Below are 242,634 nucleotides of genomic sequence, written 5' to 3' on the forward strand. Positions count from 1 at the left end.
CTGTCTGTGGACTAAGCAGCATCTCTCTCCATAACAAAAAGCAAAGAACTAACCCTTTTAAATAAAGAAATTCTAAGTGGTATCTTGCCCTGGGAAAATAAACACTAAACAAAGCTTATGGGGATATTTTCCATGAAGTTATTGTGGATAATTATCAGCACCCTTAAGAGAGCCAAAATATAAAATCTTGGAAAGGTGCATATATTTCATATTACCAAATGTACTTTGATGTTTCAGTAGGAAATACAATTAACATAACTCAACCTATGAATCATCTTTCAATTTGTTTATACTTATTTCTTCCTACTCTTTTTTCCCTTTAATTATTTATTCAATATTCCCACAGAGAAGTAGATGAGGGGGAAAGAATTATTTATATAATGGAAACCACATACTGTATAACGAAACATTTCATAAATAGCACACTAACTCTTGTCCTTCATAAGTGTTCACAAAGAATGGTTTTATCCTGCATGAGGTAGGTTTTCCAAAGTAAACAATGTCCTTCTTGAGGAGTGTTATGTTGACATGTTTGTGAAAAATGCACACAGTATGCAAGAGAGACATTGCCCTGGATTAACACTAAAAGCCAATAAGGATGGATATTTTTTACAAGAGATGGGGAAAATTGTTGCATTGAGGATATAACTCGTGGTAAGCTTATTAAATAAAAATCTTTATCTTTAAGGAACAAATGCAACACATTGCTATTAATCTTCATTTAGGAGGGGGTACTATAATAGCATTATGATAAGTGAACTGTTTGACTTCATTGTAGAACCACTTGGGAATTTTTCAAAGGAATATTTTTTTCATCTTCCTGCTTCTCATTGAGAGCAAAGTCACGTAATTCTACACAACACTTCACTGTGTCATGCAGGTGAATCTGTAATGCCTCTTCATCTCATTACTCTGATAATAACCTCTTTTTCCATACTGACTCATTTGCACAGCAGTTATGCTCGGTGTGTTTGAAAGCAAAAATTCTTATTTAGGAGATAATTTTTAGTCAGGGTAATGATTACTCTGTAATTATTAACTGTAATCATTGAATCAAAGGATACAGAGAATCAAATCATATAAATCACATCCCAGCATGCCTTATTTTCCACATCACTCTGTTTTGTAGTACTCTGTGAGTGTTCACTAGACATCAAGTCCAGAAAAGGGCATTTCAGAGGAATTTTTGGGAGTTGGTGAGGGAGTAGTATCTTTGAGGAAAGTACCGATTCTACCGAAAAAGTCGTAAGTTACAAATTGATTAGATCTTTTTACATTAAAAAAATGCATCTTTGGAATGAAAATGCTTCACAGGATAGTGTTATTTTGTAGGAAATGCATATCAAAACCAAGCAAAATATAAAAATAGTTTTGTCAAAATATTCTACACTGTTATTTCAGAAATATTTTTTTTCTGTTTGAGTGATCTTCATGTTGAAACTTTTCATCCTGTGATGGAACATGCAAGACAAATCCAAATGAAATGTTTTGACTGAATGAAAGCAAAACTTATTCAATCCTATCCATTTTATTTGTGGAGCATATAGAATTGCAGTATATAGAATGGCATTTTCATTTTCCAGCAAAATTTTGGTAAGGTCCATATGCGTATGCATTTCCATATGCATTTCTGTTATAGATATATACTAATAACCATTTAATTGTGGGGTTTTTTTTCCAAAAATGTACATTTGTTGTAAATTATATTAAGAAACTAGATGAGGCTAAATTTGATTTTTCTCTCATGACTTAAATGAAAGTTCATTAAAAATTATGTTTTCATATTCGGTTCACAAATTGGAGGTAATCACATTAAAGAAATCACATGAAGAAATTATTGAGTTTTGGTCAATCCTTTAAAAAATAGTTCTCTTGTTTCAACTTTTCAATTTCCATATTCTTTTCTGGAAAGATTACCTTTGCATCACTTCCAAGATTATCTAGTTTCGGATGGACAGAAGAATGTGAGGAACTCTTACTTGTAACCTAGGCAGAAATTAGACATTTAAAAATCCCCAGAATATAGTGGCCTTCACAAGTCTATACTTTGAATCTAGTTTTCTGAAGTTACAGGTAGGCAATGGAAAAGCATTCTGGTGCAATCCTTAGATAACAGCAATGCTCCATGCTGAGATAAAAGTCAGTTGTGAAGGCATTGCCCTCACCAACCCCCTAAAATTCCTCTGAAATGCCCTTCCTGGACTTGCTGTCTAGCAAACAGTCACAGAGTACTCCAAAACATGAGTGATAGGGAAAATAAGGTATGCTGGGATGTGATTTGTATGATTTGATTCTCTGTATCATTTGATTCAATGATTTGTATATTATGCTTGTAAATTTATTTCTAAGCTTAAGTTCTGGTCAGATAGTTCCTTAAAATTAACATGTAAAAATTGTATTAGTTTATTATATCACCAACTCTCTGTTCCTTAGCATTGATGTTTAGTCTATTGTTTAAGAACTTTAGCCACCTTTGAGAAAATCTAGAAGTTTGGAGAAAATTTATGAGCTTATTAGCTACTATTTTGTTCATACATACTTTTTTTTGGTACAATGAATATTCAGAATGCTTATGGAGAGAGATCCCTTGAGATATGCAAGTAATATATATCATGACATGCATTGGCATAGTGGAAATGAAGAGAAACAAATGTCCCAAGGAGCAACTTTTGGGATAGGATCAGAAGTCAGCCACAGGTTGTTTGGAACAAACTCTTAACTACAATGGGATTTACGATTTATCACAGTACAGATTATTATAATTTACTGTCAGTGGAACTAGAGTACAAATTTGAGCAAAAACCAGTAAAGATATGAAATTCTAAAATTGGAAAATATGATGATGAACCCCAAAAGGGATGGATTGAAAGAGCTGGGTTTTTTTTAACCTAGTCTCTTCACTGCATACAGCATCAAACTTGTTCCCTTGTACAGTTCACAGTAGAAAAGGATTAGACAAATAAGACCTTCACAATAGTTTCTTCTTTGTTTCATACACAACAAAGCTAAGATTTCCCAAAGGAATTAAAAGCACAAGAAGCCCATCTGTTAGGCAGAAATCCTTATGGTGCCTTCCACATGGGAATGAATCCTACTTGATACAAATAACCATAAAGCTGTTGTAATTAGCAAAATCTTTAGTCAAATAAAATAACAAATGGAAAAGTTCACTTACTAGATTATATTTTTACAAGCTGCAACTTAGAATAATTTTACGTGACAGAGCAAAAAACTTCGACTCCAATAATGCTTATGATTTTAACTCTTTGCATTGAAAACTAACACCACTAGGTTTATTTTAAAAAAAAAAGTAAATACTCAAATCACTCATTTTAAGGTGAATTTGATGAATTATTTCGAAGTTTAATACCTTCATGAACTATACTTTGGAAATATATGATATAATGCTAAATATCCAATGGATGAACCTTTAAGAAATGACCGAGTGTATCATGCTGGATTTACCACTCCATCAGCATAATTTTTCATATTTTGTTATTTCAAAATGTAAGGGTTTTTATAAGAACTAACTCCTTTCTAAGATAAACGTGTCACCTTAATACCTTTGTGTGGTGACCTGGGAAAGAAAGACTCAAAATTTAGCTTTAGAGCTTTAATTCTTTTCTTTTTCAGATAGAAGGTCTACCAAACCTTAAAAAAAAAAAAAAAATCAAAGTACTGTTATGAAGTGTTGTCACAATGCTTTTCATTTACAGCCAAATGCCCTTTCAAGCTTTGTTTATTACTTTTAAAATCCCACAAATTGATTGTTTGCTTGTGTGCATACATAGGAATTTCTGTATATAGTTTGGAAGTGTTTTCTGCAGGAGAAGGTTAAATGTTTCCAACATTTTCATGAACTACTATCAGATGTCTTCCAGATCACTACTGGTTCCCAGAGAACAGATTGAGGAATACTGCATTAAAGAAGATGTTTCCTTTTTCCATTGATGGTGGAGGGATTCTAAGGGGATTTGGCACCCCAGGCTAAGGACAACCTTTGTGAACACCATCCGTAGTTTAATTTTAGACACACACTTTGGAGGAGGGTGTTATGTGATCACAAATGGTTAACCTTCATGGGTAGGCAGTCCTTAAGCAAACAGATTCTCATACTACGAAAGAAGTGCATCAGAGTAGGCCAGTAAAAACTGCTGTACAATACTTGCACCATTATTAAGACCTCACTGAGGTCTTCACGAGACCACAGATAAAAGGGGCAGAGATGGTTGACTAAGACTGGGAAATTACTACAGTGTCTCTATGGGCATAAAAAACGCCATTTGGTCTGGGTATTGAACCTCTTATATTTAGCTTCTGGGGACTCCCTGGGCATCCCCAAATTTTGAGGAGGGCTGTACCAGGGACCTTGGCTGTGATCAGGACTAAATATTAGCAAATGAATTTTCATGCTCCTGTTAAAAAAGTGCATCATAATCACTATTTTACAGTAGCTGTGTCTGGTATTCACTGCATCTAGGGATAAGGTAAGGCTGTAATTATGGTTTTTAGGAGCTTACGATCATTTACCAGAAAACCTCCATCTGCTGTGCCAGCGCTAGCTTTCAAACCAGAAGGATGAGGAACTAAACCAAATATATCTTAATAAATAGAAGCCACTAGCCCAAAGCTTCACACTCTTTTCACAGAATGTGCTAGGAAAGCTGTAAAAGCCAAATAGCAGAGCTGGAATTGTATTCAGCTCAGTAAAAGTGTCACAGGCCACTGACAATTGTATGAAAATTCAATATAATTTAAATAAAGAAGGAAGAATTTTAAATTAAGTCTGGGAAGAAGTAAAATTTATTATTCACAGGGGATTCTTCTCCATGAAATGGAAGGTTATACTCCTTTTACAGATGGAGTGGGTTTATTGTCTAACCAAAAGAGAGAATCACTAAAAACACAGCATGATATGATATGAATAAGTGGTCAATAGTTGGCATGTATAACATATTTAATTTTTCTTTCAACATTTCCCCCTTTCCTCCACCCTGGGTTTTCATGCTTTGCTCTGAAGTACTCAAGCAGTTACTCTGCTGTTTCAAATTCTCACTTCATCTTGTCAGTAGCCAGAAAGCATGATATGAACTGCCAGTATGAAAATTTCTAATAAAACAATGGGTTTGGAGTATGTCACCATTTCTATTAGAGCACTAGAGGTAAAACACATTTTTGTAAGTATTTGTGACAGAGAAACTTGCATTTTCTTAGGCAGTGAAGTCAGCCATATGCAAAGATCTATATATCATCTCCAACACAAAGCATTTAAAAAATTAATACTTCCTGTGTATGCATGCACAGGTGATACTAATCCTTCTTGACTGACTATATACATATGTTCATTGTGAGCATATAGCCCACATACACATAACATAACAAATTATATACTGTATATGCACAAATCAGACTACTTTTATATTAATGGGCTTGGCATTTCAAAGTTATTTAGAAGGAAAAGGAAGGGAGAAAGCTTTTATTACTTGTTGGAGAACTCATCCTAAAGATATATATGTAGGATATGTAAGAAGTATTGAAGGAGTGTGACTCTGCCAGAGCTGACCACCATTTAAGTCCTGAGCTACATAAACAGTAGGAGACCAGTTCAAACGGGTTTCAGGATTCTAAACCAATCACACTGCACTGCTGAAGTTTAGAAAGACTGAGTTATCCTCTATAACTCACTAAGAAAATACCATGTTTGCTGTGATAATGGACATTAAAGTAGGTAAAAAAAAAAAAAAAACAACAACAAAACAAAAACAACCAACCAAACAAAATGATCTCTTGAACTTTTCAGAGATCTGATTGCTGCTGGGCTGCTGTTTCTTCTCATAATGACTTCTGTTTTTAGAGGCTGCCCCATCTCTCCCCTGTCCAGCTAACATGTCAGAGGCAAGACAGATGAAGCAGGTTATCAGTGGCCAATACAGTCAAGCCAGCACTAACATACTCTTTGTAGCTACATCATCTGACACTATATTTTTGGATTTCTCTGAAATCTGGACATGTGTTATACTGTAGTTTCAAACACATAATGTGGGAAAAGTCAATAAATAACCAGGAACCAAATTACTATTGTTTAAACTATCCCAGACAACCTACAATTACTAAAAATTAAAAGAAAAAAATCAAGGCAAATTATAAAATATTAGATAATCAATATGTTTCTAATATAAGTACCAATGACCTATCTGAGGGGCTTCTGGGAAACTAAAAGAATGGAAAGGTTTATTGTGAGATGATGACAAGAAGGAAAGTGCTATCATTCTAACTCAGGTTAGAGCTATTAGGGAGTCTGAAACCCTGAAGCCAAAAGAAAAAAGCAAGTCAGCCTGTAATATTGCTTCCATAATTGCTTTTATATGTACCAAAGCCACATGCTGTTCCCCTGACATTATATCATACTCAAAGGTGTTTCATTAGAGCATAAGAACTTCCATCTATGAGACACTATTTTCGTAGTTTTTAACATGAGTGTAATGTTTACTTGCATGAGTAGGCTTACTAGTCTTCTTGGTACAATTCATACAGGCCAGGATCGGGTGCTGAGCAGTGATGTTTTCTCCCGTGGTTGTCTTTTAAGTATATTTTATGTATGCTATAACAATTCCCATTTCCATGCCCTCTTCTTCCTGTATTTACATTAAGGGAGCAAAGGCATGGTTGTTTTTGTTAGGTTCAGGTGGGAGAAAAGATTTTATTTGAATGATGGGGAAAAAACCAGATTCCTACCCAACTTTTCTTCGGTTAATGTCATTTTGGTTCATATGTGCATGTTTAAACTCTATCAATAAATAGATGAAGAAAAGCAATGATTAAGTATTTGTGAAACATAAAGCAGACATTTAAGGGAGAGTCATTAAAGACAAAGACAATTAGTCAGACTGAAAAAACAAAACACTGAGATATGTACGTCTAGCCCAGATACACACAGTAGCTGCAGTCTGGAAGCATTTATCCTTGGATTACTTTTTATCTATTAATAACATTTGAAAAATTGTTCTTATCCCAAGTTATTTTCATGAGGCAAGTGAAATGTAAAAACTTGCACAGGGTCTCAAATGTAAATTGGAGCTATGGATGGTACTTCAAGAACTCTCCATATGTTGCAGTTTCTGGGCCAAGGTAGTTCCTAAAGAATATTATTCCTTAAAATTAAGAAGAAAATCAATTTGTCCGTTCTGAAAAATAGAGAAACAGTGGATTTATTTTATTTTATTTTGTGTGACTAGCTTTATGGACAGATGAGCGACACTATTAGATGCACTGAATAACCTAAAACTACATACCCTGGAGAGGCACTCATAGCCTGATCCAAAGCCCATCAAAAACAACTGGTGTCCTCTCACTCATCTGATTGCATTTTGAATCAGAGCTTTAGCCAAAAAAGTACAAAATCACACATAGCTGACTGCTAGTGGATTATTTTCTTTTCCCTGACTCATATGAAACTACATGATCAAATTGACAGTGAGAGTATAGTAATGAGTAGTGAGGGAGAAAATCCCAGAAGAGTGTATAACGTGGCAAGGCACATTCATTAAAAGATCAAAACCAAAAGAAAGAGCATAAATCACAAGGCAGCCTCAGTTTCAACTCTGGCTGTTAATGCAGGTTTTATTACAACTCTTTTCTGTGACTTTCAATAAAAAAAAAGCATTTGCTGAATTATCAGCAGTATTTGATACATACACTGGCCCCAAGATACAGAGCACCTTCTGAAAGAAATGCGATCACCCCTGAGCAGTTTAAACTATTGTATCTTTTACTGCATTTTGAAAGAAAAATATGTCCTATGTAATTCAATCATTCCCCTACTTCTTTCTTTTCTTTTTTTTTTTCTCCTTTAATGTCAGACTTTAAAATGTTATTGGTTCCTAAATCAAAAGCATACATATTGTTCATAAGACAGGACACATAAGAGGAAACCTGCAAATGCAGAACAGTAGCAATATGAAATATATGGCTTTTACATTAATATTGAGGTTGTAGCTTCTTAACTATTGTCTTGATAAGCCTTTTCTCATCACAATAATGGAAATGAAGTAGAGATGTGAGCCTTTCAACATCTTTGAGGGAGAGAAAGAATTCTGTTAACCCAAGTATGTTCCTAATTTATTTTTCTGTCTAAGTATGTCTTCTCTGGTTTTGCATATGGAGCCTTCATAGAAAGATACTTTCTTTTTCCTGTGTGAGCAACTTGAATAGAGAAGAATATCATCCCATGCAAAATCTTTGGTGCTTCTTGAGAAACAGACAAGGGAAACACTTACTTATCATAAGCAGACTTAATCTCCCAGCTCTACAGGAGACACAGAAAAGCTCTGTCAGTCCCCAAGTGGCCCTTCGGCTTTTTGCTATATGTTGTTAGTTGTCACCTTCTCAACGGTGTGCTGTTTAAGGAACAGGACCAGCAGCAGTGTGAATTTGGTGGCAAGCACAGTGAAGTGAAGGGGAAAAATTTCTGTTATCTTTAGGCACCATTAGAAAAGTAACATTACTAAATTCTAAGGAAGCAAATACTTGTGTGCAGTATTTGAGCAACTTGGTCTAGCGGAAGGTGTCCCTGCCCATGGCAGGGGGGTTGGAACTAGATGATCTTTGAGGACCGTTTCAACCCAAACCTTTCTGTGATTCTATGGTTTGCAAATGGGCCTGTTAAGTATACACAGGTATATATATCTCCAAATATACATAATTATCACAGTACTTTACATCTCTAGCTGTAATCAATAACCATCAATAAAACACCTCGAGAGAAGTTGCTCTTCTGGCAACTTTGAGCTTTTTTGTGTGTAGATTAGTGTGTAAAACTAAGGGCAAGGCTAGAATAGGTAAGAATGTTAAGAGAGGGCTGACAGCCAACAAGGCTGTTTTACTCTTTTATCAAGGGAATCATAGTAGCTAACAACAGCCAGAAGGAAAATAGATGCACAAAACAGTTTGGTAGTGAAAGTTACCTCAGATGTAATTGTTTTTCTTCAATTAGAGGATGGGTTTAATACAGCTTTTACAAACCAGAAGGCTAGAGTTTACAGCTGTAGTAAATGGCACTTTGAAATAATATGTACTGGTGAAACAAACGTGAGGTTGTCCAGTAACTCTGCTCTCACTGCTATAGACCAAATTAAACCATGTTGTTGTTACAGGATGATTTAGCCTCCCTGAGCTGGAGAGTTGTCACTGGTTTTCATTTAAAGAAGTTGCTAGGGAAAAAACAGAAGTGGAAGACTACTCAAGAGAAGTGAATAGTGTGAGCTGAGCGTTTTTAGCAGAAAATAATCAGTTCACACACTGTTAGGAGCTGGGTTTTGAACCTGGGTAGAAAATCACAGCTATACACTCTAAAATAAAGACTGAAAGAAAATATTGCACAGCTTAAACACCTGGCTTTTGGCTTGAAAAGGGACCTTAACAGTAATCTTTTTTCAATAAGGGTGCTAGCTAAAAGAGAATTCAGTAGGGAAAACACCTGATTAGGCAGCAGCCATTCTGTTTAGGAAAGTTGATTTTTTGGATTTTTTTGTTTGGTGGGGTTTTTTGTTAGTTTGTTTTCCTTTGTTTTTTGGGGAGGTTTTTTGTTAGCAAACAAAAAAAATTAAAAGATAATTTACTGTCTTGAGATGGTATAAAACATCCATTTGTGTAGTCTTTTAACAGACAAAGGTGGAATAATATATGTATTATCCATATAACATATTATCCATATGTATTAACCATGTAAGTAACAAACCTAACATATTGCAAACAAATTTTCAAGGGTTACTTGCCATTAAGTGATAATAAAAATACTTACTAACACATCTCTAAACCAGCATGAAATCCCACTTTATTCAGAATGGGAGATATTAAATAAGGCATAGAGGTACTGCTGTTGTAACTGTGACAATCTCAAGACAAAGAAAGAATTGTGAGCCTGAACTGTCCAACTTTTTGAAATTTATCAGTTAATCTAATAAAAGAAAATAACCTGTCTCACATTTATGTTTCATAATTACATTAAAAATAACTACGCATAGAAAAAGTGTCAGAATTTTTCTGACATCAAAATATTACCAGAAAACCACTTTTAATCCTGATATAAAACCTGAGATCATGCCATCAGATCTATCCTTGTGTTATTGTCTCCTCTAATGATTAAAAGCACACATTTAAAGCTTCCCAGTATTCCAGAAAATGTCTGAAAATTACAAAAAGTGGTACAAATACTACTTCCAAAATGTTTGTCAGGCAGAAGCCTGATGAAACAAAACAGGAACATTTCCAACAACTTTGAAATTAGTACGAAAGTGCTTTTGGCTTTGGTGACATCAAGATTTCATCCTATATATCTCCATTCAATTAATATACGAAATGTTTTGTTTTGTTGAAAAAACACTTGGTGTAAAACTATAGCTGACATTTCTTTCTTTTAAATTATTTGGATGTCAGAGTGTAAATTGTCTTACAGCAATAAATGAAGCTCAATAATTGAATAATTACAGTTCAAATTTAACAAACAAGTTAGCTCACATAATTACCTTGTAAAGCACCTTTAGAATGCAATGATGACAGATAGCTAGAATTGTTGATGTCAACTTAAAGTAAAAAAGCATTCAAAATACAGTCTCTTCTGAATGCAAATGACTGTGTTCAAGTCCTAAAGCAAAGAGATTTTTTTTGTAACTACAGTGAATCCATAAAAAACTTTTGTAGAAAATGTAGTAGCTTACATTTGCTTAGGGATTCAGGTGAACTTAAGTTCCAGTTTCATTGCTTAATCAAAACCTGCTTTTTATGAGGTGATTATTTTTTCAACACAGGATAAAACCATTACTTAACATACCTACCATACATAAAGTACTAAGAAAAACAGCATTTCATTTAACTGATATGTTCATTTTAGTCCAAATACTTGAGTAACGAATAGCTACAAATTTATGACCAGCCTCCTACCACAGTAAAAAAGGATACTGCACATGATTAAACTATTAATTAATTTCCTCTCAGTTTAGTTGCACACTCCTACATCACATATGGATGCACAACAGACTAGACAGTATTTCCAGTGCTTATAAATGGGAAACCTTCAGCTTTTTTTTGTTGTTGTTGTGTCTGAAATAAAACAAATCTGTTTAACACAATTAAAAACATTTAGTTCTGTTACTTCTCATGACATTTGAATTACTAGAGACGTTCTGCTTTCCTTTTCTAATGAGGTGCATTAGTCAAGAGCTAAAGGACCTTTGACCCTAGGATCAAGTGCCTACCCTGCAGGGACTAAGCTCATATATGGGATTATGGGTTGACAGGAGGCAGCTGGAAGAAATACCTGAGAATTCACACTTAAAGTAATCCCTGAAAATTGAATGTAGGTATGTGGAAATAACAATTATGTTCTCTAGTGAAAAGCCTTATTAAAAATTAACTAAGGTTTTGGGACCCCATCAATGGTTGTGCTATTGAATGAAGCAGTCAAGCATGTTTAACACTACACTCAACAAGGACTTAAGTTTTGTGAATGAGCTTAATGTCCAGTTGATTTTATTGCTGACTCTCTTCCTCTGCTAATGATGTCCTGTGTTGCATACTAGTAAAATGCCTTAGGATTTACCCACTATCAAATAGTGAAAACCCAAATGGTTTATTTGTAAAAAAAAAAAAAAAAAGTGACGACAGATACTTTAAATCCTTAAGACACATTGATTGATGTAGAAGTGGCAGAATAAGAACATTGCTCATGTTTACTGTACAGAAGAGAGATCAATAATTAAAATCAAATCTAACTATCCTTTTTGAGTAGTTTCTACCTTTTTTTCATTCATTTCTACTTTTTGACAGGACATGTACTGTTTAAAAACACTTAATATCGCGTTAGACTAGATTCCAGCAAGAATCTAGTTTCTTATGGATTGATAGAGTGAAAATGTTGGAAGAAAATATTTTTGGGTCAAATTAAGAAATACTAAAGACAAAAAAATCCTTGAAGATTTTAAATTTTCTCAGGAGTTTAATTAAAATGGGCGTGTGATCTCGAAGTTTCAAGTAAAACATTTTCTCTGGGGTAAGAAACTCTTTAAGATCTCTAGTCTTTGCATAACTTGAAATAGGATGCTTCTGTCTGCATCTTGAAACTATACTACAACCTTTCATATCCAATATTTTTTTCCATTTTTCAGGTTTGGACATACCACTGCCATGACATGGCACTTTTGTGCGTTTTCAGTGAATTAATCTGAGGCTCATGACCCTGTTCTGTGCTTGAAAATTCTTATACTGCTTCAGAATACATTAATTAATAAATGTATTAGGAAGTCAAAGGTGTAGCCAGGCCTGACACATGACAGTAATATTTCTTTGCTATCACTCCCTTACACCAGAAAGGCAGAGGTACACAGAATGCAGCTTTCTCTCTCTTTCTGCTCTGAGGGACTGTCCTGCACTGAGATGATTTTTCAATAGTACTGTGCGATCTGCTGGTGCTGTAGGATGAAACAACAACAAATCCCACTTGAGCAACTAAAGAACTGACCACAAAATGAACACTGTACATCAGTTCATTAAGTAGACTGTATGTCTATTTACATTAATGATACATTTATGTATAGGTTAACTCAGATCTGAATCAGACTCTTAGAAAAATAAAATTACATCACTGATATCCAAAAACCATCAAGTCCTTGGGGAGGTCCTTCACGCATTATATGACTTTAACCTTACCTTCAGTTTTTAGGGAAAGAGGTGGTGTAAAACCTATCTGACTAAGTAAAGGCAGTCAGAAGTTGCAGCAGAAAATTTGCTTTCTTGTCAGTACATTTTGGACTTCTGTGTTCAATTGCTGTATGGCTGATATGAGCATGCAGAGCATAACAGAGGTTGTCTTGATGGCCTCACTAAGCATTCAGACAAGATCACCATGGAGTAGTGCAGTTTCTCATGGAAGAGTACATAGTTTCTAATATATTGTATATATTTTTGAGTAGCCATTTTTAAAGTGCAACAGTTTTAAAAACACAATCAGGCTTTTGCTGTGTCTGATAACTTACTGTCTAAAGCTGAGGGAACTTGTTTTTTGATAATCCTTTAAGATCAACAGCTGCCTGGCTGTCTGGCTTACACTGGCTAAAGACTAAATACAAACATATATTGTCAATTATTATAGTTGTAGAAAAAGGAAGCAAATATGTTCTTTCTAGAAAACAAAATAAATTTGTGGCAAGGAGCAGATTTATTTACAATTGCAGCAATCACAAGGATAGTAATAAAATAAATCCTGTAAACAGTGCAATTATTCTGTTTATTGTAAACTTGACATTGCATTTGGAATGAACTCCTGAGAGAGTTCCCTTCCCCCCACAACTAGTAAGATGGATGTTTTTGCACATAAAATGAAAGTCTCTGCCTTTGTGTAGGGTATGTATGTTATGGTGTGTGTGGGTGTATCTAAATTTCTGGTACAGAAACCAGTGGGTTGAAAGGCAGTGAATTTAAACTAACTAAATAAAATGTTCCACAAAAGAAATTTATCAAATATTTGTATTTAATTCAGAAAATAAGACAATTTCAGGTAATTTTTTACTAAAAATAAGTATCACAGATATGGGATATTTAGAGCATTGACTGTGTCAGTATTGGGGCAACCCATTTTATCTTTAGTTGCACCTATATAAATACAAGCATATGGAAAAATGACCCGTCAGAGTGATAGAAAGGGGAAAAGCGTGATATTATTTACGTATTACCCTTATTGCCCTCTCAATTTGTGAGACCAACTGAGGGACCAACTATGCACAAGAAATAATCAGAGTTGATAAATATGCACATACTCAAAAGAAAGTTAAATAGATGTTTCATCCATCCTTCAAGCATTCTCCTCTGAGATATCACGTGTTTTTCCTTGGGTTTTTTGGAGCTATGCATGGGATTCTGATGATAGCCAGTGGGAAGTGACTATAGGTGCTCAATTGTTTAATGGAAAAATAACTCAGAAGTATTATGGGTTTCCTTAGTATAAAGCAGGCAGCAGCAACACACAGAAAGTCAACATATGCCAGTCTTGCTGTCACAAACCCAGTTCAACCCAGAAGCAGAAGTGCATGAGCTTTTCTACAGCAATACAATCTCTACCAAGGGCCAAAACACCAATAATACAGGAAAATTGTGTGGGACTTACTGGGTTGTTATTTTTTGTTTGACTGTCCTAGCATCTTAGGCAATTAGAAATATATATTTTAAAAAAGTATTTTCATCCCTGGCACCAACTCAGTGACAAGAACCACAAGAGAAATTTAAAAAATATCAAAATATTTTTTATTTTGCCTGATAGCTTTGAAAGTTATGCTTCCAAATATTTTTAAATACAAAGATATTAATTAATTAATGAAACTCTAGAATTGACACCTCTCCTTTCATTTCTTCTTTTAGCAAACAAATGTGTATATCCTAAAGTCAGATATCAGTTATGCTGATTAGCAAAATTGCAAAAATACAGGTAATAGAAAATCGTCTACTCCTTGTCCTAAACCTATAATCTCCATCTGAGTTATAGCAGCTTTTAGGAGGGCAGTCAAGAATCTATTACATTCATAAGAAAATTGTTCCAGTTTCTATCTGTCTTCTGTTAAAAACATTTGTACTTCTAGCTAGGAAATAGAGTGTGTGAAATAGGGATGGCTGCAACTTACAATTATACTTGAAGCAATGAAGTTTTATAGGTATCAGTTAAAAAAACATGTTATTTGAGATTGTGGTACTATCCTCAGCACCTACATCTCTTTGCTTGTGTGTTACCAGTTGTAAGATCGAGCTCTTTGAATGTAAAAGCTTTGGAACAAGAACGTTCCTTTTCTATACAGGGCCAAGAAGAAAAGAATCCTTATCCCAGTTTAACTACTCCATGGAAATCCAAGTAAGAGATACATTCACAACAGGAGTAAGGTAACAATGAGAAAGAGACATTGATAGACTTCAGCAATATTGCAAAAATAAAGAGGGACTCAACTAACATGTACTTTACCTTAGCATTCTATATGTGCTTGAAAATTAAGTGTTTCCTCAGTAAATATAAATGGATCCATTTTTCTTCAGTTTTTCATAATTTCCCCTCCCTTGGTTTGCCTTTTAGGACTGAGGTAAGTGCAGCTGTGGTTTTTTAAGAGGTGTTTATGCCATTTCTTGCACACAGCTCATCCATCACTCTCTGCTCAGATACAGCAAGAATTCAAAATGCAACCTGAGTGGCACAGCCTTTTGCCTTTCATGAAGTGGCTTGGCTGGGTCTGGAGCATCAGCATGTCACCAACAGCACATTCCTGGAATGAATGTTGTGGTTTCTCCCATCTTTCAGAATATGTCAAAGAGCAGAAATACTAATGTTTACTTATGCTATAGTGAAACCAGAGACTCATGCTAGACTAACACCATTTCATACTCACCACAAGACGTATAGGGATTCTGTTTCAGGTGTCATCCTTGGTACAAGATATTTTCCTTTGCTCCAGCTTATCCTTCCTAATTGTTCCAAAGGTGACAGTTTCTGCTAACCTGTTTTTCTTTAATGTATAAGACCACCTCTCCAGTTAAATATCAGATTCAGGTATTTCATAATAAAAATATATTATAACAGTTGTTTCCATCTGCTGTTTGACAAGGCCAGAGTGATGTCTGTGATTGGTTCACTTTTATCAACTCCTGCTTTGTATTGATTAGAAGCTACGGTTTCAGTTTATATCTAAAATGGCAATTCAGAAATGCATCCCTTCATCTTTGTGAAGTTTTAAGTGTGCATATACATGTGGTATCAAATCCATACTATCAGTGTGAGAAGACAGAGATAAATTCTGTCCACTGAAGTTATCGGATATTAAAATGAACCTAATAGAATCCCACAATGAACACTGCATTTTAAAACTGCATGCTTCATACAAAAAAAGGCAGAATTTTGCCTGTATTTCCTCCTCTCTTTCTAACCCATATTTACCTCAGTACTGAAAAAAAATCTGATCTGTTATAAGAATACAGAATTGAAAAATATAATTTTCAACATTCATTTGAGTTAATTGCTAATGATGGCATAAATTGAAAAAATAAAAGGCTAAAGCCTCAGTCTTCTGAGTTCCTTAAGACTAATAAAGTCTTAAGTTACTTTATTATCTAATAACTAGTGGGAAGCTTAATGGGTGTACCAAACACAAGCCAAGGAAGTGCAAGCTCTAGATTGTTTTTCTAGGGATGGGATATCCTGTTTAGTTCAGTACTGGATGAGCTTTTTCTCACCTCTGCTCACAAAGGTGATGATTTCATAACAACTCCATTTAGAAGTTAGATTGTTAATGTTTTAAACTTACATAGTTTAAAGTAAGTCTCAAGTATCTCTCTCCAAAAAGGAAAATCATGAACCACAATCTTAAATAGAAGAATATAAAATATTTTTTAAAATCAGGACTTAGAGTAGGTAAGCGTAAATTAGAGAAGAATGAATGGTACAAGATTTTCTGGTCTCTACAAAATTATTTGAGTCTGTTTTAGCTCAGACCAAGAAGCCTGGACTTCTAAATCTAACCCTAAGGGCTCCAGCTTAATTCTAGGATATAATAAATATGCCTGCTGTCACACAGGATGTGTCTGAACAAAATCTTCTATCTAGATAAGACTAATTATAAACAATGACAATATTTATGATACAGTCACATAAGTTGGGACAAAAAAATCTAGAATGTGGGGTTTATGATGTGTCATTTTACCCTTTTGTGATCTTACCTCAGAATATGTATGGGTTAGTATTTTGAGCATAAGAACCTACACAGACAAAGCTGGTATGCTTTAAATTGCTGGTATGAACCATACATTACAAAATAACTTTAACAGGTACCTGTAAGAAAAAAAAAGGTGAAAGAGCTCCACTGTTTTGAGCAATCAGTTAAATTTAAAGAAATAAACTAACTTCACATCAAAGAAATATTTTGCATTGTGTGACCATGGTGCTTTTTACCCAAGAGTTTGGAAAGCTGGATTTATTATATCATCAAACTTGAAAAGAGAACCGTGTGAGAAGCAGTCCTACCATCCTCTTCACCAGCTGTTAACTCTGAACTAAAGCACTTCAAAAAATGATAGTTGTTTCACTGCTGAGCAATAACTGTGTGGCCATACCTTGAAAAATCCTTTGAATAGACTACCATGGCCCATGGCAAGTGACTTGTGCATCATCTACATTGAGCAGTGAAATGAAAACAACATTCTGTTGATCTTAAAGAAAAGTTAGTGGACTTTGAAAAATGTTCTAACCCCCCCAAAAAATAGAAAGAGGTAGCAGATATTTTATAATGTTCAAAGAAAGCTCACCTGTAAAAGAAGATGCTACTAAAATGCTGTTTGAGCTATAAATCTGTAACCAATAACACCACAATTAATTTTGGGGGCTTAACAGCAAATCCTCCTAAGTAGAGCAGAAATGCAAATCATATTAGAATAGTAGAGGTGACACAGAACAGGAGTAAATATATTAGGATTTGGGGGAGGTTTTCTTTGATATCATCTAAGTCAGGATTTAATCTTCTCTGTTCTGTATACATCCTAATAAGCATATCTCCATTAAGAGGCATTGAAAACTTCAAGGATACTTTATTCCATATTCTTGTATTTGAGACTTTTAAAATTTGGTTCTACAGTGCAATAAATCTGTGGACTAAATATCTGGCTTTAGCCTATGTAAGTACTTAGAAAATTTCTTCTTAAAAAAAAAAGATAACCACAAAATGCCTACATTTTCATGAAGGTTAGGTATAAATATGAGACTTTATTTGTTCTTGCCCCTAATTGCTTTATGTTAGTTTCTGTATAAAGTTTTGGAATATTTCTAAACTTTGGGGAAGTTCTGAACTACATCCAAATCTTGGCTACTCTAAGATTTAAAATTTAATAGAAATGTGCATGTTTGTCCTGTAGTATGGAAATGGTTCAACATCATGATTTAAGTATACATGCCTCCTGAATTTATTACCCAGCAAACCCCTTCCTGTAATCCTACCCAAGGTTACCAGTTTTCAGCCAATTTACCAGCAGGGTTGGAGTTTTTAATATGGTCAATTGTATATTTTATATTTATATATAAATATATATTTTTACATATGTTTATATATAATTCCATGTTTTCTTCTAGCAACTCTGCAACAAGTACAACTGTATTTTATGTTGTGTATATCTGGGAAACACAAATATGAAATTACACAAATATAATCACTAGAGAATGAAACACTAGAAGCCTTTCCTAGCACTGATAGCGGGCATGTCGCTTGCCTTAGTTATGGGTCAGAGATAGAGATGCAGAATTATCTGGGGCTCAGCTAGGTGCAATAATGTAAATTCTGAAAGTACTGCTCTTACCAGTATTTCCCTTGATTCCAGACAACTTTGTAGACAACTAGTCTTAGAGTGAACCAGTTGGTCAGTTTTGGTTTACTGTCTGCCAAAGATATGTTTTTTTATATGGATTTGATCCATGTAGTCCTATATGGACTTTTTATAGTCCTATGGGACTTTTTGTTTTCCTTTTGGTCTTCCTTTCAAATTTGGGGCTTGTTTAATGAGAAGATATTGTACGAAGATGGAAAGAATCAAAAGTCTCTTGTTCCCTTCTCTCCTATTCCCTTCTTTCCTTTTCACTCAATTGTCTTTTTTGACCTTTTTACTCCTAGTGGTTTTATTGTTTTTTTACTAGATTTTTTGCTTTTAAATAAAGTACCTATTTAAGAAAAAATAAGTGGTAAAAGCAATCTTTAGACAATTATTTACAATTATAACCCTATATCATCTCCCTTATATCTCTTCACATATTGTTGATTTCACTCAATCAGATCACAAAAGTTGCATTTGATTCCCTCTGTTCCATCTGAATTGTACTTAACACATAGACTTGAGAAAAGAATATTTTTTCCAAATTATTACTGCTGCTTCTGATCATCTGAGCACAGCTGGTGGCCTGTCTGCGTATGACATAAATTAAAATAGTCTGAAGATCTGTGTGGGGTTGACAGTAGTAACCTTAAATAACTTCCTCCACTGTTGTTGCAAAGGAGAGACAGCCTCCTTGATCAGCTTTGTGTTGACTAGAAAGTCATCTTACTTCAAAGGCAAGGCATGTTAAGATTCTAGTAAATCACTGGAGCAGTTGAAAGGAGGTGTATGAAAAATCATTCTTGCAGTTTTTCTTAATTTATACTTCCAATAATTATTGTTACACGTGTATGCTACTAAATATATGTATCTGCATCACAGTTTCAGAGACGAAAATTTTTCTTATTTGCTAGTAAGGTCTGGATTGATTGGTCTGGATTCATGGTTTACGATTTTCTCACAGCATATATCCTCTGCTGTATGACTGATTCACAACTACAACAACTAGAATGTTTTCTCTGCAGGTGCATTTATTTTCCTTGAAGCAGACAGAGATCCTCTTTCATCCACTTTTCTTGATTAAATTGAGCTCAGAAAGCAGGGGGGGAAAAGCGTCAGAAGACATAAGAGTATCTTCAGTTTTGGCATAAGGCAACATTTCTTTCTGAAAACAACAAACTGCTGTTCCTGACCCAGTATTGGAGGCCAAGCCTCTTGTCTGCTGTGTGTCTTCTAAACTTAGTTCTACTAGCATGTTTTTTAACCTTTGACTAGTTTCCTCTGGCTGGGAAACTGAAGATATATAAACAAAGACAGACTGGACAATCAAATGTATAGTTACAGCACAGAATTCTAAGTATTTAGTCTACATATGAAAGGTTATATTTCACCTGTCCTTGGGCAAGGTGGTAGTTTTTGTTAGGGTCCCTCTTTTTCTGAAAGACACTGACAAAACAAATGTATATTATTGTTCATGGGGACTCTGAAATGTAAGGAATCATAAAATTAATCTAGCAAAATAATAGTGTCATGTTCTTTATTGCGAGAGTCAAAGCCCAGGATCAAAGGCTCAGGAAAAAACAAAGTTTGACAAAAAAGAATCAGTTGGGAGTAAGGGTCACAGCCAAACAGGAACAAAAGAATAAAGAGCTGAAGAAAACATCTGCAAGCCTTGCTTGTGGGGAGGGAGAAGGAAGTAGGAAGAGGGAGGAACCTTTCCACATACTTGCCCTCAGAGGTTTGCATACATTTGTGTACTCCACATTGTTTGAACCTGATTTATAAAATAGTTAAAATAGTTGCATTTCAGAGATAATGAACATCATAGATTACCTCTCCAGAGGGGTTTCCCTTCCCCTTTAGGGGTAGGGGGAAGAGAACTTGCTAGCCACAGAAGAGCATAAACACTTTAAGGAGCTTTAACCACCTAACTCTGATAACTTTTGTGGGATACGTTATATATGAGCAGACCTGTGCAAGAAATTTTTTAAAAATATAGTCTCTTTATTCTTCCTTGTTTCGCATCTCAATCTTCATGCGTGGCTCCACTAAACAGAGGGGGCAGGAATACAAAAGAAAAATCCAGAGGAGGCAGATTCATGTGGGGTGAACAGAACTAGACTTGATCTGACTTCTGGCAGAGGTTCGGAATTATGAGTCCCAACCTGGGCAATGACTGAGCACTCAGATAGGGACAGCACAGAATTCACCTTATATTCTTTCTTACTGTCCATATCTGTACCTTAAAGCCAGAAAGACATATGTACCTTCTGCCTAGTAAGTCAGTGCAAAAGCTTCAATAAAACCATTGGTTTCACAAAACTAACTTCAGATAGGCAATACCAGCTTTCCGAGGCTTCCTCTACAGCCAGCACTGTGAAAAATGCTGGTTAGAAGTTTCCTTTAGTATCTTTAGTATCTGAAGAGACTATCACTTTCCATTAATACAAGAGTTTTCTGAGCAGAAATATTCTTTGTATAACTATAGAATATTGCTGCTTCCTTATCTTTCCCACTTATTTCCTGCAGAAAAGGTTAATGGCAGTGGATTGGTTCATCTCCATAGACTAAGCATTACACAACTCGCCCTTTACCCTTTGCATTTGGTAATGAATCAGGAAAACATCCTTTATGTGTTCTAGCACATGAGGAGTTAGAATATACAGAAAATGTTTATCAGGTAGAAATATGGTAAAAAGTAGCATCCATGAAAGGGATACTTCTAAGTACTCCCTCTTGTGTGATTGTTTTTACAGTGCATGTTTTGATACTTATAATATTTACTTGGCTATATTTTTATTCAATTGCTCCTAAAGTAACTTCTATTTATGATTAATGGAATGCATAAAGTAATGCAGCTTACTCATCAAAGACCTGGTTCTGCAGTATTCTCACTCCTGTAAATTTTTAGAGCAGTTTAATTTCCACCGTATGAGTCCTTTGCAATGTAAATACTCATAACTGCTTTCAATGGTTTCCACTGTCCTGCAAGCGAAGGTGAAAGAGTAAAACTGGGAGATGATCTTTCTAAGATGTGACATTAAACTCAAAATAAGAAAGAACTTTTCTCCAGACTCTGACTCAAACTTATGAAACATCTTTTCTGTCCAACACACCATAAATGGTGTCAAATCAATAGGCATTTTTTTGCAAACTGGGACTTGCGAAATTTTTTAAGAAACAATAAAACAACATTTCACAGAAAGACTGACAAGTGAAAAAAATTTCTCCTGGGCAGTGGAAGACTTTTAATCACTTGAAATCTTCAGTCTGATGACTGCACAACATGTCTTAGATAGACCCAATTTGTTCAGAGCCAGAACAAGTTTGGTTTTAGTGGTGTTTTAACCTTGACCAACAGCCAAACTCCCACCCAGCTGCTCAGTCACTCTCCACCCCAATAGGAGGTGAGGAGAAACGAGGATTAGAAAGCTTGTATGTGGAGATAAAGACAGGGAAATCACTTATCATTTACTGTGATGGGCAAAACTGACTCAACTTGGGGAAGACTAATTTAAATTTAAAATTTTGTCAGTTAAAATAGATGAGAGTAGTGAGAAGTACAGGCAAACATTAAAACAACTTTCCTTCTCACTCTCACATGCTCAGCTGTGCTCCTTCACTCCCAACTCCTCTACGCACCCCAACACTGGCACAGCATGAGTAGGGCAGTGAGTCAGTAGGTAATAACTCCTCTCTTCTGTTCCTTCCCTATCACACCTTCACCCTACTCCAGCGTGGACTCTGTCCCTGAGCCCTAGATCCTTCAGTAACTTCACTGTGGGTCCTGCACAGATTGCAGGAGATACTTACTCTGGTGCCTGGAGAACATCCACACCCACACCCTTCTCCTTCTCTTCCTCTGATCTTGGTGTTCCGTCCACTGTTCTTCACTCTCTTTATTACCTCCTCTTCTCTCTGCCCAGTAATTTTGCCTTTTCTAAGGGTTTTCTCAGGGGCACCACCAATTTCACTGCTGGCTTCTGCTGTGCCCTGCAAGGGATTCGGCACAAAGCAGAGGCCTCCTGTGCAACCCCTAGCAGCCAGCACCTGCATGTCTACTCACAATGCCATTTTCAGTGAGTAAAATCCAATAGCTTGAGTCTTAGAATCAGCATTACGACACTAAAATTTTGTCTTTGTTGATAATAGGCACCAAATACTCTCATCAAAGCAAGTTCCAACTACCAATCAGTCACTGCTTCCACACAGAACTTGCAACTGGTTGCACCACTGATACAAAGTCTTTTCAGAATCTGTAAAAGAGAAACCATATTTTTATGAAAGACAAAGTCAGAAACCAAGATTAGTTTCTAAAATTGGATACAACTCCCACTTTAAGGCTTGTAAATGTTTCAGGTTCGTGTGGTTTTGTCTGATGAACACTTTACTGTAAATATCACCTACCTTGAAAAAGTCGCATAGTTTCAATTTCTGCATTTTAACATCTTTCATAAAACTTTCTGCAACTAATTTGACAGCCTGTTTAAAATATGCGTAAAGAAATTCAAACATAAACATTTTATTAGTGTTAAAATATTTGCTTGTATATTTGGAATATATCGACAAGATATTGTGTTATGCTGCCTTTGAATACTGAAATTAAAAATGCAGTCTGGATATTCTTAATCATGGTAACAATGTTTTATAAATATGGTAATAAATAATAAATCTTGTGTAATGCACCTATGGAAGACATAATTTTTTTTAGACATGCAGGGTCGTTTCTGCTTTGCAAATCATGAACCTTAAGAGAAACATCCCCTAGAAGAGACAAAAGAGAGGAATTTGGGAGCAGAGTCAAGGATTTATGATAGATCCTTATTAGAACTCTTGAAGATTTAGGCATCTAGTGCCATTTTTTATGCAAGGTTAAAGGTTGCAATTTCAACACTCCATCTAAGATGACGCCTAACCCAAGAGGTACCCATATCTTCAACTTTAAAGTATTCAAGGTGAGGGGAACTGTTTCTGAGCATGTCCTTAAAGGCCATCTTCTCCATAGGCTTCAGTGACAGAAAACATAGCTCATAGCTAAACCTTTTAGGATTTACAAATTCTTTCGCAAAAGGTGGACTTGAATTTTCAGAGCATGTGAAAACTTCAGACAGGATTATCGCTAAACTCCGCTTTTTATGACAGCAGGTTCAGCTTCTTCTTCTACTGGAAAAACTATAATATCGTTTACCTAAACACTATCTTTGCAACAAGCTATCAGATATTTTAGAGAGACATGTCCTTCTATTACCTTCTGCTGAAGCTTAAGAAATCACCATGCATGAGTGAAAGGAGAGCAAATGTGAGTGAGAATTACTTTTATCATGCAGTAAACAGACACTCATCTGGAAAAGATCCCATCCTGTTCCAACCATATTTGCCAGATTCTTCCTTTAAGTATTCATGAGAACAAAGCTGGAGTCTTATCTTTTAATACTTCACGTAGCAGAGTTCCCATTGATGGCCTTGAGCTAAATGGTACTTCTCTCATGTCTCCTAATGATGACTTCAGTATTAAAGAAAGGTTCTTCTGCTTCAGATTAAGTCCTGTACCGGGACTGGAAAGCCACTTCTCACCTCCTATGATCTAGGCTAAGTAAAGCTCATGGGGCAAATTCTCAGGGAAGAAGGAATAAAAATAGGTCGAGTATAGGGAGAATGGTTTCTAATTCTACATTAGAAAACATTTTTATTATTTATTTAGAAAGGTGGGAGAATAAAATATGAATATAGATTCATATATCTATAGTGTAAGTCAGGAGAAATGTTATGGCAGGGAACTTTACTTAAAATTCAAAAAAAGTAAAATGACATATGACTGTTTAGCAGAAAATCTATTGTGTTCTGTGACAAATGCAAAATCAATCTGTTCTATATGAGTAACATATTTTTTAAAAAATAATCATCTGACAGTATATATTTTATATAGTTCTTTCCTTTCCATCATATTCAGTATATAAAATTGTTTTTCATGTGTTGGTCAGTCAAAGAGAAAGCGGCATGTAAAAGATGTCCTCATGAGACACTTCTGCAGTGATTAAGGATTCAAGTGTTGTTTCCTCATGCCCCCTGAACTTTGCAGAAGGGCAGCTGATAAAGAACTAACAAGGTCGACAGGTCTCAATTGCTTTTTCTCCAGGATTCACAGGGAAAAATATATAACCCGTGATTAGTTTGCTGCTACCATGATTTTTCCACTACCAATATATTTGCAACCAGACTTTTGTGCTAGTAAAAGCTAGATGCTGACAGCACTTCTGTAGTAAACACTGAATAGAAGAAGTCTTTTAGTATGAATCACATACAAGACAGCATCAGCAAGAACATGTTATGCACACACTTAAGTGGAAAAATATGTTGGTCAGTACATGAAAACTACATCAGGGTTGCAAGCAGAAAAAGGTGCTAGGTTGATGAAAAGAGGGATGCAGCTTAGAAAGAAAATAGAATCAGTATAATACTAAAGAAGACTAGTTTATGACAATCAGGTGGTTGAATAGATGGAAGATATCAAACAGGAAGTAAATATGGAAGTTTTGTTCAGATGAGAACTAAAAGTGAGGAAACTGCTGACCTACAACAATTACTTTACAAAGGTTTTTTTCCTAATCATTCTGCATAAAATTATGGACAGTTTCTGCTTTGACATTTGGGCAAATGAATGACATTAGATTTTTTTGTACAAATCCATAACATCCTACAAAACCAAGGAAGACAATTTAAAGAACTCATTTTTGTGTTAGCCAAATCATTAAATGCTCTAATACTCTATCAGGACTATGTAAAAGGAGCATTTAAGTTGCCATGCAACAACTTCGCTAACATTGATGAAGCAGAGACAATAGTTGACAGCCAGCTCGCATGTTAACAATAGGAAAGTAGAGATGTTTAAAGCCCTGAAGAGTTAAAACAGGCTTGATTTTGCTTTGACATACTACAGGAATGTAACAGGACTATTTTATATAAAAACAAAGAGCTCTAAAATCAAACTGGAAAGTAGCAAACACACTTTATGTATATTGGATGCCAAAAAGGAATGGAGGTGGAGAAATTAAAATAAATAAAATGTCTTCTGTAGTAAGCTATTGCAGTTCATAGAATTCTTGCCTCTGACAACTTCCTAAGGACCCCCATCAGAATACTAATACACAGAATAAATGGAAAATAGCCCTTTTTATCCTGGGCTGTGGTTTCCAGCGGAATCAATAAAGCTGAAGGACAATAGAAATGTGATTACTCCATGAATCCACAGGACCAAATTTAACAGCAAAATATAATCTCTGCAAACATCCCAATGAATTTTCAGGCAGATCAAAACTGTGAGGGTTGATTTCAGGATGGATTAATGCTTTTGGAGAAATGTTAAGACATTACAGGATTCCTTTCAGTAAGTGTCACCCATCTTGGATGCTTACTGCCTGGTGCAAAAGTGGTGAGAGGGAGAGATTTGGTTTTGTTTCATTTAAGGCAGATAATAAACCATGTTTTCTTCCTCTAAAAAGAGACAAGTTTCTTCCTAGGCTAATAAAAGTTTTCTGTGAACTTTGATCTTCTTCTTAGAGAGTGTAAACAGATGCATGCTTATAAAAAATGTGAGTGAAGATAAATGTTATACAGTAGGACTCAATCACAGGATGTCTGCTACAATCTTTCCCTTTTTCAGTAAATTGTGTATTTTCACTCGAAGTATACTGGGTCCAGGGCCCAAGGTTCTTGCTTACACCTCTGTAAATCAGAGTAAGTGATTATAAAACTAGGGAAATTACATCAAAATTGGGTCCCTCATCTCTGTATTTGACTCAACACGCACACACACGCACACAGAGGTGCACAAATAATGAATAGCTATAAGAAGTAAGCAAGTGGTCTTTTGTCTTTTCTGAATCTAATAGCAGAAGACTTTGAGAACTTGACCTAATGAAGAACAAGACATAAATCTGCTAGGCAGCTATGAATATATGTAATATAGTGCCTTTTAAGGACTTGGGAAATTCCTTTCATTGTTTTGACCTCAAGAGGGTCAGTATTGATATCTCCTGGCAATGAAGCATAGACTGGCAATAAAACAAGACTGTTTTCTCGGTTTTTGAACACTAAAGAGTTTCTATGATGAATCAGGCAAGACTTGGACAGCATAGATTTCTCCTGAGCTAAAATATGTATCTAGTTTTTGGCTGTTCACATAAGACTCATAAATGATGTAGATGATGGAGGCTCCATGCTTTTTGAAAGCTTTGGGAAATTTAATGACATGAAGGACTCCGCATATAGACTGTTAAATTTCTGAGTATGAGAAGAAAAAGCTTCTTCTCACAGTCATCAACACTAATTATGATTTCTAAAACAGTATCAACAAAAAATGCAATAAAACATTATCACTTATGCAGGTTTATTACTATAGACTTTGGGGAAGTAGTAATTGCATCTCTTTTGTTTGGGTAGATGCCATAGGAAAAGTGAATCTAAGAAAGCTGAATATTTTGGTCAATTCCCTTCTGCAAATGTTTCATGATTCTCTTTTTGGAGGCATAAAGGAGATTATACTACTATCAGTTCTGCTGGCATGACTATGGTCTCCACAATATAGAGTGTGAGACACTCTCCACATTAGAGAGTGTCTAAAGGAGGGCAACAAAGATGGTGAAGGGCCTTGAGGGGAAGCTGTATGAGGAGTGGCTGAGGTCACTTGGTCTGTTCAGCCTGGAGAAGAGGAGGCTGAGGAGAGACCTCATTGCAGTTACAGTTTCCTCATGAGGGGGAGAGGAGAGGTAAGCACTGAGCCCTACACTGAGGTGACCAGTGACAGGACCAAGGGAATGGCCTGAAGTTGTGTCAGGGGAGATTTAGATTGCATATTAGTAAAAGGTTCTTCACCCAGAGGGTGGTTGGGTACTGGAACAGGCTCCCCAGGGAAGTGGTCACAGCACCAAGCCTTACAGAGTTCAAGAAGTGTCTCAGGCCCATGGTGTGACTGTTGCAAAAGGTCCTGTGCAGGGCTGATTTGAACTCAGTGATCCTTTTGGGTCCCTTCCAACTCAATAGATCTGTGATTCTGTGATTCTGGATGTCCACAGTAAAAACTTAGCTTACTCATCTAGTGAGTCTTTTCTCCACTTTACCATGCAACCATTCCCTTGGGCTAGCACATGATCTTCTCTTCCCCCACATCAAGGTTATCTTTGTGCCACTGAATATCTTCATTTTTCTGCCTTTCTTATGATCATTGGACAGAAAAAAAAGATGTAAGCCATTGTGCTTTTATTACCACTAAAACCCTGCTCTCACTTAAAAAGTATATGCACAGACTTGGGAGAAGGAGAGTAAAAATTCCTACCTGCAGTTTAAGTATCCTGTTAAAGGAAGAAAAGTTATTGGTAGAAGTAGGAGTATCAGCTGATCTAGATAACTTTGTAATAAGCTATTGACTGTTTATGTTCTTTTTCCAACACTGGAAATAAAATAGACACATGCTGAATTGTTTTTGTTACTCTGCTAGTGTTCTGATAGTTAGATGCCATTCGATTTCATATTGGACACTATCATCCATATGGGTAGTGATTACACAAAAAACTATAATAATGGCAAATTGAAGTATAAATACAGATGATAGGTATGCTAAACTTGAAATGGAGATTTAATTTGGGTAGTGATCAGCAACTTTTGCAAGAACGAGAAAGCAAGATGGGTGTACAGATTTCCAGATAGCTGCTAGGGAGGGAAGTAACCTCTGCTATCCCAGTGTTTGTAGGTACATCTGTGATATCTCTCAGCACTCTATATTTCAGGAAGTCAGCCTGTTTGTGAAGTTATTGTAAGGTAGCAGCGGGCATAAGTAAAACACTGCTAATATAGTACTCAGCCAAAAGTAGCCTCCCCTGTAGGAGTTTGTTTATAAATTGCTTTGGTCCACTTGACAAGGTCAAATCCATTCTCTTAATGATGAATCTCATCTGTTCTGGTGCAGAAAGAAATGTTTTCTTTCACTTCTACGTGTGGTAAGAGCTCATTCATCTCTGTATGTTCTAAAGGGAAATCTAGCTACATCAGAGAGAGAAGGAGTATTCAGAGGGCAACTGATGGCCAGGAAGATATATTGAATTCACTTTCCTGGGACAGACATTCAAATGGTAACAAGTGATAGAAAACAGCTCTATATTTCAGCATGATGTGTGTTCTCTCTCTTATGATTAAACCCCCTGTGAGCCATCTGCATTTAATGGGTTAGAACTACTTTGTAGCTGCAGTTTTTTCCTTCCACAGCTCTTATTTATTTGAGAGGAGACCAAACTGCGCTCTTAAAAGTGCAGCATGTAGGAAACACTGCCAAAAGAATGAGAACAAAAAGGCAAATTTATGGGCCAATGTTGTTTTAAGCATTTAGCAGTATAAATAGAAAGTGTAGATAAATGTGGACAAGTAAGTGACTCTGTTTATCTTAGTTACATTATTTGCCTAAATTCCATAAGAGAATTAGTCCAATTAGTTTATACAAGGGTTAATGTTCTGCTCTTGACTAGAAATTTAGCATATGCATAGAACTGTTTTCACACCAAAACTAACACTCCTCCTTAGAATAGGTCTTCCTAAAAATAAAAATGTTTTAAAAAATCAGGCACAAATATGGAAACTGTTCTAGTAAAATAGATGTAAATTGTTGATTTAATAAATTTCAGTGTTTTAAAAATAGGTAAATGGACTACCTGAAAACAAAACATTCATATAAACTAAGTAATGTTGTTCCAGGACAATTTGATTTAGGATAGTAAATCTATTATGTGTTTATTAGCGATCATATTCTGCTCCCAAGTGAGGTCACTGGCAAGATTCCCATTAACTTCAATTAGGATTTGATCATAAGGAGATTTTTGAGTAGAGTTAAGAAAACTTCATTCCTTCTTGCCAACACTGAGTATTCTGGCTCTAAATATTCAATAAACTCTGAGCCAATGAGTGTATTTTCCTCTTTTCTCATTGTATATACTACTTAAGCATTTGCTAAATAATATTCAGTAACTCTGATCTCTATTCCAGACCTTTTTCTAAAAGGGCTCCAAAATCATTTAGTCTTTTATTTACCCTATGTGTTCAAACGACAACTGATAGATTTTTCCATATATAAATATGCATTTCATTATACATTAAAATGTTTATAACAAGTAATGAGAAAAATCATTCTTAGTACATTAGAAGCTCAGTTGTTCCCCTAATATTGCTTTGAAAGAAAAATGCAATTAGCATGTTCTGTACTGTAATTTTCTGTTAAAGTTCTCAACTGTTTTCCATTTTTTATGATTAAAAAATTTATTTGAATAGATACACCTGAGTAAATAGAGCCTTACAAAGATTCAGACCCTTCTGTTTTTGAGGATGCTATTTAACATATCTTTCATGTTAACTGTACCCTTTTCTTCTCAGATGGGCAAAAATATTATGAAAGTGTTAACTAGGACTTTACCCCACCTACAATCAATCTTTTTAATTATAATCAGATTGGATTTAACCAAAACCAAGCAAACTAAAGTTTTAGTTTTCAAAAAAAAAAAAAGACTTTAAGCAACTTATTCATCCCTCTCCATATCAATAAATTCCTCATTCACAGAGCAATCATGGTATCAAAAATTTTGCAACTACTGGATTTTAGTAGAAGACTTTGCCCCACTGTAATGACAGTGAGGCTAAAATAAGCTCTGGTTGGTAAACATATAGGAATATTCTCACAGGAGTTTGAAGCATGGAGGATCAAGCCTATTTAAATTATTTTAAATTATTAAATAATTAGGCAGGGGGAATTTAAGCAACAAAGGGAAGGGAGGGTTGCATTAGTTTTAGGATTCTCCCTTACTCCAGCACTGCATCCTACCTATCCTCCTAGAAAATTATTCTGCTGTCCCCAGTCATCATATTTACGGCACACTCCTTCATCATTCTGATGACAGCCAAATCTAAAAAGATCACTGCAGAGGAATAGGAAAAGTGTATTCTGGAAAAGAGTGGACCACTTGTTATTTGGGTATGAAAGTGTTGGAGGAATATGCTGATTTTGGCTGGGGTAGAGTTAATTACCTTCACAGTGGCTAGTACAGGGGGCTGGGTTTTGGATTTGTGCTGAACATAGAGTTGATAATAGAAATGTTTTTTCTTATTACTGAGCAGTACTAACACAAAGCCAAGCCTTTTCTGCTTTTCGTACTGCCACGGTGGCGAGGAAGTTTGGGGTGCATTGGACGTGTGTAAGAGACACAGCTGGGACAGGTGACCCAAACTGATCATAGGGATGTTCCAGACCATATGACATCATGCTCAGTATATAGACCAGGGGAAAGAAGGAAGAAGAGAGGATGTCTGGAGCGCTGGCCTTTATCTTGCCAAGTAACTGCTACACATGATGGGGCCCTGCTCTCCTGGAGGTGACTGAACACCTGCCTGCCATGGGAAGAAGTGAATTAATTCTTGTTTTGCTCTGCTTGTGTGTGTGGCTTTTGCTTTCCCTATTAAACTGTCTTTATCTCAACCCATGAGTTTTCTGGCTTTTACCCTTCCAGTTCTCACTCCAAACCTAATGGTGGGGGAGTAACTGAGCGACTACATGGGACTTGGTGGTTGGCTGGGGTTAAACCACAACAGGGAAAAAAATCAGTGCCTTGTGACAGAAAGAGCTTCCCCTGGAAACATTTTGAAACTAAGAGGTATAATGTTTTTAACGGGTTCTAACTCTGATCAGCCTGATTTAACTCTGATTTCTAAATAGTTCTGATACTTAAAAATTTATCAAAAAATTATTTTTTGTCATTTTGAAAAAAACTGTAATATTTTATTCTTTGCAAACAAAATAATTTGCTTCTATCATGATAAACTATCTCACTATTAAACTCACAATATTGGTTATGTTTGTTAAATTGTATACTTTGGGACCTTATCCTAAAATTCACAGCCAAAATAAAGTGCCTTTAACATATTGAACTGGATTTTTTCAACACTTCACAGTGTAAAATGTTATGACAGTAAAGAAGTGAAATGAGAAATATAGTTCATTTCAGCTTATTTTCAGCAACAAAAGATGCTTTCATTGATATGTTCCTGTGGTATGTAACACTGCTGATTAAACTGTAGGTAGAAATCGGTTTTGTCAAACTTTTCTGACCATCTTTATCATAAGGAAACTGGGTCTTTAGCTCTTAAATGCAGTGTTGTCCATCACTTATGTGAGTCTGTAAAAAATCATAATATAAATAAACTTACATTTCATAGATAAATTTATATTTGTTCAAAAATTTGTTCAAATACAGGCTTAAGATTTTCAAATTGTTGATGAATCAATCATAGGAGTAAAAGTGTCACAGTGTTAGGTCAAGACAATTCTTCACAGCAATAATTACAACAATATTTCACTTTCTCTTTTAACAGGATAGGGACTCTGTCGAAAAGTTCTATAAATTTGCTTCTCAACATAGCATGATGATCACATATCTCAAATGTTAGTTAAAGTACTTGGCAGGACGGCTATGTAAATCACCTCCATTTGTTTTTAGTGCATTTTCCACATGTTCAAGAAACAGTAAAAATATTTGTTGGTCATGCTAAGAAATCCTTAAGTAGATAAAATCAAAGCACAAGAACATAAGTCCTATCAAATTTGGTAGGGTAATCCAGTGGAAAATAAAGTCATTTACCTTGAATAGAAACTTGCTCAAATTATTCGCATAAACTGAAATGTCTCTTTTCTAGAATTTTCTTATGAAAAAAGAACATTACAAATAGCCCTGTTGGATGTTTGTACACTATTTGTGGAATAAGGAGCTACTCATCTTGGTTAAAAAATTTGAGTCTGGACTTAAGCCAATGTGGCCCAGATTCTGCCATCCTTACCAGAGCTGAATAGTACCTTAAGTTGGGCCTGATTATGAACTGATTACTCAAGTTATGCTGAGCAGCTTTTTTTTTCGCATGAATGGGGGCATTGTGAATAAACATTTACAAGTGATTCACAATTTGGCCTATGTGAGTAGCCTAACTCCCATCAATGCATCTACTCATGGAGTAAAGCACTACTAAATAAAAGTGGCAGAATGTGACCCTGTTGTAGTACTTGACATCTAACATGAAGATACTTTTTCATTAGGTAAATGAAACGCTGCAACCAACAGGCTATCATTCATTCTTTGAGACAAGGCTGATGCAAGAGCATAACAAGCTTAATGCAGGCCTGCAACTTATCACACCTCAGGTTTAATGAGGGGTTGAATACCCATTTATTTAATGCATAAAATTATGCTAGTAACATGCAACAAATAATTTCCATTGCTGGATTTGAGAATGAAGAATTATTAGAATTGCTTCGCTTTCACTTAATTAAAATCAGCAGGAAAATAACATGGTCTTTTATTTTCCCCTTTGATTTTGGAGGCTTCAAGCATCTAAAAATGTTGTAATATTTTGAAAATGGATATTTATTCTCCCCAAGTAATCTGTCAATGCAATAAATGCCTAGGAATTGCTAGATTTTACTCCTGACACAAACCTTGTAAAAATTATTTTGGGGAAGCTGTCAGAAGACAACAAAAGCAAATTCTGCTATGAAAATAAATAAGTAAATTGAAAGAGGCAACAATAAAAATGGTTTGGAGTTTTCCAGCTAAACTTTTGCTTCTCTATCCACTAATGGTGCTCTTAAAAATTATCTGGAAATCACTTTGGCATGTTTAAATACTATACCTTAAAAAATTATTACGTGGAAACTGGATAAAATAAAACATAAAAAACCCCAAACATATTTTTCAACCGGAAAGAGTTTGACCTGCTAAAAAATCCCCTGTGTTTTCACCACTTTCATCCTTCTGCGTCTGACACTATTATCTATCTAAAACTAGTGTCTCTACCTTTACCAATAAAATTCTTTTTTCTGCTTTAAGTTATAAGGCTCATTTATTGCTGTCTAAACAGACCATAAAAAAGGGAAAAGAAAAATTCTAGCCAGAAAACTCTTTTTCAGTTCCTCTGGCCAAAATCGAAGCTAATTTTTAAAAGGAGAAACAAATCAAGAAATGCCAAATTGGAGTATATGTATATGTTAAACTTTGAGTTTATTATTAGTAGCAAATAGGACAACCTTCCTTTCAACTGTGTAAGAATCTGCTGTAAAAAAAAATAATTCAACTCGTGGTTTCAGAGTTAAGTTTGTTTATTCCTCTGATAGGCTGCCAAATGGATCCATCTCCAATTTTTGTTTCAAGTTTAGCCCCCCTAAGTGGTAGCGGAGAATATTTGGGGGTTCCTTTTTGTTTGTGAGTACGGGTAGTTCTGCAGTTTCTGTGAGGAAATGTGCTTCCTGGATCTTCCCTTCTTCCTCCATCCACCCTCTGTTCCTAACTAATGGTCAGAGAGAAAAGCAAGAAGGAACAGAGGGTGCCTAGAGAGTTGTATCCTGTTCTAATCACAGCCATGCAAGTCCTTCTTTATTTCAATTAATTTGCTTGCCTTTATGAACCTGAGAGGCTGACTGTTGCTTTCAAAGAGGCTGACATTTCACTCATCTGAAAGAGCTTGGAATGTGACAAGGGGAAAGGGAGGAGAAGTAAATCAAAGCAGATAGCAATTCTCCAGATGTAAAGTATTTTTCTTCTCCTCTATTTTTTTTCCACCAGAAATGTCAGAAAGTCTGCTGACATTTTAATTCCTTTGTGATAGCCTGGGACCTGAGAGCCAAATCCTTCTTCCACTGCAGTAGAAAAATTTTTTCCTGTATATTTTAAGGGAGCAAATCAGTTTTATACTCTGGAAAACATATAAACAAAGTATCCACAAATGGTTACTAAAACTAAATGAAATGTTCTTTTATAATGTCTTAAGAGCCGTTACAAACTGAGACTGGCAAGCCTTGTTAGAGTTCTTTCATTTCAGTTCGACTATCATTAGCAAAACCCAGTAAGACGGACTGCACCGGAAGTAAGACTTCACTGTTGTGGTTTTTTTCCCCAAATCTGGATTCTGTTGAAAGTGTAGCAATACTATTTCATGCTCTCTTTTAGTAACCAAAGTTTCGTGACCCTATCTGTAACCTTAAAAATTTAATTTAAACACTAGTTGGCTTAGATAATCTATGCATGTCTTTCAAAACTCTACTAACCTCTGTGATCCTGCTTTTACTGGTATATTTGACACAAAAAAAAAAATCTCATTATCTTTAATAGGAATACACTCAGGTCCATAAGATAAAGGATTACTTTCTATTCTTATTACATTAGTTGTTCATTGATATAAGTTCAAAAAGCTCAACATGCATTTTGCAAAACAGCAGAGCTGACTTAGAGCAGCAGCGCAGTGCTAAGAAAACTCAGTCTACAAATTCCACCTACAACATGAACGGTCATATATTTCCTTCTTTGCATGATGTGCTTAGAGATTTACATCATGGTTTGAGTATAATAAATTTATTATCCTTTACAGAGTTGTTCCCTTATGAAGTATTCATTTGTAAAGCATGAATTTTGTATACAGGACTGCTAAAAACCATGGAGTAGACATATTTGCTTAGTAGTTTTATTCTTTTTTGCAGGTTCTATAATCATATTTCATCAACTGGTACAACAAAACATACCTACATATAAAAACCAAAACAAAGGGGGCTTGTTGAGCTTGATGTATGGTAAATCTATTTGGTTTATTCTTGTTTTATTGTTAAATATTATATTGCATTTGTTTAAGCAGACATCGTGTATATTGTGATTTCTAGCATTCCACACACAGCAGCTTATTTTTTTCCCTTTAAATATGGGAAATAAAAATGGTTCTAGTTTGCTATTAAAAAAAGAAATTGAGAAAGGGTACTGCTATATTACATGGCCCAGGAAATATTGGCTGCATGCTCTTTGGCTTTCATCCGTAGAACTGCAATGCTGGAGGACCTCCTTTCAAACTCTGGCTTGGTTTCAAAAGCATGTCCATTGGTTGCCCCAGAAAGTAATGAGTCAGTGAAAAAATTATTGAGGGGCACGTGGCTGAACTGATTCTGGTGGTTTGAAAAGCCTGTGTAGCCAGAATCTGTCCGGGGTGAATGGGAATAAGGTGTCATACAGGAGGACGTATCTCGTGGCAGCATGCAGGAAGTAACCACAGAACCGCTAGCCGCATTCCCTGCCCACAGATTGTTCTGAATCTGGAACATATAAAATTAATACAATTAAATTTAAGTAGTTCATCTTTTGTTTTCTGTAATGTTTGATTTCCTTTACTTCACATATTCATTATTAGTTGTCCTCTAAAACAAGAAACAAGTACTTAACCAATTCTCTGCAATCATGTTAGAAAATAGCATGAAGTGATCACGAGTCAAAATACTAAATTCTTCACTTAAGAGCAAGGGCTGATGAGTCATACTCCTTGCTCTGTCATCCATTTGCTCCGTGGCTCCATATGTGATGTTTACCGTTGAACCTCAGGATGCCATCAGCCCATCCAGTCAACAAACTTAGTGGAAGCACACAATTGACTTCAGAGAAAAGGTGTCAAAAGAGTGTAAAAGATCATAGCTGTTTTCACCATAAAAACTTCTCCTCATTAGAATTCTTACTGTAATGGTAGGAAAGAGTAGAAAAGGGTGAACAAAACAAACCATTTTGGATTTCTCAAGCCACAAAGCCCAACAAGTATTTGCAAAATTTAATATTGAGAAGCCTTGCATAATTACTTTAAAACAAATTAAACCATAAAACACAGGAATGATTGATAATACATTCAAGAGTTTTGCTTCTTTTCTACATTCAAGAGTTATTCAAAAGTTTTGAGATAAGATTTCTTTTCATTAGGTTTTTAGGCAAAATGATACTTTGAGGCCATTTCTTTTTCAGCTCTCAGCCTTAACAGGCTTCACTGTGCATCCCTGGAAAATGTTGCATGACAGACTAGGACACAAACTTTGTGGTTACCAGCAATGCTTGGATTAACCACGTAGTCAAGCTTTGATGTATAATCCTTTCTATACTTGGCAGTCACTTAAAGCTTCATTCTCAGTCTCAGGCCTTCAATCGTCTATGTATAGATGCTATTTATGGATAGGTGTTTTTCACTTATTTGTTACTAGATAAAGAGATAGGAAGATTTTAAAGACCTAGTATAAGTCAGTTCTTGTCATTATCTCAGACTGTGCAATTTTTTATTCCTGCCTTATTCACTTTGATTTAAGAAAACTTCATACTCAGCAGCTGGCCTTCTGTTCTTTAACACTCTCTACTCTCTATCTCTTTATGAGTATTACATGGATATGATATAATTTCTCACAAAGTCAAACTCCCTCAGTCATTTCTCACTTGCGCACACCATTATACAATATACAGCTTTGTATGTCTTCTCCACTTTAACTTATATCTCTTTCCTGAACACTGATTTTTTTTTTTTAATGTACAAATAACATCATGCAAGACGTTTTTAGCCCTCATTCTCGGCACAGAACTTGTCAGCCAGTAACTATATCCTTTTATTTGTTTTACTTTGCTAAATTTGTCTTTGTCCTAAAAATCTGTTGTCTGTTCAGTATATCATTGCTCTGATGCACTGTGATTGAGCCCACATGTCGTTGTTCTCTGCTATGTGTTGAAGTAATTGCAGTTAATCTTCGGCTAGCACTGTACAGTGAATTCCCACTTCAAACTTAATTTTACATTCATGTTCCAAATTCATAGACAAAGGAATTTTGACTTTAAGATATGAAGGTTATCTCTCTAGCTGACTGATTTTTTTCTGCCAAAGTAGAGGTCAGGGGAAGTAATGAATTATGACAGACACACACATACACACACACAGAGAATGAAAACATGTTTCTAATGCTGATGAGTTGGATTTTTTTCCCCTTGTCCTATCACTTTGCAACAGCACATACTCACCAAACCACCAACAAACTAAAGTAATAAATTATGGTTCACTGAACTCATCTAGCTGAGATCTATTGCAGATAGCAAGGATGAAACAGTCTTATTTTAAAAGTTAGTTTTAAATAGTTATATTAGCGAGATCACCAGGAGCTGACAAACTAATTTGGGCTCCTTAGAAATTCCAACAGCAAAAAAAGAACCAGTAAATGCACCATTTTTGTTTCTTGCAGAAGCCTTAGGAAAAGTCATGGTAGCAACACATCTCACCAAACTCCTGGACTGCTCAACCCCTTGTTTACACAGACATTCATTTCTGCAATTCCACACACACTTGTGAATGGAGCTTGCTTTTTCACTCACACACATACACATAGCTAGTTAGGTACATCTCAGGCATCTACTCCTGTATATTTTAGGTGGTCTGCTGAGAAGTAAAGGAGTGAGAAAAGTGTCTGGGGAGGGATATAGAGGATTTTTCCTCTTTCTTGTCAGCCTCCTAAAATCTACATGAGGAAAGAGAATCTAATGAGAGTTTCAGAACTTTCCAGTAACCTCTACCCTTAATCAGTTTTCAGAAGACTCTGAAACATCAGCCCATGGGAAACCCTCTGTACCTTGGCATGATCATCAGCTGCCTTATTACTCCTTAATTAAATTACCTGAGACAGTTTTGACTTATAATCAGACAAATTTACCCAGGGAGGGACTAGTTAATCTATGCAGTGTCTAATACAGGATCTATTTTTGAAGGAGTTTATAATCTCCAAAGTTAACTCATATGTGACAAAGTCTCATTTATCTGAAATTTCTTTCTAAGAAATGTTGTGCTGAATGCTGCAGTCATCCAGACTGCACAGATATAATTATGGGAAAAATTTTCCCAAAAAATCTGTTTAAATAGGGACATGCACAAATTTGCCTTTAATACAGTCATGATGGGAAGACTTCAAAAGGTTTAGAGACTCAGTTTGAAAGTGGTCAATAACCTATGTGGTCTGGAGGAATCACAAAAACACTCTTTCCTTCCATATTTAGCAGTTTGGTTTACAGTAAACTAAATATAGTACCATTAATTTTCTTGATATTTTTTCCTAGACAAATCTCTTTCAATCTAGCTTCAGTGAGATTGTACAGGTGTAAATGAGAACAGAATTCAGCTGCAAATCCTAAAATATGCCAATGTCTTGTTAAGGAAATATGTGAACAAACTATTAATTCCTAAAACTTTCAAAGGATTGTCCTAGGTTTCTTCCTTAGAGGTAGGAATCCAAGTTAGTAAACTTAACTTCAGGAATACCATAGGATGCTAGAAAAGTTTTACATGAGGCAATTATATTTTCCAAAAGAATGTTTCAGTCATATAAATTTTCTATTCATTTTAGTTGGTAGAGTGACTTCACTTTTTATGTTAGATTTTCATTTCTTAACAAGGAATTACAACATAAATATCTTGTAGTGAAATTTAGGTGCAGAAGGTATTCCTGTATTAAAAATAAATACAGTAGTGTTTCACAATAAGTTAAAATTACGAAATCTTCTTCTGGTATGTTAGAAGGAAAAGGGACATTATGTACATAAATTTAAAGAAAATATTTTTCCTCTTAAAATCTTGTGTGATCCATGAACTATATAAAAGGCAATTCAGAGACTGTGAATGAGGCTATACATACAGCACATCTCTGGTTTCTTTTAACATCACAAACAACTTGAGCTTTGGTCTTGTGGTTACCATGAAATTACCAGAGCCCTTCGATATATTTACCTACTGTATGTCTTATACACACATACACGTGCACACACACCCTTCCTGATAGAAAAAGAAATAGGATTTCATAGCTCTGACAAGAACATAAGGGAGAGTTATGGTTGTTAACACAGCTATGATATCATTTCCTAAGCACATGACCTTCTGCTTGACACTTCAGAGGAAAATAAGCTGAGGTAATTGGTCATCCCACTTAGTGTCATTGCCTTTTTCTGTTAAACTTTCAAGCTCCTTGAGCTTCAGCCTTTTTACACAGCACCTGGAGAAATCACATAAACTCAAGTCTCAAAATTTTCTGAGTTTTACTGTCAGGTTCTCCCATCAACAAATCTCTTCACTCATTATTTGAGTCACCTGCCTGTCCAGACTGGAGTCTGTTTCCAGCATACACACATATGAGCACACTACTTCTAGTTGAGTAGACATATATTTTAGTCTTCACATGGGAAACAAAATTCTTATTTCTTTTAAGGTCTCTAGGTATTAATAAATTATAATTGTTATTATTATATTACATAATAAATGTTATGTATGTTAATTATGTTACTATAATTATGTTACTATAATTTCTCTAATAAGTAATTAGAAACTACACATTTTCTCTGTTTTCATGGTGTTCCTGGACACTGCAAGGAAAACAAGAGCAGCACTAACTTAACAGTTAAGAATTTACGTAATTACATAAAACTTGAATATCAGACTGATTTGCTAAATTTTTGTCAGTTCTCTTCTTGTATGAAACAACAATACTTTCACTGCCAGAAAACATCAAACCTGTGGTAGCACAAGGAGGCACTTTAGGCAAATTAAATGCAATAGCTCTCAAACTGCTCAAAACTGCTAGTTCACAATTCATTCAGCTATTAGTTGTTCCTAGTCCATCAGCACAATTAATCTGGTGTCACTTCCACTTTTTTTTTCTGAGGTCCTCTTAAGAACATCCAAAATATGGGTAGAGATTTGCTTGTACTTCCCAAGTTTATATATTCTCAGAAGAATTTAAACTGAAAAGAACCTCTGGGATTATTATTCCAAACCCTTGCTCACAGCTAACCTTGAATTTAGATAAGGTTACCCAAGCCCTATCCGGCCATGTTTTGAGTAGCTCCAGATACAGTTTTTCATTAATTTCTATGGGCAATTTGTTCCAAAGCTTTACCACTCTCATTGTACTTTTTTTTATTTACATCTAGACAGAATATTTCTTGATTTAATTTTGTAGGAGCTCTTGGACCTACTGAACACGTGAAGATCAGCTGTACTGTGTTGGGTCATAAGAGAGAGCTGCAGCACACTGTTCTCAGATATGTGCATAAAATGCTACTTGGTCCATGGTAGTGAGAGACTTTATAATACAGCTCTAAAATATCTGGTAGACCCATTCAGCCCATACATTTACATTTGGTGAACAAAATAAAAATCTGGTCATTTGATTCCGTGCTTAAACCAGCTTGTTAAGCTGAAAAATAGTGTAGGATTTGAAAAGTCATCAAACTTTCATTCTTGTACGGAATGCTTTGTAAACTGCTGTAAATTCTTCCTACTGCAATCTCAGGGCCAGTTATCATAAGAATTAATTATATTTCACATTTATGATAAAGACAAAACTTCATAGTTTGAAAAATACTATTAAAAAAAACTATCTCAGAAAAAAATGAATACGCCCTATAATTAAGCCCAAGTAAAACCACTCACACATTTAAAGAAATACATGTTTCACAAGAAAACCCATAGAGCAAAAAGCTGAATGTTGACACTATGAGGAGGACCACATACAGTGGTGGTTTAGAACCAAGAAAGAGTGCAGTGCACAAGCTACTTTGTGTGTGGAGCAGACACTACCCAAAAAGATTAGAAGTGTTGCTCTTGTTGGAAGATCAGCCACAGCAAGGCAAGCCAGCACACATGCAGCAAGCCATGCACCATCCAGGTGGTGGCTCAGCCTGAGCTTTATGCTGTCACAGCTAGACAGCACGAGTGTATGATAAAACTTCTTTGAAGTTAGTTCAGATATGTCTACCACATCTACTCCTACCTCATCAGTGTACCCATAGCTATGACCTTGTTGAGCTATTGTGATTAACTGTCATTTATATGTCTGCTATAGTTAAAAGAAATTTTAAGTCCTATAACGTGTGATGTCTAATATATTCCATATGAGCATTTAATTGGAGCATGTAACCAATCATTGCTAATGAGGATTACCCATAGGTACTAAGGCTAGGGCAAACTGCAGTGATGATCCAAGGATTTAGTACTTAACACGTGTACTGAAATCACTTCTACACTCTTTGAGTGCCAACAAATCATGCGATGTCATGCAGTTCAACATATAATTTGGTTTATCAGTCTGGTGGATGGAATGCAAACTTCAGCCTCTTCAGAATGCTGAATTTCTGGATTTCAACATTCTCCCTTTTTTCTACATCTTCTATATCATCCCAGTTCCCATACTTTTGAATTACTTTTGTCTTCTTAGGACTTCCACCTGCACTAGACTTGGTTTTTCTAGCCAAAACAAAAATTTAAATTCTATCTAACTCTTGCCTGCATTTTCAAGGAAATAAAAAACCCCAAACATTTAACATGTGATACTGAGAGGGAAAGTAGAATGGTGTGGCAAAATGAATTCTTTTAAAAGAACTTAGAAGAAAAACCTCAACAAATGAACATGATTGAAAGAACAAGCAAGAAGGAGAAAAAATGCAAAGTAAGGAAAGAACCTATGTGGGGGGAAAATGTTGCCCCTTACATCTGCTTTTCAGTTATACAATTTAATGTTTATTTACATACTGGTGCACTTAATTATAAAGATAACATCTTTATAAATTTAACTTATACGGGGAAAATTGGAAATCTGTCTTATAATAGTGTAGGCTTTTGATCAAATTTCACTCTTCAGTGTGAGTAAGGAGGGGGTAAAATGAAATTTTGTCTCAGCTTTTTTGGTGCCTTGCTACTTCTCATGCTTAAGCATCAAATCTGAGGAGATCAAGTACCCTTTGTAACAGTAGCCTTCCCACTAACAGGATGGCAAAAGCAGTGAAATAAAGACCAATAAGGTAAGAGAATTATAAGGCTAAAGAAGCTTTTTATTGTTCCTCTCCCAATACATCATATATAGATCCATATAACTACAGATGACTGCAGCTGAACAAGACATCAGAACTAAAAATACATTTTTAAAGATCATCTTGTCTATTTTATACCTTATACTTTAGAAAGAAAAAAAATAATTGTTCAGATTTTTGCCAACTATAAAAAAAAAAAATCTCTAGCCTAAAAGTCCCTTCTGTTAAGTTTCCTAAATACAAATGTCTAATATTTATCTGACCACAGCTGCCTACTGTGCATCCTTCTTGCAAATCCTGCTCATCAGCACTCTAACAATGTTTTGTATATCCTGAGACATCTTTAATAACACTAGACACTGTATTTAGGTGACTGAATTAAGTATTGCTTGTTTACAAACATTTACTGAGGTGAGTTGAAGTAAGATTTCACTTCCCCATAAAGTGAACCTTCATTCTCCACTGATGGTAAGATGCTCCCTCTTAACTTTCATACTATCAGTAGAATATTACTAATTAATAAGGCTCAGACTGTCTGGGATATTTGTTTTAATCAGTAAATTATTTTCTGAGTGCACTTAAGATGACAGACCACAGTGTGCTGCATCTGCAAGAGAAGCTTGAAGTTCAAGTATTGAAACTAGTGAAACTGAAACCTTTTACTAAAATGAATGAAAAGCACTGTGTGTTACATTTTCCTAGAAAAATCTGGTTTTCAGCATAATGTTATTAAAGCCTTGAAAAAAACATGTGAATAACAGATGATTGTGCTACAATATTGTACTAACTGCCCTTCTTTGTAATCCATTATAATTAATGGAAGATGTATGCATGCAGAATTTGAGCAGTTCAGGAGATATTGAAATTCTTGGCAGAGAGATGAACAAATATTTTACACAATAAGCAACAGCTAAAGTCAATATACTGTAAAAATAATGAAGGTTAGACTGAAAGAGCAATGCAAACAAATATGATCTCCAAAAAAAAAAAACCCAAATTATTATTATTTTGAAGATAAAGATGTGCAATTTAATAGCAAAATTAGACTGGATTATAGAAACAGGTGTTGGACCAAACCACCTCCAGACGTCCCTTCCAACTTCAACCTTCCTCTGTTTCAGAGCCAAACTTCTATCTGAAATAAGTTGAAAGAATCATTTTCCCACAGGACAAACTTTTCAGGCTTATATAGTCACACAATGCATAGCAGCATCATGTTCTTAATTTGTATTTGATGAAGATAATTGGTGAAAAGACTAAGCAGAAGTCTCCATGACACCCTCTGTTGACTGCAAGAGACTGATGCTTCTGCTGGAATGCAAGCGGGATGTGTTTTGTCAACATATCCACAGTGCGATTCAGAGAAGAAAATCTTCAGGCTGCAAATCTTTATAATGCACACCAGAAATTCACATTTGTTCCCATTCCTTCTGCCACACAGCTGTAAACATCTCATCATGGTTTCGTCCTTTTTCAATATTCATCCTATACTTTTTTCCAGTCACAGGGAATCTGTTTTTCCCTGTTTTAATAAAGGTTTCATAAATAAGATCTAGTGATCTGTGTTCCACAGTCCCAAATTAAAACTATTTATTCAAAAGTATGGTAAAGCTTGTCTGATATTTGTTTATTTCATTGTTGCAATAGGAGTGCTTGTACACGGCTGGTGGGGGGAATAACAGTAAAGAAAAAAAAAAAGATAAAAAAAAGATATTTGATTTTTTTTCTTGCATTAACTACAATGAAATAATGGAATTGTCTGGGAAATCAATCTATGACACTAAAATCAAACATGCAGATAATTTTAAATACCTCTTTCTGCCTGAACTGTGGGACAGATGAATGAATTTATAGCAAGTCATGTACTGTATATTTATTTTCCATAAGTAAGTCATTCAAAAATGGACATCTAGTTCAAAACATTTGAATTTAGTGCTGCTAGTGGTCATTGTGTTTTTAAAACAGATTTTTATTTTCTCAAGCATTCTCACTGGAAATAACATGTATATTACAGAGACGCAGTTTTTCTGAAGATGAGGATTTAAGAATGTGACAACTATAAAGAATTACCACCAGGTTAGCAAGAACATGAATTTTTATTGAATAAAAATTCTGTGATAATTACCTGGATACTTATTCATATTCCAGTATACAGCAAAGCATCCACCTTCTTCGCTGAAGAGTAAGGTACTATGTTTTTATCATGTAGCCAAACTATACATGCAAGCACTCAGCTGAAATAGCCAATGTAAAGAGGACTCAGACCTTCATTTAGCTCCTTGAAGCACACTACAGTACAATACAAATTTCTTAAGCAGGTGACTAGACTCAGGTACATGTTTGTGCCTCTGTTTACCTGCAGTGTGTTAGTCTGTGTTTATAGGTGAGCACAACATATTTGTGTTTATGAATGAGTATACATTTTATATGTGTATACATTTTAGAGATGCTTGATTTAAGATTATGGGACCAACATTTGCATTTCAATTCCTATTTTTAAGAATTTATAAATTAATAATAGAAAGCTTTCCAGGCTGAAACTCTGGTATGTCATCAGTCTAGGAGATATTTTTTTAACAAAACTCTAAATAGAAATGCAGTGAACTCACTTATCTTTTTAACAATCTGAAAGTACAGAATAGATATTTTATTGGTTTTAGAATTTTATGGCTTACACACATATTATCAAATAATTTTTGGGATTTTTGAAAAACATTACTTTTAAAACAATAATTTTAAGTTTTTACCAATGACATGCACTATTCCATTATCTTTTGCTAATGAAACTTCTGTCAACTGGGAAAATTTGTAGATGACATCCTACTAAAATTACAAGAAGAGCTTGCAGACACAAAATTTAGTCTAGAAATCCCAAAGCTTATGCATGATTCCTTGTATGATTTGTTGTGATGTTACAGATAAATCAGAAAGCTGTCTTCAAAAGACAGCTAAACACCTTGAGTGAGATCTGTGAGTGACCGTGCATCTGTCTCTTTGTAAATCTACCTAGGCGTACCTAAGATCTTTTTGCACACCTTTACCTAGGTAAGTCTCAAATAAGTATTGTGTCCACCTAAGTAAACACAGAATGTGTAGTGCAGTGGTTGCTGATGTAATTTGGGTTAATGCACTATTACACTATAAAATAAAAACAGGTTGAACTGGTTACGTCCGTGTTCTGAGCTGATGGAGCACAAAGCAACTCTGGCCCAGGCACCAAACTTAGTAATGTGCATCCTCTTCAGAGGTAAAGCACATTAAGATGGGTAGATGACACATGGGCCAAAAACCTCTGGTTCAAAGCTAATTACATTCATAGAATCATAGAATCATTAAGGTTGGAAAAGACCTCCAAGATCACCAGGTTCAACATTTGACCAAACACCACCATACCAACTAAACCATAGCATTAAGTGCCACATCCAGTCGTTTCTTGAACATTTCCAGGGATGGTGACTCCACCACTCTAACGCTTAAGCACCCTTTCAGGGAAAAAATTCTTCCTGATGTCCAACCTGAACCTCCCCTGGCACAGCTAGAGGCTATGTCCCCTTCTTCTGTCACTTCTTGCCTGGAGGAAGAGGCCAACCCCCACCTGGCTACAGCCTCCTTCCATATACTTGTAGAGAGTGATAAGGTCACCCCTGAGCCTCCTTTTCTCTGGACCAAAAAACCCCAGCTCACTCAGCTACTCCTCATATGACACCCTCCAGACCCTTCACCAACTCTGTTGCTCTTCTCTGGGCAAGATCCAGCACCTCAATGTCTTTCTTGTAGTGTGAGGCCCAGAAGTTGGCACAGCACTCAAGGTGTGACCTCACCAGCGCTGAGTAGAGGGGGCAATCACTTCCCTAGTCCTGGTGGCTACACTATTTTTGATACAAGTCAATATGCTATTGGCCGCCTTGGCCACCTGGGCACACTGCTGGCTCATGTTCAGGTGGCTGTCAACCGGCACCCCCATGTCCTTTTCCACTGGGCCACTTTCCAGCCACTCTTCCCCCAGCCTGGGGGAATGCAGAGCATGACCAAAGCAAATCCTCATAGAATATAAGCATATTCCTAAGGCTGGCAAAGATTCTACTACTTAATGAAGTAGAAGAGCAACAAAAAATCAGCAGTGGAAGGGACCCATGGAAGATATTTTGCTTTGTATGGTGCTTTTTTTTTTATTAATTATGTGGTAAAAGCAGTGGGAAGCTTTTACATGAAAAACAATGGCTTCAGAATAAAAGTATTCAATGTGCTAAAACAAGCAAGCAGAAAAACAATAGCAGAGAGCGAGGCAAGGCAGTAAACCATAGGACTGGAGACCAGACACAGAAGATTATAGTCTTATTACACAGTATACCTTACTATATGCTAACAGGGAACTGAAAAAGAATAAAACAAATTAAACAAACTACATCTGTCTGAAAGAGCAGTCTTGTCTCTCTGCCTCCCTCTCCCAGCCATATATATTCAATTCTGATTGTACATGGCTATAATATGCTTTCATGCTAGTAGAAGACTTGTTCTATTTAATGGTCTGTCAAGGTCCATAAAGAAATGGTGCATGTTTGCTGTATCAGAAAGAAGTTGTCTAGAGATCGCATAGTTTATGCCTCATCTTAGCAAAGCATACAAGACCAGAGTTATTAAGACAGTTGCCAAATGTAGAACCAAAGTACTACTTGGTATTTGCCATACCTGAGGGTAGCTGTCAGTCCTTGGAAGAACAGATATATCATATGTGGCAGCAAAATGACTCTTAGCTTGCTGGATCTGACCATAGCGTTCTCTTTTCCTCCATTTTGCTCTTCGATTCTGGAACCAAACCTATAGTATACAAGGAAGTAGTCCTAATGTTAACTCAGTTACATACTATGCAAAGAATTTTAGGAAAAAGCCAAGAGATTTTGGACAGTAGCTTTGAAAATTTCTGTTTATCTAAGAAAGAGCAATTTTCCACCTGAGAATTAATTTCTTGCGGTTTCAATCTTGTCAGTGTCAAACCTGCTCAAGTTATTCCTGTCTATTTTAAAAGTACATATTATTTTCTTTCTATTATCAGAAAAAAACCCAAAACCAAAAAACTCAAAACAAAATCAGAAGCAACAACCCACTTGAGAAAGATCAGTCCACAGCAAGTCAAATTGTAATGAAGCTTTCTCTTAATTTCTTATGCCTGCTAACTTGCTATGACTACCCATAATCTGCCTCTTAGAGGTGGACGTAATCTTTATTAAGTGCGGTAATGAAAAGGCAGAAAAAACTGGCACCACAACAGTAAAAACTGGCACTGCAGGAAAGGTTTCTATAGGGAAGGTTTAAAAGGCAGGATGAAAATAAAAATTCACCATGACACAGACAGTTTTAAAAACATTGTGACTTTTTTTCCACAGTGTTGTTAGGTGATATCTTTCTGATAATGGAAAACTAAAGAATTGTATTTTACATTTAGACTATGAAATAATTTGGACTATGAAATGATTTAGAACTGAATGCTTTCTTGTCAACTAAAAGTTAATTTCTTTATGCTTGAATTTCTTTATAGCCTTTGGACTGTTCTCTAAAATTTTGAGTGTCGGGTGTTATATTAAAACCTATTATTTACACATTTCTTTCTTTTACTGATATCTGTCATTGTCGCATGGTTTTCAAAATTTATTTTTTATTTCAGACAGTTTGGACTGGTTAAGACATGCTGATAAAATAAAGGAAGTGCTAAGAAAAATAACACTGCATAAAAGTAATATCCAACAAGTCTTTATTGTTCTGGTATAAGCATATTCATTACAGCTTTTTTAAGAAGTCATTCTACTAACAGAACCATTATTTTTTTAAAAGGAAACAATGTGATTGGTTAGTCCCCCTGTTAAATTGATCATGAATCAATTTTGATATATACCTACTTAAACAGAGGCTTTTTGTATAGACAATTACTGTATTTTGAGGGATGTTTTCTGATCCCAGACTCTGGGATAGTTAAAATAACACTGTTACATAATTCCATTCTTGCATTGATCTTTGGAGAACTCAACTGTGCTTTGATGCTGCTTAAGCAATCAGGGCATAGTTTTACTCATTTTAATTCTCAAGGACATGTTGCAGATTTAGTATGTGCAATCTTTCAAAATGTACTCAGCAATCAAAGCAAGTCTCATGCATGTAACTCCTGAGTATATATTGTTAGGGACTTTGTTGGTCAATTTGCGTTATTTATGATGCCTGAGGTTCAACAAAAAGAAAAGAAAAGGCAAAAAAAAAAAATTCTCCTCTGTCCACAGGAGTGGTCAGGGACAAGATAAGAGAATTTAGGCATGAGTCTCTTTCACTGAAAAAAGACCTTGACAATCTCTTTAAAATGGGTACCAATTACTGCACTGATATGCAGCAGGAAAGAGAACAACTTAGATAAATTAGATTCAGGTTGGCTCTCTCCGCATGTGTGCAGGACAAATATTAAATTGGATGTTGATGAAATGGCAGTGAAGGGAACTGTGGGTAAGGTCTCCAGCTGATCACTGTGCTAAACTAAATCAAACAATTTGCTTGAATTTATAGTAACTAAACGAGAAAAAAAGCTCACATTTTTTTCCTTTGACAATCCCCCAAAATGTTTCTGTTTACACCACTTTACTAGAAACTGACTCTTGGCAGAGATAAAGTAACCATTTGCCTCCACAAAGCAATGTAGAAATCTGCTGCTTGTTATCCTTGAATTGCCAGATGCTTGCCTCTAGTGACGTAAGGCCTTTTAAATTGCTTAATCTTGTGATGGAATACTCCTGTTACTCTGGATAGAAATGATCACCATATCCTTTCATATTTAGCATATGAGAAATGCAAAGATCACTTATCTTTTAAGAAAGGGAAGAACATGTTTAAATAAGAGAGAAATAGAAATGTGTGAAAGTCTAGTATAGACGTATATATTTTTCATTTACTCTCTATTTTAATTACTCTTGGCATATGAAGCCTCTAAAACTTAGGGAAAAAAAGTGATAAAAAGTCAGTTAACACTGTAATCCAATTCTCCTCTCCCTGTTCTGACTATTAATTTGTTCTTGAAGTAGTTCTCTTAATTCCAGAATTATGCATTTGTTAGAACAGTGTTTTAACATTATGCAAGCTTTTTTTTTAAGTCAAATTCAGAAGAAGGATTGCACAGAACCTGAAGAGTTAAAAGCCACGGAAATAAATTCTGTCAGCATTGCTGATATTACATCAGTGTAACTGAACACATAGTTTTGGACTCTATTTTCTGATGACAACAGTGAATATGATGTCTGGTTGAACTGACATGAAAGGAACACTTCTTTATAAAATTAATTAGCTGACTTTGTTTCTGAAAGTGATTCTGATTTAATTTCAGTTTGTATGCATGTGCACTGGTATCTATTTCTTTATATACATGTGTGAGTATGTGTTTAATTACAAGTTGTGAAGTTGTTATCATATTCAAGTCACTAAATTAAAAAAATTAATCCCAGTCTGTAAGAATCAACAGGAGTGCTATTCTCTACATTGAAATGATGATTGTTACCAGAACAGGGAAGATATCTAAAATTAGGATAAACTTGCAAAATGTGGCTCATACCGTTTCCTTATGGAAGATCTCTATAAAGGGGAAAGGCTGCATTTCCTGGATACTTAGCTTCTTTTCTCACCATTGCACATCCAAAGCTATAAATATTGTTGAGATTACTGTGCGAGCACATACTGAGTGAATCACATTTGTATGCAGTGAAGACACTCAATGCACTAAGTGATCAACAGTATGTTTCATCCCAAAAACTAGAATAATGTTGTTCATCAGTTATACAAGTTTAAAAACCAGCAAATGTTCTTCCTAATTTTGTGATTTCTAACATCATTCCATACAACAGAGATGAAAGGATTGCTTCACACAGGCATAAACATATACACATTTATGTATGTGCATTTTCACTACATAGTCATTGGATAGAAAAAAGGAATTTGACTACTTTTTAGACTGTACTTTTCATGCCGTAACACACACAGAATTCTCTGTGTCTGAGTTCTGCATCGTCATCAATCTGAACTATATGCAACACGTCTCTTTAATGGGATCTTTATGTATAACAATTTACATATTCACTGCCTGGTATTCTACAAGAGATCAAGACAGTTTAACTATTGATGATGTTTTCTCATCCTTTAAACAAGTTTCTAGAAGAGCAACACAAGCTATTTAAAAAAATAACAAGTTATTTTAGTACTGCAGCATAACAGTTCTTATCCATAAAGAAATAAAGCAAAATGAGCAGCTTACTTTAGCTTTACAGGTTTTCATACAATCCCCAAGAGTGTCATTTACCAGTTCCTACAATACGCAATTTGTCATGGAAATGCTGAAGTTTGTTTCCTACCTGGACTCTGGCCTCTGTGAGCTCTGTTCTCAGAGCTAGCTGTTCTCTTACATATACATCAGGGTAGTGAGTTTTCTGGAATACTTTCTCCAGTTCCTCCAGTTGCAAACTGGTGAAAGTTGTTCTGTGTCTTCTCTTCTTACTACTGGAGACATTGCTGTCACACTTATCACCAAGTTCATCCAGGTCCCCCTTCTCCTGCATCCCTTTCACTGGAGACATCCTAAGATTGTTGCAATTGTCCATGGGCCTGCTCAGCTCTGTGTGAAGAGGCTGTCCTTCCACTTTAGTAATCCCGTAGTTCACTGTACACAAGGTGGGTTAACAACTGGTTAATAACTGGCTAAATAATTGATTAAAGGGGCAGGGGGACCAGGGAGTGGGAGGGAGGAGGGAGGTCAGGGGTGCACAGGATGGGGGAGTTTAGATTCAGGAGTTTGTATAAAACAGTTTCACAAGGAACATGATTCTAGGAGGCTGTGTTATTCCTACACGAGATCATGGAGGAGGAATTTGTAATATTAACCACAGACAGAATAAAATGCTAAAACACATTGAATTTTAACTGAGAATTGTATCTGAAAATATCATCTAAAAACCTTCAGAGTAAGGGACTACACAAGAGTACTTGGAGTACTCTCCCATTACTGCCACTAAAGTAGTTAATAATCCATGAAATTGATGTCAACTAAAGTTGCACAGATAAGGAATCTTAGCCCAAAACGTATTTTCCTAGAAGTGGCACAGACTATTGACAGATGTGGCTTTAAACTTGAAGGTAAATTGAAAAACTTCTATTTTTATGAAAATACAAAATAACAGTGAAATAAACTAAATACCTGTAAACTGACAAATCAAGAAGCAAAGGAAAATGAAAATTAACTTCACTTTACAAGTTTAATAAATTCCATATACATTCTCTTGGATTTGTAAAGTGGAATTGTTTCCAATTAGGTTTGTTATGGTTACAAAATACAGAGCATTTCTGCAGAATGTTAACTTATTAAAAGAGATTGCTTCATATACTTTGTATAAGGATTGAAGGAACTATTTGTCTTTAGGTAAAACCTGAGTGGTAGAGATAAGAAATATTCTGCAATAGGTTCTTAATAGGAAATGAAAATATTTCCTATTTTTTAATATTTTTACTTACATCACTGGAAATGTCATAAGTTATTAGGATCAAAAAAACCTTTCTCTTATTTTTTCTCAGAAAACGGTGAAAAAAAAGGTTTAAAACTCTATAGAAATTAAAATCTACAAAGATGGCATGTAACACACTAGAAGAAGCTTGCTTTGGGATTTTCCCACATTCTCAAAAATGTTTTTTTCAATCTGAGTTGATAGAAGCAAAACACAATTTTTAGATATTTATTATCAACATATCATCATCATCATCATCAGATAGGAAATGCACCAAAGCCCTCGAGGTACCCATTAAATGAAGTAATTAAGAAAAACTTCAACGTATAAATCAATTTTCTGTAGTTGGTTGTTTTTTTTTTTAAGTGGCACTAGCAGAAATCTGTCATTATTTCTTGTGAATTTTTTCGTACAAAAAAAAAAGCATGTTTTCAAAAAAGTAGATACTTCAGTGACTAAATGAAGTCAAAAAGTAAGATATTGTCGGTCACCTTATTGCAGCTGATCTTAACCACGTTTTCCAATTTTGACAGGAAATTATTTTTTATTTTTTTTTCTATATGCGATTTCCATCATGTTGGAATAATGAGGAAAAATTTTAAATGTATCAAAAATAAAACCTTCCACATTCGCCTTGCCTATCGGCTAGAAAAATATAACAATTGATGGAATGTTTAACATTATTGTTTGGATTACCTACATCATGTTTCGGAAGAATCACCTTTACGCATTATTTGATAACACGGCAAAGAGAATCTCGCTACCCTCGTAGGACGATATTTGAAAGAAGCAAACATGACCAAGTGACCTTCCGTCCCCTTCCTGGAACGGCACTGGGGAGCCGGCCGTGTCTGGTGTCCCTCCGACACCGACACCCGGGGATGCTTTTCCCGGGAATTTGCTGGGTGAAAAAGTCGCTGCCCGCAGCGGGGGAGGGGGTGCCCGGGGTGCCCGGGGGGCGCCCCGGGGGGCGACCGGAGGCCGGCCAGGGGCCGGTCGGGTGGTGCCGGAGGGCGGCCGGGGGACGGTCGGGTGGTGCCGGAGGGCGGCCGGGGGACGGCCGTGCCCTTCGGCACCCGCCGGGACCCGCCGGTTCGTTGGTGCCCCGGGTGCATGGGCTCGGGGCCGGGCGGGCTGTGCCGCAGTGCTCCGCACTGTGTTCCTCGGCAAGCCGCGCATTCTGGCAGAGGCCAGGATGGAAGGCAGTAGCAAGGGGGTTACACTGAAAGGAAAAGAGCTCTTTAAAGTAGACAGTTGCCTTCTCCCTGTGTTTTTTTTTTAATAATAATAATAAGTATTATTATAATTTTATTTATTATTATTGGTTTTGTTATTGTTCTTTTACTACGACCTAACAGCCCCTCACATGCCTGCACCCAAAGGCTGCACAGCTGCCTTTGGTTTCCCTGGGCAGGAGAACCCCCACCCTCCCCTGTACATCTCCAGGAGGGAGAATAACTTTGGGACGACGACTCACCGTTGTCCTGGCAGGGTGATGTCCTCTCCAGCCTCACATGATGCTCAGCCCTTTGCAGAGGATTGAAGGCCTGTACGCATTTGCTGCCTGACGTTTTGCTATAAAAGGATTCATTGTCCAAAGTTTCCATAACGTGCTCCAAAGTGCCTCCTGCTCCCATGTAGAAGTCACTGTTCTTGCTCGGCTGGCTCTTCAGGGCAAACTTCTCGCTCAGAAAATCCATAATCATCTAAGGCTGCTTGAAAGCCTCTTCCCTAGACAGAGGCTGGACTGTGAACAAGGGAGGGAGAGTGAGTGGATGGGAGGAAAAGAAGGAGGGAGGGAAAGGCGTTCAGAGCTCAGGGAGCTGTTTTGCCTCCGACCCTTTGATTTGTCTTGTCTTGAAAGGGGGGACCCGAAGTTGCTCTTATATCTTGAAGCTCAGCAGGACTTCTTATGCAACCTCCCATTTCTAATGAATATGAAAATAGGCAAGAAGTCTAACTCCACCCCAGGTCCCTCAAGACCTAATCCCAACACAGGAGGGAGTTCCAGGCCCATTTTCGATAGACAGATCTGTTTCAGACACACACACACACACACAAGCGTTAGGGGAGGGTGAGGGAAGAGAGGGAGGGAGGGAGGAAGGGAGGACAGAAGAAAAGGACATTTCCCCTCCGCAACCTCTTCACATTTCTCCAGGGATCCTTGAACGACAGTAATCCCTCGCTTCTCTCCCTCTCTCCCCAGCTCCCCGAGAGGCTTAGAGTAAGATGACTTCAGGGGCACATACCCTTCTTTAGTCTATTTGACTGATACGTCAGTAGCTGCAGCCCTGTTCTCTGAAGTTGTAAAATTAAGAACTGGTGTTTCTTCTTTATTAAACAGCTCAGAAATTTGTCCTAGGGTTAAAGAGAGAAAGAAAAATTATAGGCAGTTGTTTGTGTAGAGGGAATGGAAAACAGAGAAACTTAAAACTAGAAATCTCTCACATCAGAAACCAGCCTAAAAGAGAGTTTGTCTGTTATGAAACAGACCTTATCCAGTCTGCCTCTCTGTCTGTGTTTGGGGGGTGTGTGCATGTGTGCAAAGCGGTTAAAATGGACCTTTATTTTAAATCTGAAATATCACTACTGAGTTGGAAAAAAAATCAGTTTCTAAATGAAAGTATTAAAAAAAAAGTCTTAGGTAATAAAATGAAAAAGAAACGAGCCATATATGGATGAATTCCTGTGGATATTGGAAAAGGAAGTAGTTTTCACACAAAGTGTGAACTTTGAAGTGTTGAATTCCATGGCCCTTTCGCACATTGACAAGATTTAAAACACAGTCGAGAGATAGGAGACTATTTCGAAAAGGGTCCGAATTAAGGAGAAGAGCTGCTCCCTGCTTCCTCGTGAAAGGAGTACTCGGTGAAGCAAAGTAAACCCGAGACTTCAATCACTTCATATGAGTATTTCAGCATCGTGGGCCCGCGCTTGTTTGTTCTACTGAGGTTGTTTTAAAACCCAGTTCAGTGGGCCCTTCCCCCATTGGAGCGGGGAGGGGGAAAAGCAGAGGGGCTTTAATGAGAGGTTGAAGTTTCTGTGCAGTAATGGCCATGGGGGCTGTGGAACGGCTTAGAGACCTTTCCTGTGAACCTAGCCAAAGGTGAAGGGAAGATCAATTCATGTCCAACGTATTTCTAGGCGAGCGGCTTCCCTTCCTTCATCAGCCGACCTCTAATTTAATGTTTTCCCGGAGAAAGGGGTAGCTAAGTGAGGGATGCTTGTTTCATCCACAGTCGAGTAGCTGCGGGCATCACCCGCCACGCGCACAACTTGCCCTTCCCTGTCATCTGTCAGAACCAGGCTGCCACCCCCGCAACTCCGTCCTGTTTCACAGCGTTACCTGCCGCCACCACGGAGCTGGGGCTGCGGGCGGCGCGGAGCCCCGTCGGGACAGAATGCAATGGTGGTGCTCGGGGACTTGGGGTGGGTCGGTGTGTTTTGTGGGGTGGGGTGTCGCTTTACCCTCCTGTGGAGAGGGAGAGATGGAAGCGGTTCCCGTAAGCCTCCGGGAGACGGAAAAGTGAAGGGACGAGGGAGGCGAGCGGTGCCCGCGGTGCGCGGCCAGGTGCGGCGGGGGGCCAGCTCGCTGCCTGCCCGGGAGAGGGGCTGGACACGGCCCCGGGAGCCGCTCCAGGGACAGTTCCCGTCCCCGGATTTGTCTTGAAAACGAGGTTTCCTCCGTGAACCTTTTGGAGAAACGCCTGCTCCGTACCCGAAGAAATAAATTCTCTCCCTGCCCCCGCATCTCCTTGTGCTGGCACTTCGGCAGCGTGTTTATAACTGTGCCTTAAAAGCACTAAATGCCTTGGGGGAGGAAAAAAAAAAAAAGACGGGGGGGGGGGGGGAAAGGAGCTCTCGATGTCTTTTAAATGAAAGACACATGCAACGTTGTTGCAGCTTGCAATCCACTTTTATCCCAATAAATATCCCTCTTTAAAGACAGCTATTAAACTCCAGGATAGCCGAGGACAAGGAGAATCTCCTGTGACCGTAAAAAACCCAGAGGCTCCCAGCAGCAGCAGGACTGTTTCTAGCGAGGCCGGAGGGAGCGCGGGTGCCCGCCATGGGGACACGCGTGTTCCGCTGACTGCGAGGAGTGGCCTCGGTGGCGGCGGCGCTCAGTCCCCCCGGGCTGGCCCGCAGCCTCAACCCCAGCGTTCCCCCCCTTCCCAGGACGATCTGGCCACCCCAGCGTCGCTGACTCGCAGGGGGCGGGAGGCGCCGACCTCGTCTGGGGACCGGTTTGGGGACTGAGGCTGCCGCGTCCTCTGTGCTCTTCACCCCCTCCCCGCTCCGCTGAGAAAACACGATCCTCCCGCATCACCTTCACCCCAGAGGAGACTCCGCTCGCTTGTCCTCCCGTCTTTGTAAAGCACTCCCCGCCAAGATTAGCGCCGACATTTATATAAGTGCGCTTACAATATCAGAGTAATAGAGCGCGACAAAACTTATAACCGGATCTTAAAATCCATCCCTCCTTCACGTGAAATAAATAAATAAATGAAAATCAGAGTGGTTCCACATCACTGTTAGCTCCAGGGACCAAATTCTGCTCTCATTCTCCTCTTTGCAACCCAGCAGACTTCAAAGGGAAGGAGAGATGTAACCTAGGGGAGAATTGGCGCCACGTATGGCAATCGTTCTCCTTAAAAGCTTGAAAACAGAAAGCTGACTTCAGCGGGCTAAAATTATCTGAGAGGGGTTGGACACATCCCGGGGGAGAAGGCGGCAAAGGAAAAAAAATTTGTGCTGAGGTGAGACAGCTTTGAAAAGCATCTTTCTTCAGGGACCGACTCCCTCCGCCAGGCAGCCCGGTTATTAAGAGCTGCATGCAGATGTGCCGCTGTGTTTCCAGAGATGGAGTATCTCCTAAACCTTCTGTGAAGGGGTGTTATGTGTGATGGAGAGACATTTCGTGGCCAGAGGTGGTGTGAAGGAGCTTGCCCCTGCAGTGCATAGGGGCTTCTCCGAGGAAGCCTGTCCACTGGGACGAGCCGGCCGCGCATATCCCGGAAGGCTCCCCGGCACCACTGGGCTCTCCTGCGGGGACGGCGGGCTGCCTTCCCCCCGCTGCCCTCGCATTCCTTCTCTTCCTGAGATCCGAAGTAACAGACCAAGTGTAGGAACGAGGATCCCGCATAAATTACAAGCGTCTCACTGCCGAAAAATCCAGGAATTTAGGAGAAGTGTGCGAGTGCGGTGCCGGACCCGCACCGTCCACTTCTGGGTCCTCAGCCGCTGCTGCGCTGCTACTCGGCGTGGCAGCTTCCAGCCCAAACTGGGCTACTGCCTGTTCTAGGGATCTCCTCACACTTGCGTTTGTTTAAATAAAGTGAGAACGGCATCGATACCTTCCAAATGCCCAGGAATCCGAATCCCCTCCCGTGTCTCCTCCCCATTTCTAATACCGGTTTTTAACTGTGGATCTCAGTACAGAAAGAAGATTGCTTCTTTTAAATCTGTTTTACACTAACGCTTCTCTTCCCTCCAGAAAAGTTACAACACCAAATGTATTTAAGGATTGAATGAGAAGAAATTCGTGCTACCTTGGACTGGCTTAAACGAATTTTGGGGGTACTATTCACCTTCCACATACGCACGCTCCAGTTATCCGGGAAAATGGAAAGTGAAGCTATGAAGATGAGAGCTGGGTGTTCCCTCGGGGGAGGGCGGGGGGGGGAGAGGGGGGGCATGGCCCCGCAGTGAGGGGCGCTGAGGGTTGGTTATAGGGGAAGAAAGGAAGCGATGCGTTCTCTTGAATAGGATCAAGCACCCCAATAGTTGCAGGGGGAAAGGAAGGTTCCTGAAACACAAAGAGAACTGTCTATCTCGAAAAACAGGTGCTCAAATGGTTCGGTATTTTCACAAGCCCTCTGTTTTCCTTGCTGAGGCTTTACCTAGCAGCTCATTTCACGTTCAGATCCAGAGATTTTATTGCATGAGTTCGATGCAGGCTCCACAGAGACTGCCTGAGAGGTTTCTCAGGCACTTTGGTCTCCACCACGCGGTCCTAGGAACCGACCTGATCTGCGGAGGCGAAAAAAGGTGTAAAAAGACACTCCACGACTCGCTCCATATCTCCCTCCCAGTGGAATGTGACAAATTGCAAATTATAGATTCAACATCTAGGTTGGCTGAGTTATAATTTTCCAGACATCCTGTTTGTGAGAAGGATAATGCGAAATATTGTTGCTGCCAGTAAAAAGAAGTGCATTCCTTCTCAATCAACACTGAAAGAAGTTGAGTTTTGGGGACGGTTGGATTTCCTTTTTATTATTTTTTTTCACTATTATTTATTTTAAAGTATGTGAAGCATCACTATTTTAATCACTGAAAATAAAGACTGTGTTCCGGATTTCTGCAGCTAGGCTGCAAAAGGGTCCCCTTTTAACGAACTTTCTTCCTAACAGGCAGGTTTTGTTCACCTGAGCAAATCGGTTCTGGTGTACGTGGGTAGCTTTAAGATTTTCCGTTTGTAGAGGAAGTGTTTAATTGACACTATTTGGAATGACTTTACCAAATACCTGGGATATGTAGTTTCAGAGATCAGTGAAAGTGTAGGAGCAAGTCGACTACTCTTCTACTCGGTAATTTAAATTCTGCGTGGGCAGCGGAAGAATCTGTCGAGCTCCGTTCACCTCGCACAGGGAAAGCGATGTGTCGCGTCTCATTAGGTGGGCCTGAGCCTGCAGCCTTTCTCACTTTTCCAGCCAGGTTCGAGGTTCAGAAGTTCCCAAGTTTAGTCCACAAACCATCCCAAACGTAACGACAGCAATCATTTCACGGTTCCTGTAGTTCGGCGCTTTGACAGTACCTCAGCTGTTTGGGGGGTTTCCTGTGTGACATCTGCACGATTCCATGTCCCTCAAAGGCATATTCAGAGGGGAGACAAGAAATTGATGAATAGGAAAGTTACCCCGTTAGGAAAGCACGATTGTTGTCAGAGCTAGACGAACCTCGACAATTTTCTTCTTCTGACATGGAGTCACTCTTCTTAAACTATCTAATATTTTTTTTTCAACAAGAAATGGAACGAGATAATTTTTAATGTGTAGATTTAATCTTAGCCCCATAGGAAATCTCAGCAGAGATGCTCTATAAAAGCATTAATCTCTTATCTTGATCTAGTTTAAATTATAATGAATCCTACTTACATATGTGCTATAAAAACAAATCATACAAGAATTTAATCTATACTTCATTGGACTGCTATTGTAGCCCTTTATCAAGTTTAGAAAGGATTTGAAAGTTGGGCCGTGAGACTCAAAACCCTGCGCAGTTTGGCACCATCAAGAAGAAGAGATCTGCTCCTAAAGATACTTCCGGGATCCGATATATATATTCGATTTCCCTCCACCCCAACCTGTAATTCGAATAAGAGTAGAATCTGACTTTTCACGCGGGATATTAGGGAAGACAAGCACAGACTTGCTCTGACTGCAGCCCTGGAGGAGGTGGTTGTCTCCCGCCCTCGCCAGAGGACAAACCTGCTGGCGGCGCCGGCCGAGTCGGGCTCCAGCAGCTCGGAAGCCAAATCCTCCCCACTCCCACTCCGCAGAGATTGCCTACAAATTATAGAGATATTCGCAAGGCAAAGACAAACACTGTTCTTCATATCATAGAAATAGACGCCTTAGAAGAAAAATCTAGAAGTGAAAAAGCTCACTAGTGGGTTTTGCAGAATGTTACGGGTGAACGGTCTTCTCCCCCCAGTCCCACCCCCGGAATTTATTTCCAAGGAGGGGACGCTCCCTGAAAGGAGTTGTGAGTTTTAAGTGAACAATTCTAACTAAATTACTCCTTCTCGCTCTCCCTCCGCGAACCAACTAAGCTCTGGACTGTCGGGCACTGAGCATTAGCGCATCTCTGCAAGAGAGCAAATCAAAAGCAAGGCCTTCCCTGATGGCAGTTTAATTAGTAATGGGACAATACCGAAAATATAAGGGCTACACTACCGTAGCGACCCGAGGCTCTGAATGTATCGAGGGGCCCGAAGAGTGGAGGGGGGGCTGCCTTGTCATCTCAGATTAATTGATTTCTTCTAAGGTATGAAATGTGGGTCGATATTCTAGTTTCCAAGCACGAAGCTAAAGGAAGGTGTGAGACAGAAGGGACAGGGGTAAGAAACAGATCCCTGTTCAAGTGGGAGGCACTAACAAACGGATGCATTGAGCTGCTTTGACAGGGACTGCCGGTTTTCAAGTCTACCTCGTTTAAAAGAATCCTTGCTTTTATGCATTTTTTTTTTACCCCCATGCGATGTGTGCTAGATCCGATTAAAAATGTATAATTCAGAGATGTAGAAAGCCACAGAGCAATTTTATTCCGGTCTTTCAGCACCGCCGCTGTACAGTCTCAGCCTTATTTTGTCACTTGCTGAGAGCTGCCTGTATCTTTTGAAATGCTAGCCTGCATTAAGGAGCATCTATCCCCGAGTCTTTAGACTCTTGCCCTTCTTACCAGAAACGGTTCGATGAATACAAAAAAGAACTTAGTGGTTAACCGATATGCTGCTAATATTTCATTCATGGACGTCCTCCTCCTCCTCCCCCTGTTTAAAACTTCAGCTCTTGGAAAAACAACATATTTTAAGCTTTCCACACAAATATTGATTTTGGCAAATAAAGTCAGTCCCCAGCCTATGGTTAGAGACAGTCTTCTTTTTGTTTCTACCCTGGGCAATCAAAATTAATCCACTATATTACAAATTGCCTCCAAATATTTCACTTTTCCCGACAAAACCCGTACCTGGCATATGCCACCGCGGGAGACATTCTCCCTAGCCCGTTTGGAAGCTGGCTCTTTTTAGAGGGTATCAGGCAGTGATCAGGGAAGTCAGGAGGTGACATGACCCAGCAGGCAAATCTCTTATTTGTGTTTGCATTTGTGCTGCGGCAAAGTATAAAATGTTTCATGTTATCAAGTAATCAGGTAACGCGAAACTGGATAAGCATGAATCCCTATCTCGCCTCCTGCTCGCAGGGCAAGAGGCGCGGGCCAGGTGAAAGCAAGTCACCCCTTGGACCACTTATCCCCACAACCAGTGCATCCCCCCAGAGCAGGGATAAATCCTTCCCGCATCGCCCTGGCCGAGGCTCTGAACTTAACTCGGCACACGGCCAGGCTGTACATTACATAAAGGCAACAACTTCTCGAGTCATTACCTGCAATTAAAAGTCAATGAAAAAGGCATAAACATGAAGGGGCTGCATAAAATGCAGCTCTTTGCTCTTGTTTTGGGGGTTTGTTTTGTTTGATGCTTTTCTTTCTTTTCTTTTTATTTCGGTAATTTATTTTATTTTCAGTCAAAAGTCGCACAGAACTCAGTGGGGCTGAACCCGCACTGCAGAATGAAGCTGTCGCTCGTGAAATGGAAGCCAGTTTCTCTGCCGGTTTCCCGGGCACAGCCCCTCGGTGCCGCTCCGGGCTGGCACCGGCCGCAGCCGCTTGGCGCGCCGCAGCAGAGAACCTGTAAATTAAGAGTAAACTGTGAGGGAAGAGAAAAAACCACCAGAAATTACCACTTCTAGAGACTGCGTGGATGATGTATTATCTTCTCGCCTAGTTGTGCTTTTTTAATCCCGCAGCGCGCCTTCTTTTCTCACAATAAGGACATCGTCGTTTAAAGGAAAATGTATTCAATCGCACAAATGACAACGTATTAGGGAAATGAGAGTCAAGGTCACGGCTTAACTTGTGTTCTTGCAATGAATAACCTCTCGAACCACCCCTACGCGGTGACGGTAGCAGAAAACATGCCATTTGGACGAGGCAGCTCTCATCTCATGACAGGAATGCTGCAGGAACATAGAGCCCGTTTTATTTTTGTATGCTCCTTTTTTTCATAGCATGGCTCACAAGCACAGAAAATTAAGCTGTCTTGAAACAGAGGCACCCATCCATTATTAGCATTTAACTAAACAGTTATAGTGATCTCTCCTAAAAAGCTGTCTTCTGTCTCAGGATATTTGTACACCACGTTGGCTGTGGCTCAGCTACTTGGTGGTGCTTATTTGCCTTCAGGATTGAAGTAGTGCCTCGCTAAAAAAAATAAAAATAAAAAAAAATAAAAAAAAATTAACAAATGAATAAGATGGGAATAAATAAAACCCGACCTTTAGCTATTAGTAAACATGTTTTTAATCACTTCTTAACTTAGTGGAACTGGCATAACATAAAACGCTCTTACCTGCTCTATTGTTAAAAAGCTATCAATTGCATTTCAGTCAGAAGTAATTTTACATCTACCTGTGTATTTGGCTTATGTAATGCTTTATGTAACAAGAAAAAAAAAGCATTATATAAATAGCAATCAACCAACTAAGAAAAGGTTACTAACTCCAAATAAACCTATCTAGCATTTGAATGAAGACCATGAGAGGAACAAATGCTAGACCTTGGTGGATAGAGATCATATGTGCTAACTAGTCGTGTCAGCATCTCTCACCAAAAAAATTGAGGCAGTCCGTCTGTGCTCATAAAGAACAATCCAATTGTCAAAATACTCTGTAAATAACAGCGTAGTTCACAATGTCATTCACTTCAACTTCCAGTCCTTGAAAGGATGGTCAGTCTGGGGCTGTTACACAGTATTTCTACTAAAAATCTTTTGAAAACCCAGTCCCTGATTATTTGACATCATGAAACTTCATGAACTCTAATGAGGATTTTACTGCTAACAAACCCTCAGCACAACTTGGGGCTCAAAAGAGTGCCTTCCGGATGTAGCCAAGGGCATTTTTCTGTCTATCATTGACCTTGGAAACCAGGAAAGCAGTTCTCCACAAGATGCAACAGCTACTTTAGTCTACTTGTTACTTGCAGGCCATACCAATCTCCTTCCCTACTCTAGGCATATTTGTAAGACTTTGTATGAGAAGCAAGAACTGTCCCATTCCTACTTATCCACAGCTACATCCATGACCAGTTGACATCCCATTTATACGAAAGAATATATGAAAGTATATATGAATGTATAGTTATACATTCCTCACACAGGCTCTAGAAACTCCTGCAGTGACAGACTAATATTCAAGGCTCTTATGCTTTTCCAAACTCCTATAAAAATAGTTCATTTTTCACTTATGACTGTAAAAAGAAATAAACAAAACATAAAACAACTTAGCTTGCTGGGGTTTTTTGTTTTGTTGGTTGTTGGTTTTTTTTTCCCCAACTAGGGAAGTTAAGAACAAACTGCTTGAAACTCAGATGTTATATCAGGCTACTCAATCTTTCATAATATATTTTTAGTTCTATTCCTGTCTTTTGGGGGTCATGTGGTAATACTACTTTTCATGTGGGGTTTTTTCACTAAAGAAAATAAAGATTGCTTATTATTTCAGTGTGTATCAAGGAAAGACTGTACCTTCATAAATACACATTGTTATTATCACGATAATTTGAAATTAAAATCAAAAGGATATTAATCCAATATATTCCTCATAGTGCTTTTAACAGTTGTAATGGAAGACCAAGCATCAGTTTTGCAGCCATGTGTCAGAGGCTAGATTTGGATTCCACTTGTGGAATGTTTTTGAAAAATGTACAGTGGACACACCTTTAAAGAATGCATGTTTGAATAATAGGATTATTAATAATTAATTATAATGATTTACTCAGTCAAAATGTGACACCAACTCAGCCTGCACCAAAGCAGTGTCTATGCTATACATTGGCTATTTACATACCTGATTAAACAAGCAACAATCTTTTGAGTCAGCATGGTTACCCTGTCTGAATATTTAAGTAGGAAAATATGCCCGTGTTTTGTGATTCAGGTGTGGGTGATCCGAGTGCCATTAGCACTTGGTTATCATTGAGAATATGCATTTTGGGGAGCTTTTTGTTGCTGCAGGTGTTTTTCCTAATGTCCCCATTCAAACAACAGAGGATTTAAAGAACTACTGTGCATACCTTCAGGTAAATTGCACGGGAAAAGACACATCAGGGGTCCCTTCAGGAGAGCTCCCAGAAAGCTTTCCAATTTGGGGAATGACATCCATCAACGGTTCAATGCATAAATGCACCTTAGTCGCTTTCTTCTTAATTTCTAATGAATTCTAGTGAATTCTATGAATTCTATGAATTCTAATGAATTCTAATGAATTCCACATTTCTGAGTCTCAAGCTTCATACATCCAAGGAAGATTTTTTAAAAGAGCTTATTCATATGATGTCCCTCCTAAAAGATCTACAGGGAACAGAAAAAAGGGTCGAGGAGATGAAGCTAGTAAGCCACAAAGAAGTCTGGAGCACCATCCAGAAACAGAGTTTTGGGGACCTGTGGTGCAGGCTTTGATGGACTGTCACTGTGACTCAGACACTCCAACATCAGAGCAGACTGCCGGAGAAATTTACTTTTAAGAATATGTTCTTGTCCTAAATGGGAATTGCTGCATCAGGGGGTAGATGAAAGAAAAGAAGAACAAAAAGAAAATGTAGAAGAAAGAAGGAAAAGAAAACCCCCAAAAGACACAAAAAAATCATGAAACTGCTTGCAGAGTAGGGCTTGAAAAATTCATGCCATAAATATCCACCATGTGTATCATTTGTGTTACCTCTGAGCTTACATATCGTAAGATGACTATGAACAGCAAGGCATGATGGTTGCTTCGCCTTATTCCTGAATGCAATAAATGTCTCTGCTAGCTTGAACAGAAGTTGCACCTTGCATGTTTTTCTGTATTTGATCAGACACACTGTATTTTCAGCACTGCAATTCTGAGAAAAATGTGTTGGATACAATAATAAGATGTCATACTATTACACATTGTAATGTTATGTAATGAAAACAGCAACTTGTTTTGACATACTTTATAATTTCATTTGTGTTCAGTATATTACTTAACCTATGCATAACAATATCAACTCATGGAATAGCAGACTAAGCATATTATAAATCCAAAAAGGCCTGTCAGTGAATATTGCCATTCTGATTTGTAATTTAGTAAATTGTATGCTAAAAAGCTACCTTTTACCTTTGCAAAATAGAATGCTTTTAAAAATGCTGCCAAAACATTTTATCTAGGCTGGACCGTATTTCTTATTCAGAAACACTTGGAAAACAAAAGACACCAGGTCTGATAACTTTTATACAGAAGGTAGTTTTTAGATATACAGCTAGATAGAGATATAGATGATATAGATGATATAGATGATATAGAAAGGTACACAAAATCTGAAGTATCTTATTTACAGCTCTAGTGATGTGCAGTATATTATGGCTACTCTAGACGAATAGAGGGGATAATTTGCAAGAAATGTCAAATTTTGAACTGCTTGATTTTGTATTTGGATCTCCAGTTAACACCTGTAACAGTGGTTACACACACTGCCACATGTAGCGGCAGACATTTTGAAATAACAATTGTTTTCCTATAAAACTTACAAATCTGATGTTAAAATTGAAATCATAAAAGCTCCAGTCTTTGGGGGTGACATTTAATAGTATTTATACTGCAGATTCTGAAATCTAGTTTAACACTAACTACATACATTGGGAAACCAACTAGATAGCATAAGCACCTAGTGATATTTTATATCCTGCTGACAACTGCAGCATTTCTACAGTCAGGTAGGTCAAGCAATCTTCACTGACCATAATTCCCCAGAAAGGCAAAGACATCTTTTCTCAAGTAGGCTGCACTGACTTTTCAAATGTAAAATGATAATAAAAACAGGACACTGACTCAAACAAGCAAGGTTATTTACTGGAGGTTTTCCATGACGTCAGCCATCTTTTTATCTGAAAATTAATGTGAGTATTCACAAAATTGGAGATAACTGCTTTTAAACCATACAAATGTGTATGTTAGCATAAAAAACACCTCACAAAATAATGTCACAAGTAATGTAAGTACATTTTAAAAACTGCCACAACATAAGAGTTTATGTTCTTTTCTTACTAAATTTTCAAGCCCCATTGCTTCCCCACCTCTTTCTCTATCTGTAGGGAGTTGAGGCTCACAATATTGGACAAAAACAGACAAGTAAATACCAAAGACAGCCTTCCCTAGATTCAATTAGCAACTTCTCCCCTTAAAGTGGAAAACACTAAAATAATGTTAGGCTTTGAAATCTGTCCTGTATATTGATGAATAAAGCATTCACTAGAAGTAATGAGTTAGATACCCGTGATAGTTGAAATACTATTTCTCTTCTTTTTCTCTAGATCTCCTTGCACCACAAAATGTTTACACATCAGTCTGAAGAGCCTGGCTACATGAACAAATTAAGTTGCATTAACAGTGTCATGTAGGTCTAATTTATCATTACCCCAGAACAAAATGGGAACCTTTTATATTATTTTTTTTCTTTAATCCTCTAGGAAACCGTTAGAAGTATTTGAAAGTATAAAACTACAACAGGTTGCTTTATCGTATTATGACAATAATTTATGATGAAAAATCTAGAGGACTTCTCATATTCCTAAAAAAAGTGCATTCTCACCATTTGTAGGTTGCTGCGAATTTTTGCTGCTTCAGTAAAATATTCTAAATAGACTTCTCTAAGAATAGCATTGATGGCTGTTATATCTCACAATACAGTTTGCAAGCATGTATTTTATTTAGTGAGAAAATGAGAATTCAGTGTTTCAATATGTGACATACATCACATGAACCCTTATTACATTTGGACTTCTCATCCAGTTCTTATAAGTAAGCCTAAACTTAGTCACTGTACAACAAACCTTGTAGAGTTAATCAGTTCTGCATTCTACACCACAAGAACACATAAGCAATTGAAAACACAAACTATGATAACTTACTGACAGGTATAAAATACTTCGACCAAAAACACAAAACCCAAACCACTGTAACCATGGATAATAAAATAAGTCAAATGTAGTTAACTGAAACTGGTTTATTGGTTATAAACGAAAATTCAACAATTGATATTCACTGGCTTAAAAAGAAACAGGTCTCCATATGCTCTCCATATTTGATTAATCAACTAGTTAAATTATCTCAAATATTCAGCTAATATTCTTAAGCTTTTGCCTTTTTTTGCCTGCTCCCCATCCTCCGCTGAGCTGCACTGGATGGTCTCGAAATGATATCCGTTCTTTACGAGATGGACCCAAACAGGATTTTTCTGGAGTAGAAATATTCTTTTCTAAACAGTAAACAGACATGTGAAATTAAAAACCAACCAACCAGAACTCCCTAAATTTCACTGTATCATATTCTTTTTTAAGACGATAAAATTGTCATGTTTAATTTGACAGCACAAAATTTCATAATCATGTATTGCTCACTTTTGAAAGTAATACAAATATTTTCACAATGCAGTACTTAAAAAAAAATAAACTCCCTTGTGTACTAAAATTACTACACAAAATTATTATATTTTTAAAAGTGCAATTGTCTGTCCTTTTTGCACTTAAACACTTACAGAGATACTCAATGCTTTTCACACAGAAACTCATACTTCAAGTAGATGGAGAACTAGTTCAATTAGATATATCTAATTAACAGTTATTGTTTTACTATATTAAACTGAATAAAAGAGAGATTTCTTTTGTTCAAAGTCCAGGTATACTTAAACTTAGATGCTGGATGGTGCCACGGCAAGTTTAAGAAAACACAGAAATACGTGAAACAATCACTTTCACTGTCACGCATACAGATGCTTGAGTAATTTAGACAATAGTTTCTACAAAATACTTAAAACAATTATGTAAATAAAATAACCAGTAGGCTTGACTAAAGATATGATATTTGTTTAGCATAAATGAACACTTTATGCCCAGAAATATCTTTCTTTGGCATCTGTGGAACAGAACCCAAACTTTGCAAGAGAATGATGCGATATTCACAGTACAGCAGTTCAGCTGTTTATATATATATGTATATATATATATATATAATTAATGATAACTCATCAAATACAAATTTTATTAATATCTTTTTGCCACTTACCAAAGGAAAATATTAATAACTATATATTTTTAGTAAGTATTTTTGATTGTTTAACTTTTTAGTACTTCTCAATAGCAAAATAAATTTCTCACAATACATTGTCCCAAAAAATTAGAACAAAGTTTAAATATGACTGAATATCATTCTATGTACTAATACATACAACATAGCTATAAATTTCAAAGAGTAAGAGTTTTTTTGTTTTCTCATGGATGATTTTCTGTAGCCTGATAGATCTAAATGTCAGGAGCTTTTCCCAGCCTAGAGTTCCCTTTCTTGTGAATTCTTAAATTATGGCAAATGCATCTTACTAAACAGTTCTCTCTTTTGGCAATCAAGAGCTTTCAAGTATTATTAACATTATCTCCATTCATTTTCTTATGGCTCTACAAATGTAGTCAATTGCTTTTTTCTTAAAATATATAATTTACTCGAGGTGTACCTCCTAAAGGTTTAAAGTACTGATGTCTTGCCTCTACAGAATTCCCAGATTCTCTGCCTTTGGATTATTTAACACCTCAAATGGTAGTAGATCTCTCCAGTGCAGTGCTCTTTTGTTAAAGAGCAAAAAAAATATTATTTAATCAAGTAGTAAACTTTTCATTAATTATTTTGCCTGGGAACTATAACATATTCACTGAAGGCTGAAACCCTCAAATTAGTAAATTAAGTGCATAATTAGTGAAACTTTAAAATAAATCTAACATGGTAATAATATTTTTAAAATTGCATGCTTTCTTTAATTTAAAGAAATATTTTCTGAAATTGAAAACATTGTTAAACAACAAAAAGAATTAAGATTGGAATATGTTCTTTGTTAAAATAATAATAAAAAGAAAGGAAATTGCTATTGCATGTTTAAAGTGGAAAAGAAGTTTGGGGCTAACTTATGCTTGTGACTACTTTTCCTATGCACTTATCTTCAAGATTGTATCAATAATAAAGGTAAACTAGACACACCAGCTTTTTCTTTCTATATTTTGACAAAAAATGTTTTTTATTACATTATTTTTAAAGCAGAATAAATACAATGCTAAAAGAAGCCTATCAATAATGAATTCGAAAACTAGTCTAGAAGTAAAAGAGTCAATGTAGTAAGACAGTCAATCAAACTCATCCTAATTGCCTGATCTGGATTATTTCTGTATTAACAACCTCACTTGTTTATGAACCTCTATGTACTGCTAAATATCATTTTTAGGATGGATTTCAGAAATCTATATGCAAGTTTTCTGGCTTTCAACTCATAAGTACATGCAATTGGAAGGGATATATTGTTCTTACATTAGTATGAAATGTATATTATTGTTTCAAAGACCTGCTGTAATTTGCTGCAAGAAACTTGCGAAAAGTCTTCATAAATTACTAATATATCCTTTTATTTTGGCAGAATAACAGTCACATCTATCATAGCATGAATTCTGCTTGCCTAAATCTCAGAGCCAAAAGTTCACAAAGCTATTTTTTTATTTTTGATTGTAACTGCTTTACACATTGTTTAGAGGGTAGAGCAGTCAAATATTTTGTGCAAGAAATGTAATAAATTATTAATCTTGCATATATGCAATTATAATCAGCATATAAGCTGTCTGACAAAACAACATTTTATATGTTGGTGAGAATCATTGCTCAAGATTTTCAGACCCTCAGTAATAGGGCAAGATAACTTCATCAGCCTGAAGGTATTTTCACAAAAATCCCAGATACTCTAAAGGTGTTGACTCTCCATTCCTTTGAACGTGGGTTTAACAAATCAGAGGCTCTCCCAAAGTCTGACAGTCATGGGCCTCTTTTTCTTTATCTAGTCTCATTAGATTTCGTAGGGTCTGCTTTAAAATTTATTAACACTTGTGACCTAGACAAACCGATTTAAAGCATAGACTACTCTTTCTTTCCATCCTTCAGACAGATCTCAGCACTTTCAGCCAAAGAAAATAAAACCATTGTAGAGAGTGATCAACTAATTCAAAATGAAGTATCTACAAGACAGGTTTGTTATAAATCACTGTAAATCGTTCCCTTTGTATGTCTCTCTTTCCATCCTTGAAACTGACCTAATTACGCTTGCACTTCTGATAAAGCACTTTTGATATCTACTAAACAGTACTAAGAGATGGGTATTATTGTCAATGCTGCTGTTCCAGTTATTGGTCTAACTGGAGTGATGAAAGACAGAGCTGGCATGGAAATCCAACAGTCTATTCCCTGAAGAAGAATTCTCAAGCACAGATATGACTCATACCAGCATAGTGCAGTTTTCTTACTCCTATTCCTATCATAACTATTTCTTAGACACTATACTCACAGACTGCTTCTGTCTTAAGTGTTATTTATGATTGAAAAATTGTGTCATGAAGCAAGGAAACCTCATTTACAATGAAGGTATTAGTCAAATATCCAGTTCTTTCTCCTAGTTAATGCAAGACCAAACAGAAAGAAAAATGAAAACACAGGAATAGAATCATAGAATAATAAAGGTTGTAAAGGACCTCTAAGATCATCAAGTCCAACCACTAACCCAGCACTGCCAAGTCCAGCACTAAACCGTGTCTCTGAGTACCACATCTACATGTTTTTTGAACATTTCCAGAAACAGTGATTCTGCCACTTCCCTGGTCAGCCTGTTCTAATGCTTGACCACCCCTTCAGTGAAAAACTTTTTCCTAATATCTAATTCAATAATGATAATCCAATAATGAATGGAATGCATTGCAAATATATAGGATTTACCTGATTGATCATACATGTGGCCACAAATTATTATGCTTACTTTTACTTCTTGTCTTTTGCTATTCCAGGTAAAATCTAGGTATGAGCATTTTTGTACTTAAGTGTAAAGTAAGCATCTAGGTAGAATCTTGCAAGAAGTAAAAATAATTGCACGTCAATTAAAAAAAACCTCTGGAGTTTTTGTCAATACCTGTATTTACAACAGGTTTTCTGATTCTACAGTTTTCAAACAGACAATTGTTTCAGAAATATTCAATAAAGACAGTTTCATTACCAAATGGTTAGAATTTTGTCAAGATCGAGGAGATGACAGAAGATGAGAGCCTGGTAAGGGACAAAAATGCCACTTTGAATTAATAGACTGAACCTAGAAATGTTCCTTAAAAATACAGTCTTGTTTTTCTAAAAAAAACCCAAACCAAAGCCCAAACTGAAATCCCCCAAACATATCAAAACTAATAGGCAGCTGAATCCTTATTATATTTGTTTCACTTATATTTGTTGTTTTGGTTTTTTTTGAGGAACTTCATATATTTCTCTTACAGCATTAATAATGGTACGAACAGTTGTTACAGAGAGTTTGGATTTGCAATACCTCCATTTTCCTCTTAACTACAATGTGTCCTGCAAATGAATGGTTAACATATTAGCATATATTACCAAAAACAATTACTATTATTAGATTATTTGACTGATAAAATAAAAGGTGACATTTACCATCATATTTTGCTACAAATATAAGGATATCTGTAAGGCATATATTTAATTAACATGCATATATACACACATAGGTATGCACACGTGTATTTGTGATTTATGAATAACTGCAACCATAATCATAATACTTTTCTTTCATGTTATGTTCCTTAAATGTATTTGTAGTGGGCAACAACAGAAAGATTCACATTGCTTCATGATATTATCTTTACTGAATATAAATTAAATATATTAATTGCATATAAGTTAAGTATCTTTACTAAACATAAATTTGAACAGTTACATTGGGTTTACTATATACAGTACTGATATTTTTGACAACAACAATAACTATTATTATTATTACCATTACTTGTACTAGAATTAAATAGAACTTGGCAAGTGTATTAAGTATAATTTAACACAATACATGGTCATTCTAATACCAACTGATGTGGGAACAAATCTTAGCCAAAAAAGCAATTTGATTTCTCGTGTCCCAAAGCAGTCTTTGGAAGACAGGCTGTAGTAGGCTGTACATTCTCTTACTTGTAGCAATTTACTATATGAAGTTCCAGAATGGTCTGAAAGACTTTCAGGTGCCTGTATATATCAAATAACCATTTCTTTTGAGTATGTGCTGAAAGCTTGTCTTGGGGTAACTTCACATGCTTCTATTTCTAAGCAGTCACTTTTTGGTTGTTTAATCTGTTTTCTGCTATTGATTTGTTCTGGTCTTTTTTTTGTTAAAGCCTGGGTCTTTTAACAAATGTTAAGGCTTACATATCCTCTGTTTAGATAAGTAATGCAATATGTAAAATGCTTTGAATCAAATTCTTGGTGTCCAAGAAGAAAAGCTTTGTTAAACAGGTTATGATAGAAATTTTATGATGCATAGTAGACGTCATAGGGTATTTATCGATCCACCTAACATTGTGTGTCTGGAGATATAATTTATTTCAAAGTCTTTACCATATTGTATTACTTAAAAGCAAATACAGCATAAGAAGGCATGGAGAAAAAACTTCAACATTTTAATGAAAGTGACCAGAACGAATCCTCAGCAGCAAAGCATTTACATCAATTTAAGCTCTGAAAAGAAGGTGGGTTCAGTAGGTCTGTGAAAAAGGTAAATGCTACAATATCAGAAAAGTTACTTTTTAATAATGTTACCTATGCCTATACTGAAGTTGGATCAAATTTGTTTTTTAGTTGCACTGTTTACATAAAAAATTGATTGTGTTGCAATTTTATATTTTTTTAAATTCAAAATTATATTTAAATAGCATTGAAAAGCCTCAGGAGGAACTTATATGAAATCCCACATGATATGTAAAGATACATCTTCTTGCTGTATGGAGATTTGAAGACAGAATATACTCATAATTAATTTTTTTTTTGTAAGTAAATGAGGAATTTTGTCTATAAATCTTCTTGACTTCACATTGGTAGGACTAGAGACTAGTTTTAAAATCTAGTAGAAACCATGAACTTAAATTTCTTTGTTTATCAAACATTGATACTGTTCTAACTAGATCCTGCTGACAATTACATACTTGAATAATCTGAACTCTAAAATGTGACTGAGTCACATGAAGGAGTTCAGAGAGATAAGCATTTACAAGATTAATTTATAAACATTTATTAATTTCCATTCCACACACTTAAAGTAAACATAATAACCATAGTGCTCCAAATTCATTCCTGTAAAATACAATGTTTTTTTAACTACAAACAGGACTTTCAGCACCGCTGGTTATTAAAGCTCAGAATTTGTTTTGTGTTTCAGCTCCTTATCTATTTCCCCAATTTTGACCATTTAGGATGAAATTTTACATACTGAGTATATGCCTTTGGCTGAAGTTTCTGAACCGTTGGTCACTTCTAAGAAAATACACAAAATATTTATGTTGCTCCTGCAGGACTTGAAATCTGCCAAGTAACAGAGCCTTCCTTTTAGGATATGTCCAAATTTGGATCAACTATATACAAATTGAAGGTTTTCCATGATCAGAGAAGGAGTTCTTGATTTTTTGGGCTATATTCACTAAAATATCAGTCAGTATGGAAACATGCTTTACCATGACACTATACAGAGCTAAGCAAGACTGCCTAAAGAAAAGGTTGAAGATCATGTTAAGTCAGGGAACTTAAAAGTCTGCTTGTTCCATGCTGTCTGTGGCAGATGGAGCATAGCTACAGGAACCATGGAGAAAATCAAAATCAAAGCTCCTATAGGAAGGAGACTGAGAGAAGAGGCAGAGGGTTGGAACTAAAATTCAGAAGTGAGATGAGACTGACTTGGAATCAAGGTAGAAGAAACTAAAGCTAACTTGGCAAACAATACCCTGGCACAGTTGGCACAAGAGACTAGAATGACTTGACAGATAGACTGACACAGAGCAGAGAGAAAAATAGAGGGAAGAAGAAAGTTGTGAATTGGCAAAGGGGAACAGAGTAAGAATAAAGATGATGAATTATGGGGCACTAGATGGTCCCTAAGTCTCAGAACTTACATAATTAAAAGTAGTAAAAATACAGGTGATGCTAAGGAAGAACACAAAGAGTAAGTACATTAAGAGTCTGGACTCAAAATCTGCCTAAACAGTACATTAAACCAGGCCAAATTTGGAGGAGGTCTAAACTAGGAGATGGTGAATCTGAGGAATACTGTCAGGAATAATCTGGATACAAAAGAAACAGAGCATGAGAGGAAAAAGGTAATCAGACCAGTATGTTTGGAAATAAACACAAGACTTCATGGCATATGTGTGAAAAAAGCCTAAGAGTGTATGGGAGAGGAAGCTTATGCTGAAATAAGAATTTGGAGAAGCAGAAATAAGAACCATTCATAATAAAAGAAAGGATTACAGAACACAGGTGTGGGAAAGACAGCAATTAAAAAGAGAAAAAGTAGAAGGAAAAAAAAAAAGGAAAGAAAGACTGACTTGGGTAAGAAGATCTTATAGACACATCTTTACCATCCAACGCAACAACCTGAAGTAGCCCAGCATCCATTACTGGACCTTTCAGTGCACTGACTTGAGAAATATTTTTGAATCTACTTGACAAATATCCCACAGCAAAGGAAACCTAAAATTGTAATTATTTACTCATACAAAATGACAGAAATCCTTGTCGTTGGTCTAATGGTTACACGGTTCTAAGTGGGTATCTAAGTGAACTACAAGTCAATGTCTCAGAATGGATTTTTATCTTTTTTTTTAACCTGGTTTCTCTTTAAAAAAACCAAACAAAACCACACCCACACTGAAGAACCCCCAAGCCTTAGCAGAAGACTATCAGGCTATAAAGTTAAGCATTTAAAACTTAGCAAATGCCTTTGTGTATCTGTTCTTGAATTATTTTCATAATTGAAAACACAGATGATGAAATTACATGAGATCACATATCATTTTTCTCCCTAGCCTGTTAAATTCAATGAAAGCAAGTTCTAAATGGCTTTTAAAATCTGCATTTAGGTAATTTTTTAATATGCAACCTCAAAGTGAATTAAGCAGCATCATGTAGTCTGTTCAAAAAGATTAGGTATACGTTGTTTGATAGTTAACTAATACATAGAAAAATATGTATGTACCTCCATTAAAAAAAAAGAAAAAAGAAAAAGCAAGAAGGAAAGAAATATGCACAAGAGACCCCTGGATAAAATATAAGTAATGACATGTAGAGCTTAAAAATGAGATGTTTACTACACACAGAGAGTTTACAAATCCCAAATGAAAGACAACAGTCTTTGAACCCGAATATATAGACAATAGAGATGCTAAGAAGAAAGGAACAGGAAAGTAAGAATTTTTTTAAGTGAAGCTTTACCATACACTGCTTAAAACAAAGCTGAAGACTTTCTAAGGACTCTCATTATCAAAGAAAGGGAGGTAAAAAGAATAAAATCAATGTGGGGTTCTGTTAAGAGCAAAAAGAATTGAAAAGATGTAAAAAGAAATTGCAGTAAAGGTTATCGGGTTTTTTTTCCTCTGAGTTGGAAGACTTCCCACTGTAAGAAATGCAGAATTCAGCTTTATTTCACTGACTAACAAAATAGTAAAGTTTGAATTTATATGAGAAATAGAAATGATTTTTTTTTTTTAGTGGGTCCACTTTTTGAACTAAGAGTGATGAAGGAATGACAAGGTTCAGGTCCCAATTTATTTAATTTTTTTCCTGGAAAGCAGTGTTTTACTGATATCAGAGGCTCTCTGAAAAGCTATAATTCAGGGAAGAAAAGAATTAAGAATTCTGGACAGTATTTAAATAACGGTTAAAGGCACAGCTCCCACTGCATTCCACTTTCAAATTCTGGTGCTTCTCGAAATCCCTGTCAAAAGACTGCAGTTCCCAAGGCAAGTGCAATGAAAAAAACTTTAAATTTGCACAGAAAAGAAAACCACAACATTGTGATGACAGTTAGACAATGTAAATATATAGGAGACTCATCTAAAGATCAGAAACAGATTAGGATGATAGACAGTAGCTGATGATTGTCATAGCCTATTCACAAATTGGACATTAGTATATAAAAAATTCGTCCTGTCTAGTCAGATATTAAACAATCCTTAACTTCTAATTCTTGCAAAATATTTCTATGCCCATCTTGCAACTTAGTGATGACCACACTACTAGTGTTCAGGAAAGAACTAAAACAAAAAATACAACCAGCAATTCACACCAATGTTTATGGAGTTAATAAAAATACCAGTGATCATAGGTCCTATACTTGAATCTTACATAACTGACTGTAATCCACTAACCATCATGTCTTATGTATGTGTATCATAGAAATATTATTCAGCGGGGAAAAAGAATTTTTTTCCGTTATTTTTTTACAAAAGTAAGGTAAATCTATGTGAAAATAAAAGGTAGAAAATATAATCAGCAAAAGGCCGTGCTAAAACAACTACTTTTGCAATTTATTGGGACTAGGTATCCCAGAGACTAAGATTTTAGCAGTGGTCAGGTAAGAATGGACAAAAAAACCCCCCAGCTACCCCCACCCAAAAAAATCAGCTCAAGCAATAGAAAAAATAGTTACCTGGGATCATAAAACAATAACTATGGTTTCCAGAAAGAATATAATGTAGTATATATATATAAAGTTCTTAGATCATAACAACTGGCCATCAACAGAAGCAAGGTCCTAAATTAGATAGATAACTAAATAGCCCAACTGAACAATGGCTACTCTTTCTTTAGGTTATATTTAATTTTTTTTTTAAGCTTTACTTTTTAATACTGGGTCAATTTAATTAACAGTCAGTTTTCCCTTTGGATGTGTAAGAGGGAACCAAATCAAATACTTAAAAGTAAAAAAATGGTTTCCTTAAACTAAGATATACAATGTTAAAAGCATTTATTTTATTACTTAATTAATTTTGCTTTGTCAAGGAACAGAATTAAGTCAGTTTTCTCATCCAACTTTTTGAGAAAAAATAGTAAATTTGGGTTATAAAAGACTTAAAATTTTTTAACCCCGAACTCAAAGAACCCACCTTTGGAAAATATATAAAGTTCATAATAGTTGGGAAGTTCCCAAAAATATTTCTGAAAATCCTGACTTAGCCTTTCTAAAAACCCCTGTGAATTAAAGGATAATAACTTTGAAGTGTTGCATGTTTTGTCTTTACAAAGATATGACCATTCACACTACATTTCCCTGTAGTATATATAAAAGGCATTTTATTTCAGTATCACATAGATTTGGGTTTTTTTATTTTTAAGTAAATATACTTCAGAATCATTTATCTTGCATTTTTAGACCCCACTTTCCAGCCTGTAAGATCTCAACAATTTATTGATACAATTTCTAAATTACAAGTTATATATAAGGAAAATGATTTAACAATTTATTCAAGTGACAGCACCTCTGAAGTCACAGAATCTTTATAATAATCTGTAATACAAAAGCAAGTTAACTCAAAAGGGATACATCTTCATTTAATATTTCAGAAAGCAAAACCAAGAGAGACTACACAACAGGAAAGCATTTTATAACAAATACATTCTAAGTAAAGGCAAATTTATGATATATTTACACTAAGGATCCCACAGGGCTAATAATTTATTTTTGATCATTGAAAAGCAACGGTCTTTGGTAAACAGAACTAATGTAACAAACATGTTTATATACAGCATATGAAACACACAAAGGTAATAGTTATGTTTGGTTTTATATAGAATATGCATTACCACTGAATGTATCACCACTGTTTAATTTCTCAAATCCATGATGATAAAATTTATATAAACACACATGAAGAAACTTATGTAAAAAGGTGTAAGACCAGGGCCTTTTTTAACATTGTCCCTGGACTACCGAAAGGAGAGTGAATGTAGTTATGCTGTAGATGTGTATTTTTTGGAAGTATATTTATATTACTGTAAACTCTCTTTCTCCCTCTGCCTCCTGCCTCTGCCCTCTCTCTCTCTCACACACACTTATGGCTCTGCCAGTTGACTATTGTCCCTACTCCTTTTCTAGTCTCTCCTTATTGAAGGTACACTACAATGACACTTTTTTCTTTCCTGAAGAAAAAAATCTTTCCCAAACTCCTAACATAGGCAAGTTCTACATGCCTGTATTTGTCAAAAGAGCTTACTTTTATTTATTTTTCTGGATGGAGTTACAGTGTAGGTTACAATCTAGAAAGCAGTTATATTATATACTATAATATATATTATAGTATAATATTTAACTCAATTATTCAAGATATGCATGCATTCTATTCTGGATATATGAATATAATAATAATTTTGCCATTGATATCAGTAGCTTAGAGTTATCTCATCTAAATTCAGGATCTTAGCAGTTAGGAATCTCATCTAATTTAAATGGTGTGGCTTCATCACTAACCAATGGAGAAAAGCAAGAAAACTCAGGACACAATTTGTTCTTTTCTAAGATGGCAGGCACAGAGAAAGAATCATACTCTTTCTCCATGGATAAAATTAACTTAGACTGTGATGATAAATTTCATCTAATCTAATTTTAGGAATGTAAATCGAGTGAATAAGCACAAACAAATTGTACTCACTGTTACTGTGGTGAACTAATATAATGTAAATAAATCTTTATTCCAAAACCTTCAAAAAGTATGTCAGAAAAATAGAGATATCAAGTATTTTTACATGTTTTTCTTGAATTTTAATTTGCTTCTCATTGAAAGTGAAAAGTCAGCATACATGAAAACATAATCAAAAAGCCAATTCAGTAATTACATATAATTTATGAAATAATCCATTTTCTACTTTGATATAAAACATTTCAAGAAAATTTACTCCTTAAAAAGTTCTAGGAATTTTGATAACTTTTCCAAAATTATTTAACACAGCTTATATTTTTCATAATGCATATTTTTGGGGGTTGGAGTTTTAGTTATTTGAAAAAGACATTGTACACAAATGACAAAATATAGTATGACCTTATCAGAAATATATTAACATTTCTTCAGTTATGTTACGCAAAGTAAGACATGAAACTTAAAATTCTATCATTTTATGACTTTCAAGTATTATTTTTGTATTTTTTATATATATATATTATTTTGTTAAGTTGTATGATATTAGAGTGGTAAAAATACAAGGCTTTAAAGGGATCCTCTGCTACTGAGCTATAGTAAGCTCAGTGGGATCATATACTACAGCATAACTGGTAATCAACACGACAGAAATCTGTGCCTTGATTTAGGATATGTGTTCTAGTATTCAGATAACAAAACAAGCATTTTTAAAAACTCTTTTGGAAAAAAAAATCAAGCAAAGATAAAAGAACCAAATCTGTATTATAATTTAGGGAAAAGAAAATCTTTTAAGAGCTCAAACATCAGAAGACCTAGAATATGTCACTGGCAACTTCCCATTAAAATCACAAGAGGAAGGTCTATTGATATTAAAGATGCAGTTTTTAAATAGAACTGTAGAAAATGAATGAAAAGGCTTTAGGTAAAAAAGAAACAGAAAGATAAGTAGCATGTGTTATTAAGGATTTCAAGCACACTCAGTTCTACCTAGCATTTTAAAGTGATCTTTAATACTGATATTGAAAGAACCCACAACTTACTTGAAGATCTTGTTGAGTGTCTGTGTGGCAGCGTGTTTTTTTCTCTGTTCTCAGTCAAAGCACTTCCACTGGCCATAGAAACAAGTTCTAAATCCATGTCTTCTCTGCTTACAGGGCTTGCCTGGAAGCAGTGGGAGAGAATGTACACAATCATGAAACAAAATATAACATTTTTTGAATGTAGCTCACATTACTCCAAATAAACAAACAGGGTCTGTCAAACAACCTTCTTCAAAATGATACCACAATCCTTTTTTGTTGCCTAGGCTGAACAAATGCACTATGTCAAAGCACTTTTGTAAATAAGAGCCGATCTTAAAATTGTGGTTTGTGATCTGAGTCAATGCAACAACAAAAGAAAACATTTTAGTACAGTAATTTTGAAGAAAATCAATCTTGCAGACGGCTGATGAAACCTTAAACAGCTTAAGATCATTTACTGACCAGTCTATAATTTAAGTTATAGTTGAATGTCAGAGATGTCATATTGGATTATTTCCTGCAGTATTTATGTTTTATCCAGGACACATATCACTTCAATCAGACAAGGGCCCAGTGAGTAATTTAATCTTTTAGGTTTTTGCTAATTAGCCATAACTATCAGACAGCATTTTAATTATACTTTAGCTAAGAGTATTGTATTAATTATAAACTTCTAACATCCAGTGGTCATGTGTTTTGGCATGAGGTAGGTTACTTGCACACAAATATGGCAAAATAGAAATGAAAATCATATTTCATTTTAGCAATGGTATTTTGGGAACATGTAGGGCAAAGTTTAAAAACTCTGACCTGGAAGATACCACATACTGTAAATTGTAGATTGTTAGTTTTGCAGAAACAACTTCACTTACTCATGAAGGAAACGAAAACTATGCAGCCATCTAACTCTGCTGTTCACTAGATACTGAGGGCCAATAACAATGTTGAGAAAAATAAGACACTGCAGATGAACAACCTACAAAATCTCCAGTGTAGAGTCAGTCAGCTGGAAGTAATAAACATAAAGATAGAATTTTCTAGTCTCTGGACCTTCAGAAGTGGAGTCCAGAAAAGCAGATTAAGTCCTTCCTATCTGGGTTGAAAATCTAGGTGCCTTTCAGAAGCTAGGTGTCTAACTGAGTAGAGATCCTTTCTTTTTACATATAAAAACAAACAAACTACAAAAAAGGAAAGACTATGCTAGTAGTAATGTCACCAAACTTTTTTGTAACATTGTAGTAGCATGACTACTCAATCAGGTATCGAGAGACTGGGTCTCAACTCCCAGAGAGTTAAAGCCTGCAGCTCCCTTTTTCTCAGGAAAATGCTGTTACTGTGAAGTTGTAGGCTATTCTGGAGGAGACAATCTCCAGACTTCCTGTTCAAACTAGCTCACTGTACCAAGAGCAGCACTACACCAACGCAGACAGGCTTTGTAGTCCAGTCTAACTCAGAGAGCTCAGATGAAATGGAGACCTGTTTCATTTCCCTGTCTTTACTCAGTCACTGTTTAATGTAAAATTCATTAAAAAGCCCGTGCATTTTCAAACCAAAACCTCCAAAGATACAGAGATTTTACACTCTTCCTTAGTGACTGCATACCCTTTGTGTTCGCACAGAAAGTTTATCCCTTTTTTTCTAATGCTTGCCTTTTGTTTAATGACCAAGATTTTAAAGTTTTGCTTTGCACAGGTAGCAGGCTTTATTATTGCTGTAAACATCAATATTTTATTTTCTCTTCCAGAGTAGCATCAAGAAACTTTGAAAAGAGTAATGTTTTATCCTGCCAATTCTTTATATTTTTTTGGACTTAATATTTACAGTTGCTTTAAGGTTGTGACAACTTCCTATATTCAAAATCTTTAAATAGAAAGCTTTTAGTCTTTCATTAGTAGAAGTAATGTAATCATTGTGATGCTCAGAGAGATTCAAACCAATGGAACTGATCATTCTTATTTCCATCTAACCTTTCAACACACCGCAAAAGTTTTCTAATATCCCAATTCCCAAAGACCCAGGAGACCACAGTATTCTAAACAGATAGCCTTTCCACAGTATCCAATCTATACCATCATATAAACTGAGGCTTCATCATCTTGTAGACAACAATATTCAGGATTATATGATAGCTTTTAACAGGGCTGTCTGTCTCTCTGATGTAAAATATTTGTTATTTTATTTCAAATAAAGATAAGTGTTTTCACCCAATTACAGTCGTATTAATATTTAAGGTTGTATTAATCACTGGAGCAAACTTAATTTCAGGTTTGTAAAGAAGTTGATTGAAAGTTCTCTGAAGCTAATTAAAACCTTCCCTTTTATATTTATAGCTTAGAGCCAAAATTTGGAAGAAATTTAAGATATTGATACAGTTTTTTGCAGAGTGTAGTATTGGACTTCCATCTGTAGTGATCACCATAGTCAACTCTTTAGACTTTATGCCCTTGGTTTTATTACTACAAATCCTTTTTTCCAATTAATTGGAAATTAAGTTCAGTCAAGAGGAATCTTAGCCTTGAACACATCTTTGCATCTGTATATTTGTGTATTCCTATGTAAAATTATCAAGATATTCTGTAACCTTCAGAGATAAGCGCTTTTAAATTCAAGTTATATCTTGAATTTAATGATTTATATCTTGAATATATGATTTGGAGATACTGATCAACAGTGAAATGGTTAACCCTGTAGGTAAGTTAAACTTCATAAAAAAAGAATCAGGAAGTTCATCCTACTTGTTATTCAACAAAATCATACTAATTTAAAGTAGTAAGTTTAAACTGTAAGTCAGCATGCCTTCCTAAGCACTTCTATGGTAGTATTAGTAAGAAAAATCATCAAAATGACCAAGATTCAGATAATACAGTCTTAGATTTACTGCAGGTTACTACATAGGAATAATCCCCAGTAAGAAGTGCTAAGACTTTGCTGTTAATATGCAACCATTGAAATACCATTTTGTATCCCTGAAAAATAAAGTTTTAAATTATTGGAATGTGCACAAAAAGCAGTTAGAAAACTATATTAATTTAGTACTTTCAGAATGCAGGCTTATGGAACACATAAAATCCAAGGATCCTATTACACATCAGGAAACTTCATGATCGAGCATATGACATATGAATAAACTACTGGAACTGCCCAGGAATGCTTTCCTCTTCTATTTCTCTCTCTTTTTCTCTTTTTTCTTTTACTTTACTGTATATTTCTTATTTACTGTATATTATTTATTTACTGTATATTTCTATATTTACTTTCTTTCGGTTTACCAGAAATGTTTGATAATGATTGAAGCTAAGTGTTAACTTCCTTTTTATCATGATTTCATAGCTTTTAACTCACCTATTGTGCAAAAGCAGTAGTTGTTCACATTTCAGCCTTTAAAAAAGAACCCATGTAAATTTTAAACCCAAAATTCTCCAGCCATCTGTGTGTACAAACCACATCATTATTTCATTGCCTATATAGTAGTGTTTTCTGCATTAGATATACATTTTATTCCATTTTCTATTTTTTGAACCCTCTATTTCAATTTTCTCTGCATTTCATTCATGTGGAATAGCTATGTAATTATGTGGCACAGGCTGTGACAATTCCATAACTTTGCCAGTTATGTGGGCACACCACATAATACTATTGTGGGATTGCAGCAGTATTTTGTGGACAGAACAGCTTATTGTAAATAACATACAATCTACCTATGTGCACATATGCTTACCAATAATTACATGATATGTAATTTAGATAACATTATTAGATTATGATTTGCTCAAATTAGATCAATTACTGTTTTAGACTCAGCCTAACAAATAACTATTGGTGCTGCTGCAATCAAACCCCACCACAATCACTTGGTTCATGATTTCAACCCCTAAACTTTAAAAGAACTTTAAAAGAACTTTAAAAGAACCTAAAAACTGGACACATCCCATGCCAGAGAAAAATATTTGACAAAATCTGTCTTAAAGAAAACAGTAATAGCAATATCTAAACCTCAAAAGCATTTTTTTCAAAGATGAATTTTAGAAGAGTTTATGGAATTGTTTCCAAAACATGCAAATTGCACAGGTGGTGAAGCTAAAGAAGACAGAGGTTAGAAAAGGGCAAGATTGCTCAGAGAACAAAATGAGGCATATGACACATCGTCTAACTGGGAAATACTTTTTATGCAATATTTTACATCATGTATATGTGTATAAATCACTAATTCTGTATAGTTTCTTGTTTTGCCCCACCTTTTAAACCCCACATACTAATATCAATAAGAATATTGCTAATTTGGCAATAAAATGTAAAGTGTATATATATATATATATGTGTATATATATATATATAAAACGGAGTGAGTATAGTCTAATTTTATGCAATGTTTTTAATAATGATACCATATTAATATACAATTCCAACTTACTGTATTTCAATAAATGACACTGAAGGTATATTAAAATGATTTAGTTATGTGACATATAGAATTTGAGAATATTTAAAGTTGTTCAATAGACAAGAATATAGATTTTTAGTAAATAATGTAGTTGGTATTGAACCATATTTAATTTTTTCTTTTTTTTTTTTTTCAAATGCTGACGTAGAAGCTTTAAAAAACACACAGTGGCATTTGATGTCTTAAAAACAAACTCAGTGTGAGACATGAAACTAGAACTCTATGTACAAACACGGGTTCTTGTGCTAAAATATTTCTTCTGATCTCTATCAATGAGTAACTTGCTTGCCAAACAGAGACAACAGTAAATAATTATATTAATCAAAAAATCCTCCTCTTTTTACACAAAGTGTGGATTGGAAATACCTGAATTCAGAAAAATCTCACAAAGAAACAAGTTCTTACCACAAGCTGTACTTGTCTACTGTCACATATCGCAGGATCTAACTCAGGCAAAAAACGACAGCTGGGAAAAACATAGGATAGAAATTTCAATATGTTCCACTGTACTGGGTTCTCTGAAATACCTGTGCAGAATCTTTTCCTAGCAACAATCCTGCTTATTTTTAAAAATAATCCCATTATTAAAATTCATAATAGAAAGTAATATTAACTGATAAAGTAGCAGATTAATATTAATTTTTTTGTACTTAAGATTAAAATAAATAATTTGCAATTGTCTATTCAAAAGACAGAATACTAAGTTAAAATATATATGTCAATAAATGCAACCATGCATGAATTTTTGCATGTGTTGACATAAGTTGCAGCCAAACCAGTTGTAATATTACTCTATGTAGGAATCAAATTGTTCTCAGTTGCCTAAATGTATCAGCTGTTATAAACTGTCTATCAGTGACGTTCCAATGGAGATCAGGACTTATGCCACATTAAAAAATAATTTTATGATTTTTTCACTAGTACAAATACTAGTGCATTGCACACATCTCAAGAGGTAGCATAATAATATTTAAGAAAATTCTTTTATAAATTTCTGTGCCTTCTCACTTTCAAACATCATTACATGTTTCTGTTCCAGTATTTTCATTCAAATTAAAAGTCATGGAAGTTATCTTAAACAAACACTTGGGAGTATTTCACTATTATGGAACATGACTGACAGATAAATATTTTGGCAAAGCCAGATAAATATTTCCTAAGGAACACATTCTTCCTATACTTTCTACAGTCATTGATACAAACTGGGTATGTGGAATATTTTTCCACACAAGACAGAACAATATGGAGCCATACCTGCCTACTGACACTTTGGTTTTATTAGAGGTGCTTTGCATTGTGTCTACTAGTGACTTCACTAAGGTATCAATGATGCCACATTGAATTTATGACCAAAATATACTTACTGTGTCTTCATGTTAGTTTAGGGCATATTAACCTTTCCCTTAATTGTGTTGATATTTTATCTGTTCAATAACAAAAACTGAATACAGAAGGAGCATTTTACAACATTTTAAAACAGTATACTATGAAGAGGTAAAAGTTGGGTTTATGTTTTGAAGACAAAATATAAATACACACTATCTAGTTAAAAAAAGGTATTTTTTAACTTCTTTAATCAAATCTAACAATATAGCTAATGTTACAGTTGATCTAATTACCTAAACCCATAATATATATCAATAACATTATAAAATATATGATGAATAAAAACTTTTTTCCTACACTCTTTATGGTCTAAAAACCACTGCATTGCTAACATAAAACTATGTAGTTATTTACCATGAGATTCTGCACTGTTTATCATTTAATTTTCACTGTGGAAGAAGTATCTATACAATGATTACTAAACAAATTCTAAAGGGTGACATGTTTGGGATCCAGAAATATGGTGTACTGTCTGCTAGCTGCAAAATCATGTTTGTTTTAGAACTATTAACCTAGGTTTCACTTTACAAGAGAAATTTAAAATAAAAAAAAATCTAATTTAAAGGCAATGACCTCACCACTTCGTATTTCTGGAACTCGCTGCTTCATAATCCAAATGCTGTGCATGAAGCCACTGGTATGTGAAATCTTTTCTCCTTTGTAATTTCTCATCTAAAGCAGTATCCAGCTGAGAACATTCTTCTTTTTTACCTGGGGAGGAAAAGAGATGGAAAAGAGATACTCCTGTCTGTCATCATTATTTTAAAATATATTTTCTTTAAGATTCTCTATATAAACTTGGAGCCCACTGCCTTTTGCAAAATAAAAAATGCAATTACTTTATTTTCATGCAAACAGTCCAACTGTTCCTTCAGATATGTTTAAGAAATACTTTAAAATTAGTTTTAATTTTATGATTATTTTCTGTGTTGGGATGTAATATTGGCCTTCTGAATAAATTTATTTTATTGGGAAATAAAACTATCCTTTATTTTGAAATTCATATAGAGGTAAATGTTACACATAAATTGCTTGTCACACCCGCCATGAATGTTGTTTATTGTGCTATTTCTAGAATTAAAAATACACACTCATTTATACTTACAATTGTATTTACCAGTCTATAAGGTTAAAAAATATATCACCACTATATGCAAGAGGGGACACATGGCAATCATGTTACTCTGATCCATCTTTTACTGATATGATCTACTAAGACATTTCAATGGCAGTTTCTGATATTGGATTCCAAAGCAATTGCATATATGATACTATTTTTCACAAATTGCTACCTACTTTTGGATCACAAAAGACATATAAATATAAAGAATAAAATAGTGATATTATGGAAAAAAAAATCTGTACAATTCTGGAGACCCTTCAGTTTTTGGGACCATTCTGCTGAATAACAGATATGTTTTGAAACATAAGGAAGAGGATGCCAGAACTGGAAGAGACTGCAGAGGAAGCATCATTGTTGCATGGGGATATTCAACTTTTTAGTTTCTACCCTTATACATCAACTTTATAGGTTATTTCTTTTTTGTACCTTCAACTCAGAGCTTTTATGAGTCATCAGAAAACTTTTTTCTTTTTTTTTTTTTGGTACAAAAGTTTTTTGTTTTTCTCTTTAATGTTATTTCAGACAACACTGAATTATCATCCCTGCTGCTAATTATTCCTTCATTTTTCTTTCAAAGATTTTTCTTTCCTCAGTGATAGGTGAATTCAGCAGCTACTAGAAGTTGTTTAGTAAACTGCAGGAGCACTTGAACCAGCAAAAAGCATAGCTGACCTCACTTAACATCATTCCATTTGCCCACTATGAATGCTTTAACTATCAATAACTGTAAAGGCGTGGGAGAGGAAAATGTCAGAACTGCCATAGTTTTTATTCATGTTTAGACAACATAAACTGGAGTTACAGGCTATGCATTAACTCACCTCTTAAGACATTTGGTACCTGAAGTATTTTTTAAACTTATCTGTAAAAATTATAATTTACTCTGCATAAGCTCCACAATATAATTTCTCACTTGTATTTTACCTGGCTTTACAGTGAGCTCATCGCTTTCAACTTTTAGCTCTAAGGGATACTATTAAAGTATCATAGCTACTTATTTCATAGTCTGAAATACAATGTCTTTTGGTTATGTTCTCCATTTGTCTTAGTATAGGGAATCCCTATCCAAACCAAATCCATTCCTTAGGCTGAATGTATTCAATTGTCAAGGTCATAGTTACACCAATAAAATTAGGAAAGGTCCTGGTCCAGAATATAAAGTCATATATGTCTTGCTAGTCAGTCATGGACCAGAACTTAGGTAGAAGAATTTATCCTTAGCTGATGTATAGAATTCTCCTGTACCTCCCTAGGAAGACAGAAAATGAAAAGCTTGGATGGACAGTCACTGCATCTACGCAAATGAGGTTGTGAGGGCTGATTAAAAAGGTCAAGCAGTGAATTGTGTAATCAGTGCCAAATATTAAAGAATTTTAATTACACAGTTCATCACCTTCCTTTATTAAAGTGGGAACTATTTCTTCTTTTCTAAGTTTGTGATATTGCTCCTGGTTCAGGAGTACAGTTTTCTAACCTTTACATTTTGAAATTTATAGGTTCCAAGTCCACAACTACACTGGTACCTTTGCAGCTCTCCATTTAAGAAAGGTACTGATTTATAACAAGAGTAAGACACATTCTGTGTGACTTCATAAGAGCAGTCCTGGAGACTGAGCCTTCTACATATGTTCTCCAATGAGGAATAATCTCCCAAGAAATGATATTTAGTTTTTTTCTTATTTGTATTTACAGAAAAGTTGTTCCAGTGTTACCATCTTCCTTAGGATAATTACTTCTGAATCGGTATTATTTATGCATTTATTAAAGTGTTTGCTATCTTTTCATCCATTAAAAGGGAAATCAACATAGGGGATTTAAATTTAAAAAGAGTATTAGAAGTTTACATCTGAGTCTGTGTGTTGAAAGAAGATGAACACACAATAATCTATGACAAAACTTACAAAAAAAAAGAATACTTTTAGCTTGAGAAGTTACTTTCAAATATGATTTTAAACAATTTTCCTTAGTTGCAGTTTCAATTTTTGATTGAACTATGTTTGAAACACAATTGGTTTTATTTAATAAAATTTTATTTTAATTTATTTGTATTTATTTTTCCTTGTTAATTATTGAAACACAATTCAAACAAGAAAGCAACCAAGATAAAAGTGCACACAATAGGGTGCACATATATAGCATATATATGGCATATATATAGCATATATGCACATATATATGCTATATAGAGAGAATATTCTTGTTCCATATTAGTGTTAATAGTTACTTTTTTTTCCAAATGGGCAGACACTGTTCAATAATTTGTTTATAATGCTGTAGGACACTGTATTCTATTTTCTTATTTGGAATGTACTCATATTCTTACTTTTTAATAGTAACACCTCTCTTTTTAATTCTTATGAAAAAAATATCTATGTTATGAAGTAAAGCACTGCATTATCACTTTTCTATTCCACTTATGAACAACATGTGCTTGAGAATCTGGTGAATCAGTATCATTAACATGCATTGGCTTGATAGTTTTCTTACATTAGGGCTATAGGCTTTTAAAAACCTGGACCTGATTTTGTAGAAGTACTAACACTCACAGAAGTTCCAAAGAGCTGTAAGCATCTGCATCTTTGAAATGGATCAGAGCCATAATCTTTAATTGTTAAATGTGGACAACTCTTAGACTACCAGAGAAAAATGACAGACATCAAAGACGGCACAACTCCACTGAAACCCAAATTAATTTCAGAGGTATTTCAAGTATCATACCCTCATTAGATTATCGCTTCTAAGCATTCAATCTTTTTGACTTTTTTTTTTTTTTAATACATGACACACACATTAATAATTTAAGATTGGAATTGTCTTACATTTGGCATTAATACAATAATAATTTTTAGGTGTTGCCAATTGATCATCTACACACATATTGTGTACTTAGGCCAGAAACAATGAAGCATTCAGGGCCACCTACTGGCAATTTCCTACAAAATTTGGGCATCCAAATAGAGAGAACTCAGAAAAGCATGGACATATGAAATATCCTTGGAACTTAGTATTACAGGAAAGTAACAAATTCTTTTCTAGGTCACCAAATCCACATGCAAACCTGTAAGAACCTGAACTTTGTGATCCAGAAAAATCTCATCCTTCGTCTGCCAAATCTGTTTGCTGGGTGTGCTCTGAAACAATATGACTGTACCAATCCTGATTGGTGTAAATCCCAGTTAGCTACTGTACTCTTCATCAATTTATATGCAAGAGGATGCTAAGGACCCTGATTCAACACACTAATTTTTTTTTTCAAATATATTTGTTGATGATGGGTAGATAAAAGGTTTAACTTTATTATGTCATATGTTTCTTGATACAGAGAAATGTGTGGAGAAGTCTGCACCATATCCAGCCTTTCAAATTTTGAGTTAAAAGGTGATTTCATTCACTTCAAAACTTGCTTCATATAGAGTACAATACAAATAAAGTAAGAGACTACGAAACTTAAGACCTACAATGTGAAAGAAGGGTTTGGAAATTCTTGATCATTCTAAGTTTTCCTCCCTTAATAAAAAAAATCTGTGACCAGAGTTAATTTTCTCAATATGTATTCTGGAAAAGGTGTTCCTAATATAGGCCTTAAGTAGCTGAGCTTGGATATAAAATTATTGTCTGTGCTATTAATGCATTAGATCTTTCCTCTGTCAGTATTCTGGCATAAATTATTGGTCAGCAATATATATTATAAGGGTGTGTGTATGTAAGCCTGTGTTTGAATGTACAAGCTCTAAAACAAATATTCTTAGTGAAAATTAAAATTATGTAAGTGTTATATATTTATATAATTATGTATACTATATATAATACAAGAAATATTTGTATATTATATAAATAATATATAAATTATATATACCCTTAATATATTTATACAGAATTTACTTCTCCTGTCTTCTATACAGTTATGTGCATAATACACATTTATAAACTATCTTGAAATCCCAAATCTAAACTATAACTTTTTATCTCATTTTTCCATGTCAATTAACAAAAAAATGGCATTATTTCTGTCACAGTCTATATAAGACATGCAGAACAGAAAGTAAGAACTACATGATTTGTTCTTGCTATTAAGGCAAAAAGTGAATATTTGGAAACAGACAGGAAAATAACAATAATAAAAAACAGCCCCCCCCCGTCCACTCCTAAAACCTCCCAGAAATTTACAGTAGAATGTAAGAGAAACGAGAAGAATTTTTTTTTTCCACACAAAGCTTGACACATTTGTCAGAAGTCTACTTTGTCACTAAATACACCTAAGCATTACATAGCAATCACTACAGGCCCCAGACTGTTTTGGAAAAAGAATGGTATTTAGCGTGGTCTTTAGCATATTACAGGTATTCAGTGAATACATTTATAGTAGCAAGATCTATATGACTTCCAGGCAGTTGGTAGTACCATGTGGCAGTAAATGGTTCAGAGTTCTTTTTACCAAAAATTATAGCTCCAGATAATGTTTATCTACAAGTCAGGTCTGGAATTTTCAGATAGTGGGGTACATAAATTTCTACCTTAAAACTACAGAAACTTGTTTGTGACATAGCTATCCTGTAAGGATTAGATTATAACAGAAGCTACTTTTTCATCTCAGTGACTTTTGACTAAATTGACTTCCAACTCTAGGACCAGAATTAATGAAATAAAAATATTTATAGTAGTGTCTGAGTTCACAGCTGAATAAAAGATGAAATAGGATTTTGTCACAAGACTATCACATCAGGTGATGACCAACATTTTTTGATGCTTAAAAATGCTTTATCACTTACATAATAAGTAGTTATGAACATGAGAGCACTGATCAATGTAAATGAGAATATCTTTCAAAAATTATAAAAGTAAATAATGAAAGGGAAAAAAAATGGAGGTTTTTTTCCCTAAATCTCGTGCCCTTTTCCCCTTTTTGCTAGGTATTTATTATTTTTTCAGACTACAAATAAGATCTACTATACTGCAAACCTCCTTCTCTTGTCCAATCTCTTCATCGACTAGTTCATTCTGCTTCAGCGGTTATCATATTTCAGCCTGTGCTTTCTGTGTTCTCTCTTTGATGTCTTTATTATAATCTAACATATTAGATTATGCAAAAGCTGAACCCTTCCTTTGAGATTCCTAAACTACTGAAACAGTACAAATTTCATCTTCTAAATTCAAGGAAAATAGGATTTCATACTTGGACCTTCCCCCAAATTATTTTCTATTTTGCTACTTGTTCCTGCCTCTGCAGAATGCAGCACTACTACTATTTATTGGTAGTAATTGGTATTTATCCCTAGCATGCTGTTTATGCTCAATTTGTTCCTTTCCCTATACTGAAGCAAATCCAAGTCTTACCTTCAACAGTGTACTTTTAAGACACCTCATTTAAAGTTATTTCTCTCTATTCATGTCACAATAGGGTCTAGGAAGTTCTCCCAGTATCTCCTGATTACTTAACCTCTTCTATTGCAGCCCTCTGATCACACAAATCCATTGCAAACTACTGCTCCATATTAAAAGGCTTATGTCTTTTCTTGTGAACATGGTACATTTCCACTTGAATAGCTTCATGAGCTTCATTTTCCTAGCACTGACATCAAGGCAGCATAAATACTGTTCCTTACAATTCATCCAACTGTCACCACTTTCTGTACTCTTCCATTTATGTTAAATACAATTTCTCATTTATCTTCTATAACTAAGACATATGACACCTCTCTGAGTTGATGTATAAACCTAAAGCACTATTTCATCTAGTGTGTACAGGAAGCTACAACATTGGCAATTGCTGATTTCATTTTTTTGCTAATTTGTAACTGTTTGAATCTGATTCAGGAAGTGAATTTTGGGACAAAAACTTGAAGATCTGTTTGGGGAAAGATGTAGGGATTGCATAGTGGAGGGCTAATAACAGTAATAATGTAAGAATAGATTGCTTAGGTCAATTAAAAATAAGTCATAGAGATGCAAAAAAAAGTAAAGGAACAGTAGTGCACTGGTTTAATACAGGTGTACACTCTCTAACAGATTGTATGAGATTCCCTGTTTCTCTAAAAAAATGAGTCAGAAAACAAAACAATATCCTGCCATTTGATTAAACTGATTAATTTAATTAAAGAATTTAAACCATTACATTCAGAGTTATGTAGACTATTGTTGAAACACATTCATATCAAGGAAATACACAGAAAAATTGGTGTATTTCTTCAAAATGCTATTCCAGTCATTTAACACTGGAATTAGATATATAGTTATGGCTATTTATATTAATGCTAGTGAATAACAAAGCCATTCCAAGTTTTTTACCCTAGAAAAGCAGAAGAATAGCAGGAGAATAAACTGCACAAACATCTAGAAATATTAAGATTCTAATTTCTCTGGAACCTTCCAAGTTTGGAAATGCTGGTGACTGACTCTATGATTTTGAATTTTACTGAATTATTGATTAAATGCTATATAGTCATCGACTCTACTTAGATGAAATGTATCAGCCATTCTGTGTAATATTCTTTGTACTAAGGTAAGTATTGAAGGTATCCAAACTTTTCAGCCCCAGTACACTGGATACATATTTTGGCAATATTATAATAAACAAATGTGGTGAAAGAGAAGATAGATTGTATTTTATTCAGAAATTAATGTAGAATAAATAACCACAAATAGGATGAAGAGTATATATATAAAAATTTGGTAATTCAGCATCCACCTACATACACAGACACATGTTCACACATGGGCTCCTCAGGTTCCCAAAACATTAACAAATAGAAGTTGCAATCCAACTAAAAAGAACAGAAATAACGTTTCTCAGTCCAGACACCCAAGAGCAGACTTCTTGTACATATAGTTTGAGAAACAACATGGAATTGCTTCATACTTGAAAAGTTAAGTTGGTTTCTTTCTTAAAAAAAACCCCAAAACCAACCCTGCCAAAACCAAACGTCAGCTCTACAAAAATGACGAAACTAAAGAGGTGATATTCTACCCACATGCACAGAGAGAGAAGAATTACTGATGTAAACTACTTCTACCCACAATCAGCATGCTTCCAGGATCCACTCAGGTGCTTACAAGTTCAAAAAGCACACAAAAAACTTTACTCCGCTATGCCTGTATGATGCACATACTTTCACATTATTCTTTTGTGTAGTCTTCTATGAACAAGGTGTCCTGTAGTCTACATAGTACTCCCTTCAGCCACTCAGCACAGGCAAATCTCATCAACAGCATTGCTGAGAAGTAAATTTGGAGAACAGCCAAGAGTTATCCAGAGATCTTTGGATAGTCAAGACCCTTGAAGAACCAAAGAGATCAAGGGGAGCAAAAAAATATTTTGAAATAGTATGTTCAGCATTTCCATGCTTAGTTATCCATCAGCAATTGTAAGGTAGAAATAAAATAGAAGTAGATGGAGCCTATTTTGTTTATCTTTTCTGTCTAAATGCTCATATAATTTCTATCTGAACTCCCAAATCCACCTAGTGCAGTATCTCTAGTTTTTCTCATAATCTTTGGGAATTAATAAACCCCCCAATGATGGATGTTCTCTATTGAAAAGAGGATTTTATACTGTTCAGGAGAAAAGATATGCAAAATATAACACCCCCCCCCCGTTTTTATAGAATATTTTTTTATATATTTTATTTGTATCCATTCCCACTTCTTAAAATTAAATGACAGAAACAATCAAGAACTTCAACAGAAGTGTTTAGTTGCTCAGTAATGAAACAGTATTCCCAAGTAAGAAAAGATTATCACTTTGTATGTAGTCCAAGCCAGAGGAATACCTTTCTCTAAATTCAATAAACCAAGCAAAATTATTTAAGACATAAGATCTTCCAAAGGCATTCTCAAAATAACAAATACAAGGGAACATTTTGTAAGAGTGCAGGAGGTCTAACTACTACGTTGTACCCTATAAAGAGGGTAAAAATTACAAAATACAATCAATTTTTATTGAGTGTGACAACCATTAAAGTAGGTTTTGTTTGTACTGAAGGGCTTAGACATACAAGAAAGGGACTGAAGAATCTAAACCCAACAAAACATTGTTCAAAATAAAAATTTGAAGCTTCCATGTGACAAGACACATATGCCAACTACTAAGAAGAAACAAAAAAAAATCATTACTCAGGACCAGCACGAACTTAGTCAGTAAAGCTGACTTACACCACATTAACAACTGTCTCATAGTTTTTATGAATAAGTAATTAAATATCACAGAATCACAAAATAGCCAAGTTGGAAGGGACCCACAGGGATGATGGAGTCCAACTCCTTAACCTTGCACAGGACCATCCTTGGGAATTTACATTTTAAAAAAAGTATTATGTTTACTCTTGAGAATAAACATTTTTTCTAGATAGTTATCTGAATAATAGAAGAACTTGTTTTAAGAACTCAAGTTCATCAACACACGTGACATGCACAAGTACCACAAATGATTGGTACTTTTCAGTGCAGAGTAACACTGAAAGGGAAATAATGAAATTATTGTACGAATGTCACTATGTAATTCAATTATGGATACCTATGAATTGGTTATCTATTCTATCTATAGAATTTCATATGATATACATGATTTATCAAAATATCATATATTTTTCAATTTAAAAGGGTTTTATTTTGTTTGGGCAAAACTATTTCTGGCTTACTTTCTGATGTTGACTTGAAATACCTGTATTTCAGGTATTTGATGAACATTCTCTGACAATTCACAGCTTTGTCACTGCAGTAATGCATAACAGCAGAATTACTTTACATTGTCAAATACACACATAAAGCCTACAGAGACTAAGTACAAGCCTGCTGTTTAATTTATTCTATAGCAAAACCAAGAGGTACCACTGAAGATCAGGCCTGTCATTATGCCAAACATTGTATAAACAAGGCTTGTGCTCATTGAATTAAATGAAAAAAAAAGTCTCAGATAGACATGGTTCTTTTTCTTAAAACTCTACATCTAAAGTGAGTTCATCCCCCACTGTGTGTAATTCTTATATATTTACATCCAGCTTAGATATAACCATAAACACTAATCTTATGAGTTTATGAGTGTCTATAAATAAATATAGACATAAAAGTACTAATTCTTCTCACTAGGTTATACTTAATTGGTTGATATCATGGAAGAAATTAAACAATTCAAAATTGTGTCTTATAGATCTATTAAAAGAAATGGAATTTTCATTTGTAAAGAAGGTCAGGTAAAAAAAGCAAAACAAATCCACAGTTTGCCTACAAGTTGCCCCAGGTTAATTCTCAATACCTATGTCTCAAAGAGCTTAGTATTTTTATAGATTTCTTGACTAATTGGACTGAAATTTTCAGCTTGTAAACACATGGAAGAAAAGCAAGAATTGAAACACAGTGTATCATTTTAGAGAAACCAACAAGAGTATTCAGCCCCACGGGTATGGAACTGACTTAATTATATTGATTTTGGATCAATTATAGTTACAATGGCACAGGTTTTTTTCTATCCATGCAGAGAAGGTTTGAATGATTCACCTCACTGAATGAAGAAATCAGAGTTGAAATAGGAATAAATTAGCACTGATTCCTCCTTTTATAGAATTTTATGTAGATCTTTATTAAAATTATTTTTAAAGAGAAAATTAACACAAAACCTCCAGTTCAAGTTGTGAACATAATTTAACCACCTTTAATCTTGAGTGTAAACATTTTATTCTCAGACTAGGTGTGTTTAAATTAGTTTCTTTTCACTAAACTTTTTAGCTAAACTTGCTACCAAACTCTCCAACTCACTGATATTTACATATATATTTTGTATATATACATATATATATATAAAATTTGTTTGAAAAGGAAGGAAAAAGTTAAATACCATAATGATTCCAAATAGGTGAACTTGCCTCATGTGCATTCTGTTTACATTTGCAAAAGCTTTTAACACAGACATAACTTAAAGGTGCAATTTGTTTTACCTGTTGCACAACAACAGGTTAAAACAGTTATTCACTTGTTTGCAGCTGATGATCTAAGTTCCTGCAAATAGGAATTTATAGAGCATTAAGGTCTGATCCAGAAAGGACTGAAATCCCATAAATTTCAATTAGGTAAGCAAACTCCCACGTAAGATTAAGGAACTTCAGTAGCTAATCTTATACTATTTAATACAGAAGGAAACAGATGATTATGAGTTTTAAAACCTTATAGACTAAATGAAGTTAATAAAATTGTATAATTGTACACGGGAATTTGTCAAAACATAATTTAACTGCCCAAACCAAGATTTTGCTTCCACTGTAACAGTCACTGTCATGAAGCAGAATGATAGCATTTCATTGTCAAGTTTGAGTGTAACAAGAAAATATCCACTTTTTTTCTTATATAGAACCTGTTTTGTAAGAAAGATTCCAATGCAGTTTCCTTTTCATACAAGATACAACAATTTTAATATAAAGTAATCTGATTGAAAAGATGGACAGAACTCTTTAAGGCACTTGAATAAATAGAAAAATATTAAATGGTAATATTTACAGAATTTTTTTTAATTTAACTAGAGACGTGAGTACAAAGAATTATTTTCTTCAGCAAGATTTTTCTGCTCTTCTGAAAAGATAAATAAATTCATTAGAAGCACTGTGTTAGAGGTACTGATAGAGAGGCTAGAAAAATGTATACATATTTGCAATGAGAATACAGAAAATGCATGTAAGTAAATACAGAAACTCGTCTGTAACTTGTACCACAGTTCTTGAAATTCTCTTTCAAATCTTTGAACTTCTCCAAAGCGGTTCAGTGAATGCATCAAGGGGTACTAAAACTGGAGAAATATCTGAATAGCATCACCACCCTCAAGGCATCCAGGTCTCAGAACAGACTCTTCTTTAGCATTCTGGCTAGAAGAGGAGGAAAAGAGGAGAAAAGAATGCAATGATGTAGCAAAATCACCACTAAAACAAGGATACCTTATTTTCAATGGTATTTAAAAAGTCTTAATTCTACTCACCTTCTCCTGGATTCCAAAGAGATTCTTCAGCTTTCACCTGACTGGTCCTGGATAACTACATCTTACAGTGTTCTGGGTGCTCATCAATACTGTCTTGTGTGACTGTATTAATTATGCACCAAGAAAAAGAGATTTGCCCCTATTTCTATAATGAACAAACATACTGTTGATGGGAAGTCATAGAAATATGTAACACTCTCATAGGGGAAATAAAACAAATTTCAAAGCAAGAAATTAGTATGATGCATGGATAACACACATGCTTAGTAATATAGTGAAATAATAGTAACTATTTATACAAAGGTGTAAACCCTAAAAATCCCAAGCAGCCATATATGTGGAAGAAGTAACTTCTAAAATTTATTCCAAGAAGGATTTTATAAACATTTTCATTTGTAATAAATGAAAGATGTTTGAAAGAGAATTTTGAATACAGTGCACACAGCTCACATAGTATGATGACATCCTATGCAGTATTTTAGTGTATGTAGAGCAGACTACAAGTAGACTCTGACAAAATCTAAGAAGGCAGACCTGGCTAAGAGTCAGGAGTCACGCTTATTAAATTGAACTCTCAGGGGTATCATGCAATCAGAGGTCACAATCGAGGCAACAGAAGCAATGTCACGATATCAGAGAAAGGGCCAATTCAGACCTGCTCCCTGACAGGCAGTGAGGTCACGGCTTGCGGCAAATAACTGTATTAAAAGGGAATATTCTCTGCACACTTTTAGAACTGTCATCTGAACAAACAAAGCCAGGTCATTGGTAGGTTAAATCAGAACTTTCTGGCTTAGTAGCACATAGCTTCCTTTCTTTTCACATTCACTGCTAATTTCTCAATTACAAAATATACATCAGGTACTAAAGCAAATACTCAGTACACTTAACTTAAAAACACAGAGTAGAGTTTAAATTACTCCTTTTTAAAAGTCAAATTCTATCCTTGACAAGAGATATCCTTGGTCTCTTCATAAAGACAAAACTGCTGAGCTTGCTTCTTATTAGAAAACAAAAAGCATGCAAGTGCCTTAGGGAAATGTCTTTTTACCGTCAGGGTCTTAGTAAGCCTGATACTCAATGCGCATTTAGAAACCATTAAAAAAAATCAGTTATTCATAATATACTTGTTTAATGATGATTGCAAAAGTGAAGTTCTTTTGTCTGGGTACTTGGACTTCTTTATCTCATTGTCTGGACTGGGTTAGTACAAGATTCTACAAATGTGGTAATTTATGAAATTACAACCATGTTGGATTGGTAACATGACAATAAACCTGCAAAGAACTATTCTAGAATGTCACATAAACAAAATTTTATTCAAAAACATTATCTCTGCAGCCCATCTTGGGAATATGAGAAAAAAAACCCCATATCTATCTATCTATCTGTCTATTTATCTATCTATCTATCTATCTATCTATCTATCTATCTATCTATCTATCTATCTATCTATCTATCTGTGTAACTGAAAAATTCACTATTTCTACCTTTTTTATACTCACAAGTATATCACAGATAAAATATCTGCAGTGCATGCATCAAACCAGCAGAAACCTATGAATTTCAAGCAACTGTTAACATGTTTTGATAAGAATTGAACCCCAAAGTTATGAAGTTGCAAGATGCACATTACAGAAATAACACAGCATAAAAGTTACGCAGATATCACTGCATAGTTTACATTTTCATTAAAATATTTGAGTTACTTGCAATCCCTTGTAAAATCATCTGTGTTCACCACACATTAAATATTCTAGATTACATGAAAATTGTAAAAGGTATAGAACTTTGCTGTTAGTATTGAACAGCATAAAATTTTGAATATCTATATTTCAATTTTAGAGTCTTATTTTAATATTTTGCTTGAAAAATGTTGTACACTACCAAAATATATGATGCATCTGAACAATAACATCATTAGTTATAAAAACAGAAGGATACTTCAATGTGTGTTTAACATTACACTCATGAAAATGGCCTCCCTGGAATGCTGTAGATCTCTGACCTCATTGATAGTATTAATTCTTCGTAACACCATAGTTCCCATTACAGAATAGGAAAAAAAAATCCTTTAAAACGAAGTTTAATCAATTACATTTTCAAATTAATTAAAAGCTCTGGTATGAAGGGCTTCCTTTAATTCATCTCTGAAAGTGTTTAAAGTAATGCAGAGTTATTGCTATTAAAATCTATAGCTAAAGGAAACATTTCTTTAATTGTGACTTAAAATGTGTCATGTATTCTAGCTGAAGCAAGATGTGTACCTATAAAATATTTCTAAGAATGCATTATATTCCTTATTCATAGCATCATACTAAATGGAAATTCTTTTGCAAGAGGAACATTTCTGCAATGTAACATTCATGATACTTTTACAGACACAGAGTCTCCACTTTCGGTAGCCTATGTTAAAACATTATTTGCATAGCAATATGATTTTAATGCTTGAAACACTCACTTTGGAAAATGCTTTGAATATATCTGAAAATGCACTTTTAATGACCTCTTTATTAGCAATTGGTTTTTTGAAGTGTAAAGAAGAATATTGGGTACTGCTCAGTAAATGCAAAGCAAATAAACAAACCACACCAATATTGACTACAGTTCCCCAGGCATCCAAACAGATAGCAACAAATTCAACAATTAGTTTTAACTAGACATGATAAATCCAAGTGCTGTAACACTTTATTTTAGAGGAATTTAGCCAAACCTATTCTCCCTTACCCCCTCCAACCAAATCCTTTTGGATTTAACTTGTTGCTAAAATTATCTGTCTTTTGCACTCTAAGACCTGGGTCACGACCTTACTTAGGGACAGGAAATAGTTATCAGGTCACTGAATGGTCAAATGAAAAAGGATTTGAAATGCTTCGGTACTCCGGGATCTATTAATCTAAAATGATTGCCTTATGCAGTATTAAAAGCTGTGGATCTGATTGTGGCATCAACTTGCTTACCTGTACATTGCTGAGATGCAGATGCCTACACTACATATATTTTGGATATAAAATAACAAGGAAAGGAGAAAAAAGAAAGGTAGAATCTCAGAAGATGAAAATAAAACTATCTGAACTATTATGTGATCTTATTCAACAAGGAGAAAAAATAGTTTTCAATTCCGATGACATTTTGGGTGAAATCTCATTCCTACTGAAGTCATCACTGGGTAGTTATTAACAAAAGAACAGTAAGATTTTTTTTCTTAAGTGCAGTTCCTTTTAGGCTGGTAAAAACTGGTAAATTCCTATGTTATGAAAAGACAGGTAACTCCCTATACATGGTATAAAATCCTAGATTTGCAAGTTTGGGGAAAATCATGCTTGCTAGCTTAGAGACCACATTTAAATCTGATGCACTAAAAGAATCCTTGTAACACCACAAATTACAACAGTCTGCAAAACAGCAGAGTCAAGAACAAAGAGAGAGTACACAGGCAGGTGACATATGTGGTCAGAAACCTTTAACACATGAATTCATGAACCCTGAAGACTAGAATCACAGTGAAAATTCATAATAGTAAGTTGGTATGTATACATGGCAAATGCCTCCTGTTCAGGAACTTCAAGTGAATAGATAATTCTTTTCTTTTTGTTTTGTTTTGCTTTGCTTAGGTTTTGTAATTGAATGTAAAAAACAAGAATATTAATAAAAATGCCATATGGCTAGAGCATTTATAAATATTCAGACACTGAAGTGCACTGCATAAACGCACATAAATGATGTTTTACATATTTATTTTTAACATAATTTCAGGACCGCTTCATTCCACAAATACTGAAAAAATCCTACACTATCATTGACGGACAGGAGGCTAGAAAATTAGGCACAGATTTTATTTTTCAGTTTTATTTTATAATAAGAAACTGGGCCACTAGAAGTATGTAACCAAAGCTTGAGTGCGTGCACTGTAAGGCCCCTGCAGTCTTTTACAACTTTTCAGTGTACCGCTGTTGTGAACTGGGTTTGCACTCTGCCAGCAGAGCAGCTCTGACCCATGGAGAGCAGTCCTTCAGATCAACACTGCCTCAGGCTTTACTGCTTTCTCCAAGAAGTCTTACATTTCAGGCATCAAGTTGAATTTCTTCTGGAGATGATTAACCCAAACCCATGACAGATTTTTTCCAAGATATCCAACTCCTTATGTTTATTTTATCCTGGCTCTTTTTGGATGTACTGGACACAAGTAACCTACTCATTTTACATGTTTAAGGGCTGGTGGAGAGCCATTAATTCCTTAAAATGAGAAAATTCAATGCAAGAGTTCTGTTGTGCGAGCTCAAACTAAATAATAAGAAACAAAGCCACAGAATTCTGATTTTAAAAGACAGATCCCCTTCCACAATATAGGTTCCTGTAACACATTTTCATCACATGTCAGGACAGATCTTATATTCTCTGAAAATGCATTATTCTGTTATTTTTGTCAGTGCTGTATGGTTTAGAAACTTCTTCCCTAATGTGGCATACAAATTTAAAGTCTGGGAGATATCTAATAATTAGATTTTAACGTAAATGTGGCAATTCAAGTCATAGAATTGCAGCAAGTCAGATTTCAAATGTGGTTATTAATCCTTTACAGACCATAGTTCAATAAAAGATGACTTAATTTAGAAATGGATGTTTAAAACAATGCTATCCCTGGGAGTTGATGCCATTGAAAATAGATAATTTCTAAAAGGTGAAAACAGTAACACAAATTATTAGTTATAGTTCATTGTCTTTTTAAATGCCCTTAAATAACAAACATCAAAACATTTAAAGCCTGTAAAAAGATGAGTATTAGCATTACAGTCTCAGTACCTTCTCTTAACTGTCATACAGATATTTAAAAGCATCAGTGATTTGAATCAATATAAATTCTATTAAATACCACATATACCTTTTCTTCAATGTATTCATATTTTGTAATATAGAAAATCTAGGAAACTAGGTTGATCATTATGTAACAATATTTTAATGAACTCACAAAATTAACTAAAAAGATAACCTTAAAGTACCACTTTCTGAAGTCTCACATTTGCATTTTTACTTATCGCTAGTAATAATAATATATAAGAATTTTTTGCAATTTTTTTCACTTTAGACTACAAGGAGTTTCATAATTATATATAACTATCAGCTGGAAAACAGATGACTAAATAGATTCCTTGATATTTATCTTCCAATCATATGACATAATCACAAGCTCATTTTACCTCTTATTCTTGAAAAATAAATGTTATTTCTACTGACAATTTAAACAGAAATGAATAAATACTGCTGTAATTAAAAGCCACCTGAGAAAGCATAACCTATTCATTATCAAATTTGTATTGATGAAATCTGTCTTAACATTATATCCATTACATTTTCTTTAGTCACCAATGAGCATAAAATGACAGGAAATACAGTACTGCCAATTAGAACTACAGGTTCCCAAACTACAGCAAACATATCTTGACAACACAGTCCAACATATTTTTAAAATAGTTAAAGTTCCAGGCATAAATCATTGTGCACGTTTCTGGGTGAAGTCACAGTACACTGTTTCCACCTCACTGATGGATACAGATATGACTAAAAATAGATATACTATATATGCCAATAAATCACCTAACCTACAAAATTAAGTAGGGAACATTCTATGAAATTCTGTGAAATGAAGGGAATCATATACAAATAATACTTGGATAGTTTGATCAGACTCTCAGCTGATCTACTGCAGATTGGAATCCAGCTTCCCATTCCACTGAAAAAAAATTATTTGGATAACCCACCAAAACTGCTGAGGCAGCTGGATCAAAGAGGACCCAAAAAGACATATACTGTTCCCAAAGCTCGTAGCAAAAACAATGTGTTAGGCCTTAGGGCTCCTTCTTTAGTTTTGAGCTGCTGTACTGGGACTAAGCATTCACACTGTTGGCTGGAAAAATCAGTATCCTTCCTCTGTGTAAATGAAATTACAGATCTTGTAATTACAGACCCACAGATGGCAAAGATGCTCTCTTACATGTTCAGCCAGGACTAATTGGAACTGCCCAAGAGAAGGAGTCAAGGATAGATTCTTCCTTCAATTCCTGATCTACTGTATCCAAAATTGTCAAGACTATTTGACGTTAAATTAGTAACTGGAACAGCCTCCAGACAAAAAGAGGAGAAGCAGTCATAAAGCTTTCTAAAAAATATGTTTTGATGCAGAATAGGAAATTATGACAATTATCTGTGTTCCTTATAAAGTTTCCAGGAGTCTGAGATCTTTGAAATGTCACCATCTAAAAACCACAAAAAAATCTCCAAGAATATTCATTAAAACAGAATATTCATTAAAGCAGGCATATTTTGTTTGTCATGTACCTGACACTAACTGAAACTCAACAATCAAGATGGAAACATACCAAAGAAAGCACTGCAACATACATAATCCCAGAAAACATCCAGCAAATTATGAGAAGTGAAAGTACATCAAGTCAGGCTTTCATCTGTCTTCAGGTTTTCGATCAGGGTATAGTTTGTTGCGAGAAACAGTAAATACATATTTACACCTGCATATTCTGTGGCTTACCTTACAACCTACTCAAGTTAATGTCACAATATAAAATCATGACTCAAATATATTACTTATTTAAATAGTTGTAATGAATCTATTATGCAATGACCACATGCATTAAATTAATTTTAAAAAATCTGAAACAGCATCTGATAGAATGTGTTAGGATTACAAAATGCATTTTGATACTAGTAATTACACAGAGAGTAATTGTTCATAATTTACTTTCCTTTCAAAATACACAAATAAAAAGGCATAAGTGCTATGCTTACTGAATTATTATACCTACTTATACTCATGGTATTTGCTTATATATTTGTGTGACCAGAAACACATGTATTGTATGTATATGTATTGACACATACACACGTATACACACGTACATATCCACTAAGACGCAGTGAATTACATTCCCATGGTTTGTGCCTTCACGTGTTCCTTGTATTTTTAAATGGTAAGTTATTGTCTGTCGGAACAATGTTTCCTCATGCTGTTGATGAAGTGTGTAATACAAAGAGGCTCTGACTAACTTTTGTGTGCTATTGTGATACAAATGTGCAATAATGGTCCCTTGTGGGCATTTTTCTAATGTCAGTGAGTAAAGTATGATGACTCATCCAAAATTTAGTAAAAATTTATTATGTTGCTCAAGTTTTGAAAATGTATTTTCCTACAATGTGTATGTCAAATTAGAGATATGTGAATTATCCTATGGGATTAAAGTTGTGCACAAATTTTTGAAATTTGTTACCGACATTTTGCATATCAGCTTACCAAAAGTTCTGTAAGAGGAAAATGAGAAGGCAAATTATAACAGAATAATAATATCAGGAACACACAAGCATCAGATATTAAACTCATTCCTTTTCACTCTTCGGTTTTATATCTCATGTCTTTTTATTCTTTTTTGTCTTATTTGTACTTTTACACAAAAACTAAAGACATAAAAAAGACAAAAGAAATTCATCGTACATTTTAACTAGATTACTTCTTAAATATTCATTACCATGATGTGTTCCAGTTTGAAAATCTAAAACTGTTCTAATTGTTTCACTTCCTAGGGCATCCCCTTTCAAAAGCAGTGATTCTGTTATTTAACAGATAACACATGTGTACTTGCTGGTTTGCTGTTGATCATATGACTTCCCCCCCATTTCCCAATTTAAAGAAATAAAGAAGGAATATATAGAATGTGCCTTTTTAATTTTTTTTATTTAGTTGTTTATGAAGGAGATAGATTGGACTTCAAATTTTCTACCCAAGGACTCACTGCCAATTGGTGAAGGTTAAGAGGCTTGAATGGAGGAAGTTTATTTCCATCATGCAAAGGACAGGTCTGTGTTCTCTGTTAATATATGGTATCCACAAGATTTATGGATACAGAGTGAAAACATACTACCTTATTACAGAAAGAACTCCCATTGCAGAGCAGACCCAAAGAAAGCTATTCCATGCAAAAGAGGAAGAAACGCTCAAAAGGTGAGAGAGGGGAAATGGGAAACAAGGGAAGAAATAACTGATAACACACCTCTGTGAAATTATCATGCAGCTGCTTTTCTCTGTAGTAGATAACATGCAAAGTGTTATCCAAATCTAAATTTAGAAACTCCTAGTTCTGTCTGATGGTATCTCACATACATAAATGCTCTGTGTTGCACTCTGCTTCTAATTCACAACCTAGTATTTTCTGGACATACCATCTGAAGTAGCAATGTCTCCAGTAGGACAATTTTATATTTAGGTCAAGCAGAATAGTGTTGTCTGAATTGAAGGTTCAGCAGATTGCATGTGAGCATCCATGACTGGTGAAAAAAATCTCTGTTTATTAGCTGGCCAAAGGAGTACAATGGTCATTGAAATGAAAGATAATCGAGAATGCCATAATGTGCTTGCCTTTTGATATCTGATCTGCCTTGTTACCTACTCTCCATAGATTCAAGAAGTAATTTCAGTATGCATACATTGGCTTTTAAAAATGAAGCGAAATGTCTCCAGGCAGGAAAGCTAAACTAAACCTACACTGACTTTAGGGTACTGAACTTTTAAACAAGTTTATCTCTGACATGGTTTTGAACATTCACACTACTATTTATAGGTTTGGACATCCAGTGTTTTGCAGGCAGTCTGCATGTCCTGTTTCTTCAGCATATGATGCATTCTGACATATATAAGCATATGCCATAGGAACATACATGAGACAGTGGGAATGCTCAGTCACAGTATACACAGACTTTCTATAGTCAAGGTAAATTCATGCTTGGATACAAGGCAATAAGAGTGCAAAAATATTTCCTCTTCAGAATTCACCAATATTTGTTTCTAAACAAATATGAGCATGAGCTCATGAATGTTAGGCAAATCTGGGCTTTCATATAGTTAGGTTAATTGATTGAATCGCACTTCAGGTATATTGAGATTGATTTCACACCTGTCTCAGACATGTTCTAATTTTTATCCTCATGCAGTGAACGTTAATACAGTATCGTTTGTAACTTTACTTTGTAGAATTGAGAATAGATCAGGCAGCATATGACTATGTCTTTGAAAAAGATAAAAAGATAGAGGTGAGGACTTTCCGAGCACATTATTGAGTTGCAAAAGGAATCAAAACAGTATATATACAAACAATGTCTTTGGTCCTTCTTCTTACAAGAAGGACCTTTTTACAGAAACCAATGATAGTTTGAGCATGAATTTCAACAGTGAAAGAGCTACATCAGTATTTAAATATTTTTTGAAAACAAATTTTATATTTACATGCTGAAGCTTCTTTCCTCATCTTATGTCAAATGGTGTTTTTTTAGGGAATATCTATGAAAGTAGCTTCCTAAAAACACATTAAGGATTGTCAGGAATTAATGGCTAGCTTGAGAAAAGGTGTCAATGAAATGAAGAATTCGAAGGGATATTTCATTTATAAAATTTTATTCTAAAGCTTTGTATTTTATACCTCTGTGACATGCTTTGACATTTTTTATGATGAAGATTTAATAATAAAAATTATAAATAAATAAGTTAGGCTCCAGCTCCATATGAATTGAGCTCTAGGAGCACCCTCTGCCCTCCACAATGAATTGAAATTGAAATGTTTTGCTGCTGTAACTTGAGATACACAGAAACAGATAAGGACATTAAACTTCTGCTTTCTTCTATTTGTGCATATTGTTTTACATTTCAAGTAGGCTTGCTTAAAAGACATTGCAAGATATATATGCTTATATGCATTGAGATAAAGTGAAATACTTGTTCATACCTTCAAAGTATCCAGCATTTATAGGCTGTGTCTTCCTTGGTGATTTCACAGGGAGATGTTTATTTTCATTGTTTTTGAACAACGCCAGGCGCACAGCTGGGTCTAGATGACAAGAACAAGTTAAAATCAAAGGTCAGACCTGGCTCATTCATTCCTTCAAGCAATTTTTCACCTTTTAGCCACTTAATAAATGAAAATATCTTAAAAAGTAGTTTATATATTCACAAAGGATTACACTTTCTAAATAAAGCAATATAAATACACATGCAACTGAGAATCAAAGTCACTATTGTGCAGGATTTTAACACTGTTGATCTTTTAGTTTGCTCATCTCCAAATTAAAAATAAACTCTAAAGCATACATTTGCAGAAAATATTTTTTTAAAAAATCTAGTTTTAAAGCTTGAAATTAAAGCAAAAATATTAACAGGATCCATGCCAAGCAGTATTTCCAAAAGCTTTGGTCCAGAATGATTCAGCAGTCTAAATCAAGACATATATATCTAAAAAATATTAAGGAGACAGTTTATTTTTTCAGGCTCAACTTGTAGTTAATAATCTAGTCTTCCTCCATATCCCATCCTAACTGAAATAAAAAAATACCCCAGAAGTCTATAGATTCATCTATATGCCAAAATATGAAATCTTGATTAGTTTCTTAACTATTATTTTGAAAACTTTGTAAAGAAGCAAAGATGAGCACAGAATTGTATATAAATCTAGATAAGACATGTTCCTACACTGGCAGAAAAATATAAAGTTTAATTAACAAAAGGTAAACTGATGTAAAACCCACAAGTCAGAAGAGGTGATTCTCACGCATTATTTCTGAACTAAGAACTGTTTGCTTAGCATAGGAGGAAAGTAGGAGCTCAAGAGAAACAGTGCATTAGAAGGAATGTGAAAATTCTGAGCACAGTGCAGAATAAACTGCCAGTTATTAAAAAAAAAAAAAGGGACTGAAAAGAATATAGAAACAAAAGCAGATGCACAATGACAAGTAAAAGAATATAGGGTTTTGTATGTATGCCACTGAGCATGATAACATGAGTAACAGAAAGCCAAAGAAAAACTAAAAGAAATATGTTTGACATGGTTCAAAGAAGACAATAGCCCAAGCAGATATATCCGCTCTTGACAATATCTGAGAAATGATGACACAGAAGAAGTTTGTCTACAAAGGTGACCACAAATTCTCTGAAAGGGTAGAAATTAATAACAAGGAGAAAAAAAGCAGTGGAGCTTATCAGGAAGGTGGATATGGCAAGGGAAGGATCTAAATTTTTACAGAGAATACAAGTGTAGCAAAAATGAGTATGTGAGACACTGCCAGAACAGACAGAGCAGGAAAACAGAGGTTATGGCAAAACTCAAAGAGCATTCAGACATAATAGATTTAAATGACTACTTATGTCTGGTGCTTCATTTTGAGCCTGTAACATGACCTTTTTAGTTTTTATTTAGAGAGTTCATAAGAGAATCTATAATAATGCAGCAAAGTAAGTAGCTTGTTTGTTTGTTTGTTGTCTTATTTCTAGAAATAAAGCATCAGAATGTCCTGTTAAGTTGGTAGGCAACTTCTTATGAATTTTAACAACAATTTGTAAAGTTGGTTTTGATTAGAATTCTATATTTGTAGTAGACAATTCAACTACAAACTAATAGAACTTAAAAGGATTCTAGAAGCTCAACTTTTTCCAGAGAATACTGTCTTGACACAAGTAGAGATATTGTATGTAAGTTTGCCTTCTAAGCTCGGAGAAGTTGTCTAATGGGGTGTGGCACTTCAAGAGATAATGTATTGACAAAACTCATCCGAATGTTACGGTGTTCTTGGTCAGCCCACACTGCAGCAGCATGTGGTTGACAGAATGTTCTTAATGGTGCTGACCTCTTACAAAGCAACAAGCTTGACTAATGAAGGAATTGTGGCAAGTGGGGAGGGAAACAATTAATGAAATGATCCAGGAAGCACAAAAAATAATGATTAGCTCCATTAGTTTTAAAGGTAGATCATTAGAATGATTCTGATAATGAGATCACTTCATTCACAAACTGGATTACCAGGCTTTTCACTTTGTGAAAATGGATAAAGTAGCCTTACTTTGGCATGTCTTCCAACTGAAAAACAAATCAGCAGCAGACTAATGTTCTTCAGGGTAGTAAATATTTGGTACAGTGAATCACAGTAAGATTTGTGTAAAAATACCTTGAAATAGTAATACATTGTATTTTAAAAGTTCTCTCTGAAATTTTAGATAATAGAAGTTACAGAAAATATTTTAGGTAAAGTATGAATTAGTATTGTCTTTTCTATAGTTGTAAGATACATGGTCATACAAGTCCTACACATGGATAAAAATGTACAGGATAAAATTTTTTATAATTGTAATTTTCCCAACATTCAGCATACAGTGTTGATAAAAAGACTTCTAACTTCTTTCAGCTTTATGCCAGTTAGAAAAACCAGTGTCTTTCTTCAATAGAAGACCAAATGCAAAGTGACAAAATCAATTAAAACCTCTTAAGACAAAATGCGATTGAAGATTCCAAAGTATTTTAGATTACTGTAAAATAATTCCTGAAATTACACATTTTTTTCCTATGTGAGTCTATTGACATTGTTCCAAGCAGTTTTAAAAATGTCATCTTTCCTCAATCCAACCTCCCACTCAATTCTATTCTAAACACCAACAAATCCAAAGTTCAGTTATACCATGGATTTTGGGTGAAGTCACACAAAGTTATTAGTCCCAAGCTCGATTTTTCAAACATTTATCTGTGCACAAAGACATCAGCAGTAAAGAAGGTCTGTGAACCGGGAAGAGGGGTAAATAATGGAAATTGTTCTTCTAAGAGATTTATATCAGCAGATTTATCTTTGAATCTTTGCAAAATAATTTAAATAATCTACAGGGATTTACCACAGTGCCAGACTACTTGAATTTGTACCTACCTGGATCACCTCAACCATTGCCTACAGCTCTTTTGTTATTAAAAATGAGTCCTTTTCTTTATTTAGTCCAAAATGTAGGCAATATTACATAGATTACTTCATAATACTAGTGCTTTTCAGCCTCTGAGTGAACTAGGGAAATGAGCTGCATGTATGCTTTGATGACAAGCAATCAAATGTTTTAGATTTCACACAGAGAACTGTGAAAGAGTCCAACAGTTCAAAATCATACAAATATCTTACTGGATTCTAGCATACTAATTTAAATGTGGCTTATTAGATGATGATCTGTGCTGGCAATCTATAAACCAGGGAGGTAATTTAATGCACATTGCTTGGCTGCCTCCAAATATAGAAGTTAAGTTGGACAAACACAAGAAATGTTATGGAAACAATATGGAAGGAATAGTTACTGCCTGATCTGGCACCACATTTCTGAACAACTTCTCAATAATATTGAAACTGAAAAAATTAAATGTTTGTCGTTCATTTTGTTGTGCAATATTTGTAACTAGGAGAACACAAGTATAACTGTGACAACTTTAAAGGGTTGATAAATCAAAGTAGCACACAGCAACATATAGCAAAAAATGCTTATCTATAAGATAATTCAATTTGTAAATTAATTTGGAAGAAAGACCAGATTTTGTTCCATAATTGAACAGCAATTAGAACTCCAGCTAAACTATGGCTGGAGTTCTCAGATGATACTGCTACATGGAATAGACAGTCACAACAAAAGTAGTTTTCTTTCTGCTACTAAGAAAATTTACAACAATGGTCATTTATGTAACGTGTAACAAGGATTAATAATATACCCCAAATTTTTATCCTGACCGTTGTTAAGTCAGATCATCTGTTTCGGGCTTGTGGGTTTTGACTGAGGTGGGTTAAGTTTTTGGTTGGGTTTTCTTTATTTCATTTTTTAATTAGGATTGCATTGCTGTCTGAAATTCTAATCACAAACTAAAAAATATTTGCTGACCTCTGTGACATATCTTTTTTATTGTGCTCTGCTTCTAGTGAACACCAGAAGGCCCACTTCAGCTGCTTTTTACCTTCCTTTTTTTTTGTCTCCAACCTATGTGGCATCAAGAATTACCATAGAATCATAGAATCATTAAGGTTGGAAAAGACATCCAAAATCATCAAGTGCAACCTTTGACTGAACACCAACATGCCAACTAAAGCATAGCACTAAGTGCCACATCCAATCATTCCTTGAATACTTCAAGGGACAGTGACTCCTCCAAATCCCTGTGCAGCCTGCTCCAATGCTTAAATACCTTTCAGTGAAAAAACTTTTCCTGATGTCCAGCCTAAACCTCTCCTGGCAACACTTGAGGCCATTTCCTCTTGCCTGTCATTTGTTGCCTGGGAGAAGAGGCTGACCCCCACCTGGCTACAACCTCCTTTCAAGTAGTTGTAGAGATCAATAAGGTCTCTCCTGAGACTTCTTTTCTCCAGGCTAAATAACCCCACCTCCCTCAGCCTCTCCTCATATGACTTACTCTCTAGACTCTTCACCAGTTTTGTTGCCCTTCTCTGGACACGCTCCAGCACCTTGCTGTCTTTCCTGTAGTAAAAGACAATCACTTCCCTGGTCCTCCTGGCCATGCTATTCTTGATGCCCTTGGTTTTCTTGGCCACCTGGGCACACAGCTGGTTTATGTTCAGCTGGCTGTCGACCAGCATCCGCAGAGCCTTTTCTGCTGGGCAGCTTTCCAGCCACTCTTCCCCAAGCCTGTAGCTCTGCATGGGTTGTGGTGACCCAAGTGCAGGACCTGGCACTTGGCCTTTTGAATCCCATACCACTGGCCTCGGCCCATCGATCCAGCCTGTCCAGATCCCTCTGCAGAGTCTTCCTACCCTCCAGGAGATCAACACTTTAACCCAACTTAGTGTCATCTGTGAACTTAGTGAGGGTGCCTGTGATCCCTTCATCCAGATCATCAGTAAAGATATTAAACATGACTGGGCCCAACACTGATCCCTGGGGGACATCACTAGTGACTGTCCAGCCAACTGGATGTGGCACCATTCACCACAGTCATTCAGCCAGTTTTTAATCCAGCAAAGGGTGCACCTGTCCAAGCCATGGGCAACCAGCTTCTCCTGGAAAATGCTGTGGGAGAGAGTATCAAAGACATTACTGAACTCCAGGTAGACTACAACCACAGCCTTTCGCTCATCCACCAGGCAGGTTACCTGGTCATAAAAGCAGGACCTGCCTTTTCTAAACCTGTGCTGGGTGGGCCTGATGCACTGACAAGAGAATATTTTTTTGGAGAGTAAAAGGTTAAACAAGAAGTACTACAGCAGTGTAAGAGAGACAAGTTGAAAGTAAGACATGGCTTTCAGCCATCTTAAAAGAAAAAGAAGTGAACTTTCAGCGGCTAATATAAAATTCACAGAAACAAGGAAATTCCAAGTTAAGCAAGAAATTCTGTACTGCTGTGCCAAGACATCTTTAGGAAGCTAGGATTGTTATGAGTCACAGACACTTAATGTTAAAGCACAGTGAGGTGCATTAATGACTGCTTTATTTAGATTTTGAATTAGAATTTGTATAGAGTTTTATGCACCCATGATAAACAGAAATATTTCTGACATTATGCCAGTTTTACTTGGCTGAAAATTTTCTGGTTCCTTGCCCGCACTTTTTGTATTATCTTACTGTATAGTAAAAATAGAATACATTTGGTATTATTAAAATATAGGCCCCAACTTTATTTAACTACATAAACAAGCATACATAACTGTAGTGGATTAAGGCATAACAGACCTTAAGGCCATTACTTGGTGGGACTGGTCTGCTGCAATATAAGCCTTAACTGAATCACTCCCTATTATAAGGTTATGCTACTTTAAGCTCTTCCTTGTAATACAAACCACAGGATTCAGTGCACTTGCTAGTATTTTCCATTTTTTTTTCTCTACTGAGAAAGTATGTGGCCAGACATATGAGGTAAGATACTTCTCAGTTACTTCTACACATCTACATTTTAACTCTGTCCTTCAGCAAGTCACTCTAGGTTTTGTGTCTAGGCAATGGAGAACCATAAGTGCTTTAACAGTGAGACTCAAGTAGCCTGTTTTTTAATTATGTTTTAAGAGGAAACTTCTTTTCATAGAAGTTTAGATGACTAGCTCAGATGCGGATTTCTGTAATTATCAAATTTCTGTAATTATCAAATGAATCTCATCACTGTTGCACTAGGAGAAGACAAATGTTTTAGATGTAAAATGAAAAGGAATAAATTCCCACACCTGAGTATGTTAAGAATCAAAGCTGTTCATGGCTGTCCAGTTGAAGTTCCAATCCAGCAGACATCTTGACAACATTAAAGAGCAACTGTAAAACTCTCTGAATGCAAGCTGATTTAACACTTTGCATTTGTGAATCTCAGGTTTAAGGTAAAGGACTTCGATAGCATGTGGAAGCAGACAACATACTCTGACAGCTAATTTGTTCCTAGAAAATCCATCAATACCTTATCATTACCCACAAGTAATCAGATCCTTACCACAGAATGATCAATAGCACATAAAAGATGCTTGGGATTATGCTGAAATCTCATCATAAAAGCTATCAGTTTATTTGTTAATAGCTTATAATTTATTTATGTCTAGAACCTTTACAGTTGTTGCTTTGCTTTTTCTCAGAACTTAAAGTTTTGCTTCTAAGTCAGATGTGTAGTACTAAATGAATATAACATGAAAAATTGCTTCTTTATACCTTATAATATCCACTTTTAAGTGGATGCTGGTTAGTTACTTTCTAGTGAGTATGAAACTTTATCACTAACAAAATTATTTTATCATAGTTACCATACCTTCAACTATTCTAAATCAGAAAGCTAAAAAGGAAACAGTTGAAATTATAACTGAAGACCTGGAAATTCAAAAGAAAGAACAGAAATAATAATGCTAAAACTACGACATTTCATATGCAACTTCAGTAAGTACAAGATAAATAAACCTCATTTCAGTGAAGATGAAGGCAACAGGATGGTAATTTCTACGGAAACATTAAAAGACAATGTTGACATCTACTTATTCAGATCAATTTCAATCTGCTTTTAAATATTAGAAAGAATAAAGGAACTCTACGGAGTTCTTACTTTGGTATGGTTAAACTCACAGCAATTGCCTAAGATTGTGAACTCTCTCCCTATTTATACTGGACTTGCTACAAGTAATCCACCACGAGCTGTACCACACAGAGATCCAAGAAAGATACCGGCATCCTAATGGGTCTGGTTACAGTTTCCTGATCTGGAGCTGGCTAGCCTCAGGATAAGGTATATGTACTCTAATTTAAATGCTGTAAAGCCCCTCTGTTCAACCAGACCCTCAAAAAGACCCTGACTTACTATCACCACTTCAGAGGCTGTAGCTGATGTAAAACATAATTATGTTTGTGGAGATTCTTTTCACATGAGGAATATTTGATTGGGATCATTGTTTTAGTACAACATCTGAGTTCTAAGATCAGCATAATATAAAAATAGTCGTTTTAATTGATAATATCCATTTGGTCCTTACTGACCAAGGAAGGACTGACTTTGTCAGTGTGCTGTATGAGAAAGAATAGGTGGCTTGATAATCTTTGGGATGGAGTAGAATATTTTCAGTCATATTTTTTGGCTCTAAAAACTATTATTCCTGCTCATCTGAAAAAAACCCTGTGATTTTAATGACTGACAGAGAACTACATATAGATAAATTATACATACAGGTTATTTTTGTACTTGACATAATACTCAGAAAAACAAAAACATTCTATATGAGGTAGTTTCAAGAAGAGAAAATTTGAAACTATAAAAACATTGGGCAAACATTATTTTATTTTTTTTAAAACTAGTGATATACCTTGAGAATATTCCAAGTGATACATTAAAAAACTCACCCATACACCATATTGAATAATCTGAACAAAGTGAATATAAACATATCCAAAAAATCCATTAGAACTACAACAAAAATAGGATAGCAAATTTGATATGCTCAATCAGACATTTATGACAGGATTAATTCCTACTAACATAAAACAGAGAGCATATGGAAAAAAGATGATATAACCTAATAAGCTCTATTCATTGAAAAATTATACAGAGGCCACAAAATGGAATATATGTAAAAAAAAACTTCAGCTGCACATAAGATACTTATTACTTTTTTTTTAATAAGGTAACATGGTAGGGTACCATGGAAAGCTATCAAGATTTAAATATAATAACTTTAATCTCTTATCCACATATTCTCTTTTCCACAAAGAACGGTTGGCTGATTACATGGGGTTTTTTCTCTCTCCCCTTTTATTTTTTTTTTGATTACAGATCTTTTTTGTCATATTTAGTCTTAGTCTTAGGCATGGTATTTAAAGTAGAAAAATTATACAGAGAAACACTTTGCATAACTATATCTGTAGGTTGAATTTTTTTCCTTCCAAAAGCAAAGTGTCTTTCAGTAATTTCAAAACTTCATACAGAAGAGTTGTGCAAAGTTATGCAAAAGAGGAAAATTAACTGTAGTTTGTGATACAAAATATATGTAAATAAGGGTACATTTTCCAAAGACCTTTAATGTTAGGTCCTATTGTCAACCAGGCTCTTACGTATTTAAATGTTTCTTATACTAGCAATATCTGACTAGTATTTTTATTAATATATTCCAGTAACATTTATATTAGCATATCATACTAACAATTAATGATTCCAAGAAAGGTTCATTGACATAAGAAGTATCAGAGAAGAACCAGAAGACACTTACAGAGAAGCTAGATAAGCTTTATCTATTTCCACATTGAATATTTAAGAAATATGACTTTATTTCATATGTGTCAAACTGTCATTTTCATAAATAGTTCTTGCACAAGTCAATAATTTTAACCTAAGATTTCCCCAAGAGGAAAATATAAGAAGCGTGAAATGCAGAAATATAAACTTCACATCTAGAAAAAGAGACACATAAACAGGAAGAAACAAAATTTCTGTTTCGCATAGCCATCAAATATTCAACTTCAAAATCCAGTAGAATCTTTTTTAAAATCTGAGTATTTTGTCATTGTAACAAATTGATTTAAATTGTTTTTAGTGAATAACACTCCAGCTTTATTCAAATTAATGTTTAATGTTGTACAAGCAAACTTTTAAAAGAGACACTACTTTGAGATTTAAGAATGGAAAAATTACATCAATGTAACCATTATTTTAACTCTTGACTTACCTAAACTTTTATTACTATATTTTTTAGGCTTCATTTTATGGGCCCTCTTCAGCATTAGCTGTGCAGTAGAAATATCCTTAAAACCCCTAGGGAAAGAAAATAACTTACTAAATATTTCACATGTATTATGTTACACCAGCTGCATATTATTGTATAATACACTTTTCAAAAAGAATACCAGTGTGTAGTACTTATGCATGGCATGAAACTTTCTGAATTACAGAGATAGCTGCAATTCTTAACATTACATTATTGCAACTAATTAAGATGGTTTCCCAGGCACTTGTAAAAGTAATTACAATAATTTTTACTTTGGTAGAAAACAGATATTCTTGAAAGGAGGAACTTAGAAAAAGCAAGCACCAGCAGCCAAGTATACTATACCTATTCCAGAAATCACTAGGTAGGCAAAATAGCTTAACATACCATTCTTCTGAAATTTTCTCTTCTTTTTCAGACGTAAATAAAAATTTCTTTTTTTCCTTCCAGTCAGAAAGCTGTGACATTATTCCCGTCCCTGACCTGGAAACAAAGTATAAGAGCAGTACTGAAAAGTAGGTAAATAAGCAAGGGTCTCGGGTGACTATTTTGGAGTCTTTGTTATTCTGCAACTTGTTTGTGCCTTTTAAAGGCACTTTTGAAGCTTGGAAACGATAAAAAAAAATCTCTTTTAATATTCCATGGAGGTTTTATCTTGTGGAGTAATAAAAGTCTGCCATCAATTTGAAATGTTTATATTTCAATTACTAGAGGCATATTTCAGCCCTTTCACAGAACACAGCTGTACAAGAAATCTCTTTTAATCTTTATCTAGTCTTCAAAATCTCTATTTCAATGTATATCTTGTCATATATGTGAAAAAATAGAAGTTTTATGGTTTCTAGTCAAACCTAGATAAATAAAATGAAACATATATATTCTTATATTCTTAATCCTTAGTCAATGAAAAATAACTGAATTTAATATATTTGGTTTTAGCAAGTAAATACATTTTAACACCAGTAATATCACATTAACCAAAAGTAGCAAAAGCATCAGAAAATAGGCTCTTTTTCTCCTTTTAACTTTTGTCAAACCCAAATGAACTAAATATAATTTAAAAAATACATTATTTAACTTACCTGCTGTGAAAATGGATATTTTCTGCTGAGTATGAATGTGGTCTGTTAGCACACTGCCAAACTTCTTGGGGTGACAATGGCAAACTATTTGAATGTTCACTGGAATCTGAAGGCCTAGAAAACTTCTAAGACAAAGAAAAGGATGCAGCTGACGGTCCCTGTAAGCTTGAGTTTAAAATGTGCAGGAAAACCTGCACTGGAGTTTGCAGAGGCTATTACTATAACTGAAATGATTCTTAATGTTGATACGCCCATTACTTTCAACTAACTAGGACAAAAAGGTGACTTTAGTTACACTTAACGTCCCAAAATATAATGAGTTATACATTTATAAGACCCCTTTGTCTTAATTGTAGTAAATAAAACACCAGTAATACTGTGCTTGTAACAAGAATAGAAAACTCTACCAAAACAAAAAGCTAAAACTTCAAAGTTTATCAAATAACTAGCAGACATTACAGTTCGATGACCTTTAGCTGTTCTGAAAACACTCAGCTGTTGTCATATAATGCAGATTGTAGTACTTTTAAAGTAGTTTGTCAACTAGCAATTTTTAATCCATTGCCAAATGTGCAGATGAAGCACATCATCTTTTTTTCTGCTACTGTGAAGTAAAGTGTTGAAATAAATCCAAAATAAAGAAAAACTGGGCAAATGAAAGAAAATCTAAAAGAAAAATTGCATCTGGAGATGAGGAGGAAGTCTGAGACTTCTAAAAGTAATTGTGTTTTTCAAGTCACTAGATTGTCGTATTAATCACCCCAGAATAGCATATCCTTAAGGAATGAATAAAGACTGAAGACTAAGATGTTTCTGTGACATGTTACCTTTGGCCAGTGCAGCTGGTTTGAGAGCAGGAGTGTTTTTGAAGGGAAACGGGTGGAATCTAGAGTTAGCCATTCCTTCTCTAACGCAGCCTGCATGAATGAGCAAAGTCATATAGTGCACTGATAAAATCAGTTTACTTTTGATAACTCTTGCAAAGTCTCTTTTAAAGTGTCCTACAGACTGTGTTTTCAAGTGACATATCAGAACTGCTACCTGCAGAGCAATCATACTCAAAACACCTTTGGAGATGCTGTATTGTACTGTTTTATTTTAAACAAATCAGATCAACAGTATTTGTGGGTTGTGGGGGGGTTTTTTGTGGGTTTGATTTTGTTCTGTAAATAAGATGCATCCCCTGCTTCTCAAATTCCTGTAATTTTATTCCAACATTGTTAATAGACCCAAGTTATTACAAAAGACTGCCAAACTTTGAAAAAATACAGACCTAAGGTACTTAAAGGCATAAAGAACATGAACAGCTTTGTATGCTGTTTTTGCCTAATTGAGTATTTTATGTCCAGATGTAGGTGCCTGATTCTGTCAAACTTGCTTTCATTGAGTCGAACTGAAATAGGAAAGTTTTCATTAAAATTTGGGGTTAAAAAAGTGAATCCTACATGTATTTATTTCTTCAATTAAGTACTTTTATTTTTGATGTAATGGAATAATTTGGAAACTAAAGTAATGGTTGGAATGAAGAGGGGTGACAGAATTAGTTGCCAACTGGTGTCTCTAGAACCTAAGGCAGAATTCAGTTTTCTTTCATAAAAACAAAATTTAGACTTTGGTTCAAACTCAACCTGTATATGACTTATTTTTTCTTATAAGTCATTGAGGTTTTTTACCACATGTTCTTTCAATATATTCTGATAAGTGAGAGAAGTAAATCACTCCCACACAGTAAGTAAATACTGCTGAAGGATTTGGCTTGACTTACAGGGCTCAGTCATTCAGGTTCTTATTTCAGCAGCAAAGAGGCTGGGGTTCATTCTTTAGAAAATGTCTAATTTATAAAACTGGACTACTTTTCTCCCATTCATAAAATATTTCAAATTGTACTGATTTCTGACCCTGTAAAATTATTCTAACTTTGGATACCTTACTGTGTAGTTTGTGTAAACAGGACTTTGTACAGCCTTAGATTGGCGAACAAGGTCTTCCAAGCCCTTTGAACTTCTGAGAGACAAAAGGATCATATTCCAGCTATTTTGAAAGGTTACTTCAGGTACTGGTCATATAATTTGGTGGCTTGAAGATCACTCTTTCTGCTTCCAATCTGACCATGCTTTTAAAAATAATAAATTTTTATTTTATTTTCATGTCTTAAAAGGGGTCTTTGATTCCCTGCTTCAGGAGTTCCCTATTACTTGATTACAGTATGTTTAGGGTTTCATTCCTTTATTTAATAAATCTGGATAAATTCTATGCCCTCACTATTAAAGATAATGTCTCTTTACCATTTTTCCCCTCCTTACCATTTCAATTAATGATAAATATATATTATTCTTTTCACTACACCTCCTCTCTTGAGTGGTCATATATGTTAGGAAATCCATATAAATAAACTGTAAAGGCATGCAACAAATAAAATGCATCACATTCTTTAACTATAACAATTACCTACAACCCACTAACTTAGCTCTTCTCAGTGATTACTCTTATGCTGATAACCACTGAATGGTTGATTCAAACAATTTTCACTAAAAAAAAACTATTCCAGAAGCAGACTGTAGCAAATCAAATCCCAAAGATAATCATTTAAATATGGGCAGAATGGTCAAAATGAATAGCTATGAAAAAGGGAGAAAATCTGGCCAAAAACTTTCAGTGAAAATAGATATTATTCCTCCCTGTCCTCTTTAAATTTACTTTTCAATTGCACTATGCAAATTAGATTTTTAGATTTTCAGATGAGAGTTTTTCTCTTCTTTTCCAGGCCTGGGTATACAATCCAGCCAGAGGTGAACTCCATATTTGCAAAAGATGTGTTTTCAACTTTGCTGATATATAAAGATATATAAAAAGCAAAGTTCAGAAGAATTTTTTTCCCCCTCTATTTCCAAAAGAATCCATACAGCTGAGAGAGATGTAGATTTCCACTTCTTGTACAATTTAAATGTCAATCAACTTCACTGATGTGTACAATAATGTGTCCATTAATTACCTGAGTATCTAAATGTCTTACATTATCAGTGAATATGATCTGAGCTCTAATATCAGATTTCAGGCCAAGCCTACATCCTAACTATTTGAATTTTTACCTCTCTCATGACATAGTTTGTGATAGAAATTAAAAAAAAAAAAAAAGAAACATGAGAGATAACACTCAAGGGTGCAGTCATTTTTTGGTACAAGAATCCCTTAACAGTACATGGATTGAATTGTTTTGTTTTATAGTTGTACCATAGCCAAATTAAAGTTCTTTACTGTTAATATTGACGTTGAAACTTTTCTCACAAGTATTTTCCTAGCCCAGCATTTGCCATTTATGAATTTAATATTAATTGTGTTATTTCTTTTGCAGCCTATAAAATGTATTTCAGTGTTCTAAGTGTTGAAAACAATATCAATGAAAATAGTAAAGCATGATTCAAAGGTATAAATATGCAAGACAAAAAAAAGATAACTGATTTATCAGTAAGCACATCTCCTACAACTGTGTAGCATATTACAAAAATATACCATAGTGATGTTTGCTTTGTCCAACAAAAATAAAGACATAATTGATTGACAAATATGTGCTCTTCTACTATGTTTTCCCCAGAGATTTTCACAGCATTAAGCTCAAGAAACTTCTGTCCAGTTCTTTCCCATAAACAGTCATAAATTATAACTAAGGAAAAGTTTATGACAGATTTACCAACACCTTCGGCTAAAAACCAAGATCCATTTCTACTGATATTTTCCACTAAGAGAAAAAGACAACAATCTGAGAGGAATTACAAAGTAAATAAAATCATAGAATTTGATTGTATGGTTTACATAAACAGCTACAGACATACTACATTAATATTTCTTTCTAAAGCCAAGTGAAGGAGTTGATTTCATAAATACTGAGGAGTACAATGTAGCTTTACACATATGTGTAAATCACATACATAGGTGATTTAACACACTTAAGTTCATCTGAAGATATCTTTTATACTTCATACTTATATCCTCCATACTTTATTTCCAGTGTTCGCCTCAAAAAGACTATATTACTTCAAGTTTCACAACCACATAAAACATACACGGACCTTTCTATTTTTTGCTACACCTCACAGAAATAAATTCATTTTAACTTCCTGTTTAAAACTAATTTTTAAATTTTTAAACACAATTATCCCTGATACCATTCTTCAACAAGAAGGAGATGTGAATTCAGGTTTGGGGTTTTCTTTCTGAATTTTAGTAATAAAACTTTCATATTATTAGCTGTTTCCATTCATCCATTAGGATCAGGCACTTTTTATTCTGATTCACAATGCATTTATCCTGTGAGAGACTACTCTTACAGGGTTTTTTTTCCCCCTTTGATTTTGCAGCTCATTAAAAAACTCTGGAGACTTAGGGATTCTTTTTCATGGCATATAGCCTTTTTCATTTTGTTATTCCTTCATTTTTCAAATATTTGTTCTATTGTTTCCTCTGTAAAATGCAATGACTATTTATGTCAAATATTAAACTTCTGTGCTCTCAGAAACAGAATTCAATCCTACAACACCAAAGTCACTGAGAATGGTTCTTTTAACTTTAATTGGGTCTTAATATTGAAAAGTAGAGTTTTAGTGCCATTGTTATTTATACAATCTAATCCTAGTCACTTTTTATATGCTCTGGATTACAATCTGGAGCTAAAGAATCTTTTATAATGACTACACATGTAATTTGGGCTGTTCTGAGTTATATTTAAACCATGAACAAAAAACAGTTCACAGGACACAGTGTCAAATCTACACTCAGCTTTGAAGTGCTTCTATAAGTAATTGTCCAAACTGTGAATAATGCCATCACATATTGCCTTTCATCTCTTTGAGATCAAGGAGGATCGATCACAAGAGTGTAATAGAAACCAAACCAATCCTCAAAACTGTACTAGAGTTTGAAGCAGAGGATGCAAGAAGGCATGAACAATACAGGCTGAAAAGTAAGGCCAGCATTTGACATCTCACAACTCTGTTCTGGTGAGACCAAATATCTATCTGCATCTGTACTCTGCTTCCAGAAGAGTTCAGTAGCAGAGGCTTATGGAAAGAATAAAAGAAGTTGGACATGTTGAGGATAATCCTTCCTTTAGTATATTCTTTCAGATCTTGGAAACTGGTCTTTCTGCTAAAATCTAGGGACATATTCCTCATCTTAAAACAGTAATATATTTTCTAGTGACAAATATAACTATTTAGTCAGTGTGTTTGCCAGGTCACCTCTATGTCAATCCAGAAAAAATGCAAATCATGTACAACGCTCAGGAGATATAACTGCCAAAGTAGTGCAGATTAATTTCAAAACACCAACATGTTGAATGCCATGGGAGCTGAAGCTACCCCATGTTTCGAAACATGGTTTATCTCAGAATCACCACCTAGCAAAACTCTGAAACTATCTTTGAAAATTAGGGAAAACTAACTCTTTATACTTTTTCCTTTCTTCTTTCATTTCCTCATTGACTCATTCACTGTTTTCAAGACAGCAATGGTTTAGTCATAAAAAAAAATTATATTTATGTAGTGCTTTTATTTATATGGTATTTTAAGATAAAACCAGGAAAATTACCCAACAGAATATAAACAAGCAGAAGAAAATTAACATCCGAAATACTCTGTGAGCTCAGAGTTATGACTGGCTCCTGATCACTACAGAAGAACAGGAAGAATGGCAGAGGTGAAAAAAGGATCTTCTATTCAAAGCAGTATTTCTACATTACAATTTCACAGAAATAATATGTGGAATTCTTCACTTTTAAAAAAAGATTCACCCTTCAGTTCATCTGCCTGGTTTTGTCTAATGTGTTTTTCTGGACTTCTGCTCCCGTACGTGAGGCAGGCCATTAGGGTCATTCTCAGGAAGAATGGCCCTTTTTCAACCAGATTTTACAATGTATCTGCCCTCTTCACAATCAAATTCATTTTTAATAAAAATACTATGTAATAAGAGTAAATAAATAAATGAATCAGAATGAACCTTTCCACTAGCTTTCTCTATAGAATACAAATTTGAATAAAGTTCTTCGAGGTGGTGATGTCCTTGATTTCTTCTTTCCTAGTTTTTAGTGAGCATATTTGAATAGTGCACTTAAAGTCTTGCTCACTTCAAGACTAAAAAAGTTAAAAGAAAAAGACAAGTGAAAGGCAGAACCTTCAACAGCCTTCTATGACTATTTCAAATAAGGTGAAAAAATTCCTCTTGGGCAATATATGCCACATGAAGAACTACTTTTCCTGGTGTTAGACGTTCTGTAGGTTAAATAATTGCTTAGACTGGGAGAGGGAGTGGTCAGGCAGAAGGATCATATACTGAAGGTTACCCCTGTGGATACTCACAGCCAGCCTACTGAACTGCCTTTCATCTGGCAGAAAGCTGTAACTTTCTCTCTTGGTTCCTGGCAAACATATTTCATTCTGTGTGATATCTCATTCAAATATCATACTAGTCCAGGACAACATCTTTCATTTCTTTTTAAACTGAACCTAATTTCTGCCGAGGCCTAAGTATTTGCTAGGAATTTCTTCTCTAAAATCCTACATAAGTTTTGACAAATTTCTTAAGAAATCACAGATTTTTAGCTCTTATAGCTGAAACAGAAGGACCAGATCACTTATCTATGTTCTTTTGTGTATTGTTGATAGATCGTGATTGAAAACTTCCTTTGAAATTAAAGATCGGAATATATTTGTGTATTTAGCCTTCTCTTTCATCCAGTCCTTTTAGGAATCAGAATACTCTATGGACTAGTTTTTCTGTGAAACACAAGTTCAAGTGTAAAGCTTAGTTCAATGTTAGGAAGTTAAGCATCAAATCGGACCCAGACTTTTTAAAAAACTTCCAAAGCTAAGAAAATATGAGATATAAACATCCTTAACTCTATCATCTATTAGTTGCATTATTATTCCACGTCCAATACTACAAAAATTCAGTCTAAATTCTGCCATTTTAAATCTATATGTAAATATTTTATACAATTTTATAAAAAAATGAAATCTTTTCTATTAGACTGTGTAGTGGATATACATTTTACAGAAAATATACCTCTGAACTGTAAGCAGTAGGAAAAACAGTCCTTTACTCTGAGTTTCTCTTTCACTCTTTTTCACATATTTTATGTGTTGAAGATAAATAGGTTAGCACCCTAATAAAGGTTATTTTAACCTTTGGCAATGCTTCTCTTTCTGCCCTGTCTTTATATAAGACAATATATATACATTAGAAAAGAAAGCTGGGTACAGCTGCATTCTTATGACTGCTAAAACCAAACAAAGTTTCAAGCCAAAAAAAGTAGTCAGTATCATACGAATTCCAGAGAAACATTGCAGTGATTAATTGACCCCAAGAGATGTTATAGACTTACAAAAGCTGGTTAATTATTAAAGTACATTCTTGTAGGAAAATTAGAGGACAAGTATAGTTGTGTAGTTGTCCATTTATAAGAAGGATATATTGATGGTTACTGGAAAAAATCCCAACATTCTGTTAATAAAAACACTCAAGAAAATTTTATTGGGGAATGTCTTCTCCAAATGTAATTTTTCCTAACTTTTTATTAAGCTTAGAAAACTAGCTGTTCTCTCAAATTCTAATGACTATATGTATTTATATTTAATATATGGATCTACGTGATTTCTTAAAATAAATATGAATAAAATTATGGAAAGAATTTGTTTTGGAAAAGTAAATGAACAATGAAAATTTCAAGGACCATAAAAGGTTTTGTTCAAATAAAAGGCTGAATGTTTACATACATAACACTCCAAAATTCTGAATCTTTTTGTAGTTCATGTCAGTCATTCATGATCTACATGACCTAAACTTTTCCAAAAATGCATTTTTATCTTAAGCCTGACAGTGTTCAAAGGAAGTTCTGTGTCCTTGTTTTGAATATAGAAATAAAAAAATAGAGATGTGTAAATGGTAACCTCAACCACAAAGGTTAGATGTAGTTCAAGTAAGCATCAGAAACTTATGCTTCAAAAATCTTTTGAGATATATGTGCCCAACCACCTAAATAAACATCAAGCTCCTGGAACCTTCAGGCCACCCCTCAGAATAGGTCTAAGACTCCAGATATGGTCTTTCCCCATTAAAATGACAAGAATCTTCAGGACTTCCCCTCTCTGACTCTGCCACATAACACAAATTTTAGCTGCCATGTCCCTGTAAGCCTTTTTCCAGATTTTTTTACTTCTGTGAAAGCAAACAAAAAAAACTTTCACGGGGAAATGAATTAAAAACTTAGAAAAACAAACAGCAAAGGAACCACTCATCCCTACCCCTTAAATACCATGTATTCAAAAAATATACAATTTCAAAGGAACACAACCCAAAATGTTCTATCAAGTTTTGGTAATGAATACAAACACAATAGAAAAGAAAGCTGTACTTCAGCTTGCAGTTTTGTCAAAAGAAGGGATATCAAGCAGAAGCACATGGTAATAAAAAATAGACTAGTCCCAAGTTTATAGTCATTTAACCTTTAACATGTTTCAAAGTTCAGGTCACATGAGAGATTTTATTCAATTTCAAGACAACTTTTTCTTTTTGCTTAAAAGTCCCTATTTCAGAAACAAGAACAAAAAAGTATTTGGAAGACAAAGAGTATTTGGAAGACAAAGAGCAAAGAAGGACTAAGTTATAAGCATATATTTTTTTGAAACTTATGTTAAAAAAATCTCTAATTACATTACAATATGCTTAATTCTAAAGAAGGTATGTCTCAATAATCTCTCAGCTTCACTTATATTGTCATCCTTATATGTCCCTAGCACTGTCTCTTCTGTTTGAAATAAATTATGCACAAATGAATCTGCAAGTTGAAATTTGTTGATTCATAACCGTAGTCTCAACAACTTTAGTCTTTTGGGACCTGCAATGCTACTCTCTGGGAAATTCTAGAGCTTCAGGAGCTGATTCTTTGCAATGTTTTCCTGGTGTAAACTCAGATTTGTGAAATGATCAGTAACTACTCCTATTTCCATATAAAAAAAATTAATAAGTATCCTTCATGCAAAAAAATTACTAGACTGAGTACTAGGACATGGTTTTAACAATATTTAGCATTTAGGATTCCTTAGCCCACTCTGTTCAAGGACAAACTAGACATAAAGTCATACAGTTTTTAGCTAAATTAAGAGTGTGTTATAGCACAGAAGATTTTTGGTTTTGTTTTTTTTTTTTTACCATTCTTTGTTTTCACTGTTAAGAACTGAAGAATTGCATGGTGCATGGCAAAGAAAGTCCATTATGACCCTACATCCTTTGCTGTGGGACTGCTTCCTAAATAGTCAGCCCCTAGCCAACAGTATTGCCCATATATGTTGGAGTTTGGACTTGCTCTTGTTAAACATCATGAGGCTCTGGTCAGCCTGTTTATCTAACCTGTGCAGGCTGCTCTAGAGAACATCCTGATCCTCCAGTCACTGCCCTCAATTTGCTACCATCTGCACAATTGCTGAGATTGCATTCTGTTCCAGGTTGGTAATTAAAATTTTAACTATTTTGGGCCCCCTACCATCCATGATGGGCTCTAATAATTACTGTCCACAAGTTGGACTTGGCACCAAAGAACACACTACTTGAGCCTGGCAGTGCAGTTAATTTGACAGTGACTTTTACTGTCTACTTGTTCAACTCACACCTCAAAAAATTTTGAGAATAAAGCTGTGGGAGACAGTCAATGGCCTTGCTAAGGGCAATGCAACATGCACTGCACTACCCTTATTCATACTGCCAGTTATCTTTTGACAGAAAACAATGAAGTTGACTAGTCCTTGGTAAACCCATGCTAGTTTTTCCCAGTCATCATCTTTCATAGGTTTAGAACTGGCTTCTGAATGTATTTGCTCCAAACCTTCCCAGGAAGTGAGATAATGTTGATTGGCATGTAGTTCCCTGGATCTTTCTTCTTGACTTTCCTGAAGATGGGTGTGATGTCTACCCTTTTCCAGTCACCAGTAACATCTGCCAGTTATGTTCTCTCAAAGATGATAGAGAGTGACCTCAAAATGACATCAGGCAGCTTGTTGAATCCCCTTGGATGCATCCTATCTCTTCCCTTGGACCTCTGTTCAGGGGAGGCAAGTTGTGCTCCAGTTGGATAACAACTGCTATGTTCTAAACTAAGAGGATTTCAAGCTCCAGGCAATGAGACATGCACAGATTTAAGAGCAGAGGAGAACAGAAGCTGACATGTCATGTTCTTCTTCGGTTCCTCCTTTAAGTACTGCAACTTAACTCAATTACAATATTCACTGCATCAATGGCCTCTTCTCACAAAGCACAGACAAATCACTTAGGATAGCTCCTGAAATGTGTAAATATGGATTACTAAAGATCTCTTTTAATGGAAACCAATGTATGTGGACATGCTAATTACCAGACATTTAACTAGATACTTTAAACACAATCTATACCTATATTAAAACATCAATTTCAACATTACACAAAAATTAAAGAACTTAGGGGAGATAAATTCAGTGATTTGATGTCCTTAGCTCAGCTTTCAAGAGATTCCAGATGCAGATGTACTTACTGAGAAGAACTGATGCCTGTATTATTGCTTCCACTTACAATGATGCATTTGGCTTAAAACAGTTTTCCTTGTGGGCAACTATAATGGGTCTAAAACTTCAAAAAACTAAAGCTTTTTGCACTTTGATACATTTTTCCATTGCTTGGCCTGTTTATTCAGTTCCGAGGCTTGACTTTGTATTTAGAGAAGTAAGACTAGGAAATATAATTAATGACATCACTACACTTTGATATGTCATAGAAGCTAAATGTAATTTAGAAAAATAATATACCACTGGTTACATATAGCTTCCAAATTATATCTGTAGTGGGTTTTCCTTTGGGAAGTATTTGTTTGAATCTGGCTATTGAACCAAGAACTGAGCAGAGACAAGCTGTGAAGACAGGTTCTGTTTAAAAATTAACAGCATTTCAGGTGGTATGAAGAATTCAGATCTCATGGTGGAAGGTCAGAAAGCAATCAAAGCACAAAGTACTGTGAGGCTGGAGTGTTAGTGACAGTCACAACTTCTAGTAGCTGTGTTTGTGTTTATTTTATCAGCTACTGACTGCAACAACATACTCTCAAGACCAGAATATCTATCAGATAACTAGAAAACAAGATTTCAGCATGTAAGATAGGCAGCACTACTGAAGGAGGTAAAAGGTTTATGAGTCTGCTGAAGAAACAGGAACATATCAAGAGATCATTTATAAACACTCATGGAAAAAAGATTGATCGTTCAATATATTACTTAGGACAGAGTTTTTTCCCTCCTTTTTAAAAGAACGGAATGTATCTAAGGAAATTTTCATCAGACACTTTTTTGCTTTTCCACAACATTGTAACTTTATATGCAATTTGATGGAAAAAGGATCATATTCTTTGCAGCATGTAATACAGAAAAACTGGATCCTGATCTGACATTTATAAGCAATTACAAGAGCTAGACATACATAAGAGTGTCAAGATACAAGAAATAAACATTATGAGGACCTTCTAATCCATATGCTACGCTGATTTCCTGGCACTAGCAACAGCAATCACTGTCACAAGCTCACAGTCACAAGCTCACACCCTGAGACAAACCACACTCTGAAGGATTATCAGAAAAGAAGACAGAACACATCGTATGGCTCTAGTTGGGATATGTGATAAGAATACTAAAGATGGGAGATGTGAGGAAATTGTTGTTCTAATTGCTGTTTACTTTTGAAGAGCTAGCACACAAGAGGTAGTTTTCATTCTTTCCACCCCTCAAAAAAGAAAAAAATGAGCAAAAAGGAAAAGAAAAACGCTACCTAGATGTTGTGGAAGGCAATTAAAAAATTAGAAATGACTATGTGTCTGAGTGTGGATATGTGAAAAAAATGTGAAGGAAACTCCTGATGAATAATTTCAAAAGCTGTCAAGAAGACTGGAATTTTAAAAATCTACATAATCAAGCTTAGAAGGAGAACAACACTTGGTCTCAGGGCAACAGAGTTATTGCCTTTGATGAAAAAAGGAGTGATAGATTTCTTTTTAGCTTGGTTGTAACTTACAAAGTGACTTTCTTTTTTAAAAAGTATGACTAGACATTTAAATTAAATTAAAAAGTGAAAGTTTGAAAAATAGAGTACTTACTTTCTGTGCCACATAATCATCAATATTGATACCTCTCTTGATGAGAATAGGATGTGTCCATATGCTTACTCAGTGTAGGAAAACAGTAATTTATTCAGTGATCACTGCTCAAGGTAAAGAACTGCCTCAATACTCATCATATTCTGACACATTGGCAAGTTCAGCTGTTTTGAATTTGGCTCACAACATATTCACATCAAGAAAATAGCAGTGCTGATATTTAGATGGTACAGAAAATAAGAGCTATGTCAAGCAAATGCGTTGTCACATTTTGTCCACCAGAGGTAAAGTGAGCTCTGCCTTGTAGATTGTTTGCTACATGGATGGACTGCTGATGAAAGGTTGCCTTAAAATCAGCCTTCTGGAGCATATAGGCTGGAATTCTCCAAAATCCACATGAAAGACATGAAAATATCACTAAATACCAGGCTCATACATTCTGAGACATCTGTCGGCCAGATCTTTCATCTCATCTGAGATAAACTGTTTGAAATTGCACAATAAACCAGACACAAAACTGTCATCAATTGCATCTTTGGTAATGTATGGGAGTTCATATGAATACAAGAAGGTATCAGGAATTTTTCAGGTGAAACTATTAATATTCATGCTATTGTGAGCAAGTTAAAGCTAATTCCTCTAGCCCAATCACACACAATCCATTTTTCATGAGATATGGTGTCAAACTTGTACTAAAAATATACCATTGCTCAATAGGCATAAATGAACTAAAGTGAAGGTCTTTGGCAATGACTAGGGTTTTCCCCATGCTGTTTCACAGCCTCACCTTCCATTAAGCACTGGGTACACTAAGTTTATAATGAAGATATTAAACAGTTAATTAAGACTGATGCCAAATGACTTATTGCACTGTGATATTTGCAAACGGTTTAAAAAGGTGCTTGCAGACTAGTGACTTTGTAGAATGCTAGGTAATACTGAATAAAATCATTATGACTGAAATCTACATAACAGAATAAGAAAAACCCAAACACAAAATAGTGAACTATTCGAAAAACTTTTGGACAAGATTTAATATATTTGTATCAGTTTGCAATAAGGAAAGGTTTTTCTGCCCTTCTCTCTCATTTCACTCACCCTATACAACAGTGAAATCTGCAGTGCAAAATGGTGTCCAAATATTTTTCTCTTCCTTCACACCCTAGCATATGGGATCTCTTAACCCAGCAATATGTACTCCTCCCTACACAGTTGTTTGAGACACAACAGATAGCCACTGATATCATGTGTCATTATTTGGCTCTGCTTCAGCACTTTGCCGTAAAACATTGAGGCCAGAAAGGAAGGAATAGGAAGTATTGACTGTTCCAAGTTTCTGTGGCTTGTCTCTGTAGAAGTAGAAAGTCCATGTGATCTGGCATCACCCAACTGCAAAGAACAAAACAGCTAAACACACATGGAAACAGGCAACCTAGTACTGACTAGTCTGAGCAGTCAGAGCAGAGTGTATGCCCATCACAGTCAAGCCACACGTTTCTCACAATCAAAATCTTCAGCACAGACAAGATATACACTTGAAAAAAAAAGAAAACAAAAAGAAAAAATATGACAAATATTACAGGGTATAATTCTAGTTACAGTCATCAATCTTAAACATTGAAATGTTCACTCACTGAACAAAGGATATTCTTCACAGATGCATACATTGTAAATTTATCACATACACCGCTCTGTAGAAAACAGATGATATTTTTCATCACAAGAAGCTAAGGGCTTGAGTAACTGATTTGACCTCAGTCCCTAGTTCAGCCTTTGGGCATGCTGTGCAAATTAAAATGTCAGTTCATGGTTCACCTGTCATCATCTGATGCTAAACACTTCCTGAGAATTTCTCCCTAAACCCATGTTTTATTTCTTACCTAATAAACTCAATAACAATTTGGGGGGGGAAAAAGAAAAGAAAAAATATGTGGCAACATCAGGGGGTGATACAGTACAAATCTCTCTGAAGTCAGCTGGGCTTCTTTTTTCCGCCTTCTCCCCCCCTTCCTTTTGTCCCTGACCTCATGAGCACCTGCCCAAATGTGACTGTCTGGCTGACAGACAGAACAGAATTGTCTATGTAGTTTTCAATTTAGCAATTAAAAAAACCCCAACCAACCAAAAAACCATGACAGGATTATTTGGGCCAAACAGAGTGAAACAAGAATGGCTCAACTAAAACACAGTGTGTAAGACTCTGGCCTACTGGCTGAATAATTCAAAACAGGATATTTTCCTTTTTTAATATATGAACAGATACTTCCTTCCTGTGTGAAGTAATAAAACCTTCATTGTTCTGCTTTTTATTATTTCAGAAAGAAGCCAGGGATCAGAGAACATCAACTAATGAAACTGTTTTGTATATATATTTCAAATTAAAATGAAAAAAATCCTAAAATTTAAGCCAGGTCTCTATGTCTACACACACACATTTCCTGTCTGATTCTTGGGAGTCCTGCCTCAACCATTTTGCATGATCTTAAATAAGGCAATAATTCTGAAAATGTATCTTAAAATAGTTGTTGAAAGGGAGAAAAAAATGAAATTACCCTAAGTCATCAAGTCATTGGTAACAATTTCATTCAAAGTTCAGCTATTTTGTACAGGGAGGGGTTGGCAAAAGAAGGCTGATACTCAGATGACCAAAGACTGATCAACTGTAAACTGCATTGCACCAACCAACAACATCTTTGATTTCATAACTTGATATGATCAATACAAACATGATTATAAACAGGACCTAGTCCTGTCAGTACAGGCAGTAGTAGGGCTATCGCATCAATCTCCCTTGCAAAATTAAAGTGGAATATTGACAAACGGCTCTTGCAAAGACACAGCAGCTGAATAAGCACATTCAGAGACAAGAAAAAAATCTGAGTCATATCCTTTTAGGTCTCAAATGGCCATACTGCTGTCAGTTTTCTTTGCTTTACCTGAAAGCATTTTAAAAAAAAGTCAGCAACAAATGGGAGCAATTAGAGAAAAAAAGTGCTCCAGTCAAATATATAGGTAAGTCATCAACAGCTGCCTTACTACTTACTATGAATACCGGGTCTAGAACTTCCTATGTGGACTGTCTTTTGAGGCTATAGAAGATAAAGTTCCTTTAAAATTTCTTTTCCTTGTTTACTGAATGACGATATTGATCCTGTAGACATTTTTATTTTTTACTTAAGTATAGCTAAATGCAACCTTGAAAGTGACAGTACTCCCCAAATTCCTTTGGAGCCTGCTTTTATTCCTTAGAATGGAAATTTCTGATCCAATTTAAATCCTTTTGAAACTGAAAGAACATTATTAATGCTATATAACTTGCCAAAATTATTAGTAATAATGTCTGGATTTTGAGCATTACAGAACTTCTAATTGTGAGGTTTGGGTTTTTTTCTGATTTAACTGTACTTCTCTTCATTTGATTACATTTAACTGTAGAAATAGATGGGATTCTATGGTGGGTCTGACATTAATAGCACAGTAACTATCAGAGCATCTCAAAGAGCAGGAATCAATTAATCCATGACAAATATATTTAAATCAGCTATATATGTATAAATGCTTCTTTATTTCTGGACATCCAACATGTTAATTCTAGCTTTGGTAGTCCTTTCAATTTTTTTTTATTTCCAACATCTACATGACTCCTTAAGAAGAATAATGAACATTTTATCCTAATGACAGTGCTTACTTCAGGAAAGGTGAAAGCATCCACATTTATTTCTTCATATTCATCCCCCACTTCATCACTTTTAACAGCTGCAAGAGCACTGGTCAGTTTCTTTCGCAAAAGAAAACCCTTCCAAAATGCCTAAACAAAAAATTTAAAGCATGTTACACAAAGCCATAGATCAAACCCAAATCCAGATTCTCTGTGTTATCCCATTAGGAAGATAAAACATCTTGAGCCTTTGTTTAATAGCTCAATGATCTGTTTTTTGAACTTTATGTGACATGTAAAACTACAAGACAAATTAAATGCCAGCATATGTCTAAAGCTTAGAGTACTCAAGAGGCTCTCCACAAGTAAGCAGAAAGGAATCCTGCAACTCCCTCAACTACAAACCTGGGTCAACTAATTAATTATTTGACAATTCCTTCAGGGACTATTATAAACTGAAAGGAAAGGCTACATAAGAAAAACCTGAGTGTCAACTTTCAAATTACTGAGAATAAAAATACAGTTGTACTAAATGTCTTACAGTTTACAAGTAGCAATTCTTGGAGACATCTCATGCAATTGACCTAGGTCAGTTACTCTTTCTTAACTGTCTAAGCTCTTTATTTTAAAAAAATATTACCAGTAAGCACAATCATCTCAAAGAAAAAAGAATACATTAGGAATTAAAGTGCTAGAAAATGAGGAAGGTTGTTAGGAACACATGCCAAGCATAGAATCAGATCCAGGAAAAACACTTCAGAGATCACAATTACATGGATGGAGTTAAAAAAACTAAATGCAAGACAGCAATTTTCTCCAAAATCAGTGTTTGACATCACTAGAATTCAAGATGCCCTACACATTTAAAACACCATGTAAAAAATTTTCACCATCATGAAAGAAGTGGTGTTGTCCACCTTTAATGGCTTTGCCATGAAGGCACTAAAATAAGAAGAGTAAATCTCATATTCTGGTTTAACATTTAGCTCATTAATTTTTAGAAAATTATTGTCTAACCATGTAAATTAATGAAAATTTTACCATTTTTTACACACATATTTTCTGGTTATTATAAAATTATTAAATGTATTAGAACTGCTTTCTTATAATTTCATTCTTATTTTCCTACAGATCTGCATAAGCATCCTGACAAAATACCCTGATATTACTGTGTGATCAAACGAGAAATATATTTCATTCAACACACACAATTAGTTTTCACAAATACAAAGGAGAAAAGCAATCCTAATGATATATGCAGAAGGATCAACTGTAGACCTACAGAAGGATAAACACAAATCTATGAAAGCATCAGGTCAGTGCTCAGTCATGATCAAAAAGAAAAATTGCATGTTAGTAGCTTCTAAGAAAGAAGAGGAAAACTAATTCATTATATATCTGCCTATGGAATTAAGTTCTAGTTGCTTCTTTAAAAAAAGATTTTAACAGATTGCGGCAAAGGTTCAAACACGGACAAAAAGAAAGAATTACAGAGTAATGTGAAAAGAGACTAAACAGACTAAAATTTTATTTCCGAAAAGTGTATGTAAGGATGGATATAAGAGAGACCTAAAAATCTGTAACACACACAGAAGATAAATAATGAAGGACTTTATTTTCATACTCACTTTGGAAATCATCATGTTTGAAACAAATGAAAAGAAGCACATATTAATCACCATATAAATCTGTGAAACTCATCAATTTAATATGTAGTAGAGGTCAAATATATAAGTTTAAAAAAGGATTAAATAAACTTATTGAGATCAATTGTTAATATGCTAGCTACACAATATACTCCAGTAACAAATTTTTGCTCCTAAATCACTTTCACTTCTGACATTTTTATATAAGACTTACAATACAGAATGTTTCTAAGTTAACTTGAAATATGAAACCAACACAGGGTCAATTTCTTTCAAAATGTAGAAAAAATACAAATTAACTCTGGAAATGTGGCAGGCTAATACTATGTCTGGTTAGCAAACTAGACAGAATCAAGGTATGGACTTCAACTCTTGCAAATGGTTATCCATGCTATTTAACTGTTGTCAGCTCAGTATCTACCATAGTCTAGGCCATGGTCTGTTCCCAAGAGCAATATGGATGAAGCAATCCTGCTTTTGGAGATGGGGAGAGAAGGAAAGAGATGGATAGGTAGGATAGAAGAGACAGGAAGAGTAGTTAGTCATATAGCTATCAGACATGATATATTACTTGCGCAGCATCTGTCACTTTAATAGCACAGACATACCTCGGTAAGAACATGGGCACAGTATCTCTTAGGCATAATATTAGAATTAAATCAAGCAAAAATAAGTCAGGGAAATATTTGGTGAAAATAGGGAAAATATTTTTATGTTTCTATGAAAATTTTCATAAAGAAGCCTCTCGTTTAGAAACATCAAGCTTATGTTGAATAAATAAAACAAAAATGTTTAATTATTAAATTATTAATAAATTCATAAGCAAAAACAGATAGAAGTACAGAAAATAGTAAGATTTTTTTTCTTATTTAATTTGCAAAACAAGTAAAGAGAGTACCATAAACCAACCTGGATTACTGTGGCAGCTTCATGCTTCTGTCTCAATGCTTCTGTATACTGATGATTCTCTGTTTTGTTGCAGTCATTTTTATTCCGAGCATGGTACTGCCGCCAAAGGGACTGGATCACTGACGCTGCCATATGTTCTCTCCTAGAAAAATAAATACCTTTATGAATGACACAGCCAGTACAACTGGATTATCATATCTGCCAAACTACAACCATAAAACATAGCAGTGTGCTTTGCGACAAATGAAAAGTTCTGCCATTAAACATGAAATTACAACCCATACGTGACATATATGTTCAGAAGAATATTCACATTCTATAACTTCTGAAATCCAATTATCTAAAGACTAATCTCTGCTGGGCTCTGTTCCATTTATAATCATTGTAGAGGAAGAGTCCTCCAAGGAAGAATTAGGAGTAGAACTGGTTTAACAATGACTGAATAAATTCTTGGAAGAGTGCGCTTACTCCCACCACCTGTATAAAAAAAATAAAACAACAACAACAACAACAAAAAAAAACAACCAAAGAAGCAAATACCAAGCACTAAAGAGAAAACTGCACGAGACAGATATTTCCAATGGAGCAGACAGGAAAAATGGAAAGCGCAATTTCATCTTTTTCCTGCTTTTACCCTTTAATCTAAGACTTCTGACTAGTGGTTATCCATGTAAATTTTCTAATTTGCTCATTTTTTAAGAAGCACTAATTACAGACTATTTAGATTTGTTCAGTGATTGAGATTTCTAAATATATATTCAATTAATTTATATTGATGGAGAAAAAGTTTAATGTCAGCTCTGCATTATGACTTTACTATCTTTACTATCTTGGAATCCTTTTCTCCACAAAATACTCATTTCAACTGGACAGTGGGTTTAAATTTTCCCCAATCTTTACATAATTTCTTTCCTTGTGCAGTACATCTATTTAAATAGAGAAATACTATTCAGAAAAAAAAAAGCAGCACACTTCAGAGGTCAAGACATAATTTTTTGCCCTAAATGTGTTTATCAAGTTTATCAACCCCCAAAAATGAATTCTTTATAAGCTTTGCATCTGTAGAAAGCATTAACTGAATTAGAAAAACAAACACAAAAAATGGTTCGCATTCTGTTTTGAAGAGACGTCTCCAAAAAGACACTTAAAGAATGCATTTAAAACATTAACTAAAAACTAAATTAACTTTTCAAAAATAATTTTTTTAAGCATTCATCTTCTGCAATAGACTACTGTACTCTTGCTTTCAACTTGCTGAAAGGTAATGATGAATTGCATGGTCTTCCTGAATAATAAATTTTATGACAAATTATTAGTGTCTTAAGTATCCACTAAGCACTACTGCCTATTTACCATGTCTAAACAGAACAAAGAAGCACACCCACCATTACTGCTTTTCATAGAGTTCTCAAGACATCTATTTTTGAAACTGAATTCTTATGAAATTGTAACTGAACCCTTGACCCTTTAGGGTAAAAAAAAAAAAAAAAATCAGCTTCTGTTTCCCCTGACTGTACATCCAAACCCACACAAATCAGCAGTAAATACATTCCATAGAGGTAATAAGCTAGTGTATTTCATGTAGGAGAAGATGTAGGGGCACAGAAAAAGTTGAATTGGCCTCTCACCCCTGTCTCTAGTTTTAAGAAGCAGGTTGAGGCATGTTGGAGGAGTACCAAAAGCAGGGCAGGCTGCTAGCTCTTCAGTCATCACAACAGCAGGAGACAGGCCTAAGGTCAAGGGAGTAGGATGGTAGATTTAAGGAATTTTTACCTCTTGCCTTCTAAATGGTACTGACTGTAAAGTCTACACAGATGAATCTTGAATGTCTAATGAAGAGTATAGCAAAAAAGCTTTACACTAGTTTGTAGTCAAAGCTTCTGGAAAACATCAGCATTTGCATTCTTAACACTGCAAGTTGGTTTGAACTGATGTCACAACATTATTGCAAAAAAAAAAGGAAATTAAAGGAGACCAAGAGGAAGTTTTCAAATTCTCTTATTATACAGTATTTTTAAATTATTTGAAGTGCTTACATATCTATATTCTAATATATCAACTGACAGAATACCACAAAGGATTCTTGTTAATATGGAAGCCTAGTGTGCAACACCTCAATATAACTTTTTATTGTCTAATAAGCTTAAAAATATTATCTTACAAGTTCTGTGCCTCTGTTTTAAATAAGAAATCCTCACTCCTATTGTCTATCTGAATAATCTATTTGAAAGCAATCTGATATCTGTCTTACCTTTCCGTATCATTCTCAAAAAGCTGGAGATTTCTTCTCATAGTACTTGCTACTATCACTGATTGTTGTGATGTGAGTTGGGCTGACATGTTATTGTTGTCTTTGCTCTCCCCACTGTAATTAATACAAGATTCAGTACTCTTCTGCTTCACTCTCTGATCTTCTTTATTTTCCTTTTGGTGTACAGGTATGGAGGAGTTAATGAATGTGGCCTGAGTATCGCCAGTAGTAATCCATCTTTTGGAAGGATCCAACAAGACCTGTTTATTTTCTGTCACACCCATGATAAAAAGGTTATTTTCCTGTAGGCAGCCAGTGGATGCTTGTTCTAAATGATTTTGAAGTGCTTCTGGTCCATCTCTATCTGTAATGTTCAGATCACCGTATTCATGTGCATATCGATGTTTAATACTAAGTTTCATCAACTGATTAAAATACCAGCATTTTCCCTGTGCAGAATCAATAGAAGAGGTAATTCTGAAAAAAAGATAAAAATGTTTTTACATGTGTTTCTGACTGTAAGAATGCTTTAAAAAGAATATATCCCCTCTATTATTTTCTAAAATACCTTGTATTTTCAAATATTTTTACATGTTTCCATATTCTTAAGGGAATAGCAATTATTCTGATTGGAAACTCATTTTCAACACTCATAAATCTCAATAGCATTTGTCTTCTTTTGGACATATTTAAAATATGCTCACATAGATTTATTATTTTATTTTGCCTTTTTAAAGAAAAAAGTTTGTTTTTTTTTTTTTTAAAGTCTTTTCAAATAGGCACTAGGGCATGCATTTCACTATTAATTTTCTGTGTGGTTAAGGGCATAGGAAAATAAAAATTTTAGAGGATTTGAGGCAATTTTGCTATAAATCTTGAAGCTCCCTTATTAATCCCTTATCTGGGAACTACGAAAGCTACTATAAAAATAACAGTAATTTGAAAATTTAGATAAGAACTAAAGTAACCAAACCCAGACTTAGAATCAAACCAACAAACCACAATGTCTAGAAAGAATTTAGGAAAACAGAAACTTTTAAGTATAGATGTATTTATCAATACATCTATAAGGTAAAGTGCTAGACTGAAGCAACAGTAATCTATGAAGTCTGGCTCTCATTAGTTCTTTGTGTTTCACTCTGTAAATGATGAGTAAGAGTAAATATGAACTAATTGTTACAGATTCAGATGGTAGTTTGTCCTGTGGACAGTGTCCATCATATTAGGTAGCAGGTACTTCAGGAATCATGAAAACATTTTTCTCCAATAACACAGATAGATGCAGAGATCTGTAATGTGTTGCTAATTTCTGAGGAGCACAAAGTAAATTCTAGGACAGCAATTCAAGAGAAAAAGTAGAAATAAAATCAATCTTCTTGTGCTTCTGAAAAAATCAGGTCCTAAAATTATAGTTAGAATAAAAGAATTTTCCTTCTTGTTCATCATTCTTGAAAGATGAAGCTTTTATAAGGTTTTTACTGTGAAAAGACTCTTTACCATTATAATTATATCCTCTAACGAAGTTCAACTAAAAACATTTTAGATTTTTAAGAACATAGTGAATCAGATCTTACAAGATCTTACTGTTAGTGCAACTTCAGTGCTAAAGGACAAAATCTGAATGGCTAAATTGGAAGGCAAATCCACATAGCTTAAGCACACAACTCATTGTGCAATAGCTGTGCATTTGATTGTCCATTACACAACATTACTCCTACTCCTGTTAGTTCCATAAACATGACAATTCCTAAAAATATTTAAAACAATGCATATATTTGTTTAAGGATCTAACACACTATATACTAAGAATAGCAATTTCTTTACTGGAAAATACCTATAGCATTAGTTAAATATTTTAGTTAAATAATTTTAATTCATTGAAGTATTTAAAAAGATAAATTTGGTACAAGATGGTTACCAAATTTGTACGAAAAATACTACGATGAGAAGACAAAAAAAAAATAAAAAGTTTTTTAAAAAAGTCCATGTCCACATTTTTTCCCCCCTTTTCTTTTGTTGTTTATTTGAAGATAAAAATGTTGCGGAAAATGCCAGAATGTTTTATATATTGGGGCAAAATAAACTTTCGCATGAAAAGCATATCCTGGGTATCCATGTTCATTCTCAAAAAAAAGAAACAGGAAGAAAGAAAAACAAACCACTATAACAGTGAATCGAGTAGGATACTTGTGCATCCTCTCCTATGACAGGCGCAGGGGTATCTCAAGTACCTGTTTCACCCTTCAAGTGGCTACGAATATGTCAAGCAGAAATGGGAAGGGAGGTTGATGGGAATTCAAAATTCAAGCAGGGAGTAATTTTGTGGTCACCAGGAATCATGTGTTACTTTTTTTCACAGAGGCTGCTTTTTGAGCAGTTTTCCCAAGCCGTGGTTGAAAAATACAGTCTTGTCACTGTGGGCATGCACTGTCTCCCAGCTGATACATTCCCTGGCAATTCGCAACTATACATTGATTTTGCAGGATTTTTAGGCTGCCCTCTGTATCGGTGCTTTCCTTTTAGGCAGTCAGATCAGCTTAAGTTTCAAGAAACTATAAAGGAAGCTGAAGTGACATTTCAGAGAATTATGAGCAATGAAGTGGCTTGGTAACTGTATTTGGGCTTCTCCTGCAAGGGTGAAGCTCCAAAGCACAGATAACAAATATTATGATGGGGCCTGAGTACTAGGCAGCAGTCAGCTTGTAGGTCCCTAGGAAAACAGGGATTTCAGGTATCCTCTCAATGCACTGCAACTTTCTCAGTGTCTCAATAGGCCTGCATTCTTGATATCTGAGCCCTGCTCCTGAAGATTGCTTATTCAAACCAGAGAAAGGAAGCTGCTGTAACGGAAAATACGCAGGACTGGTTTACTTCTTTAATAGAAAAAACATACATACAAGGAAAGAGAGAAGACAAGGTAAGAAATATGACAGCATTAAGACTTTTGATACCACAGTATTTCCTTTTCAGTTAATTTAAATTCATTGTTTGCCTTTCAGATCTTTTCCCGTACTGTCGGTCAAGGGGTCTGGTCACACTAAATCTTCTGGAACTGCTTCTTGGTTATGATACAACCAAGTTTTAAGCATAAACTGGCATCTATACAAAACAAGAAATGGGATTATCTCATGGAAGCACCAGTATCCATAGTGTCTGGCTGCTTAGTATGTAATGAAATGTAGATGAACACAGTGGTCTTGCTACAGCAAAATTTCTATGGCTTCCAGCTTTTACCAGCGCATTCCCTCATGTTCAATGGCTGCCTGGCTTCCCACAGTTTTATTTTGATTCTAACAAGTGAAAGTAATTTATGCCATATGCAAATTTTAGCATAACCACAAAGGATGAACTCCTTTTGCTATGGGTGAAAAGGAGAATATGCCAGGACAGAAAGGGCTGGGTCTTTTGCAGCAATGTACACATGTGCTATAATAGTGGTCCTGATACTACCTAAAGACTGAGATATTATTTTCACAAACAAATGTTAAGAGTAGAAAGCTACCTGTAGCTTTTTTTACAAACAGATACCTCTCTATTTGTGTTAGCATTTTCCAGGGACTTTAAGGAAAGATAAAACCATTAGAATAAGATTTTAATCTCTTTGGAAATTGAAATCAGGCATTTATTAATGACTGTTACAATTTCAGTCCTCACATCAATCCACCAAGAGTATCCATCACTGTCTTGGTTAATTTAGACCAAACCCTGCTAAGTTTCACATGCAGCATTTGGGAAGGGAGGAGTAGAGGTGGAGAGGAGTAAACCCCCACTGGCAGCACCTAGGAAGCGTAAGGATTCATGCACAGGCTGAGTTAAAAGACATGGAAAAGGACAAAGTTATTAATTCTTAAAGGCCTTTCAGTGGAGTTTAAATCAGCCGAAGTGTTGCTACTTAGGAAGTTTAAGGTGGTTACAGAAGCTTGCTTATAGAGCTGATACATTTTGTATAGAATTTCTTACTGCAATCACATCTGCAATGACTGCCAGGTTATTCAAAGAGTATACTTTTCTCAGGAAGAAGCGATAAGTCTGGAAAAGTAAGCAGAACAAATCTCTCAGAGGCAAGAGAGACAGTGGAAAAACAAGCCAGTTCTAATCAGGAACAGCAGTTTTCTCCTGGCCTTATCAGCTAAATCATAAACAATATTCTACCTCTTTGTGTACTAGTTTGTGTACTAGTTAAACTTTCCCTAATATCATGTTTTTCCCTTTGTGGTTCTACTGTGATTTTCATAATTATGATGCATGAAATAGTCAAATAGTACAATTTATGTGAGTGTGTTTTTGCTACAGTGTTGTAAAATCTAATTTGTCTTCAGGGAAGTTTCTATAAGCATCATTACTGATGTTCAACTGCAGCCTACAAAAGACCCTTAAAAACACATGAAAGAGGTCATTGTTTACATATTCTCTCCTTGCAGTACCATTTATGAAATTCCTGTCATTTTCACTGCATTATCCATATAGTATTTATACAGTTCCACTAGCCAGACATCTGCATATCTGATGACTGAAAGCAAATTGCTGCAAACAAGGTGTTATATTTTTTTATATGATTACTCATTACAAGTCATCTAAAGAATGTGTGACAGAAAACATTTATTAGAATAGAGAAATTAAATTTTAAAATAAGTTTTATTCTTAAGCATGGCAACAACAGAGAAGTTTCAGAAAGAAACAGCACAGATCATTTAACTGGGCAGCAGTGGTGTATGAAACATGAATTAGGGAAGCAAGCAGTGATTACTTTTGGCAGCTTACATACTTGAGGTCGCACCTACAGAGGCTTATAACTTAGCAAGATGTGAAACAGACAGAAGTTTGCTCTATTGTTGGCCTGTTCTTTAGCAATGTCACATTAATTCAGTCAAAGCATTGCAATTTGTACATATAATAGCTATGCTGTTAAGGCTTATATACAAACAAGTTGTTTAGAGTTCCTTTTATGAATTGCAGTTTTCAATGGTTTTCAAGTCATCCATAAATTTTACTTTAGGCAAAATAAAAGGGTTTTAACACATAAGAAATTAATTTTAATTCTAAATTTGATACAAGATGTTTCAATCATGTCAAAGTTACCAATTCAAAAGATTGTGAATGAATTCGCAAAATCTCAAGAACCCCACAACCCTCCCTTCTCCCTGTACCCTGTCCTCCCCCTCTCCACCCAAATATATTCCAGAAAGAAGAGACGTTTACATAATATCCTTTTCCACAACTGTTCTTCTCAAACATCTGCAGGCTCTTTCAAACAAAACTGACACAGAATCATAGAAAAACTCTCAATTGAAGGAACTCAGGAGGTCTCTAGTTCAACCTTCTGCTTCAAAGCTAGGTTAGCTCTCAGATCAGACCAGGCTTCTCAGGGCTTTATCTAGTCAGGTCTTGAAAATCTCCAAGAACGAGGAGACCTCTCTGGGCAATCTGTTGCAATTCATCACTGTCCCAACAGTGAAAAGATTTTTCCTTATGTCCAATTGTCCTGACTCTGGTTGGGATGAATTAATTCTCATTACAGGCGTCCATATGGTGCTGTGTTTTAGATTCGTGACTGGAACTAAATTGATAAAAGACTAATGTTTTGCTGAACAGTGCCTGGACAAAGTCAAGGCCTTCTCTCTTCCATTCAGCAAGTAGCCTGGGAGTGGGCAGGCGGCTCCTTTCTTTACCTCCTTCCTAGGTAAAGAACTTTGCACTTGTCCTTGCTGAATTTACAAGGCTCCTGTTGACCTATCTCCCCAGAATGTCCTGTCTCCCCAGAATGTCCCAGCTCTCCCCTCAGGCATGTAAACAATTGCCTCCAAATTTTTTGTGATCTGCGAGTATAGTAAGTGTACGCTCCACCTCGTGCTCCCAGTCTTCGATAGAAGATATTAGACGTACAAGTCAGCCTCCAGAAAGTACCATAAGCCTAGGAATTAACTATTAATAGTTAATAGTTGGTCTGAGTCTGACTATCCAACAAGTTTCTTATGTATCTTTCTTACTTATGTCCATTCATGCAGATCATGGTTAAAAAAAAATTAAATTTTATGAATATCATCTTTCTCTTCCATTTTTTACCATCTTGCAGAAATGCATGTGAAAGTTAGGTCCTCAGATTCTACTACAGTTTTCCCACAAGTTATATCCCAATTATAGATCAGCACTCTTTTCTGCAAGGGATAATGATGAAACTGGTCCTAAATATCAGACACAGAAAATTTTTCTCAACCATAAAGGAGGTGGAGTGCTTTATTTATTTATTTTTTCCTCTTCTTTTTTCCTTTTAAGAAAAAGAAAGGAAGGAACGCCATTTCGAGATGGTAAATAGATTAGGAAGTATCAGCTTCCAACATGCAAACCAGAAGCCCAAAATCACAAAAGTGGAGAAGACATACCTTGGAGCTTTAATGGAGAAATAAATGAGTTTTAGGAGCCACCTACACATTACATCTGTTACAGAAAACTGCACTGTGTAACTTCTCCCAAATGAATTTTAATCTAATTCTTAATCCAAACCTTGTTTCAAATTAATCTGGTTCTGAGCTATGAAGATTTCACTGCAGCTTAGTAAAAGCCGATAATACACCAAAGTAATAAACTGTTAGGTAGTACCAAGATAACATGGATATACAGGCTTATATGCAAATATAAAACAACCAGATTCTGAAAAAAGTGTGCATACTTTTCCTGAACCAACAGAGTATGCAAAGTTCAGACTAAAACACTGTCAAACATCACATGCTTCATCTGCTCTGGGATAACGTTCAGCGGCTGAACGTAGTAGAAAACTATCTTTCCAAACATTAGCAGACAAGTTGGATATTAAAAGGACTATAGGGATATTGTGAACCTGATAGGAAATGAAAAGCAACTATGAAAGAAAAAAATATGCAATGTTACCAAGTGCAGAAACATGAGAAGTTTGACCTATTTAGATATTACAAAACAATTAGAAGATAGCAGGTATAAGTGATAAATCACCACTTTCATGGTCTAAGCTGAAGTCACTAGACAATTAACAATGGTAATAGTAATAAAGGTGGTAAGTATGGCGAAATCAAAGACCTAGAAACAAATCCATCTGATCCACTACCTTAAGAAAAAAGAGGCCAAATTTTTTGCAATTATTTAGAATGCGAGTAATATATACATGGAAAACAAACACAGAAATTAAAATAGAGCATATTGCACCAATAGCCAAACTACATTTGATTAAGTTAAAGCTGGAAATCATGTTCCAGGATTTAAGCTAAAAATCCTGCATAGCACTGTGCTGTGTTGTGTGTACAAATTCATTCAGCTACTACTAAATGCAGGTTTTGAACAACTTGTTTTCTCAAACTTAAAGAAACAAAACTCAAGGCCCACATATCTTAATATCTGTGTAAAATAGACTTTGGACTGCAGTAAATGATTCCCATCTCTTCCTTTTCATAATACATTTCCAGGTAAAAAAAACCCTAAATAAAATTCATAAGACACCAAGGACTTCACTAGCAGTACATGCAAAAAATATTTCTGAATGCAATTTATATTCACAATAATACATACTCCAATTCAGCAGTCTTTTTTTTCAGTTGAATATTTTCTTCAATTTGAGCTTGACAAAGTTCCAGAAAAGTTCTTAATTCTGATTCTTTGATTATTTCAGTTGTTGGTAAAGTATGATAAGTTAAGATTTCACCATCAAGAGACTGTAAACTAGGAAGAACCTTAAACAAGGAAGATCTTAGGAAAAAAAAAAGTCATAATTAGTTCTATGAAAAAATCCTTATGCTAAAACACCCATTTTATTGATACAATCAGATAACAAGACAAAACATGAAGTTAGTTCTCTAAGTATTAGTACATATGTACTTACTTCATATGTTAACATACTAACTAAAAATTTATACTTATTAAACTACAGAACTCAGAATAAAACACAGAACATAGTAAGACTTCTTAATACTTACTACTTAGAATAGAATATTAAGGTTTTTGCAAATAGAACACTTTCCTTCACTACTGCCCATTAATGAAAGCTAAGACTGTCTGAAGTATATTTGGAATAAAATGATGGGTTTAGATCAATAGTTCCTCAATACATAAAGAGAAATTACCAAAATTGCTGTTGAATAGTGATACACCAAAAAAGTGCCATATCAAAGTTGATCAATGCTGGAAGTATCGTGTCTTAGAGCTATGGGATCTCATCACTAGTTTTTCCAGCTGGGTTTCTCCTAGTGAAGGGCTGAGTAAACATTTCATTTAGTGAAAACTTCCTGGTGAATATTCTGTCAGTTAAGAGGCTCTATTAATCATTACAGCATTGAAACATATTCCCCTAGGAGTGCTCAGACTGATCCCAGGGTTTAATTTTTAAAAAGAAATTTCTTACTACTTTCACTTTTGTTGGTGTTATCACTGGCTGGACATGAAAGTACAAAACTGATTGGGAAATTTTACAACTAATTCCTTTGTTGGTATCAAGGGGTTATGTAAAGTTCACTGGAACATATTGCCTGAAGTTACAGTCAATTCTGTATTCAGCAAATCCATATTTTATAGTATTCCATACTTTAAATCCTTTAGACAAATGAATCTCTTGTCTAATCATAAAAGCTCTATTGGGTTAAGCAATCTAAAGTGTCAGTTCTTAAAGCTAAATTGAAATTCAGAAAGCTTTTCCCTCCAGGTTACAAGTGAAATAAGAGTTAGTTCTGTAAAAAAGTGGGAATTAAAACAATGCAAATAATATTGTCATAGTTATGAAATTTTATTAATGAAATTACTTGCAGGAACCATGGGAGTGCAAATAACTTTCTTCATTAAAAAACAAACAAACCAATCAAGAATGTACTTATGCAGGTATCTCTTAAACTATTCAAACATTCCCAACTAAAAGTTTCAAATAGTTATTTTTCTACTAGAATACTAATCATAAATTTGTGCAAAAATCTTCAAATAGAAACATAAGAGTGGTTTCACTTTCCTTTTTTTCTCTTAATACAATACACACTCCAAAACACACATATATCCCAAACTTTGTTGTCATTACACTAGGCAATCTAATATATCAAATGTGAACAGAATTTACCTAAACAGATTCTTGTGTAACATTGCAGTGTAAAGCCTTACCTTTAACTAACCCGAAATTATACAAGTAACAAGTTTGGTGATTCTTCAAAATTACTAGTAAAAATCATATTTTTCTAATAAAAAAATCTGTCATATATTTTAATTACATCAAAAATGGAAGTCCAACTGTTGTGCCTAATTTCATTTCCTCAGACATTTTATTTTGTTAACATTTTCCTAGGTAAATACTTGATCTCCTTAGCTGAAAGAATTGGTAATGATTTAAATTCTTACTGATTAAATGCTTCTTTTTACATTCAATGGAATTATAGTAAGAGTGTCGCTAACAGACATTCTACCATTTGAACACACGTAATCTCTGGAACATCATCTAAAAATCTAAAATTTCATTTCTAACTAGTATGTTGCTCTTGAAGGGCTGTAGATTATAAAGTATTAATTCTAAGGAAGATGAAAGAACACAGTAAATTAAAAAAACACTATTGTGCTTTTGCTGAGCAATTTTCTCAGATGGCTTTAAGTCCTCATGGCACTGGTCCACAAATAGGGTTTCAGATCATGGAATTCTTAAGAAACGAGGAGACTTCTATGGGTAAATAGTGCTACATCCAGTTGGCAGCCAGTCACTAGTGAGCTTTCCCAAGGCTTAGTAGTGGGGGCAGTCCTGTTTAATATCTTTACTGATGATTCAGATGAGGAGATCAAAGACACCTCAGTAAGTTCACAGACAAAACCACATTGGGCAGGAGTGTTGATCTACTGGAGGACAGGAAAGCTCTGCAGAGGGATCTGGACAGGCTGGATCAATGGGCCAACAGTACGAGGTTCAATAAGGCCAAGTGCCAGGGTCACAACAACCCCATGAAGAGCTACAGGCTAGAAGCAGAGTGCCTGGAAAGCTCAGTGGAAAAGGACCTGGGGGTGCTGTTTGACAGCTGGTTGAACTTGAGCCAGCAGTGTGCCCAGGTGGCCAATGGTATCCTAGCTTGTACCAGAAACAGTGCGGCCAGCAGGACTAAGGCAATGATCCTCCCCTTGTACTTGGCTCTGGTGAGGCCACACCTTGAGTACTGTGTCCAATATACAGAAAAATATACAAAAAAACTGTCCATGTGCCATTTTTTTCCTATGTTTAACAATCCTATCAGTTAACAATCCTATCATAACCACTCATTTCAGGGATTCTGGTAACTGCATATCATTTCGTATGTCAAGTTTCTTTTCTACCCCTTTTCTATCTGTTTTTTCTATATAGACATTATAGTTTCTAGGCCCAGCTTGATTTTTCAGATAATTTTTTTCAGTATTATATGCCACTGAAGGGTAAACAACAACATTACTCTTACATCTCTTTAATTCATAATTATTAGAGCTATTAATTTTTGATGTAAAGATAAGGAATTCTAAGAACCAAAAAAAAAGCTAAGCCTCAACTACTAAGGAAAAAGCAACCATTCATTCTGACTTTTTCTTCTAATAAACACTACCCCTTCTCTAGCTAGTATTACAGGAATTACTTCTCTAGCTGCTGTTAAACCTGTCACAGCAGCAAGACTGTTCATAATGTGTGGCAGTATTTCTACTATTTAACTAACATACATACAACAATTTTTTGCCTGATTTTTAATTTTTTTATTTATCAAATTAATTTATTTTCTTACCTCCAGTTCCTTTCTTGAAGAAGAGGATTTCCACTGAATGACAACTCCTTCAGTTTATCACAGCCACTTAACCATGTAAGGACATCTTCAAGATCTGTGTTATAGTAGGAAAGAAAACTAAATATAAATTTGAATGCAGAACCATATTATTTCTCATAAAATCTTACATGAAAGTAAAATGTACCAATATCATGACGTCCTACAAGGACTACTGCTACCTATCCAGTATGGTTATAATTAATATCTATAACATTCATGTTTGGAAAATATTTATTTATTTTCTGTATAAATGTCTCTTATAAATACATGGGAACAGTCCCATTCAAATCAGTTTATAATTTAACTAAGAAATTCTTGTTTAGATGGTGCTTTATGGTGTTTTTATACAACTCACCTGACAAGCAGTTATTTTTGATATTCAGCTTTTCCAAAGATACAAATGAATTTAAAGGCACAAGCTCAGTTAATCTAAGAACAAAATAGAAGAGAATTTTTTTAATTAAATAAAACAGCAGTTCATAAACAGGAAGGCACCAGAATCTTTTACAGTTATGACAATTTACTTATTTACATAAGAAAATGCTCATTTAGCTATCCAAGGTGCTAGAACTAATTACTGAAATGTTAACTTGAAAGTATTTCTTAGTCTTCTCAGTAGCTCATTATTTAATATTTTCTCATTAATGTTTTGTTTCATCTGGTAAATATTACATTGTCTGTCTTGTATTTAATGCTGAAGATCTGAAGTCTTGTAAAATTTACATAACTCAATTGGCTTTTCTTTAGGCTCCATAACTAGAATGGAACTAACAGAAGGTCTTATTTATGGAGAAATAAAATCTGCTTGTCTTCTTTCCTCTTCCTTCATTTCTCATTGCTCAAACTTCTTATCAGTTTGTTTCTCTTCTCCACTCGGTACATTACTTCCTAGATCCTAAAACTAACAAAATTGTTGTCACAGCTGTTTTTTTAACAGGTCAAGGCTGCACTATTCTGTAATACATTTTTAGTGCTTCCTCCGTCTTACTACTTCTGTAAGATGGTGTCACATAGGTGCTAATTATACAGAGTAATGGAATTGCTCTTGTGTTATCAGAGCTTTTCTTGTGCAATAGAGCAGCAAAGTAGTACAAAAGACAGGACAAAATTCTTATTTGTAGTATTCAAGAGTAAATGTAAAGAAACTGAGCTGACATTTATCTATACAAATTATTTGGGATTGTAAGATGTGTATGATCACTGCAACTAAAGAATTAATGCCCAGTGTCTTTACTTACAAACTTGCACTGGTGCCGGAATGTTGAATGGTTCATTCAGCTGCCAGGCTATTGCCAAATATCACCATTCAAATTAAAGTTTATTTTGATTTATGTTAAATATGAAAGAGGGAGGAAAAGTTAAAATCAAGATGCAAGAAACCCCAACTATCAACTAAAACTCGAATGTTTATGTAGAGCACATACTACATCAACTGTATGTATCTTTTTTAAAGATACACATTTCAGTAACATGTTTCATCCCTGTAAGGACAAGGCCCTAGCACAAAGAATGGTAACAGAAATGGTAATGCATGTGGTCAGCTTGTGAATGTTAATTTTCATAGAAAGTAGTATTTTCTGAAGGTGTAATGCCTTTGAAAGGTGTAAGTCAGAATTCTTTTTGCCAGAAACACGACCCTCCAAAAAAATGAAACCCACTCACTCCATAAACTTAAAATTGTTCAGAGCCAAAAATGCTTATTAGTTCCTGAAATGTGTGACTATGTCATGTTTCTGCCACAGGCTTTACAACTGAAAGACAGAGTTGAATCTTACTCTGGTACACTGGTTACGGACCAAATCTTGGTTGCAGGTTCTTTATTCTTATTGAAAATATAACCAAACGCAAACCAAAAAAAAAATAATTTCCACTTTCAGTTGACAAGTATTTCTATAAAATGACATAATATTTTAAGAGTAAACAGAGAAACAGATAGAAAGACAATTGAGTACATGCCACTATACTTCCTTTTTTTTCCTCAAACTACATTGTAAAGTTGTCCTCATTCTAGTCCTACTTAGTTCTATTACATTCCTGCCATGGAAGTTTTCCATGGAATCAAATAAATACAAAGAAAGTATTAACTCTAAAAAGCATAAAGCACTATACTTAGATCTGTACATAGTTCTACAAATTTTCATGATCAGTCAATAGTACATAAATATATTTAATATCTGACACAAATATTATCATAGATATTACTGGATAACAGTATGGTTGCAAATCCATGTCTCAGATTATAGATTCACATATTCAGAAGTATCTAGAAAAATAAATGTCATATCTTGCATCAGGGACAAAAAATAATACAGGTTTATTTTACTTATAGTGAGTGAGTTCTCTGGATCTTTATCAGTATATGCTGTAGTGAATTAGAAATTGTCTGTCGGACTGTCCTTGCCTGCCGGTGGCATTAAGAGAGTTAAAACGTTTCCTCGTCATTCTATAGCTTTTCCCTTTACTGACATTCTTTGTTAATTTTTTTCCTAAGAAAATTCAAACCAGAAAGACAAAGGACATTACTGAAAACTTAATACTACTTGACCTTGTCACATTAGCCCTGGGCATAAGAGATATAAATTACAAAGAAGACACAAAAGTAAAAGATATTCATAAAAAAGCAAGCTATAGCTTCCTCTTTCTGCTCTCATTTAAGGCTCTAGTGGAATGAGGCATTGCCACATAAACTACATAAACTCTATGTCAGAAAACAAGGTTTAAGAATAGTTGCAAGTATGCATCAGAGAAAATAGAGATTGCTTTTCTGAACACTAATAGCAGTTACTGCTCAAGATTGTCTAAATCCTGCTGTGCATCTGCTTTTCCCCAGAAAAATTATCTTAATGTTAATGAGCAGTTGGCAGGAAGAAGGGCAAAATAATTAAAATAAATTTATCTTAATCTAGACCTTTAAGTAAAGCTGATATTTATTTTTCATTCATTAAATTAAAAACAGTTTAGGTTGCAATATTCGCCATATTTATGACTAGCAATCACATAGAATATAGGAAACTTGTCAGTTAGCCCCTTGCTTCTTGAATACTCTAGTAGACAGTACTTCAAGTATATTACCCATGATGTCACATTCTTAAAGATAAACTTATCACCAGCAAAGAATTACTGAAAAACATAAAAAAAATCTTGAATGGTAAGGATAGCATGGGAAAAATCACTGTAATTAAGTATAACTTTTTCATGACTGACTTATTTCGACATCTAATGACACTTAGATTTATTATGATGACTCTGGAAAAGTGGTCAAATTCTCCAAATATTAATCACAGTGAGTTCATCTCTTACATCTGAGAAATTAGGTGAAAAACATAGATTCCATATATATTTAATTAAAGAGAACAATATGCACTAAGAATGAACTGAACAGACTTTTTAGCATTTCTAACATAAGCATTTTAAGAATAGTATAAATCTAGTTGCAAAATCATGGGAGCAATATTGTCTACAAGATTCAGGCCCAACCAGTTTTCCCCAAAAAAGAGGAACTTTTGCAGATGACTCCATTTTTTTAAATATTAAATTTTTATCTATCTCACTTAGATTACTTTAATGAAAAGCAAGAGATAGCAAAAAAAGAACATTGCCATATTAATGTCATACTAAGACAATAGTAAGAGGGTTTGGGTCTATTTCCAAGTTGAAAAAAAATAGCTACTTAAACAGCACATTGATTTAGTGTCTCACTGTAAAACTTTTAAATGAAAAAGACATTAACAAGCAAGCTATATAATTAAGTGGATTACACGCAAATATAAATGCCACATGAAGTCCTAACACATATTAAATATTCATTAATTTTAGTCGCAGACACAAATTTTTCTCTCCTACACCTAAATCTTTATCCACAACAGAAGAATAAAGAAAATGCCCCTTTTTAAACTAACTTAACAGTTGTGTTCTCCAGCTGCTATAAAATAGAGCAAGGATCTTATAGTCCCAATTCTGCAGTAACCATGTTGAAAGGATATTCATCATTGTCTTTGGTCAATCGCACATTGATCAAGAATATGCTTTGTATGTGAAAACCACATGAAAACACTTAATAAAAGCAGAAGTGATGAAATAGCTGTCATTTTTATATTTGAAGGAGTTAATCGCTATCTGTTATAATTCCTTGTTAGATTGTAGGTATAAAACAATTACACTTTGGAGTTTTATCTTTGACGACTTCTGGTTTATGATGCAAATAAAGCATCTCAGGAATAAAAAAGTCCTGTAAACTAGTGTAAAAATTTTCTTTTCACAGTACTTCACTTTTAGAAAGAATACAGATTCATAGCATTACCATTATATGGTTTCCTGCAAACAGTAAAAAGGAAATGGCACTCAGTGCACACTTGGAAAAAATTCACAAAATTGCACTAGCTGTACGATAAAAGAAAAGAAACAGCTTTTATTTCAACAGCTTACTCCATTACATTCACTGTTTCTATAGAACATCAAGTTACTTAGGTTATAGCACACACATATGGAGCTGCTTAAAAGTGTACATAAAGTGAGTGTACCAGAGCAGGCTACTGAAATGCCAGGAATTTTGAGGCTTTTAATATGAATTTAAGGCTATCCTGTCCTGTTTGTCACAAAGATCTGAGACAAGGTATAGATACATCAAGGAAAGAAAGGGAACTTTTTGGGAAGGAGATGTATGTTTATCTTCAGCACATCCAGTGTGTTGATGCAAAAATACGTGCTTTTTCCCAGTGCAGCAGAAGAAATTCAGTGAACCAAACACTGCATCTCAGCTTGGCTACTGGAAAACCAGAGCAAGCACGATAATGGACATTAAAAACTGTAAGAACACGGTATAGGCAAGTGACATAAGGCACAACCACATGGTCAATACAGCACAGCCCAGATCAAGAGGCGGCATTCAAGCTAAGCCTGAGACCATGCTCACCAGTCCCTAGCAGGTCCATGAGGTCTCCAAGGAGTTTTGCAAACACTTTATTACAGGATAGTTACACTGGAGGAAGAGGAGGAAACTACAAGAATATAGAGTAGTGTTATTGTGTGTTCCACAAAAAACCTAAACACAACAAGGGAGGGGGGGGGGGAAGCAAAGAACATGAATTAAATCAGTGTGTGCGATTCAAAATCTAACACGTAACAAATAATGCTCTTGTCAATCACAGGCAGGAGGTACCTTCTCCAAACTCCAAAAGAATTACTAAGAGACAGAATACTAAACCCTAAAAGCCCAGGTAGGAACTTGAAGATTAGATTCTGTAGGTATTATATTTACCTGTGGTACTCTATATAAAGAGTAATTCACAATAGATGATATGAAAACAACTTGAAAAGTTACATAAAAAATGTACGTTGTATATACTTAAATAATATTCATTTTCCATGAAGGACATTCCTTATAAGAACAGGACTCAATCTTATAGATCTTTTCTCCCACAGGCTTCCAGATGCAATTGGCCCTGCTGAACTAAATGTCACATAGGATGGGATTCATGTGGTCAAATGTAGACACCTACATACGAGCTGGTCATTTTGTCTCTGTTAACAGTCAATGAAGATGAACAGGCACTTGTAGGGTATGATTAGTCTCAAAGCAAACAACTAAAAATGGCAGATGAATGATCCTTTAAAAACCTCTCCTCCTCACTAACAGGAGAGTAAGTGATTAGTTCAAAGTGTATACTCTGTATATGGTATGTAACAGAGTATATTCTACTTGTTTAGCTGAGATAAATCTTGTTCAAAGCAAGTGTAGAAAAATAATTTATATTAATTTAAAATTCATTTTACTTCTAACACACTGTAAATTATAATAAATGTTTCTTATTTTTTTAGCAGAATTTAAATTGAGAAAAGGGGATAGGGAAAATAAAAATGTTGACTCCAGGATATCTGGTCATTCTAACTCTAAAGATGTATAGATTAGCTTAGAAAACAAACAGAAAGCTAATTACAGAGTACTTGAGTCCATGATGTAGTTTTATGCCTCTTGTCTTGATCTTTCTTTATTTTATACCTTTCAAACTGAACCATAAGAGTGAAAACATACTTATTTTGGAGGGCATTAACATATGTATGTAAAATAAAAAACATTCTTATTTGTCCTTTCTAACTCTAGTACTTGCACTTAACTTAGCCTTCCAAGTCTGTTTTGAATAAGCTAGCTGTGAAATAGGAGGTTTGACAGACATACTCAAGAAACAATTGCTAAAGAAAGAAAAAACCCCACCATGGTTTTAACGATGCCACAGCGCTCAAAAAATATTTTCACATAGCATCTAAAAGAAAAAAAATTAATTTCATAGTTAAAACTGTTTCAAATTTTCTTAGCTAGAGCTAGTCAAAGTAATTCCATGCCAACCACGTATTTCAAAGAATATCTCAAAGATAGTAAAATTTCAGCCACATTGATAATGAGACTTTTCAGACAAGTGTTATGTTAGCAAATTCCTCTCTATCAGTTTTGTACATGGAAGAAGGTTTCTTGCTTACCTATTTTGAGACAGAAAAAGAATCTGCAATAGAGGTAGCCAATAAAAAGAAAGCATTCTCACAGCAGAAATGCTATTGTCATCCAAATATAGTTCTCTTAGGAGAACATGATTTTCCAGTCTTGGAAGCTAAACAAAAAGAGATGGTTATATAAAATTAATATAAATCAGAGAAACAACAATGAAATGCATACCAGATGCTTTTCATAAATCATTACTAAATACAAGCAAAACTCACATTTTGGATATATGTATCCTTTCCTTAATATGTATGTACCAGTTGTCACACATAATCTCTACATATTGGATGGTATTTTTTAATGTCTTCTAACAAGTTTGAATAGTCAATATAAATTAATTTTAAAAAAAAGGTCAAGAGCCCAAGAGTCACAATCTTACTATTTTATTCATGTAGTTATTTGCTGCCTATCAATGATGGTTTTCCTCTCCCAAATTCATAAGAACATAATTGTCAGTAAATATGATTAAGTGCAGAGTTAGCAAACAATTTTCCTATTTTAAATGCTGCAGTATTTAAATATCAAGTCTTGGAGAATCAACATACATCAAATCAGCCTGATTTTTATCGGGCTGATAATAATGATATTATTATCATTACATATAAGTAATGATAAAAAGTAATTACTTGCACATAATGACAATTATATCATTATTATCAGCCTGATATAATTATCTTATTATTATAACATTATGTATAAGTAGATAATAATATTTTGTTACATTTTAAACAAAAACCAGACTCAAATAAAAAAACCCTGAAGGATAGACACTATAAGCAAAGGACAAACCATAATTATTGAGGGGTCGATTATTCCAAGGACTTAGGAGTAAGAAAATACTTAACCGCTAACCATGTGTATATCAGAAAAATTTCCCTCTAAGGAGGGAAAAAAAAAGTTACCAAAGAGCATGAAAAATCCCACACCAATCAAAGAGCACATGATCAGAATGCTGAAAATATGACTGTTAACAAAAATGTTAACAATAGCCACTAAATCCAAAGCTTTTACCTCCTGGAGATTATTGCCTTGCAACTTCAGAACTTGAAGTAGGCCACAATTCTCAATGTCTTCAACTTGTGTGAGATGATTAAAAGAGCAGTCTAGGTAAATGAGAGTAGGTACCTCACAAAGACCTTTTGTGCTGATTAACTGATTATGGTCCACAGTTAATTGCTGAAGATTTTTCAGTGACTTCAGACCACCTGAAAATTGAAGATTTAAGCCACAATCAAATAAAAACCTGTTTGTTGTATTTCAAGTATTAAAAAACCTCGGAACTTTCTGTATATTATCTGTAGTAACAATTAAGATTAGTTCTCTATAATGTTTAAAAAGAATTACTGCATTTTGACCCTATCAAATATACAATGCATACAATTAATAAATTTCTGATCCTGTTAATCAATCAATAATAACAGGTCATAATCTCTTTAGTACTTCTGTTGGATGAGAGCATTCTTTTAGCAATAAACCGTGTTTACTATGCTTTAACCACTTTATAACTGCTCTGAACTCTGTGAATACTAACAGCCCATTTAAAACCATCCACCAGAATGAAAATACTATATTTTAAAGTTAATTTTCATAATTTCATTTTTGTTTTTGTTTTTGTTTTTAAATGTATCAGCAAGGTTAGAAAAAAATTGTGTTAAAACTTAGGCCATCACCAGCTCGATTATTAAAGTTCATCTTGTTTAAGGAATTATGTCATAAAATATTTTTAATGAAGAAATTTATAAAGACAATTTAGTGCCTTTAAGAATAAAGCTATACTACTATAGCCATTATACTCTCAACAAATTTACTCCTGCCAGTTAGTCTAAAGAGTAAGAATGTGTGTGATGTCTACCCAAAAAGCAAAAGAAAAAGTTCCCATCAACATCTGTTTGTTTCACAGAATGTTACCCAAATCATCCTCCTCCAACAGCAGAAATGACACTGTCTTTCCATGTTAGATGTTCTGCAGTGGCACTGATGCATCTGACTTACTATAGGTCCAAGCAGCTTTTCGGTATCTCTGGAGTAAAACTGCTTTGAAGGGACACCCTTCAGAAAAGGTATCTAAAATTAGGAATTTCTGAGTTTACTTTTCTTTCATGTATTCTTCACAGGATTATTTGAGGGAATACTTTATCTCATCTCTATCTCAAAACATCCCAAGTTCCCACAAGGAAGTTGAGTGAGCTTTACAGCAGTTAATTACTTTGTGATTGTCCTCTGAAAACAAACTGGATTATGAAATCAGAGATTAGTTTTCACCACAGAGTACTGAGAACAGAGAAGAGGATTTAAAAATGAAAAAAAAATGATTAGGAGAAATATAAAGTAAAAAATTAAATACCAAAACTAGCAGTACATTTTAAAAATCCCAAATATAGACCTTCAAGTAATTTTAATTTAAAAATGGAAAGCACCTAGTGAAAAAAATACAATTGTCTGATATTAAAGCGATAGCATACTAAATATAACAAAAATATCCCATAATTTAACTTCAAAACTGTGCTTCAGGAAATAAATATACAATTTTTTAATTATTCTGAAAGAATTTCAGACATGCCCATGCCATACTATCTTGACTGCAAGATCCTGGTCTGTAGTTTTCTTTTATGCTTGGATAAAAATTAAAAAGGAACCAGCACCATCTAGCGGTTTCAAAACACTTCTGTTTCAGAGTATGTTAACAGCTCCCAAGACCTCCTCCTAAGAGGAATCCTTAAATCTCCACTTTTCAATTACCACCATTGCAGTACTAGAAACTTTAAAAGCACTGTATGAGCCTGGAGTGGGACAGAGGGGAGAGACTGAACACAGAGTAAGAAAAGGCAAGGAGGTAATACAGGATCTGGAAATTTCCTATTCTACATGGGGCACAAAGCACCTATTTTACATCTTCTCCTCATCTGAGTGTTATTTGGAACAGACAGGTCAAAGCTACATACAACAAGATCACAGTCCAACAAAGACATACAGAAGAAAGAAAAATATAATACGAACAGATGGTATTTTAATGTTTCTTTTGCCCCCATGCAAAATTAAATATAAGCATGAAGGTCTTCTGCATATTTCCAGAAGATATTGTCTGTTTTACATATGATGCATCAAACAACAGCTATAGTACTGTAAAGGAAAAGCATTTTGTTGACAAACATATGGTTTAAGCAAAATTTGAGGAGAACCTTTATATAAGTAGCTCTTAACAATTTGAAAAGTGCAGCTGGAATCTGTTAGCTAGGGATTCTATCTTAGCTACTGATGCAGTTCTGAAGTCACTTCTATGTGTGACAAAGGCGAATGATAAAAGCTGACAGTGAACATAAATATGAAAAAAAGCACATAAGAAACCTCAAACAACAAAACTAAAACTGAAACGTGTTTGATTTAAAAAATAAAAAATCTTCTTTGTGCTGTCCTAAAAAGAGTAGATCCAAAGCAGCATTTATGACTATCCATGGTGATGCATTGCTATTTTTGAGCTGCAAGGATTTTAGCCAACATGCTATGGCAATATAGATACCCCATAGAAGCATATTCAATGATTCCAGTCAAAATGCTACTTTTTGCATAAGAAAACTTTTAAATAAAGCATTCATCTTCCAAATACAAACATACGCACCAAACTTCAGTGTATTGCTGCCACAATTACTTAATTTGCAATTGTGTATTCTTAAGTCGAAAAGCATAATTGAGACTATTTCTCTCAGTGATACTTTTAAGGGGTTGCTGGTAATTCTAATTTTTCCCCTACTGATGCTATACTTCAATGAGAGGAGTTAAAAATAGAAATCATATTATGCTAGACGTTTCCGACAATAAATTATTAAAACTTAAGTATTACAAACATAAATAAGCCTTACTGCACAGTACTGCAGCTTCCAAAATTGCCAAGGGACATCCTGCAAGATTTACAGATGTAAGGGATATGCTAACTTCTTAAACCCCATAAATCCATTTTTGTGTATTCTATGCAACTACTCACAACCAGTATGTTATTGTGTGAAATAAATCCTGTATTATGCATCTGTTTTAACCAAGCATCCTCAAAGCAATTCTGGAGAGGAGAAAAACAGATTTCAAGATGACTTTTGCGAACATTTATTTACCCATTTAAGTTTGTTAGAGACTTGGTAACTGCAGCAGTGCACTGCACAAAAGAGAAAGTACAAGAGGATTTTACTCCACTTGGCCTGTACAAAGATACTACACACAGATGCCACATTCTTAAATGTCATCCATTAATACTACGTAATTCTTACAGTATTGCAGACATTTTTATCAAATTAAATAAATCTGCATAAGAACTTATCAAGCAATATTTGCCACAAGGATACAGATATAGATTTTTAAGCATTTTATTTTACTGTTTCTCATTAGTGTACGGATATGTTTTTACAGTAAACATTGATTTCCCAGCACTTGGATTCTTAGGTATCTTCATGAATATTAATATTTGCACATCTTAGCAAAAAATATTGAAAATATCAACATTAAAGCCTCTACATCTACAGATTTTTTTTACACTTTCCTATTTCCTGTTTTCTTTGCCCTTGTCATTTATCATGGAATTGCATTATCCATGTTCATACTGTTCCAGTCTAATTTTTTTTTTAACGGTGGAAACTATTTCTTTATATAAATGTCTTATGTGAATGTGTTTCACCTATAAGCTTAATAATTTTATTAAATTATTTTCCTGCTGTCCAGCAGACTCAGACAGACAACACGATTTCTACATAACTACTTACTGTGTCAGTCAGGAACATATTGGAATTCTCTGCAGTTGCAAGGCTAGGGTTTACATTCATTATGTCTGTAGATAAACTGAACTCAGGCTACTCACATATTCCAGTTGAGTTAGTGCAGATAATATTAGTGGCCATTCTAGAAAGATTTTAATTCTCTTTGGTTGACAATAGCCAACCTGGTAGATGGAATACATGGCAATAGCTAAGCCATACTACAAATATATGTGAAGATAAGAATGCTTTAAAATGAAGGTTTTTTTCTAAATCTATCTCCTCGCTCTCCTTGGGCTTAGCAGTTGACTGGCTCTGAATCCAAGGGGAATATTAATTCTGAATATAAACTGCATGAATAGTTATACAAATTGGAATAATTTTCTTACCAAATCGAGTGATTCTATTGTAGGAAAGTTCAAGATTTTGAAGATTTTTGCAGCCATCTAAGCCACAAACTGATGAAAGATGGTTCTTACTCAGAATGAGAATACAAAGATTTTCTAGATTTTCACAGTCAATTATCTGAATGTTGTTCTCCTGCAATAAAAGAAAATGAGCATATTAAATAGCATCTGAAGTGAAATAGCAGTAAAAATATGGCAGATTGCCATCATTGCTTATTTTTATTCTAAACATCTACCTAGGAGTAAGGGTATCTGTTTTTTCCATTAGGAAAATAAAATGATGAGTCACAGAAATTGCCTTTTGTGTCCTGTTGGAATAGAATAAAAATATCTTTTGAACTTCATTCTGGCTCTGAAAAAGCCCAGAAGTTGGAACAAAAAGTGTGAAAGTTAAGGACAGAGTAGTCTTTTCCAGATGTGCTTTCCTAGCTTCCCAAATCCTGGGAGACTGAACTAAAAACTGCAAAGAAACCATCATATTTACTAGATGCTAATGAAGACCACTGTAATTTTGCTGGAATCCTATTTACTAATAGTGAAAGTCTGCATTTAGAGGTATTTTGGTCCCAAACATTAACAGTGTTCTAAGCTTATATTCTTCCCTCGAAAGATCTTGCTTTTTTAACATCCCCCTCCCCAGGTCATTTTAATAATGCCACCTCAAAATTTCTGTTTCACTAGTTGCTGTGCTTGGTCTTCTTCTTGTGAATTGGTGTTGTTAAAACCCATGAAATTAAAAATTTGAACAAAGTTGTTTCACGCAAATTTTCAAATTCTGGAATGAAGATGCATCACAGAGAAAATGTTTTCTTTAGTCATTAAACAAGGCCATGTAAGACACTGTGCAGCAGTGAATACCTAGACATTATGCCTCCAGTGTAACTCACTGTGCTGTTCCTTGTTAGTAATTTTAATTAATATTCGAGGTGTGTATTGCAAAGGACTCTTAATGCTACCTATTCCTGCTCAAGCTGAGCACCTGCTATGGTGAACAGCATCTGCCCACTCATGAATCAGAGAGACTGAGGTAACAGAGATCTATCACTGTGCCATACTAGCGCTAATCCTAGACTGATATTTTTGTAGTACAGTCAATTAATTTGCAGCATATAGTTTTTTGTTATATGCACTGCAAATCTGTTGATATAACTTTGTTCACATTTGGAAATACTTTGTTGATACTCCTATGGTCTTAAGGCACTATAAGTAATATACGGTTGGACACAACTATACAATCAACTAAGGAGCAAAACTGGTAGTTTTCCCCATGTTACAATAAAGAATCAAATATCCTTGGTACCTCCACATTGATATACTTAAGGTCTTTGCAGTTACTTAGTCCTTCCAGTGAAACTAGTCCACAGCGCCTCAGAGTCAAAACTTGAAGATTTGAACACTCAGATAACGTTGAGAGGCTACAAGCTGGCAAATCTTCAAGCATAAGTGTTGTAACCTACATGCATTTATTGATAAATAAAATTAATTTTTTATATATTGAACATTCATGGTACATCATCACATTATGGTCATTTTCATTAAGACAAAAAAGAGACCAAAACTAAAATCTACTAACGCTTTAGAAAATGCAAGCAACTTACGTTAATCTTTTTGTATAGGAAAGGATGAAAATGGTGGGGGTTATCTGTTGAATGGGAGAAGTTAGTATGAAAACAATTATCACAGTATCATAAATAATGAGTGTAAAAGAACAGACAACAATAGTTCAGACTAAAAATGTTTATAGTCAAGTATGTCATCTTAGAGTGGATAGTAAGATGAGAGCACAGAGCAAGCATACGGTGATAAGTTAGGAAGTGGTAAGAAAAAGAAGTCCTGGGAACCAGATGATCTTTATGGCAAAACACCACCTACAAGCTGATCAGTAATATCTTGCTTCTAGATCAGACTAGTCCTCTCAAAACTCTGAAGGGGCTAGTTGAGTAGGAGCTGAAATGTAGGCCTTCATACAAAGGCAAAACCTTGTTAATTTAGCAGACAATAGGAGCTCTTGCCTTTTACAGGCTTAAGACACTATCAATCATCTGAAGACTAATAACACACCAGTCTGCTCCATGACACTCACAGGAATTCAAAAGTCATTGTCATTGCCCTTATTCTGCACTTGGGCAAAGGAAGTCTCATAAGATCTACATCCTGATCAACAATAACCTCCTTCTCTTCCAAACAGCATTCTGCTGACATACCAAATTAAAAAAAAATTATATATAGTCTTCCATTTCATCCTAAATCTTCCACATAGTTACCTGCTGCAAGGTGCTCCAAGGGCCACTATGAATTATCTTTTCTGCACTTAATGGAGGCATCTTGCTAACTGAACTTTTCCTTGGTCGTTTTTTTATAGTTGCTTGTTTTCTTTGGTTTTCTTCATATATTTTAGACCAAGATTTACATGTGTTCATCCAGTTTATTCTCTTCTTTTCAATACTATCAGGAAAAATTAGTTTACTGGAATACTCTGCTACATCTTGAGTTTTGTCCCAGGTGTCTCTGACTTCCTCATTAGCATTTTCCACTAGACACACAGTTTTCTTCGTTGTTTCATACTGAGAAGATTGATCTTCAATTTCTCTATTACTAGTATTTGGTTGGACATCTGGTGGACTGCTGCATATGCAGTTTGCCTTATTTTCTACCATGTCATTAGCTCCAAAGTTAAGAGATTCATTCTTTGAAGTATGATTATTTGGAACTTCATTAAGATAGCTAGTTTGTGAGTAATTTTCTTCTATTTGTGTTACTGGATTCACATATATATTCTCATTATTTACCTGAGAAGAATGCTCCTTCTCAGAGCCTACCATACTTTGTGTTGGTGTCAAATTTCTTTCTACCGGAATCATCCAATTATTTGTTTCATCCATCATTTCAACACGTTTTTCTTTTTGTTGCTCCCCTTGCTTATTTAGTTCCTTATTCTTTTCTCTTATTACTTTTGTATTTTCTGTATGATTATAATTTTTTATGTCTTCCTTGTTATTTTCTCCACTTGCACTCATCACAGCTTTTACTGTCTTTTGTCCTGGTTTTGTCTGTTCTTCTCTTTTTATTTGCAGTTGCTTTTCTCTTTCCAGTCTCAGGTTTTCTTTCTTTTTCTCATATTCCTCATGCCTCTTCACCTGTTCCAAATATTCTTGTCTTTCAAGTTCTTCTTGTCTCTTTTTTCCCTCTTCTCTCTTAAGCCTATGTTCCTCCATTCGTCTCTTCAGTTTTTCCTCTCTTTCTTTCCTTTCTCTCTCTATTTCTTCTAGCATTTTCTGCTTCTTTCTCATTTCAGATTTCCATTCTTTTAAGATGGGAGCATATTTTTTATGGACTAAAAATGACCTAAATCTAGCTTGGATTTTCACAGCAGCTATATTCTGTTTTTCAGCCAATTGATGTCTCTCTTTTGCTTTCTGCTCTTCCAAGGCCTTTTTCTCCTCTTCCATTTGCAACTGTAGCTTCATGATCAATTCCTAGGCCAAAACAATTAAGATAGACTTCAACCACTTTTAAAATTATGTTGGCACATATTTATGGTGGTTGGTACATATTTATCATTAATAAACAGTATCTGGTATATTAACTGTTCCAGGATAACTTTTATTCTCAAATATATGACAGTAATCTCAGTCTTTTGACAAAAGCTCATTGTAACTTTACCTCTTGCTGCATCATTTTGTCTCTCCAAGCTTTTTTTTCTTTCTGTAGCTCATTTTCTATTGCAGCTTGGCGTTTCTGCACAACAAATTAACATAAATGAATATTGTACAAAACCTAGAACAACACAAAACACCCTCTCTCCAATCTCACCCATCTTCTTGACTTTCCAACAGTCCACTTTCGTGAATGCCTGAATTTAAATGAGAAACTCAGCTGTGTGTGGATTAAACTAAACAACAGGATACTTGCATCAGTAACGAAGATTTGGACATGTACTGAGAGATGCATATCTTCAGAGAGTTAGTGTCTCGGTACTGACCCAAACAACTGCCACCTTCCTTTTCCAAACTCTGTACTACTACGGAAGATGAAAACTACACTGACAAAACCATTCAAAGTATAGGTAGATAATAGAAACATATCTGAACAGCAGTATGAACAGTGTCTCTTTAATTGCACTGATAAGTAGTGATAATATCAAAATCTTTAGAATGGACATTTTGTTCAGTAAAGCTAAAGAAATTTTTTTCACTGAAATTGTTTCTCAATGGAAAATTGAAAGTTCACGTCTACTTTCTCACTATTTGCAAATAAATAGTATTTCCCTCTTTGCCCAAGATAGTCTCAATCAGAAAAAAAGAAATCTACACTATCTAGAATTACATCTGACTGAAAGTTAGCAGACAGTAACTAAAAAACAGAGGCTGATCTAGAACCACATGACTCCTGGTGGAACCAAGATATATCAGTATCAGCCAAATCAAACATAGAGAAGGATATGAAGAAAGTATAAACAAACTAGTACTTCCAACTTGGAGCATAAAGTCTCACAGGTTTCTAAGTACTGGTTTTGATAGATATTCAGAAGCAAGCAGTTCAGACAACAGGAGACTAGACATCTAGATCCTTCTGTAATGGGGGAAGATAGTCTCTGTCACCTCCAAAAAGAGTGCTCTAGCAACATCAATACCAAAGTGTCTAAAGGTTGCCATGCCCCACTTGGTCTAGAGGAAGAAAGCCGTTCTACACCCAAAAATGATTTGTGACACCAAAGAACCAAGGTGGCCTACCAATTTTGTGGCCTGTTGAAAAGAGAGCTATAGCAGACATTGAACTGGCCTTCAGAGATCAAAAAGGTCTTTTCACTTACTAAGCCCTTCCCTAATTTTGGTGACTTGAATAATCTTGCTAGGACCAAGATGCCCACTTTTTCAGAAAGCCACAAATTAGTTACCTGAAAATGTAGCGTTGATGTATCTCTCAAAACACAATTATTTAGGCTAAATAATAAAATGCCATGGCCTCACAAGTATAATATCTGAGTTACATTTCTTCATGCTCTTATACTCTTTTGTGGAGAGCTATCAAATTTTCTCATTCAGTATGCACCACAAGCTATAGCAAACAGCTTGACTAGATACTCTGAGAATGCAACCAGTCCACATGTTCTGTTGTGGCAGAACTCAGTAGATAAAACCTGAGTCAATTTCCCAGGTAAAGACAAGAAAAGGAAGTATTGTACCTTTTACCCAGATGGAGCACAGCGCCAGCATTGCTGAACTGAATGATTTTGGTTCCAATTACTGCACTTAAGTTTTTACATTTAAATGTGAAACTGAGGTGGGAGGTCCAAAGTAGGTAAGTTTTTTTTCTATTAATGCACAGTGACCATCTTTCATTTGTGATTATTTCAGCACATCTCTTATTCTCAGTACTTTGGCTGTTGCCATAATATAAAAACTTTGTAAGGGCAAAGCTTCAAGAATAATTTCACATTTAGCACAGCAAATTCACTTGCTGTTGATCAAAGCAGTAAACACATAAACCCCAATGGATTATACATAAATATGTCTTACAAATCACTTTGGTAAAACAAGTAATCACTTTGGTAAAACAAGTAGACAGATTTTAGAGCAGTCATACAGTGTGGGACAGTACTCTCTTTTTCACATTAGATCTTGAATTCAGATAGTCTAGATGGGAATGGATTGGTTTCAATATCATTAATTACCTTATGAAGAAGGTCTAGCTTTACTCTTTCAGCCTCAAATTGCTCCAGGTGCTGTACCCTTCTTGCGTGTTCTTCTTCATTTTGTTTTTCCCGTAATTCTCTCTCAGCCTTCCACTTTTTCCTCTTCTGATCTTCAAGCTCAAGTTCTTGTCTACACTTTTCTTCTACTTCATGATGAGCAAGGCTTATGCTCATTTCAAGACCAGCTATGAATTTGCAATCAACCAAGCAAACCTGCTTTTTAATTTTCTAATAAGCATTGGGGGACATTAAACAGTCTTATAGTACTTGACAAGGAAAGGATGCTGTGCTGATACAGCCAGCAATATATAGCCCCAAGGAAATCAGAACTACAGCATGAGTCCTTTGCATCAGGGATGTCTTATTATTATTTTGCACACTTACTGACTCTGCAACTATTATGCTTATTCTAACAATGCATATTGCAGGATTATACAAGATGTCTTCTGTGGCTATTAGTGAGGCTTTTACAACTCATACACTTCAGCTCAACTTATCCTAAAGCCACGGAAAAGGAAACATTCCCAGCCAATGTGACTACTAAAAAAAACCCCAAAGAAGCTATGGTCAAAGTAGAACCTGCTTAGTGCCTCCAATCTGGTTTACAATTTCTATTAATAATTATTTAAATAGTTTTTTGGGTGGTATTTTTTGATACAAATTCCTATGATGATTTTGTCATCCTGAAATGAGACAAAAGTACAGGTGTTTACTCATGTCCAATTCATCAAGTACCAAGCCCTGCTGTATAATGTAATGTGCAATTCTTTACAAAAAATGTTATGATACTTATGAAAACAGAAAAGCAAGAAATAGTGATATGATGCTAAAGATCAACTCAACCAAATGACTAATATGTTTGCTTACCTGTAAGTAAGTGGTCATCAGTGACCAGTTCATCACTGGTGGATTGACTATAACTAGGTGTTGTAGTAATCTGCAAGACTTCGTTTTCAATTTCAGACAGTATCTAATACAGTTTAATATTATTATAAAAGAACAAGAAACAAAATTTAAAAGCAGAACATTATAAAAATCTTCCAGAACATGGATAATCTTTTTATCGTATATGAAACTTACAACTGACTGGAATCCTCACACATTGATTAATGCAAACCTGTCAGTCAAACTATGGTTTTCTAGAGTAATAAATTTTGCAGTATTTCCCAAAACGCATAATATTTCTATGTGCTTTTTAAAATATACTTTACACTTTGACTTGGAAAAATGAATATTTTGCATTTGGGATTTATTTTACTTTCTGTGGAACCAAGCACTATATTTACACATTAATACTGTTATGCACATTGGGGAAGAACTAGTAACAGAGTAAATGTTTAAGAAGTCTGTTTCAAAATAATACTATGGACACAAAGATTGCTATATTTGTTTCATTGTTATTTACTGGCAAGTAATCTATTCCTGCTCATTTATCATTCATTCATCACATGTTTGGGGCATATACTAATATTTGTAATGCAGCTGAAGTCACATGAAGTAATCGTGCTGTCCTAAACAATGGTCTTCTGAGAAAAAAAGAAAGATGTTTGCAAGAGTGCTCACTAATAAAAGCCAGACGACAAATTAAAAGTTATTAAATTCAGTTTTATGTTTTTCTAAGAACTTCAGCGAGTTATTCAGCCAAATCCTATGAAAATATAGAACTGATGTTCATAACTCTTGCTTTGTCTTTGAAAGGCACAGACATTACTATGTCTACATTTTCTATTAAATTATGGAATATATTAGGATCAAGATTAATAGTAGCACATCTTCCTGATCATAAAAAAATAAGATTAGAGAAACTCAAAAGTGTTATCATACTATTCTTCAAATAATTAGCAATAAAGGATTATTCACTTTTATTTAATTTTGTTGATTTTTGTGCTCAGTATCTCAAGGATTGATACAGAGAATTTATTTTAAATTTTAAAGCTTATACAGATGGTGTATTACAGATGATGTCCCAGTTTTAAAGAGTTGTATATACAAACTCATCTTAATGCCTTATGAACACATTTATAGGTCTCCTTAGGAGGCCACCAAAGCAAGTGTAAGTTATCTAGATTATTTAATATTAATTTTGTCCACTATAAATATATATATATTTTTATATATATATATAGTCCACTATATATAAATATTGCATAAATAAAAAATACCTTTTCTTTAAATTGTTCTGGATCTTCATTTGATTCAGAAGTATGACAAGAAACTACTCCATAAATGTCATCTAAAGAAAAAATAAATATATAATTTAATTCACAGAGAGAATTAAATTATTACCAGTGCTCAGTTTTAGTCTGTACTCCTTAGTTACTCAATTTGTTTAAACTAAAATAAAGCTGGGGTTTTTTTCCTTTCCTTCTCCCCCAGTTTTACTTAAATATATGTGGGAATCATTTATCTACATTACAAGCAGCAAATATGTGTAACAGAAATACACACAATGGTACTGTAAGAATACAGTGATAGCAAATATGAAAGAGAATTCCACAGTATGGAGCACAGTAGAACATTTTCTGTGCAGAAAAATACAGTAGAACTTGTATGAAATAGGTCAAGAACTGACCAAGAACTATAAAAACAATGAAAAAGAGTAAGATTGCATTACAAAAAAAGGATAAAAAGAAACAGTCATCAAATATCTAAATTTATAGACAATATTGAACTTCTGTTCATGAAGACTATTGCACTAATGGAACAGACGATGCCAGCTCTCTGGCATATGAACTATGAGCTTGGCTGCAGTCACACAGCTGACAGTAATATTGTTCCCAATTACAAGGTCATTTATTTTAATGCTAGCTTTGGCATCTCTCAAGACAGACTTCAAACATATCCTATAGGGGTCAATTGTATCTGAACACTGAACTTCAGCTCCTACTGACTTCATTTTAGATTTTCATGAAGAGTCTGGGCCAGGTCCTGTTTCAGAGAGTGATCTTCCAACTTGCCTCCTTTAGCATTAGATCAATTTTTGAAAAGTTCAATTCATACCCAGATGTAAATTCTGGAAGATAGCGTTGCATGGTTTTATGCCTAGAGATTTTCAGCACGTGTTCAGAAGCTGACGGAATAGATTTCACAGCTTGCACTACCTAAAATTTTGCATTATTTTACTAATGATTTTTAGTCTAACTTCCACTGACAATACAAGGTGCACAAACATTTGAATTGTGATCCCTGCTTACTTGTAGTTTGTTCATCTTCTAAGTCTTGCAGTATAAGCTTTTCAGCATCTTGATTGCTGCTCTTGATAAAGTTTAAATAGGAGAGAACTGATTCTGGTAAGCCATCTGAAATCTAGAAAAACATGACCTTTGACATAAATTCTACATTTTCATCTCACAGGTCTGACAGAGGTAAATACTTGACATGTAAGAATGTAGACTCATTTTGGCTTCACCTATAAAGCATCGATGGAGATTTAATAGCAACTGCCACCAAAATTTTCCCCAATTTCTACACTCTTTCTATTGTCTTACCACCCACTGAACAATTAATAATTCTAATTTTAATTACATTCTAATCAAATTTTAGTAACTTATTTTTCACTGACATCAGAAACATGTTTCAATTAACATTGTGTTTATAACTGTGTTGGACCAAGAAGTTAAGGAAAAGGATGAGACAAAAATGAACAAATAACTATCATGCACAGGATCTTTTTCTTTAAAATGTTCTTTAAAAAATAAATTAATTTTAAATTTATTAATGTTTAAAGTATGTATGTAAATCCAATGCTTCAACTTTCTTTACTACATAGAAACCTTCTATTCAAAAGACTGTCTTTTCCTGCAAGAATTTGGGAAAATGGATTGCCTTCTCTCAGTTGTGCAAATTGTGGTGAACATTGCTGACATTCAGTATGTGAGTGCACAAACACCACATACTGCCTTTGTGTATCTTTATGTCATATCAAACATGTTTTATGGTCACATATGACCAATATTATCTACCCTAATATCCTACAAACCAATCCTTTTGCTATGAGTCCGAAAGATAATAATAGCTGAAAAGGATCCAAATAATTAATTGTATTTCAGAGGAAAATGATTCCCCAAAACAAGAAGTCTTCCAAAAAGAGGATTTGAATCACCCACTTAAATGAAATTAATATGTGTAAGTCTCATAAGGAATCTCATAAGACATTCTCCTGTAAGATTTTAAATACAGATTTCAATGAAGAATCATTGGTTTATTCATCCAGATTTAATCCACCTCTATAGCTTCGATCATATCTTCCAGCTCCAGAGGATTCTGAAACAAAATATCTGGGTCTGATTTTCTAACTTAAGCAGAATGCTGGTATTCATCTCTCTTATTGTCCTGTCACCACTGAAGGTTCACTCTCCATGATGCAATACTACCGAGACTACTTTACAGAAGAAATCCTCAGGTTAGATATGCCAGGAGTACGTTCATTCATCCTACATGATTCCCAATGCCAGCACTACTTTCAAGTAGCAACAGAAGCAGTTTTAGCTCATTGAGTACTTACTGTCTCACTGTCACTCAAGGGTTCATCTGATACCTCTGTGTCAGGATCATCTGCTTCAAAGGACGTAACGCTGATTCTGCCCAATTCAATTTCTATTTCTTTTTCAATTCCTTCAGTATTTTCTGACATTGTACTTTCCACAGTGTCTTATCTACTTTCAAAGCTACACAAAGAAAATAATACTTTTCATCACAGCATGAACAAAAATAAAGTCTTCACTTAGCCTACATTCATTCAGATGTATTTATTGAACAGTTGGCTTAAAACATGAACATCTCGCTCCATAACAACAAGCAAAAACAAGAAAAATATTACCTTGGGATAGGAGAGTCCCCCTCACACTACCACTCAAAATTTTGCAAATTTTATGAAATTTCAACATTAAAAACCTCTGCCTGCTCTCTACTGTTTGTGAACAGTATCAGTGCCATGACCTAAGATTCACAAGGAATTTTTTTCAGCCCTATAAGCTACCAAGGAGAAAAAAAGTTTTGAACAATAAATAAGTATTAACAATTACAAGATAAGACTAAGAATCCAAAAGCACTCATGGAAGTTTTAATGATGCAGAGAAATGGCACAACCCACAGAAGAACAAGACTTGTGGATGGATCCAGGCTAGAGGAAAACGGGTTCTCCGTCATCCCACCTCCCTCCTTGCTCAACCCGTGCCCCTTTTCAATCAAGGGACATGGGAGGCAGCCCAGATCCGCCCCATCTGAGGCAGCGAGCAGCTCCTGGTCCCTCGCTGACTCCTGCAGCAGGAGACAGAGCGAGCTAAGCGCACCTTAGCCGGGACGGCGTGAATCGGACCTGGCGAACTACAACTACACCTCCCAAAAGGAATCGCGGCGGGAGACAGCCCCGCCCACTGCCGCGTCCCGGGAGGAGCCGCCCCTTTGCATGCTGGGAGCTGTAGTCCATCCCTCCGGGCACCCACCGCCCTCCAGTCCTGCTTGTCTACTCCACACACCCACTCACTTACCGTTCATCCGAGCCTCTCTCGGAGCCCCCGCCTGCCCGGCCGCCTCCGGAGGTCGGCCAACCCTCCACTCTGAAAACCCGCGGCCGCCAACCGCGGCCGGTCAGGCGCTCCGTGCGGAGAACGAGACCCCGCCGCTGCGCCGCCGGGAGCGTCACCACGGCAACGGGAAACAGCGGTTCGGACGGACAGCGGGAGGAGCCAAACGTCGCCTGGAGCTGCCGTTTCCTGCAGGGGCGGGAGGCAGCGTCTCCCAGCGTCGAGAGGAGCTCCTCGCAGTGTTTTATTCGGTTTTTTGTGTTAGGTTTAGTTTGGTTTGGTTTTGGTTTTGGTTTTTTTTTTTTTGTTTGTGTTTTTTGCGTTCTTTAGTTGTTTGTGGTTTTTGTTTGTTTTTTTTTTAAGTAATAGACTGGAATTTAGTCTTCATAATAAATTGGAATAGGCAATTAATCGTGGGGAAAAAAAAAAAACCACAGACCAAAGACAAGTTGAAGGTGGATTAAAACACTGGGATTTTGCTTCCTGTTTGCCCAGAGAACTCCAGAGCCATGAAAAATGAAAACCCCCCAGACATGCCTTCTGTTGTCACACGCGGGGCCTCTGTCACGGCTTGGAAAGGCCAGTGTCCCACTGGCACTGGTAGCTCCGAGGTGGTCAGCCTGGCGAGGCAGGAGGGGTGCTCATGGAATCACTGAATGGTTTGGGTTGGAAGGGACCTAAAAGATCACCTTGTCCCAACCCCACTAATGTGGGCAGAGACACCTTCCTCTGGACCAGATTGCTTAGAGCCCCATCCAACCTGGCCTTGAACACTTCCAAAGATGGGACATCCATAACCTCTCTGGCAACCCATTCCAGTGCCTCACCACCCTTCGAGTGAAGAATTCTTTCCTAGAATCTAATCTAAATCTCCTTGCTTTTAGTTTAAAATCATTCCCCCTTGTCCTATCACTACCTGCCTGTGTAAAATGTTTCTTTCTGGTTCAGTCTACCAAAAGCAATACAGGGCAGGCAGGGTACAGATAATATCATTTTAGTGTGTAATGGTGTTCATAGGGAAAGCATATGACCCTGAGACTGATGAGGACTATCAAGATGCAAAGACAGGTATAACAAAAAAATCAAAGCTGAAATGTAAAGTCAGGTTTTACATAGAAAATGTGCATTTTGGGAGCAATGGGAAGGATCTGACAAGAATGGTAGGGGTTTTCCTATCTACAATCTTTAGAATAAACTGAATGCCTTTCTGAAAGACTTATGGGTGTTCAGTACAAAATATTGGATTCAAGGGCAACCCTTTACTGTTTCCTCACTAGTGAGGAAACTTACTATGGATGAGTAAGACATTTAAATATTAAAATAGTGGAAACTCACCTATTTGAAATCCACCCCTTTACAGAATCATGTAACTGGTGAACTTTTCGATCTAGTCAAGTTTTTAAGCACTGATTTGAATGTGCATTTGGTACTTGTTTTGTGAAGGTGTTATGCTGTGACCATGGTGAATGAAGACCATGTCATGTATTTAGCAAACAACTTTGCCAATAAAAGAAACATTTCTGTAGGCCTGTTGCCTGTATCCAGGAAGTCAGGGCTAGTCAACAGAGGAAAACTTCTCTGTTGTAAGAATGTGGTTACACTGGACTTCAGGAAGAAATGTATCACTATTAGACTGTGCTCTTTAAGGTAGGATGTAAATATTCAATGCTGGTAAGGATTTTCTCATGTAGAAACAATATTATAAAATGTAAGTAATTTTATAAAGATAATATTTCTAATTTTCAGATAAATAATTTAAGGTAAACTGAATTATTATTAAAATGACTCAAAATAAAGCTTTGAAACCACAAAATTATTACAACAGAACTATTGCAGATGCCAGTTTTCAAATAAAATATGTAACTGATCATGTTTTTTTCAGGTTTTTTTTTACTAGAACAATACATCACACCAATTTTTTAATACATTCTGTTTTTGAGAAGCTTACTACACCTTTCTTCACTGTACAATTCAGCAACAGAAGTTTTATGATCCAGACAGGCATTGAGGACTTTGACAGTGCAAGCAACACTTTTGTTTGCTGAATCTTTTCTTCTGAAAAACGAATTTGACACATATGTAACATATGTTTTGTGTCTAAAGTTGTTAACCCAAGAGAGTTTTTGACTGCAGAAGCTTCATATTTGTCATCTCTTCATGTCAGCTGGTATCCTTAATAATTAGCAAGTGTATTGAAGAATACAACCACAAGTGTGTGCCAGGCTATGTAACTCTTGCCATATAAATCTTCCAAAATACATGCTGCTTTCAAATGTTTTTAGCAGCTAAAAAGAAAAGAAAAGCTAAAAAAAAAAATAAAAATGTGTACAATGTAACATTAAATGCAATTGAGACCAGACACCATTTTGATGCTTCTACAGTTGCTACTATTTTTTGTTCAACGTATTAAATGACTGTTTAAATTTATAAGACATTATCTGAAGAAAATAAATACCATTGTAATCAATATGCTTAGTTATATTTGTTTCATATTGGATGCATGACTGTATTTTCAACTGTGATTCAAAACTGAAAACAGAAGAACGAAAATAAGAGATAAAACACTAATACAGAAGTACTATATAAGTGTAATCAATGGAATTTTCTTGGTTAAAAAAAAAAATCTGTTTTCTTTCTCTTATTTAGCAGCTTCAAAATATTTTTAAAGATGTTTTTAATTAAAACAACAATCCTCCTTTTTTTTCTTTCCCAGGCTCTAGGTCTTATGCTTTTGACCTAGCCTGCGACTTTTATTTGACAGAAACAATTTTTTCAGTGTGTTATATGAGTATAAATAGAATTTTTCTTTTGTTTTAAATAATTTGTTTTAAAAAAATGCCCCATCCCTGGAAGTGTTCACGTCCATGCTGGATGAGGCTTTGAGCAATCTGTCTAGTGGAAGGTGTCCCTGCCTATGGCAGGGATGTTGAATCTAGGTGATCTCTAACGTCCCTTCCAACCCAAACCATTTTATTGTGTGGTTCTATGTAATCAACAGAAACAGTAATAGATTTTCATTTTCACAAGGTGGCAGTATTGGTTTGAACTGCATAGTTGTAGGGTTTTTTTCTGTTGAGTACATTTTCCATCATTAGACGGTATGATTATCAAAATAGGAGAAAACATATAGCATTAATATCTACGATTTATATATTCTTATAATTTATGCAATGTAATTATTTCTTCTGGTGGAAAGCTTATAGATGAATCACTGAAAAACAAATCACCTCTATTCATCTTTTCTGCATTTACCTGCATTTGGCAAGATTATAGATCCTTTAGGTAAATATTTGGGTAGAATGAATAAAAGTTTAAGAGCTTGGGCCTCTCTGTATGAACATTCCTTTTTCTGAGAGTGTCTATCAATTTTTTTCACAGAAAAGTAATTTTTTGGTCACATAACTACAGTTGTGCTCTTAAAGGCTTGACTGCCTAGGCAATGTTGAGAAGCATCAGTTCCAAACTGATGGGATGGGAACCATCCAGCGCAGTAATTCTGGGACAAAGCATTTCAGCTGGAAGTAATAAAAACCCCTTCTACTTCCTATATCTATGCAAAAATGGTTGATGTGGAAAGGAGAAAGTGACCAGTCACAAAGAGGGAGGATAGCCTGAATCTGAGTCTGAATTTGATGAGAACTATATCTATGTCCCCGTAGAATTTGCATATGGGATAATAATTTTTGGCAAACACAAAAAAATCTGTAAACTTGTAATTGTTTTCTGATTTCATTGTGAGTGGTTCAAATTGTTCAATTGAGAGTGTTCTGTTTGCATCTCATATGTTGTTACCATCGTCTGAATTTATGAAAATATATTTTTTTCTCTTTGTGACTGTAGGTATAAATAATAATAATACTCTTTTATCATTCCACTTTGAAAATATTTAATTGTTTTTCTGGAGTAAGTTTTGTAAGTGGAAGTCTCAGAAAAAAAAAAAAAAGGAAAAGTAGTAATAGTACAAATGCACTGTGTTACAGTTTCTTCGGGGTGAACCAGCTAGTGACATATATTTCTTGTATATTACTTGGCATTGAATTTGTTATTACTTTTACATCAGCTATGGGATTCCTTGGAAGAGTTCTGGAAATCAAATGTCTACTCATTACAGTAAGTGTAAATCAGTCTCCAACTTTCTTGTAAAATGAAAGGAAATTTTGTGTGCATGTAGACCTACCTGAAGACTCCATATTTATATAGAATTCCTGTTTTTCAAGGGAAGAACACTTGGATTTCTGAAAGATGGCACTGTAACTATATATTATCATCACTTTGATTACATATTTTTCCTCTGTCTTTTGTTTATTGTCATCCCTTTGAACGATCTGTTTTAGACAGTGAAGGCTGAAGCAATGAACAGTGCTACTGATTTGTGTGTTAAGCACTACAATATTCATTTGTACAGGAAAGAGAGAAGCTCATGTACAATAACCAGGAACCTTGTTCCTTCTTCCTTCCTACTACTGCCTAAGCATGTAGTGTTTACCTCACAGTTTATTAGACAATGAAAGAAGTGTCTCATTTCCAATGTCCATGAAACCATCTAGTATCACAGTATCTAGATACTGTAGGTAAAAATTTGTTATCACTGAAAATGAGCAGAATCAACTATCTTTTTATTTTGATTTTGTGTCTTATAGCTCAAAGGAGTCTTTAAATAGGCATGAGACTTAGATACCATTATAAAGAAAATAAAGAAATAAGAATTTTCTTCAGTGAAGCACAGCTGCTTAATAACAGCTTTTGTTCTTCACTTCCAAGAAAGTTATGGCTACATCTTTAAGCCCAACACAGTGAGCTGTGCTTTGCCTGAAGCCTGCCTCTTATGTGGTGATGTCACTTTCTGCAAGTTTCCAGGAAAAAAAAAATCTTACTTTTGTTGGAATCACTCTAAATAATAGTCACAAATGATTATACATGAGCTTCTGGAATTTTTTATTGTATTGCTCACTTTTTCAAAATAACTTTTGGCTTTTTTTCTAGTATATGGGTTTTCAAATGCTGGTGTTTGTTACCCAGATAGCAATGTTGGTGATGATAATTATGAAGAAAGAAGAGGTATGTACATAAATTATGTGAAACTACTGATAATTTCAAAATTGTTTCTTTCAATTAATTAGAAAAACCTAATAGTTTGTTCTCACTGTATACTGTATTATCATTTTATTGAAGTTGAGTATTCTACATGTTGACTAGAAATAGCAGAACATGTGGAAAACTTAATTTCAGGAATTCAGCATGGTTCAATATAGTAAAGGGGAGAGCATGGAAATATATTTCCAATTTCTCTGCTGTAAAATAACCATACTCTTCCTATTCAGAAATGTGGACTCAGCAGTGGAAGAGACAGCTTTATTCCTTATTAAGGGATGACCCAGGTAGTCCTTCTTTCCTAGGTATCAGCAGGGGTGGAAGAAAGTATTTCATGCTAAGCTGTGTCTGCTAGCAGGTGATAGCAGTAGTCCCTTGTGCAGTTGATAGTAGAAGTTATTGGTATCATGGCATGCAAAGTATACTAATGAATTACTAACTTTATTGTTTGAACCTGTGTTTTAGGTACAAGCAGAGATCTAATTCGAGAACACTTATCTTTGGTTTTAACAACAGGAAGCAACAAAAAATACCAACGTAGCTGTTGTCACTAGTAACTGTTCCACTTAAAAGCTCTATTTTTCTGCATGTAGCAGCTCCAATAGCTTAAGCAGTCCCCACACTATTTTATGGAAGGTAACCTGTACTGAATCCATACTGGTCTGACCACTTCTCTATTCCATAATTTCAAAATCTATGGTTTAAAAAAACCTCCAATGACAGTGTTCTCATAAGGTTCATGCAGTTCTCCAAAACCTGCTGCTATTCAGACAGAGTACAGCACGAATAAATTAGTTTTACTCTTTCAAAGTGCATCTGTATCATCAAAATTTTTTTATTAAATGTTGATTTATAGTGATGGAATTGTCCCTGTTTTATATGATGGTTTTACATATTGAAATATTTGAACTGTCGTTTCCACTTTCTATATTTTTGTGTTTGAGGTCAGTACCCGGTTATCAAAATTTATTGTTTGAGACAAGTGGACCATTCTCCACACTAACCTTCTTCCATGCTTGCTCAGCTATATGCACGTCAGCTAGGATAGTTCTTGCACTCTGAGGAGGTTGTCTTAGCAAATCAGCCAGCTCTTTGGGGCCCCTTGGCCCTTCAGGGTAGTCTCACATATCATCCTACCAAGCAGATACTTGATAATCACTTGCCCACTTTAGAATTTTAGAGTCCATGGACTCATGATCATTGCAGATGAGATGCTTGACCTTTGCCTTTTCAACCAGTTCCACCTTGTTTGCGAGTAACAGAAACAGCAGATCATCTCATCTAGCTGGATTGCTGACCACCTGCATCAATCCAGTATTAGTAACAGACTGCAGAAATCTCCTGGGTTGCTTGCACCAAGCCACAGATTGCTACATTGATTTGTCCTCAGATTCTTGTGCATAAACTCTTTACTGGCTCCTCAGACTTTCAAGGCAAAGCTCTATGCATTCCTCCTGAGACTTTCTTCCTGAGCCAAGTTGGCAGGAACAACTCCTTCCCTCCAACAGCTGTATTTTTGGAAATACAGAATACTTCAGTCAGTGTGAAGCAGCTTCTACAGATACACGAATACTTCTATTCACTTGACATGGGAGGGTTCATCACTATTCCAGCGCTGTAAATTGCATCCAAATCTAATAAACACCTATTCATGTCTCACTGGTTTGTTACACTTAAAATAATTACTTATGCATTCTCCCTATTTTAAAAGGATATTCAGGATGAGATTATCTGGGTAAATGCAGCCGTATAAAAGCTGGACAAGTATTCTAGTGCATGTGGAGAGCAAGGTACTCCTGTAGAGCATAATTCATCCTTTTTCCTAGGTAAGTATTACAGAATGACACTCTCTTAGAAGTACCTTGATTATTCTGGTTTGAGTGGGAGCCAAATTGCAGTAGCTTGTAGTTTCTTCAACTTTAAATGGTCAACACTAGATGAACTGGATCCCACTTTCATATTATATAGTCAAGAATTCAGAAGGCTCCAAATAAAGTCTTGTGGAATCTCCACTTGCTCCTAATGTATCTGTATTATAAAATGGCCATCAATTATGTGCTCACATACTGGCTTTTCACGGTAGGCTAAAATCCAAATTCTTCATAAATGTACTGTGGTTTGTACCCAAATATAATTTTAGGGTGGATAGAAGCAACTCCTAATGTCCTAAACAATAATTTGGCATGCCCAAGTGAGACGAGGATGTACCTCAGTAAGAAAGTACTCCACAATATCTACCAAGACCTTTATCACCATTTGCAACTCATATTGGCTGCTAAAATCTCCAGTAAGCTCACAGATAATTAGATAACAGACATATGTGTGTGTGCAAGAAGATTATATATAAAATTGGCAATACTGTCCCACATGCTGCTGGTGCTTAATGGAAATAACTATAAAGATATAATATTAATATAATATTTAGTCAAAAATGAAGAAGAATGAATAAAAGACAAAATTTATAGGATGGAAAGGGGTTTTTTTAATGTTTTGAGAGACAAAAATGGAAACAAGTATTTGTTTGCCAATTTGTGCAGTTCTGATAGGTAGACACTAGAGGACACAGGGAGCTAAGAATAATGCAGGATATATTAAAAACAAGCATAAAATTTACAGAATGTCATAAATACGCACCTTATACATAACTCACACTTAAAACCACATTGAATAAATCTGAAGTTAATAGCTATGTGGCACTGCACTGAAAATGATGTTCAGAGACAGTATACTTCAAAGGAATGTCATGGGAAACAACTCCCAGCAGCTGTGTTAAAGCTCCATGAGGTAATGTCCAGTTCAGTGAATTTAGAAGTTGTATCACAAAAACTAGATGGCCCCAAAGGAACTGCTACTGTAAGTGTGCAGGGGGAAATCATAACTTCATAAATTCTCTATAAATATCAGTACAGAGAAAAAACAGAGGCCGTAGTTATACAGTCACTTTCATGTAGCCTAAAAGCACTCTGCGGCTACAGAGATGGTCCCACCATCGTCATGTCTTCAGCCTCGCTCCCCCATCCCTGGCTAAGCATTAGCACTGGTAGCTGTGCAGCTTTGTGAGGAACTGGTCCAAGGCTCTGACTAGTCCATAAAATAATCCTGCAATAAAAAAGTAATGTGTTTAGATTTTCTGTTTGGTTGTTTGTTTTGGTTGTTTATTTTGGTTCTGGATTCTGGGGCTTGTTTGTTTTCTTGTTTGTTTGTTTGTTTCTTGGGGTTTTTTGGCCAACACTTGTCCAGTGTAAAATATATATACATTTCAGGGGCTGGAATTTCTGTTCTGCCTCTCTGTACGCAGAGTGTTCTAACCCCTATGTTAAAATAAAGCTCCCTCTGCTCCACCATGTTATGTGCCTGGATGCACAATGGTTAATCTTCAGTAAAAGGACACTGAATCTCACTTTCAGTGTCCCATGACTTGAAATTTTAAAATGGTTTCAACCTTTTGAGAAGAATGAGACCGAAAACACATGTTGCCTATCTCTGTAATTGGTCCTCTGGTTATTATAACATGAGATAATATAAGGGAATGGGATCACAGAGAGTATTAGTCAAACAAATAGTCATGGTGTTCACTGTGAATAACATTTGGGGAATTCTCCAGGGGGCTTAAGGAGAGTTCAGGTGGTTCTGAATAAATCCTAGATGCCACACACCAATGTAGCAGGCACTTTGAAACTGCAAAGTGACTGAAGCTCCCAGAAAACTTCTGGACAAGACACAAATGAACTATATGACTGCCTACATGGCTAGGCAGCCCTAGGAAAATAACAGTGTGAATGTGAATGCCACCTGGTTATTTTGTTTTCATATTATGAAAGAAATAAAAATTATAGTTATTTGGTTTGCAATTATATCACTCATTCTGCTCAGCTCCCAAGGGAACAGAATCTGCTGTTCCCACAGGACATTTGTAATTTGTGTTTGGTACTTATCCAAAGCTAATGTAATCAACGTCAGTTCTGTGAATGTCCTGTGTATGTTCTGAATGGGAAGCTCCCATAACACTATCCATAGAGCTACTCAAGGGCAAAAGTCATGGGGAAGAGGTTCACATATTTTAAATACTAGTTTGGGCTAGAACATATTGGATAATTTCAGGTATGACATACAAGAATTTGAGGATCCAAATTCAAAAGAACAGGACAGATCAAAGCGATAATTTATATAGGATAAATCGTTGGGATGAAAAATTGAAACCACTTTTAAATAGAAGGATGCTAGCAGCTGGGGCACTATCATCCAATAACAAACAAACCAACCAACCAAACCAAACCAAAAAAAAAAAAAAAAAAAAAAAAAGGAGGAATACCTAACATGAAAATATTAAAAAGTGAGATGAAAACAGCTTTTTTTTTTAGTAAATCAAGCTTTCTAGATCCTTTAATAATCAGTAGTCAAGCTCCTGTTCTCCATTCTTATAAAAATATTTAGAATTACAAAAGGACTACAGTAAATAATATCCTTTTTGCTTTAACAGATGTAGTGACATTAACATATGATCTCAGTGATCTAAAGATATTTCAAAATGAAAGGTGACATCTATCCTCTTCGCTGTATTTATTTTCTGTATCAGGTCTTATGTTTCTAATCAAGGGTATGTTTATGTAGCAGCCCTTCCTCTAAGGGACTTTCTCCTATCCTCAGTCATCAATTTTCATTACTGTAGGAGGAACATTAAGATTTTCAAACCTTTCAAACCTTCCTCTGTCAAACCTGCTTAAGAGTGGCAAGCAATACAAAAGATCTGGGGAAGGAATGGCAGACGGACACTCAGGCAAGGATGCGTCTGCCCATGCCTGCATGCACACTTGTGCCCATATGCATTCACATAAGCGTACCATTACAGCATGGCTATGTAAGCAGGCCTCATGCTCCTAAGAAATGGCAATGAAAAGTTAGATTGTTAGCACACTTCTTAGATCTGCTGTGCTGTGATTGTGCATGATGACAGGATTTCCACACTCATTACGTTGGGTTATGACTGCATGTAAACAACTTGAAATAATAACACTGTAAAGTAAAGTATTTTTTTACATTACTTCTGGCAGATAGCTGTGTGCACTAATAATTTTCAAATCCTCAACATAACCTCAGTAAATTCAGTTATTGGTGGAAGCTTACAATAGATAAGTCTCATTCATATAGTAGAAAGAAGTGATATTTTAGAGAAACTAAAATTTACAGTTAGTTCAATATTTTAAAAGCAAATAGCAGACTCACTGTTATTCTCTTTCCAAAGTGCTGTGTCATGTCACTGCTAAAGACCATAGATTTCTTAGCAATTCTTGCTTCAATGCCCTTGCTCAAAACCTCTGGGTGGTGATTTTTTTTTCTCTATTCATACTTTTTATGTTTTGCAGAAATAAGAAACACAAATGCAAAGTCTAAGAGCAAACATATTTAGAATGTTTGCATGACTCTGCAAACATGAAGAGAAAAAGAGCCACTGGAATATTTCTCCATGTTTATTTTTAGTCTTTTCAATTTCCTGTCCCTCAAAGACATGTTGATTTAGAGTGCATCATGAATATATAAAAATGTATCTTTCAAATAATGCTGTAATTATCTTATTTGCATTGCATGCATTTTATTGTGTCCTATATAGCTCTAAAAGCCAAAGAGGAATTCTTCAGGAAGAGAGAGGCCAGGTTGTTCTTTACCTCACACCAGTTCACATGGGTCTTACTCCGCTGTGTTTAGTGGTGTTCCTCAAGATGGAAGACAGTGTGAGCAAGAACAAATCCTGAATCACAAATCCTTTGCTGCCTTCATCTATAGCAATAGATGAATATTCATGTATCAAAATGTGATGAGAACTCCTTTAGACTGTATTTCCTATAAAATATATCATGTAATATACTGAATGGGTTATGTATATATAGGATAAACTATTGTGAGGATTATGAGAAATCTAAATGGAAAGGAGAAGTTTAAGTTAAAAAAGTTATTCCAGACCACCCAGAAGCAAATCTTGATTTAGAAATAAAGTGTTGAAATCAACTTTGAAGTGCTTTACTTAACACAATAGACAGAGACTCAGAAATTCTTGGTTCATTTTTCTTCTCTGCCACTGACATATTGTTGGCAAATCTTTTCATCTCTTATTGTTCTAAATCCCCCAAATGGAATAAGAACACTTCCTTTTTGTCTTCATTTGACATATTTGTTTGAAATTTTATGCCTTTTGGATATAGGGCTTGTTTTTTAACTCTGTATATTTGTGTAGTGGCCTTTGTTGGGAGACACTGAGCACTACTGTAATAAATAATAGTTTCACTGTTACTAATAAGGTTACTTGAGTCGGGTTATCCAATGGTAAAAGTCAAAATTCACATGCTAGGATCACAATAAAGTAATTTATAAAATTGAAGCGAAGCTGCCTAAAATCCAGTCATCAGCAGGCTATGTCTGCTCCTATTAGCAACAATCAGTGCTTCTGCTCTCTAGCAGTGAGAAAGGTGTTCAGCTCTTTTGTTGAACCCAGTTAAATCCAGACAAGGGCCAGACAGCTTCGTCCACAGATTTGCACAAAGCTTATACCATCAATAGTAATTCCAGTCTAAAAAGACACAAGTTTGGATAGCATTTCTGTTTATATTAACCAGGTATTTCTACAAAATGCACTTTACTACTGTATTGCTAGCGGAAATGTCTGTAGATATTTTCATTAGTATCTGGCAGAGAAAAGAAAGGAGTTTATGAAAGTACAGAAAATAAACTTCTTCTAAAGTATCTACTGTCAGATGATACTACAGTGGGGAAAATGTTGAGATTATTTCATGGTTACTGGTTGGAATCTGTAGTGGTTTTAGCTGTTTAACTGTTTATTTTTGGCTTGTTTTGCAAAAGCGCCTTTAAAGAACTTTTGAAATAGAAATTATTAATTGCAATATCCCCATGCTGACAGAGGATTCTTGTGAATGACATAATTTGAATGTTTAGCTAACATAGGCACAGATCTGAAAATCTGAATTCTTGCCTTTTCGTAGTCTAACTCAGATTTCTGACCTTATGTTTCACAGAAATTATTAATATTTTTGACAAGTTCACTTCAAAGGCAGGAGAACTAGTTCAACTAAGCTGTTTAAAATGCAATTTTTTAAGATTATCATTGCTAATTAGGTTTATAGAATTTTTATAGATAACTGCTGAGTCACGAGAACACCTCTGGAAGTGTCAACACTGATAAGCTGGGAAATTCTTTTATATATCAGTTACCCTGCTAGAATGATTCCTAGATTTGGTTCAAATCAGTAGTTTTGACCCTGCCTTTCAAGTTATCTGGACTTCTTTTCTTAGTTCTTAAACATATTTTTTTTTCTCCATAACCAGAGGAATACAGGATCTCAGAAAGATCCTCACACCAGTAGGAAAATGGAAAGCTGCAGCTCAGCTCTGCCACTTTTGAGACAGAAATTGCCAACGCTTCTTCTTTTGCTTTCTACTTATCTGATCCCAGGTGAAGGTAAAGCAAGCACTCAAGATGTAAAGAAGAGACTGTAACTGTAATCCTGTTGAAATTTTACCCTTAGAACCTTCTTATTGCTATAGTCTCAGATCTAAGATTTGTGTAGCTAATGGAGTGCTATAAGCTTACTTATGTACTCTTTGCCTTACTTACTTGAGTGTGCCAAGTGACACATTAGCACGAATATTTCCCAAACCAAAGGTGTGTTAGTATTATATTTTGTAGCTCTGTACCTTCAAGTTCTTTACTGTAATTCATGGCATGACTGTGTTTTTAAATTTTTTAAAAATTCTTGTGCTTAAGAAATGGACACATGAATTTTTAATTTCTTCACCTAAAAACTTTATTTTTGTCTTTTGACATTTAAACACACTTAAGCATGCTGTTTCATTGAGTAAACTGATGTATTTAACCTACAAACTTTTACATCATGAAGAATGAAAGAAAACATCTGTGAAATCTGTGTGAAATAGAGCTTCCAAATGTGAGAAAAGTCATCAGACAGCAACTAACAGGACAGTTTATTGAGCTGTGGTGAAAGGTCAGCCCAGCTAAGCACTCAATAATCATCCACGAAGACCAAACTTGCAGACAAATTGTAAATACACATAATAAAAAAGTTTCCTGGCACTCTCTGATTACTATGAACTGTGTTTCAGAGAGTGGAAGTGATTTCTGCAAGATCACACACAGACATTCAGGCCATGCATACACATTATGCCAGAGATGGCGAAGCTGCAGAGCACAGCAAGCAATGGGGCAGCAAGAGCAAGCAGGTTTGAACAAGGAGTGAAGAAGCAAAAGAGATTCAGACCATGCCATGAATGGAGTTGTTCCCTAACATACTCCTTAATGGAAGTGAAAGAAATTATAACCCAAATCTAATGATTTTGAATTTATACTTAATCCACTTGGCCACGATTGTAGGCCAGTACTGTACATTGGAGGGTATGTTCATAAAAGCAGAGAAATTTGCCTATGACACAAAAATGAGGTCCTGGACTGTTTCATGGCATTACTGAAAAAAGTTTTTATGTGGTTTCTAATGAGTTTTAACCTGTTCAGATAACACCACATAATAGTTTGACATATCTTGTAATTGTCTTCAGTAATTATAAACCAGCCTTAAGGGCAGCTGACTAACAGCACCTTCCAACGATTTTCTTGCATCAGCAGCTACAGAAACAAACTCAAACTTCAGGATGAGAAGGTCAGTTCCCCTTAAAGAGGCCACATTCAACCCAGGCTTCATGCTTATCGGAGAAACATCTACGTGTTTCTGCTCTAGCTTCGAGTCATTTTCCTAAACAGGACGCAGTTTTTCTTCCATGCTCAATAATGTAGAGGCTTAGAATTTCTGCATGATTTCTGTTCACATGGCAGATTTGCAACAGTGCTGTTGGATTTTTTACCAATAAAGACACCATTAATAATTTAAGATTTACTAGAAATCACTTTGTAATTAATTTTCACTATACCTTTCCTAACATTAAGCCTCTGCTACATTTTGTTGAACCTGAGTATGTGACTTACCTATCCTCTGGTGCAGGGAGGCCCTTGGATCCTGATATTTTTAAATGACTGACGGAGAGATCTGCTGAGAGTGAACAAGACTTTTCTTGCACAAACTACTTAGCCATTAAACCCACAAATTTCATTTATCTCTGGATATCTACTGAAAGATTTTAAATCCTCAAGGTCCGTGAAATATAGAGTAATAAGCTGAATTTCTTCCAGGGAGTCCAAGAATTTCTGATAAATCCCCAAGGGCTTGTAAAACACATTTGGATATACTGGAAACAGGATCAGGGAGTGGAGCTCTGCAAAATGGGACAGAGAAAACCAGCAAGGTCATGGGGTGGTTTTTTTGCACCAAATAAGGAATGTTTTCCTTTCTCCTCTTTGCCACTGCTCTTACTATGACAAAGTGACATCTGAAAGGGAAGCAAAGCAATAATCTCAGACTGAATTCAATGGTAGGGACATGCAGGCAAGTGCAATGGAGTTCAAATAGGGGAAGGGAAGGATAAAAGGAATAACTGATCTCATTTTCAGCTGAAGAAGTTTGAACACCTTGAATGGTTAATTTTGTATTTCTCTTTATGAGAGAGAGGAGTAGAGTAGAAGCAGTTGTCTATGCAAATGAGTACACAGAGTTGGTGCACACTTCTGGAATAAGATGCAGAGTAGGTGGAAGTAAATAAGTAGGTTTAATAGCTTTTACTTGTTGCCTGTTTGTGCACCACTGAATCTGGTGTCATTTTGTTTCAGACCATTGCTATTCCAAAGGCAGAGGTGAAGTTTGCCTTCTTGCACACTCTTGGAAACTTAATGAGTGGCAGGCAGGGCCCTGATGCAGCTGGAGGATTGGTAGGTTATAAGACAACCCTGGGGCAAGTGAGTCTAAGTGCTCAAACCACTGAATTATTACCATCTATAGCTGGGTTTTGGAAGGAAGGAACAATCTCTGTTTCATCTTTGATAGAAGTACAGAGGTAACTACCTTTAGGAAAGGATTCAGAAACATTGTCTTCCAAGAGGAAGAAAGTGCATGAGGTAGTGTTATATAAGTTGAAAAAACAGGCACTCATCCTCCCAACTTCGGCTGTTTCGCTTTCCCGCATGGTGTTTTCAAGACAGTTGTGAGGGATTACAGTTTTGAGCTACAGAAACAAACCTTAACTTGTAATATTTTTTTATCTGTAGAAGTGTTTTATCTGTAGAGGGTGTTTGAGGAAGAGCTATTATTTGCTAAGAAAGTATAGTACAGACTTGTACAGTTTCTGAAGCAGGAGCTGTTACTGCAAACATAAGAAGGCAGTAATGCTCAATAGTTTGAAGAAGAGTCTCCTACTAAACTGCATACCCTGTCTCTGCTCAGATTCTAAAGGTAGTCTCCATTTTAGGAAATTTGTACCCACTTGGGATCAGGAAAAGAAGTTGAATCTCATGTGGGCCCTGCAAGGCAGCATGTATAATGCTGGGTTCTGGAGGCAATGGGAGCATTATACCCCTGTCTCCCTTGTTCTGCTGATGCAGACGGTCAGGAAGTAGGTAGGTGGCAAGGGAGGTTAATTTTGCTCTCTCCAAGAATATGACAATCATGAGAAAGGCCTGATAATATCATTTGTCTGACTTGATGCTCACAAGATTAAAAAACAGAAAGTAATGGAACATTTTTAATTTCTTCTTGGTTTATGATTTCTGAGTCTCTAGACTACATTCAGCTTTTTTTCATGTATAGTAGGATTTGAGCAGTATATTGTTATAAAGCAAAGCTTAAATTCTCATGTTATAATAATCATATCATTTTGGAGAACTTAAAAAATAGAAAATATCATGAAGTTTGCAATAAGGCATGGGAAGCTCCAATATAGAGAGGATGGACCAACAGGCTTCCAGCCAAGCTAAAATGTCAAGAAAAGGGGACAATTTGTCACCACTACAGTACATTGCTGTTGCAGAAAAGGGGAAACATGGAAAGATAAGCTTGTCACTCTTAGAGGAAACTCTGCAAAATCAGAAGAAAAGTCTCTGTTCTCATAATAGTTTGGTCTCATAAGGCGGCTCCCCGGTGCTCACTATTGTCCTCAGCCATGAACTCTTTCCACCATGGCTACAGCAGTAGAAAACAGGTCAAACATCATCATCTTCATGCTGGAGTTATTGAGACATTGGCAGCTGTCCCATGGTATGCTGCATCTCCCTGTCCTTGTAGCAGACTTAACAGATGTGAAATCTGGGACCAGCACACTTCCTGTTCCCCTTCAGAGGCTGTCCCATACACTTCAGCTACAGCAATGAGCAGAAAATCACATCTGCATCTGTAACCCAGAGTAGAGAAGATGAAGATATATGCCTTACTCTCTGCTACCTTAAGTATCAGAGTAATTGCTTCCAGCAGCATAACAGAACAGATTACATTTTAAATCAGTGAATTCAATTTGCAGTAGAATTTCTTGCTGCTGTAGGGAGAAAATTCATGGGGCCAAAGCTCAGCTGGAGTTGAAGTTGGCCAGAAATTTGGTAGACAATAAAAAGAGTTTTTTCAAATATAGTAATCCCTGAACTTGTGTGGGATCTGCTGCTCCAGCTGGATCCCTACAAATCTATGGGGCCTGATGGGATTCACCCCATAATCTTCAAAGATCTGGCTGATTGTCATAGTAAAACCTCTTTCAGTGATTTTTTAGCAGTCTTGGGAATCTAGAGAGGTGCCAGCTGACTGGAAACTGGTGAACATTGTCCTGATTTTCAAGAAGGGCAAGAAGGAGGACCCCAGAAGCTACAGATCTGTCAGTGTCAATTTAGTGCCTGGTGAAGTTATGGGAAGTGTTGAAAAACACCTGAAAGACAACACAGTCATTGGTCACAGCCAGCACAGCTTCATGAGATGAAAGTCTTGCTTATCAAACCTGATTTCCTTTCATGACAAGGTAACCCACCTAGTTATCAAGGGAAGCCAGTTGATGTCAATCTTTTTGGATTTCAGTAAAGTTTTCAATACTGTTTTTTACAAGATCGTTTTGGACAAAATGTCCAGCTCACACATGGATAAACACATCATGGGGTGGGTGAGCAACTGACTCACAGGTGGAGCACAGAGGGTAATAGTGAATGGGGTAACATCAGACTGGTGACCTGTCACTAGTGGGGTTCCACAGGGCTCCATCCTGGGCTCTGTGCTCTTCAACATCTTCATAAACGACTTGGACACAGGACTGGAACAGATACTAGGCAAGTTTGCAGATGACATAAAACTCAGAGGAACTGTTGACTCCCTCGAAGGCAGGGAGGCCCTGCAGAGATACCTCAACAAATTGGAGGACTGGGCAATAACCAACCATATGAAGTTCAACAAGGGAAATTCTGCACCTGGGATGGGGCAACCCTGGATGTTCATACAGACTGGGGAATGAGATGTTGGAAAGCAGTGCCGTGGAAAGGGACCTGGGGGTCCTGGTTGGTGGCAAGTTTGATATGAGTCAGCAGTGCCCTGGCAGCCAGGAGGGCCAACTGTGTCCTGGGGGGCATCAGGCAAAGCATCACCAGCTGGTTGAGGGAGGGGATTGTCCCACTCTGCTCTCCATTGATGTGGCCTCACCTTGAATATTGTGGCAGTTTTGGTCACCACAATATAAGAAAGATATTAAGCTATTAGACAGTGTCCAAAGGAGGGCAATAAAAAGATGGTGAAGGGCCTTGAGGGGAAGCCGTATGAGGAGCACCTGAGGTCACTTGGTCTGTTCAGCCTGGAGAAGAAGAGAATGAGGGGAGATCTCATTGCAGTTTGCAGCTTCCTCGTGAGGGGAAAAGCTGAGGGAGACACTGATCTCTTCTCTGTGGTGACCAGTGACAGAACCCAATGGAATGACCTGAAGTCAGGGCAGGTTTAGATTGGATATTAGAAAAAGATTTTTCACCCAGAGGGTGATTGGACATTGGAACAGGCTCCCCAGAGAAGTGCTAACAGCACGAGGCCTGACAGTTCAAGAAGCATTTGGATGATCCTCTCAGGTGCATGATGTGACTCTTGAGGATGGTCCTCTACAGAGCTAAGAGTAGGATTTGATAATCCTTGAGGGTCCCTTCCAACTTGGCATATTCTGTGATTCTGTGATTCTTTTTGTGTTTTATTCTTCCCCATGTTTACAGGAAAAATGTACAAGAAAGCATTATTCGTTATCCTAATTGCAAAACTCCTTTTAATCAATTTCTAGAAAAAAGTCTAGTGGCAAAATTTCCTTATCCTAATGAAAGCTTTTAAACAAGCTTTTAAACAAGCACTATCAAAATGGCTACTGGTTTCTTTAATATAAAGTCATTTTGTCTTCATTTTTCTCCTACAAACATTTTTACTGAATGTTGCAAAGATTTGTTAGAGTGTCAAAATGCAATAAAATATTTACAAAATTTCTTCATTGCCTACACAAATGCAGAAAAATCTTATTTAAATGCAGATATTTTTCTACAGGGACTGGAAGTATATCCAACAACATATATTATCAATTTCCTTGCCATCTCTAGAAGGTGTTTGGATCTGAGTTTGTGAAGTTGTGTTCTAAAACTACAGGAAGGCATGGTCCTTAGTTCCAAGATGCATAGTGTGATGGTAGATTGAATATTAAGCTATAGCCCTTAATGAGAGAGAACATATTAGCTCCAAGATATCAATGTTTAGGTTAAATTTTGATTCATGTTCTTGTCTATCCATATCTGTGTTTGGTGACGCTTATCTGCTGATTCTAGTTCTTGACTGAGCTGTGGTGACTGGTGCATTAGATTGGAGAAGAATCAAGTGTCTCTTACATCCTGCCTTTACCTGCAAATGAAAGCTGTTGTCTTCTGTGTAAGACAGTGGGTAATTTTCATGTGCCCATAACACGGGAAGGACTCATTAGGACTGAAAAATAAAATTAGGGTTTCCATTCCGTGGAAAAAAAAGATTAAAATGGTAGTTATATTCAGGGGATGATATCAATTGTCCCAAAAGTCAGTTCCAGGACTGTGTCCAATGCATTTGGAAATGAATGCTACAAAGATGGAAAGTACAGCATATATGAGAAATAAAAAGGAATGTGAAAATCAGCAACATTCAAAGCTAAAACTAGTGTTTACAAAAAAGGTTCATGCTAGGTTTCTGCAGTAAGCCACTAATATTTTGTAAGTGACTTTGCCCAAGGTATTTCTGAAACCCTTCTGTAGAAAAGAATATAGGAAATATTCATCAAAACTTACCTCAAATTCATCCTTAACTTGAAAGAAATTCTAGCTTAGGAGGGTTTTAGACTTACAATTGCATCTGAATTAGAGATTGATTGAATTTGTGTTATGAATTTAACCAGTAGTCGTACAAATACTTCAAGTTTTGGGGAAACCGAATAGACTGTTCTAAAAAATATTACATCTATATTACAAGTATCTTCTTAATTTCATATAACAATGGCTGTAATAATGACTGGAGAAATACAGTCTATTCTCTTACAGAGAAGCTTAAAAATGAAAGAAGAAAGATCAGATTTAGTAGATATCTTCTCCATTTTGTGCCATAATAACATGAATCCCAAAAGAATTGTGTTACAAAAATAAAATCTTAAACCTGCAACCTTTTAAAGAGTCAGAAAACATAAGCTTCCCAATGGTGTAACTAGTCAGAAAGCCATAACCTTTTTTGTTGTATCTCCCTGTTATAGTGCTACCTTGGACTCGTGAGTGCTTTCCCATACTTTTTCTCAGAGTGCTTCATCCTTCCAACAGCTCCAAAGAATTTTTGTCATTTTCAGATCTTCCTAGCCACTATTCATTGAGGATGGAAACCTCCTCAAGCCTGAATTTTAATCATGCTATCCCAAGAATATTCCCAGCATAGATCATTATGTTTCTTCAGATCACTTCACGAGTTATTTTTTTTTTTCTCATTATATACTCTTCCATTAGAATATCTTAGCTCAGTATTCAAAGTGCCACTGGAGACCTACAGTAATTGAGTTGAGCTCAATACTGAGTGGGGCCAGGAAATAAAATATAACAGTAATTTCTTAGATATTACACACCAATTGTCTTCATCAAATACAGAAATCACTAAATGGACTGAAGAGGGTATCCTCATATTTGTGTCAATACTGATGCCTTTAGGTCTATCTGTTTTTTTGATTTTTCTAGTTTTTATAAGCTTTATAAGTAGTTATATAGTAGATTTTAGAAGCAGTAGCCCTTATTCCTTTACCCTTTAGCACAGTAGTTTACACATTCCTCAACCCCTATTACCCCATTCCATGCACCCCATATCGATATCCCCTGAATTCCATTAGAAAATGTTTAGTCAAAGTAGGACCATTTTGTTTAGAGAACACTTGTACCTTGGCCTGAACCGTAAGAGTACAGTCAAGAACTGGGTGAATGTGTGCCCCCTGTACCCTGAAGAAGATGAAGATGATGAAGAAGGGGTCTCAAAAAGCCCCTAGCCCCAATTCCCAAGGGGCGTGACTGAGAGTGGTCCAGGGCAAAAACCACAGGGTGGGAGACCTTCGGATTGGACAGGCAGTATTATAAATTGTAACAACTGAGGCATGAGCAGGCGCATCTTCTTATTTCATTAAATCCTTTTCTTATCTCATCTTCAATAAAATTGCTTTGGAGTTTTTTCCTCAGCTCCTTTAGGCAAGAATACACTGTTATCTTGTGTTCTCTGTATCTGCAGTGGTTTTTCAACAGAAGTATTTAATTTTCAGTAGGGTTCATAGAATTTCAGTCAATTTTAGCTATCGATCCTCAGTAAAGAATCAGCTTTTTATTAAACCTGGGCATCTGTGAGAACTTCAGCCCTCAAACTTTCACTGAGCAGGTGCCTTAAAATTTTACACAGTCTACATTTATGCTTTGAACCACTATAGATCAGATTATGAACAAATTAAGACTTCTCGAGTCTTAAACCTGCAGTCACTTTCTACAAAACAATCTCTTTGCCAGTCCTCTGGCTTTGGTTTTGGGTTTTGTTTGGTTGCTTTTTTGTTTCTTGTTTGTTTTGGTTTGTTTGGGTTTTTTTCAAGAGTTCTTATTTCTCTAATAGGATTATAATTTACAACTACTATGACCCTTGAAAATATCTGGGTTCATCAACGTTGTCAGATCTGCTTTGTACCAATTACTTAGTAGGAGGAGGGGGCTTGACTAGTTAGTATAAACTAGTACTAGTTTATACTAGTACTCACTAGCATAAACATTCAGCATGGTGCAAGTGTGGGTGTCTGTGGATTACAAGAAAAAATATGGGGTTTTGAATGGATTCTTAAGGATAGTGAGTACTTAGTCATTGCTGTACTTAGTAAGATTTGAGTGCAGAGCAGTCTTGCAGTAGTAGCTTGCCATAATTCAGTATCAGACCTTTCAGTTTCCAAATTACCAACTTTTTAGGTTTATTGCTCTTATAGTGATTTAAATTGACACAGTGACTGTCAGCTTGATCTTTACAAGGATTTTTACAGAATTTGTTAGAATTTCATCTCCATATTCACATGGATAGATCATTCTTAAATGTAAGACTCTTCATATGGATAACACATGGGTAATGCTGCATCTGTATACACTTTACCTATAAAAGCATTACAAAAGAAACATTAATTGTGTAGGCACTAGTTCATTACCATTTGGTTTCAAGTTGTAGTGGGAAAATAGTTTTTGTCCAATATTTAGGTTTACTGGAAGTTCATCAATTTAAAATATTTGACTGAGTAGAAATACCTCTTCTCATAATAGGTAACAGAAAATAAGATTTTTAAAGAACTCTAAAGAAGAATTTTAAAAGTTTACAAAATATTTTTAGGAGGCCTTTTAAAAAATGGTATATGGATTTTTACAGTATTTTACATTGCAGAAAAATTTTCCCAGTCAAAAGACCTCTATTAAACTCTGGGTTAAAAACGTAATACTTTACGTACCCATAACCCTTTACATGCCTTTGACTGGGCAACACATTTGGAAAGGCCAGTCAACCAGCAGAGCCAGCACCTCTACGTTTCACTCTTGCAATATTTTATGTCTAAATTTCCCTTGTGGCCTGGAGACCAAATGGAGGATATTAGTAATAAACTATCTCTCTTTTGGAGACAACACCTTGGTGAGGGAATTCATACCTACAGAATCCTCCACTACTGCTCTCCTTGGGTAACTTCCTGGGGAAAAAAATCTTTAACTATTGCTCCTCCTGACAGCCATGTATATATACTCTAAATTTCCCTATTCTAGTTGTTCCTAGCTCTATTTTCAGCTATTTCTATCTTCTGAAATAAGGTCAAGGTAATAAAGTTAACCTCTGAATTTCCTATTGGTGTAGAGTGATATTGCGACTTATGGAAAACCCAAGTACTGTGAAAAACACATATTTCTTCCATATTGAATTCACCTCTGACAGTTAAGTGCCAAATAGGCACTGACCTGAAAGAACCAATATTAGAAAAAATAGCTACCAGTGTTCCATAAAACCAGACAAAACCCATCTGTGACTGTTGAAGAGCTGTGTCAAAGGTGGTGCTTGAATTAAGAACAGCCTGACAGTTGCTCAAATTTTTCTTAATTTTCTAAAATTCAATTATGTCACTGCGACATAAGTTAGTTGGTAATAAAATTACAATGGACATTTTTCTTGAGGGTGACAAAATTTCAAGCAATAAGAATAATTTTACTGTTCTTTTATATTTTTTTAGCTTTTTGATAGGTTTCTAAAGCTCTATCTCAATCACTGCAGACTGTTTTTGTTCTCTGTCTTCTTACTGTTCTCTTGAAGATACAGGTGAGAATGAAAGGTATTTTATGCAGTATTTTTAATTTATCAAAGATATTTTGAGACTTCTCAAGAGCAACAGAGGCTTCATATACACTTTAAATCTATCTTTCAAAAACAGTCAGAACTACATTCTATTTATCCCATTTTCACCCTTCACACTTATCCACTGTTCACACTCTTGGGAATCAGTACTGTTAAATGTGGTAGTTCAACGTGAGTAGTATGCTGTGCCTTACTCTCTGTAATGAACCGGTATTTTAGAATTGTCCTTGTGAACAAAACAACTGAGCAATAAATGCCCAGCTTTGCTTTTATAATTATACTTTCCTTATGAGCTGTTCTCACTCACCTTTGTCCATTAGATTCTCCTGTGCCCACCAAATTTTTGAGTGTGGACTTTGTCTAAAGGAGCCAGCCAGGAGCAGAAGCTCATGCCAACCCTTTCCAAGCACTGCCTTGGGAGTAATGGGTGTATCTCTGTCACAGACACTGACAACAATCTCAGTAGTTGGTTAGACATCATTATTTGAGGCTACTGTGCTGCCCAGGACAGAGTATATGGCATATGGCCAGATCTAGGCTGCAACAGTCCATATCTTTTATTGCTCAAAGCATTTGAAATTTTTAGATTTACTTGATAGTTCTCTAGATATCTTATTCTAGACAATTACACAGTGAACAAAAATACCCCATTTTAGGAGTGAGGGCATCTATCTCTCAACTAGTAATCTCTGCAATGCACATTTAAGCACACAGATGCTGGTATTCCTGCAGCTGTGGGAAAACCTAAGCAGTTATTTTCAGTTTGTGTGAAAATTACTCATCTAATAGGTTACACTTATTCATTTGAAAAATGGCTGCTATGGAAAATTATCACCTTTGCATGATATCAGTGCAATTAAAACACTGGCTTTATGAAATATGACTTCTGTTGAAAAGAAGTACGTGCTTTCTGGGTTGCAACTTTTCACTGTTGTCTGTGAACAACACACAGAAGACAGAAATCATCATGTATTCTATTTACTTACTATTTATTGTTTGTGATACCAGGAAATCTGAATGTACTGAGGTCACTCACTCTGGAGAGGAAGCTACCTGAATGAATCTCTAGTTTATACCACCAGGACTTGGCATAGTTCTGTTGTTTAAGCCAACTAATTATCATCTGAGTTACTACAGTTAGCTGTAGCTTACTACTATTGGGTTTTTGGAAAATGACTATGAAATGTGTTTCATGAAGTTGCTTAATTGCACCTCTGTACTAATGCAGCAGAAGTAGATGCTGTAAAGTAAGTACCTTTTTGTCTTATTGAAGAGCCATATTGCAGCTAAGCTCTGTTATTTTTGAGTATAAATAATGTTATCTGCCACTAAATCACATTGTAGGCTTTGAACAGTATTATTTCTCTGCTCTTCCAGGTGATCTGAAGTATATTGATTAAAGGACTGTGTTGCTTTAGAGTCACAATGAAAATTCTGGCATTATGTTTGGTCGGAAAATGAAAATGCTAAAAGTGTTTCTGAGAGGATATTATGAAGATGCACTGACATAAGGTTATCTACAATTCTCAAGGTAAAACAAAACACATAAAAGATTAAAAAGAAATAAAATCAAAAACTAGAACAGGGAAACTTCAAACCCATACTTTTTTGCCAAATTTCTTTTACATTTTTCATTTTGGAGAAGTTATTACTTCTAATTAGAAAAGGAAGAAATGTTTCAAAAGTAAAAAATTCAGTCAAAAAGAGCATAATTTAGAAGCTGGATGCAGATGTAGTACAAACTTAAAAATATTAAAATTGATTTAAAAACTGATTAAAAATTATTATTTTTAAATTTTTATTATTCATCTGTGTTTGGGATAGAAATATATTTACATTCACAGAATGAGAAGCATGGCAATGAGCTCTCTGCCTGGCTGCTGCTGTATCTTAGAACACATCTAAGAAACTGTAGAAATGTACCAGAATGGTGTAATGAAATAGTAGGGCTGGCACAGGAAGTCCAGATGGCCAGTGTTCACCAGGCAGTAGCAGAACAGCAGGTAATCAGAAGAATCATAAGAGAAACTGGTTTTGAGGAAAGCGGAAATGTCCAGTTACTACACTGGCTACTTTTTCAGCACAGCAGTTGCAAAAATGGCAGGGAAAATACCCAAGGCATCTCCATAGCCTGGTTAATTGTGTCTAGAGATTGTGTTTGAGATTTGTCCTGCAACATTAGAGCAGCTTGAGGTACAGAACTTAAAAGCATGTCTGCTGAAGATATTTTGAGCTGATATTTTGAGCTGACTAACTGGAGTTAGTCAACAGGAGGCTCAGAAGTGCCAATTTTAATCAAAAATATTAATTTCAAATACAATTTGCAGCTCTTGCATGGTGAGAAGTGATTCTCAGTAGGTGAACTCTGCAGGTTATCCATAGAGTTAAATAAAACAGAATCTTATGTAGCACTGATTTCTAATCAGACATAACACCTTTCTGAAAACCTGAATTTGACTTCTGGCAACATTTATGGATGAACTACATTTTAAAAAAAATAACTGCTTTATAATACAATATATACTTAACAATGAAAATAATAATAATAATAATAAAGTATTTGTTTCTTTTATTGTCACTCCAATGGGATTTCAACTTCCTCAAGAAAAGAAGTTCTATACAGTCATACTTCATGTGTGAGTGCTTGTGCAGGCATACTCCCTTCTTTCAAATCCATTTGTAGTTACCAAATATGAAAAAGAACAGAAGTCACAAAACTGTTATGTTCATAGAAATCCAACTTTGCTGAAAATAAACAACTTTCACAGAGGAAACTTTCTCTAAACTCTGCTTTCATTCCTAAGTAGACACCAAAGTATCCAATCCTCATACAAATGACATTAGAAATCTGGCTTGAATATTTCTGATTTAGACAAAATATTAAGCTCTAGTATAAAGCCATCAGACAATACCCGTGAAAAAATCCAACACAGCTGCTCTCTTTGTTCCTCGCTTTCTCTACCACTGCTGAGTAGAGTTCATGCAATATCAAAATCTGAAAGTTAATGCAGACTACATGCGGGTAGCATCTTTATGACTTAGGAGTGATGGACAAATAGTACCTAAAAAAGTGACTGGACAGCCTAAAAAGTACTCTATAGAACATTTACAATAAGAAATTGAACTTCCTTGAACAATAAATACAATACACATGTTACAATCATCAGCTAACTTGGTGAGGCTGCTTTCAAACCTATCATCCAGACCATTTATGAAGATGTTGAATAGTGTGAGGGCCAGTATTGATCCCTGTGGGACCCTGTGGGACAGGCTGCCAGCCTGAGTAAAAAGCATCGATTAGAATCCTCTGACTTCAGCCTGTGAGTCAATTCCCCCCCCATCTCACTGACCACCTGTCCAGTCTGTGTCTTGTCTCCCTTGTCTAGGAAGAGGTTGTGGCAAGTAGTGTCAAATGCCTTGCTGAAATCAAGGTCTTTGAAACTGCTTTAACTGTCTCTTTTCAGCCTGCAAACTCTGCTGCATTTCCAAAAGGCCTTAGAGAGTTTTAGAGGTCACTGAAATGTTATAAGAACAAGTCAAGGAAAATGATTTTTTTCCATTATGGCAATTTCTCATGTTACACACATTTCAGAATAATTTTTAGAATTTGGAACAAAATCAAGATTTTTGATATCCAATCTGGTGTATCTAGAGAAGACGTAGAAAGTTTGAACTGAAAACAGATTTCTGGTGTCATGTTCTTGTCTAATTTCTTTTTTTTTATTAAGCCATACTTTACAGTAAATCTAGTTCTTCAAACTCCTCTCCAAACATTTGGTATGAGTTGGTCCTAAGTATCAACTATTATGATTATAGTCTCCAAGTCTGCTAACTTGCCCTTTGCTTATATAAATACAAATGACAATTATGTTACATTGTTTCACCAGGATCCCCTATAGTTTAAAATTCCTGAGCTATGAGAAATATATTCAGAATGCATGTCAGGGAATGCTCAGGTTCCTTCCTTGCAAATTATTTCCTCTGTAGTTTTCCAATAAAGCAGGCTAAACAATAGATGATTTAATGATATCATTCTGCCTAGCAGTAGACTCTTAAATACCTTTGGTTATTGTTCATTAATTTTAAACATTATTTTTCTGTTAAACAACAATCCAAAGGTACACAATGGCACTTATACAAGGTAAGCCAAAAGTCAAAGTTCAATAATAAATTGGGGGGGTTACCAGAATGTTTTCTATATTAACATAACTGATGAGACTTTATTTAAGGATATGAAGATATAGAAATGTATGAACAAAAAAAGGAAACAATCTGTCATGTAAATGCAAGCATATTTGTCACCATCCTTTTGATATATTTTTTTAGATGGAATAGGTACTTAGGCGTTCATATCCCTGTATGTTCATTCATATACCTCTATATATATCTACATGTGTTGTTGTCCATTGTAATATGGTACCAGTGTAATTAATTCAGCCTCCTGATGCTAAACTTTTATAACTACTGGACATATTACAATTGTATTCTGTTTTCCTCTTTTGATGACTTTCCCAATTACATGATACCATGGAGCAAGGGAAATGTTCACAAAAGTGGCGATGGTATATTAAAATCAAGGTAATCCTTTAGATTCCCTCTTTACTGCTCTGCAAACGATCAAGAGAGTAATCTTGATATGAGATATACAAAGATTCACAGAATTAAACTGCATAATATTATGGTGCTTGAGTGAATGTGGAGGGAAAAAAACCCCATAATAATTCATTTTCAAACTGGTATCACCCTTTCACTCCAATCATCCATTTGAATGTAACTGGCCAGATATGTGGTATCCAAATGTCTCCTACAAGTGATTTCCAGTAATAGTGGAAAGAAAGAAAATCTAATGAGAAAATGATCTAAATTAGAAAGTAATGCAAGGCTTTTCATATCACAAATATTTAGCTTTGATATAAAATAATATTTGGGAGGGTTTTTTCCTAATTACTTACAAGTTTTGAGCATTAAGACAGGTTCTTTCCAATTCTTGAATCTCTGCATTTAATGAAAAAATGCATTTTATAGATAAAAATGTGCATGTTTAATTATGTTTTAGGCATTTTTTTTCCTGGTGAAAATTACGTTTTGAGAGAGGCACTTAGGCTTCCAATGAAGAGGAAGAGGAGAATTAGGTATTTCAGAATGGGATCCAGAAAGGAAAAGACATTGGGAAAGGGCCAGTCTGCACAGCACACTGAGGAACAGTACATATTAAATAGTGGTTTGCAAATGAAGAACAGTGGTTCTACAAGGACATTTTATTTTCAAAAGGTCCAGTTCAGTACCTAGAAATGGCATCAGACACTTCTATCCAGGATTTTAAAGGACTGTGGGGTTTACTATTCTTTAGAAAAAAAGAGAGGGGGAGAGAGAGAAAGGTAGGGAGAGAAGTGTTGCCCACTTGGGTTCAAAATTCTCCTTAGTAAGAGCTGTTCAAAGCCATAAAGCTTCATTATATGGCAGCAAGGCCACACATTCAGTGAACAATTATTATTATGCATGGTTAGATCTCATTTTGCTGTTCCTGTCCTGTGTCAGTATTGAAATTCATGAGGCAAATGGAAGAGGGGCTTTGTGCCATAAGCTGATGACCAGGACTTGAAGAGAGCTGGAGGATTTTCCAGGTCCCTTCTCCAAAGACTGTTTCTGTACTTTAAATCAAACACAACACAGACTCACTGTACTCAGGTGGTTACCCAACAAAGAACCCATAAACCCATCTGCCTTCTGTTTTTATTCCTCAGAGGTAAAATGCAGGCAGAATATGGCAAGAGCACCCCTTCACATACTTGCTTTGCTTCTGTTCCCTCGAACAACCTACAGCTTCGTTCTTACATGACTCTCCTGGGAGGTAGATGATGTCTGTTTGAATCCCTCAGGCAAAGGAGAGAACTGAATCCAGAGCGTCTCTTTCCTGGTAGAATGTTTGAATCTCTGTGGCTACTACCTTTCCCCTCAGCTGCAATTGGAAAGAAAGCAGCCCCACATTTTTGTGAGGTCATGCCAGCCCGTGTCAGGCCCTACTGGAGCCTGGCAGAGAAATACTCGTTTCTGGATCTGCATCAGGTCTAGGCAGGAGATAAGTATCTCCTGAGGCTGGGGAAGCCCTGGGCATGCACTGAAACAAAATTTTAAGAGTTTAGAGAACTTTAAAACCAAACAGGGAGGAACCAACTGATCTTAACAGCCTTCAGGTTTAGACACCATTGAGTGGGAGTATGAGGGGATTTTTTTGGTTTAGATATCTCAGATCTGCTTGCTTAGGTCCTCTACTACATCTAATGGAAAGATCTTGCTGAGGACTGAATCAGCTCATTGCATACTTGTATAATGTGTTGGTCAAATGCCATAGGTTTCTATGATTTGCATTTAATTCTGTTCTTGTAAAAAGAAATTTCTGTCAAAAAAGAGGCATTTCCTTAGGAAATATTTCTATTTTAAATAAAATAATTAAAGTCCAACAAATAAGCTGTTACTATTAGAAATAAGACTTTGATGAATTCAAAAAAGTAAAATGGCTCCAATACAATGTTTTGGAGAATTTTACTGAGTGTCTTTCTTATCCATCAGACATCTAAGTGATTTTTGCTGCTTTTGCTGTTTGAACATAGTCTATAATTAATTATTGTAATATATACTCTCTGACATATACACATGATAACTGCAGAGATGTAGGGCTAAGGTATTTCAGTCAAATATATACATTTTCAGAAAGAATAGGGTAAAAAGATGACATTAACTTAACGAGTACATTTTTGCTGTAAATATGAGCAGAAAAGGATTTGAATTTCTGCAAACTTTTCACAATTTAAATTTTTGTTTAGAAAAACAAAAATAATTTATATGAAATTAAATCTCAAAATTATTTATAAGTTACTCAAACATCTATAAAGTGCTTTTAACCAGCACTGAAGATAATATAATCAAAAATATAACTTTAAAAAAATAATTTAAAAATTCAAATGTAAGGGGAAAAAATGAAATACTGAAACATGCAACATAGAAAATAATTCTAGCTTGTGCGACTATCCTGAGTTGTTATATCGAGAATGATATCTGATAAAAATATGATATGTAGCATTTTATGATATTACAATATTCTATTTGGAGATTTTTAACTTGTTGCACACATGGTTCTTCTAGAAACCTACTGGAATTAAGATGAATTGAAAATGAAGTTAATGACTCTGAGTTTCTGGCATATGCCAGAAGCATGCCATTCTCTCAAATTGAAGATGTATGGCATGTACAGTGGGCTAATGCAAATTTAATATCTGGACATATTGACTTGAAGCCTATGAACACTATTTCTCAGCTTTGTTCTTTGTTTTATCATGTTTTAAGAGCCTGGGGATAAAAGGACACTGAAAAACTAATAAATCTTACCTTTTCCTCTTAAAGCTTTATACATTCTACTTCATTCTCTAATTTCCTTACTGAATATATGCTGATTTCTCTGTTAAATGTTTTAGTCATTCTTTTTTCTTGCATTATGATATAGTAGCCAAAGATGAAAAAAACCCCAAATCCAAGCTAGTGTTTTTAATGCTAGATAAGTGCACTTGTTTGTTTGGGGTTTTTTTTTTGTTTTGTTCTTTTTGTTTGGGGTTCTGTTGTTGTTTGTTTGTTTGTTTGTTGTGGGGGTTTTTTTGTTGTTAATAAATAACTCTTGGAAATACATCTTAGAAAATTAATTGGCACTTCTGCTCACAGGGTTTGGTTTTTTAATACCTGTCCTCTTTTCCATCAGAATTACCAATCTGCATTATCACTGCAATTCCCTGGGAAACTCTGGCTGTCCAAATCAATATTTCCACCCCTCTCCTTCAAACCCGTGCTCTTGCTGTTGCTGGGTGGCTGTCACTCATCAGAGCCATCACACACCTCCCTGCTGCCATGGGGAATGGCACAGTGAGAGTGGTCCCTGTATATCACGTGGCAAGCTCTGGCATACCATGGCTTTAGATGGCCTCTCCTTGAATTGCTTAAACTGATGGCGAGACCACATGATCTCCCAAGAACTTTACTAGTGCCAGTCGAAAATTAAAATTATATTTTTCTTGTTTATGTAATATAATGGCATAGCAACTGCCTCAAACACATGCCTGACTTTTTCTGCTAAAAGGGAGGGGTAATCAGCTAATCAGAATTTATTGTCTTACTTTGACTCTATTTATTCATGCCATGAAGGTATCTCAGATTTGGTTTTATCATCAAATTATAGTTTTGGAGTACTTGCTTCAAAATTACAGCCAGCTGAACACCAGTTATTAGGCAATAGTGTTATAGGTTGGGGAACACTAGGTTACATCTTATCTGGAGGATTGCTTCAAGTCACAAGTGGAAATTAATTTCTTGATGTTACTTTCCTGTTAACTGGCTAGATCCTTGTTGACATAGTTTGCATGACTGTTAGAGTTTGCTCAGGGGAGGCTTAGCTCTGGAACAGCAAGGGTAATGCAGGTCAAGCATGCTGTGCATTGGCAGAAGTACAAGACCCAGTTCTGAAAGGAACTTCTGTCACTACCAGAAAAATTACAGTGAGTATCGTTGGAAAAAAATCTCTTTTTCAGATTTATATTCTTATTTTCCACATTAGGGCATAAGAATGTAAGTAAAACCCAGCAACCTAGTATATCAATAAATATGTATTTTTACTGTTTGAGTTGGTTACAGATTTTCTAAAAAAAACCCACAAAGCCATATTTAATTTGTTAATACTGGTTCACTTGAAATGTTTTAATCAAAATATCTTCAGGTTCACCAACTTTCATCAAATTTAGTGATGCTCAAAGAGTTCCCAGGTGACTTCTGGCTCTCCTTATGGAGATCAAGAGGGTCTACTCATATTGGGTATGATAGGGGCTTCTGGCAGCTGGGTTTATGTGGTTTCAATTAGGAGACTAAACATAGATTCCAGAATGCTGAAAACATATAGAACAATACAGAAACCAGAAGTATGTGATCTTTTTTGGGAGGAGTGAATACTAAATATTTTTTAATTTCTGCTCTAATGTCAAGAAATGTAAGCATGTTCTGAATGTCAAATTCTGCTTTTCAAGAAATGGTGTTTATCAATTCAGCTGAATGCCTCATCAAACTTAATCACACCTAATAATCATCATAAAATAGCCGCTTATACCCTGTCTTTTCAAAATGCCTGGGTTGAAATATCAATATGGAGTTGAGGCTGTATGTGGCTACAGATAAGACTGGGAATGTGATATCAGGAAGACTAGAGAACTCACTTTTCACGCTGAAATGTTACAGTCATCTCATTTAGCACATCTCTATTCTTTCTCTAGTTGAACTCCACAGGATATATATACTTACCCAGCATCAAGCAATGTAGAAAGAAGACTTCTCTTTCTTTCACTTCAAAACAAATGTGGCAAAATGTTAGATTGCAGAGTCTCTGAATTAAGCCGTACACCCAGATTTGAAAAACAAACAAACAAGAAGCACTGATTAAAATCATTGCTCTCCAAAACACAGAAACTCTGTCGGTTAAATTTGCATTCTTTTAATCATTCCTGTTGCATGCCAGGGCACATGAAAGCTATTTCTCTCTATTATACTTACAATTCCCTCAGCAAGCTTCCAATAAAAAGAGAACACAATGTAGAAAGAAAATCTACTGTCCATAACTAACCACATATAATGAACCTTACATTATGAGAAGTCCAGCTTTTTCTTTAGTGTTCTTTCATGTTTGATTTTACGAAAGTCATTCAATTTCTTTATCAAGATGCTCTTTTGATAAAGAAGTGAGTGAAATATTTTCCAAAGCCCTTGGAATGCAACTTTTATATTCCAGTTCAAGAAATTGCTTAGGCTCCAGGAGAGGCAGAATGTGATTTTTGTTCTGTAGTAGCACAACTCAATTTTTCTGAACTTTAAGTATGAACAAAGTTCCAGCATTCAAATTTTTCACAGAATCACAAAATGGATAAGGTTGCGAGGGACCATAGTGGTTCATCTGGTCCAGCCTCCCTGCTCAAGCAGGATTATTCTAGAGCACATTCCACAGGATTGTGTTCAGACAGTTCTGGAGTATCTCCAGTGACGGAGACTCCACAACCTCTCTGGCAATCTATTGAAGTACGTGGTCACCTGCACAATAAAGTTCTTCCTCATATCCAGGTGGAATCTGGACAGTTTCTGCCCATTGCCTCTTGTCCTATTATTCAGCACCACCAAGTCCTCTTGACACCCTCCCTTCAGATGCTTATTGACATTGACGAGGTCCCCTCAGTTGCCTCATTTGAGGCTGAAAGGGCTCAGCTCCCTCAGCCTATCCTGTAAGAGAGATGTTTCATCCTAAATCATCTTTGTAGCCTCTGCTGGACCTGCTCCAGGGGTTCCATGTCTCTCTTGTACTGAGGAGCCCAGAACTGGATCCAGCACTCCAGATGCAGCTTTGCCAGCACTGAGTAGAGGGACAGGATTGCCTCCGTTGACTTGCTAGCAATGCTTTTTCTGATGCACCCCAGGATACCACCGGTCTTCTTGGCCAGAAGGGCACAGTGCTGGCTCAGGGACAGCTTGTTGTCCACTGGGACCCCCAGGTTCTTCTCTGCAGAGCTCCTTTCCAGCATGTTGGCCCCCAGCTCGTACTGGTGCTTGGGTTTATTCCTTCCCAGGTGCAGGACCCAGCATTTGTCTTTGTTAAACTTCAGACTGTTCTTCACTGCCCATCTCTCCAACCTTTTGAGGGCCTTCTGAAAGGCTCCCCAGCACTCTGGGGTATCAGCCACTCCTTACAGTTTTGTCTCATCAGCAAACTTGCTGAGGAGGCACTCTACCCCTTACTCAGTTATTTGAATATGCTGTGGAAGTTTTATGTCTTATGAGCAGTTTTAGAAGAATTTGTCCAAATTGAAAGTATTTTGTGTTTACTGTAGTTAACTGTACTTCCCTCTTGCCTAGATGGATCATAGGGGAAGGTACAGCCACTGATGTGTCTAGATCTTGTCTAGATATGATTCAGAAATACCGGTTAACTGCTCATAACCTATAGACTTGTAGTAAAAGCATTCAACTATATGAGTCCCAAGTTTAAATCTTGGTTTAATGATTTCAAATGAGGACATGAACTGTGTTTCTTCCATCTCAATATCCTATGATCATTATCCCTCTGAAACAAATTATGTATGTAGCCTGAGAAACTGGGGAACTAACTTTATAATCTGAATCAGAAAGAACATAATTACAAGCCCTGTCCCCCATCAACAAGACAAGTGTGATAATTGTAAAACTACTGCTTACTAAATTGAGAGAAAGGAAAGTACTCTTATTCATCATAACACAAACCCCCTCTCCACCTCCCATCCTTTCCAAACCACCCCTCCTTCCCCACAAAAGCAGATCTCATTCCACCTGGAATCCTGAAATGTGCTGCAAATCTGGAAATATTGTTGCTGGAGGCAAAGTGTTGATACATTCTTGAACTTGTTAGGAAGCTGAGCAATGCAACTTTTTGAGCAGGGAATGGGAAGTGATTAGGACCTGATGGATGAATTAGAGCTACAGGGTAAAGGTAGTGACTCACCTAATTGCCTGTCCCATCTCATCCAGCTGGAGCTCTGCCCTGATCCCAGCTATAGCTATAGCTATAATGGTTTATAATGGTCCACTTATAGCAATGCAGCCTGGAGATTACAAGCATATGGCAGTGATGAAGATTTTCAAATGAATGTGTTATCTCCTTAATAAAAGTCCATGGGAAAAGCCAATGAAGAATTTTCTACTCTGATTACACAAAAACCTAATTTTGAGATCTGTGATAGACACCTGCTCTATTCCAAAGTAGTGAGCTACAGTGGTAGCTCTAAAAGTTTTTATGTCCAAAGTTGAAGCAATAAACATATACACCATTCTATAATGTAAGCATAAAGTAAAAGCATAAAAGTAACTTTTTTTGCAAAACCTGATTCAGGAAAATAAACTACTAAGAGTTGCAGACTCATATAACTTGGGGAGACTGAACACAGACAAAACATTAGTCATAATTAAATTTAAACTCGTATTCTACCCTACCAGTACTACTAATATTTCTTATTTCTTTCTAAACATCTTTCTGTCCTTGTAAGCTTGTAGTAAATTGTGTGCAAAGAAGAGGGAAAAGGAAAGAAAAAAACAAAGAAAAAATGAAGAAAAAAAGGCAGAGAAAAATATGATTTTTGATAAAGATGAAAATGGGTATGTATGACATATCTTACTACTTGAGACACTAATTGAGTTATAGCTGAAAGTAGTAATTCATTGGGTTATAGTCACCTATTGTAATTAATGGAATCTTTTCTTTTGTTCAGTTGTTGATCCCAAGAAAAATTATCTCAAACATCTACAATAAAAAAACAATCATAACTTACAAAGGTACAGACTTACAAATTGTATTTTCACTCATACAATTTTAATCAAAATGAGCTCAATTGTGAAATAGCTAGATGTTTTGCTTTTAATGCTAACAGAACTAAGATTTGACCTTAATTTTCTGCACATTCCTTTTATTTGTTGCTGTTACATTAATTTTTATTCATATCTGCTATCTTCTGTTTCATTTTATGGTGAATTTAAGATTCTGTATAAGCAAGAGAAAGGGAAATCCTTGAGACTTCTAATTTCAACCTGTGATCATTATATAAACAAACCAGAAGCCAGAAATGTTTCATCCTGCCCCAGAGCCTAAGAAAATATCTTATGACTGTTGATGGAGACAGATTTAATTACAGCACAGTTTCACAGAAGCCTGAGCGTATGAGCACAGAGTGGACATGAAGGGTTGTCAAGGTCCATTTGGCAATGTTTCAGCTGCCAGCGGCAAGACTAGAGATCAAAGAGTCAAAACTCCTAATCACTATATGAAAGCCTCATGTAGTCCAGGCTTGCTGGCAGACCTTGATCAGATTCATTATTACTTTTGCTATTTCTACTTATAGAAGAAAAATGAGGCTTGCCTATGAATGTTTTAACAGGAAAGAGAAATAGATTCTGAATAAAACCCTTTAGCCAGGGGATGTAACAAATTTTTTCCCTAAATTCTAACTTATGTGAAAAATGAGAGTTTAAATTTTAGAATTAAGCATAAATCTCTTTTGAACTTGGGATTCCATCAGATTTTGCTTGTTTCCTCTAAGTCCTGATGACCCCAATGAAAAAATTCCTTGTTGACTCAAGCAGATTCACTTGATAGCTGAGTTCTGGAATATAAAAATAAGTGTTTCCTTCAATTGTTGCTTTCAGCATATGCTAGCAGCATATGTATAAGCCTGTGCACTATATTAAAGGCCATGCATTTCTTCATGGACAGGGAAGATAAAGCTGCTTGCTTCAGGGAAGGGGCAGAAAAAGAGTTGTCTCTTCCCCGGCACTCTCCTCTCCTCTCTCCCCCATAAAAATGAAGCAGGAATACACATGTACTTACCTGTACGTTCCTCTCTCTTGAGGGTCAAAAAAGTCTTCTGAATAAGAAGATGAATACATGTATGTAATCCAGTCTTTGTTTCCTCTGAACCAGAGAATTATCTGTACTTGGCTGACAACACAAGTTTTGGGGCCCCTTGGCCTATTTTTATACATTCTTGTATTTCCCAAACTTCAAAATAAGTTCTGAAAACTAAATCACATTCATATTCTGGAATGTGATTACTCAGATGCAGTTGTTAGTAGGAAAGTGTAAGGTAAAATAAGCTTCACCATTGGGGTTCTCAGTTGTGGTATAAAACCTTTGGCATTGAAAAGCCAAGGTCAGTAGCTTGGCTAAAGCTAAGTAAAGGCAGCTCTTTTGTCAGAAAATTGTTTCATAGACAGACTGCATATGGTGATTTTTTTCATCAGGTTCTGGGAAAAAAAAAAAGATGTTAAAAATCAGTAGGTCTCTGTTCTCTTTATATTGTGCAAAGTCCAAATGACCTTTCATTGTTGCTACAAAGTTCTCTGAAGGCAATCTTTGTTTGATATTATTTCATCCTGTTACTGAGAGAAGATAGAGGAACATTTTATTGTACACCATCTATACTAACAAGATGTGTCTGATACTTCCTGTCTCTCTTAATAATTACGACAGTGATGTATTCGTTTTCTCCTGACCATACAAGTAAAAATACATGGTGATTAAATGATTTTATTCAAATCTTTTCAATAATCCCTTATTATTGACATTATGAATGCTTATGTAATCTTACAATCTGAAATAGCAGAACTAACTTTTGAAGTTACATTTGAAAATGAATAATGAAATTTTAATACAACACACTTACTTGTCTCATGAAATAGACTCTGGTTCTGTTTCCCATTAAGCCCGTGGGAATTTTGTCATTTGAGTTCAGTAAGAGTGGGACAGCACCAAAAGACATTCTTTTCCTTAGGAGTACTTCAGAATGTAGATTTCCTAACTTATATTCTGATACAACCTTTAGGATTTGACTTTTATTTTTCCATCAACAATATTTACTGGAACTGGCACAAAACCGTCTTTGCTTTTACTTTATTGGTTCTCTCAGCTATGAAAGGAGGAATTGGGATGGGAAATTGCTGAGGAAACCTGCTAGAGGTGAGGACGAGGGACTTCCTTTAGTCATCCAGTTCAAGTTTCCCATGCTTCCAAGGGCAGTATATCCATGCCTACTCCTATTCCTGTCCTTCCATGTTTCCTTTCCTTACCCTGGCATAAGCATCCTCATCCTTGTCTCTCATTTCTGAAGTGGTGTAAATCTATTTTGCCCTCACTATTGAGAAGCCTTGAGAAAACTCAGTTTACTAATTTTTTTTGTTCTGCATTTTTTTTTCTTCATAATTTACAAAGTTTATAGCAAAATAATGTTAGCATACAAGTATGTCTGGAGGATTCAAGACAAAACTGAAAACCTGACTCTTAGTCTATAGTTGAAACCTGGTAATCAGATGACAAATATCCTTTGACAGATTCATATGCACACCCCAGATCAGATTATAAATTAGTCTCCAAAAGGGATTTTTTGTGGTTATGTCTGAGCCGCTCAGGCTGTACAAGGAAACCTGACAGAAATAGTTTATATTAGCTAAGTATTAAGAATAAATCTTGTGATACAATTGGATTTAATTTTCACTAACTGAAAATCTCTTCTTAAAAGAAGCAGTTTAAAATATGCTAGAAGGTGTGAATTTGAATTTGAAAACAAAGACTGTCTGCATATGTTTATCGTGAGTTCTATTTAGGTTATGTCTTCAGTATGTTTTTTTATACAGCTGCTGATCACCAGTTGCAGAAGAGGGCTATTTCCAGGTATAGTATGAAACCTCTCCTTTCACCAGGATACAATCCCAATGACTTTTCCCAGGCTGAGGAACTGTGTTCTGCTGTTGGATCTCCCTCCTTGGGCTATGTCACTGGATGATGTATGCATCAGCAGAACTTAGACAGAACAGTGTTCATCTATGAAGATTAACAAGAACATAAAAACATTTCCACATTTACTTTAAATAAAAATAGGTTCATTGCCATGGATTAAGCAGTAAGATACTGGTAGACAAGTTTAGTTCTGTATCTTTCAAATGCAGCTCCAAAGAGTATGAATTTTTTGTTATTCATTCTCTGAGATTACTAAAATATCACATATGTTCAACTTTCCTGTATGACTGCACAAAATAAATACTTCAAAACAGCAAAGAGGAAAAAAATGAGAGAGATTAAATTGTAGTCTTTCAAAGGAATGTTGAACATCATGTGAATATCTACACTGTAAAATGAAGAATTATTATTTTGACCTTAGGAGAGCACTTAAAAAAAATCTGCTAAAGGATGATATTTTTCGGTGGACACACTGTCTGAGAACATTTCACTCATTGTGTTGCAGGGAAAATGAAGGAAAAAATTAGGAGAGTTCAGTGTGACAGAAATATTCAGCACAAAATACTCAGAAGGGAACAAACAATTTATGTCAACTTATGACTCCAAAGGATTGAAAGAAGTAATAAGCACTTTTTAATTATAGTTGTCCCCTAAAAAGAGAGAGATACTGTAAACATATGTAGTAGCATAATTCAAAGCATATGTTGCAAATGTATTCTTAGTTCATCACATTATTGAAAGATACAAACACTTTTGGCATTAAAGAACTTAAAAATAAGTCTTCTAAATGATATTAAATGTACTTACTGAACAAAACCTTATACAGAACCAAAAAATTTGTGGAAGCCATCTGAAAACCCAAAGTTCTATAATTTCTACTGCAAAGTGATAGACGTGCTTGCTATTATATGACTGCATTGTCACCTGAGGTATTTCAATCTAACCTTGAACAAAGCAGCATAGAGGGCCACTGTAAGTGTGGCTTGCCTTGTGTTGAAACTCGCTGACTGAGGCCCTGCTGGCAGTGCATCCAAGCTGCAGCTGAGCACAGTGTGGATGGGATATTCATTTTGTTTCTTGGGAGGTTTTCAGTATGTGATAGGTTTTTATTTTCCTAATTAGTTAGCTAGCCAAGCAGTAGTGACCGAACAACTTGGAATGAACAGAAGGAATAATTGCCATTTCTTTTTATTGTACAGATGATGACTGAAGGATCTGGGAATTAGGATGGCAATTCATTACTGAGAAACTTGCTCTTTTCGTTGCTCGGTTGGGAGCATCATCCTTGATCTCCAGCTGTTCAGTGCATCAAGTTCAGAATTATAGCCCTGGAGCATCCACACTGAATGTACCTCATTGGCTACCAATTATCTGCTAGGTGGAGGATGTAGCCTGACTGGTAGGTTATGTGGGATCTACAAGCCAGGTCTCTCACTTCCCAAGAAAGTGATCTAACTTGACTGCTGAGCTACAAGATAGATATAGTTATCATATGCTTCTCTCCTGGCAAATGAGATCCCAAGTGGATAAATGTTCCTACCACCAACAACAGTATCCTCAGGGTAAAAAGGGAGTGTCCAGCTTAGCAATACTTCTGCCTCCAGTGAACTTCACAAGGTTTATATTTCCTCACCTAATGTATATGGGTTGTTCAGATTATCAGTTCACTCGTAGGCCAGCCACTGAAACTGTGAGTGAAATAGTGTTTCACTGTAGCAACTTAACTGGGAAAGCACTCAAGATATATTCTTGGATTTATCCCTTTATACCGGCGTAACGCATTAGAGTACAGTAATGTTTGGAACGGACATGAGAGCTGTAGTGAAACAGCAAAGATCTGCATACACTACAGCAAAAAAACCCACCACCCCATGTTTTTTCTGCTATTGTTATAACAATTCCCCAAATGAAATAAATTGTGTGATGAAAAATTCGTTTAAACCATGATGGTTCATGGATCTATTCTAACATTTTTGTAAAAGACATCCTCCCCCACCCCAAAATTATAACAACTAACTTTTCTGCCACAGCTTGTGTAGTAAACACAGTTTGAGACAATAACATTTGTATCATGTTTCTGAGAAGAGGAAAAAAGAGTGTGATAAATGGGGATTACTAATGGCCTGTCAGTATAATATAGAATTTTTCTATCCTTGACAGTTGGGTGTTCTTCTCTGCAAGCTCAACAAAATATGGATTCTTTAAGTTCGTAATGAGAGGATTAGATTTTCTTCTACATTTAATTGTTTTAGGATTTGGGTAGATATAATTTTTTTAAGATGAAGAATGATGAGGGAAATTTATCTGTAAGATATTTTTTAAGGTACTCAGAGTATTTATGAATGAAAAATGCTCAACTTCTTGTCATCTTGACATCAAGGAATCAAACAATGGAATGAAATTTCTGCCATAATGATGAGATAGTTTTAAAGCAGCATATTTTATAGGTTAGAAGTACAAGTATAGCTGCAACTTGTCAAGAGCTGTAGACACATTAAGATGCTGAAAATTATATTCAATTAGAAATGCATAACTGTAGAAGCATTCAATTATTTTGGAAGGCAAATTTTCCTGAATGTGTAGCTTCATGTACCAGTAATGCATTGTAATTAATCTCAATTACCTTTTGTACCTTTAATCCACATGCTAGGCCACAGATCTGTGTAAATATTTTGGAGTAGTCAGTTAGTAGACATTTGCTATGGAAAGTGAGTGACACACGAATGTTATATTTGGGGAATTTCCTGAAAGATTAACAAAATCAGAGAAAATGCATCTACAGTGACAAATGCTGGCACTAAACAAGTTCTCACTGCAAAGTCAATAATTATATAGTTCAACAAGTCCATGATTATGAGGAAGAATTCAGACAGGCTAAGTTAAACCAAATTTTGAAATCACTGAACTACCTGTTGCAACCTGCCTATAGCCTGGCATACTGCATGTTGCTGTTCTCTACTATTCTGGAAGGTGGGCTTGGTAGAGTACTGGTCCATGCCAGGACAGCATTGCCCTGACCTGGACTGAGTTTCTATACCTGAGTGGGCTAGAAAAACTTAATTCCTGTTATTTTGGTTCATACTCTTGCACCAAAACATGAAAAAGTAAGAAGTGAAAACCCATGAAAAACCGGTGCTGGGGAGAAAAATTAGCAAAACGAAATACAATAAATATTTATCTTGAAGAAAAACAGATACCTCTGCTATAAAACTCATCCAACTGTGCCTGCATATGCAATTTACTTGTAGATATAAAAATAGTTTGCTCTCAGAGCTGTTTCATGATATAAATAATGCCCCCCAGCAATATTGAAAAGGAGTACAAACCAGAAATGGAAAATCAAAACCCAAAAATAATACTGCACCCCCTGCCCCAACACTAACCCCTTAACCAACAGCCTTTAGCATGCCCTTTCCAAACTTTTAAGTAAAACTGAATAAAATGCCTAGAGATTCCGTGGCATTCTCTCTTACAATAGGTTTACCAAATAGCATCATGTATGTCAAGCCTTCATTACAAATCTTGGTCCATCTACAAAAAAAGGTACCTGGTGGTTCTAAGAACTTCTCCAAGAAATATCTGGATGAGGTCTCTTGAATCTCTGTTCAAAGGATCTCTTGAAAAACTAATTAGATTTTCTGGATTCTTCAACACAAAGCAAACTGAACTGCATGTGAATCAATTCCAGCTTGCTGAGTAAAGAAAACCCCAGGTGACCCTTAAACATGTAGAAGGAAAACAGAACAGCCCAGTAGTTTTTAAAATTGTATGTATCTACTTGCATACATATATGCATGAACAAAGCCCTGGAAACACTAAAAGACTTATTAAAAGAAGTTAACTAAGAGTGAGTTCTGGCCTATGCCTTGCCAGGTCACTGTACTTCATAGCTTGTAAAAGACATCTATTTTGGTATGAACTTTAAGAAAATCAGATGTGCAGATATTTAAAAATATTTTATGCATCTTTGAATTGCTTCTTTTTGCAAGTTGCCAAAGGACTGCCATAGAACTCATTGAGGGGTAATATACAATTCAGCTTGAGTCATGGAGACACAACTAAGGAATAAACATTTCATGGATGAATGATGACAATGTGTATTCTGTTCGCATTCAAAATACTCATATGCACTTCTATGTAATATGATATTAAAATGGTATCTACATGTGAATATTGGTGAGAGTTAGCATATATATGAGTAATGTAATTAAAATCTTACAAGTAAAACTGTTGCAGATTAGTATTTCATGTGCCCTAGTCAGGCTAAGACACTCTTAAATCAGAAACAAATGTTGTCTTGGTAAATAAACACCTCTGTCTCAGAAGAACTGCAGCAAATGTATGACATTGAGACCATGCCTTTGCATGAGCTTATATACCAGTAAAGTTTAGAGAATAGGATCAGGGCAAGGAATAGAGAAGTAATTTTTATAACAGGCGAAGGAGTACACGCAATGTACACAATATGTCTCCTCTAGTCATCCATACCCCCCTTCTAATCAATGTACGGAAACTGGGGCATCCCAGGAACAGCTCATCTTGTCCTGAAGTAAAGGGAATTGCACTGCAAAATTGAGTGTTTCTCTCACTTCCTTACAGAGGAACAAACCAGCTGTCAGTGTTTATGGTACAGACAAGTAAATTCAGCAGTGAAGCATTTCAGCAGTGGTGTTTGTCTTTTGGGTCCATATCTGTCATCAAGCTCCAGTATTGTCCATTTTAAGGCATAAAAGCTCTATTTTGAGCTCATATATTATTTTAGCAGAAGGATGCACAAAAGGAGCTGCTTAGTTCTACAGTGGAGGAACATGCTCCTGAAAGATCTGTTAGGGTCAGGTTTTTTATGACAGGAAGGTGATGAAAACAAGTCACATCTTGGAACATACTTGAGTGAAGACTAAAAACTAATTTGAAATCAAATACAACACAATATTCATGTTAATGATAAGCTGATACGATAATGATACGTTAAAAACATATGCAAGTAAAGTACATATTATATAAATATATGTATTTTTTTCTGCATATCAGTGCAAACAGTTATGAATCAGGACTGTTTATGCTCCCATATACAGAACTATTTTCACTGCAGAAATGATAAAAAACCCAAATGTCTGAAAACAAATAACCAGCCGAAAAAATGCAATTAATTTCAAAATATGTCTTTGTACTTTTATATCTGTGTTTCAGCTTTTTTTGGTTCTTTCAGCACACACAGGTCATATTTTCAAGCTTTCTTTGTAGCAGAAAAGCTGGAAAATTTATATGCGATTTTGAACAACACTTACATTTTCTAAAGTCTTTCATATACAATCTAGTCTTTCATATACAAAACTGGGATTAAAATTGTAAATTGTTTATAATTTATCTAGTTAGAATGTATGCTGCTTATGCCTCAGAATGTCTTTTCCACATTGACAGAGCCTAATTAAAGAGAGCTTGATTTCAGCCACAATTGCTAGGAATGCTTGTAATACTATAACAAAATTAAAGCGTTTTTAAAATTTAAAATACAATCTAAATAATTGAAAAATATGTAAAGAAAATATTTGCTGAATTGCTAAAAAAAAATAAATATCTATATTAGAGCAAAGTAGTTCATACCTGAAATGATTTATATGATTTACCTCCACCTAATACTACAAGAAGAGAACAAAAGGGAGATCAAAAACCATATATGCCATCTCCTTCCCATCATATCCTGTAGTAATGAGCAGCTGGAACACCATCATGAATCTGGGCCTCAAATTCTTTTCTGCATATACTTTCAAATTATATCTCCTGTGTGGTACAGAAAATTTAAAATTCACTTCAGTATTTTAATACTGTGAATTATCATAATTGGAAAAAATTGTGAGACCATATTTATACGCAAGTGATTATTCAGAATTTTACAGAGAAGGGACTTTCTTTTTAAAGGACTAATGGATCATGAATTGAAAGAAAAGAGAAATAAAATGTTTAGAACATTTCTTCAGGAAATGGCAACATGCAAATATACACACTGTAAATCAAGACTTGAATTTGTGCATTGTTAATTTTTCTACAGGTGAGAAACACTTGATTCATCAAAAAGGCTTTGTTTTGTTTTGTTTTGATTTTTTATATACCTATATAACATACATGTATAGGATGGCTTTAAAACACCTCAGCTTCAGTTTTCATTATAAAGTGAGTGATGTATTAGAGAACAAAATCATGCATGTACAAGATATGCAGCATGGCTGAAATGCTGGCTTTCAGTGGGGGAGAGATATAGCAGTGCCAATGGATATAAATCTATAGGCATGGACAATTTTCTTTTTAGTTGGTTAAGGTTAGGAGTAAAGTCACATGCACTTGACATCATATGTAGGTTGTCAAGAGACATATCCTCTTCCTAATACTTAATAGTTAGTAAGAGAAATAAGCAGAAGAGAAAGGTAGTTGTGCCAGAATTAGTGCTTTTACAATAATCAAATATCATGTACATCTCTACAAATAAACCAAAGTAAACCACTCTATAGGGTCACTATAAAAAAGGTAAGTACAGTCTTTAAAAGAATCTATTCAGCTATCTGGAATATAGTGATGTCTATAGTTTCCACGGGACTAAATGTGGAAAAAAGGTACATAGATAAGAAGAGAAATTATGCATATCTAAGCTTTTCTTTGCCAAAAGGATGGTTACTTCACACAGTGACAGCCAGGGAATGCTTATTTGTCCCATGACTTCTTGAGATGTGAAGCTCTTAGAAAAATAATAGATGGACTTAAATTTTCAAAGGGACTTGATTTTCACAGGAAAATTGCTCAACCCTCATTAATATTTGGAATCCTTTAAAATAAACTACTAAAAATACTAGAATTGCAGAAGCCTGGTCACTTTTAGAAATGAGGCTGTCACAAGTATCATTCAAAAAGCCCAGCAACATGTTAGCCTAATCTGAAAGATATTTCTTTGTTGAGAAGGAGCTGAAAGATTCTTCAGAAGTTCAATTGTGCTTGAATATCTTTTCAGAGACCACCATGTACACCATCTGTGTGGTTCACTGAATACAGCAGCCTTTCTTTGTCTTGGGCAGGTTGCAGGCTTGAGCAAAGCACAAGATAACAGGAAAAAATGATGTCTTCATTCAATAAGCAATTCAGTTAATCAGTGTATGAAATCATTGACACCACATAAGTTAGCAAGCAGAAATGACAGCATGCAGAGAAGAGGAATGGTGTTAGCAGAGACTGAATGATCAAGGAGGCATGGGACCCACGTTATGGTCAGAATGAGAGTAGTAATTAGAAGGACCATAATTAAAACATCCAGGTCTTCAGGTCACAGAAATGGTAATTTCTGACGTTTTTCCCAAGAATCAAGCTTAATGTTAACCCTATGCATGAAGTACTAAGTGGGAATAGATATACTGTTGCAGTCTCCTAATCATATTTGAAAGAGGAGGTAACAGAAGCTTAAGAAAAGCCATATGGACCAAAACGCCATCTATCTCAGTATCATCCCTCTAATAGTAGCCAAAAGTAGGTATCTAATGAAGGGTGAAAGAACATTGGATGTATATAGTTCCCCAGAAGAGTGTGGCAGTCCCAGACATCCTCCCAGCTTCTGGTCTCCAGCTTTGGAAGCTTTAGGCTTGACCTGCCCCTCCCTGCTCCTGTCAGGTACCAGACAGCTGCTGGGGCTGCTCAGCTGCTTCTGAAACCATAGAACCATAGAATGATGTGGGTTGGAAGGGACCTTAAAGATTACCTAGTTTCAACCCCCCTGTCATGGGCAGGAACACCTTCCTCTAGACCAGGTTGCTCAAAGCATCATTCAACCTGGCCTTGAACAAACACTTCCAGTGACAGGGCATCCACGTCTCTGGGCAACCTGTTCCAGTGCCTCACCACCCCCACAGTAAAGAATCTAAATCTATTTTCTTTCAGTTTAAAACCGTAATGACCACAACAGTTCACAGCCTGTCATCACCAACAATTCCAGTTTTCTGTAATAAGTCAGATTGTCTTTTGTGGTACTTCAAAACCAGCTGCCTGACCAATGCACCCATACCCATATTTCAGGGTTAATTGGTAACATGCTGTGGGTTGCACCTGTCCTAGTGTGGAACTTCTTGGCTTCTTTAGGAGCAGTAAGTATGCTGCTAGCCAAGGGCAGTATTGACATGTTGATATGTGATGCCTAAAAAAGAACCAACAATACATAAGAGTACTGCTTTGCTACATCATTTTTGATTAAATATTTAGTAGTTGATAATGCCTGGTAAGTGTGGTAGCTCAGCAATCTCAATTCCCTATGACAAACCTAAGAATTAATATTTTATCAGCTATAAGACGACCAGAGGCTGAAATACTGCTACTCGTAACAGCTATTAATTTTACCTCACAATAATGTGTTGTTGTTACTGGTTTTAGTATACATTTCTGTGAAAAGACACTATTTACCATATGCAATGGTGTGATGTAATTTAAAAGGCATTGTAATTGCTAGCCGGAATAAAGAGTCCAGTAAGGTTATATAAAAATATTTAATACCAAATAAAAATCCACATTCCTTTACCTTGACAGAAAATGTAACATATTTAAAATGACTCATTAGACTTCCTTTTACCTACAGTTTGAATAAAATGTACACTTTCTTTTTCTCCTTTCATTGTCTTTAAAGCATGATGTGTTTTATAAAATTAAATGACTTCGAAACTATAACAGTAAAAAGATTCCATATAAGCATATAGGCCAAAAAGACAGCAGAAGAAGTATAAATGCAATTGTTGACCAATTCCCAATGCATTGTCCATTAAAATTTATTTTCCCTTATTCCTCAATAAAATGCATATAGAAAAACTAATATATGGGTACCTACATATTTTACCAACAAAATAAAGATAGTAACACAATCAAATCTACTAAAAACATAAGGACAGGCTAATATCATATGTAAAAGAAAACAGGAACTGGAATTTAATTGTAGGCTTAAAAGTGAATCTCTGCTTAAGATCTTTTGAGGTTAATGAATCACTCCAAACTGGAAGATCTATATTAAGCTGGAGATTAGTATTTGATGTGTGAAATGGTATATGATAATCTTATTTTCCGTTGAGACTGTTATCTCATATATATAAATGATTATATTTTGAACAGTATTTAAAAAGTCTGTGTCTGCGTCAAAAATGTAAGCCAAGACTGAGAAGAAATTCCAGACAAGTTTATTCTTGTATCACTATTTTCTTCCCTTAATGTTTTACCTCACTTTTATAGTCCCTGATTTTACTTTCCTTCTATTCCTTCTACGTCTCTTCTCATAACATTCTAACAAATATTTTTTGTTTTAGTTCTACTATAGTAGAAAACCAGAAAGCTTTTGTCTTTGAATTTCTATAGATTTTGAGTTTAAGAATGGTCTCATGACACTTGAGTACAACTGAAAAAGGAAGTACTAGTTTAAAATATCAAGTATATTATGAATATCCAAAGAACATATTTATGAGGTATTATGTTATATTATAATAATATGGACATCAAATTTTCTGATATTTATTTACCTTATGATTTGTATCCTGGTTTTGTGGTAGTGGGAGCAAAATCTTGAAAGCAATTAGTCCTAAAGATTATTATTATTTATGAACTACACAAATCTTTGTGTCTTCTCTCTGCCTATACTCAAAAGCCAAAATAAATTAAATGAAGCAAACAACATAATTTCTTCATCTCTCCTGCTGGTGTAGTTTATGCTATTCAGTACATAATTGGGTAACCTATTCTTTACTAAAAAGATACTAGGGAAATATAAGACTTCAAACTAATATTTCAAAATTACTCTGTCTCAACAGCTTTATTCTTATCAGTTTTAGGTCTTCCAGAAAAAAAAAAAAGGGCAAAAAAACCAACCAACAAAGAAAAAGAAAGAAGGTGAGTCAAGAACTGCGTCCAGCTCCCATCCATTCTTTCAAAATAATTTTGAAAATAGCTAGAAATTTTTTTTTATCCTGTACTGAGAAAGAAATTATCTTTCATGTTACCTGAGAAGTGATGATTGGAATGTGTTAAATAGAAAACTGAAGGTGAAAAATTCTATTTCCAGAAGTTTCTAAATTAACAGCCGAGTTGAGATGGCCTGACTGACAAATCGAAAACTATTGATCATATCAGAGGAAAGGAAAGAAAAAGTGAAGACACTTCAAAACACATCCAGAAAACTTGTTCACTTTTAAATTCACTACTAGATGGGATTACATTTTTTCCATTACCTATGAAAGGACCACAAAAGCAACATAGCCCTCTGAGGCGTAGATAAATTATTGTACCTAAATATAGTGCAATATATTATAATTATCATTATCATGTTAAAGATCACAAAGTCAGACAGAAGACCTTGAACCACCTTTACAAGACCCAGTTGAGGGAAGGGAAGAAGTTCAGTTGCAGCACAGGGGCACAGTGCACCTGGCCATGGACACAGGCTCACTTAGCAAACTGCACCTGCCCACAGTGCATGTAGCTGCCTCTGCCAGAAGTTCTTACATCCATAACCCAGGATGAAGTGCTTGCTTACTAATTGTATTTTTGAAAAGTAAGGTGGCCAAAGTGAACAGCTGACAGAAAATTTTCAGTAGAACAAATAAATCAATAAACCACATGGCAGAAGCAGAAATGAATGAAGAATCACTTTGAAAAATACATCTGAACCTTTAAATGTTGCTTATAAAGCTAAAAAAGACACAAATTCTCTACATCCCTCCCCCTACATTGGGATATAAACCTAAAATTTAAGATTTCTTTTAAATAGAAAATTGTCTAGATGTCATTACAATATTAAAATTCAGTTTTTTTCTAAGGTGAATAATTACAGAAATAATGCCTCTAATTTTTTTTTTGTTTGCTATCCTTTGAAAATTCTTTAAGAAAACACAATTATAGTGAATCATAATTACAATGGACATAAGTTGTTGGTCTCCACTGAGGAAAAATTATGGGAATATATTAAAAGACTGATAAAAGGATTGTGAATATAATATACATTTAGCTATTTTAAGCAAAAATTCCTTAGATTCATTTTTGCTGGGAAGTACCTTTTAATAGATTTTTTCCTCCCTCTGGAAAGGCAAAGGAAAAAGAAATCTCTCCCTTCTTTGCACTTTGATTTGGTTTATTTACTATAATTTCCTAAACCAAAACTTTAATTTTCAACCTCTTATGCCTGAATCCAATCCTCTACAACTCTTGACTTTGATGGGATAACCCATAGAAAGGCTGAGAGACTGAGAAGCACTCAGTTTCTTTGACTTGCCTGTTATTAGAACTACCAGTTTTGTTAATAGTATAAGACAGCAAACAATCACTCTGATGCTTACTGCATTTATTTTCGTTTGAAAGTAACTAGAAGGCCAAAACCTCTCAAGGATTGTATTCATTCCACTAATGTCCCAACATTTTTTTTAACATAACATTTTACCAACTTAAGCATTAACAGGGGAAGTGCTACCTCTGTTATCAGTCAGAAATAAATGGGAAAATTGTGGCTGTGATGCAGAATGCATTAAACTGTAGTTAGTTGGGTTTTTTTTGAGCACATTGTCCCTCAAGTTCATCCAGTTGGTGATTGTTTCATCTGGTGTTTATGTCTTATCCTTTAGACTAAAAGGTTTTAGGGACACACACTTTCTCATCAGTTAGGTACATGCAGTGTTTAGCACAATTAGATCAAGACTTATTTTTAAGCAGTAACAAAGTAAAAATGACTGACAAATACAAATATAAGGCAAAGCATTGGCCGCTCTGTCTTGGTTTGGAGAGGGCTTACTTGTACTTGACGAGATGAGATCAGGTAGGATGTCCAGAGGGATATTGCATCTTTCCTCTGAAACTACAGAGGGGAGGCAACTGTGAGAGCTGCTCAGTCTCACACAGACATAAAAGAGACTGCAGTGGGCAGCAAGGAAGAGACAAATTTCAGCCTTACCAGAATATGCTTCTAGGGACCAGAGCAGAGGTGGTGTCACTGAGAAAGTCACTGGCATTCACTAAAACACCACTCAGGGACTGAGAGCAAGGACTGACCTTCAAGAACACAGATAGCAGAAGGAGAGGGGTGTACAAACCTTCTAGCTTTTGTTTTCTTCCCTTATTTCAATTTTCTCTAATTGAGAGCTGCATAATTTAGCTTTAAAATGGAATTTCCATTCTCACTTCAGCCAAATAAAACTGATCTTAGAAGTTCTTAGGTCCTCGTGGAAAAACCTCAGCACCCCAAAATTAGCCTATTGGAAAATATATATAATATATAGAAGTATATGAATCTGTTACTAGGACTATGTGAAACAAATAAATAAAAAATGTCAAATGTTGTAGGACAAATTTCTTCCAGAGAAAAGCACACAGAACTGGTCAAATCTGCACTCTGTGTTGCACCTTAAATATCATCAAGACTGTGGCTTACTCTTAGTTGACGAAACACAAGCTTGTTCATGTGCACTCTGGCAGTGTGAAACAATCTAAGTATGAACAGAGAAACCATTGTTTTACCCTTAGAACATAAGCAATTAGTAATAATAAAAATATTTTAACAGGACAAGAACCTGCATGGCACTGCTAGTAAAATAACCCATCTTCTCTTTGCTTGAGCATTTTAAAGAAAGTTCCTTTTCATCATCTCTGTGTAGAAAGTCCTATTAACTTGTACTGTTTAATATCACACTGATGATTAATATTAATTTTATATGGCTAGGGGAAAAAAACACCTTAGGTCTGTATAGTCAAAGTAAACATCTGTTGCCATTTTATAAAATGTCCTACAATTTGTGCTCGTGCTGCTTTGTGGAAGAGCACACTACCACAGTCCCTTCCTCACCATGTGTCTCCAAATTTCCATTCCCACTTCATGCACATACCACCTTTGCAGCAAGATCAAGCACTGAAAAACACTTTGATAAAAGGATGGCAGGGCTACTGAGCAAATGCATGGAGCATGTTGATTTCCCTTTGGAACAATGGCTATGAACAAAGAAGGGAAAATAGAGCTTGGTCTTCTTCAGATACCAATATGGTATTATCCTGGAATTTGCAAGATTCAGTGCTTTTGCATTCCTGTGATTCAGATGGACCTGACCAGTAGCATCCTGAAAGGTCAAGGAGCTGTTTGGAGCTATGGTGCTGGCTTCCCAGCTGCACATGGTCCCCTGACCAAGTGAAACAGCACATAGCAGAGTGTATAGTGCCTTACGATTTAGTAAAGAAGAAAGTCAAGGGGTATGGGCTACGTTGGAGAAATTTGTGTTAAAAGGTGATGATTTATTACATCCTGATGTTTGCTTGGGATTTACACTTTGACGTAGTATGGCAAGAGATTGCTGGCTTTTCTTATTTGGAATGGAAATTACCTCATAAAAAGAAATGTGCTAACCAGGATTTTAGTCACACTGATGGAGAGTGGATTACTTTTTCCTCTGACTAATGTGCATGCAGATTGTAATTAGAAGGTAAACGTCTTCAAATGAGTCTGAAAACTGTGGATTCCAAATTTTCTTTAACAAAGCAAATTCGCAAATAAGAAAATACAAACTGAAGAAAAGCAAAAAAAAGCGTAATTTTCTTGTACTCATCAAAATAATACTAAATCCTGATTCAAAATGTTATTCTAATGTTCAGATCAGAGCATGTTTTGGCAGTCATATAAGGAAGCTGAACAAGATGGGAGAAGTGAATGAAGAGGATGAGTTTAACTGCTTAACAGAGTTAGCCCCAGCATAATTATTGATCTTCACAGAGGAAAAAATGACAGACCTTTTAACAGTTCAAAATACATCCTGTTGTCACATATGCATAATAAAACAGGTCTCTTTAATCTGTAAGCAAGATTCTGAAATATCTATATAGTGGTCAGATAAAACACTGCATTATTGAGAGATTCCTCTGTTTCTGTGAACTTGCCATTTTTCTCCAAACATCTAGCTTGTCCCACAATCTCTACCTTCCTCTTAAGCAAGAAGCTGTAGCAAGCTGCTGCACTGAAAGAGAAATTTGGATGGTAGGATCTGAAGCTACGTTTATGAGCAACAGAGCACAAGGGCACAAAGTTAAGTTAGTGCTATTGTTTCTGAAAAAAATTGCTGTCTCAGATCTAGATTTTTCAAAATGAAATCAAAATTATATTGATGAAGTAGTACTGTCTCTAAATATATGTTAGGATTGTGTCCTTTCCTTTTTCCTACCAATTTTTATCTTTTAGAGCACAGTTCCAAAAATGAGTTCATCTCAAATCAAAATTTCTCTTTGACTTTCTTGCTATAGCTATTAGGACATGTGGTATAAGCCTCAGCTGTAGAACTGAAAAATAATTTCCTTGGAATGTGTCAGGCTATTCTCTGAAATCAGTGTTGACTTATACGTTTCCGCACCCCTTGAAGCAACTAGTTAGTAGTTTAAATATTTTTCGGCATGATCAAAATCTATTCATGTTTTTTATTTTAGTAATAGGATGCTAATGGGACATTAAATGTTCTAGAAATTACATGGTAAAGCCATCTGTAATACCTGTAAAAGAAAAATTATAAAATTGGTTTGAGTTTCTGAATGGGACATGCTCATTATTTATATTTTCAGCAAAGGAATTTAGAATAGATTATGCTTTGGACAGTGAAAACTTTAGCTCTTATTCTCATACAAAGGCTATGATTGTTGGCAACTCATACAACTCTCATACTACTCTATGATTGTTGGCAACTTACCTTTGCTTTGTTGGAACAATGAAAAAAGAAGTTCTGAATATTATTGGGACTCAAAAACATAAAACTCCGTAGAAATATTTCATGATCATAACTAGATTACAATTTAGATATTGTCTTTAAAATGCTTGACATGCATATATAGCTTAAATGAGAATGATTTGCCTGTTTAATATATAAGAAAATGTGTACCTTATTAGTAATTTTTCATACTCTGTGATGTTTCAGAGCTGTAACTATGTCTGCCTTTGATTGATTACTTCACTTCTTTCTACTGCATCTCTCTCACAGAAGTATATAATGAGCAACAGTATAGGCTTTGTAATCCTACATTGAAAGGAAAGATTGAGAGTGATAGTGCTCATATCAGAGATTATATATGTGAATTTGAAGACAAGATATTTCAGTTTAAAAGGGTGTTTTGTTTGATATGAAATTTTATTCATCTTATTCAGTTTAAAACTCCTAAACCTATGGCTTGTATTAATTTAAACTATTAAAGCTGGTGAAGCTGTCTGGGCCTAGCCCTTAATCACTTTCCAACATCTTCCTGGTTTAAAGAGCTCTTAAATTCAGCATAAGTTACATTTTCTCACTTAACACTCTTCTAACATCAAATAGGAATGGAATAAGGCCCTATTAATCTGGTATTTCACATGTACATGAAACTCACAAAACAATAATTAATTCCAAGATTTTTTTAGCCTGTATAAAACTCATAATCCTTTCATTTTATGATCTGATGATTATAGCTCCACGACTTAATTTTCTTTTTTTTTTACCTGCAAGGTAAAGTTTACATTATGAGGAATGCAGGTTCAGAAGCTCAAAGCAAAACTTTATTAAAGTTAAAGGGAAACTTGTAAAGAAAATATGTCAAGGAAAGCTAAAGCAAAACCCTAGGTTATTTCTTTAATTATCCTCTGAGGTTACTCTTTAATTGTTTCCCTTTTCTACTAAGCAAAACTACTCAGAGTGAGTACTGGCATATTGTAAATGGGCTAGAAGTGGCACACTTTAGGTTTTATATTGTTGTTTGCTTTTCATATTTACTAACATCACCCTGGTAGGGTTATCTCTCTGAGTAAGAAAAGGGATGCACTGTGTGTGTCTACGAACGTGTGTGAACAGAGGAACAAACCACAGCAGCAGACTCACTGCTGGAGGTAAGTGAGTCACAGCAATTGCTCCACTTGCCCTTGGTAGGTTTGTCCGCAGGTACCGTGCCATGGGTAACTGTGGGCATGCTGATGTTCACACAGACGACTGCAATGCCCTGAATCATGGTGCAATATGCAAATCAGGGTAAAGTCACGGGGAACAAAAGCATGCTGCTTCTCCAGCCCAAGGATGTGTGCTCTGTCCATGTAAAAGGTAAGCATTTAGTTTAGCTATACTTTTACATTATATATCCTTCTCCCTCAATGAAGACATTTACAATTCATGAAATTCTTTTAAGTAGCAGAAATAACTCATTGTTCTTCAGTGTTTGAAGTAGTTTGAAGTAGATGTCTAAACAACATTTTTCTTGATTGCAAAATTCTGTTACTAGCAGAAAACTCTAGTTTTCTAGTAGTACTCTATACCTGGGTGTATGTAGTAATTGTATGGCTGGTTAGTATCTTAGTATTTTAACATGTTTCTTAAAAGTGAAAGTTAAAAAGCAGAATTTCTATACTGTTAAACAGTGTCAAAACTACAGGATGACATGTTTTTGTTTTATTTCTAGACCTCAGATCTATCCCTCTCTATAATGCCCTTAAACCTGAAAACTTAATTCCAGCAACATTTTGGGCATTGTTTCTCAATACACATTTAGTATCCTGCAGTCAGCAGAAAATGCTGTAAGTAACCATTTTGATTTGAACTCCTATAAAATTTCACAAACCAAGTTAGAGAAAAGATTGAACATCAGGAGAGGTCTTTGAAATACAAATTGTGTAATAATAAGAAAAAAAAAGAATGAAAGAGAGGAGGATGAGACAGGAGGAGCATGCATCCATCCGGTTTTCTATCAGTACTAATGGAGTTGTGTAAGAAAGCAGTTTACTCTTGCTACCAAAATGCACAGCATCAGTCAAACCTTCAGTTATGGAAAGGAGGAGCAAATGGCTAAATTGAATTAATCAGATAAGAGAGAAAAAATGTAGACAAAAAGCCCTTTCAGCCAAGCTAAGACATGCAGAGTAACATGTGATGTTGTCCTGAGCTTTGAACATGATGAAATATTCCTAACAAGATGTTAAAGGAGAAAAAAAACAACAAACCAAAAACTGCAAAGCTAAATTAAATACTAATTTAGATGCTCTCTGAGATTTTTCACAAAAATTTAAAGTTTCTGGACTTGATATGAAGTATTTCACTGAACCATAGCTTTAAAAAAATATGTTTTAGCTGACAAATTTCAATGAATAACTGTTAAGTCCACATTACTGCTTTTGCTGATAGTTCTTCTCCTCCCTCTTTAGAAGACACTATTTCCATGCTCATTAATATGTGGAGACATCTTGTATTTTGCCAGTTCCATCATAGCAGTGATTATCTGATAATGGATTCAATTATCTCCCCTTCTCATAGGGCATACCTACTGCTCAGCCATGACATAGGAGCTTTTTTCTGCCTCTTCATCTATTTGAGTATCAGTGGATTTTGGAAGCAAAGAATATACATACTCTGACTTAATTTTTTCTATCTTTTGGCCAACAAACACTTTCTGAATAATGCATTTCATTCTGCTTTCAGGCTTATTTAGACCTTTTAGACCTTTTTTAGGTAAAAAACAATTTATGATTGCTAATGAAGTGGGTTTCACTTCTTTGTTTGTAGATTAATATTATTTAAAGAAACATTGTTTTGCAAAAAATTCTGAGTAGTTAGAATTTTCAAACCAATATTTCTAGTTAATTTCTTTTGCTTGCAGGTGTCCTCGTCATGAAAAAATACAGTTGTATGTTTGAAATCACCTAGGCCAAGAATCAGTTCCTTTCTGGAGAACACAAGAGAGAAACTATTTTCATACTAACTTTCAAGGTTGCGAATATTATTTTGGTTCTGTATTAACTTGACCCAAATAGTCTGGACTTTTATTACGAAAAAATTTCCAGCATTCAAATTTATTTCCCACATTTTACAATGCAAGGGCATAAATCTAAGGCAAGTTTACATTAAAGATAGGTTATATTTTAAAACTCATTGTTTCACATTTAGGTGAGTTGAGAACAGAAGTATAAGAGGTCCACTGTGTTCCATACTGCGTGAGAAAATAGGTGTCCTTGTCCCAAATGATTTTCAGCCTGAAAAATTGAGGGATTAGTGATTTTTAGACTCAATAGTTAAATATATTACAACATTGCAAAATTCAAATTTTGCTAAATGGAAAGTTGATTTTCACTGAAGACAGGTTTTAATTCTCTTAGATACCATATTACCTTTTTTTTTGCTTTTGAGTGGGTGCATAGCTATATCCAGAGAAAAGTACCAGACTAATTTTGGAAAAGGAGGCAAAGGTAAGGAAGATCCTGAATAGCTCTCAATCTAATAATGACTTCACAGGTGCCAAAGATGTGAACTTTACAGAAACACAGGAATTAATTACTTATCTAAGTTATGACCAAAGTACTTGTGAATTTGCCCACCCTAAACCGATTGCCAAACAACTGTTATGAGCCAGTGGTAAGAAAACAAGCGAGGAAGGTGACTACCTTCTTTGGTACAAGAAATGGAACCTCGTTATCATGGCACTGCAGAGTGGATGTACCCTGCCAGAGCCCTGGTTCAGGATTTTGAACCTGGCAGCTGAAAATTAAAATCTGGGCCACTTTTTGAGTTATCTTACACCTAAAGGATGATATATTCAGTTTGTCGGTGCTGTTCTATTACTGCAATATTGTCACTCACAGAAGAGAATAAAAATGGGCTCTGAGTAGTATCTGTTTTATTGTAGAGTAAATGTGGAATCATAAGGAAGACAAACTCTTTTGCTCAGTGTCTCTGCTTCCGAGGTTTGCCCATCCTGTTGTGGATTGCCTTGCTTCATCCCACAGATTTGTAGCCCTAAGACAGTCCTTCATGGTCCATTTTTCTCAGCATGTATTTGCAGTAGCTTTTTCCATTTCATAACTCAATGGTCAACTCACAAATAAGAGAGAAGAAAAAATGACTGAATCACATATTAAGAAATATAGTACATTTAAGTTGACATCTAAAATGTTTTCTACTCCTCACACCCTGAATGCTGAATTAATTTTGAAATTCATCTTCATAATAAAAGCCAGCTCAGAAATTTCTGTGGTCAGAAACTCGTGTCTGTTTTAAGCTAAATGCATCTGCTTTTAACTTATTGGACAATTCAGTCATTTAAACAAATGGTTGAGTATTATTTTCATTCTACTCTCATCACTGTTTTATCTGAGATGTCACAAAAAGTACATTTTGTCCTATAGGATGAGTTGGAGTACTCTCTATGCTAACATCTAAAATGATATATCATGCCAAAAATTTGTTTCTCAGACAATAAAGAATGTGCAGCATGAAAAAAAAATTATCCACTTTCTCTCATATGTAGAAATGGTAAAAAGATAAAAAGTAGTCTGTGTCCATATATTACAGAATCTGAGAGTATGTCACTATGGTGAAAGAAAAGCAATTTTAAAGTATATCCATGATTCAAAAGCACGGTTCTATTTTGGACTGATAAAAATCATGCTTTAAAGTAACTTACATGCTTTTTAAAACCATAGCCAGAAGCAAATACCTGTTGTCAGGAGAACAGGGTTATATCCTAAGGGAAATGATTATAATCTATATACCAAAACATGGCAGAGGAATGTACAACTTTGCTGCTTGTTTCAGATGATTTTATTTCAGATTTCATTTGGCACTGATTCTCATCCCCTACAGGTTTCAAGACTACTTTCTTCTACTTCACAGGAAAAGAAATAAGTGGATAATGAACAATAAATAGTAGAGTTTATATTTAGTCTAACAAGATGCAGAAAGTAAATAATTTCTGCATATTTGCAAATTATGACAACATTTTAAATTTGAGATTTGTGTAGCCAGAGGACAAATTTTACAGTTCACAACTGGGCAGCTGGCAGGATATCATTCTTTTGATTATATGCAACAGACATAATGTTGTCCAATACATGCTCTAGAAATTGGCATTAGCTGTTCAGTTAAGCCAGGCAAATAAAAGAAGCAAATATATCAATTAAGTAGATTTGCCACATGCTGTTTTACCATCACCCTACTTTGACCTGTTTTTAAGTAATTCACATGAGAATACACTCACACAGATGTGGAAAGCATACAGCATTTCTATCATACACTACTTTATCCTAATGCCCTTTACAAGAGGCACAGTCTCTCCAGGATCCCTGTAGCTATGTTCTCATCCAGAAGACACAGAGTTCTGAATTTGATGCCACCCTTGGACTAACTCTCTCCACTGACCACACTATCAGGCCTGACTGGTGTCATCATGCATTTCCTGAAGCAAATCCACATTGTGCTTAGCAAGAGCAGCTTGTCAGCCACAGTCTTTAGAGGCAAGCAATGCCAAATTGTGAGAGTCGGTGAACCTGACAGATGGATATGCACGTCTGTCTGTCTGTCTGTCTGTCTGTCTGTCTCTGTGATACATGATTTATTCATAGGTGAGGGTATGTATGTATATGCACAGCCACATACACATGAGAGATGTATGTATATGTATATCCATATATATCCATGTATATATATGAAAATATATATATACATCTATATATATATATATGAATAGTTTATGTATGCATATTTATATAGAGACAATATATGTCAGCTCCAGTAAAAGTAAATATAATTCTATAAGTATTATCTGATAAAAACACCTGTCAGTCAACAAGAGTTATATTTTGAAGCTGTTTTCATGTTAGTCCATTGTTTGTAGGATGACTGATCTGATTCCTGTCAGACTTGGAATAAAAAAGCAAGCAATATCACGATAAGTAATATAATCACTATCCATCTAAGTACCACAGAGGTACAGTCATACTCTTTCTTCTCCCACTGTAAAACAAACAAAGTCTGTTTGTTAAATTAAAACACTACATGCTAGTTTACTAGTTCTTTTTTTTTTCAATGAACTCGAGTATGAGCCATAGGTGTTTTATTTTATTCAGAAGCATTTCATGAAAACACTTATTTATTCAGTCTTAATTTCATCACATAAACGTCATAATTTTCAATGATACGACATTTTAGTTGCATTTGTAGAAAGATAACCTTTCTTTTGCATGTAGTCTCAGGATTTTTTTACCAACGTCTCACATTATTAATTCAGATCTATTAAGTTTCCTTCTATTTTCCCCTTTACTTGCTAACCTGTGTAAAAACTATAGCTAACTCTTTCCCACCAGGCACTCTGCACATAATAAACATCCCTTGGCTGGTATGAAGTACAGAGAGCTCTCTCTTTTTTCTAGCTAGAACAAAAGCTGATTGAGTTTGGATTTCACAGTGATGCATCCAAATTAATTTACACAATTTTTCCAAGGGACTTTAGATTTTATTTGCAGGACTTCTGTGATTTTTAATCCCTCTATTTCTCAAATCAAAGGAGATGACATAGAAGAGATTACAGTGTTTTAGCTCAGATATAAGAGAGAAAATTCTAATTTGCTAAATCACTGTAAAGAGAAATTAGGAACATCTGTTTGTTTATCTTCATATTTTTTAATAAAAATATGCAAAGCTAAAACGGGTTGAAATCATCTTTCCCTCCTCTAACCCTATATTAGTTTTTAATGCCAATCTCTTGAGTATGTATTATACTATAACTCTAGCCAAATTCAAACTGCATAAACAAAAGAGTTGGCCTAATGAATTTATACAACAGATAATTTGCTCTTTTAAATACAAGGTTAAATTCTCAAAGATATAAATATTCTACTAGTGCAGAAAGTAATTATGCTAGAATGATGACAGAGTTTTAAATTATCTTTTTTAAAGCTTTGTCTTTAAATTTTTGTTTTCAACAATTCTCTATGCATTAAATGCCTGTATCTGCTACTCAAAGTAATTATAAATGTAGTTTGATATAAGGAAAATAGAGTAATTGCAATGACTGAAAGATTTTCTCAGTTTGCAAAAACCCCCAAATGAGAATGTAATTTCTATTGATGAATAAAAAGTGAAACAGAGCACGTTACACTTACACAAAATTGCAAACATACGTACATATATATTTGAAGAACTACACTTGCTAAATTAAATCACTTTCTTCAGCATAGTCTACTCTTGGATCTTTCACTAAATGCTGAACTGAGTCCTCGGTGCTGCTGCTTCTCCATACCCATGTTTTGTGCTAATCCTCTAAAAAGTGCCATACTCATTATGCATGTGAATCTGGTGGCCAAAATTACACAACAGTCATATTGCCACCATGAAGCATGTACCAAATCTCATCCTCCCACCCTCTGGCATAGTAATGAGCATATTTGTTTAGCAAGACGTTCTGTTCTCTGCTAACTTTTTTTCAGATTTCGACAGATTTATGGAAAGCTTTTGAAAACAGCTGGAAAAATACTCAACTGAATTTAGTAGCACTTATCAGTTCTATTGGGTAAACATGACTGTAACTCTCTGCCCCCAATCTGAATAAGCATTTCCCATAATTAAAGACTCAAGTTTATTTCTGTGTATTCTGTTTACTTTTACAGATAAAATAGTAATATTATTTGTATGCTTTTTCACTGGGATCCCTTAGGAAGTCAATAACATATTTTCACTTTTAATAACAAAATCTATCCTCTTCATTGATTAAACAATAATATCAGCACTAGGAAGCAGACAGGGATTGTTTTGCAGGGTATTGTGGTCCTCATTTGTCATGTCAGTAAGACCATTGCATACTAAAGATAAGAAACCAGGAAAATCAGTTTTCTAAGTGGTGCTTTCATGTGAATCCAGCATTAAGTTTTGCTTTTTACATATTCACAATAGATACATTACTTTGGACATACTATTTTTCTGAATGTGTATATGTAAAGAATCTTTCTATCTGTTTAATCATATACTTCACCGAACATGGACATCGAGCTTGCCAAACTTTCTCAATCAGTTACCTCTCGAAAAGTTGGTTCCATGTACTGACTTCCTGAGAGATTTTGGCTTAAAAGCAAGTCTGCTGCACAAAGCAGCAGCGCTTACAAGTACTCTGCCTGTCTTCCCTGAGGCAGTCATGGCCATGATGCACATTCCTGCCTACTTCTCTTACTCTGGGGAGTTATTTCTTGCTAGTTCATACCTGCAGCAAAGTAAAGCTTTTGTTCATGTGTACTTAAACATTTTCAAGGATTGTGAAACTCTAATTGTTACTTACCATGGAAGTTTTGCTGTTGATTTCACTAAGCACAGGATCAATCCCAGCTGTCATAGCTTTGAACCATGTAAACCAGGCAGTATCATAAGAAAAGCACACGTACAGGGAAATAAACTCAAAGTCTACTGATTAGTTTGTGATTTCAATTCCACAGTAGAACACTCCATACTGCTCTCAGGTATACAGTGGTGTCCCAGCTAAAGCAACAGCCCCAGGAAAAAGAACTAACCAAACAAGGTCTTCCCAGACTCCAAACCCTCCAGCTAAGGTCTGTCATCCCAGCTAGTGCACTATCACATCTGCAAATTGCATTTAAGGTTTGCTTTTAAGTCACAAGCCCTGTATAGCTTAATATCTCTCACTTTGAAACTTTAAAAACATTGTTAGAATGACTCTTCAAAGTCTAGGTATAATTTCAAAGAAAAGTCTCATCAAAATAATATAAGTTCATTGATATCTCATTTGTCTAGCAGTAAGGGAAATCAGAACAGTCCGTAAAGAAAACATCCAATAAGAATATCAGTGTAAATATCGCATAATTTGACTTCTGTATACAGAAAATAATATTTATTTTTAGCAAATATGAGTTAAAGATTTCCAGCATTTGTAAATGTATATTCAGAAAAACATAATTTGAGAAAGCTTTATGCCCAAATTGAATCATAACAGTCTTTATATAATATTCATATTAATACAATACATAGGTTGCAAAATAATGTATGAGGTGAATATATAAATTGATTTTTTCTACAGTCTGTTATTTTTAAACCAGCATTCTTACATTCTGTCATTTTCAAATCCTTCCTCATCATAAATTCTCATAATATGGATTTAGACAAAGCACACAGCTAGATAGCTTGAATCTCAAGTTCATGTCAAAATATTTCTGTTGTAATGAGACTAAATTAAGGACTTGGGATCTCATATATGTATCTACATAAAATGCATGTGTGAGGAATGGAATTTTTTAGTTGCCTCAAAATTAGGAGTCTGGATTAACCTAACCTTTTGACTTCTTTACAGCTTCTGGACAGAACAGGTATCCACAGAGCAACCTATCACACCCCACAGAGGAATATAAGTAACAATAATATTGGGATGGCTAACACTGTGTTAGATAAATCCTGTCTTTGAAGTAATTGTGACACACACATATTTTTTTCATTTGCTATAGCAAAAACAACCAATCAAACAAAACACTCAAAACCAAATCAAAATGAAAAAAGCACCTGATTTTCAAGAGTAAGCTAGTGTTTAACATTTGAAAGAATTATTGATTTTTCTAGTCCAAAATAAAAGCACCATTACAAATTTGAATTGGTTTAAAATTCACATATTATAATTGACAATAAACAAGATAACTTAAAAAAAAAGAAATACTGGGTATGATGCATTGTAATTCACAAAAGTGAAAAAATAACTACTAAAATCAGCAGGTTTTTTACATACAAACTATTTTCAATATTAGAACATACACTCACATGTTCAGAGTTAATACAAATGTACTTATTTACATAATGGAAAAATAATCTTCCATTTTGCTACCAATTCTGTTTTCCCTTGTGATGGCATGATGTTAACCTGTTAAAGAAATAAATTACTATTCCATAAAGGAATGAAGTATTAAAGCATAAAATAGGCCTTCACAACTACAAGCATACACCCTTGTTGTATAGCTTCAGCAACTACCTGTCTTCATGGAAAAATGAGCAATTGAGCAGTTTTATGGTTTTTCCCACTAAAAACCACTTCTAAATTAATTAGGGTTACTATTTAATAGTCTGTAGAGTGCAACGTCTAACAAAACAGTTAAATAGTTAAAATGCAAATCCCAGATCCTTTATGTATGTATTTGACTTGAAGTTTTCTAGTAGTGTAGAGAAAAAAGAATTGTCTGAATAAACCACTTATTGTCAATATTGTTCCTGTAGGCCAATGGAAATAAAAAATGATTGAATCTAAGTTTTGGATAAATAAAATTGTTTTGATGCTATTTACATCAAAATCTTTGATTATTTAGTAGAATGTAAATCAGTACTAACTTAAATTAGTTGGGGTTTTAAAAAAGCCAGTGTCATTAACATTAAGTGATGTTCCTATAAACTGAAAGGCCAAAAATGTTAAAATGCTTGTTTAAAAGATACACAAAAATTGATTAAGTCAACAGTAAAAGAGATAGGGTAAAAAAAAATGGAGGGTTTTTTTTTGTTTGCTTTTTTGGGTTTTTTTGTTTGGTTTGGTTTGGGTTTTTGTTTTTTGGTTTTGGTTTTGTTTTTTTGTTGTTGTTGTTGTTTTGGTTTTTTTTTTTTTTTTTTTTTTTTTAATTAGCACCATTAAGGTGGTTAGAAGGACTGGGATATTCTGGAAACTGCAAAGTACCTTTGCAAATCCATAGTAGTAATATATCCTCTTTTCTGCCAAAATAAGAAGGGATGGCATAGATAGGAGGAGGGAAGCTCGTCTCAATAGTATAATTTGAGGAAGAAAAGAGATCATCATGAACTAGATAAAAAACAATGGCAGGATGATACATAGGAAACAGAAGAATTTCTACAAGGCAGAATGATCCTTAGATAGGAATAAAACAGATGGGAGAGAGTCTAATATTCACTACGACATCAAAAGAGTTGGGTCTTCGTGGTTAGACATTAAGAATCAAGAGGCCTGCCCACTGAGCAGATTCAGACATAATAAAGATTTAAGATGCTGACTGTGGATTGAGAAGGATTCAAATGCAGAAAAACCACTGACTGCTCTTCATGTGCTGCCAAACAACTTCCTGATTTCCATTGAAAACCATGAATAAATAGGAGACATGGGCAAAATTCATATAAGTGAGAAGTCATTGAACACAAGAGTGTTACTAGTCCAACAGTTCTCATAGCAGAAATCTTACCACAAATGGAGTTTCAGGATTTTTGAGTGAGACAACAAAAACTCACTTTGGTTATTAAAATTGGTATTTGGGATTATAAAGCCTTCAGAAGTGGAGCCCGCAGGCATCAGTTCTTTGGAAATCCAGATCTAGATAACGACGCTGAACAGGAGATTGAGGGGAGATGTCCAACTTCTGGGAGGCATTAACAGAAAAAGGAATTCTTCTCAACAGATGGAGTCAATTCATGCAAGTAAGCCCAGGTATCATATCTGAGATCAAAGTTGGTCCCTTGGGATTTTTTTATTTTTTTTTTAATCAGAGAGCCTCAGAAAACCAGTCTACTTACATTTAATAAAGAAGAAGAAACAAACTGACAAATGGAGTGGTATAGGTTACAGAAAATGAAGAACAGTAGTCTAGGAGAAAGGAAAAATATGAACAGTGATGAGAGTGTTAAGAGCAGAAGTCAGGGGTATAAGACAGAGGAAGATTGCCTAATTCAGCTGGGAAATTGGACAAACTCAAGAGAAAATAACTAACATATCTTTACATTAATGCAAAGACCTCTGAAAATAAAATGAAATAACTAGAGCTGCTCGTGTAAGATACGGAAAAGAGAAAAAGTTAAGATGATGTGTAGTTTCTGGAAGCTGTTGTTGCAAGCTTTAATTAAATCAGAATTGAACATTAATAAAATCCATTTGTTTAAAATAACTTGTTGGTGTAGTAATGGAGAGTTGGTATGTTTTTCTTGGTTTGTTTTTGGTTGACTGGTTGTTATAATTCCATAGGTCTACTATAAACCTTCAGAACAGGACACTAATATGAAGAAAATAATGTTACTGGCAACATAAATATTAATGAAGCCTGCATAATAAAGGTAGAAACTATAGACATTTGGGAGACTAAATATTACTATCAACAGCAACTATACCTGAGCAGGACATGTGACAGATTGCTTTCATTTATAGATAAATAATGAAGCAAAATATATTAATATTAACTTGTTTTGGGGAATAGTGAACTCATAAGAGAAATAAATCAACTAAAGAAGAGTTGAGTTATCACAAGTTAGTTCAACTGCATAAACAGAGTGGTTAAGTAATTCTGTGACTATGTTTTTGGTTTCAAAGGAGCCAAGAGTAAGAAGTTAGGAAATTTGTTACAGAAGTTTGTGAACTTACACAACAAGAAAGCACAGAGTTTCCTTAAGTAAAATATGCAAAAATTAAGAGAGCTTGCTACAGTCTTCAAGCAAAACTGGTGGTGTAATTCTTGGTGGTAAAGGTAGCTTTGCTAAACAGAATGATTAAAATGGAGCAAACCTCAACAATAAAACTTCCATTTCTGTGTAGCTGGAGACAGTTGAGGGAGGAAAAAGCCAAATTATTTCCGCCTCAGAACAGCAGTAAGTACTATGCATGATAGGTTTTAATATGTTTCTAAGAAGTTCCTTAGCAATTCTTGAAAATCAATAAATTAAGTCCAAGATTGCAAATATGTCTATAAATAAATGTATTTAAGGATAAACAGTGAGACTACTCATTTGACTTCAACCATATGAAGATTTTTCAATTAAATTGAAAGAAAAAGTAGTCAAAGAACAAAATAAAAATTGGTAAGCTCTGTATGGGTTTACTAAGGATAGTTCATGCATATTAGCTTCATATTTTTATCTGATAAACTAGTATTTTATTTTAATTATAGGAAATGTCGTCTGAAATGTATTAAACATTTGACATAGTACCAGAAATCATATCTGCACTGTTCTCTAATGCTTTTCTGTAAACATCTAGCATTTACCACTGCTGAAGACAAATACCTTTCAGGTGGACCTTTACTCTGGTCCCATATTTAATTGGAAACAACATGTGCTACAATGTGCACAGTTTTCCTGTGTGCGAGCTACTTGCTGTTTCACAGAAATGTAATAGATTACCTTAGGGATAACACTTCAATATTATAATATTTTAGTAAACTATCACATGCACGTTCTTTTAAGACTTAAGATGATACCTCTTCATGATCTACGTGACTAATATGCATGAGGATTGTTTTGTATTATCTTTCATTGCTCTAAAACCCCTCAGTTTTATATACTGCCAAAACAAAGGGACAAAAGGATAAACTCATTCTCCATAAAAACATAGTGATACACAAAATAGAAAGACAGAAAACAGTTCACGACATTTCAGTACAAGACCTTTTGGCTGTGACTGTTCCAAGAAGGTTTCAAACCACAACATAAGAGAAGTTCAAGAGAAACTTCAACATGATGTAGTGGTGAAACCTAAGTAGTTTAAAGGCTGAACATGATAAATTTAGGGACAATTTACACAGGTAGGTTGACTAGGGTGTCACAGAACTGGATTTACTAGTGCAAGTTACCCCTCCAATCTCTTAATCCTGTGAATAAAATACATACCTTGGTCCTCACTCCCTGGCCTTAATTGGTGGTAACCAATTAAATTCTATATGCTATTAATAAGCATTCTATATGCTAATAATAAGCCTACATATCCTCGGATTTCCTTTGTGACTGTAATGTATTAAAATGAAATTACTTCATGTGAATTGCTTGTGCCTTTGGACACAAGGATCAAGTTGTGGTTGATTCATAGGGGTTTCAGCTTGAGGCATATGGAATACACCAGTACCTTGTATCACAGAATTTAAAGAAAATTCCATGCAGGAGTAAAAATGTTACTTTCAGCCTTGCACATTGACAACTAAGTGCAAAAGAGCATGCGTAAGATGCGCAAAATCTAACATGAATTTCTTATTATTATGAAATAACCCAGTTATTAGGCTGCAAGTAGAGAATGGTAACTTCTGCATGCAGTGATGAGTGACAGGATTACAGACATGAGGGGAGCCTTATGTTTGCCCTTGCCAGTCCTGATATTAAGAAATATGCTTGGATTTTCTCAGCCCAGAAGCCTGTGATCAGAGGACATATGTTAAAATATACTGTCAAACTGGTTTGCTCTGAAATCTCACTGAGAAACCAACACAGCCAGAGACATTTTCCAACTTCTCTTTAAACCAATTCTCTTCATGCAATGTATAGATTAACATAGCCCATGTTATCCTAGATCCATGAATTTAGAACACATTTGGGGAGGCTAGGATTCCATTCTGGTTCATCTCATGATGCCATGTCATGACAAAAAAACACCACAGCACAGAAAAGAACTATATTTAAAATAGTTTACGTAGCTCGAACATAAGGAAAAATTCTAAGTATCGTGCAGTTTCAGGCATGAACTGAACATGAAGGCCATTCAGAACAGAGATCTCAGTATATACTACTCAAAATGTGGCATATTGTTCTACAAGCAAAAATAATTTTCTTTAAATGACTACTCTTCAAGCTTTAAAAAAATTAGGAAACTTCATGACATTTTATTATTTTATCACTTCATTCAAGACCTAGTACAAGACATGGACAGATCACTATGCTCAGCTGTATGTTGAACTTTTATGTGATGCTTATGTGTGTGCGTGGCCTAAAATATAATGGTTTAAATTAATTTGAAGTGCTAAAGTTGAGTACATGACAAGGTGAAAGCCTTAGACTGCTAGCCTTAGACTGCTATGTAAACATTTTATTTTTTGAATGTTGTGTTGCAACACAAATCCAATTCTGATGTAAAGAAAGCAAGTCAGTAAACTGCTGGCTTTCCAATTTTCAAAGTAATTATTCTCTTAGCACAGCCCTAGCAATGACACCCATGACTCTGACTTTTTTTCTTCTATTTTCTGCAGCAGAGGATTTGTTCTTTTCCCTATGTCCTGGATGGGCATTTAGAACGGTCTGTACAAAAGCACATTCATAGAATCACAGAACCATAAATTGGTTTGTGTTGGCAGGGACCTTAAAGACCTAGTTCCAACCCCCCTGCCATGGGCAGGGACACCTTCCACAAGCCCAGTTTGCTCAAATCCCCATACAACTTGTCCTTGAACACTTCCAGGGATGGGGAGTCCATAGCCTCTCTGAGCAACCTGTTCCAGTGCCTCACCACCTTCACAGTAAAGAATTTCTTCCTATTACCTATCTAAATCTACTCTCTTTCAACTTAAGACAATTACCTCTTGTCCTATCACTACACGCTCTTGTAAAAAGTCCCTCTCCAGCTCCCTTGTAGGCCCCCTTTAGGTACTGGAAGGTGCTATAAGGTCTCCCTGGAGCCTCCTCTTCTCTAAGCTGAGCAGTCCCAATTTTCTCAGCCTGTCTTCATAGGAGAGGTGCTTCAGCCCTCTGATCATCTTCGTGGCCCTCCTCTGGACTTGCTCCAACAGGTCCACATCCTTCTTATGCTGAGGCCCCCAGAGCTGGATGCAATACTCTAGGTGGGGTCTCACGAGAGCAGAGTAGAGGTGTCAACCTTCTGGCCACGCTGCTTCTGATGCAGCCCAGTATACGGTTGGCTCTCTGGGCTGCAAGTGCATGTTGCCAAGTCATGTCAAGCTCCCCATTCACAGACACCCCCAAGTCCTTCTTCTCAGAGCTCCTCTTGATCCATTCTCCACCCAGCCTGTACTTGTGCCTGGGATTGCTCTGACCCTGCTGCAGGACTTTGCACTTGGTCTTGTTGACTTTCATGATGTTTGCATTGGTGCAGCTGTCAAACCTGCCAAGACCCCTTTGGATGGCATCCCTTCCCTTCAGCATGTTGCCAACACCTGTCATCTGCCAACTTGCTGAGGGTGCACTCAATCCCACTGTCCATGTCGTTGCTGAAGACGTTAAACAGTGCCAGCCCCAATACCAACCACTCGTCACTGGTCTTCACTTGGACATCAAGCCATTGCCTATGATTCTGAGCAGCCAATTCCTTATCCACTGAGTGGTTCATGCATCAAATCTGTCTCTCCAGTTTAGAGACCTGAATGTCATGCAGGACAGTGTCAAATGCTTTGTACAAGTTCAGGTGGGTGATGTCCGTTGCTCTTCACTGACTGCTACTGTAACCCTGCCATAGAAGGCCACCAAATCTGACAGGCACAATTTGCCCTTAGTGAAGTCATGTTGGCTACCACCAAACACCTCCTTATTTTCTATGTGCCTTAGCACAGTTTCCAGAAGGATCAGCTCCACGATCTTGCCGGGCATAGAGGTGAGACTGACCAGTCTGCAGTTTCCCAGGACTTCCTTGTTTCCCTTTGTAAATATGTGGGTTACATTTCCCCTTTTCCAGTCAGTGGGAACTTCACCAGACTGCCTTGTCTTCTCAAATACGATGGATAGTGGTTCCCTCCGGACCTGCAGATCTCATCAGGTCTCATGGACCTGTGCACCTTCAGGTTCCTTTGATGGTTTCCAATACTCTGCAGAGGTGTGCATTTATTTGCCTAAGTGCATTTAATTATCTCTCATGGATGACTTGCAACTGAACATCCTATGCTTTTTATTCCTTGCTGTCACAAAACTTAATTTATCATTAATTAAAACTGTAAAAGTCTTTTGGGGATTTCTGAAAATAAACACTTTTTTGTCTTAATATTAGATTCAGCTATTTACATGTTATTCTGAAATGCAATAATTGAAACAGTAGCTCCTACCTGTTTCATTCTATCATAAAAGTATTAACTTACTTGAAAAACACGTTCCTAGCAATTTTCTGGAAAATGAACTGTCTTGGATACAATACATCATGAGAGGAATTTATTTTTAACTCATGTACTGTTTTAAGCTACTGTAACCATTTTTTTTTAGTCTCAGTGAGTTTTGGGAATCAGAAAGAACTTCCTCTGGGTATGATTTTATTGCTACGATTTTATGATTTTATGTTAAGCATATAAGTTTCCTGGATTTAAATGGAGAATATAACTTCTGAGATTCTCATAATGTCTTGTATAGGTCCTGCTCAATGGCAAGTTGAATATGAGTCAGCAGTGCCCTGGCAGCCAGGAGGGCCAACCGTGTCCTGGGGGCATCAGGCAAAGCATCGCCAGCTGGTCGAGGGAGGGGATCGTCCTGCTCTGCTCTGCACTGATGTGGCCTCACCTTGATACTGGGGACTGCAATATAAGAAAGATATTAAACTATCAGTTAGTGTCCAAAGAAGGGCAATGAAGATGGTGAAGGGCCTTGAGGGGGAGCCGTGTGAGGAGTGGCTGAGGTCACTTGGTCTGTTCAGCCTGGAGGAGACTGAGGGGAGACCTCATTTCAGTTTAAAATTCCTTGTGAGGGGGAGAGGAGGGGCAGGCACTGATCTCTCCTCTGTGGTGACCAGTGGCCAGGACCTGAGGGAACGGCCTGAAGTTGTGTCAGAGGAGGTTTAGATTGGATATTAGGAAAAGGTTCTTCACCCAGAGGGTGGTTGGACACCGGAACAGGCTTTTCACAGAAGTGGTCACAGCACCAAGTCTGACAGAATTCAAGAAGCATTTAGATGATACCCTCAGGCACATGGTGTGAGTTCCTGGAGATGGTCCTGTGCAGGGCCAGGAGCTGGACTCAATGATCCTTGTGGGCCCTTTCCAACGCTGTATATCCTGTGATTCTGTGATAACACATGGAAGCATTCCTTAGTAAGCAGTACCTTCTGTATTATTTTCAAAAACAAAATTCATATGTTTGTTTACATGACAGTTTGTATCTATCTGAATAATATTCTGAATGCTAATTCATTTTTCTCTGAGTAAAATAGGGTATGTACTTCATTTATTCTGCTGAAGAAACGATGGTCAATATACCATTCCGTTAATTATATTTAAACTTTCAATTTAGTGAAAATTAAACTTCAAACACACATTTCAAATCCTAACTAGCCATACCCTCAATTTACAGTGTTCCTGGAAATGAGTATTTTAATCTCTAGACAGACCCAATTCTTGCAATGCACTTTGATTTGCCCCAGACTGGGGAGGTACCTTTCTAAATGTCTCTGGAACACAAAACTAGATACCGCAGTCAGCAATCCATGCTTACTATGTCCAAGGAAATAATTCATGTTCTGAGTAATAAGGAAAAATCTTCTTCAGAATCCTGACCAGATGCCATCTCCTAGAGAACTAAGAGCAGCCTGAATGATGCTGCAATAAGAAGTCACAGTGACTTAGGGGTTCTGTGCTGTTCACTTGAAGTTTCTCAACATGTTTGTTATCATAAAATCAGTCAAAATAGGCAACTTACATAAAACATCTTTACTTTTTTTTTTTTTAATTAATCCTTCTGCTATGGTTGGAGACAAAGTGTAATTTTAATTTCTTGAATGGACTGCTTC

The 242,634-nt window shown here is 35.4% G+C and overlaps 2 protein-coding genes across 9 annotated transcripts; both read right to left on the reverse strand.

The window, feature by feature from the left end:
* Positions 1-34,384: 34,384 nt before the first annotated feature.
* Positions 34,385-53,526, reverse strand: ALX1 (ALX homeobox 1). The gene is made up of 4 exons (XM_051770068.1): positions 53,067-53,526; positions 50,447-50,751; positions 46,761-46,889; positions 34,385-35,524 (listed from the first exon to the last, which is right to left on the reverse strand). Exons 1-4 carry the CDS (start codon positions 53,293-53,295, stop codon positions 35,204-35,206), a joined length of 984 nt encoding a protein of 327 aa, XP_051626028.1. The 5' UTR covers positions 53,296-53,526; the 3' UTR covers positions 34,385-35,203.
* A 7,247-nt stretch (positions 53,527-60,773) lies between these two features.
* Positions 60,774-171,647, reverse strand: LRRIQ1 (leucine rich repeats and IQ motif containing 1). 8 transcript variants are annotated; one of them, XM_051770030.1, is made up of 28 exons: positions 170,863-171,041; positions 170,214-170,376; positions 168,904-169,015; positions 167,872-167,942; positions 166,577-166,679; positions 165,689-165,894; positions 163,678-163,752; positions 162,279-163,490; positions 161,315-161,467; positions 159,997-160,147; positions 155,883-156,076; positions 154,853-154,980; positions 148,734-148,807; positions 148,340-148,433; positions 145,149-145,325; positions 137,613-138,089; positions 135,362-135,503; positions 132,837-132,956; positions 117,819-117,908; positions 116,992-117,116; positions 116,297-116,392; positions 115,871-115,956; positions 106,684-106,785; positions 85,403-85,535; positions 83,844-83,904; positions 79,016-79,136; positions 70,520-70,569; positions 66,604-66,709 (listed from the first exon to the last, which is right to left on the reverse strand). In XM_051770030.1, exons 2-27 carry the CDS (start codon positions 170,340-170,342, stop codon positions 70,538-70,540), a joined length of 4,464 nt encoding a protein of 1,487 aa, XP_051625990.1. In that variant the 5' UTR covers positions 170,343-170,376; positions 170,863-171,041; the 3' UTR covers positions 66,604-66,709; positions 70,520-70,537. The 8 variants fall into 8 exon arrangements, with proteins under 8 accessions (XP_051625988.1, XP_051625985.1, XP_051625984.1 ...); XM_051770025.1 differs by lacking the exons at positions 66,604-66,709; positions 70,520-70,569; positions 170,863-171,041 and adding exons at positions 60,775-61,064; positions 171,199-171,647; XM_051770024.1 differs by lacking the exons at positions 66,604-66,709; positions 70,520-70,569 and adding an exon at positions 60,775-61,064 and having other exon boundaries at positions 170,863-171,042.
* Positions 171,648-242,634: the final 70,987 nt, after the last annotated feature.

Source organism: Manacus candei, unplaced genomic scaffold (genome assembly GCF_025592945.1).
Source record: "Manacus candei isolate 608988 ecotype Guabito, Panama unplaced genomic scaffold, ASM2559294v1 h1tg000114l, whole genome shotgun sequence".
NCBI classification, from domain to species: domain Eukaryota; kingdom Metazoa; phylum Chordata; class Aves; order Passeriformes; family Pipridae; genus Manacus; species Manacus candei.

Coding starts and splice junctions, on each gene's coding strand:
- ALX1 (XM_051770068.1), bottom strand. CDS start 53,295: ATGATTATGGATTTTCTGAGCGAGAAGTTTGCCCTGAAGAGCCAGCCG. Junction 46,890..50,446: donor TCACAGAGGCCAGAGTCCAG/GTAGGAAACAAA, acceptor TGTATACTATAG/GTTTGGTTCCAGAATCGAAG. Junction 35,525..46,760: donor GGACTGACAGCTACCCTCAG/GTATGGCAAATA, acceptor TATATGTTCCAG/ATTCAGAACAATCTGTGGGC.
- LRRIQ1 (XM_051770025.1), bottom strand. CDS start 170,342: ATGTCAGAAAATACTGAAGGAATTGAAAAAGAAATAGAAATTGAATTG. Junction 166,680..167,871: donor CAGAACAATTTAAAGAAAAG/GTATTTTTTATT, acceptor AAACTGTATTAG/ATACTGTCTGAAATTGAAAA. Junction 138,090..145,148: donor AAAAAGACTGCTGAATTGGA/GTATGTATTATT, acceptor TCTTTTTTTCAG/AATTACCTCTTCTATTGATT.